Source organism: Anabrus simplex, chromosome 11 (genome assembly GCF_040414725.1).
Source record: "Anabrus simplex isolate iqAnaSimp1 chromosome 11, ASM4041472v1, whole genome shotgun sequence".
NCBI lineage: Eukaryota > Metazoa > Arthropoda > Insecta > Orthoptera > Tettigoniidae > Anabrus > Anabrus simplex.
The window spans coordinates 100507204-100795561 of record NC_090275.1 but is presented as its reverse complement, the minus strand read 5'-3'; positions in this window follow the sequence as shown (position 1 = coordinate 100795561).

Below are 288358 nucleotides of genomic sequence, written 5' to 3'. Positions count from 1 at the left end.
GTCTGTTTTATAGATATTCAAGTGCGTTCGTAAGTTGAGGCGTTTAGGACTAATTTATAGACTTATCTCATTAGGAATTTTCGCCTACGTGTTTAATCTCATACACAATTACCTTTCACATCGTAAATTCCACGTGGAGGTTAACAAATCCTCCTCGGAACACCACAGGATACTAGCAAGAGTCCCCCCAGTTCTGAGTTTTCTCTCCCATACTGTTGTTGTTTATAAACGATTTATTAGGTGTCAACGGGGAGAGAAAATGGGCCTGTCCAGTTGTAGGGGCACAAGAAATTCCAGGGATGATTTTTGCTGATGATGTGTTATTGATGACGTTGACAGCTGGGAGCTTGCGAAGGAGTTTTAAGTGAGGTTTGTAATTTTGTGAAACAAATGGTCACTGAAGATAAACAGCAGCTAGACAGGGGTAATGATTTGTAGGAATGGTAACAGAAAAAAACCTGGGAGGAAGTGGATAATAAATAGGAAGAAAATAGTGGTGGTGGAAAAGGTGAGGTATTTGGGGCTGATTTTATTTATTTATTCGTATCAGAAGGAATACATCATATAAATTATTAATTAAGAATGAGAAATAATTAGATAGTCCTAACTGGTGAAAACATACTAGAGGTACATTCAAGTAACAATTATATCATATCGGACCAGAATTTGGCGAGATCTCGACCATTTGGTGTGGCCTTCACCAAACCTTGCATGGTGCCAACGAGAGGGCAGGAGTTGCAATTAAGTAGGTGCACCATGGTTTGTTCTTCTCCGCAGGCACAGAGGGTTAACTCTTCAGATAGACCCCACTTCTTCATATTGTTCTTAGATCGACCGACCGCAGACCGCATCCTGTTCAGACTCTTCCATGTAGACCACGACTCTTCATAACCGGATGGAAGAGTTCCAGATGGATCCATCCATCAATTGAGATGGAGGTTTCTGATGATAAGTAGAAATGGTATTTTGGCCGAACTAATTAGGCTAGCCAAATGGAAAGGCAAACAGCACTCTCAGTAATTAGGATATTGGAAAATAGATTTCGGGGTGTAGATTATGGCATACAAGGAATAGTGTTTTAATCAGTGGTGAAGAATAGAATGGGGATTGGTGGGTTGAGAAAGAATGCAGGATGTTAGAACAGATTTAACAAGATTCTTATGTGGTAGCCGTTTTGCGCCGCAAACGCAGATGCAAGTGTTACGTGTATTGATTATATAAAGATATACATTTTCAAAAATGTGCTTGGTTATTGGTGCAGATTGTGAAAAGGTGAAGGGGGCCTAATTATCCAGTCGCCTTACCAGCACCAAATAAAGAGCAATTAAGGCGATTACTGGATATGAGACGCATATATTGGAAACATGTGATTCAGTGGGCAAGATACTTTGTAGAACAAGGGCTGTTTGGCGAATGCAGAATGAGAGCTGCCCTAAAGGTGTTTATAACGGTAAATCATGTATTGAATCTGAAAGTGGCAATAATGTGAACAGGGCGGTGAGAAGAGGCTTAATATGGTGGATTTTAGGAATGTGTATGAATAGAGGATAGACCAAGTGAAAAGAAGATACCGTGTTTTTATTTTTTTTATGTGCTGAAGAGAGAGAGGATTTTAATTTATTGACAATGTGTAAGGAAATGGTTGAAGAGAGACGTATATTTATGACTGGGCAGCAATTGAAGGTGATTGCTCTACCGTGTAATGGAGATAAGCTTTTAAAGTGGTTAGTGGCAGGGTGGAAGTGTGCCGGAGGTAGGTTAATGCCTTTACAGCTATGTGCTAAATGAGTGAAATTAACTTTGGTGCATGGTGTTTGAAAACGTTACACGAGACTGATTTAAAAATAGTCGCAACAATTGTCGATGGAAGGTAATTAATAGATGTGTGACTCATGGCACAGGAGTGAACTCCTAATGTTGGTTTCCCCATCAGCATGATTGGAGCAAAATGTGTCCGCTTTACCTAATGCTGCGTATGTTATAAAATTTACGAGCAATTTGCTCTCAGGAAAGCAGAATTCGATAGATGGTTGTGCGCCGGATCAAGGAAAAATAATTGACTGGAAATGCCTGGACAACATCGTAACGTAAGAGGGAGGCTTGCTTCCCGGTAACTGATTAAGGAGTTTCGATTGGGAGAGGCAGAACGTGGCTTTCTTAACAGTAACTGTGTGAGTAACGCCCTTAAATAATTCAGACATCTGGGGTTTCAAGTGTCTTCTGACTGTGAAAGTACCATTCAGTTTGTCTTGATCATAAATAGTGTATTTTTAAAATCTGTGCCACTCTATGTGTAAAGGAACCGAGGCTGCAATCATAAAACCAAACAAGGCTAAAATATGTGTTAATATTGAGAAATGTATGTTTTTAAAATGTTATACTACTGGCGGATCTCCGCTCTGTAACTCAGAGAAACGATTGCAGTTGATGGTATTAAGACGTAGCAGGAAACTATGTCTGTGATGATTATGAACTATAATACGTCCACACACGCATGTTGAGCCAGTATCACCGGGAATTATAAGTTTCGTGTGTGAGGTACAGAGGAAGAATTAGAAACAACCTCCACTGTTGCACAATTCAAAGCTGAATACAAGGCGTTTCTCAGTGGTCTGGTCACACCATCTTGTAATTAGTATGTGTCTTGGAATGATGTGGTGTAGAATAAACTATAAAGTGAATTATCCAAGATTGATCGTGGTTGTGTCATCGATTATCACGCACTTTTCCATCGATAGTGAGAACGATATTGTTTATTTTATTGCAGGCAGTGTGGTAAAACTTATCTTTAAATTAATGAAGTGTGTGCAGTGTTTATGTGTTTTTCTCTGTGTGACACTGATAGTAAATGTGGCTTGGTGACTTGTAGGGATGTAAATAATTAAGTCCTGCACACATCTGAGGATATTCAAAGTCCATGTAAACTGGCAAGTAATAAAAATCTTCAGACGGATAATACCGATGCGTCGGAAGAAAACCCGAGTTGATCAAGAGAAGACGGAAGGGAAAAATTAAAATTAAACCAGTGCCAGATTCATCTGAGATACGCTGGACTTCTTATACAAGTTTGAAACTGATTGGACAAACTGGAAAAATGATCTGCAGTGAAGAAGAACGCCGAACATGTCAAAAATTTCCTTACTGAAAATTAGGTCCATAAAGCAAGAGTACGAAGATGTATCAAAATCGGATCTTTTGTGAGGTTTCAGTATTATTTCAATACTGCAGCAAATGTACTTCCAGTTATCACACGGCGATGTAAAAATGTATCATACCCGTAGGAAAGAGTAAGATAGTCCTCATTCTTGGCAGCTGTACTTCTGATTTGTCTCTTACACCACACGGCACTTCCTTCCACAAGGCAAGTGGACGTGTCCTGATACAGAATATATAAAGCTATCTAAGCGTGTTGAAGGTGTTTTATTCTTTAAGAGCGATAAAGGGATGATGAAATTGTGTTCTAAAACGGAAATCATTTTCCTATAACGACTGTTCTTGGAATTTCACTAACAGTGATGATACAAATCGTATGTGACCATATGGCATCAGCTACTGTCTGTAATCTGCCTGTTCGTCAATTATTATTCTTATTCTTATTATTCTTATTCATCTTCTTCTTCTTGTCCTTCTTCTTATTGCCGCCGCGTGGTGTAGGGGTAACGTGCTGCCTCTTACCCGGAGGCCCCGGGTTCGATTCCCGGCCAGGTCAGGGATTTTTACCTGGACCCGAGGGCTGGCTCGAGGTCCACTCAGCCTACGTGATTAGAACTGAGGAGCTATCTGACGGTGAGACACCGGCCCCGGTCTCGAAAGCCAAGAATAACGGCTGAAAGGATTCGTCGTACTGACCACACGACACCTCGTAATCTGCAGGTCTTCGGGCTGAGCAGCGGTCGCTTGGTAGGCCAAGGCCATTCAAGGACTGTAGTATCATGGGGTTTGGTTTTTTATTACTATTATTATTATTATTATTATTATTATTATTATTATTATTATTATTATTATTATTATTATTATTATTATTATTATTATTCACCATTCAGGAGATGCATTCTTGTCAATTTATTCCGACCTCTACTTTGCGATAGGAAGATGCTTGTCGTGTGACAGGCGTTCAGAATGACAAAGTCCTGCATTTGTGGAGGTGTATAGGCCATATCCAGATCCTGCAGGTGTTGTTGCAGCTTATTGTGCACAGGTCCTGTGGAGGAAATGAGTATAGAATCTTTATATGAACTTACGTATCAAGATAGGGAAGTTAGGCAAGGACATAAAATTTATTAAGCAATGTATCACCAATAAATTGACTCCTAATTTATAAAATTAAAAAAAACAGAAAACGGAACATTCTAGAACATCAGAGAAAGGTACATCTAAGAACCAACAAGCTTTGGCTTCAGAGCGAGCTTAAATTTTTACATAAGAAGAAATCATTTTTTAATAATCGCCAATATAAAACCCATCTCGAAGTCACCACAATGCTATCAACAGCACAATGGAACATTTTCCAAGATAACGTTCACAACAGGCTAACCACAATCCTTTCCCAGAAGCAGCGCACCTTGGACAATAAATTTCAAACCCTTCTCAACAAAGCCAATGCAGACAACAAGCCGCGCAAGGATAATACGCAAACCCAACGCTTATCCGAATTCCATCCACCATTCATTAATCTATCCTGAAACCAACTTTGACAAAGAAGAAATCGATATCCTATCAAAAGGACCCAAACAGAATTGGCCCAACTTTAATGTAGCAAACATAGCCAAAACATTGGCAATAGAGGCAGAAGCAGCCATCAATAAAATGCCCATTCACATCCAAGATGAAACCAGACACGAAACTAAAAAGTAAAGTAATAATATTTTCAGTACACCAACACGGCTTATAAATCCCACACAACTTACAGATGGGAAAACGATTCTTTAACTCAAGGACAAAATTAAAAACTCAGAAATCATTATCACCAAAGCAGAGAAAGGGAACGCTACTGTTGTAATGAATCAAGCAGACTACATCGAAAAGACAAAAGCCTTTTTCACAGACGAATCCTTTACAGTTATTGACAAAGATCCTACCCAGTCCATTCAAAGACAAATAAAAAAGATACTTAAAAACACAAATTTTTTACTAACAGACAGCGAAAAGAACAAATTGATCAACATGAATCCTGGTTTGCCAACTGTTAAAGCACAGCCCAAAATTCATAAAGATGGAATCCCCATACGCCCCATAGTAAATTTCAGACCGAGCCCACTTTACAAAACAGCTCAATTTATCCAACCATTTTTGAGCAAACACTACACTTTCCAGACAAATAACTCTATTAAAAATACCCTTGAATTAATCCAACGTTTGAACACATTTAAACTACAACCATACCATACCATGCATTCATTTGACATCACCAATATGTACACAAATATTAAACCGGTGAAAGTTATATCAATTATTTCAAGAAATTTACGATCTCATAGCCAGCTCAGCCAACTTGAAATAGCAGATTTCATGTCTTTACTGAAATTTTTAACTAACAATAATTATTTCACGTTCAACAAAGTAATATACAAACAGGACGGACTATCCATGGGCACGCCGGCATCTGGTATTATTGCCAATATATACCTGGATTTCCTTGAGTACACTAAAATAGAAAAGGATAAGAAATTCAACAATATAGTCTTTTGGTCCAGATTTGTCGATGATACATTTATCATAATGGATCAACGCAACACCGATGCAATTACCACCTTAACACACCTCAATGAAATGGATACGAATATTAAGTTCACTATAGAATCCGAAACCAATAAGACCCTCAACTTTTTAGATTTAACTATTACCACATTCCCAACCACCTTTAAATATAAAATCTATAGAAAACCGACGCATACAGCTACAACCATTCATCAAGATTCTTCACATCCCCCTTGCCATAAACGTGCCACTTATAATAGTCGAGTACACCATGCCTATAATATCCCCATGTCCAAAGCAGATCTTAACCAAGAACTTAATACTATACGTAATATTGCACTACATAATGGTTTTAATCATGGTTTCATAGAACGTATAATACGTAAATTTAAACACCGACCCAAAACTTGCCTACAGAAAGAAAAAACGAAACCAGTAACATATGCAACTTTTACATTTAATCCGGATATTTACCGTGTAACTAACCTATTCAAAAAAGAAGGACGTGTATATCGCCTTTAAAACCAATAACAGAAATCTTGATATATTCCACAACTCCAGCCGTGTCAACTTTCTTAACCCTTTCGACAGGTCAGGCGTATACAGATATCACTGCAACGAGTGTTCCAGCAGTTATTTTGGACAAACAGGGTGATCCTTCAAAATTAGGTACAACGAACATATTAATGCCATTAAATACAAAAGATTTTCAGCCATAGGACAGCATACGCACGACTAAAAACACAGCTTCTACGGGATTGACAACGATTTAGATATCATCGAAGTTATGAATAAAGGGCTTCTTTTAGACCTTACAGAGCAGTGCTTTATTCATTTGGACCAATATTACAACCCTAATTTTAATCTCAATGAGATATCTGAAAAACCGACTATCTTATTCGACATACTTATTTCAATTGTTAATAAGCTCAAAATGCCTGAAGATCAGCCATTATATAAAACAGTTTGCAACATATTAGCATATTACCCCTACCGAAATCCACGCCCTCCCGACCTCTATTCGCCTTATCCTGCAACCTCACCCTCTCCACCTACATGACACGCCCCGATTCCCCGCTAGTACTTGCGGCTTGTTGCCTGACACATCGCTTGCTAGTATCCCGCGTTAGTTCCTCTTTAGCTTTCTGCTGGTTATGTGGTGCATGAGGTGAGTTTCTATTTCAAAAATTGCTTATTTCCTATCGCGATCTCTTTACGTTATATTGATACAGTCTTCAATCTCTTTTTTAGGTCCGTTTTGAATCAAGATCCCTCTAGAAGTGTATTGACCACCTGATGACATAGTGTCTTGTCAACTCATACTCGTCAAACTACGGCCTCAGCCACTCACATGTTCTTTTTATTTCTGAGATTTAAATATTAAAACCATCTTGCAACCTGACAACTAAGCTACCGCTATATTTCAAACAAGATTTATTTGATTCTTAAAGCCGACCAATTTAACTTGGCTTACCGCCTATATTCCAATGAGGAACTATTTTTAACAAACATTAAATAACGAATAGCTGTGATCTTTTAGAATATAACAATACTGGACACTGTTACTAATTTTATTTACATGAGTATTCTCACATGATAGAACGTCTAAAAATGTTAATACTATAGGAATGTCAATAACCCCAAATTTAATTAGGTGTATAAGCTGTTCAGACAGAAGTATATTTAAAAGACGTCTTTTGTCATTTTACACACAATTGTAACAAAAAACATCACAGATATCATAGAACTGTAAATAGATCAATTTTACCTTTATCGTAAATTTTATAAGGGGTATATATGAGAGTTTTTATACATTCAAAATTTTGTACAGATCAACGCTATTGTGAATTGCCAATATGATGCAAAGTTTATTTGTGTATGGACATGTATGTAATTTACTTGTGTCCTTGTTTATCTAACTTTAGGCTGATGATGGCATAAATATTCCGAAACCGGTCCCTAATATTTATGAATAAAATGTGACATTTAAATATATATCACATTTGAATTTGTATTGAACAGGTGGAAAATCATATACTTTCATCTCTTAATTGTAAATCGTTTTTCAATAAGGACCAATTATGATGTTTTTAACATTAAATTGGAGATTGAAGTTCGGCCTCGTTTTGTTCTGGAGCGGAGCAATTACTTTTAGGGTTTAAATGCTGATATATATAATATTAATCATATATTCTTTGATTCCACTTTCACGAAAGATATTTTGTGACAAATTCAGAGTACCGTTGGTTGGTAGTCTGAATCTATTGATATTATCCTTCTCTATGTTCCTATGAAAGTACGGTAAGTGAAGAAGTTGACGAGATTATTTCTGAGGAAGTAAAAGACTCTTATGCATTTTAAAAGAAAAAAGCCTCCTAGAATATGTATGTGAGTAACATTTTATCATTATGTATCCTTTTGTTTGTTACAAGCCCATCTCATATTGTTTCAGCCAATTTTATGATAATACACTATCATGTATTTTAACATATTTCCGTCTTGGGTTCTTGCCTTTCATGCCTTATTCATTTGTATAAGAGACACGAGTGCAGTTCCTGGCTATCTTTCGCCAGTTTCGAAAAGTCCGCAATTAATGACCTCTTTATCAAAGGATAGTGGGTGCAGCTGGTAAGCAGAGTGTGGTTTGGTCGAATTGTTTCACCATAAATTCGAATTTTGGTGAAGCAGAACTGGATTCGTTTTAACCCAGACTCCTCTCGTTTTGTAACGGGGTATCGTCACCTGATTTCCCATATTTTCTACATATATTGTTTCTTTGTGAGTATTTTGTTACGTAATGCACATAATTCGTACCTTTACTCTTAAGTTCCTTTATCGTTGCGCCATACTTCCTGTGTGTTGCTGCACTCATTCGAACTGTAAATCATGTAGAAAGAGTAGTATAATTGGGTGGTTCGGCCGCCTCCTCCTCCTACCGCGGCGCGGGAAATTTGAATTTTGGCGGGAAATTTGAATTTTGGCGGGAGATTTGAATTTGTAAACAAAGCCACGTGCTTTTTGACAGCTGTCATCGACAACAACGCATCGCTAACCTCACTGCTGCCATCTTGACGGGCCTAAACCTCACTAGTGCCAACTTAACCTAACTAGCATGAGGTAAACAAACCCACGTGTTTTTTGACAGCCACGTGCTTTTTGACAGACAACAACGCATCGCTAACCTCAGTACTGCCATCTTGACGGGCCTAAACCTCAGTAGTGCCAACTTAACCTAACTAATGTGAGGTAAACAAAGCCACGTGTTTTTTGACAGCCACGTGCTTCTTGACAGATTTGTAAACAAAGCCACGTGCGTTTTGACAGCTGTCATCGATAACAACGCATCGCTAACCTCAGTACTGCCATCTTGACGGGCCTAAACCTTAGTGCTACCAACTTAACCTCACTAGCTCGAGATAAACAAATCCACGTGCTTTTTTGACAGCTGTCATCCGCCATCCTTGAGCACCGTGCTGCCCTCTTTAGCTACTTACCTTTGACAGCTGTCATCCGCCATCTTGCATCCGAAACCTCAGTGCTGCCTGGTGACGGCAAATTCCACGTGCTCTTGTTTGGAAACAAAGCCACGTGCAGCTGTCATCCACCATCTTTGAGCACCGTGCTGCCCTCTTTAGCTACTTACTTTTGAAATGTGGTACGTCACAGCTGTCATCCGCCATCTTTAATCCAGAGAGAACAGTGCTGCAATCTATGTGGTGGCGGCAAATTCCACGTGCTTTACAAATCAACATGCTTTTTTCTGACAGCAGCCATCTTTAATCACCGTGCTGCCCTCTTTAGCTACTTACCTTTGAAATATGGTGGCGGTAAATTCCACATGCTTTACAAACCTATATGCTTTTCTGACAGCTGTCATCCGCCATCTTTAATCCAGAGAGAACAGTGCTACCCTCTATGTGGTGGCGGCAAATTCCACGTGCTCTTGTTTGGAAACAAAGCCATGTGCTTTTTTGACAGCTGTCATCCAGCCATCTTTAATCTAGAGAGAACAGTGCTGCCCTCTATGTGGTGGCGGCAAATTTCTGTTAGCTGTCATCCGCCATCTTTAATCAAGAGAGCACCGTGCTGCCCTCTATGTGGTAATGGTAAATCCCGCGTGCTCTTGTTTGGAAACAAACTCACGTGCTTTTTTAACAGCTACCACCCGCCATCTTTAATCAACAGAGCATAGTGCTGCCCTCTATGTGGTGGCGGCAAATTCCACGTGCTCTACAAAGCCACGTGCAGCTGTTATCCGCCATCTTTGAGCACCGTGCTGCCCTCTTTAGCTACTTACCTTTGAAATGTGGTACGTCATCCACCATCTTGCATCGCAAACCTCAGTGCTGCCCGGTGGCGGCAAATTCCACGTGCTCTTCTTTGGAAACAAAGCTACGTGCAGCTGTCATCCGCCATCTTGCATCACAAACCTCAGTGCTACACTCTATGCGGTGGCGGTAAATTCTAAATGCTTTACAAACCTATGCGCTTCAGCTATCATCCGCCATCTTTAATCACCGTGCTGCCCGGTGGCGGCAAATTCCACATGCTTTACAAACCTATGTGCAGCTGTCATCCGCCATCTTTAATCACCGTGCTACCCGGTGGTGGCAAATTCCACGTGCTCTTGTTTGGAAACAAAGCTTTTAATCGAGAGAGAACAGTGCTGCCCCGGTGGCGGTAAATTCCACGTGCTTTACAAACTTATATGCTTTTCTGACAGCTGTCATCAGCCCAGCAATTCTCTTTCTATATAATAATTTCGTGTGGCTATTTCTAGCAGAGTGCAGTCCTAGTCTTGTTACATCAGGAAGGGTAACTGGCTAAATCCTGGTCTTTCAGCGTCAGGAAGGGCAACCGGTCGAAAACTATAGTGTAAGAGGCTAGATACTCCCAGTTTTGCATCAGGAAGAGCAACTCAACAAATTCTTGCGATTTAAAAATTTTGTCAGGAAGGGCATCCGGCTGTAAAACAATAGTTCGTGATTTACAATCTAAGAAGTACATCTAGCTGTAAATCCCCCGATACTCGACAGATTCTTAATCTGAATTGTCAGGAAGGGCAACCGGTCGAAAACCATAGTGTATGATGTGAGAGGCTAGATACTGCCAGTTTTGCGTCAGGAAGGGCAACTCAACAAATTCTTGCGATTTAAAATCTTAGTCAGGAAGGGTATCCAGCGGTGAAACAATAGTTCGTGATTTAAAATCTAAGAATTACATCTAGCTGTAAATCCCACGATTCTCGACAGATTCTTAATCCGAGTTGTCCGGAAGGGCAGCCGGTCGAAAACTATAGTGTATGATGTAAGAGGCTAGATACTACTAGTTTTGCATCAGGAAGGGCGACTAGTCTTAAAACAAATTCTTGCGATTTAAAATCTTAGTTTTGCGTCAGGAAGGGCATCCGGCTGTAAAACAATAGTTCATGATTTAAAATCTAAGAAGTGCATCTAGCTGTAAATCCCCGATTCCCGTGTTAGAAGTTGTAAAACAGATTCTTTATCCGAGTTGTCAGGAAGGGCAACCGGCCGAAAACTATAGTGTAAGAGGTTAGATACTGCTAGTTTTGCGTCAGGAAGGGTAACTCAACAAATTCATGCGATTTAAACACATTTTTATTCCCAAGAGAATCGAACCCGAGACTACCGGGTGAGAGGCATGCACACTGTAGGCTATAGGTTTGTTCCACAGTCTTTGAAGAGCGAGCAGCGGAATGCATCTGTTAGCTGAAATTGTACACGTATCTTCCGGCTTGTGTAACCTTGAACGAAAACACGGTGTGCTGATAAGCGACTTGTAACTCACGAACGTCTTCTTAGCTGAGTAGCATTCAGCCATGTAAGCTCTTAAAACACAGTACTAATTAAGGTTGTAAAATATTCTGAAATAGTCCTCCTCTGTAGTGTAGTAGTTAGTGTGATTAGCTGCTACCCCCGGATCTCCGAGTTCGATTCCCGGCTCTGCCACGGAATGTGTAGCATTTAGCCTATGTGAGTTCCTAACGTAAACTATCATGATTGTACGGAGAGGTTAAAACACACACAGTGTCAGCATATAGCACACCCCTATCGAAAGAGCCTGCGCGGTGCCGGCATGTAGGCTTCTCCTGATGAAGGAGCCTGCACAAGGTTTAACGTCCCCATCAACAGCCCTTACTTAATGCTGGCTTTTTTTGCACACCCAGCCTCTTAGATCATACACCATAGTTTTACGACCGGTTACCCTTCCTGACTAGGATTTTAAATCGATATCCTGACATAGCCTACTCCCACCGAAGAAGCCTGCACAAGGCTTATTGCCTCCATCCGACAGATGAATCACCATCAACGTCTTGTACTCAAAATCATTTTCGAAGGAGTCTGCATAAGGTTTAACACCCCCTATCAACAGCCCTTACTTAATGCTGGCTTTTTTTACACACCCCTCCTCTTAGTAGTTTTATACGACCGGTTGCCCTTCCTGACTAGGATTTTAAATCGATATCCCGACATAGCCTACTCCTACCGAAGAAGCCTGTACAAGGCTTATTGCCTTCATCCGACAGATGAATCACCATCAACGTCTTGTACTCAAAAATCATTTTCGAAGGAGTCTGCACAAGGTTTAACGTCCCCATCAACAGCCCTTACTTAATGCTGGCTTTTTTTGCACACCCCGTCTCTTAGTAGTTTTACACAACCGGTTGCCCTTCCTGACTAGGATTTTAAATCGATATCCCGACATAGCCTACTCCTACCGAAGAAGCCTGCGCACAGCTTAACGCCTCCATCCGACAAATGAATCACCCTCAACACTCTTCAATCATTCTCACTACTTCGGGGGATAGCGGGTTCGAACTAGAAGCCGTAAATGCTAGGTGAGGGGCCCGCGCGATCGTCATTACATGATCTAGCTTTAGCTCGATACCTACAGGTAAGGAATACCGCGGATGTACCCTCGAGAAGTCGAGGATCGCGCGCTAACTTTCCAAGGCTCGAACTCTTAAATTCCGGCACCTCGGCATCAACAGGAGGTTCGAATACGTCAGCCTGCGGGACTACAGGGAGGGCTCTTGTTGCATAAACACTTCGTTCCGACTGTACAGAAGTTTATCACATCCGCTTGGTAACAAGCAGCATATTTAGTCGCTGCAGTCTGCGCGAAGTGCTCACAGTTCTCTGTATGCGTTTATTACGTACACACATCTCCCGTCTGCTGTGAATATTATTCTTCAGCCTTTATCTTAAGGTAAGGTAGAACTGTTAGTTACTTTTTTACTTGCAAAGCAACTTCTACGCTAGACATCTACATTCATATATGTTTGTTCTTTTTTAGGTACCGTTCGAAAGTACGCAATTTTATTCATCCCAGTAACAGCCTGCAGCACGTGCATTTTTTTAAAGGTATGTTTTCGAACTTTGAGTTGTAAAGATAACTAGGTTAGATGGTGTACCCTACACTACATTCATATATGTTTCTTCTTTTTAGGTACGACCAGAATATTATCATTCGAGTTTCAGGCTTGAACGCACGCATTTTATTTATCCGAGTAACAGTTTGCAGCGCGAAGATTTTAAGGTATGTCTGACCTCTATTCATTGAAACTTGGTTTCTTCTAAAACATCGTAACTTTAGTCCACTGATAAATAGTTGTTCTCTTTAATCCTCACGCTATAGACGAGGTGCGCACATAGCTATGTCTGTCCTCTATTCATTGAAACTTGGTTTCTTCTAAAACATCGTAACTTTAAGCTATTGATAAATAGTTGTTCTCTTCAATCCTCATACTATAGACGTGGTATAATTTCAATCGCACACATAGCTATGTCTGCCCTCAACAGGCTGAAAATTGGTTTCTTCTAAAACATCGTAACTTTAGTCTATTGATAAATAGTTGTTCTCTTCAATCCTCATACTATAGACGAGGTATAATTTCAAACACGCGCACATAGCTATGTCTATCCTCAACGGGCTGAAAATTGGTTTCTTCTAAACATCGTAACTTTAAGCTATTGATAAATAGTTGTTCTCTTCAACCCGCATACTATAGACGAGGTATAATTTCAAACACGCGCACATAGCTATGTCTATCCTCAACAGGCTGAAAATTGGTATCTTCTAAAACATTGTAACTTTAAGCTATTGATAAATAGTTGTTCTCTTTAACCCGCATACTATAGACGTGGTATAATTTCAATCGCACACATAGCTATGTCTATCCTCAACGGGCTGAAAATTGGTTTCTTCTAAACATCGTAACTTTAAGCTAATCATAAATAGTTGTTCTCTTCAACCCGCATACTATAAACGTGGTATAATTTCAAACACGCGCACATAGCTATGTCTACCCTCAACAGGCTGAAACTTGGTTTCTTCTAAAACATCGTAACTTTAAGCTATTGATAAATAGTTGTTCTCATTAATCCTCATACTATAGACGAGGTATAATTTCAAACACGCACACATAGCTATGTCTGTCCTCAACAGGCTGAAACTTGGTTTCTTCTAAAACATCGTAACTTTAAGCTAATCATAAATAGTTGTTCTCTTTAATCCTCGCGCTATAGACGAGGTATAATTTCAAACACGCGCACATAGCTATGTCTGTCCTCAACGGGGTGATACTTAGTTTCTTCTAAAACATCGTAACTTTAGTCTAATCATAAATAGTTGTTCTCTTCAACCCGCATACTATAGACGTGGTATAATTTCAAACACGCGCACATAGCTATGTCTGCCCTCAACAGGCTGAAACTTGGTTTCTTCTAAAACATCGTAACTTTAAGCTAATCATAAATAGTTGTTCTCTTCAATCCTCATACTATAGACGAGGTATAATTTCAAACACGCGCACAAAGCTATGTCTATCCTCAACGGGCTGAAAATTGGTTTCTTCTAAAACATCGTTACTTTAAGCTATTGATAAATAGTTGTTCTCTTCAACCCGCATACTATAGACGAGGTATAATTTCAAACACACGCACATAGCTATGTCTATCCTCAACAGGCTGAAAATTGGTTTCTTCTAAAACATCGTAACTTTAGTCTGTTGATAAATAGTTGTTCTCTTTAATCCTCACGCTATAGACGAGGTGCGCACATAGCTATGTCTATCCTCAACAGGCTGAAACTTGGTTTCTTCTAAAACATCGTAACTTTAAGCTAATCATAAATAGTTGTTCTCTTCAACCCGCATACTATAGACGGTATAATTTCAAACACGTACACATAGCTATGTCTGTCCTCAACGGGCTGAAACTTGGTTTCTTCTAAAACATCGTAACTTTAGTCTAATCATAAATAGTTGTTCTCTTTAATCCTCATACTATAGACGTGGTATAATTTCAAACACGCGCACATAGCTATGTCTGTCCTCAACAAGCTGAAATTTGGTTTCTTCTAAAACATCGTAACTTTAAGCTAATCATAAATAGTTGTTCTCTTCAATCCTCATACTATAGACGAGGTATAATTTCAAACACGCGCAAATAGCTATGTCTCCTCAACGGGCTGAAAATTGGTTTCTTCTAAAACATCGTTACTTTAAGCTATTGATAAATAGTTGTTCTCTTCAACCCGCATACTATAGACGAGGTATAATTTCAAACACACGCACATAGCTATGTCTATCCTCAACAGGCTGAAAATTGGTTTCTTCTAAAACATCGTAACTTTAGTCTGTTGATAAATAGTTGTTCTCTTTAATCCTCACGCTATAGACGAGGTGCGCACATAGCTATGTCTGCCCTCAACAGGCTGAAACTTGGTTTCTTCTAAAACATCTTAACTTTAAGCTATTGATAAATAGTTGTTCTCTTTAATCCTCACGCTATAGACGTGGTATAATTTCAAACACGCGCACATAGCTATGTCTGCCCTCAACAGGCTGAAAATTGGTTTCTTCTAAAACATCGTAACTTTAGTCTATTGATAAATAGTTGTTCTCTTTAATCCTCACGCTATAGACGAGGTATAATTTCAAACACACACACACACATAGCTATGTCTATCCTCAACGGGCTAAAACTTGGTTTCTTCTAAAACATCGTAACTTTAGTCTATTGACAAATAGTTATTTTCTTTAATCCTCACGCTATAGACGGGGTGCGCACATAGCTATGTCTACCCTCAACAGGCTGAAACTTGGTTTCTTCCGAACATCGTAACTTTAAGCTAATCATAAATAGTTGTTCTCTTCAATCCTCATGCTATAGACGAGGTATAATTTCAAACACGCACACATAGCAATGTCTGACCTCAACAGGCTGAAACTTGGTTTCTTCCGAACATGGTAACTTTAGTCTATTGATAAATAGTTATTTTCTTTAATCTGCATGTCATAGAAGAGGTTAATCTTATAATTTCAAACTTACAGCAATGTCTGACCTAGACAGGTTCAAACTTGGTTTCATCCGAGCATAGCAACTTTAGTCTATTGATAAATAGTTGTTCTCTTCAATGTTTTATGCTGTAGAAGAGGTTAATCTTATAATTTCAAACTCACAGCAATGTCTGACCTGTACAGGTTCAAACTTGGTTTCTTCCGAACATAGCAACTTTAGACTATTGATAAATGGTTATTTTCTTTAATCTGCACGCCATAGAAGAGGTTAATCTTACAATATCAAACTTACAGCAATGTCTAAACTCTATAGGTTGAAACTTGGTTTCACCCGAACGTTATAACATTAGTCTAATGATAAATAGTTGTTCTCTTCAATCCTCATGCTATAGAAGATGTTAATCTTATAATTTCAAACTTACAGCAATGTCTGACCTGTACAGGTTCAAACTTGGTTTCTTCCGAACATCGTAACTTTAGTCTATTGATAAATAGTTATTTTCTTTAATCTGCGTGCTATAGAAGAGGATAATGTTATAATTTCAAACTTACAGCAATGTCTAACCTCTATAGGTTGAAACTTGGTTTCTTCCGAACATCGTAACTTTAGTCTATTGATAAATAGTTATTTTCTTTAATCTGCATACCATAGAAGAGGTTAATCTTATAATTTCAAACTTACAGCAATGTCTAATCTCTGTAGGTTGAAACTTGGTTTCTTCCGAACGTCGTAACATTAGTCTAATGATAAATAGTTGTTCTCTTTAATCTGCATGTCATAGAAGAGGTTAATCTTATAATTTCAAACTCACAGCAATGTCTAACCTGTACAGGTTCAAACTTGGTTTCTTCCGAACATAGCAACTTTAGTCTATTGATAAATAGTTGTTCTCTTTAATCTGCATGTCATAGAAGAGGTTAATCTTATAATATCAAACTTACAGCAATGTCTAACCTCTATAGGTTGAAACTTGGTTTCACCCGAACGTTATAACATTAGTCTAATGATAAATAGTTGTTCTCTTCAATCCTCATGCTATAGAAGATGTTAATCTTATAATTTCAAACTTACAGCAATGTCTGACCTGTACAGGTTCAAACTTGGTTTATTCCGAACATCGTAACTTTAGTCTATTGATAAATAGTTATTTTCTTTAATCTGCGTGCTATAGAAGAGGATAATCTTATAATTTCAAACTCACAGCAATGTCTGACCGGTACAGGTTCAAACTTGGTTTCTTCTGAACATCGTAACTTTAGTCTATTGATAAATAGTTATTTTCTTTAATCTGCGTGCTATAGAAGAGGATAATCTTATAATTTCAAACTCACAGCAATGTCTGACCGGTACAGGTTCAAACTTGGTTTCTTCTGAACATCGTAACTTTAGTCTATTGGTAAATAGTTATTCTCTTCAATCCTCATGCCATAGAAGAGGTTAATCTTATAATTTCAAACTTACAGCAATGTCTAACCTCTATAGGTTGAAACTTGGTTTCTTCCGAACACCGTAACTTTAGTCTATTGATAAATAGTTATTTTCTTTAATCTGCATGCCATAGAAGAGGTTAATCTTATAATTTCAATCTTACAGCAATGTCTAATCTCTATAGGTTGAAACTTGATTTCTCCCGAACGTCGTAACATTAGTCTAATGATAAATAGTTGTTCTCTTCAATCTTTCATGCTGTAGAAGAGGTTAATCTTATAATTTCAAACTCACAGCAATGTCTAACCTGTACAGGTTCAAACTTGGTTTCTTCCGAACATAGCAACTTTAGTCTATTGATAAATAGTTGTTCTCTTCAATCTTTCATGCTGTAGATGAGGTTAATCTTATAATTTCAAACTCACAGCAATGTCTGACCTGTACAGGTTCAAACTTGGTTTCTTCCGAACATCGTAACTCTAGGCTAGCACACTTACCCTGTTATATCCTATTATTACTATGTGTGATGCAAGTGCTAACGCTACATTTATATATTTGTTCTTTTTAGAAAAACCATGGAGAAGATTAACCAGCTAGGTCATATTTCACCTCCAACTACCAAGCCGTTAACAAGTCTACCGCTAAATGAGCAATTTAAAGTAATTTCACTACGAAGATTAAAAACGAAATTTGGAGAAAGGATTTTATGTATCTGCAAAGACTTTCAAGTTTTTTTACCTAATAGATTTAGCATGCTAACTGATTTAGAAATAGAAGAACTAAATCAACGTTCTATTTTCATTATATATCGCGGCATAGAGAACAAATCTTGTGTTATTAGTTTTACTGATGCGTAAAAGCATGTACATACAAGAATTACATCGAGAAAGCAAAAGTATGCAAACATCACTACAAGTAAAATCATTCATGATAAAACTAGTACATACAAGATGTGAATAAATACTGTAGAATTGACATATTCTTTTATTTTAGATTAGGTATTACCTTCTCCTCCTACTCCTTCCTCTCGAAGAAGAATAAGAGCAAGAAAGAAGATGTTGATTAAATTCGTAAGTATGTTATCGTCTAGCACAGTAAGTATGTTGAGAAGAGATTTTTTTCCTAAACAGTGCCTGATTCTAGTCTTGTATTATAGTGTACTACAACATCGCACTATAGTATGTGTATATATGTTTTTTGAACGGTAGTATGTATTCAAGTCTAAACTTGCACACTCTCGCTTTGCGATGCATGTTCGATAAAGATGTACCTTGACAGAGTAAGTAAAGGTAAAGGAAGTTATACACATCAATTAATGTTCTGATTACATGTTAAGGTTAACAACATCGAGTGCAATGTTCGATTCTAGTCTTGCTATGTTTTAATCTCACTTCATATTCTAATCACATGTTGAAGTTAACAACATCGAGTGCAGTGTTTGATTCTAGTCTTGTTATGTTTTACAATCTTGTTTTTTGCAATGCATGTTCGATAGAGGTGTACCTTGAAAGAGTAGGAAGAGTTCGATTCTAGTCTTGCTATGTTTGAACCTGATTTAATGTTCTAATCACATGTTGAAGTTAACATCAAGTGCAGTGTTCGATTCTAGTCTTGTTATGTTTTACAATCTTGCTTTTGCAATGCACGTTCGATAGAGATGTACCTTCACTGAGCAGGAAGAGCAGCTCAGTAAGTATGTTGAGAAGAGAATTTTTTGTTTTTCTAAACAGTGCTTGATTCTAGTCTCGCAATGCTGTGTTCTGCAACATCGAACACTAGTATGCAGTTCAAGTTGTAATAAGTTTTGAACAGTAGTATGTATGTGTTCAAGTCTAAACATGCGTCACTGCGGGTATGCGAGCGGATGACAGCTGAATCAGGACACACCCTCTTAATTTTATTGGTTAAGTTCAAATGTAACACTCGCCACCGGGCAGCACGGTGATTAAAGATGGCGGATGACAGCTGTCAAAAAAAGGGCATAGGTTTGTAAAGCATTTAGAATTTGCCGCCACCACATAGAGTGTAGCACTGAGGTTTGTGATGCAAGATTTGCCGCCACCGGGCAGCACTGAGGTTTGCGATGCAAGATGGTGGATGACGTACCACATTTCAAAGGTAAGTAGCTAAAAAGGGCAGCACGGTGCTCAAAGATGGCGGATGACAGCTGCACGTGGCTTTGTAGAGCACGTGGAATTTGCCGCCACCACATAGAGGGCAGCACTATGCTCTGTTGATTAAAGATGGCGGGTGGTAGCTGTTAAAAAATCACGTGAGTTTGTTTCCAAACAAGAGCACGCGGGATTTACCGTTACCAAATAGAGGGCAGCACGGTGCTCTCTTGATTGAAGATGGCGGATGACAGCTAACAGAAATTTACCGCCACCATATAGAGGGCAGCACTGTTCTCTCTAGATTAAAGATGGCTGGATGACAGCTGTCAAAAAAGCACATGGCTTTGTTTCCAAACAAGAGCACGTGGAATTTGCCGCCACCACATAGAGGGTAGCACTGTTCTCTCTGGATTAAAGATGGCGGATGACAGCTGTCAGAAAAGCATACAGGTTTGTAAAGCATGTGGAATTTACCGCCACCACATTTCAAAGGTAAGTAGCTAAAGAGGGCAGCACGGTGATTAAAGATGGCTGCTGTCAAAAAAAAGCATGTTGATTTGTAAAGCACGTGGAATTTGCCGCCACCACATAGATTGCAGCACTGTTCTCTCTGGATTAAAGATGGCGGATGACAGCTGTGACGTACCACATTTCAAAGGTAAGTAGCTAAAGAGGGCAGCACGGTGCTCAAAGATGGTGGATGACAGCTGCACGTGGCTTTGTTTCCAAACAAGAGCACGTGGAATTTGCCGTCACCAGGCAGCACTGAGGTTTCGGATGCAAGATGGCGGATGACAGCTGTCAAAAAAGCACGTGGATTTGTTTATCTCGAGCTAGTGAGGTTAAGTTGGTAGCACTAAGGTTTAGGCCCGTCAAGATAGCAGTACTGAGGTTAGCGATGCGTTGTTATCGATGACAGCTGTCAAAACGCACGTGGCTTTGTTTACAAATTCAAATCTCCCGCCAAAATTCAAATTTCCCGCCAAAATTCAAATTTCCCGCGCCGCGGGAGGAGGAGGAGGTGGCCGAACCACCCAATTATACTACTAGAAAGAAAGTGAAACTTTCCCCAAATACTCCTCCCAGGGTTGAATTACATGAGAGGATTGTACTTATTCTAAATCCTGATGATAGTAGGATTAACTTTGAAGGTCCCTAATCCAGATAAGAAGATATTGGTCCAGATTTTTCATTCGGTCACGACTAGTTCGTCCCATATGAATTCTGCACTTTACGTCGTACGTAAGTGGAATTTGAAATTGTCTGGCGAAGAAAAGTGTCTTTCTGTCATTGAGTTTCTGAAAAAAAAGATGTTGCTGCATGCACCTCGTTGTCTTTAGATTTGTTTGTACCGGTTATTCTCGGTATGCTGGAAGGTTGTGCCAGCAAGTGGTTTCGATTGTGCAAACATAAAATTCGGTGTTGGTGTGATTTTGCGAAGGAACTGAATGTAAGATTCGGCTTGTCCGATATGGACTTTACACTCAAGCAGGAAATTGTTAGAAGGACTCAAGGCCGAGAAGAGACCATCGATGACTATGCCACGTATATACTAACCTTGTTCAGTCGCCTCGATACAAGGTACATGAGTCCGAAATTTTTGACGCATTCTACCGCAATCTAGCCCCTCAACACAAATTACCTAAAAAACGTTCTGAAGTAAACTGTGTTGATGACATTATACGTCTCGGCCGTGAATTTGAATCGACATTAAAATTAAACAATTTTTACCAAACCCCCTCCTCCTCACAATTAATGTTCCCTTCCCTATGCGGCTTGCCGAGTTTGTCCCACACCTGTCTCTTTCACTAGATCGCCCTCTCATGGCCAGTATCCTAGAAGACCAGTTGATTTTTTAGAATAGCCCCATTCAACTAATCGTGCAGCTGGCGCCCTTCAAAGTCATGATGTGTCTCGTCATAAGACAACGACTTCTGTTAAGTGTTTGAATTGCGGAAAAGAGGGATATATTTCTAGAAATTGTACATCTAAGTATTCTGTGATGTGTTATCAGTGTGGTCTAAAAGATGTGAACCGTAATATCTGTCCAAGATGCAATGGAAATCGGGGAAACTAGTTTCGCGCCAACGTGGTGGCCCGTCGTTGGTACCTGATTGTAAATCAAATCGCAAAATTTGCGGGCTCCCTTCGTCTTCACCCTGGGCCAAAGTTTCTTGTGGTTCGCGCGTCATGTACGCCCTTTTAGATACCGGATGATATATCTCCTTTGTCGACCAGTCTATTGTTGATGGGATGGTATTAAAAGACCTCCGTAATTATTCTTGCATTGAAACTTATGTGTCTGCCAATAGTTAGCGTGTACCTTCGGTAATACGTACCAGAACTAGTCTAAGGATTCAAATTTCTCTTGGAAATGGAACTATAATGTCTTTTCAGGCTTGACCTTTCCACTGAAGTTAGGCTGCGATTTCATGTTAGCCACTGGGTTGTCTATTGACTTCATTAGTCGATCCATGACTTTCTGTTTCAAATCCAATGAAAATTTCCCTTTTGAATATCCTTTCAAAAATGCCATTGTGTGTCCTATCAGAGTGTAGCCCACGTGTCACTTAGAACAAGTCTTGGGTGCGCAAAAGGATTCTCATATTGTATTGAACTTAAAGAGCGCAAGCCTGTCCGACACCCTCCCTTCAATTGTTCTCCTACCAAACTCACCGCCATGAGAAAGTGTGTTAACGAATTTTTAGAAAAAGGTGTGATTCGGCCATCTAAGTCACCTTTTATCATCCCCGCATTTCTATTTCCCAATAAAGACGTTCGAGCACGTCTTGTGGTTGATTACAGATCTCTAAACCCACATACTGTATTTGACAGCGTCCCTCATCCCACTATTGAGTGCGCCCAACAGTCTTTTGGACAGGCAAAATTTTATTCCATTTTAGACTTTAACTCAGTTTAATTTAAAATTCTTCTTGATTCTGGCTGCCGGGAATTCACTGCTTTTGCTACCTCTTTTGGCCTATATCATTTTAATATGGTGCCCATGGGTATCTCTATTGGTGGTCAGGCACTAAGTCGCATCCTTGATTCGGTCTTTGGGGATCTTGTTCACCTGTCTGTTTTCGTAACTAGACGACGTCGTTTTATTCCCTGACACCTAAGAACACGTAGCCTATCTTCGTGAGTTCCTCTCTAGGCTAAAAGAACATGAGTTCACGGTCAACCGCGAGAAAGTGTCCCTGTGTGCCAGGCGAATCAAATTCTTAGTGCATGTCACCTCCAGCTCTGGCATCTCAGTAAATCCAGAAAGAGTAAAGAGTATCCGTGAGTTTCCCAGACCTAAGAATCTCCGTGGTATCCGTAGGTTCCTTGGCATGGTTGGGTTCCATGGCAGATTCACACCCAATATCTCTGACATTTGAGCTCTGTTGAATCCTTTAAAGAAGAAAAATACTCGTTTCCATTGGGGTGAGACTCAAGAACAGGCGTTTTGCAAACATAAAGACGCTCTTTGCCAAACTTCCGTACAACACAGTCCCGATTTTAATCGCGATTTCGTTCTTCAATGCGATGCCAGTGAAATTGCTGTTTCAGCGGTGCTGACCCAGAGATTAGAGAATGGCGCATTGGTTCCGATTGCATATTTAAGCAAGAATCTGAAATCAATTACTCCACTTATGAGAAAAAATGTCTAGCCGCTGTCCTCGGCGTTGAGAAATTTCATTCTTACCTCGAACACCTTCATTTCTGGGTACACACCGACAATCAAGCGCTACCCTAGATAAACGCAAATGTGAAGAAGTTAGGAAGAACTGCTCGTTGGATTCTTCGGCTGACTTCTTATAAATTTACTGTTGTGCATGTAAAAGGAAAAGACAATGTGGTGGATGATTGTCTGTTGCGCATGTTTGAGGGTGTGGAGAAACCGGGCCCTTGTCCTGAGTGTAGTCTTCCTGTTAACCTTCTTCAAAAATACCCTCTGAGCTTTTCGGATCTAACGGAATTTCAAAACAACGACCATCAATGTGCCGAGATAATCGATGGCGTTGCCAAAGATGATCCAAAATTGATATCCTTTGAGATAAAATAAAGGTCCTTTTGTGTCACAAGTGTCCCCGGAACAAGTCTTCTAAGATATTTGTTCCCCGTGATTTTAAGGCCATGATCTTAAATTATTATCATGATTCATGTCTAGGTGCACACCTTGGACAACTGAAAACATTCCACTCGAAACTATTACCGGCCTAACCTTAAAAGAGATGTCTTCGAATAAGTTAGGAGCTGTGACGTTTTCCAAAAATGCAAACCTGCTCAAAAACAGTCAAGTTGGTTTCCACTCCGCTGACATTTCGAACTCTCCTGGGTAGAAATTATGCATTGATTTCTTCGGTAAAATTCGAAAATGGGAATATCGGAATTGCATCGGTCCTTGACGGTTTTTCTGAGTTTGTCTGGTTATCTCCTGCCCGTAAAAGTAATTCTGCTGTTGTAGTCAAATTGCTATCGAATCACATCTTTGCTATTTTTGCCCCTCCCAAGGCATTGGTGTCGGATTAGTCTTCTGTTTTTACCTGTGCCCATTTTCAGAACATGTGCTTCTCATGGTGTATCACCCTGATCTTAAGAAGTGTCTATCTGTCTATCTGCCCTTCACCACAATAGCCTAACTCTTTGGGATTCTTGCTGATCCTCTATTAGCTTAGGTTTAAACACTGCCGTCCAAGAATCCTGCCGTTTCACTCGTGCTGAACTATTTTTGAGTAGAATACCTAATGATCCGCTTATGTTGCAGTGGAATACAGAATATTTGTCTGCTTCTTCCGGCCGAATGACTGTCCAAGAAAATTGGAAAATTACTTCTGAACATCGAATCAAAGCAAAAATCAAGGTGGTCCAGAGATACAAGAAGGGAAGGCAACCCGTTCCTTTTCGAATTGGAGTTCTGCTGTTGACCACGATAGCGGGAAAATGTCTCAAAGGTGTCAGAAATAAAGAATATCATGGACATTGTTTAGACCAGTGATCGTCAGGCTGAAGAAGTCGCTAATCAGGTTCCTTCTAAGGCTCATGTTTCACTGTTAAAAAAAAATATCCAAAGAGCCGGTAATGTTGAATTAATCCAATATTATGTAGTATTTTCTGTTATTCCTATTCCTATTTATAAAAATATTTAGAGTAAACCAGCAATTACAGAACCGTACTCTCAGCATCTTCTAATCTTTACAGTAAACCAGCGATTAGAGAACCGTACTCTCAGCATCTTCTAATCATTTTAGTAAACAAGCAATTAGAGAACCGTACTCCCAGCATTTTCTAATATTTAGAGTAAACCAGCGATTGGAGTACCGTAATCTCAGCATGTTCTAATCTTTGGAGTAAACCAGCAATTAGAGTACCGTACTCTCAGCATATTCTAATATTTAGAATAAACCAGCAATTAGAGTACCGTAATCTCAGCATGTTCTAATCTTTGGAGTAAACCAGCAATTAGAGTACCGTACTCTCAGCATATTCTAATATTTAGAGTAAACCAGCAATTAGAGTACCGTACTCTCAGCATAGTCTAATCTTGAAAGTAAACCAGCAATTACAGAACCGTAATCTCAGCATCTTCTAATCTTTACAGTAAACCAGCGATTAGAGTACCGTACTCTCAGCATATTCTAATATTTAGAGTAAACCAGCAATTAGAGTACCGAACTCTCAGCATATTCTAATATTTAGAATAAACCAGCAATTAGAGTACCGTACTCTCAGCATATTCTAATATTTAGAGTAAACCAGCAATTAGAGTACCGTACTCTCAGCATATTCTAATATTTAGAGTAAACCAGCAATTAGAGTACCGAACTTTCAGCATATTCTAATATTTAGAATAAACCAGCAATTAGAGTACCGTACTCTCAGCATATTCTAATATTTAGAATAAACCAGCAATTAGAGTACCGTACTCTCAGCATATTCTAATCTTGAGAGTAAACCAGCAATTAGAGTACCGTACTCTCAGCATATTCTAATATTTAGAGTAAACCAGCAATTAGAGTACCGTACTCTCAGCATATTCTAATATTTAGAATAAACCAGCAATTAGAGTACCGTACTCTCAGCATATTCTAATATTTAGAGTAAACCAGCAATTAGAGTACCGTACTCTCAGCATATTCTAATATTTAGAATAAACCAGCAATTAGAGTACCGTACTCTCAGCATATTCTAATATTTAGAATAAACCAGCAACTAGAGTACCGTACCCTCAGCATATTCTAATATTTAGAGTAACCAGCAATTAGAGTACCGTACTCTCAGCATATTCTAATATTTAGAGTAAACCAGCAATTAGAGTACCGTACTCTCAGCATATTCTAATATTTAGAGTAAACCAGCAATTAGAGTACCGTACTCTCAGCATATTCTAATATTTAGAATAAACCAGCAATTAGAGTACCGTACTCTCAGCATATTCTAATATTTAGAATAAACCAGCAACTAGAGTACCGTACCCTCAGCATATTCTAATATTTAGAATAAACCAGCAACTAGAGTACCGTACCCTCAGCATATTCTAATATTTAGAGTAACCAGCAATTAGAGTACCGTACTCTCAGCATATTCTAATATTTAGAATAAACCAGCAATTAGAGAACCGTGCTCACAGCATATTCTAATCTTTAGAATAAACCAGCAATTAGAGTACCGTACTCTCAGCATATTCTAATATTTAGAGTAAACCAGCAATTAGAGTACCGTACTCTCAGCATATTCTAATATTTAGAATAAACCAGCAATTAGAGTACCGTACTCTCAGCATTTTCTAATATTTAGAATAAACCAGCAAGTAGAGTACCGTACTCTCAGCATATTCTAATATTTAGAGTAAACCAGCAATTAGAGTACCGTACTCTCAGCATATTCTAATATTTAGAATAAACCAGCAATTAGAGAACCGTGCTCACAGCATATTCTAATCTTTAGAATAAACCAGCAATTAGAGTACCGTACTCTCAGCATATTCTAATATTTAGAGTAAATCAGCAATTAGAATACCGTACTCTCAGCAAAGTCTAATTTTTAGAGTAAACCAGCAATTAGAGAACCGTGCTCTCAGCACATTCTAATCTTTAGTATAAAATAGCAATTAAGTACCTTACTCTCAGCATCTTCTAATATTTAGAGTAAACCAGCGATTAGAGTACCGTACTCTCAGCGTCTTCTAATCTTCATAATAAACAAGCAATTACAGAACCTTACTCTCAGCATCTTCTAATCTTTATAGTAAACCAGCAATTACAGAACATTACTCTTAGCATCTTCTAACCTTTACAGTAAACCAGCCATTAGAGAACCATAATCTCAGCATCTTCTAAACTTCATATAAACAAGCAATTACAGAACCGCACTCTCAGCATCTTCTAATATTTAGAGTAAACCAGCGATTAGAGTATCGTACTCTCAGAATGTTCTAATCTTTGGAGTAAAGCAGCAATTAAAGTACCGTACTCCCAGCATATTCTAATATTTAGAGTAAACCAACAATTGGAGTACAGTACTCTCAGCAAATTCTAATCTTTATAGTACACGAGCGATTAGAGAACCGTACACTCAGCATGTTATAATCTTTAGAGTAAACCAGCAATTAAAGTACTGTACTCTCAGCATGTTCTAATCTTTAGAGTAAACCTGCAATTAGAGAACCGTCCTCTCAGCATATTCTAATCTTTAGAATAAACCAGCAATTAGAGTACCGTACTCTCAGCATATTCTAATATTTAGAGTAAACCAACAATTGGAGTAGAGTACTCTCAGCAAATTCTAATCTTTATAGTACACGCGTGATTAGAGAACCGTACACTCAGCATGTTATAATCTTTAGAGTAAACCAGCAATTAAAGTACTGTACTCTCAGCATGTTCTAATATTTAGAGGAAACCAGCAATTAGAGTACCGTACTCTCAGCACCTTCTAATCTTTAGCGTAAACCAACAATTAGAGTACCGTACTCTCAGCATCTTCTAATCATTAGAGTAAACCAACATAACAGAAACTTACGCTCAGCATCTTCTAATCTTTACAGTAAACCAGCAATTAGTGAACCGTACTGTCAGCACGTTCTAATCTTTATAGTAAACAAGCAATTAGTGAACCGTACTCTCAGCATCTTCTAATCTTTAGAGTAAACCAGCGATTAGAGTACCGTACACTCAGCATGTTATAATCTTTAGAGTAAACCAGCAATTAAAGTACTGTACTCTCAGCATGTTCTAATATTTAGAGGAAACCAGCAATTAGAGTACCGTACTCTCAGCACCTTCTAATCTTTAGCGTAAACCAACAATTAGAGTACCGTACTCTCAGCATCTTCTAATCTTTAGAGTAAACCAACATAACAGAAACTTACTCTCAGCATCTTCTAATCTTTACAGTAAACCAGCAATTACAGAACCGTACTCTCAGCATTTTCTAACCTTTATAGTAAACCAGCGATTAGAGAACCGTACTCTCAGCATCTTATAATCTTTATAGCAAAAAAAAGCAATTAGAGAACCGTACTCTCAGCATCTTCCAATCTTTAGAGTAAACCAGCGATTAGACAACCGTACTCTCAGCACGTTCTAATCTTTAGAGTAAACCAGCGATTAGAGAACCGTACTCTCAGCATCTTCTAATCTTTACAGTAAACCAGCGATTAGAGAACCGTACTGTCAGCACGTTCTAATCTTTATAGTAAACAAGCAATTAGTGAACCGTACTCTCAGCATCTTCTAATCTTTAGAGTAAACCAGCGATTAGAGTACCGTACACTCAGCATGTTATAATCTTTAGAGTAAACCAGCAATTAAAGTACTGTACTCTCAGCATGTTCTAATATTTAGAGGAAACCAGCAATTAGAGTACCGTACTCTCAGCACCTTCTAATCTTTAGCGTAAACCAACAATTAGAGTACCGTACTCTCAGCATCTTCTAATCTTTAGAGTAAACCAACATAACAGAAACTTACTCTCAGCATCTTCTAATCTTTACAGTAAACCAGCAATTACAGAACCGTACTCTCAGCATTTTCTAACCTTTATAGTAAACCAGCGATTAGAGAACCGTACTCTCAGCATCTTATAACCTTTTTTAGTAAAAAAAGCAATTAGAGAACCGTACTCTCAGCATCTTCCAATCTTTAGAGTAAACCAGCGATTAGACAACCGTACTCTCAGCACGTTCTAATCTTTAGAGTAAACCAGCGATTAGAGAACCGTACTCTCAGCATCTTCTAATCTTTACAGTAAACCAGCGATTAGAGAACCGTACTGTCAGCACGTTCTAATCTTTATAGTAAACAAGCAATTAGTGAACCGTACTCTCAGCATCTTCTAATCTTTAGAGTAATCCAGCGATTAGAGAACCGTACTCTCAGCATCTTCTAATCTTTACAGTAAACCAGCGATTAGAGAACCGTACTGTCAGCACGTTCTAATCTTTATAGTAAACAAGCAATTAGTGAACCGTACTCTCAGCATCTTCTAATCTTTAGAGTAAACCAGCGATTAGAGTACCGTACTCTCAGCATGTTCTAATTAGAGAGCCGTGCTCTCAGCATATACTAATCTTTAGAATAACCCAGCATTTAGAGTACCGTACTCTCAGCATATTTTAATATTTAGAGTAAACCAGCAATTAGAGTACCGTACTCTCAACATAGTCTAACCTTTAGAGTAAACCAGCAATTAGAGTACCGTACTCTCAGCATATTTTAATATTTAGAGTAAACCAGCAATTAGAGTACCGTACTCTCAGCATATTCTAATATTTAGAATAAACCAGCAATTAGAGTACCGTACTCTCAACATAGTCTAACCTTTAGAGTAAACCAGCAATTAGAGTACCGTGCTCTCAGCATATCATAATCTTTTAATAAACCAGCAATTAGACTACCGTACTCTCAGCATATTTTAATATTTAGAGTAAACCAGCAATTAGAGTACCGTACTCTCAGCAGGTTCTAATCTTTATAGTACACCAGCGATTAGAGAACCGTACTCTCAGCATGTTCTGATCATTAGAGTAAACCAGCAATTAAAGTACCGTACCCTCAGCATGTTCTAATCTTTAGAGCAGAACCAGCAATTAGAGTACCGTACTCTCAGCACTTTCTAATCTTTAGAGTAAACCAATAATTAGAGTACCGTACTCTCAGCATCTTCTAACCTTTTGAGAAAACCAGTATAAGTGAAACTTAGTCTCAGCATTTTCTAATCTTTAGAGTAATCCAGCAAATAGAGAACCGTACTCTCAGCATCTTCTAATCTTTACAGTAAACCAACGATTAGAGAACCGTACTCTCAGCATCTTCTAATCTTTATAGTAAACAAGCAATTAGTGAACCGTACTCTCAGCATTTTCTAATCTTTAGAGTAAACCAGGGATTAGAGAATCGTACTCTCAGCATGTTCTAATCTTTAGAGTAAACCAGCGATTAGAGTACCGTACTCTCAGGATCCTCTAATCTTTACAGTAAACCAACGATTAGAGAACCGTACTCTCAGCATCTTCTAATCTGTATAGCAAACAAGCAATTAGTGAACCGTACTCTCAGCATCTTCTAATCTTTAGAGTAAGACTGCGATTAGAGTACCGTACTCTCAGCATGTTCTAATCTTTAGAGTAAACCAGCTATTAGAGAACCGTACTCTCAGCATCTTCTAATCTTTGTATAAAACACCCAATTAGAGAACCGTACTCTCAGCATCTTCTAATCTTTAGAGTAAACCAGCGATTAGAGTACCGTACTCTCAGCATGTTCTAATATTTAGAGTAAACCAGCAATTAGAGTACCGTACGCTCAGCTTAGTCTAATCTTTATAGTAAACCAGCAATTAGAGTACCGTGCTCTCAGCATATTCTAATCTTTAGAATAAACCAGAAATTAGAGTATCGTACTCTCAGCATATTCTAATATTTAGAGTAAACCATCAATTAGAGTATAGCACCCTCAGCATAGTCTAATCTTTAGAGTAAACCAACGATTAGAGAACCGTACTCGCAACATGTTCTAATTTTTAGAGTAAACTAGCAATTAGAGTACCGTACTCTCAGCACCTTCTAATCTTTACAGTAAACCAACAATTAGAGTACCGTACTTCTCAGCATAGTCTGATCTTTAGAGTAAACCAGCGATTAGAGAACAGTACTCTCAGCATGTTCTAATTTTTAGAGTAAACCAGCGATTAGAGAACCGTACTCTCAGCATAGTCTAATCTTTAGAGTAAACCAGCGATTAGAGAACCGTACTCGCAACATGTTCTAATTTTTAGAGTAAACCAGCAATTAGAGTACCGTACTCTCAGCACCTTCTAAACTTTACAGTAAACCAACAATTAGAGTACCGTACTCTCAGCATCTCCTAATTTCTAGAATAAACCAGCGATTAGAGAATCGTACACTCATCATCTTATCTTTAGAGTAATCCAGCAATTTAGGACCGTACTCTCACCTTGTTCTAATCTTTAGAGTAAACCAGCAATTAGAGTACCGTACTCTCAGCACCTTCTAAACTTTACAGTAAACCAACAATTAGGGTACCGTACTCTCAGCATCTTCTAATCTTTTGAGTAAACCAGCATAAGAGACACTTACTCTCAGCACCTTCTAAACTTTACAGTAAACCAACAATTAGAGTACCGTACTCTCAGCATCTCCTAATTTCTAGAATAAACCAGCGATTAGAGAATCGTACACTCATCATCTTATCTTTAGAGTAAACCAGCGATTAGAGAACCGTACTCTCAGCATGTTCTAATCTTTAGAGTAAACAAGCGATTAGATAACCGTACTCGTAGAACACTCTCAACATGTTCTTATCTTTAGAGAAAACCAGCAATTAGAGTACCGTACTCTCAGCATCTTCTAATCTTTAGTATAAACCAGCAATTAGACTACCGTACTCTCAACATGTTCTAATATTTGGAGTAAAAGAGCAATTAGAGTACCGTACTCTCAGCATCTTCTAATCTGTAGAATAAACAATCAATTAGAGAATCGTACACTCATCATCTTATCTTTAGAGTAAACCAGCGATTAGAGAACCGTACTCTCAGCATGTTCTAATCTTTAGAGTAAACAAGCGATTAGATAACCGTACTCGTAGAACACTCTCAACATGTTCTTATCTTTAGAGAAAACCAGCAATTAGAGTACCGTACTCTCAGCATCTTCTAATCTTTAGTATAAACCAGCAATTAGACTACCGTACTCTCAACATGTTCTAATATTTGGAGTAAAAGAGCAATTAGAGTACCGTACTCTCAGCATCTTCTAATCTGTAGAATAAACAATCAATTAGAGAACCGTACACTCAGCACCTTCTAATCTTTAGAATAAACCTGCGATTAGAGTACTGTACTCCAAGCATGTTCTAATCTTTAGAGCAAAAGAGCAATTAGAGTACCGTACTTTAAGCATCTTCTAATCTTTACAATAAACCAGCGATTAGAGAACTGTACTCCAAGCGTGTTCTAATCTTTAGAGTAAACCTGCAATTAGAGAACCGTACACTCAGCACCCTCTAATCTTTAGAGTAATCCAGCGATTAGAGAACCGTACTCTCAGCATCTTCTAATCTTTAGAGTAAACCAGCGATTAGAGAACCGTTCTGTCAGAATCTTCTAATCTTTAGAGTAACGTCAGCTCCAGTATTCTTTCAGCAGCGAAATTATTCACAATATATCACACAAATCTTACATGTTACAGTCATAAAAATTGGTGTACGGAATCCACTTTAGAATTAAAAAACACAAATTTCGTTTTCGGAAAATCCACTTAAGAGGAGAGTGCGGGTGGTGGTGGTGGGGGGGGGGGGTGAAAAGAAGTGAGGAAGAAGTTGTATTCTTTATATGAGGATACATATATGTCAGAAACTGTAGATGTTACAGACGTTAAAACTGGTACTTGGAACCTCTGTTCGGAAATTAACCCCATTAGAGAAATTTTAATGATGAAGAACGATGTCAGAGACACTAAGAAGAAGGTTGTTACAGTTTAAGTAGAACTCTTTTCATTGAAGTCATATACAACGGAATTCTCCTAGTACATTTTTTTCACTCATTGATAAGATACGGGAAACTCGCCTGAACCACAGTATTGAGGCAAAATTGGTAGTATTAAACATTAACTCATAGCAGACCTGACAGATCCCAGCATGGTCTGACCGGGACCAGTAGAAATTTCTAATGTGATAAATCTCGCTGGGTCACCTGTCAAATCTGTATGCAGGAGAGGATTCTCCTGGGCAATATCCGTACGTTCCCTATTGACACCAGAAGTTTAGGAGACGAACAAACTGATTAGAGCACCTCACCTAGGGTGAATACATAGTAAAGTTATATGTGTTGATAGATATAAAATGTACGCAACATTATTTATTTTACTTTGGAGCCAATAATAGGAAGGGTATGCAATCTGCTCTGAATTAGATTATATGGGGCTGTATCCTCAGTTTCACGTCTGAATCTGTAGTTCGAAAGCCAGATTCTTAGGCAGCTCTCTCACGTGTGCCATATGATTCGTCTTCTTCCTGGCTCAATTGGTGCAAGTATTTCTTTAGTGAGTTAATAAGCGTCCTGGAACATCGTTAACACAGTATTGACTCATTTCAGGCCAGCGTTTTCAAGTTGACACCAAGTGTATTATACTCCTTAAAACTGTTTCCTTGGTTGGAATATTGAGCGCAAATAATTTTCTTTGAAATATCGGTTGTATTTTAAGCCAGGGATGAGTTTTCCGATGAGTTTCCACAGTAAAAAACAATGCGGAATAAGGCACTGAATGTTCGTGCAATGACGGCAACTATTGAGAATTTGACTAAAGTAGATTTTAGATGTGCCAGAGCTAATGAGATCATTGAACATAACTTCAAGTATACATCAACTTCCAGAGGGAAATTATAACTCTTTGAAATTGTTAAGTCGTATGAGCATAACCCTGTTCAATTAGCGGCGTTTTCCCTACTCCTAACTTAACTCTCATACAATCCATTTGTAAAACAATAAACAAATTTTTCACACTGACATTGAGAGCATTGCTCGTCAACGCACCGAACTCGGTGAGGTGCTCAAGAATAATAATGTCGACATGGCCGTATTATATGAAAAGAGGCTAAGACCCCATCATCAAATATACCATCTACAAAACCTGGCGATTTGACCTACCCAATCAAGAACACGGAGTTACATCAGGTTTCTTGAGCCCAAACTCTCCCACCACTGAGAACCTCAAAGCCATACTTTGTCTCTCTAGAAGCCACCACAGTCCAAGTCGGCACTTTTAAAGGTCCCCTCAAAATTTCAGCCATATACAATTCCTCCTCTGCCAGACTTGATTCAGCTGGCCTGGACAAAGTCATTCATCCAGATGCACGATCTCTGCTGCGGTAGATTTAATGCAAAAACGCCCAGATGGAACATCAGAGCCTCCAATCTCAGAGGAACTAAATTTACCAGAGGTAGATCGTGGATACGTACGGTCCAGAGGCACATAATCTACCCTCACAACCCCAATCATACACCTGACACGCTGGATATTGCTATTTCCCAAACTATCCGATACTATATCCATCTTACCACAACCGACAAAGTAGACTCAGATCAGCTCTTAGTTCTTATAACTCTCTCCTCCACCCCTAAACAAACTACTATTCACACGTGTTCGGACAAAATCAACTGGTATTCCTTCCGATATATAATCTCAGACCATACCAAAGGCAATCCTAACCTGAAATATCCTGAAGACAGATGCCCTTGTAGTCGAAACAACTAACATTATTTGGGCTGCTCAATCCTCCACCACTGGAACTTCAATTGAGCAGTCCAGAAAGTACGCACTGCCTTCTTGGATACTGGACCTTACAAGCATCCAAAACCCCACACGCATGCTTTTGCAAACAACCAGGGACACCCATTTAATGGCTCTTTAATCCGTCAGAAGAAGAATTTGGGATCCTAATCAAATGCCTGGATGTTCAGACTAGCTGAATTACACGTGGCAGATAACTTTCTCTCCCATTATCTTCAATTGACAGGTTTATCAAAACCGACGTACGCATAAACCTACATGTATGCCGATGATGCGACCATCTCCTCTGTCTCTTGGCGACAACTCAGAATACAAACTTTCCTCCAGAATTGCTTCCCACCCTTTGAACCTTGGCTTCGAAAGTGAAGAATCAAAATCAATGTCAGTTAAAAACAATACAACATACTAAAACAAACGTTTAAGAACTTATCCCCACCAATGGTCTTTTCCGGCCAATCTGGGCTTCACATTTGACGGAGGGCAGACCTTTAAAGTATACACACAGAACATTTCTGCTCAGGCGCAAGAACTCCTTTCATCTATCATCACCCTCCTGAATAGAGATGAAGGTCTAAGTCGAGAGAAAAACACACGCTGTGCAAAACTTCCCTTAGTCCAATCCTTGAAATTCCAAGTCAGGTCTTTGTATGGCAGCGAAAACTTTCGACAAGTTTCATCGCATCCAAAACCGTGCTCTTGTCCTAATCTCAGGAGCCTACTGATTCCAAGGAAGTTGTGGCATCCGAGCAGATCCCATAATCGAAGATTTTAGCACGAGAATCAAGAAGAATAACCGGAATTTCTATTCTGGGCAAATATACAAACTCAATGCGCTTACTTCATCTCTTCACAATTACACCACCGTACGTCTCAAATATAAGAGACTTAAGGCCATCGTAAATTAAGTCACCCATAGCGAGAGCAGGTCATTCACGAACAGTGCGATGTCATTAACCCACTTCCCACAGCAATGTCGTAACATACATCACAAGTCAGCAGTAGCACTCAAACTATTGGGTTGGTGGGCTGTAATGAAAGATTTGTCGAGATGTGGAGGCATGGCTTAACCTGTTCCGTTAGTTCAGTTAGTTCTCAGATCAGATCTCTAATTTTCATATCTATATATTAAGGGTATAATTGAGAAGTATGTAATTAACATAAGGAGGAATCTAGCAAATGTCTGCAGTGAGAAGACACCAATTGTTCACTGTCATGGCATGTTCCCCGTTATATAAGCACTATGGACTGTATTCCGCAATACAAATCATCGTGTCACAACTTACTTGATATCGTGCGGAGAATACTGGCGCTATAAACAGTAACGCTGAAAACAGACCTAAAGATCGCCTGGAATTATTTCATGCTTGAAAGAAATGCATGTTCGAAAGGCTTGTTGTTCGCTTGTACAAAGAAATTCATCTCCATTCCTCTTTATTACATACGACTAGCGTGGGGATATTTTGTGAGTACATACGGTGGAGACAATGAAGAACTCAAAGCAGCAGATGGACTAAAGGTAGAATAACTGATGGGGGCGTGACATTAGCGCTTCTTGCTGAGGCAAGCTGATGAAGGACAGCAGAACAAAGGGAGCTGTCGCAAGAAAATTAGCTCACCAGACGAAAAAATTCACGCGGGGATTGAATTCATAAGTCTGAAGATGTGAAGTGGTATATGGTTGCCTTAAAAAATATCAGCCGCATACTATGTATGTCTGCTCGTCAATTTTGACGTTCCATTTTACTCTAGGCCCCCACTGGATGACAGACCGAGTAAACCGAAACTCTTTTGGGCGTCTATGGCTGAGATTTAATTCATTTTGTCGGGTAAACACCAAATGTGTCACGAGAGATCTTTTACATGCCGACATCGTACGACATGGAGTGTCGATGGACTTTTTTCAGCCCTTCAAAAATCCGACTACCTCTGCCGGATTTGAACCCGCTATCTAGGGATCCGGAGGCCGACACTCTGCCACTGATCCACAGAGGCAGCTAATCATACAGTAAATTTTAAGTTCTCCCCAGAATAAGGAACCAACCAAGAAACATTTAAAGAATTATATTTCTGTGGAAAAAGTATCATCACGCCTCTATGCTATTATTTTTATTTAAACTTGACACTGGTTTACAGTAAGGAGATCTTTGTGCTCCGTGTAACATCAGTCAGTATAGTGGACAGTACTCGTCTTGGTTCAACACGAGGTGTAGTAGATCATTTAAATGTACGCCGTGGCCTAAATCACAACATATATGTATTGAAATATTTCATTGAAATATTTATTGTTGTTATTATTATTACACTAATATTATTTGCAATAGTTTGTGTTCCATGAGCATGTACGCGATATCCCAATGATTACAAATTTAAGACATACTTGCGGATAATTTTCTGTTGAATCACTCCCAGTTCACACATTATTTTTAAAGCTTTAGGTTATAAATATGAAATATTGTTTTTATCAGATGATCTCACTTATACGCTTGCGAGAGGCGAGGTGCCTAGATTTAGTCGCGCATGATTTCTTCTTAAGAACCAGTGAATCTACCAAAATGAGGCTGACGTAATTGAATAGCTACAAATACCACCGTTCGATACTTCTAAGTTGGGCTCAGAAGGTGAGCGTCTCAACCGTCTGAGCCACTCAGTCCGGCAAAGACAGTTGAGTCAAGTATTGTATACAAAGGAATAGAACGCAAAAATGATTTCTCTCTCTCATGAAAAAATATTTATTTTGGGGTTACATCCTTATTTATTTATTTATTTATTTATTTATTTATTTATTTATTTATTTATTTATTTATTTATTTATTTATTTATTTATTTATTTATTTATTTATTTATTTATTTATTTATTTATTTATTTATTTATTTATTTATTTATTTATTTATTTATTTATTTATTTATTTATTTATTTATTTATTTATTTATTTATTTATTTATTTATTTATTTATTTATTTATATATTTGTGTCTTTATTAAGTGGCGAAGTTAGGGCTCTTGGCCCTCTCTTACACTTAACCACATACATTTTTTTTTTTTTTACAGTATTAATCTAAAGTACCATTGTAATCAATTACTGTTATTGAGATATGTAAGTCAGATAAGGAATTACAATAATACAATTAATTAAGGTTACTACTGATGAAATATTCTAGGATAAATAGAGAGTGGATAATAACAAAAAAAGTTATCAACTTATAACCTAAAGTATATATCTACAACTAGCTTAAAGAAAAACTTATTCAAATATAAGGCTAAAATAAATTAACTAGTATGTTACGATCTGAGTATACTAAAATCGATGTTACTATGTAGTCTATTTCTATGAACAGTCTATAGCCTTAAATGAGAGTAGTAAGAACGTAAATGGGATAGCCTAAGAACTTAAATCTAGTACGTCATTTTTGGTTTCATTCACTCTTACATTCATTCGAGTCAACTGTATGTACTCTAGAGGAATTTACGGTAGGCTGTTTTAAATGTCCTAGACGAGCAAGATTTTTTAATATCATCCGGGATCGTATTCCATAACCTCGTAGCGGAGACCAGAAATGAATGGCTGTAGGTATTCGTTCGATGCGGTGCTATTTCAAGTAGTGATCCGGAACGAGTGTTAATTTCATGGAACGAAGAAAGAAGCCTAAAATTGGACGATAGGTAGGTGGGGCTGTTTGAAGAAAGCAACTGATAGACGAGGGTCATTTGGTGCGTTTTACTATGGTCATTTAAAGGTAGCCATTCCAACTTTTTGTAGTATGGTGTTATATGAGCATCATGTCGGAGTTGGAAGTCATATCCAATGCAAGAGTTCTGTACACGTGGAGGTCTTCCATTTTGAAAGCCACGGCGATTACATTCTGGATTAGGTTTCAGATTTTATCTAAATGTGTAGGGTTGTTGAGATTAAAGAAGACAAAAATTACCCAACAAGGTATAGAAAATAAGAGTGTGTACACTTCCAAGGAAAACACATGTATCAAAAATATGACTAGCGGCGATTGGAAGAAAACGTCGTCGCAATATACTCCATTTACAGTCGCATTTCAAAACGAAGTAAGTTTTGCATATTCCACCTAGAACATACAGCCGACAATATCGACCTGAGGCCATTGACGAGGAGTCACCCACTAAAAGGGATACGTGTAAAAATTGCGGACTGTTAAATTTTTTAAAAGTAATATAGCTCTTTAATAACTTGGTCGTTACCTTCATCTTGGAATCTCCCATTGCAGTGTGATTGATGATATTTCCAATATCTATTAATCTTCCGTATCACCAAATTGATGATTACTAATACAGAGTTCACCCGCGCCCTATAAATTGCAGCAATTATTTGCCCAGTATAATAGGTAAACAAAAAAAATTGAAACAGAAATATAATTCCATTGCACAGAAAGCAAAGAGGCACTACAGGAAACTTTTAAATAATTGAGAAATCATCGAACAATTTGCAAGGGTCTTAACTCTACAGGTATCTTTCTTCTTAATTTCCAAGAAGTGATCCAAGACATAATCTGACTTCAAGCCAAACCACCTCTCATTAGTATCCCCAGTCTGTGATGAAGTTTGCATTGTGTATACATTTCTACTCAGACCTCACAAAGTCTTTTGATCTATCACTGCTTGAACTCTTCATCAACGGGACATCTTTTGATGGAAAACTTGGTTTTACAAAGGAGTGTATTGAGAAAAGCTGGAAAGTCGTTAGGGATAGTTTATGACCAGTCTCGGGAATGTCGATGTTAAATGAAATTGAAGTTCAAAAGGACCTCGCTTGAGTTAATAAGCAGATCTGCGAATACGCTGACTTAAGATGGAGAAATTTAAAACATGAGGAGTGCGATGTGGCCAAGGAGTCTTTAGTTTTTTGATGACAGCCCTGAATAGGTACTAGAAAATATCGAAAGGTGTTGCCTTTTCATTCATATGTTAAAGATGTGAAATTAACTTTGGTGCACGGTGTTTGAAGAAGCCATAGGAGACTGGTATAAAAATAGCTGCAACAATTGTCGATGGAAGGTAACTAATAGTTGTGTGACTCTTGGCACATGAGTGAACTCCTGATGTTGGTTCGGTGCCAAATGTGCCTGCTTTACCTAATGCTGCATATCTTGTAAAATTTCCGAATAATTTGCCCCCAGAAAAGCAGGTTCTCATAGATTGTTGTGTGCCGGATCAAGGAGATAACATTGAGTAGAAATTCCTGGAAAGTATTGTTTCGTAAGATGGAGGCTTCATCCTGTTAATTGATTAAGGGGAATTCATTTAGACTGGGAGAGACAGAGTAAAGCTTCCTTAACAGTAATTGGGTGACTAACGCCCTGAAATTTTTCAGACGTCTGTGGTTTCAAGGGTAATCTTATTGTGAACTAGCTGTTACCCAAGTTTTCGCTAGCGAGGATTTGGTAAGTTGATAAACATTAATTGTTCCTCGGTACTGCACTAAGACATTATGTGAAATTCCCTAAAGTATAAAATCTCACTGAAAACTTACATTTCATTTACTCTAGAGCCTCTTTTTAAACCACGTTTGTGGCATTGGCTTTTGGGGCTAAGATGACCGGGCTACTGGCAGAGCAAAATCTGGAACATGTGACATGGAACTCTACATGTGAGAAACAGTCATCTTTTAAGTCAAAAAAGAAAGGGTTTCTTTATTTCTAAAGATGATTCCAAATACCGATTTTCACGTCTGTACCATCTTAGCTTTTTGAGATATAAGTATCCTCATAAAGAAAATTCAACTCCTTCTTAACTAATTTTCGATCTCCAGCTTAAGTTGATTTTCCGATAACAAAAGTATGTGTTTCTTTATTTTTAAAGGGGATTACAAATACCAGTTTTCATGTCTGTAACATGTTAAGTTTTTAATAATAATATTATTTGTTTTACGTCCCACTAACTACTATTTTAAGGTCTTCGGAGACGCTGAGGTGCCGGAATTTAGTCCCTCGGGAGTTCTTTTACGTGCCAGTAAATCTACCGACACGAGGCTGAGCACCTTCAAATACCACCGGACTGAGCCAGGATCGAACCTGCCAAGTTGGGGTCAGAAGGCCAGCGCCTTAACCGTCTGAACCACTCAGCCCGGCATGTTACGTTTATGAGATATTCTGTAGATATACTCATTATAAAAACAGCTCCACTCCTTGGCCGAGTGGCCAACGTCGAGACCTTTGGTTCACAGGGTTCCATGTTCGATTCCGGGCTGGGACGAAGATTTGAATCGCGTGCGATTAATTCATCTGGCTCGGGCACAGGTTGTTTGTGTTTGTCCCAACACTCTCCTCTTCATATTCTCTCAACACACCACATTACCAACCCAACAGGAACACGCAATAGTAATTACATCCCTACACGAGGGATTGGCGTCAGGAAGGGTAGAAGAAGATACTCAATTTTAAAATTTACCCGCTTTTTTTATTATTCCCCCCCCCCCCGTAAGTGTATTTTCCAGCAAAAGTGTGTTCACTTATTTTTAAAAGAGATTTAAAGTACCAGTTTTAACGTCTATAACATCTTCAGTTAGATATATGTATCCTCATACAAGGAATTCAACTTCTTCCTCACTTCTTTTCATCCTCCCCCCCCCCCAACCTCCCGCCCAGGCCACTTAAGTGGATTTTCTGAAAACAAAATTTGTTTTCTTTTATTTCTAAAGGAGATTCCAAACACCAATTTTTATGTCTGTAACATGTTAGATTTTTGTGATATTATATTGTGGATAACCTCACTGCTGTAAGAATACTGGAGCTGACGTTCCATGTTTACGGCAGTTCATTTCTTTATCCGATTCCTAGAGCGGGGATAGTGTAGTGCCAATATCTCCATAACGGTTCGTTTTAGGGTCTTAAAATGTTTTTGGGCCCATAGGGCTTATCGAGTTTTGTTCTTTGCGTCAAGGGGCTTATATCGAGCTTTGTCTCGTCCTTGCACGACAAATTCGACTTTTCTCCTATATTAGCCTAGTATTTTTATATCTCCCCCGAGCCCTCCCCTTCCTCGAATTGTTTTGAAAATAAAATAAAGTGCATGTTACTCACTGGCAATATAGCTTTCTATAGGTGAAGTCATTTTTAAAATCGGTTCAGTAGTTTTTGAGTCTATCCGTTACAAACATATTATAAAAGAAGTAAGTATAAATAACCACCTAATCGATACTTTATTAATGCCTCAGGCAAAATTGAATAAAATTAAAACTTACAGGACATGTTTCGACCACTTAGTGGTCCCCTTCAGCTGTATAAATAAAGAACTAAAAAGAAAAACATTGACAATAAGCACAAATAAAAATTCTTTGGAGACTCCTTTGATAAAAATGGAGGTCATCAGAATAGGTCATCTTGCCTCTCGTTCTTGTTTGGAAAAGATGTTTATTCTGCGCTGTCTAGAGGGTCTGTCTTTGAGCGCGACCTGGTGAAGTAACGATGTGATACAGTTTGACAGTTCATAGAAAGCTCTGGAGAGAAGGGAAGTAGAGTTTTATCGTCATCTAAAATAACATGTCTCCTCCTCCTTCACATGTTATTTTAGATGACGATAAAACTCTACTTCCCTTCTCTCCAGAGCTTTCTATGAACTGTCAAACTGTATCACATCGTTACTTCACCAGGTCGCGCTCAAAGACAGACCCTCTAGACAGCGCAGAATAAACATCTTTTCCAAACAAGAACGAGAGGCAAGATGACCTATTCTGATGACCTCCATTTTTATCAAATGAGTCTCCAAAGAAATTTTATTTGTGCTTATTGCCAATGTTTTTCTTTTCAGTTCTTTATTTATACAGCTGAAGAGGACCACTAAGTGGTCGAAACATGTCCTGTAAGTTTTAATTTTTTTCAATTTTGCCTGAGGCATTAATAAAGTATCGATTAGGTGGTTATTTATACTTACTTCTTGATTAAACATCGATACGGTCATGAAATGGACAACTTGTAATAAAACATATTATATACAAATTTTTCCTCTTTATAATACTACTAGTATAGATGTAGCATTCAGCTTGTCTTGAGCCAAAGTAAAGTATTTGATTTTGAAATTCGTGCCACCCTGTTTGTAAAGGAACCTCGGCTGTAAATATAAAACCAAGCAATGCCACAATATGTTAATATTAAGAAACATATGTCTTTCTGAATATATTATTTTACTGATGGCTCTGTAACTCAGAGAAACGTGTGCAATTGATGGTATGTTTCCATTTATTATGTTCAAGTGTAGCAGAAAAGTATGTCTGTGGATATGATTATAAACTGGAATACGTCCACACACGCCGTTTGAGTCAGGATCACCTGGAAATATAAATTTAATGTGATCAACAAAGGAGGAAATAGAAACAACCTCCACTGCTACACAATTCAAAGGTGCATACAGGGTGCTTCTCATTGGTCAGATCACCCCATCTTAAGAACGGAGTGTGTTTCAGGATGATGTGCAGACAATAAACTGAAATTTCCAAATTTGATAATTTCTTCATTCTTTAACACATTAAATATATTCGTGGCTGTGGGAATCTCTACCAGTTTTACACTTGATAAATATATTGCACCCATATGCCGAATTAGCATTAAATAATGAATTATTTCAATCGATATTTGAGAATATGAGACAGCCACTGCGGTAGATATTTCAGCAGGCATGGCAAATCTAATAAAAATTGGCGACAGAGAGTCGAGTCCTGTCACCAAGCTTAAGGCACGTTCTAGGGTGCACTCCCTACTACCTTCAAATAAAACTTTAAGCCGACAGCTAAGTGCTTGGGCCAGCGCTTTCTCACGGGTACCAGGGTGCTACCGTCATAAAACTGCACCCAGTAACTGAACAAAGGCGGCAGAAATGGAGGGAGCCCACATGTTTTGTGCGAGTGAGATGGAGTGATGACGGACCTCCCTCAGACAGAGATGGTTTGTACAGACGAAAATCGCATATCCTGAGGCGATATTCAGCTAATCAGACAATCAGAGAGCGTAAAAATGTTCTTTCATTTCTGGCGCTCAAAATAATTTTGTTGATCGTCAACATCTGACAAATATTAACACACATTCTTGGTACTCGAAAGCAGTCGAAATTAACATATTTTAATTGCAATTTTGGTCATTAAAATAATGTTCTATGTCATTATTTGTGAAGTTGCGTAGTGGTAATGGATATCCCGCGCTACAAACAACCGGCAGACATTTTACACTGAACTACTGTGCATCGCTTAGATGACATAGTGCCACCAACGCCTCTCGATTCGTGATGAAACCTACGACCAACACGTGATAAGACACAAGTGAAAGGATTGTCAGCAATATTGTAATTCTAGTACAAGTTCTGAAATTCGGCAACTTCTAAGTGAAACAGAAATACATTTTTGAGGTAAAAATGTCCCGAGAGCTCATGAATCTCAGCGTGGATTCACCCCTGAGGGCCCCGCGTAAATCCACATCGGGTGTACTTGCAATAAAAGAGACCCCCACAGCCCATCCCAGGATAGTCTCTCGGTCAGTCTCACGCAGTCAGCCTGACAGTCTCAGTCAATCAGTGTGTCGTGTCGACATGGTATCAGTTGTGCGATGGTTGTATCCCGCGGTACACGCCACAGAATTATCTGTACTAGTCAAACTCTCATTATGGGGAGAACAACAGTGAATTATTTCCTACGCTCATTGAAGTCGCCAGAGAAGTACAGTAAGTGACGCTTGAACATTGTATTTCCTATCGATGCCGATAGACTGTAATTTGCACCTAGCCAAATTATCAAACATTAGATGAGCGTGTAGATGAGCAGTGGTCGCTTGGTAGGCCAAGGCCCTTCAAGGGCTGTAGTGCCATGGGGTTTGGTTTGGTTTGGTTTGGTAGTGTTATAAATGGAGACAGTAGAAAGTAGACAGTAGAAATTGCAGAGGGACGATACACTGTTCAAACTCAATTTCGCTTATCTGATGATTAATTATGTGTGTTCGTTCTCTGAACTATATGGTCGACACGCATTACAGCATTTTTAATTTCATCATTCGCGCTGCTCTAGGGGAATCGTTCAGTTAATGAGTAAAGCATACGGACGGCTTTAAAAAGACGAGGAACTCTACTTGTTCACCTGGAGGGAGCAGGTAGCTATTGTCTGCGATTTCTCAGCCAAGGCGACATGTACTCTCGGAACTTGGGGTGTATGACCAAAGGACAACACTACATGGCAGTTCGCAGCAGGGAGGCGTTCCGACAGAGCTACGTAATAGGATATGAATGAACAAACCAGCTGACCGGCAGCTGCAGGGAAGATTTTGCTCTTAGGAGAAGGCCATAATTGAGTGGAATATCTTCCGAGTGTTATTAGGTCAAGTGTAAAGCCTGTATACATTTGATTAGTGTAATATCATAGGATCTATTTTATAATAAGTGTTAACTTCAAGATATTGTATGCGTCTATTTAATCGTGTGGGAATCCATCAAGAAACTATGTTTGGGAACGTCAATATCATGGTACGTCCTGTAATCATCATGGACTAAGTCAATCAGCCGCGAGGGCGATGGAGGATCCAAACAACGCAGCACTATGTAAGTGATTTTTGTCCTACGACGTTTGTTTATTGTAAATATTAGTTGTGCATGACGCAAGCTGTCTAAGTCGCAGCTTAGTACTTTAAAGTTTAAGAAAGTCTAATCATGTCAGATGGACAACCCATTTAGTCACCTTGTAGATAATTTTGTTGACATACACGCACGATCATACTCATTGCTGCATTTACTTTGCAGTATTATTGTACGTTATGTCAGATGTTCATTTATCAGAATGTTGAGATAAATTTCATGATGGTTTAGTGGCTGATAACATTTATTTATATCATCACAATTCAGTAGAGTTAGACTCTCGTGACGAAATGAAGTACGGTTTATAAGTTAATATTTACTGGTAGTAGTTCTGATTTTTGTTGGTTTATTGCGGGCATAACTTATCTGACCGTGTATGACAGTGTAGTCCACCGAAAACCATTTGTAGTAGCTTGAATTATTTTCTGTTTATTATTGTGGTTGCCATTGTAGCTACCTTGTGTTTGATGATTTTGATTGTGGGTGAATTATCATGTTTTTGTGTGATCCATTTTAATTAAGAAGAAAGAGCAAACAAGTAAACTTCCGTAGAGCAATTTAAGAGATATGAGATCAGCTGATGAGCTGACGAATAAGCCGTAAAGATATGAGATTAGACACATAATAATGGTCAGCATGAAAGCTGAGAGAATAATCAATGGATATAAGGTGTTTTCATACGGCAACAATGATTATAAGTGGTTTTTCTACGGCAAAGATAAGTATAGCTTGTTTTCTTTTCTACGGGAGCAATGGATGCGGATTGGACAACGGAAAAATTAGAGAAGTTGAAATAATAATAATGCTCACTTTTAGAGATATGGCGGATCTAATTGATAACCAATAATCAACACAACAGAATTATCTAACGTGTGTTCAGGTATTAACTTACTAAATACGCTGATTTGTGCAGCAGAGCTTTGATTGATAGTTAAATTAACAGAAAGGATTTCAAATGATACCTAAAATCTATGTTCGTGTGAGAACTACTATAGTGAAGGATTTTTTAAAATTCGTATCGATCATTTGATTTTTGATTGACAGTATTTTGTGTCCAAGTAACGGATTATATCTATTATTAACACTACCAGGCTTCATTTAATCATGAGAGGTTATTTAAACCAGTTACAATCATGAATTACATCGATCTGGGTCATGGACACCGTTGATTTTTAAGGAGAATATTCCATGGGCGATAAAAATCAATGCGGTGTAGGACAGCGAATGGATTTGGCATCTTATTTAATGGAGAATATTGAGGTACACCTGTGTGTAATGTATGTAAGTAAGCTGGTTAGGATTTTCCCGTGTGTTTATTTCTAATTCATATCCATTGTTTATTGTAGCTAGTGTAGATGGTGACTAATTGTGGTGAAATGCACAAATAATTTTTTTACTATAATTGTACGGATGATTTTCCGTGGTGATGGTAATGTAAATTAAGGGACGAGAGCTTGTGTCAAACCCAGATAACCAACGTCGTAGCGTAACACTTAGTATCATAGTCCGCAGCAAACATAATCGTAATATCATAGAACAGCATGTTTGTAATCTGGATATTGATTGTATAAAGAACTAGACCAGGTTAATATCTTGGTAATGAAAGGAGTTAAATATGGTAAAGTTGGGTCCATTATTGACCAGTTACAAGTAATATTGGTACCATTGTTAGTAAGAAGATAAAAATCGTCTGTTCAGTGGGATAGTTGTGAAATTATCTGGAAGTAGTAAACATCAAAATAATAATGGTTCAACACAGTGACTTTTAATCTTTTTGGCGTAATTGGTGAGTTCATTTTTTACTCACTGGATACTTTTAATTAAGACTACCAGTTTAAGGCATTCAGTCGCTTATAATTAATTGTAAGGTCGTGATAATTGATTTGAGAGAATTGTAATAGGAAACATTCAACCCATGAAGGGACAACAATATTCTGAGTTGTCTTTATTTTTATTGATTATTTAAGTTGACTGTGAGAGGTGGTAAATTTAAATTAATTTATCTAATTTCTATTGACAAGTCTGGATTTACCTGAGTGATTAGCCACACAAATTCATTGACACCTAACTATGATAGGGGTCGGTAAGCAAATATTAAAGTCACTTCGATGATTATAATTTTATACAATCTACTGCACCTCACGAATTAATTTGTTTACGTCGATTGAACACCAGTTGTTATCTGGAAATGTAATCTTGATGTTATTCAGTTATTTTGAATTCTGTTTCATTGAGTTTTACTCACTACACCGACTTAAATTATTCAGTTATTATTTTCATCATTATTGATCTTGTTTTATTCATTATTTTTCTCAGTTTCTTTATTTTAATAAACATAATTTTATACCAGAGTCTGGGCCAGTTTGTCGTTATTTCTGTAGATTAAAATAGCCTAGTTGTCATACCTAATGACTTCTGCACCCACGACCATCTCGAGAACGTCATTTTTTTCACGCCTTGAAGAAGAGTGAGTATAATTCTTTTTAGGTTCCAGCCATGGCAGAACCCAGCAAGCCTAACTCATCGCAGATATCACCTTGTGAATGGTGCAATTATCACCTTACTTATTCATCAGCGTACAATTTTTTAAGAGTAGTATAAAAAAAAAAACATTCGGTTTTTGAAACAATACACTACGTTTAATATTGTACAGTTTTATTAACAGAGTGTTGACATTAATGAGCGTGAAAATTTTCACATCTCTAGATAATAATAGCTCTGATTATCTAAACGTTAACAAAGTGAGTTTGAGGTAACCTTCAATTTAAGTTTGTGTAACACACACTCCTGTCTCGAATCATCCCGAGACCATAGTCTTCTGGCTACTTGCTCTTGTCACAGGGACCAGGAAGTATTAAATAATAATGACCTGTAAAATAAGAAGTGTTATTAATAACACTGAGAAGAATCAGGATTTCTTCTTAAATGCTGAAAAGTTAGAAAATAAATGAAAATATAACCATATGGCCAACAGACTAGGAACTGACAGACATGTAACACGGAAAGTGCAGGTAAGATGTAATATTAGGAATTGCCCGCCAAATCCAGTCACCAGACTATGAATTGTAACAAAATTCTGCCATTTGTCCTTCAACACCACTGAATGACTTAAACAGTACGACCTCGGAGCATGGTAGCACGTTTTTGCGATGTCGGCATTCCACTTATTTGTGTTTACGCATTACACATAGTAACCGATGAGCTGTGAGAATGTCATTACAAAGAATTAATTAGTTGCTTAAGTTCAATGTGTGGACTAGAAAACGAATCTGAAATCCTACGCGACCAGACGGTTACGTGGCACAGCAGGACATCTCTGCCTCACATGCGAGATGTATGAAGTGGATTTCTGCTGGTCGCTTGCCCACGGTGAGGGCTAAACAATCCTACATGTATTAACTGATGTCATCATCTAGCTGAGGTGCATAGTTCAGGCGTTTATTTCGCGGCATTCTAGTGGCAACACCCAGGTTACATTTTGTATGTTGTCTTCGCATAACACATCGGCTATAGCCTATAACTAATGTTTCTAGGTGGTCTGTGGTATGAAAATTGTGAAACAATCCCAGTGGCGGCTCGCGAAAAAATCGTCTTACGTGCTACAAAAAACAAGCTAAATACGCTGTTTTAAATCTGCATATTGCCATGATGAACAACGCATACTTCAAACTTGGTAATACTACTACTACTACTACTACTACTACTAATAATAATAATAATAATAATAATAATAATACAACTTTTCTCACAATTTATAACTCAGAACAAACAAAAACAACATTAATTTGGAAGCAGATGAATTCTTCGACAACTCATTGGAGAAATATGGTTTTTACTAACCTAATGGCGCAACTTACATCAGTGCAAATAGAATCGTGGGAATATAGATCCCCACTAAGAACACTAATTTAATTTCACTTTATATGCACTGCAGTGGATAAATAATTTGATAAATCTTCGTATAAACTTTATCACTAACACAATGACAGAAAAAACACGCACCAGTAATATAACCGAGAGATTAAAAACCGCACAAAGCAACTGAAAGAGCTGCCAACTGATTCATTGAGACCTCCCCTATTACCAGAGTAAATGTCCGGCTCCATGGCTAAATGGTTAGCGCGCTGGCCTTTTGTCACAGGGATCCCGGGTTCGATTCCCGGCAGGGTCTGGAATTTTAACCATCATTGGGTGTACGTGTTGTCATCATCATCATTTCATCCTCATCACGACTCGCAGGTCGCCTACGGGAGTCAAATCAAAAGATCTGCATCTGGCGAGTCGAACATGTCCTCGGATACTTCCGGCACTAAAAGCCATACGCTATTTCATTTCACCAGAGTAAATTACATTGTAATGAGGGATAACATTTAGGGTCAGTCAAAGATTCTTTGACTCACCTACGAATTCCTTATTTTTGACACAAAAGGAAGATGGATATTTTAATAAGTATGTGTGAGATAGATTGCCTCCAGTTACGCTTTACTTTCGAACCCAGACGATGCTACTCTCTAGTGGCAGATTCGCTTACCACGTTCAACATAAGCACGGCCGACTGGATCCCTCGCTGCGCTCCGGGTAGCAGGAGACATCGAGTAATTCTACCCCCTTGCGGGAGAGGAAGTAACTATAAACGGGATCAGTGAAAGTTGATCCCGGTTTACGGTATACTCCGCCGGCTAGGGGGAGTGTTGCAAGCTTGGCTGCGCCTGCGTATTGCTTCCTTCAGGCTACAGGCAAGGGCTCACTTCACATGAGCACGACCCTTGTTCCCCGGGAGAACGGCGCTAGGTGTTCGACAGATCTCGTCCTGATTTTCAAAAAACACAAATTCATATCGTACTCAAAACAACGAAAAGGCACCAAGATAATTCTACTGTACATAAATAATATTCCTTACAGTTCCAAGCTACGTGCTGGAGCCCGGTAGCACGTACTGACCGGCCGCCACTGAACAATCCTCATTAGATTTATTTACCCACACAAGAACGAGCAGTAAAATACGCGAGTATCTTTTAGGATACCAGGATACCTTAAAGTGGCCCTGGAGAAGTAAGGATATTTCAGTACTTCACTTGTTCTGAAGAAGCCCACTGGATTTCCTAGAAGACAGGAAGATACTCCTCGCGCTCGCCTTGATGCCGGCTGCTTTAACGGACTGGACAGAATCTAAGGCTATTATAGGAGCTTTAATGGTGAAGAACGGTGTTTGGTATAGTAAGTAATAGAATATTAGTGTTTAAGTTGAACTCATTTCACTGAAGGCGTACACAGAGAAATTCTCCTAGTTGACTTTTCTCACTCATTCATGAGATAGGGGTAACACACTTAAACCAGAGATAGGAGGGAAAATTGAAAGTACGCAGATTTAATTCGCAGCAGACCGGCAGTTCGCAGCTTAGTATGAACTAGGATCAATAGAAATGACTAATATGACGAATCTCGCTGGATCACATCTCAGCTCTGCATAGAGGAGAGCAATTTCCTGCAAAATTTCCGTACGTTCCCTTCAGAAATCAGAAATTCAGAGGACTTAACAGGCTGAGCAGAGCCCCGCACGCTGGGGTGAAGACATAGTTATGTTGGACAGGGTGATCAATATACAATATTAGCAACTGTATTTGTTTAACTTCGGAACGAATAATTGCAAAGGTATGTTTTCTGCTCTGATTTAGCGTATCCGTGGCAATTTCCTTAGAGCTATTGATTTCATGTCTGAATCTGTAGCACGTGTGCCCGATTCTTTGACAGCTCTCTCACATGTGCCATATGATTTGCTTGTTTTCTGGCTCAATCGACGCAAAGATTTATTTGGTGAGTTAATAAGCGTCTGTGAACATCGTTAACACAGTATTGACTCTTTCCAGGGATGTGCTTTCCAGTTCACTCCGGGTGTGTTGCATTCCGTAAAATTATTCCCTTACTTATAACAATAAATCAACTAATTCTCTTCGAAATATCCGTTGCGTTTTAATCCAGGAATTGGTTTTCCGATGAGTTTCCACAATAAAGGCACATTGCCTAAGAATGCAGTGCATGTTCGTGTAATGACGCAAAAAATGTAAATGTGCCTACAGTGGATTGTAGATGTCCCAGAGCTATTGTCATCATTAAATATAACTTCCAGTTTTCACCAACTATCAAAGGGAAATTATAACTCATTGAAACTCTGAAGCCGTTTACCTATAATCCTCTTCATTTAGCGGAATCTGTCCTACTCCCATAGAATCCTTTTGTACAACAATAATACACTTCTCACCCTGACATTGAGAGCATTTCCCACCAACGCATAGAATTCCGTGAGGTACTCAAGTATTATAATATTGACATCGGACTAGTGTGGTTGAAACCCCACAGTATACCAAACTAAAGAACTTATCAAAATGACCGACGCAATCAAGAAAATGGAGGCACATGGGGCATCATCAGACACACGCTTTTGCAACACTGAGACTCAACCCCTCCACATCTTGCCTTCCTAGAAGCCACCACAAATCTAGTCTACACCATTAAATCACCCCTGAAACTTTCACTAACTCCCAGGTTTGATTCAGCTGGCCTGGACAAGGTCATGCATCCCAATGCACGATGCCTGCTTGCGGGACACAATAATTCTGAAATGCCCAGATGGAACAGCAGTCTCCAACCCCAGAGGAACTCAACTTGCCGAATACTGCGAAAGGTAGCTCCTGCTCGAATACGGTCCAGACAGGCACACATTATACCCCCACAATCCCGGTCATAAATCTGACACGCTGGAGATTGCCATTTCCCAAAATATCCGATACCACATCCATATTACCGCAATCGACGAACTACACTCCGATCACCTCCCAGTTTATATGGCACTCTCCTCCACGTATAAACAAATTCAAATCACTGCACCGTTCTATTCTCGCAAAATAACTGACAATCGTTCCGTGTTTTCATCTCAGACCACATCAATGGCATTCCCAAAGTGAAAGTTTCTGACGATGTAGATGGCCTTGTAGTCGAAATAACTAATATTATTATTTCGGCTGCTCAGTCTTCCGCCATTGGACGGTCAATGACGCAGTCTAGGACAGGATGTCTTCGGAGATATTTGACCTTGCCTACATCCAAAACAGTTCACGAGTGCTTTGGCAAACTACCATGAACCCCCATTTAAGGACTCAATGGAACTGTCAGGAGGGAAATCTGAGATCCTTATCAAACGCCGTAGGACAGAAGCCTAGAATTCTGGACTGGATGAGTTAAACGTGGCAGATAACACACTCCACAGGATGGCTAGAATGTTCTCCCGTAAACGGTATGACATACCAACACGACGTGGTATGCGAGAATTGGCGTACTCAGATAACGGTAAGGCAAATGAACTCACAGATACCCTCGAGTCTGCATACACTACCAACATAGACACCTCCCATGGCGACTCTATCGACATTGTTGAAGATGCAGTCGACAACCTAAAGCACTAAACCTCCCCGCAGATTTAAAGTTCATAACTCCGCGGGAACGGTTCGTCGCCATTAATGAGATCAAAATCAGGATAAATCCCAGGATACTACATCTCTTCCAAATTCCACAAAAGTTTCCGAAAGAAGCCCTCATACGTATAAATAAAAGTTAAACTCTATTTTCCATTATTCTTATTTCCCAAAATCCTGGAAACTAGCAAAAGTTATTAAGATTCCCAAATATCATTCCGACCCCAATTTTTCCGCAAATTACTGACAAATATCACTTCTGTCTAAACTTTTCGATACCCTTTTTTTTAACAAAATCAGTAATTGCAACAACCTCATGAATGGCTAACAGTTCGGTTTCCGAAGTAAGCACTCCACGATTCACCAACATACCAGGCTCACCGAGGAAATCACAAAAATCTTTCCTGAAAGCAGGTGTACGTTTATCTGTCTTCCGATATATCGTGCTCGTTCGACAAGTTAAGGCGTGAAGATCTAATGTGGGGTAAACTCAATCGGAATTCCCCCTACACGCTTAACCTCATACTCAAATTTCTTTCACATCGTAAATTCCAGGTAGATAATAACAAAACTTTGTCGGATCCCTGCATTTACTACCATGAATCCCACAGGGCGGAGTTGTCTCTCCCATACTATTTAATCTCTACCTAACAGGTTTCCCGTGAATACCTACATGTGTGTCGAAGGGACGGCCATCTCCTCTGCCCCTTAGTGACAACCCAGAGTACAAAATTACCTCCAGAATTCCCTCTCACCCGTCGAACCTTGGATCGAAATGGTTGCATGTCAATAAGCGAAGTGGCACTTTTTGTTGCAAACATTTAAGACCTTACCCTCAGCCCCTGTTCTTTTTTGGCCAACCTTGGTGTCACCTTACACTGAGGACGGACCTTTAAAGTTCACGTAGACGACATTTATTCTCAGGCGCAAACATGCCTCTCATTTATCACCACCCTCATGAAAGCAGGTAAAGATCTAAATGTGGAGTTGGGACTTGGGCTGTACAAATCCTTCCCTTAGCCCAATCTTAGAAATTTCCAGTCAGGTCTGGGAGATGCCAGCAGAAATCTTAGACATGTATTAGCGCATCATATACCGTGCGCAGCGCCTAATATCTGGAGCCCAATGATTCCAACGAAATCGTGAATTTGGAGTACCTCAAAATCGATGCGTTTAGTACCAGCTCAAGAAGAATAACTGGTATTTCCATTCTGGACTAATGTCCAAAGCCAACGTCCTTATTTCATATATGGGAAATTAGAGGTCATCTTAAATTAAGTCTCCGTTAGTGAGTGCAAGTCATATCCTGAAAACTACGATTTCGTTAACCAGGGCTCACTTCCCATATGAATGCAGTAATCGATATCACAATTCAGCGATAGCATTCTAAACCCTAATTGGGTTGATGGGCTGTAATAACAAATTCCGTCCAGAGTTGGCGGCATGGCTTGAATAGCTAACGTTCGGTTTCCGATAGCATTCAAAACCTTAATAGGATTCTTTGCTTCTCTTCCTCAGCAAAGCCAAAGAGACCAAGCAGCTTGGGGCAGAGGTAAGAAGAAGACATCTAAAATTAGGTCTTCAGTGGTACATCATGATTCACAGGAGGTCATTGAACACCTCCACGAGTCTCACAACTTGTGGAATTGTCAATGATAGTCACGGAACTGACATGAATCTGACTTTGTCACACGTACATCTGATTAGTTAGAAGACATGCTTTTCATGAGCGGCTCGTGAAGAATTTGTGAAAGAATTCACCAGTCATTTGAACACAATTTTGAATAAAAACATATTAATATTTTAACAAATACAGGTTGTACCAGAACCCAATACTCCAACTTGTAGAGATGATTAAATAACCAAATTTTTATATCTATTTAATCTAAACTAATGCAATTTTTATATATATTATGCGAAATTAAGAGAAGTGTGTAATTACCAAAAGGAGGATTCTTGCAAACATATACAGTGAGAAGACACCAATTATCCATTGTCATCGCATCTAGCCCGTCATGTAAGCACCATGGATTATATTCCCATGTACAAATCAACGAGTCACAACCCATGTGATGACGTCCGGCGAATACTGGCGCTATGAACAGCGACGCTGAAAGCAGACCAAAATTTCAACAGGAATTATGTTATCCCTGAAATTAAAGAAAAGTTATATTAGTAGTATAAGTGGATGATTCGGGCGCCACCGCTACCGCAGGTCCCTCGCAGCGGCCTCCGCCACCTCCACCCCCACATACCCCTCCGCAGAGGCCTCCGCCGCCTCCACCATCACAGGACCCTCCGCAGAGGCCTCCGCCGCAAGCCACGTGCTCTTGTTTGTAAACAAAGCCATGTGCTTTTTTGACAGCTGTCATCCACCATCTTGCATCGCTAACCTCAGTGCCGTTATCTTGACGGGACTAAACCTCATAGTTACTAACTTAGGCATGCGGTGGCAGGCAATTTGACAATTCAACATGCTTTACAAATCCACGTGCTTTTCTGACAGCTGTCATCCGCCATCTTGCATCACTAACCTCAGTGCTGCCATCTTTAGCTACTACCTTTGAAATGTGGTGGCGGCAATTTGAAATTCTATGTGCTTTTTTGACAAGTTGCTATATTTAATCAAGAGAGCATCGTGCGGCTATCTTTAGCTACTACCTTTGAAATGTGGTGGCGGAAGTTTGAAATTCTATGTGCTTTTTTGACAAGCTGCTATATTTAATCAACAGAGCATCGTGCTGCTGTCTTTAGCTACTACCTTTGAAATGTGGTGCTGGATAATTTGAAAAATTCCACGTGCTTTTTGACAGATGTCATCCGCCATCTTTAATTAACAGAGCAAACAAAGCCACGTGCTTTTCTGTCAGCTGTTATCCGCCATGTTGCATCGCAAACCTCAGTGCTCCCATCTCTAGAAGCTACCTTTGAAATGTTGTGGTGGTGGGCAATTTCAAATATTCTACGTGCTTTTCAAACCTACGTGCTTTTCGACAGCAGCCATCTTTAATCAACAGAAAATCGTGCAGCCATCTTTATGGCAATAAACCTCCCTTTGACATGTGGTGGCGGGCAATTTAAAAATTCCACGTGCTCATCAAACCCACGCACTTTTTAACAGCTGCTATCTTTAATCAACAGAGCATCGTGCTGTCCTCTTTCCTACGAACTCAGAGTCAAAGCAAGCAGTCTCTCTGCTTGCAAAACGGAAGTGACTTAGCCAAAATATACATTGCTTTAAAATCCCGGTCCTGTTACGTCAGGAAGGGCATCCGACCGTAAAACAGATTCTTGCTATTTAAGATCCAGGTCCTTGCGCCAGAAAGGGCATCCGGCCGTAAAACATTTGTTCGTGATACAAGACACTAGATACTGCGATTTAAAATCTTCGTCCTTGCGTCAAGAAGGGCATCCGACCGTAAAACAGATTCCTGCGATTTAAAATCCCGGCCCTTGCGTCAAGAAGGGCATCCGGCCGTAAAACAATTGTTGGTGATGTAAGACAGTAGATACTGCGATTTTAAATCCTAGTCTTTGCGTCAGGAAATGCATCCGGTCGCAGAACAATTGTTCGTGAAGTAAGGCATTAGATACTGTCATTTAAAATCCCAGTCCTTGCGTCAGGAAGGGCATCTGGTTGTAAAACAGATTATTGAGAAGAAGGTTAGGAGCGGGGAAGCGGCAAGCCGCCTCCTTGCATTTACAGTGTAGTTTGAACCCTGCTATTTAGGCGTTAAGCCTTGGGAGTAGGCCATGTGCCGGTACAGGACTGTAGTAAGCTAAATATCTGTTGAATGCACCAAGTCTGAGATGCGTAATTTCCCCCGATCAAGAAAAACTTCAAGCGCGAGCGCACACTCTCTGGAATGTAGTGCATCAGCGAGTTTCGTTCGGTGCAAAGTCCATCGCACGCTTTCAGCCTGCGCCATAAGTGACAGCAGCAGACTTTAGGCCTGCTCTCTCTTGCCGGTTTCGATCCTGGCTTAGTCCGGTAGTGCTTGACAGAAATTCTGAGGGACTAAATTCCGGCACCTCGTCGTCTTCGAAAAGAGCAGGTTCGATCCTGGCTTAGTCTGGTGGTTATTTAAAGGTGTGCGGTAGATTTACTGGCAGAACTCCTAACAGGTTCGATCCTAGCTCAGTCCGGTAGTGCTTGGCAGAACTTCTGAGGGACTAAATTCCGGCACCTCGTCGTCTTCGAAAACAGCAGGTCCGATCCTGTGGCTCAGTCCTGTAGTATTTAAAAGTGCTCAAATACGTCAGCCTCGTGTTAGTAGATTTACGAGCAGAACTCGTAAGGGACTACATTCTTGCACCTCGACATCTCGTTTTGTCAATATAGCAGGTTCGATCCTGGCTTAGTCTGGTGGTATTTAAAGGTGTGCGGTAGATTTACTGGCAGAACTCCTAACAGGTTCGATCCTAGCTCAGTCCGGTAGTGCTCGACAGAACTTCTGAGGGACTAAATTCCGGCACCTCGGCGTCTTCGAAAACAGCAGGTTCGATCCTGTGGCTCAGTCCTGTAGTATTTAAAAGTGCTCAAATACGTCAGCCTCGTGTTAGTAGTTTTACAAGCAGAACTCCTAAGGGACTAAATTCCTGCACCACGACATCTCGTGTTGTCAATATAGCAGGTTCGATCCTGACTTAGTCTGGTGGTATTTAAAGGTGTACGGAAGATTTACTGGCAGAACTCCTAAATTCCGGCACCTCGGCGTCTCGTGTTGTTCTCGCCGCAGCTCAAAGAACCAAAGAGGTTACGGACAGGGGATACCGTAAATAATAGCCCCTTTCTTTACGGCCCGTTGTTGTTAACTTAGAGTCGCTTCTTTTTAACAGTCTTTCTTGGGATACTAACACGGGAAGGAAGAAGGGCTTTAGTCTACTGCTTTCTTTGAGGGCCCGTGTTTTCCCGTGTTTTCCCCCGACCGCTTAGAAAGTCAGTGCATAAACTTTTGCTACAAATGTTGTGCAGACGTATGCAGTTTGCTTCGCTGCATAGTAACAAGTCCACAGTCTTACCGGATGTAGTCTTGTGTGTAAGACGCATAACAGTTGGTGTGCCTATGTCAAAGTGTGTGCATATAAGGAATATACTGTATTCCCTTACCTTCAACGAAGCTGACTATCGAGACTGATATCTGCTAATAAAGGTAAGTTTATTTCTTTGAATATTACTATTATTATTATTATTATTATTATTATTATTATTTCTTTTCTCTTTGTTTTTAGAAAATTACCGTCTGCTGTTAACATTATTCCAGTGACCATTCTTCAGTTTGCAGTCTTCAACTTACAGTAAGCCTAAACTGTTGGTTAGTGCTAGGTAGTTCTGTTGATAATCTAACTCACCTTCATGGTCTTTCTTTTCCTTTCATCACTATCTGCTACTCATAGGCAGTAATATCTCTATTAAGAACTTGTTGCTCTCTTCAAACCTTAAGCTGGTTACTGTATCTGACCGTTATAAATTGAATTTCTGTTTTTTCCAGTATTTAACCTTGCGACTCGAGAGGACATTGAGTTACCATATTTTTGACAACGGCAGCAACACCCTTACCGATCATTATCTGCAAGAGTGGTTCAACTTTGTTAGGTATGGAACATTCATCTCTCTGTTTCTTCTAACTTTAAAGTTACGATAATATCTAACCTCTATGGGTTAAAACTTGGTTTCTTCCGAACTTTACAACTATGTGTGTCTCCGTTACTTTTACATTTTATCTTGTAACTTCAAACTCGCGACAATATTTGACCTCTATAGGATAAAAATTGGTTTCTTCCGAACATTGCAACTATTGCAACTATCTCTATTGATAAATAGTAGTTCTCTTTCATAAAGTAGCCTGTGAATAATTAATTTAATGTATTTTTTCGCAGAGATTTAACAAGCTGCAGCAGTTAACGGAAGTACTTCTATCAGTATCTACTATGTTTAAGTGTGAATTATGCATTAAGAGCTTTGCAAGGCGTGACGCTCTTGTCAGACATAAAGATGCTAAACACAATAATACTATGTCCCCCTGCGAGCAGTGTGAGCCTATATTCACCAGACGGGATAGCCTTGCACGCCATGTTAAATAAAACACCCTAGCATAACATCTCCTTTATATGACTATAACCCCCAGGCTACGCAAAGAAAGCGTGTAACTACTGATGTAGATGAAGAAAGCTGTAGTAAAAAAAAACCAAGGAAAAATGAAGTTACTGAAGAACTTCAAACTATGCACTGCGAACACTTTAACACTGATGTACCATATTCACATTTTCAGGGTCACTTACGAAGCAATGTGCATAAAAACAATGCTTGTAGAAGTGCTAGTACTACAAACATCGAAGAAATTAATACTGCATTTAAAAGCAGGATTTTCAGTTGCAGAATTCGTACTAGCGAGAAGTTTCAAAGCACCGAAAACTTTCTAAATTGCGTTAAACCGGATGTGTAACAGCTTCTTAATAAAACTTTGTCTGATAATAATTTATTTAAAATTAATTTCGAACATTTTGCTTTGTATATTAAGAGCACCGACGAAAGTGAAATAAGTGAAATTAAATCATTTAATACCAAGAATGTTGCAGTGAGTGAGTCAACTAATTTCAGTAATGTATTTAGGGATATCTTGAACGTTATTTCAAGAAGAGCGAGAATTTCAGGAAAAAGAATCAAGTGGGCTTTAGTTGAAATTTTTTATCTAGAAGTTAACATCAATAAGTACAATCCTTTGCGTGGATCTTCGTACATCGAACTGCCGACATGGATTCAGTGAAAAGAGGCTGTTGTAAACATCCAAAACAATGACGAGGCGTGTTTTGCACGGTCTGTTGTGTCGGCTTTAAATCCTGCGAAGCGAAATGTAGCGAATAGACCATCATCGCATCCTCACTATTCAACACAACAAAATTTAGATAGTATAGAATTTCCTATGCAGCTAAAGGTTATTAAGCGCTTTCAACAACTAAATAATATTAACATTAATGTGTATGGAGTAGACAAAAAGTCTGTAGTAGGTCCTCTGTATTATACATGTAATAAGAAGAGTACTCATGTTAACTTATTCTATATAGAAAAGAGTAAGAATAGTCACTTTAGTTGGATTAAAAATTTGAGTAGACTTGTAGGTAGTCAGTTGTCAAACAGGTGTAACAAAAAGTGGCTATGCGACGGATGCTTGCAGTATTTTAGAACTGAAGATCAGTTAACAAACTATTCTAAGAATGACTGCAATCATATATGTACAGAGATACCTAACACAGGTAATAATGGTTTGAAATTTACGAATTATAACAAGCAGATGTGGGTGCCTTTAATCATCTACGCAGATTTTGAAGCCATTCTCAAACCATTCAGCACATGCGCGCCTAATCCAGACAACTCTTTCACTAATACTACACACATGCATATCCCGCATAGCTTCGCGTATTATATCAAGTGTAGTTATGATAGTACACTTAACAAGTTAGAGGTGTGTCGAGGTCCTGATGCTGCTAAAGTATTTTTAGAAGGACTTGAAAGTGATGCAGTACGACTTAGCGGTATTCTAAATACTAACATTCCCATGAAGCCGCTTACCGAAATTCAGTTATAAGAACGTGAACGTGCTACAAAATGTAGTATTTGTTATGACGAATTTGCTGAAAATGACCCTAAAGTTTTCGACCATGACCATTTAACTGGCTTTTACAGATGCTCTGCTCATAATAGCTGTGTTCTTAAGAACAGAGTTCAAAAAATTTTCCTGTAATTTTCCATAACTTATCTGGTTACGACTCGCATTTTTTATTTCACAATTTGGAGCTTCAGATGAAAAAATAGATATAATCCCTCAGAACAAATAGCGGTACATTGCATTTACAAAGTGCGTAAAAGTAGATGAGGAGCATACTCTAAAATTGAGATTTCTTGACTCGTTTCGCTTTATGGCGAGTAGCCTTGATAAATTTTCGAGTAATTTGCAGCCAGAACAATTCACAGAAATTCGACATGTTTTTTCCTGAAGAAGAGCAGTTTAATTTAATTCGGCGTAAGGTAGTATTCTGTTATGAATATATTGGCTGCTTAGAACGCCTCGAAGAACGCGCCTTACCAGCAAAACAATTATTTTAGAGCTCGCTGAATTCAGCTGATATTAGTGATGATGACTATTTACATGCACAACGTATCTGGGAGCAGTTCCACATTCAAACGCTAGACGATTACTCTGACTTATATTTAAAGAAAGATGTACATTTCTTAGCTGATGTTTTCGAAAAATTTCGCTATGTTTGCAAGAAAACCTACAGCCTTGATCCATGTCAGTATTTTGCAGCGCCCGGGTTAAGTTGGATGCCACGTTAAAATACACATAAGTGAATTTGGAACTGCTAACAGATATCGATATCGTGTAATTTTTAAAATCGTCTATTCGAGGTGGCCTAAGTCAGTGTAGTGGGCAGTATTCTAAGGCAAATAATAAGTACATGCCGAGTTTTGACTGTAGTCAGGAATCTCTGTATATTGTTTATCTCGATGCTAACCATCACTATGTGTGGGCAATGAGTCGGCATCTACCATTTAATGGCTTTCGCTGGCTGACGTAGTGCGAAATTGACAATTTACAGCTGCACACCCTAGGCGATGAAGCTAATAAAGGCTATTTCGTGAAGTTGACTTACAGTATCCTAAAGAGTTACACACTTCCCATAATGACTTACCGTTCTGCCCTGAAAATATGAAGTCTCCGTACATCATATCAACAACAAAGATGCTAATCGCTAATTTGTGTAACAAATCTAAGTATGTAATTCATTATCGGAATTTAAAACAGTGTTTGCAGCATGGTTGCATGATTAGAAGTTAACCAAAATTCATCGCGTACTAGAATTCAATCAGTCGCCGTGGTTAAAACCATATATTGATCTCCACAATGATTTAAGAACAAATGCAGCTAACGAGTTCGAGAAAGATTTCTATAAGCTCATGAATGACAGTGTGTTTGGTAAGTCTATGGAAAATGTTGACAAACGCGTTGATGTAAAATTGATTACAAACTGGGAAAATATTAAGCAAAGATACGGTGCTAACCATTTAATAAGTAAACCGAATTTCCATAGCTGTACTATCATGCATGAAAATTTAGTTATTATACAGTAGAATCATGTTAAGGTTAAGTACGACAAACCTACCTACTTTGGCTTTGCTGTACTTGAATTAGCTAAAACACTGATTTATGAATTCCATTACGATTATATGATGAAGAAGTACGCTCATAATGCGCAATTGCTCTACACAGATACCAATTCGTTTATTTACCAAATCAAAACTGATGATTATTACAATGATATAAAGCCAGACTTAGGTAGGTTTGATAATAGTAACTATCCTGAAAATAATGATTACAATCTACCACTAGTAAACAAAAAAGTTCTGGGTAAAAATGAAAGACGAATGTGCTGGAAAAATTATCGATTCATTTGTAGGCACTAAATCCAAATCATATTGCATAATGCTCTTAAAGCAACTACAAATAAAGATATTGAATGGAATTAAATGAGTTTAGAAAATTATAAAAATTGTATTAATAGTAATCCATCTATTTTACATAAGCAAATGGCTGTTATTTGAATCAAGAAGCATCAGTTGTACACTCATTTAATTAATAAGGTAGCCCTTAATAATTCGGACTGCAAACGGTTTGTCATTCCAAATTCTGCCAACACTCTAGCCTGAGGGCATAGTAGTATTGATAGGTACTACTTCACATAAAGCGGATGTGTGTGGGTGTGTGTATAAATATTATGCTAGAGCTGTGTACTTTGTAATATATACGTTAAGCTGTCTTACTTTACATATAACTGTACATATTGTATAAAGATTGAAAGAAGGTAGTGGTACACTAAGAGCGTTGTACAGCGAATGATTTAAGTTTAAACTTGTACATATAAAAGTTAGCAGAATTGCATTATTACTTACGAAGGGTGAGGTACACCGACATTGTAAGATGTACATATATGAAGCGAGAATGACTACAGCAAGTGATTTAAGATGAAACTTCCACATACCTGATGCAATAAATAATGTAGAATTGGCATATTCTTTTATTTTAGATTAGGTATTACCTTCTCCTTCTCCTCATCCCGCTCCTTCCTCTTAAATACTCTAAGAAGAAGAAGAAAAGTAATATGTCAAGAAAGAAGGTTTTCAGATTCGTAAGTATGTTATCGTTTTAGAAGATCAGCTGAGTACGTATGTTCAAAAGGGAAAAGGTATCTCTCTGAACAGTGTTTGATTCTAGTCTTGCAATGCAGTGTTCTACAACATCGAAATATAGTAGGCGATTCTAGTCATAATATGTTTTGAACAGCAGTATGTGTTCAAGTCTAAACATGCACAATGTTGTTATTACTGCATCACTTGCACACTCTTGCTTTTGCAAAGCATGTTCGATAGAGATGTGCCTTTACACAGGAGGAGGAAGAGCAGCTCACTAAGTATGTTGAGAAGGACTTTTTTTCTGAATAGTGTTTGATTCTAGTCTTGCAATGCAGTGTTCTACAACATCGAACTATAGCATGCGATTTTGTGTTCTCAACACTTGTTGTAATATGTTTTGAACATCAGTATGTGTTCAAGTCTAAACATGCATCGCTGCAGCTACGCGATATGTTCACTGCCTTATGCATAAGATCGCGTTGTATGTTCGATAGAAACGTAAAGCTATGCCTTAACAGAGCAGGTAGAGGAAAATGAGGTTATAACAGCCGCTATCTTGCACAAGCTGTTCAGAATTCTAGTCTTGTTACTTATTCTCTTAGAACAAAGGTATCCCCTGACATGTTCTGAACGCATGTTGTATCATGTATCGTGTTCTAAACACATCAATCAATGTTCTGAACGCATGTTGAAGATAACGACATCGAGTACAGTGTTTGATTCCAGTCTTGTTATGTTTCCATCACTTCTTTCGTAATCTAATCTTCTTAGAACAAAGGTACCCCCTGACATGTTCTAAACACATGTTGTATCGTGTATCGTGTTCTATTCTAGTCTTGTTATGTTTTAAACACTTATTTAGTAATCTGAACAAATCAAACTATGTTCTGAACGCATGTGGAAGTCAACGACATCGATTACAGTGTTTGATTATAGTCTCGTTATGTTTCAATCACTTCTTTTGTGATTTGATCTTTTTAAAACTAAGGTATCCCCTGATATATTCTAAACACATGATGTATCGAGTACAGTGCTCGATTCTGGTCTTGACAAGGACAGCGATTTTAAATCGCGAGAATCTGTTTTACGGCAGGATGCCTTTCCTGACGTAACAGAACTGGGATTTTAAAGTAATGCATATTTTTGCTAAGTCACTTCCGTTTCGCAAGCAGAGAGACTGCTTGCTTTGACTCTGAGTTTGTAGGAAAGAGGGCAGCGCGATACTCCGTTGATTAAAGATAGCAGCTGTTAAAAGGCACGTAGGTTTGTAAAGCACGTAGAATTTTTCAAATTGCCCACCACCACAACATTTCAAAGTTAGTAGCTAAAGATGGCAGCACTGAGGTTTGCAATGCAAGATGGCGATAACAGCTGACAGAAAAGCACGTGGCTTGTTTGCTCTATTAATTAAAGATGACAGATGACAGCTGTCAAAAAGCACGTGGAATATTTCAAATTACTCACCACCACATTATAAGGTAGTAGCTAAAGATGGCAGAACGATGCTCTCTTGAATCAATATAGCAGCTTGAAAAAAGCACAGAATTTCAAATTGCCGCCACCACATTTCAAAGGTAGTAGCTAAAGATGGCAGCACTGAGGTTAGCGATGCAAGATGGCGGATAACAGCTGACAGAAAAGCACGTGGCTTTGTTTGCTCTGTTAATTAAATATGGCGGATGGCAGCTGTCAAAAAGCACGTGGAATTTTTCAAATTACTCACCACCACATTTCAAAGGTTCTAGCTAAAGATGGCAGCACGGTGCTCTGTTGATTAAATATAGAAGCTTGTTGAAAAAGAACATAGAATATCAAATTGCCGCCACAAAATTTCAAAGGTAGTAGCTAAAGATGGCAGCACTGGGGTTAGCGATGCAAGATGGCGGATGGCAGCTGTCAAAAAGCACATGTAATTTAAATTACCGACTACCAGGTTGAGGTTTAGTACCATAAAGAGAGCAGCACTGAGGTTAGCGATGCAAGATGGCGGATGACAGCTGTCCAAAAAGCACGTGGATTTGTAAAGCATGAGGAATTTTCAAATTGCCCGCCACCAAGTGCCTAAGTTAGTAACTATGAGGTTTAGCCTCGTCAAGATAGCGGCACTGAGGTTAGCGATGCAAGATGGCGGATGACAGCTGTCAAAAAAGCACGTGGCTGTCAAAACGCGCGTGACTTTGTTTTCAAACAAGAACACGTGGCTTGCGGGGCAGGCCTCTGCGGAAGGTCCTGTGGAGTTGGAGGCGGCGGAGGCCTGCGGAGGGGCATGTGGAGGTGGAGGCGGCGGAGGCCGCTGCAGAGGGGCCTGCGGTGGCGGTGGCGCCCGAATCATCCACATATAATCCAAAGTGGTGATTGATTGAGAAGTGACATATTAAATGTCGTAACAAGCAAATTAATAGGAAAGTAGTTCCAATAAGATCCTCATATTACATTTTTAAATACTGGGATAACTACAGGCTATTTTCCCTTGTACATTGAAATTCAGCTCCATTTCTCTCCATTTATACGAATAGCGCGGGGAAATTTTGTGAGTACATACGGTGGAGACAATGAGGAACGCAAAGCAGTAGATGGCTAACCATGTAGTTTAGCAGAGAGGGGCGGTATGCTCGACATTTTGCCGGGGATGATGATGAAGGGCGGTCATGTTTTGTGTTGTCAAAATAAAGCTGGCTGACGCGAGAAAATACGACCACCATACAAAGAAAATGTGCGCGGGGATTGAATTTCATAATTCAGAACAAGTGCAATGCTAGACTGTTGCCTTAAAGAAATCGGCCGTATATTCCGTTTATGACTGCTTTGATCGTTGAAATACAACCAAGGATATGTCGTATTTTATGTAAGTGTTACTGAATGATAACAGAACTATATTTAAAATGTGTAATGTCCACTTGTGATAAAACTCACACAGTAAAATTGAGAACTTTGCCGGGGTAAGGAACTGACCAAAATATATTTTAAAAATGAGATTACAGTGGATATAGGGTGTATCGTCACGCCTATACGCTGTAGTGTCGTTTTATTTATATTTTAACTTGAAACTGATTTACAGCCACGAGATCTTGTGGAATATAAGTCAATACAGTGGACAGTGCTGTGTTGGTTCAACAAGAGGTGTAGTAGATCATTTAAATGTAGTCCGTGGACGAAAGCATATTATTATATACATACACATACTATCATTATAGACTGTCATGCCTTTCAGCGTTCAGTCTGCAAGCCTCTGTGAATTTACTAAACGTCGCCAAAATCCTCTATTTGCAAGTAGTGCTGTGGCCTCATTCAGTTCTATACCTCTCATCTCTAAATCGTTAGAAACTGAGTTTAACCATCGTCGTATTGGTCTACCTCTACTTCTCTTAACCTCCATAACAGAGTCCATTGTTCTCCTAGGTAACCTATCCTCCTCCATTCGCCTCACATGACAACACCACCGAAGCCGGTTTATACGTACAGCTTCATCCATCGAGTTCATTCGTAAATTAGCCTTTATCTCCTCATTCCGAGTACCCTTCTGCCACTGTTCCCACCTGTTTGTACCTGCAATCGTTCTCGCTAGTTTCATGTCTGTTACTTCTAACTTATGAATAAGATATCCTGAGTCCACCCAGCGTTTGCTCCCGTAAAGCAAAGGTGGTCTGAAAACAGACCGATGTAAAGATTGTTTCGTCCGGGAGCTGACTTCCTTCTTACAGAATACCTGTTGATCGCAACTGCGAGCTCACTGCATTAGCATTACTACCCGATTCAATCTCCCTTTTTATATTACCATCCTGGAAGAACACACAACCTAAATACTTGATTTTATCGACCTTTTCTAGCTCTGTATCACCAATCTGACATTCAATTCTGTTGATTTTCTTACCTACTGACATCAATTTAGTCTTTGAATGACTAATTTTCATACCATACTCACCGCACCTATTTTCAAGTTCCAAGATATTAGACGGCAGGCCTTCGGCACATTCTGCCATTAAGACCAAGTCGTCAGCATAGGCCAAACTGTTTACTACATTTCCACCTAACTGAATCCCTCCCTGCCGTTTTATACTTTTCAGCAGATGATCCACGTAAACTACGAACAGCAAAGGTGAAAGATTGCAGCCCCTGTACGTACCCTGAACCAAGAACTCATTCTTCCATCCATCCTCACCGAAGCCCAGTTTTCAACATAAATGCCTTTGATTGATTTTAATAATCTACAATTAATTCCATACTCCCCCAGAATGGCGATATTATGGTTATTATTTTTATTATTACCCTAATATTATCTTTTATAAATCGTGTTCCAAGAGCATGTCCATGATTTCTCTCCGGTTATATGCAGAATACATACTTGTAGATTATATTTTATTGAATCACTTTCAATACATATTTTCATTTATAATAATAAGATGTAGTTTTTATTAGCTGAACTCACATATACATTTGTATCTCCCATTGAAATAATAATGTCTTTGGCTTTAGGTCCACTAAATGTTTGTACGATGTTCGGTGACGCCACGGAGCTTGAATTTAGGCGCGCATGATTCCTCCCTAAGAGTCAGTAAATCTATCAAAGCGAGGCTGACGTATATGAGCCTATACAAATACAACCGCCTTGAGCTAGGATGGATACTGCTAAGTTGGTTACAGAAGGCCAGCGCCTCAGCCGTCTGAGCCACTCAGCCCAGTAAAGACAAACATTGTATACAATCAAATAAACCGCAATTATAATTTTCCTCTCTCATGAATAATTATTTAGTTGTTGGTTACATCGTTACGCCAGAGAGGTCTTCACTTCGAGAGCCACGGTGATGACGGATTGGATTAGTTTTCAGATTTATCTAAATAACAAGGTTTGTTAAGATAAAAGGAGACAAACATTACCCCTCATATTACAGTAAATAATAGTTCCAAAAAACAGAGCGGCAATTACAAGAAAATGTGGTTGCAGTATATATCCTTTACCCTCTAGGCACTCCACTCACTCTGCTTGCTATACACGGAAGCTCGGCGGCCGGTGATACTTTTTTAATTTTAGTTCACGGGATTACCGATAGGAGCGTCCTTTACGATCTGTCAGCGATCTGCGAACTGTTGCCGACTGTTAAGGGAATGCTGCGAAATTTGTTATTAGGTTACAACCACTAAATTACATTTTTTCTTGCCGTGCGGGCAGTATGCGCCGCGGCGATGGTTAAGAGCCTCTCGAAGGGAGTGTGGCCCCCGAATGGGGCCACTGTTCTCATGACAGAGCTTGGCCTGGATTTGGAAAGATAGGTTACAGCTACTAAATTACATATTTTCTTGGCGTGTTTCTTGCTGCGTTTTTATTCTGCACGGGTTTGTAACGGAACCAGCGAGTTACGAATTATAGGAATGACGTCATTTCGGCCAATGGCCGTGCTCGTAGCTGGCCGGCTAATGGTCGAGGGCGCGTGAAAACTTTCGTTGTGTTATAAAAGTAAACATGCATTTTTGGGCGGGTTGGTGGGTCCCTGGCATTGGTAATGAACACATCTCTCCTCCAAAAGGATTTTAAGGTACAATTCACATATATTTCTTCTCGAAGTTGTGTGTTATATACTGGAGTGCCTAGGGTAGGGCGCTACCTCTTGCATACTCCACCTAGAACATTTAACCTACAAAATGCACCTCAGGTGGTTGTCGAAGAGGCACCGACTAATTGCCTTACGTATTAAATCTTATTTACACATTTAGCAACTTATTTATTTAGGAATATCGAATTGCAGTGTGCTGGATAACATTTTCTGTACTTATTAATCGTTCAGATCACAAAATTGATGACTACAAACACAGCGCTTGTCCGTGCCCTACAAAGTAAGGAAATTTTTTGGTGCAGGCTATCAGGTGAGATAAAGAATTGTAACAGAGGTATCATACCATGGCATAGAAAGAAAGTAGGTATAAAAGGAAAGTCAAATAACTCAGATATCATCGACCGTTTTCACAAGATTCTAACTCTTCAGATCTCAATCCTATTTCGGGTATCCACTTCCGGAAAGTGATCCAAGACATAATCTGACTTCAGGCCAAACCACCTCTGCATCAGCATCCCCAGTCCGTGATGAAGTTTGCATTGCGTATACATTTTTACTGAGAACTGAGAAAGTCTTTTAAACTATCACATCCTTGAACTCTTCATCAATGTGCAACATAAAAAACTTGGTTTTACAAAGGAGTGTTCTGAAAAAAAATGAAAGTTATTAGGGATAGATTAGGGTCAGTCGCGGGAACTTCGATGTTATCTGAAATTGCAGTTCAAAAGGACCTCGTTTGAGACAGTAAACAGTTTTGTTATTAAGTTGATTTAGCACAGAAAAATTAAAACCTGAGCAGTGTGATGTGGCCAAGGGTTTATTAGTTTTATGATGACAGCACTATGTAGGTAGTAGAAGATATCGGCGGTCATCGGCTAAAGGACTGAAATTACCCTCGGTCCACGATGTTTGAAAACGCTACACAAGACTCGTATAATAATTGTTGCAACAATTGTCGATGGAAGGTAACTATTCGATGTATGACTCATGGCACAGGAGTGAACTCCTAATGTTGGTCTCTCCATCAGCAGATTCTGAGCATAATGTGTCTGCTTTTCCTAACGCTGCATATCTTATAAAATTTGCGAGGAATCTGCTCGGAGAGAAATAGGTTCTCGTGGATGGTTTTGACTGAATCAAAGAAATAAAACTGGGTGAAAAATCCTGGAAGGCATTGTACCGTAAGAGGCAGGCATGAATCCTGGTAATTGAATAAGGACAAATAATTTAGACTGTGAGAGACAGAATAAGGCTTTCTTAAAAGTAATTCTCTGACTAACCCTCTTAAAGTTTTCAGACATCGGGGTTTTCTGTGAACTTACCATTCTGTATGTCTTGAATTTTTTAAATTCCTGTCACTTTATGTGTAAAGGAACCGAGTCTGCAGTCATAAGACCAAACAAGACCAAATAATGTGTTGATGTTGAGAAATATATGTTTTCTTAAATATTGTGTTACTGACTCATAGAAGCGAGTGCAGCCTAAGGCATCATTTTGCATTTTTTAGGCGTGCAATATGTAGCAGAAGACTATGTCTGTGGAGATGGTTATGAACTAGAATACGTCCACACATGTAGATTGAGCCGGGATCACCTGGAATTATAATTTTCGTGTGTGAGGAACGGCTTTCCCTGCTGTGCAATTCAAAGCTGCATGCAGGCTTTTTCTCATTATTGAGAACACTCCATCTTGTAATTAGAATGCGTCTGTAAATGACGTGGTTCAAACATTAAACTGAATTTCCCGAATTTGATCGTGATTATATCATCAATTATTACGCACCTTTCTTCATAGTGAGCAGGATGTTGTTTATTTTATTGCATGCAGTGTGGTCAAAAGTATCTCTAAATTAATGAAGACCGGGCGAGTTGGCCGTGCGCGTAGAGGCGCGCGGCTGTGAGCTTGCATCCGGGAGATAGTAGGTTCGAATCCCACTATCGGCAGCCCTGAAGATGGTTTTCCGTGGTTTCCCATTTTCACACCAGGCAAATGCTGGGGCTGTACCTTAATTAAGGCCACGGCTGCTTCCTTCCAACTCCTAAGCCTTTCCTATCCCATCGTCGCCATAAGACCTATCTGTGTCGGTGCGACGTAAACCCCTAGCAAAAAAAAAAAAATTAATGAAGTGTGTGCAGTGTTTATTTGCTTTCCCCGGCGTGATACGGAAAGTAAACGTGGCTTGGTGTTCTGTAGAGATGTAAATAATTAAGTTCGAATACTTTTGAGGATATTACAAGTCCGTGTAAAGTGGCAGATAATATAAAAATAGGCTTCAGGAATCTAATACCGGATGAGAATGCAGGTTTATCAAGAGAGGACGGAAGGAAATTCTAAAAACAGAACCTGTGGCTGATTTATCTGATATACGCTGGTCACATTTGCAAGTTAAGAACTCCTTTGAAACATAGATAAAAGGAGTTGCAGTGAAGAATAATACCGCACGTATCAGAAATTTCCTCGGTGATAATTAGGTACATGAAGCAACAGAGCAAAATCATTTATGCTATATAAAAATGGGAACGATTTTGAGGCTTCAGTATTAATTATTTAAAACCAAGGTAAATATACACTGACTTAGCAAATGTCGTGGGATATTCACCTAATAGCGTGTAGGGCCTCCTCTGGCCCTGCGAACTGCAGTGAAATGCCGTGGAAGTGAGTCGACAAGTCCCTGGTAGTCCTCTGGATGCCATTAATACCAAATCGTTCGCAGAGCGGCCGCCAATGCTGGTCTGTTCGCGGGTGCAGGATCCATGGCACGGAGCCTGCGTTCCAGGACATCCCAGATATGCTCGATAGGGTTCATATCGGGGCTCCTGGGTGGCCATGGCAGTCTTTGGACCTCCGCTGCATGTTCCGGGAATCATTTCCGGGCGACGCGAGAGCGATGTGGCAGCGCGTTATCATCTTGAAACACCGCAGAACCGTCTGGGCACTGGAAGGCCAAAAATGGGTGGAGATGGTCTCCGAGCAGCTCAACATACCGCGTACCATTCAAAGCCTCTTCCAGAATAACTATGGGGTCCATTCCATACCAGGAAAATGCACCCCAGACCATAACAGAGACACCAGTGCCCTGGACCACACCTTCCAGGCAGGCGGGATCCATCGCTCCATGGGGTCTGCGACATACACCGTGCCTCGCATCGGCATGAGGCAGTTTAAATCGTGGTTCGTCCGACCATATCACGTATCCGATGACGTTGGGTTAACAGTGGCACCCGTGTGCGGCGCCGGCTCCCATACCCCAGAGAACGCATGTTTCTACGGATTGTCCACTGGAAGACGTGTCTAGCACGGCCTGTGTTGAATTGAGCCGTGATTTGTTGCACGGTTGCCCGTCTGTCACTATTGGCAATCCGTCTCAGATGTCGCAGGTCACGGTCATCGAGGGTGGCTGGACGGTGACACCCGCCTTCAACCATTCAAGATACACCCTGGACACGGCTGATCGTGTGAAACCGAATTCCCGCACCACTTCCGAAATCGCACTCCCCATCCGTCGGCTACCGACCACCATAACCCTTTCGAACGGTGTCAGCTCACGACGACGTTCCATGTTACACCTGTCATATTGCGCAGACAACACACCTGCGCATCAGTGCTCCGCTATCCCATGACGTTCGCTCAGTCAGTGTACCTCCAGATATCACACGCTATCATATGTAAAAAGTATCATACCTATGGTAAGGAGTAGGATAGTCCTCATTGTTGGCGGCTGCAATTCTGATTTGTCTCTTACAGCACACGGCACACTCATCTACCAGGCAAAGTGTACGTGTCTTAGTACAGAACATAATAAGCTATCTAAACGTATAAAAGGTGCTTTATTTTATCTGAGATATAAAGGGACGCATTTAATACTGATGAAATGTTGCTCTAAAACGAAATTCAATTTCAATTAATGACCTTTAGTTTAAATTTCATTAAAAAGTGTGATAATTTAACCGTATACGACCGTACAGCCTCAGATATCGCGTGCAACCAGCTTGCGCGTCAATTACTATTATTATTAGTATTTATTATTATTAATTTTAATAATGTTATTGGTTTTACGTGCCACTAACTCCTTTCAGAGTTTTTGGAGATTCCGAGGTGCAAGAATTTTGACTCGCAGGAATACTTTTACGTGCGAGTAAAACTACCTACCAGCGGTTGACGAATCTGAGCACATTCAAATACCACCGGACTGAGCCAGAATCGAACCTGCCAATTCTGAGTGAGAAGGCCAGCGCCTCAACCGCATGGGCCACTCAGCTCGGTATTATTATTATTCACATTAAGGGGGGAGACCTAGCTTAACACAGGGAAAATAGGCCAATATTCATTCGATTGTTATATATGATACAAACGTAGTTGACAAATGCTGCACATAACCCAGTATTGGCATGCTTCAGAGCAATCAGAAGCAACTTTAACAATGTTAAAATTCTAATTACTACATTTCAAAATAAGATGTTCAAAATTTCCCGCCTTTTTAAGGGTTTCCTTAATAACTCCCTTACTGTTTCACGGATAATTATGAATTTTTCAAAGTTTCCTCCCATAGTGCTGTACTACAATTTATACCTCATTCAGATCAATGGGATTGAAATTCGATTTTATATAACATATTTATTTACAAAAATATTAATATTTTCTGGTGCTCGGAATAAAAACCCAACAAAAAATCCGAATTACAGTCTATGTTAATGATTGAGGTTCATTTTGTAGCTGGAGGTTTGATACACACTTTAAAAAAGGAAAGGTACGAAAATTCTTATAAACTTGGAATTTATAAGGGAAACAGTGATATGTTATTAATAAGGCGGGAAGTTTCGAACGTTTTATTTTAAAATATTCAAATTATTAAAATTCCGACATTATTGAAGTTGTTTTCGGTTGTCAGGAAGCATGCCAACACTGGGATATGTGCAGCAACAATTGTAGCATATTTAACAATAGAATGAATATTAACCTTCTTTTATCCTTTGTTAAGCTGGGTCTGCCCCTTAAACTTGCCCTTGGGGTTCACCGATCAGGTCATGGACTGTTTTCAACATCTCCCGATTTCTCCAGTACGATATGAAAGTATTTGCCATGCGACAGGCGCTGAGAATGACTGCCTTCTGCATTTGTGGAGGTGTATAGGCCATATCCAGATCCTGCACGTGTTGTTGCAGCTTATTGTGCACAGGTGATGTAGAGGAAATGAGTGTTACTCCTGTCAGGTATTTTCTTCACAGTTTTCGAGCATCTGCTGAAAGGTCAGGGTAGATTAAGACTTTTGGACATTTTGATCTGAAGGGAACGGCATATCCAGAAGATCAGCCTGCCTAAGCTGTTGGTCAATAAGCACAATATCAGGCCTTATCGTCCTGACCGTGTCCTCAGTTCTATTGCAGTGGAGCTTGAACCATTAATTTTCGAGCTGAGTTTAAAACACTGCTTCAAGATACACACCCGTGGCTGCGGTGACAAGGCTTTACATATACAATATTGTTATGTTGTTGATGATGATATGATGTCTATGATGAAAGTAATGCAATTATTATTATTATTATTATTATTATTATTATTATTATTATTATTATTATTATTATTATTATTATTATTATTATTATTATTATTATTTTCATCTCTCTTCTATTGCAATACGACTTTAGTGGAGTCCACATTCTGGATTTCTACATTTGGACCAGTTTTTCTGCTTTTATCCATCATTTTGGGCCAAGGCTGGGCATTATATAATCTCATATTTGGGGATGGCAAGAGTGTTGGTACTCTTGGTCTCTTCCTTTCAGGAATTCCTTCACATTCATCATTTTCTTCATTTCCAGCATCAATTTCTTCATACTCATTCAAATCATCTTGGAGCAGTTCAGCTATATCCAGCTTGAAAAGATAGTATGTAAGAATATCCTTTGTACGCCATCCATTTTCTATAGGAGCCTGACGATACTCTAACCAAGATGCAGCAATAGCAAAATTAAAAATATAAAAAAATGGTGAATTACCCTCGCTGTCAACTTTTTTGTCCTAGACTTCATGCCACACTTCCCTGTTTCCCTGTTCAGTAAGTCCAGCCCACCCATATTTTCACCAAATAAGGTCTTGCAGCACTAATGTACTGTCCATGCTTTTTTGACCAACGTCGACATTGCTCAATTTTGGTACTGCACCTTATTCTGTGGATGACATAAAGATAGGCTTGTCATCAAACCATTTAACTACCACGACTTTATCATCCTTTCTTACAACCTGACCATAAGAACCCCTGGGCTCATTCTTCGTGTCCGAATTTCACTTGAAATCAATAGAACGTGGCAGAAGACTGACCATTATTTTACCAAAAGCTGAAATGCTAATGTGATCCAACAAGCTATCTAATAGTGTGATTGAGGTGAAATATCTATCACCGAGCTCGATAGCTGCAGTCGCTTAAGTGCGGCCAGTATCCAGTATTCGGGAGATAGTAGGTTCGAACCCCACTGTCGGCAGCCCTGAAAATGGTTTTCCGTGGTTTCCCATTTTCACACCAGGCAAATGCTGGGGCTGTACCTTAATTAAGGCCACGGCCGCTTCCTTCCCTTTCCTATCCCTTTCCCGTCCCATCGTCGCCATAAGACCTATCTGTGTCGGTGCGACGTAAAGCAACTAGCAAATATATATATATATATATATATATCAAGCAGTTGGATGGTAGTGTATCTGACAGCTTTAGGACTACTTAACCACCAATGTCAATTTCATCTAGTAAGGGGACTCTTTCTGAAATGATTTTATTTCTCTTTCCCTCCTACAACCGGAATTTTTGGGTAAACACTCCGAAGTTGTTGCAATAAATTTTGTAGTCCTATTGGGTGGGGTTTTCCTCTAACATACTGACTCATTTGAACCTTACCGGTGAAGAGAATCATCTGATCATCAATGCAAACATTTATGCGTCTCGTATTTTCCAGGCAAGCATTCCTTATTTGATTTAACATTGGTTTAACCTTCCAAAAGCTATCCAGTTTTTGTTCCTCTAAAACCGAATTATCGTCTATTGCCTTCAAGTTTTTCCTCATGAAATAAAACTTGTCATGAGATATAGCATCAGCAATTAGTGGATACCGTGCTTTTCTTTCCCTGCGCATTCTTAACCTGGGAAAGGAGTGAAGCAACTAGACTGGCTCCCCAAAATATTCTTATCTCATCTGCTGTACAATCCAGTGATTTGCCTGTATTTAAAACATGTCTGATATTCATGTTTTAGCTCATGGCTTCAAAGATGATGTCTGGATATACCGACTGAAGTATTCAAAAGGGTTATTCACAATGGGAAGACCATCTGAGGAAGGAGATTCAGTCACAGAAGCAGTCAGCAGGGGATGAAAATTGGAAGAATAAGAATAAAAATTTAGGCTATTCATAGCTTCTGAGATTTGCTTTTACCAGCAAGAAGTACCCACCTACACCCAAGCACCTGAAGATAATCATTGCCAATATAATAAATATCATAAGAACTATTTTTAAATATGTAACTTATTCGTTTTAATGCCGCAAGCCTTCATTTATCTTACGACCTATCTCTGGGTATTTGTTCTTCTTCACTATAACGTCCATCAGATTCATCAACGTACTGAGGCTGTGGAGAACAACAACATTCTCCTACTCATCATTGTTGTCACCTTGAAAATCAATGTCGACGTCAGAATCATTAGGATCAATTATCACCATCAAATCTTCTATCTGATCATCAGTCCGTCCTGAAAAGAATGAAAAGTAACGAATAATGGGACAAAAACGTAGAATTAATAACTCTACTGGTACAGATTTACCAGGAACAATTACGTGAGAATACTACCGGTACGTTAAAGAACTAATTTACAAAACAGCCTATTAACAAGCAGAAATAAATTCCACTCCAACACGTGTTTACACAAAGAACATAATAATCAAGTCCGTTGGTATAATATGTGATACCGCGAAGAAAATAATTCTCTTTCACAAGTGAATGACTTTCAAAACCACAATTTTACTACTACGTAATTCCAGATAATAATTAATGTTATTTGTTTTACGTCCCACTAACTACTTTTAAGGTCTTCGGAGACGCCGAGGTGCCGGAATTTAGTCCCGCAGGAGTTCTTTTACGTGCCAGTAAATCTACCGACACGGGGCTGTCGTATTTGAGCACCTTCAAATACCACCGGACTGAGCCAGGATCGAACCTGCCAAGTTGGGGTTAGAAGGCCAGCGCCTTAACCGTCTGAGCCACTCAGCCCGGTCGTAATTCCAGATATGTCAGGCAATTTATTTAACGTGAATTAGCATTAATTTATTAAGAATATTATACTATTTACCTTTGTTTCTTATTGCCATGCTGACAACCAGGCTTCCCTTGTTTACACTCGTATGTATCTCTCTAGAGAGCACTGCAGCAACCGGAAACAAGTAAATAACGCGTGCCGCGTGCGTTGCAGGAAATGATACCGCAGGCTGCACGAAGTTTGAATGCAGCGGGACGCAGTAAATAATTAAAAACCAAAGGTGTCATATATGATACCTCCGAACTGAAGAGGAATCAAATATATGTTTGCTTAACCTAGTTCTGTACATTCTGTATAAATATTACAGAAACACGGCCTCCACTTTTCATGGACTCTAATACTGAAATCCTCTCCACCGTCTGGTAAAATTATTTGTTGTTCTAAGTTTCCACCTGCCGTAAGTCTGGACGACATCCATAACAACACTGAGGATTCTTGTTTTTAACCCCTCTACCTTTTCCTACTTGTAGTTCACGGATAGGCTTCCACAATCGTACAAGGGTTCCCTTTTGACTATGGTTTCGAATTTTTTACTTTGCCCACAACGGAACGCTGTAGTTGTGATGGCTTAGATTATTTCCGGCAGGACGTAGGCCAGCATGGATCAATTGATAAGAGCACGCGGGACGATATTGGATCACACTGGTGTGCAGTTGGACTGCATGTTCTGTACTTCACATTTCTTCGATATGCGCTCCATGTAATCATCACGAATTAATACTTTGAAATTACAATTCGAGTACTAGGCGATCGTGAATATTAAATACTCATCATAACTGTAATTATAAGAAATATTTACAAGTTTTGTTTCAGAAATGATTTCTTTTTCATTTCATAGTTGCTGTTTGAGTCATGAGTCCCTAGATTGGTTTGATGCAGCCATCAATACCAACCTATCCTATACCAATCTTTTCATTTCAGCGTAACTACTGAATCCTACATGTGCTCTAATCTATGTGTCATATTTGTACGCTACTCTTACTGTCCCTACCGCCTACGCTTCCCTCGAGAAGAAACTGAACAAATCCTGGGTATCTTAAGATCTCAATCGCTGCTCTGTAAAATTGGAAGCACGATAAAACCAGCTTATTCAGTGGTCATGCAAATTGTAACCGATATCGTAACATTCATTCCAAAATCATAATTCCACCACCACTAAAGGGTTCCGCAAATTTTTGGACTTTTGCTTTTCTCTCTCTGACCAATTTTCCTTGATTCTAAGCCACGTACCACTAGAATAAGGAAACCTCAAAATCTCAATAAATTACAAGAATGACTCCACATAACCAAGGGCTTATGATCCTGAGCACGCAGTAATATAATGCTGAAACATTCAAAACATTTATCTATGAAGTATACATTACATGAATTACAGAAATCCACGCAGTTTATGATGTTAAGTCAAAGATTTGGTGATTGAAATGCAATTCGATATATTGTATTTTGACTTCTTGTTTTCTCTAAAAACATTTCAAATATGTGTATTCTTTGAAGGTCTTCATATAACACCTCATCATAATAGTGCATACACCTGTTATAGTATTGGGGCTACTGATTCCACACATTAAATAGCAGTGGTAATTTCTAGAAGTTTTACATTTCATGAATATTTATAGTTTTACTGATTAAATTTTAAAAGTTATAATATTTGGCAACATTGTGTTTTAGAAACAGCGCACTTTAGAAGCACTGTTATAATTTCTAGAGTTTTATTGTCCGAGTACTGCCGTAGATGGGCGTGCAAAATTTCATAATCTTCAGCCAATAATAGCTCTGGTTATCTAAAAGTGCACAATTTGAGTTGCGGAAAACCTCAAGTTTGTGTTTCTTACACTCCAGTCTGAAAACATTACAGGAACATGGTCTTCTTGCTGCTGACACTGCTGAAGTTCTCTCTTCAGTGGTTTCCCATTTTCACACCAGGCAAATGCTGGGGCTGTGCCTTAATTCAGGCCACGGCCGCTTCCTTCCCAGTCCTAGCCCTTTCCTGTCCCATCGTCGCCATAAGACGTATCTGTGTCGGTGCGACGTAAAGCCAATAGTTCACTCTTATTTTTTATTTATTTATTTATTTATTTATTTATTTATTTATTTATTTATTTATTTATTTATTTATTTATTTATTTATTTATTTATTTATTTATTTATTTATTTATTTATTTATTTAATCGCATCTGCTTACTTTAGCGAATTGTTCATTAGAATTTTCAGCTTTCTTTCACACGGTCACACATACAGTCAAAGTTCTCAACGCTCTTAACATGTTGGCCCCAGGCTTGATTCCCATGCCGAGCTCGATAGCTGCAGTCACTTAAGTGCGGCCAGTATCCAGTATTCGGGAGATAGTAGGTTCGAACACCACTGTCGGCAGCCCTGAAAATGGTTTTCCGTGGTTTTCCATTTACACACCAGGCAAATGCTGGGGCTGTACCTTAATTAAGGCCACGGCCGCTTCCTTCCCACTCCCAGTCCTTCCCTGTCCCATCGTCGCCATAAGACCTATCTGTGTCGGCGCGACCTAAAGCAAAAAAAAAAAAAAAAAAAAAAGATTCCTATGCCGCTTTCATATTCTTCTGTATCCAAATCCGCCATGATGATAGCATAAGCAGTTGATCCACAACCAATGTTTATTTTCTCTCAATATAAGAAACATGTTGATTCTACGTCACGTATAACTCTTACCGAAACTTTCAAATGTCAACAAATAACAAGAATGAATCCTTGATAACGGTTAACGTTCGTTGTCCCAGTCACCTTCTGAGTGGCCCTTCCCTCCCCTTCCTCATTCGAGGAGGGGAATGCAAACCTCTCAATTGGAATTGGACAACTCTCTGTCACTTTCTGCCTGGCTAAGTGGCCAGCAATAGTTTTTGTCTAAGACCGGGAGGTGGTCCTCTCTATCACTCTCACCTTATTTTTGGTAGGGGGCTGGGTGCTAGCCCACAGGGACGGAGGGGAGGACCCTCTCAACCCTCCCAGAAAATCAAAACCCGATGAGGTTAGGTAAGCGTCAGTGTTTGCAGGATATTTTAAGACGTCATTGTTGCCTGCACCAAAAAATGCTGACTCAGAAAAATAGCACCACTGATCTCTATACATGGATGGCTGGTAGCTTGGGTAGCAGTAAGCCGAATAGAAGATGACTGGCGTAGTAAGATGGCAGCGAGCAACGGTGCAGTATACCACGAGGAGCGCGCTTGCTTTGTTCGTGCTTAGTTCAGTGACGCCAGGTCTCCTGATTCACGGGTGTTCTGTGCTGTGTTATTGCAATACCCTACACATTTACAAAGGAATTAAGATGAAATACATGAATGAAAAATCACTAGTTTAGATATTTCACTCTCTGAATTGAAACCACGTGTTACTTGTGCATGTTAGTAAAATATAAACAAACAAGGGAGCCATGCTTGTACTACTACTCTAGGATTAACACAAATACGAATTCCTAAATGTAAATAGTACAAATACATAATATATTTCAACTACAAAGTATACATGTGTGGGGGATATAAATTGAGTACTCTTTGGAAGAGGTACAACATTCTCTCCGTCAGTTCAGATTACAATATTTCCTAACAAACGTAATTGTTTTGATTACGTATAAAACAATTGACTGTCAGCATTCTACGGCAAACACGCCGCGAAATACTTGAATATCCAGCGAAAAACACACAGTAAACTATCATTATGCCGTTACAGGAGACGTGGGTGTGGTTCTGGGCTTTTAAATGTCCTGTGGACTCAGGTTAAATGGCTTCTACAAGCTTTAAGCAAGCCGAAATTACTAAAATAAAAACATCTTCTGGAAGAGAAAGAACAGGGCAATTTTTATATTAATAAAAAGGAAAACCGAGTTTTTGACTCAAAATACGAAAAATTCAGTCATACCTCCGCTTAAGAAAAAATAATTTCGTGCTCTTCCCGTCGTGAAAGTAACGAACGGAACGACAACCAAAACGGGGGTGTTTATATTTGAAGCTGTAGCCATCTTAAATTGAATATTGGTTATTTCTCGTTCCCTTTCATTCGTTTAAATCATTATTAATTACGTATACCACATTCTGCAAAAGAAATGAAACCATTTATAATGCAAAAGTATTTGGTAGTATTTTCGCAGGATGTTTTATATAAAGCAGGATATTTATACAATTTTCGAGCCTCTTCGCCGGCCGCAGGGTAGGATGTTAGAAAAAGGAGTAACCTGCAGAAAGCAGGTCATCTGGTCACCCAAAAGGTAGCAGCATTCCAGGAAGGAGTGAGGCAAGGCAGCTCCTTGTCACACCCCCCCTCCCCTCCATTTCAATGTGCATATAGAGCAGTCAGTAAAATAAATAAAGAGGAATTTGGAAAGGGAATCACAATCCAAAGTGAGGATATCGTAACCCTGAGATTTGCCGTTGATATAGTTATTTTATCTGAGACTGCAGAAGATCTGGAGAAATTGCTGAATGGTACGGACGGAGTCTTGTGCGAAGAGCAGAAGATGTAAATAAATAAGTCCAAAACAAAAGAAATGGAGTGCAGTAGTCGTAAGAAGTCCGGTGAAGCAGGTAATATTAGATTAGGAAATGAAGTCTTTGGCTGCTAAAATAATTGACGATGGCAGAAGGAGGATGTAAAATGCAGGCTAGCACAAGCAAGGTAGTGCTGTCTTTAGAAAATAAATTTGCTCACTTCGAACTTTGATATGGGAATTAGAAAAATGTTTTGAACACTTTCGTCTGGAGAGTGGCATTGTATGCAAGTGAAACATGGGCGATAATTATCTCAGAAATAAAGAGAATAGAAGCTGTTGAAATGTGATGTTACATATGAATGCTGAAAGTGAGATGGAGAGATCGAATTTAGAAATAGTAGCTAGTGAATCGAATTGGTGAGAGAATATCTTTGCGGCTAAATTTGACTAGAGTTGGAGATCGAATGATGATGCACACCTTAAGACACGCAGCACTTGTTCAATTGATTTTTGAGGGAAGTGTGGGGGGTATGGAACGGTAGGGTTAGACCAAGGTATTAACAAGTAGATTAGAGAAGGTGTAGGATCCAGTAGTTATGTAGAAGAATTTAGCACGGGATAGGGTGACATCTAGAACTGCATCAAAGCAGTCTATGGGGTAATGACTCAAACAACACAAGTTAAATTATAATCTAATTATTAAGAAATACTTAAGAAACAAAACACCCCGAAACAATGATGAAAAATGTGAACATCTGCGTAAAGTAGAATTAAATTTAAAACAATTTGTATTTATTGAGGCGTAGTTGCGCACACCGGGCATCAAGAACAAGAGCTGACCAAGAACGCTCGGAAGGGAAAAGAAAAAAATAGAACCTATGCCAGATTAATCTGAGATGCGTTGATCCTCATTCACTAGTTGGGAACTCCTTGGTCACAACAAAAATGAAGTGGAGTGAAGAAACACGCCAGACGTGTCGGATATGTCATTCATAACTGGGTCCATAAAGCAACAGTTTAAAATTATTTAAGATATTTCAAAATCGGATCGTTCGTCAAACTTCAGTATTAATTAATTCGAAACCGCAACAAAATTACTTCCAGTTATGAAACGCCTATATAGGTAAAAATTGCACCAAACCTGCGGTAAGCATTAAGATAGTCCTCATTGTTGTCGTTTGTACTTCTAACTTGTGTCATACACCACACGGTACCTTCTTCTACAAGGCAAAGTGTACATGTCCTAATGGAGAAAATAATAAGCTATCTATACGAGTTAAAGGTTATTTATTTTTTATGACAGATAAAAGGACGCATTTAATTCTAATGGAGTGATGTACTAAAACGAAATGCAATTACTTATAACGTCAGTTCTTTTATATTTCAATAACAGTGTTGAAGAAAATTATCGTATGTAACCGTGCGGTCACAGCTATATTCTTCAATCATGTTTAATTCAGAAACATTGACTGCCTGCCGCTCAATTATTAACATTATTATTATTATTATTATTATTATTATTATTATTATTATTATTATTATTATTATTATTATTATTATTATTATTATTATTATTTCCGATGAGGCCTGCTAAGGACCACGTGCCAATTTCAATTCAGTTCTTCATACTGTGTTGTTTTCTCTTCCGCTCCTTCCAATATTCTTTCATCCTTTCACTATGCCGTTTCCTTCTGTCCTCGGACCACTTCGCACCTGGCTTCTTGTCCAATCTTCCTTGGAATCCTTCCATACATATTACCGTCTTTCTAAAAATTTCTCTGTCCAGAGTTTCTTCTTCTCTTATATTATTTCTTTCTAAATATTTCCTTACTTCTTGAATCCAGCTTGTTGTTGCCTTTTTGTCCCAAAGGTACTTGAAAATCCTTTTTGTTAATCTGGAATAATCCATTCTGTAAATATGTCCGAAAAATTTCAATCTCCTTTTTCTTATGGTTTCTGTTATTGTTAATGTTTTGTACATATCATATGTCGTGTAATAATTAGGTATCTTAAATCCATTTAATATAATACTTAGACTCGCGAATACTACAATTTTACAAGGACTGATCGATCTACACTTCTTTTGTTTTTAAGGTTACAATTACACTTCACAATAAAATATGACGAGCATCAAAACATCATATATCCCGACATTCTCCCACCTTGCAATTTTCAGTCATTCAACAAAATTGCAACAATCAGTCATTCATTACAGAAACCGTGCAGGTAGCTTCACCACTCTTCCACATCTAGTACGGTCTACCTCTAAGTCTGCCTCTCTCTTCGAGGCATCAATTTTGTGTTCGGTCTCTTCAACTGATGACAGGGAACATTCTAACGGGAAAAGACGTTGAACAGGTCGCATGACTACTCCTCTCTTCGTACGAAGCCTCACAACTCTTACACGACCGTCCTTCCCCGGTAACAGATCTTCGATAATGCCCAGCGGCCACTCTAGTTTATTAAGATTGTCCATCTCAATGAGCAAAACATTTCCTTTGCTAAATTTGTCATGCTGCTTCTGTTTCAGCTGAAGATGGCCATGGTACTGCTTTCGAAATCTCTGACGATGTGCATTTCTCAATAGCAGTCGATAGGCTGCTCTCTTCCTCAGTTGAGGTCCACCCATCGCATCCAGATCCGGTTCACCTATCTCATGGGCCTCTTGCAGAAACAGGTGGTGGTGGTGATTATTGTTTTAGGAGGAAGTACAACATGGCAACCATCCTCTATATAACATTAATCAGAGGGAAAAATGGAAGGGATCCGACACTTCGAAAAATGAAGATATCGGTCAAATAAAGACAAGGACCACGAAGAGCGTGAAAATGAAAGACTCCCTAGCCCTCCGCAAACTTAATAGCGTCGGGGTCGGAAAAGAACAAGAGTTGACCAGGAGAGGTCGGATAGGATAGATGAATGTGAGGAGCTTGGCACAAGTAAGTGGAAACAATGCTAGGACTCAGCTAAGGGCCCCGTAGTCGCCAACCCACACTCCAAAATTCAGAGCCCCTAGGGCCCCTTTTAGTCGCCTCTTACGACAGGCAAGGGATACCGTGGGTGCTATTCTACCGCCCCCACCCACAGGGGGACTTGCAGAAACATCGCTGGTGTGATTGGTCTCAAGTCATCAGGATTTTCTGTGTCTGCAGTCAAGGGTCGGCTATTGATAACTGCCTCACACTCGCATAAAACAGTCATTAATTCTTCACATGTCAGGGAATATTTTCCCAGAACTTTACGAATCAGGTCTTTCAACAGTCCGATCAATTTCTCCCACCAACCACCCCACCACGAGGCTGTGGGAGGGTTAAATTTCCATGCAATTCTTCGAATGCTGCAATAAGACTCCATCTGCTGCCAGTTAAGCTTAGCCATCATGTTACTTACACCTCTAAAATTTGTTCCGTTGTCACTATAAATTGTCTAAGGCCTTCCTCTACGTGATATAAATCTTCGTAGTCCTTGAAGAAAAGAGTCTGTAGATAGTGATGCGAGCAGTTCTAAATGTACTGCTCGGTACACAGCGCATGTGAACAAACCCACATCTTCTGATTACCTCTCACAATCAACGGGCCAGCCAAGTCAACACCAACTACTTCGAAAATCTTGGCATCTCTCACGCGATCGTGAGGTAAAGGTGGTGTAGAAACCTTTAGTCTCTCTTTCTTATATCTCTTGCAAATAACACATTTTCGCACAGGTGATCTCACGACTCTTCTTCCATTCAAGATCCAGAATCTTTCTCTGAGAATACCCAACAGAGTCTGTGGGCCTACATGACGATTCTGAACATGAGTACCATGAATAAGTCGCTGAACAGCAGGGTGATCTCCCGGCAAGACAGCGGGCTGACGAAACTCAAATTTATCCTCCCTCTCTGATACTCTCGTATTCACTCGCAAAATACCATGTTCGTCCAGAATCGGTACAACTGAAATCAGCTTTTCATCCTCAGGTCCTCGAAAACTCTCATTCTGGATAAGTTTAATAACTGTTCTTTCGCAGTCTTCCAATTCTGAACAACTCAGCTCTCCACTTTTCCTCCTTTTAGACTTACAGTTAAAAATAAACCGTTTGATCCAACCAATCAATCTCACTATCGTGTGAAATCGAGAAAAATATTTGTAGTACCAGTCTGACCATAATGAATCTTCTGCGACGACGAGGCTTGTGGCAGTCTTTCTTCTTTCGTGCATAACTTCATCTTCATTCATGCCGCTGCGATCTGAAGGCCCTTCTTCCGCTGGAAGGTACAACGAGGATGGCCCCTCCCACCATCGGGAGGTTATAAGTTCTCTTGTCCCACATCCTCGAGTAGGCAGATCAGCAGGATTCACTGTACCAGGCATATGCCTCCAAGATTCCTTTTGAGTCAGTTGTCTTATTTCCTTAACCCTGTTCTCAACGAAGACTGACCAGAGGATCTCACGCTGTATCCATGTCAACACTGTCGTAGAATCTGTCCACAAGTAAACTAACTCAGCGTCAAAATCTTTTCTCACAGTTGACAACAATCGAGCACTTTTATTGTTGCTCCCATGAGCTCGAGTCGAGGAATGGTCGGCCGGGGTAAAGGAGCTACACTTGATTTTGCTTGAAGGAGCTGGACGTAAATTCCTGACTCCGTATGCGTACGTAAAAATACCACTGCGGCATCTCGACTCGCATCGCAGAAGACGTGAAGGCTACGTTTTATACATACTGTACCGTGCGGTACACCTCCGCGCCGCTAATTCAAACATTGTGCCAGTTGAAACTCCTCTACTGGAGGAAGCCTGAACTTTAACAACCATGTTAATTCTAAAGTTTCTCAGAAGATGTCGCTATTGTAAATTTTGAAGAGTTCTGAACTGTGTCTTTTTCGATTTATATTTGTTTTCTCTGTAGTGAGAAGTGTGAACATTCTCTTCTAGATGGCACTACTGAAGAACTACAATTGTGGACCCTAGTGCGAAGTGAAGGAACTGTTTTTTGAGAAATTTTGTGTTCATAAGTTTGTTCTTTGTTAAATTTATTTCAGTCATTTTTTGGGTTGGCTTGTTTTGAATTTAGCCAATTCCGAATTTCTCTAGTTAATTTTTGACCAATAACGTATGTCTTCTCCGATATGGATATGTTGCTTTATCCTAGCCAATAAAGTTGGGGGGTGGGGGGGTGTGGGTTCTCATTCTTGAAAGGTCTCGAATGTTCCACGAGGGTATTTAAACTGCTGATTTTCTGGTCTCCGGGCCACTTCAGTAACATCTTTCCTTGTGTGATTATGTAGCAGGGGGCGGGAAGCGCCTCTTTCTTCGGGCAGCAGTTCATCCATACGGTAATGGCCTTTTAATAACATCTTTGCTCGCTAGCTCAGCAGTTTAACCCTCGGGGCAGGTTCGAAACTTTTATCATGTAACTTTCCTTTAAAATGTAAAAGACTCTTGGTATAAAATTCTGTCTCTTTAACTACGATTTGGGATAGAGAGTGCCTAACCCTCTCGAGCTCCCTCTCATATTGTTTTTGAGGTGACTACGTTTTCATAACCGTTTTTCTTCGCTTCATAATGTACTTAATTTTCCTATCGTGTCACCTCCGTAGTATGGGATTAGCCCTTGCATAAGCGGCCTAAGAGCCAAATAAGTTTTTAAAAAAGTGTATTAGGAGTGCAAGTTACGCCTCCACTCAAGTTGATATTTTGGGGCCGTGTAATTGTCCTGTTTCTTTACTGAGTAGGCCTCAGTAGGTTGGGTATTTTACCCCTGTTCTTATGTGCCTGGAGGGCAGCTTGAAAGTGGAGTTTGGTGTGGCCTTTGATGGGCTTGAACTTTGAGACCGGGTTTGCTCTTTCTTAATAGTAGATTTTTTGTGTGCCTCGAGGAGGCTTTGCTGGGTAATTGGGAACAAGTGCTCCTGGGCATGATTGAGGTTTTCTGCCCCTTTGTCAAATCTTGTGTATAAGTAAAGTTGGGCTCATTGCTCAGGGATTGTGAATCTGGGGCTCGAAGCCCAAAATCCATTAATAAACTGTAATTGTGCATTCTTAACTTGTTGATATACAACTGAGTTCCTGTTATACTTGTTATTTCTTGATCTCGGAAAGAAAATATAACCTTTGTTAAAGTTTTAAACTTACTTTAATTTCTTCAGTTGAGACCTATTCATCCCAGCACCTTCTTTCACCTCTAACTACCATGGATAACTCCGTAACACATACCACAGGGAATTTTCTAGGGATCTCCAACTGATGTAATTCTCGAAGTTCACAAAGCCATTTTCCAAATGTGATTTTCATTTCCAAAGGTATTTCCGTGTCCCAATAGACCTCATTTATTTTCTGTAGTAAAAGCTTCGGCAGCAGCATAATGGGCACCGAAAATCCTATTGAATTATAAATCCGATGGACAGTAGACAGCACTATCCTTTTAGTTATCATCTCTTGTGAAATATTTTCCAAAGGCTCACAATTCAAACGAAGCACATCCTCCTTGCGATTCCACATTATTCCGAGAACGGGTGACAGCTGACAATCATCTTCAAGCAAAGGATCAGTGCTCTCCCAACCTCTGAGCTCAAACTTGTGTTGGGAAAAAACCTCTTGAGCAGTACTGACAAATAGTTCCAGCTCCTCCTCATTTGAGAGACTTGTCACACAATTATCAACATAAAAACTGTCCTTAAGCTGTCTAATAATACCAACAGTCACTTTATTTTCATCTTGAGCATTTAGCAAGGCTTGGTCTAGAAGGTGGTGAATGACCGCTGCCAGTAAAAAAGGGCTCGATGTCACTCCAAAAACTACTCGATAGTGCCTATAGATTTTCACTTCTTCCTTGACCCACAGGAATCTCAAAAAATCTCTATCTTCTGGTGCTATTAAAATTTGCAGAAACGCCTTACGAATATCCGCAATAGCCCCAATTGACTACTTTCGGAACTGTAAGAGGAGAGAAGGAATTCGTTTGATGAGATTGGGACCCTTTTCTAGACAATCGTTGAGGGAAGGATTGTTACCTCTTCTCGCGGAAGCATCGAAGACTGGCCTCACTGGTGTTGTTGCAGAATTCTTGATGACAGGTCGATGAGGAAGATAATTCCCACAGATTCTAGCCTGATCACCCGAAATTTCTTCTATTACCCCTTCATCAAGCCAGCCTTGAGAAACTTTATCATATTCTTCTAAGAGCCCGTTGCTGTCAAGCTTTCTCTTTGTAATTTCTAGCCGCTTTTCTGCTGTCTCGTATGACGGACCTGAGGGCAGATGCTCTTTCAGCCATGGAAGTCGGACCTCGTACCTACCATCTTCTTTTATCTGTACGGTTTCCAGGAAATCTAGTCTTGCTTCTTCTTCCAGTTGACATTTCTTCTTTTCAGCGATAGGATGTTCTATCCCCAAAACGTCTAGTTCCCACAGATCATTCACTTTCTCTATATTCAGCAGAATAGGTGTGGCTTCCCTTTCATCGCAACCTGAGTGCTGCTTTCTGCTGAATACCGTCCACCCTTATGTAGTCAACATTGCCGTCAAATCTCCCACTATTCTACGCTCATTCAAGAGAATTGACCCTAGGAAATCTGCTCCGATAAGGATCTCTATTTCTTTACCTCTCCCCACATCTAGGTGTGACAGTCCCAGTTTCATCACGTGTTCTGCTGTAAGACGAGGAACATGACTGCAAATAACAGGCTGGCTAAGAGCAGTCAGCCTCAACTCATTATAATTATCAAGATTCTGAAGAACAAGTTCAAATACATGATGTTCCACAGAAGACCCAGTAATACCACCGAAACAGCATGGCTCATAGTCACTTTTCTAATCTCCTGAAGACCTAATCTCTCTGCCAGTTCTTCTTTCACGTAAGAACGCTGCGAATCAGAGTCCATAAGGACAAGCACAACTTCCTGATAAATCCATGCACTATTTTAACCAAGACAGTTTGAAGATAGACACACGAGGAATTAATGCAGAAATTAGTTACTGACCTAGACTGAGGTGAAGCCTGAGCAGCTTTACCATAATTTTCAGGAATAGGTGGAAAACCATTCACAAGCTCATAAGCCCTTGTCCCAGGAGTCGTAGATTCTCTTAGATAGAGAACCTTTTCTGCATCATCCAGCTCGCTACTTTCGTGTATTCGTTTGAACTGTGCCCAAAATGATAACCACTGCCTAATATCTCCCGAGAACTTCACAAGCGATAACTTCGGCAATTTACTAACCAGCCTACTAGTCTGAGAAACACTCGAGCTTATGGAAGAAGGATCACACGTTATTTGACATTCACTGAATTTCTCGTACTTATATTTCACTGTTGTCCACTTATCTCGATATGATTCGACTTCTTCATATTCCGCAGCTACATCTTCGTCCGTGCCTTCATTGGTATGCCAAGCTTCATGGATTCTCTCATCAAGTGTAAACAGTCGATCGGCCTTATTTTCCAGTACCATAAAACTGGTGAAAACATCTTCCTGCGTCACATTTTCCTCAGCAATCTTGTTCTGGAATATGTTAAACGCTCTTGTAAATAAACGACGTAACTGTGTTCTTTCTTTCAATAAAATATTTAAAGCAGCTATGTCTTTACGTCGGTCGAAATCGAAAGGTGTACCGCGAAGCAAGTTTTATCTTATTTTACCTTCATAGGATTATTACACGGCCAGAACTGTCCTGTCACGGTCGCCAGATGATAATGTTTTGTACATATCATATGTCGTGTAATAATTAGGTATCTTAAATCCATTTAATATAATACTTAGACTCGCGAATACTACAATTTGAACCATGCTTATCGCATGTTCCACGATTTCACATTTAATTATGTAAATGGCTTCCTTCAGTTTTGTGTGGGCCGTTCGTGTTTTATTTTCCCGATACCCTCATTGTGTGTGCGTGAATGTGGTATGCATGTGAGTTCGGATGTGTGGGGGAGGAAAGGGTGATATGTCGATCGACTTGTTGTATTTGACTTTCAAATTCTGCGCCTTGTTTGGTTTTCAGCGCAGAGCTATATTTATTTATTATTCGTGGCTGATGCTCAGCTTGAGTACCCGCCATGTTGGTTTCATATTTGCGCATGGGCGTACCTATTGTGTTCTTTGGATCTGTCTTGGCTTTGATTGGTCCATGGAGGCTGTGCTCAGTCTCATCTGCCTTTTGTTCTCCGGCACGGCTTATTGTTGTGGTAACGTTTCTCATTGTTAGTTGCCTGATGTAATATGTGGTGCAGTGCCTTGGATATGTGTATCCTGGTAAAACGGGCGACCTGGTTGAATTGTTAACGATGGAAAGGAAGCTGCTGGTAATGTAAGAGTGATGTGTTGAGAGGCAGTGAGCATTTTAAATTACGTATCACTATTTTTTGAAGAGTATTAGCTTGAGTTCACACCGTGTTTCAACTATGTGAAAAAGAACAAGGTATGTCCATGAGTATTACGACTAATTTCCCTATTTATTTTGTGTGATTTTATTTTCTTGGTTTAATTTTTTTCTCTCATATTTATTTAATAAATCCCCTGGTTTAAACAATTTCTTCTTTTATTTCTAATAGATGTAGTCTTGCCCTTGTTGCCTGATTACAAGGGGGGGGGGTTCAGCTCAGGGTTATGTATGTGCCTTGCCAAGTCGACATGATCCGGGCCTCAAATATTGTTCCCCATGAATATTTCACTAAGGTATTGCTTGGATCACTGATTTATGTAGTGATAGATGGGGAGGGTGTGGCTCAAATTTTACAAGGACTGATCGATCTACACTTCTTTTGTTTTTAAGGTTACAATTACACTTCACAATAAAACATGACCAACATCAAAACATCAAATATCCCGACAGTTATGTTATCCATGTTCCTGTATATTTCACCATTAGACCTTAAATTCCATACTTCTGTTGTTTTCATAGGGCCTAAGATTTTTCTCATGATTCTCCTTTCCAGTACCTCAAGTTTATCTAATCTATAGTTTAGTACCAGGCATTCACTTGCATATAAGCATTCCGGTTTCACCACTGTAGTGTAGTGCCTTATTTTAAGATTATTAGGTAGACACATTTTGTTATAAAAATTCTTTGTGATACCATATGCTCTTTCCATCTTGTGTACCATTTCTTCTACTGCAGATTTGTCTAAACCATTTTCTTGAATTATTTCTCCCAGATATTTGAATTTCGTTACTCTTTCTACTGGACCAATATTTGTTGCCAAACATTTTGGAGCATTCTTGATGTTCGTAATAAATTTTGTTTTTTCTACGGAGATTCTCAAATCTGTCTTGTTGGCTATTTATTATTATTATTATTATTATTATTATTATTATTATTATTATTACTCATTAGTGCCATTAAGAGCATTGTTGAACTTGAATGTTCTTCTCCTTCTTCCCCCTTTCTTCATGAGGCTCCTAAATATTATTTCCTAATTAGCGTCGACCTCTAATATCTTTTGCTACTATGTTTTTCCTTCATTCCCACCAACATATGCCTGTTCCCTTCACAAAGCTGCAGGTTGTTCTTATTGGGTCTTCTTTGATTTTTTCTCTCTCTTCACCTGGTAGTCCTAGAGTGGAGAGTCTGATTCTACCTAGCGCCTCACATTCGAAAAGTATGTGTTCAGCTGTTTCCTCTGCTTCATTGCATTTCCTACATATGTTGCCTCTTATTACTCCAATTCTATGCAGGTGTTTTTTCAGATGGCAGTGTCCAGTCAACAGTCCTACTACCCATCTTATATTTTCTCTGCTGAGTTTCAACAGTTCTTTAGTATGCTGCTTATTTGGTCTTTTCATCAGTTCCTTTGCAAGCCTGCATCCTGGAGAATGTTTGAAGTTCTCCATTTGTTTCTTTTGTACCCATTTTCCTATGTAGGGTCGGGATTGTCCGTAGGAAATCCCATATACAGGATTTGGGCCTACGAAATGTGTTTCTGTCCATTTCCTGGCCAGTTTATCTGCCTTTTCATTTCCTTCTATACCTGCATGGCCTGGTACCCATATTATTTTTACAATGTTGTACTTTGAGAGCTTCAGGAGAAGTGAATGGCAATACCAGACAATACTGGATATTATCCGACTGCTTCTAGCGCCTTAATGGCCTCTTGGCTGTCCGTAAAATTGAAAATGTTCTTATTCCTCTAGTTCATTTTCAGATTTTCTTCAAGACATGTGATAGCTATCACTTCCGCTTGAAAGACCGTTGTGCGTTAGCCCAGGCTCATCCGGATTGATCTCTCAGGTCTTTCCCCGTTATCCCTCCTCTTGTGCCATCCCCTGTCTTTGAGCCATCAGTCCACCACACATTTTCAGTATTCAATTTGTTGATATCCCACTCTTCTGTTTTTATTACCTGGGTTTCAAACGGTTTTTCAGAGTTGTACATTGGTATCATATGATCAGCAGGCATGTGTAGAACTTCCTCTGTTATTACTCTGCTCATTTTATAGTGTCCTAGATTAGGACTTTGTGCATTCCAGCACTCTGATTGTGCCAATCTATACGAACTCATTCTAGCCTGTCCATTTATGAAAATGTATAGTGATGGGAGGTCTAGTAAAGTATTCAAGGCTTCTGTCGGCGTAGTCCTCATAGCTCCAGTTATGGATGCCATTCTCTGTAGGCTACCCAATTTACTACTGACTTTTCCTTGGTTTACTGTCTGCCACCAGATGATTGCAGCATAGGTCATCAACGGTCTAATGATCAGTGTACACTGACTGAAAGACCAAATGCAACACCAAGAAGGAGTGGTCAGAACTTTATGCCAATTGCAGGGTAGACTGACGTCACTGAGGTATGCTCATGATGTGAAATGCGCCGCTGTGCTGCGCACGTAGCGAACGATAAATGGGACACGGTGTTGGCGAATGGCCCACTTCGTACCGTGATTTCTCAGCCGACAGTCATTGTAGAACGTGTTGTCGTGTGCCACAGGACACGTGTATAGCTAAGAATGCCAGGCCGCCGTCAACGGAGGCATTTCCAGCAGACAGACGACTTTACGAGGGATATGGTGATCGGGCTGAGAAGGGCAGGTTGGTCGCTTCGTCAAATCGCAGCCGATACCCATAGGGATGTGTCCACGGTGCAGCGCCTGTGGCGAAGATGGTTGGCGCAGGGACATGTGGCACGTGCGAGGGGTCCAGGCGCAGCCCGAGTGACGTCAGCACGCGAGGGTCGGCGCATCCGCTGCCAAGCGGTGGCAGCCCCGCACGCCACGTCAACCGCCATTCTTCAGCATGTGCAAGACACCCTGGCTGTTCCAATATCGACCAGAACAATTTCCCGTCGATTGGTTGAAGGAGGCCTGCACTCCCGGCGTCCGCTCAGAAGACTACCATTGACTCCACAGCATAGACGTGCACGCCTGGCATGGTGCCGTGCTAGAGCGACTTGGATGAGGGAATGGCGGAACGTCGTGTTCTCCGATGAGTCACGCTTCTATTCTGTCAGTGATAGTCACCGCAGACGAGTGTGGCGTCGGTGTGGAGAAAGGTCAAATCCGGCAGTAACTGTGGAGCGCCCTACCGCTAGACAACGCGGCATCATGGTTTGGGGCGCTATTGCGTATGATTCCACGTCACCTCTAGTGCGTATTCAAGGCACGTTAAATGCCCACCGCTACGTGCAGCATGTGCTGCGGCCGGTGGCACTCCCGTACCTTCAGGGGCTGCCCAATGCTGTTTCAGCAGGATAATGCCCGCCCACACACTGCTCGCATCTCTCAACAGGCTCTACGAGGTGTACAGATGCTTCCGTGGCCAGCGTACTCTCCGGATCTCTCACCAATCGAACACGTGTGGGATCTCATTGGACGCCGTTTGCAAACTCTGCCCCAGCCTCGTACGGACGACCAACTGTGGCAAATGGTTGACAGAGAATGGAGAACCATCCCTCAGGACACCATCCGCACTCTTATTGACTCTGTACCTCGACGTGTTTCTGCGTGCATCGCCGCTCGCGGTGGTCCTACATCCTACTGAGTCGATGCCGTGCGCATTGTGTAACCTGCATATCGGTTTGAAATAAACATCAATTATTCGTCCGTGCCGTCTCTGTTTTTTCCCCAACTTTCATCCCTTTCGAACCACTCCTCCTTGGTGTTGCATTGTCACTGTCAGTCAGTGTATTTATCCACATTTTCATTGATGGTCTTAGACCCCATGTCTTCCCGACGGCTCTTTTACGTGCATACAGCAAGTTCTTGGCCCGGATTATTTTCATTTCTGTATGAGGATTCCAGGGTACATTTTCACTTACCACTACACCTAGGTGTAGTGCCTGTTCTTCCGTATATGTATCTTGCCCAAAGAGCTTCAGTGCTCTCTTTCCCTCTAATTTTCTCCTTCTTGTAAAAGGGACCAGAGTTACCTTGTTCGGGTTGACTGATAGTTCTTCCCGACACCAGTTCTCGACAAGGTTAAGTGATCTTTGTATGAGGTCCTGGATAACACACATTGCCTTACGTCATACCATAATTAATAGGTCATCTGCGTATCCTAGTGTGCAAAAACCTTATTCGTTGAGCATAGCTATGATTTAGTTCACCACGAGGTTCCACAACAGAGGAGAAAGACCCCCTCCCTGAGAACAGCATCGGGTGGCCCTAACTGTCAGCGTTTCTTCAAACAGGGTTGCTTTTATCTTCCTTCCGTCTAACATTGATTTAATCCATTTGGCGACTGCTTTACTCACTTTGTTCTTTTCCAATGCTTTGATCATAGAGTCATAGGTTGTACTCCTGCTCCTTCTACATCTCTAAATGCCGCCAGTGCAATTTCTTTAAATTCTGGGCTTTCCTATAATTCACAAACCAACTGGTGGAGTGCTACTTCAGTGGATCTGCCAGGTCTAAATGCAAACTGATTTTTCATGTAACGTTGAGTTCAGTTGCACCGTTCTTCTGATATGTGTATCCAGATTTTTCTCCATTGCTATCAGCATCAAGGAGGTTAAAAATAATGGTCTGTATGCTTTGACTTGGGCATAATTTTCCCTTCCAGGTTTAGATATGAATACTGCTTTAGCTTCGGACCTGATTTCGGCACGTACACTAAAGCTAGACTAGCACTGAAAAGGTCTGTCAGGGCATTAACGAGTAACTCCCGTCCTTATTGTAGGAGTATCTGAAGTATCTAATCTGGCCCCAGAGCCGTTATGGGATGAAACGAGTCGATTGCCCATTTTACATGGTTATGTTTTATTATTTTGTTGGTACAGTTCCAGTCTGCTCTTCAAGCTCCGGTCTCTGTTCTAACCGTTTCTTCTTCTGCCATCTCCTAGGCGTCAGGAAAGTGACACGCCATTAGTATCTCCAGCGTGTCCCTCCCCGCCTGAGTAAATGACCCATCTGGTTTCTCCAGTGTCCCCACTTGATTTACATTGGTTGCTTTCAGAACCTGCTGCAGCCTTGCTGTTTCAGTGTGTAATTCCACTTTCTCACAGAACAGTCTCCAAGATTTTCTTTTTGCTTTCCGTATCTCTAGGTTATACTTAATGAGTTTCCTATGATATACGTCCCACATACCATTTCCAGGTGATATTCCGTACAACATCCTAACCTCGTTTTTCATTTTGGCTAGTTTGTTGTTCCAGCACCTTATATTGTTGGTGCTTTTCTTTTCTTTGAGTGTTCATAGAATGAGTCCATAATGGCCTCTTCTAATAGTTCCACTGCCTCATCCAATTCTTTCTGTCCTCTCATATTAGTTGGAATATTTTGTACAGCCATCCCTAGAACTTCTCTGTATCTGTCCCAGTTAGTTCTTCTTGGGTCTATGTACATTTCAGTCCCACATAGTATCGCATCTATTGCTAATTGAATGTGATGGTGGTCTGCCAATGATGGTTCCTCCAGCACCTTCTAGTCTTTAATAAAGTTTGCAATATGCGTAGTGCTTAGTGCAAAGTTTATTTCCTCCCTACGATTTTTATTTATAAATGTAGGCTTGTTTCCTAGGTTTAGTATCGTCAACTCAGTTCCAATAATATACTCTAGTAAAGAATCACCTGCTGCATTGCAGTTCGTGCTGTCCGATCCCGTGTGGTGAGAATTTGCATCTGCTCCAAGGACTAGGTGTTCGCCTTTCCTCTTTGCGTTGCAAATTAGATTCTCAACTTCTTCTGATGGGTTGAGTCTTATGGAAGGTATGCAGAGGCTATGGTTATTTCCCTGGGTCCCTCCCAATTTCGAAGGTTAATCTTGGCCACGGTTAAGTCCCGTGAATAGTGTTTCTGCAACATAAGACATTTTAATTTTTTGTTCACAAGAAGACATGTTCTGGGTATTTCCGATGTTCTATGGTACATCAGCTTACCTCCAGATTCCGCCAGTCCTCTGCCCTTGACTACCTTTGGCTCTTGAATAAGGGCCATGTCAATAGCCTCGGACTTGAACTTCCCGAAGAAATTGACCGCAGCTGCTCTTTTATGCTAAAGATTGGCCTGAAGGACCTTCAGCTCCATCTTTATCAACAATGGGTTTCATTTCGTTTCTCCCCTGAAGACTTGAAACTTGATCTGCCCAAGTCCGAACTTAGCCTTAAGGCTTCTCTTTATGAGCTCTTCAAAGTCTCTTTCAGCAAGGGGTAAACCATTGTCCTTCCTGTATTATCGACTGAAGTGGCATTCAGCAGTCTTCACTCTTGTGTTAGAAGTTTGGTATCGTGCTGATTGAGTCTGACAGCAGTCTGCTCTACTGGAACTTCTGTTGCCATTTCTTGTTTTGAGTAGGCGACAGCCTGTCCAATTTGGACTTCTGTCTCCATTTTTACATCTTGGGCTTGCTCCCGGATCTGCTCTACTGGAGCTTCCTTGGCTTCCATGGATGTCGAAGTTTTTGATATGGGTTCTTCATAGGCATTCATATTTCAATCAATATAGGGTTTTTGCCCCTTCTAGGGTCCTAAGCGTCGTTCTCACCATCCGTGGTGAGGCATACAGCCAGACATTGTCCTCCCGCAACTCAGGCTTTCCGCAGCAGAGATCACGCCCCTCAGTCATCCATCCAGCGGTCCGCCCCTGGCCGGAACCTAGCCAGGTTTGTTTTCCCATAAGTAGACCTACTCAAGTGGTCTCCACTTGGCATTATCATGACTGAGTTCACAGCCATGACTTTCCCCCTAGGTTGGGATTGCCGCTTTCCCAACCCGCGGCTCGTCCAGGCTACGTAGTGCAAAGTGATGTGTTGGTTCCAGCACCCCGTAGTGAGCCTTCACCTCAATCACCAGCCCAGTTCACCTGAACCACCGTATCACCCATGTGGAGGTACCATGGATGCCGCTCTAGCATGTGTGGGTGAGGCCTACACTTCCAAGCCTTGACTAGGGCTAGTAACAAAAACTTTATTGTTACATGATTATTCAATTACGCCTAGTCCTTCAATAATTCTCTTCATTCTTTGACTATGTTCTTGTTTCCTTTGTTCAGTCCATACTTTCCCTGTTATTTTACTCTCTTTTACTTCAAATTTCGCATTCATTATTTCTGAATATGCCCATGTTTCTTTCATTTATCATTGCTTTGTCGATATCTGCTTGTTGTAGACCTTCTTCTGTTTCTTCCAGCCAATTTTTTAAATTGAAATATTAGCTACGTCAAAATCATTTTTGCGAGTCTGCTGCTGTTAATTCTATGTAGGTGCTCACAGAATATTAGACGGCGTTTTCTGATCATGTTTGTGAATCTGTATGTGTATTCGTGTATTTCTTTAATTGGTCTCTTCATCCAAATACCATCTCCCTGTATTACTCCAAAAATCTTTCTGAGAATTTTACGTTCTAGTTTTTCTGTCTCTATGATACTAGTTGCGGTTGTTTCTGAAGCGTAAATGGCTTCTGGTCGTAATGCTCTATTGTAGTGCCTGAGTTTGGCCTTGTTTTATATGTTTCTTTTATTCTATTGTGTGAATGTGTGTTTGCACGCCTTCCCACTTTTGTCTGCTCTGTCTGTGTTGGATGCCTTATTTGATCCTCCCATTTTGTATATATTCCCCTTGACACCTGAATATTTCTACTCTTGTGATCTTTCCATATTTTGTGTACATGGCTTGTGTATTGTTATATTTTATTTCCTTACACTGTGTTTCCTCATGTGATATCTGCAGACCTATTTTGATAGAAATTTCACGTAAGTATTCCGATACTTCTTGTTTTCTTCTCTAATGCCAGGTCCTCTGCAAATGTCAAACATGTTATAATTCTTCTGTTTTCACACGTTCTTCTTAACTGAATTCCCTTTACTTTTTCTTCCCATTTTTTGATGATTTTGTTTAAGATCAAATTGAATAAAAGTGGTGAGAGCCCATCTTCTTGTTTGAACGTATCGTGAATGATTCTGAGATTTCACCGATACATTTCATTTTGGAGGTTGTGTCTGTGATTGTCTCTTCTATGAGTGCCCTAGTTCTTCTGTCTACTCCATATTCTTCCAGAGTGTCAAAAAGTGCCTGCCTGTCTATTACAACGTAAGCCTTCTTAAAGTCCACGAAGGCGACAATGTTGTTCGTCTGTCTGATCTTCAGGATTGTTCACAGGGTCCAGATCTGTTCAATACATGACTTTCCTTTTCTGAATCCTGCTTGGTATTCACCTACTTTTCTATACACTTGTGGTTCTAGTCTGTCAAGTAGTGCCTTGGAGAGAATTTTGTAAGTGACCGGCAATAATGAGAGACCTCTGTAATTATTAGGATCTGTCTTGTCTCACTGGATGGATCAATGCGCATTTCCATTTCCCTGAGATTTTCTCTGTATTTCTGAGATAAATTTATGGATTTTATTTACGATATTTTGCTATCCATGTTTCCAGATCTCAGCGATAATCGCAACTTCTCATGGTGCTCTGTTGTTTTTCAGTCCGTTTATGACCTATAACTCTGTGATTGTGGGGGGTTTCGAAACTGAGCTTGCTATGGTTTTCGAGAAGTTTAATTTTTCTCTAGGTTTCTCGCTGTTGAGTACTTTTTCAAGGTAATTTTTAAGAATTTTTCAGTTCGATTTAATATTTGTTTCCAAAGATCCATCCGATCTTGCAAGCAAATATCTGGAGGCTGATAACCATTTATATTTTTCCTAAATGTTTTGTAAAACTTTCTCTTATTGTTTCTTTTGAAATTTTCTCCAAATTCATTTAGTCTATTTTTGTCGCATATCCTATTTACTGTCCGAATACATTTCGATGATAGCCTCTGGACATTATGGAAATTCAGACACGTTTCAGTTGTTCTATTGTTGCTAAATTTCTTCGATGCCTGGATTTTTCTTACAATTACTTTATCACAAGTTGCGATCCACAATCTATGTTTGCGTTTCCTAGGAGGCTGAATCAAAACATTGCTTTCTGAACTGCCTTCGCTAGGTCTGCCCAACTTTCTGCTGCATTTCCGTTAATTTCTTCAATAATTTTGTCCATGGTACATGGTTTGGGTTACTGCAGTCACATCCTAGTTCGTCAACGATGGGCAACGGCTGAGCAGCCTAGTAAGTGGTCCTGAGTATCGCGATCCCAGTTGCTATGGAAAGGGAGTGAGCATCTCGGACATATTCTGTGTCACGGCCCTTCTTGAGCTCAGGCGGCTAGACTATACAATCAACCATTGGTCCCTAACCCGTTAGAGAAGGGATCCTCACTTGGACTATGTGTAAGTAGGGTATAATCCGGATTCACTAATTTTCAGAGCTAAGGACATTTTAAGCATGCCTCGGACCTATGGACGTAACGGAGTCCCACTCCCATTTGACAGGCGAGGGAGTCCTTGGAAAAACTCTGGTGAACGAAATGGAATTCGATCGGGAGCTTTCAATATTAATGGGGGGGAACACGGAAGGAGCCTCCCCGAAGAGTGCTAGATAAGGCATTCGGGCGTTCCCTGGGCAACGGTGATACACCGGCTGATTCTTCCACGAAGGCGCTGCTACACAGCAACAAGCAGATGATAGCAAGTACTATGTCCACTAACAGTCCTTTTCAGGACCAACCAGAGCACTTGTCGATCAGACTTGGTAACAATCTCCGCATTTGTCACTTAAATATCGAATCCATATCACCACCAAAGAGTCAGTATCTGTCTCGCCTTATGCTGGAGAACAACGTGGATTTGATAGCACTACAGGAAACACATACCAGTGACAGTGAAGATCTCTACAGAAGAGGAAAAATAGGTGGTTACAATCTTGCTGGAGCAATCAATGATGAACGTTATGGGATCGCAACTTACATCAGATCCCAGTTAACTGATTTTAAAGTTGTTTATGAAGACAACTCAACAGATATCTCTGTCCTGGCAGTGGAAATCTCAGGCATTACTGTTGTGAATATCTATAAACCACCAGCAGTCAGTTGGTCCAGCTGTTCATCAAAAGTTTTTGATCACCCTGTTTTGTACGTCGGAGATTTCAATAGTCATAGCCCAGCATGGGGATACGAATTTGAAGATGACAATGGGTCCAACCTAAATAACTGGATTGAAGCAAACTCCCTACAACTCGTCTACAATGCTAAACATCCTGGCACATTTCATTCTGGCAGGTGGCTAAAGGATTATTCTCCTGACCTGTGCATAGTGTCACAGTCAACTCCTGAGAATCATCACATGGTACAACGAAAGGTCATCAGTTCCTTTCCTCACAGTCAACACAGACCAGTTATTATTTACTATGGCACTGAGATCCCTCTTGTGTCTTCAGTACCACAACCTCGTTGGAATTTTCGACTAGCAAAGTGGGATAAATTTGCAGAAGGACTTGATAACACTGTACAGTGGATACGATCAGTTCCTGAAAATTACAATAGATTTGTCAACGCCATAAAAGCTAATGTTAGGAAGTTCATTCCCCGGGGATATCGCAAGACGTATATACCAGGATGGTCAGAAGAATGTAATCAGCTCTACACCGAATATCAGAACTCTCCTAATAAAACAACAGCTGATGAGTTGCTAAGGGCTCTAAATAAATCTAGGAGAGAGAAGTGGCACAGAACTACAGCAGAGATAGACTTCACACACTCTAGTCGTAAAGCCTGGAACCTCATAAGAAAACTTGGTAGTGACCCTACAATGAAACGCAGAAGTTTGCCAATGAACCCAAACACCATTGCCTCCAGACTGACACAAATCTCTAGAGCGAAGATGGACAAGGTACACGCAAGGAGTGTTAAGAAGCAACTAAGAACTAGAAGATCACAGTTGACATCCCATCCGGAGTATTCCTGTGACTTCAGTACTGAAGAACTGGACAAGGCTCTATCCAAGATAAAGATAAATAAAGCTGCTGGTCTGAATGAAATCTATCCGGAGTTTCTGAAGGCCATAGGCTCTGGTACAAAACAATGGCTAGTCAACTTCTTCAATGAAATTCTACGAACTGGTAAATTACCTAAGTTGTTAAAACAAGCCAAAGTAATTGCAGTCTTGAAACCAGGAAAGGAAGGAACTGATGCTTCACATTATCGACCAATTTCACTCCTTAGTGTAATCTACAAGATGCTTGAAAGAATGATACTTAACCGTATCCAGGAAGCAATAGAAAGAGTCATCCCAGTTGAGCAAGGGGGTTTCAGAAAGAATCGTAGTTGTTGTGATCAGGTGTTAACACTGACAACAGAGATTGAAGCAGGATTCCAGAAAAGACTGAAGACTGCTGCAGCTTTTCTCGACCTTACATCAGCCTATGACACGGTATGGAGAGAGGAACTGTTGCTCAAGTTTGTTCAGGTCATCCCTTGTCAGACGCTAGCATGCTTACTAAACAACATGTTATCCAACCATCGACTTGCTGTATTTCAGAATGGTGAAAGAATCAGGTGGAGATCTCTAAATAATGGTTTACCCCAAGGGTCAGTTTTATCTCCCATTCTATTCAATCTTCACATCCATGACCTGCCAAGAACAACTTCAAAGAAGATACAGTTTGCAGATGATCTAGCTTTAATTACTCAGAGTACGGATTTGGCACACTGTGAGGATGTACTTACAGAGGTCCTAGCTACCATGTGCGACTATTTTCACAAATGGAGACTCCAACCAAATCCTAGTAAAACGGAAGTAACTGCATTCCACTTGCATAACATGGAAGCTAATCGGAAGCTACATGTGCTTTTTAACGGAACAGAAGTCTCCCACAACTTCTTCCCAAAATATCTGGGTGTCACACTGGATCGGTCCTTGTCGTTCAAACAGCATTGCTCGAATCTGTCAAAGAAGCTGAGTACAAGAGTAAATCTACTGCATAAACTAGCGGGCAGCAACTGGGGTGCAGATGCAAACACTCTTCGCACTGCTTCACTTTCTCTAGTATACTCGGCTGGTGAGTACTGCGCTCCTGTGTGGGAAAATAGCGTACATTCGAGCAAGATTGACGTACAGCTCAATGAAACCATGAGAGTTGTTACTGGTACAGTGAGGTCGACTCCTACTCAGTGGCTGCCTGTTTTAGCAAACATTGCTCCTCCAGATCTGAGGAGAAAAGCAGCAAAAGTACAGTTGCTCAAGAAGACCTTTGCACACAGGAACTCACTTTTGTTCAATGCCTTACGAGATGCACCTGTGATGAGGTTAAAATCTAGGAATCCACTCTGGACTGATCTACACTCCTATGAAAAATTCAGTGTAACAGCAGAATGGAGACAGTGATGGGAACAATGTCCACCCACTAACGCCTTTCTGATTAAAGACCCAGCGAAGAAAGTGCCAGGTTTCGATCTTCCTCGACATGAGTGGTCAAAACTCAACCGTTTCAGAACAGGCCACGGCAGGTGCCGATATATGATGAAAAAGTGGAGATATTGTGAGTATGAGTATGGTGCTGAGAAGCAGACATTGCTTCATGTTGTTGAGAGCTGTCCACTGTCAGCATTTAAGGACGGTTTACGGACTCTGCATGAATTGACACCAAGTGCAGTGGACTGGTTGTCGAAGCTGGACATTCTAGTTTAATTACCTCTATATTTTAATGTGTATATTAATTGTATATTTTTGCAGATTATGCTTGTAAATGCCATACGATAATAATAATAATAATAATAATAATAATAATAATAATAATAATAATAATAATAATAATAATAATAATGGGGCTTATGAGAGCAAGAAAGTATAACTGCCTGAGTCATCAAAGAGGATGCATATGGATGTTTTAGAAGTAAGTGATATTCGGATAAGGGGTGATAACGAGGAAGAGATAGGAAATTATAGTGTTTAATTGACGGGGTTTAAAAAGGGAAGGGCAGAGCACTATTGTACGCAACATAGTATCTGTTAGGCGCGTATATGAGCGAATGATGTGGGTAGATTTGGCAGTTGGAGGAAATAGGACGAGAATTCTCTCAGTGTATTCACCATGTGGGGATGCAAATGAAAATAAAGTTGACATGTTTTATGAGGCATTGAGTGACCGTGGTGAGGGTCAATAGCAAGGATAGGACAGTGCTAATGGGTGATTTCAATGCGAGAGTTGGAAATAGAACTGAAGGACACGAAAGGGTGATTGGTAAATGTGGGGATGATATGGAAGCTAATACTTTCTTCACGCATAAGGCTATTCACCAATACGTATGGGAGGGCAGGGGTACCAGATCCATTACAGACTATATTTTAACCGACTTAGAATTCAAGAAATCTGTTAAGAATACCGTATACGGGTTATTCGGGGATTCCTCGATGATACAGACCACTATCTGATCTGTAGTGAGCTAAGTATTTGTTAGCCTAGGATAGAGTAAGTAAAATCTGAAAACGAATCAGGATCGAAAATTTCCAGGACGAGGAAATTAGACAGAACTACATGGATATAATTAGTGAGAAGTTCCGAACAGTGGACATTAAGCAGGTTGTTGATATAGAAAGAAAATGCATGGTGTACAGGGAAGCTGTAGTAGAAACAGCAAGGGAATGCCTGGGAACAACTGTGTGTAAATATGGGGGACGGCGAACATCTTGGTGAAACGATGAAGTGAGAGCAGCTTGCAAACGTAAAAGGAAGGCTTATCAGAAGTGGCTCTAAACAAGTGCTCATGTAGACAGGGTATTGTACGTAGATGAAAGAAACGGATCGAAATAAATAGTTGTTAGATCCAAAAAGAGTTCGTGAGAAGATTTTGTTAATAATCGTGAAAGTGTAGGTCAAGCAGCAGAGACATTTTTCTGGACAGTAAAAAAGAATCTTAGGAAGGGAGGGAAAAAGGAAATGAACAGTATTTTGGGTTATGAGGTGAACTCATAATGGATCCCAGGGAATCATTGGACAGTGGGGGGGGGGCGAATATTTTGAAAATATTTTCAACGTAAAGGGAAATTTTCCTGATAGTAGCACAAACAACCGAGCTCATGGGGAGTGGGAAAATGTTGGTGAAATTACGCTTGAGGAATTGGAAAGGATGGTAAATAAAATCCATTGCCGTGAAGCAGCAGGAATTGATGAGACCGGACCAGATTTGTGATGTATATTGGGAAGGCAGGGATGAAATTGCTTCGTAGATTAGTAAGTTTACCATGGAGTGTTTGGTAAGGTATCGTCAGATTCGACAAAATCAGTAATTGCACCTATATATAAGCAAGGGAGCAGAAAGAATTGCAACAACTATCTAGGTATCTCATTGATTAGTATAGCGTACCAGACAAAGTATTCACTGGCATCTTGGAAGGGAGGGTGCGATCCGTGGTTGAGAGGAAGTTGGATGAAAACCAGTGTGATTTCCGACCACAGAGGGGCTGTCAGGATCAGATTTTCAGTATGCGCCAGGTAATTGAAAAATGCTACGAGAGGAATAGTCAGTTGTGTTTATGTTTCGTAGATCTAGAGAAACATATGACAGTGTACCGAGAGTAAAGATGTTCACAATACTGGGGGACTATGGGATTACGCATAAATTATCAAAATCGATCAAAGGCATTTGACAATTGGGCTGCAGTGAGAATTGTTGGTAGAATGAATTCTTGTTTTAGGGTACTTACGGTTGTTAGACAAGGCTATAATCTTTTACCTTTGTTGTTCGTAGATTCAGTTAGGTGGAAATGTAGTCAACAGTCTGGCCTATGCTGACGACTTAGTTTTTATGGCAAATTGTGCCGAAAGCCTGCAGTCTAATATCTTGGAACTTGTAAATAAGTGCAATGAGTATGGTATGAAAAGTAGGCTTTCCGAGACTAAATTGATGTCAGTAAGTAAGAAATTCAACATAATTGAATGTCATATTGGTGATACAAAACTGGAACAGGCAGATAATTTCAAGTATTTAGGTTGTGTGTTCTCCCAGGATAGTAGTATAGTAAGTGAGATTGAGTCAAGGTACAGTAAAGCTAATGCAATGAGCTCGCAGTTGCTATCAACAGTATTCTGTAAGCAGGAAGTCAGCTCCCGGACGAAGCTATCTTTATATCGGTCTGTTTTCAGACCAACTTTGCTTTACGGGAACGAAAGCTGGGTGGACTCAAGATATCGTATTCTTAAGTTAGAAGTAACAGACAAGAAAGCAGCGAGAATGATTTCTGGTAAAAGGAGGTGGGGAAAAATGGCAGGAATTTACTCGGAATGAGGAGATAAAGGCTAAGTTCAAAGTGAACTCGATGGATGAAGCTGTACGCATAAACCGACTTCGGTGGTGGGGTCATGTGAAGCGAACGGAGGAAGATAGGTTACCTAGGAGAATATTGTACTCCGTTGTGGTGGTTAAGAGGAGTAGAGGGAGACCAAGACGACGATGGTTAGACTGAATTTCTAACGATTTAAAGATAAGAGGTATAGAACTAAATGAGGCCAGAGTACTAGTTGCAAACAGAGGATTGTGGCAACGTTTAGTTAATTCACAGAGGCTTGCAGACTGAATGTTGAAGGGCATAACGGTCTAAAATGATGATGTGCAGTATGTATGTAATTTTGTCTTAATTTACTTTCAAGCATTCTGGGACCGGTGTTATAATTTTGTTCAATGTTGTCTGTCTGTTTCTTGGGATTGGCCTAATCTTAATTTGTAGCAATTTAAGGTCGGACGCGAAGAATCATTTGCGTGTTATCACGTTCAATATTTCTCCTGTACTTTTTTCGATATGGCTACGTGATTTATATGGAATTCTCTCCATGCATTTTTGTGTGTTTTCCATGTTGTGAGCTTTCATGTCGGTTTATCAAATTGTGCACACATAATTATTAAGTCAAAATTTTGACAATATCGTACGAGATGGTCTCCATTCTTACTCGTGCGTTTGTTGCAGTGTATGGGCTCGCAATTTGTTAGTACTTTTTCTCTGTGCGCAGTTGTGCAGTGAAGTCATCTAAGACAATGTTAACATGCCCTTTTGGTATTTTGTTTTCTTCCATATCTTCTAAAATATCTTCCGCTTCTTGCGATTTATTTCTATTGAGCTCATTTTTCGGTGAATGTGCATTGACGATTGTATATCATCTGTTTCTTGATTTGGAGGTTATTGTAGAGATCCTTTCCGACACTGAAGTGATATTTAAGATGTTGTCAATGTCTGATTTATGCACTGCAAATCCTGTGCCAAACATTGTCGGCATTTCCCGTCTGACAGCAGGTTTTCCTTTATATATCTTGTAATTTTCTGTGTTGAAGTGATTTTCACCTGTGGAATGTGTTTGTTGTAATGCAAGGATTTTGATGTGATATATTTCTAGTACATCCGTCAGCTGTTTAAGTTTCCCTAGGTTGCGTTGAGTGTGTGTTTACGAAGAGGTTTTGTGAAGCCCCTACTCCCCTCCTTTTCATAATGATCCTGGTCCCCCAGAATCCGATGAACAGGAAAATCCAGTATATTTACTGTGGCCTTGGGTAGTGTAAAACTTCCCTGCTGTTCCACCATGGTTTCTTCACGTTCAAAATTACTAAAGACTTGATTGTTGAGTTCGAGACATACTGTATTTGTAACAGCCGCACCATTTCGTTGAACTGACCCTGACCATTAGCCGCTGGATGCCAGATCAGTGTTAATGGGTTTAGATTGTACTCATATTGATCTCTAGTAATAGAAGGCCACTACTGTCAACCACACTGTTCCGAATTCCAGTTTTCCACCGTTTTACCGTTGTTGACTTCACTCCTAACCCGGAGTTGCGATCTCCTTATTTACGACCCCTGGAGAGAGGGTGTCCCATGATTGTAAAGCCCCCAGGAATTTAGCTACCAGTTGGTCCGCGGATCCGAAGTTCATCCCTATAGGAAAACCGTAGCCGCCACCCGGCGACGCGCTCTGAAAGGGTCAGGTTCCCCTGGTGTACTTACTGAAAGTTAACCCAATCCACAATGGATGAAGTTATTTGCAGAGGCTATTATTATTATTATTATTATTATTATTATTATTATTATTATTATTATTATTATTATTATTATTATTATTATTATTATTATTCACATTTCACTAGCCGTGGTATTTCACCGATCAGGAGGATGGACCGTTTTTAACTTCTCCCGACATCTACGGCAGTGACAGGAAAGTGATTGCCTTGTGACAGGAGTTCAGAATGACAGCCTTCTGCATTTGTGGGGAGGGGGGCGGGGTATACGTGATATCGAGATCTTTTAGGTGCTGTTGCAGCTTATTGCGCACAGGCCCTGTGGGGGAAATGATTATTACGTTTGCCAGGTTAATTTTCCATGGTTTTCGAACTTCTGCTGCGAGGACGGGGTAGTTTTCAATCTTCTGGATTTAGGCCTCTTGCACATTTTGATCTGAAGGGAACGGCATATCCAGAAGATCAGTCTTCATAAGCTGTTGGCCAATAAGGGCAATAACCGGGCTTATCGTCCCGTCTGTGCCCAGAGTTCGATTGCAGTGGAGCTTGAACAGTTAATTTCCGAAATGAGTTGAAAACACTGACTCAAGATACATACCTGCGGCTGCGGTGACAAGGCGATATGTTGATGATGATGATGATGATGATGATGATGATGATGATGATGATGATGATATGATGACGTAAATATTATTTTTGGTATTATTATTTACATCTCGCTACGATTGTAATGCGTCTTTGAATGGAGTATTCTCGGTGTGCAATAATCTACCATGCGTTAACTGGCCTATTTCCGATCTGTGTTGGCTCATCTGGTCTTATCGTTTCTTCGTTCGGCTTGAAACCCTCCCAAAGTTTTCAGTGCTTTCTCTGTAATATTTGGACCTCCATGATGTTGAAACTTGCCTTACGCCTGATCATTTCCTTACTCGATGCTGTATTGTCTCTTTCCAGAAGAAATCCAATATCTGTTGGTTAGTCAATTTCTGTTCAGTCTGTACATATATACGAGAAACACAGCCTCCGCCTCTGCATGGTCTCTGAGACTGAAAAGCTCTCCACCCACTGGTGAAATTATTTGTTGTCGAATGTTTCCATCTGCCTTAAATATGGACAAATTGTTAATCATTCTGAGAATTCTTGTTCGTAACACCTCTAGCTTCTCCAACTTGTACTTCTCAGGTAGGTTTCCACAATCATATAAGAATTACGTTTTGTCTATGGTTATGAATTGTTTTTCTTTGCCCACAATGGAATGCTGTAGATGTCCTGTCTTAAATTATTTTCGGCGGACAGCATAGATCAATTGTTAGGATCACGTGAGGAGATATTGTATCACACTGGTGTACGGTTGGACTTCTTGTTCTGTACTTTACAGTTCTTCGATATGCGCGCTTCATGTAATCATCACGAATTAATCCTTTAAAATTACAATTTCGAGTACAATGCGATCGTGAATAATAAATATTCAGCATAACTGAAATTATTCATAGAAGAAATATTTTCAAGTCTCGTCTCAGAAATGACTTCATTTTCATTTCATAGTTGCTGTTTGAGTCATCAGTCCCTAGTTTTGTTTGATCCATACCCCCCTATCCTGTACCACCCTTTTCATTTCTGCGTAACTACTGGATCCTACATCTCTTCTAATCAGCTTTTCATATTCATATATTAGTCTACACTTACAGTTCTTATCGCCTACGCACCCCTAAAAACAAACTGAACAGCTTCTGGGTGTCTTAAGATGTGTTATATCATTTATCTGATTCGTTGCCTGGAAAAATATGAATCTTGAAGAAAACCGACCTTATTCAGTGGTCTTGCATATTGTCACTGAAAACTTAATCTGCATTCCAGAATCATCACTCCACCACCGATGAAAGATTCCGCCAATGTTTAGATGTACATTTTTATCCCACTGACGAATCATTCTTGATTCTACGTCACTTTTCAACAATAAGGAAACTTCAAAACCTCAATAAAATCCAAGAATTACTCTCAGTTACCTGAGAGCAGACGGTCCTCAGCACGCAGTAATATAACGCTGAAACGTTCACAATATTTCAAAACAAATCAAAATACTTTATTTGCAAATGAGGTGGCAAATGATACACAAAAATACATTATTCTCATCAAGTACATTTTAAGTTAAAAAGAAGACATTTTCCCTATTATACAGAATTATAAAATGTATATTAACATATTTCCTATTAAACACACATCTCGTCCTTAATAAATTTACATTATTTACAAAATTGTACTCATAATATCTTCTGTACTTACACACATAATGCTTTTCGGAGTTCCTAATAATAATAATAATAATAATCGTATGGCCTCAGTTACCGTTTGCAGACATTTCTATTTGACGCCATCTGGCTGTCTGCTCGTCAATTTCGACGTTCCGTTTTACTCTAGGTCCGCTAGATGGCAGACAGAGTAAACCGGATCTCTCTTGGGCCTTCACAACTACCGTAGCGGTCCCAGTGCTCTCGAAGTCCCCACCGTACTTCACCCCTACAGGCAGCTCCCTACTTCAGCTGTCCAGTCTCCATAGACAAGGGGATTGAATAAACTTATTCACCAAAATTCTTTATTACCGTAACCTACACAGGTCAAATGTCGTCTAACATTTATTTCCTCTGTTTCCGTTTATTCTTTCCTTGAATATCTGTACAGAGTTTGGAAAAGGATCAAACACTTCCCATCGTAAACTGTTCCACTCCTTCACGCCCTTCCCAATGAATGAAAATTTACCGCAATCATTTCTGCTAATTCTATACTTGTGATCACCCCTGCAGATATAATTATTTTCCATCTGAAGCCCCTCCCGGATTTCTCCCCATGCTTCCTCTCCTGTATAGGCTCTACATAATCCCATGAGTCTAGTTTTCTCCCTTCTCTTACTTAAAGCTTCCCACCCAAGTTTCTGTAACAGTTCTGATACACTACTTTTTCTCCTGAAATCTCCCGCTAAAAATCTTGCTGCTTTCCTCTGCACACCATCTATTTCTTTTACTGGGTATTCCTGGTGAGGATCCCAAACACTGTTTGCATATTCCAATAATGGATGAACCATAGTTAAGTAACTTTTCTCTTTTAATTCTTTTTTTTTTTTTGCTAGGGGCTTTACGTCGCACCGACACAGATAGGTCTTATGGCGACGATGGGATAGGAAAGGCCAAGGAGTTGGAAGGAAGCGGCCGTGTCCTTAATTAAGGTACAGCCCCAGCGTTTGCCTGGTGTGAAAATGGGAAACCACGGAAAACCATCTTCAGGGCTGCCGATAGTGGGATTCGAACCTACTATCTCCCGGATGTAAGCTCACAGCCGCGCGCCTCTACGCGCACGGCCAACTCGCCCGGTTTTTAATTCTTTGTTGCACCCTTTAAGTAGCCTCATTATTACATGTACGGGGTCATAGTGAAATTTGTAAGAAGAACGGTCAAGGACCACTTCATGGAGCGGAGGCGAGTGAAGCGAAATCTCTCCAGCAGACAACTAGGATTTCTTGATGACAACATCATATAATGTACACAAAAGTCTGTACCCTCAGAAGAAGAAGTTGCTGGCCCAGGCCCGTGCAGTCCGAAGGGAGAAGAATTACGTTTACATTTAGGTAAGGAATGGTATAATTAAAATACGCAAGACTCAAGGGTCTGGAATGATATCAATAACCAGAAAGGCCTGCCTAAATTGTAATTGTGATGGGGCAAAGTAGGCTTTCCATTTATTACAAGAATGTACGTGGTCATAAAACTAAACTAGAAGACTTAAATGTAAACATTCTTAGTAATAATTTCGATGTTATAATGCTCACTGAATTCTGGATAGATGCTAGTATCTATGACAGCGAAGTCTGTCGTAATAAGTACAAAGTATACCGTGCTGAACGGAAAAGGGGCTCAACAGGGCTGGGAGGTAGGGTAGTCATAGCAGTTAAAGTGGATTGCCTGTCCTGAACTTCGAGCAAAATACGGAACACTTCGAGGGGTTATTTCTGAAGGTAAATATTTTGGAAAAGTTCTGGTATCTAATTAACGTGTACGTACCTCCAAGCGCAAAACTAGAGGTTCATTGTGAGGTATTTAGGTGGATGGAATCTCACTATGAAATAATGGATAGTAATCTAATCATTACGGGAGACTTTAACATGCCAACAGTACTTCATGAAAACAGTGACGTAAATTTAACGAGACAAACCCGAGAACTAAAAGTCTTCCTCAATTTACACGAATTGAATTCCTATAATTCCGTTCCCAATAGTAACGGTAAAACTTTGGATTCAGTATTCGCTAGTCAGACAACAACGAATGTCACCTGTAAAAAGAACACTGATCCGCTGCTGCCTGAGGACTCCCATCACCCCTCCCTTGGAATAGAGGTATATATCACTCCAAACCGTAGAAACTGCAAAAGGGAATCTCAAAATACTTATAATATTAAGAAAGCTATTTTTGAACACTTATTCACAGGACTAAGAGATCTTACTTGGGAAGACCTGTACGAATGCATTGATGTCTTAATTCTAAAATTTACGCAGTGTTAAATGAGACTGTTCCTAAAAGCGGCTCGTGGAAAGTCAAGACATACCCAATTTGGTTCATAGAGAGCATAAAACAAAAACTGAAAGAGAAAGAATACTACCGAAAACGGAAGCACCTTTCAGAATACTCCAATAGGCAATTTAAAACGTTAAGGTCCAAAAATAAGTTTGTCATTAAATCCTCATATAACGATTATGTAAAACTGTACAGCAGGATATCACTGATAATACCAAAATCCTTTGGACGTGGGTGAAGAATAAAAGAAAAATCATCAATAATCGCAATACCTATGAATACGACTCTTAAGTATTAGATAACGAAAGAAACATTACGGAAGGGTTTGCAACGTACTTTCAGTCCGTATATTCCCAAGATAGAGCTCACTATAACATTCCAAAAGTTCCATCAGGAACCACTGGCAATATCCACATTGACAGCATTACTGTAGAGGATGTTGAAGTAGCGTTAAGAAAGCTCAAGCCAAAGTTTTCCGCCGGAACAGATCAGATACCGCCGTATGTTATAAAAGGTTGCTAAGATGTACTGACATACTCTCTCCTCTTCATTTATAACGTAATTCTCAAAACATCCGTATTTCTCACAGTATGGAAAGTGTCCCGCGTATACCTTGTGTTTAAGTCGCTTAATCCAATGTCAATAAAAATCTACCGATCAATATCAACTATTTCAGCTATAGCCAAGGTTTTCGAATTTATATTACATCGTAGACTCACAGTATATACAAGACCTTTAATATCAGAACAGCAACATGGATTTATTTCAGGACGATCTACAGTAACAAATCTTATAAATTTTACGCAATCAATATCTGCAGAACTTGAAGAGGGGGCCAGATAAACGCAATATTTACTGACTTCGAAAACGCCTTTGACAAATATGACCACGATATACTCCTAAAAATATTAAATAGGCTTGGATAATCTTACCCACTACTATGTCTTTTCAGCTCCTACATAAGAGATAGAAAGCAGTATGTAATTTATCAAACAAACCCATCCAGAGAATACCCTGTAGATTCAGGAATAGTGCAGGGCTCTAATCTAGGGCCGTGGATTTTCCTGGCACTAATCAATGACTTACCTGAAAGAATAAAATTCTCGGACTCTCTCTTATACGCCGATGACTTTAAGGTATTCAAATCCATTGTCACCATTAACGACTGCGAACTTCTCCAGTCTGACTTAAGTAATTTACTGCAATGGACGACTGAAAATCAACTATATCTAAATGTAGAGTAATGTGTATCGATGTCGTTCACTCGAAACAAAATGTGTATTTCCTTTAACTATAAAATAGGTCACGATGACGTGAAACCAGTAAATGAGGTTAAAGACTTCGTTCGGGATATTATTAGACCGAGAACTCACTTTCACCCCACATATACTGTACAGAAGGTAGTTACTGAGTAATACAGGACATTAGGATGTGTGATGAGGAATGTCAAACCTTTTAAACTCCTAAAAACCTGTATACACCTCTACAGGTCTCTCGTTAGGCCCAAAGTAGAATACACAGGTGCTGTACGGAATCCAGCAAACAAAAAATATATTGCACAGATCGAAGAAATCAAAAATAGATATTTAAAATACTTACATTAAAAACCGGTAATTATCCACACATAGCATACGACGAACTTCTCCTAAATTTTGGAATAGAACGCTTGGAACTGAGAAGGAAAATGGATGATATGAAGTCTATGTACAAAACTGTGAATTCTATAATTGACAACCCTGACTTTTTATGCCTCTTGAGCTTCAATGTGCCCCGTTTTAATGCGAAGACAAATGTAACTTTTTACAATAAAAAAGGCACAACAACCGCTCACAAAAATTCCCCACTCTACAGAAAAATAATTCTTTAGAATTTGGTGTACCTCTAGACCTGTTTTTACAACAATTCGCCATCCCCGTGAAAACTCTCTAATTTGTAATGATGATTTGAACCAAAAAATGTATTATAAACATTCTACAATAAGCCCTATCCCATAAATGTAATTAAAAGTGTTAGAACTAGAAGTAAATAATAGTTTAGATATGAAATTACGTTTTTTACTTGTGTATTTTACTCTTTCTTGTAAAGATTAAATTATATTAAATGTGAAACACTGTTCCTTTTTCATTGTATATATAATATTAGAATAGTTCATATATTAGGGTATTAGACTAGTTTAGATACGAAATTATGTTCTTATCTACTGGTTTCTTGTAAGGATTAGCTGTGTAATATTATGTATTTCTCAGCGTAAATATAATATTATAACAGTTTAGATATTACGTTATTAGACTGTTTGAAGCATTTAAAAATCACGTGTAAACATTTGCGACTGTAGTTGGTATTAGAAATCCTGTAGTGCGCAGTAAATAAACAATGCCCAATCCTATTCCCTCCAGTTTCTTTAATAATATTCCACGTGCCACTCTGCCAAATGCCCTGGAAAGGTCTCTTGCTACGCACTCCAACTGGCCTCGCAAATCCAACTGATCTGATATGTCCTCCCGAAATCCCACCAGTTGTGCCCCAGGATAAGTTCTTTTCTAAATCCATACTTGCTCCTCATGAACTTATTTTATCTTCACATACCGCTCTAATATATATTGCTATTAAACTCTCCAATATTTTACAAACTATACTGGTCATGCTGACTGGTCTGTAGTTCTCAGGTTTCCTTTTATTACCCTTTCCTTTATAAATTGATATTATTATAGTTTCCTTCCTTTACTTTGGTGTTACACTATTATTTATGATCTATTCAAAGATAATTTTTAAATACCTTAATACCTCCCCCGTAATTTGATCACTCCCTTATGCTTTTCCTTGCTGAAGCAGTTGTATTTACCTGAAAGTATCTTCATTAGTGAACGAGAAGCTTCTTGTTTCCTTATGTGCCTCTCCTTCTCCACCTTCTGTTTCGGTTTCCAACTCCTGACAGTCTTCTACTGAATCTAAGAATTCCCAACTAAATACGTATTTGCTTTCTCATTATCTGTTTAAAACTCATTACCCCCTTCTCCCATCATGGTGGGAATTTGTATTTCTTTTCCCTTTCTGGTTCCTAATATATGAATACAGCTTTTTCCATTTCCCTTTCAGGTCATTAATCTCATGAAGTATGCCATTCATGTACTTATCTTCTGCTTCCTTCTTCACTCTATTAAGTTCCCTTATTAGCTGTTTTCTAGTTTCTCTATTCTCCCTACCCTCTTTGATTTTCCTGTTTGCAATTCTATATTTTCTTTTTAATTTCCGTATTTCCTTTGTATAATAAACAGGTTCTGAGTTCATTTTACCCTTCCTAACAGGTTCAAATTTCTTCGCTCCTTTCCAAATAATTCTTTCAAAGTTTGCCCAAAGTGTATCCATATTACTCCTTTCACTTATCCAACAACTGAATTGTGATTTAAGGTTAAGTCCCGAATTCTTCAACTTTAGTTTTTCTGTACAATTTCTTGTCTTGTGTGACCCTCTTATTAAACTTTTTTGACACCAGTCCTATATCCATTACTACAGCCTTATGGTCACCTATTCCTTCAATTACCTCAGTATTATCAAAAATTTCCCATGGTTTAACCAAGAATACATCTAGTAAGTTATTGAGACGAATTGGTGCTTGTACCACTTGTGTGAATCTACCCTCCCAAATTAACTTATTTTCCTGTTTCTGTTCATGGGCTTCACTTGCAGCAAAATTGCATTCAACTTCAGGCAAGTTTAGATCTCCCCCAATTATTACCATATCATTATTATTGTTTTATGAGTATAATCTATTAGTTTCGTAAATACACTGACTGACAGAGCAAATTCAACACCAAGAAGGAGTGGTCAGAACTTTATGCCAATTGCAGGGTAGACTGACGTCACTGAGATATGCTCATGATGTGAAATGCGCCGCTGTGCTGCGTACGTAGCGAACGATAAATGGGACACGGCGTTGGCGAATGGCCCACTTCGTACCGTGATTTCTCAGCCGACAGTCATTGTAGAACGTGTTGTCGTGTGCCACAGGACACATGTATAGCTAAGAATGCCAGGCCGCCGTCAACGGAGGCATTTCCAGCAGACAGACGACTTTACGAGGGGTATGGTGATCGGGCTGAGAAGGGCAGGTTGGTCGCTTCGTCAAATCGCAGCCGATACCCATAGGGATGTGTCCACGGTGCAGCGCCTGTGGCGAAGATGGTTGGCGCAGGGACATGTGGCAGGTGCGAGGGGTCCAGGCGCAGCCCGAGTGACGTCAACACGCGAGGATCGGCGCATCCGCCGCCAAGCGGTGGCAGCCCCGCACGCCACGTCAACTGCCATTCTTCAGCATGTGCAAGACACCCTGGCTGTTCCAATATCGACCAGAACAATTTCCCGTCGATTGGTTGAAGGAGGCCTGCACTTCCGGCGTCCGCTCAGAAGACTACCATTGACCCCACACCATAGACGTGCACGCCTGGCATGGTGCCGGGCTAGAGCGACTTGGATGAGGGAATGGCGGAACGTCGTGTTCTCCGATGAGTCACGCTTCTGTTCTGTCAGTGATAGTCACCGCAGACGAGTGTGGCGTCGGCGTGGAGAAAGGTCAAATCCGGCAGTAACTGTGGAGCGCCCTACCGCTAGACAACGCGGCATCATGGTTTGGGGCGCTATTGCGTATGATTCCACGTCACCTCTAGTGCGTATTCAAGGCACGTTAAATGCCCACCGCTACGTGCAGCATGTGCTGCGGCCGGTGGCACTCCCGTACCTTCAGGGGCTGCCCAATGCTCTGTTTCAGCAGGATAATGCCCGCCCACACACTGCTCGCATCTCCCAACAGGCTCTACGAGGTGTACAGATGCTTCCGTGGCCAGCGTACTCTCCGGATCTCTCACCAATCGAACACGTGTGGGATCTCATTGGACGCCGTTTGCAAACTCTGCCCCAGCCTCGTACGGACGACCAACTGTGGCAAATGGTTGACAGAGAATGGAGAACCATCCCTCAGGACACCATCCGCATTCTTATTGACTCTGTACCTCGACGTGTTTCTGCGTGCATCGCCGCTCGCGGTGGTCCTACATCCTACTGAGTCGATGCCGTGCGCATTGTTTAACCTGCATATCGGTTTGAAATAAACATCAATTATTCATCCGTGCCGTCTCTGTTTTTTCCCCAACTTTCATCCCTTTCGAACCACTCCTCCTTGGTGTTGCATTGTCACTGTCAGTCAGTGTATTTCCATGTCGCTTTCCTCTCTTCCAGGCATGTTTGTTCCTATAATTCCCATCCGGTCCAAATTATCACTAACTAATTTTTTATCCTTAATGTTCCATCCCTTTCATCGGTAAACCATTCATGTGAGCAATAAGTTTTCTTCACCAGAATTAACACCCCTTCTCCTATTTTATCTCCTCAGTTTCTGCGATAGACTGTATACCATTCTGGAAATGCTCCTCTATTACCCACCGTTTCTCTCAACCATGATTCCACTCCTGTCACAACATCGACCCTTATCCCTCTAATAAACTTAACATTCATTAGAAAAATCAACAAAGTTTATCATGTGAAGTATAAGACTTGGTGATTCAAAAGCAATTCATTATATTTTATTTAGACTTCTTGTTTTCACTTAACACTATTTAAAATTTGTGTATTTTTTAATATCCTCATATAAAATATCGTCATGTTGCTACATACTCCTACTGAAGTATTGGAGCCACTGATTTCACGCATTGTATACACTTATTCGCAGCTGTGGGAATTTCTAGGACTTCTATATTTATTAAATATTTATATTTTTACTGATTTACTTTTTAAAATAATAAAATTTGGGAAAATTGTGTTTCAGAAACAGCACACTTTAGAAGGTACGTTAAAATTTGTACACTTTTATTGTCAGAGTATTGGAATAAATGAGCGTGCAAAATTTCAAGTATCTAGGCAATAATAGCTCTGATAATCTAAAAGTGCACAATGTGAGTTTGCGTTTAAATTCAGTTTAAGTTAATGTTTCTTACATTCCTGTCTGAAAACATTCCGGGACCATAGTCTTCTTGCTGCTGACTCTCCTGATCTACTCTCTTCCTTCTATATTTATTTATTCGTATCTACTTACCTTCTTGTATTGTTCGTTAGATTGTCCAGCTTGTTTCAAACGGTCGCAATCACAGTCAAAGAGTTCTCAACGCCCTCAATATCTTGGCCCCAGGCTTCATTCCCATGTCGCTTACATCATCTTCTGTATCGGAAGCCTCCATGATCATAGCATGAGCAGTTGATCCACAACCACAAATGTTTGAATGCTCATTTTCTCTCAACATAAGAAACATCTTGATTCTACGTCCCGTACAACTCTTACCGAAACTTTCAAATGTCAACAAATATCAAGAATGATTCCTTGTTGTCGCAGTCAGAAGCTAAGGACAGAAATTGGGTATGGATTTAGTTACAGTGATACTACTAACAACGTTGTATTACTTCATTTCTTGTGATGTATTTTCACACATTAATTATAACATGGATAAAGGCCGTAACCGTCTTGATAGTAGGCATGGACGTGATGGTCGCGATGGTTTAGTGCTGGTCCTCACAGGGACCAACAGATATTTCCATAGAAGGTCCTTCTGTAAACAAGGAGACGTTATTAATAAAAATAACTTTTTCCTGCACTCTGAAATATAATAAAATGAATGAATATATAACGAAATGGACAACTGAGTAAGAACTGATAGTGATGTAACACGGCAAACGCAGTTAAGTTGTAAAATAGGGAATGGCCTGCCAAGTGTAGTCGCCATATTCAAGGCCAGCAGCCTGTGAGCTCTAACCGAATTTTGGCGTTTCTCTGTTAACACAACTGAAATAAAATTAACACTGCTCCTCGGCTACTGGTAGCACGTTTTTGCCAAGTCAGCATTTCACATATTTGTGTAGGCGAGGATTGGCATACTCACATATCAATAAATCAAATGATCTCCCAGACACCCTCGAGTCTATATGCACTCCCAACATAGACACCTGTGATGACGAATTCATTGACCTTGTTGAAGGAACACTCGAAAACATTAACGACTCATACCTCCTCCCCAGATGTTCAGTTCATAACACCACGTGAAATGTTCGTCGCATTTAATAACCTCAAAAAGAGGAAAACCCCAAGCATTCAACAACATCGCTGCTACATTTCTCAAAACTTTCCGACAGAAGCAATGACTTCCGTAACTAAATTGTTGAACTCTATTTTCCGTTACTCCTTACTTCCCTCAATTCTAGAGACTAGAAAATGTCATTATGATCCCCAAACCTCATACCGACACAATTTTTCCCCAAATTACAGACCAATTCCAAATCTGTCTGTTCTTTCCAAACTTTTCGAATCACTTAACTTAATCAGAGCCAACAAAATCGTTAATTCCACAACCTCTTCATCCACGAACAGTTGGGTTTCCGATGTGAGCATTCCACAGTTCACCAATTTAACAGGATCACCGAGGAAATAACAAAAAAATTAATGTTTGGAGGCACTCGCACGGGAGTCTGTTTTCTAGATATTTCGCGTGCGTTCGACAAGGAATTCGCCCTATATATGTTTAACCTCATTCGCAAATATTCTTCAGATCGTAAATTCCTGGTACAGGTTAACAAAACCTTGTTGGAATCTCGCCCTGTACTGTCGGGAGTCCCACAACGTAGCGTCATCTCTCCTTTACATGGCAGGTTTATCGAAACCGGCGCACACGAAAACTTACATGTATGCCGATGATTCGGCCTTCTCCTCTGTCTCTTGGCCAAAACCAAAACTACAAAATTACCTCCAGAATGCCCTCTCTTCCTTCGAATCTTTCCTTTGAGAATGGAGAATTACGATGAGTGGATACAAAAACAGTGCCACTTTTTACTACAAAAATGAAGTATTCCCCCTCCAAATCTAGGCGTCACGTTAGATAGAGGACTTACCTTTAAAGACCACGAACGCCTTTTACTTATCATGCCCCTAATTAAAGCAGATAAAGGTGTAAGTCTCATCATCATCATCATCATCATCATCATCATCTGTTTACCCTCCAGGTTCGGTTTTTCCCTCGGACTTAGCGAGGGATCCCACCTCTACCGCCTCAAGGGCAGTGTCCTGGAGCTTCAGACTCTTGGTCGGGGATACAACTGGGGAGTATGACCAGTACCTCGCCCAGGCGGCCTCACCTGCTATGCTGAACAGGGGCCTTATAGAGGGATGGGAAGATTGGAAGGGATAGGCAAGGAAGTGGGAAGGAAGCGGCCGTGGTCTTAAGTTAGGTACCATCCCGGCATTCGCCTGGAGGAGAAGTGGGAAACCACGGAAAACCACTTCCAGGATGGCTGAGGTGGGAATCGAACCCACCTCTACTCAGTTGACCTCCCGAGGCTGAGTGAACCCCGTTCCAGCCCTCTTACCACTTTTCAAATTTCGTGGCAGAGCCGGGAATCGAACCCGGGCCTCCGGGGGTGGCAGCTAATCACGCTAACCACTACACCACAGAGGCGGACAAGGTCTAAGTCTCACGCTGTACAAATCCTCTCTTAGGCCAATCCTCGAAATAGCCAGTCAGGTAATGGGTATGGCAGCAAAAACCCATTTAGACAAGGTTCAGCTCATCCAAAACCATGCACTGCACCTTATCTCAGAAGCTCACTCGTTCCAACGAAATCGTAAAATCCACGCTGACCTCAAGACCGAAGAGTTTAGTACTAGAATGAAGAAGAATACACGGAATTTTTTATTATGGACTAATCTCCAAACCCAACGCCCTTATTTCACCGCTGGGACAAACAAACCCGTAGGTCTCAAATATAAGAGACGTAAGGTCATCTTAATGAAGTCACTCACAGCGAGTGCAGGTCATATCCCGACCAGTGCAATTTCGCCAACCGGGGCCGCACCTCCCACATCAATGCAGTAAAGCCAGCGAAAGCACTCAAGAAACTATTTTTATTGACGGACTAAAATGTTCAACAAATTCGGGCGCAAACCGTATTTGTCGAGAGATGGAGCCATGGCCTAAACTATTCTGTTAATTCGGAGATTATCTCACTAATTATCATATCTATACATTAAGTCAAGTTGAGATAAGTCTGTAATTACCATAAGTAGGAAACTTGCATACAAATGCATTCACTTCACAAACGTTTCTCGCTGTGAACTTTTCTTCCCCGTAGGAAATGCAGTGTGGCTTGTATTCGGAAGTACCGGTACAACTTATCGAGTCACAATCTAAGCCTATGGCATAATCTGCGACGAATACTGGCGTTGCGAACAGCGACGCTGAAAGCAGACCAAAAGATCACCAGGAATTATTTTCTGGCTGCAAAATAAAAAGGGCATATTACATGGTTACACCTTGCAGTTCATCTCAGCTTCTCTTCATTCTATTCGACTACCGTTTGGAGATTTTGCGAGTACATACGGTGGAGATAATGACAAACTCAAGACAGTCGATGAGCCAACGAGGTAGAATAGCAGAGAGGTAAGGGGCGGTATGCCTGACATCAGCGCTTCTTGCGCAGGCAACTTGATGAAGGGCAGTCAAGTTTTGTGTTGTCGCAAGAAAATAAAATCAGCAGACAAAATAATTGTGAACGGGGATTAGATTTCATAAGTCTGAAGAAGTGAAATGTTAGATTGTTGCCGTCAAGAATGTCTACCGTATACTTAGTGTATGAGTGAACTGATCGCAGTAATACAGCCAAACATATATCGCTATTTAAGTAAGTAGTAGTGAAAGAAAACATAGATTTTAAAAAAATTCTACTTGTAATAAAACTTGTATTGTAAAATTGAAGACCTCCCCCGAATAAGGAAATAACCAACAAATTTGGAAAATCGAGATTTCAATAGAAATAGGGTTTATCGTCGCACCAATACTCTGTAGTGCCATCTTATGTATATTTTAACTTCAAACTGATTTACAGCCAAGAGTTCTTTTGCTCCGTGGAACATCCGACCATATAGAGGACATTGCTTGTGTTGGTTCAACACCAGGTGCAATAGATTATTTAAATATTGATCAGGATATTATTGTTATTATTTATATCATCATCATCATCATCTGTTTACCCTCCAGGTTCGGCTTTTCCCTCGGACTCAGCGAGGGATCCCACCTCTACCGCCTCAAGGGCAGTGTCCTGGAGCTTCAGACTCTTGGTCGGGGGATACAACTGGGGAGTATGACCAGTACCTCGCCCAGGCGGCCTCACCTGTTATGGTGAACAGGGGGCCTTGTAGAGGGATGGGAAGATTGGAAGGGATAGGCAAGGATGAGGGAAGGAAGCGGCCGTGGCCTTAAGTTAGGTACCATCCCGGCATTCGCCTGGAGGTGAAGTGGGAAACCACGGAAAACCACTTCGAGGATGGCTGAGGTGGGAATCGAACCCACCTCTACTCAGTTGACCTCCCGAGGCTGAGTGGACCACGTTCCAGCCCTCGTACCACTTTTCAAACTTCGTGGCAGAGCCGGGAATCGAACCCGGACCTCCGGGGTTGGCAGCTAATCACGCTAACCACTACACCACAGAGGCGGCATTATTATTTATATTCTGAAGATAATATTATTTTCTGTAAGTTGTGTTCCAAATGGAACAAAATTTGGACTTCTTCCACTAGAGGCCAAGTCGCCAGAGAAATATTCTTCCCTGAGGTTTTCAACCGCCTACAAAGTAACGTGTTGGTGTCAAGCTTTGAAATAACTCAATTTTTGACTGGTCATGGCAAATTTGGTTCTTATTTTCATCGATTTGGAATCAATCGTCCTGATGGCTACGTGTGTGTTTGTGGATCCTCACAAACCTACTGTTTGAATGTGCTGCATTTGAAAGAAGAAGGCATGACTTCAACTCTCATTTAAATTATTGCAACATTGCATTATCAAAACCCCTGTATCATTTGTTTAAGAAGCCATGCTGTTACAAATATTTTATTAACTTCATCCACTTCATTTTCCGTCGATTAGATACATGAATTCATTTTCATTGTAAAACTGAATATGCATGTTAACTATAGCCCTAGTATACTATGTAAAATAGGGTTCAAAACTGCTTTGGATATTCAATAATAATAATAAGTTGTTGATGAATATTGAATTTTCACGACCGCATTGTAATCGAAACAGACTTTCAACGCATTAGGCCGTGTTACGTACATGTAGTACGTGTTGAAGTGATGTTAAGTACAAAACAAAAATGGCCAGCTGGACACCAGTGGGATCCGAACCCACAACCTCCCGATTTCGCGTCGGTTGCTCTACCAATTGAGCTATGGTGGCCTAGGCCATCTTTATTCTGTATGAAAGGATCTGAGCTACAGGTCTGGCACTGCTGCTAGCACACTGTAGAGTGCGTTTAAGTCGCCCGTTGTGGGGCATGTCAATGAATATTGAATTTTTACGACCGCATTGTAATCGAAACAAACACGTTGAAAGTCTGTTTCGAATAATAAGTTGTGTTCCAGGAACATGTACAGGATTTCTCTCCGGTTTTATATATATATATATATGTAAGGAATACTTGCAGATTATTTTCGTTTAAGTCACTTCATCATCATCATCATCATCTGTATACCCTCCAGGTTCGGTTTTTCCCTCGGACTTAGCGAGGGATCCCACCTCTACCGCCTCAAGGGCAGTGTCTTGGAGCTTCAGACTCTTGGCCGGGGGATACAACTGGGGAGTATGACCAGTGCCTCGCCCAGGCAGCCTCATCTGCTATGCTGAACAGGGGCCTTGTGGAGGGATGGGAAGATTGGAAGGGATAGGCAAGGAAGAGGGAAGGAAGCGGCCGTGGCCTGAAGTTAGGTACCATCCCGGCATTCGCCTGGAGGAGAAGTGGGAAACCACGGAAAACCACTTCTAGGATGGCTGAGGTGGGAATCGAACCCACCTCTACTCAGTTGACCTCCCGAGGCTGAGTGGACCCCGTTCCAGCCCTCGTACCACTTTTCAAATTTCGTGGCAGAGCCGGGAATCGAACCCGGGCCTCCGGGGGTGGCAGCTAATCACGCTAACCACTACACCACAGAGGCGGACTTAAATCACTTCAAATACACATATTATTTTTAAAACTTAAGGTATAACAATGAAACATTATTTTTATCAGATGTACCAAAAATCGAACACAAGGACGACGAAACAAATGACGGCACAACACCGCAAATACACAGTTTCGATTGCCAGCACTACCACAAGAGTGCCTAGAGGCATTACTAAAATTATAATAATAAAAATAATCATAATAACAATAATAAATAATAAATAAATAATAATAATTATTATTATTATTATTTTACTTATACGAAGTCACGCCATCTACTTAGGGGAGTCCTCAACCTATACACAAGAAACAGGACTGGAAAGCGATGGAACCTGGGCAAACCAAGGTCAAAAGAACCTGAACAGCGGGTAGATTGTGAGCAAGAGGTTAGAACAATTACCTCAAAATACATAAACACCATAAATAGTTTAAACAGCCCAAGATATTTAATATAAAGGAAATTCATATGAGAAAGTAATTGAGCAAAGAATTAAAATGTTAGAAATTCAAACATTTAAAATTAATGAACTCAAATTCAGATTAATCCGCGAGTGGTCGCTAGCCGAAATGTAACGTGAGTGGTCGCGCGTGAGACTTAGTCTCACATTAAAATGAATATGACATTTTTCACAGTTTTGTGGGGCGTAAGGCTGAAATTTACTACTGAAATGAAACGCGAGCTCCACCTTATATATTTTATATAAAAATAAAATTATTAGCTGTTTATTAAAGACACAAATTACTGCTTAAAATAACATATGCAATGTACATAAAAATAACTTCCGTCCTAAAGTTGTAAAAAATCTCGCACATGCATTATATCTAGTAATATTTACGTACAAAGCAAGGTTTCTGAACACATAACATTTTCAAAAACAATACAGGGTCTCATTACGTAATGACATCTGTGGTTTTACTCTTGAGCACTTTCCACGCAGTCAGGACAGGATTCCTGTCGCCATGCAGTAATTTCTGAAAATAACAATATTGGAAATTATACTTAAATTCAATCACATGTCAGTACGTAATATTCGTAATATTGAAAATATAAGAATTTTTGACAGTCGCAATACAAAAACAAGAATAAAGTACATTAGGTCTTCTCTCAACGTGTGAGTTACCTGGATTTTGTAACAGCGCTAATTTAACTAGCATTCTTCCTCGACTCAACATTTTTTGAAGACACATTTATCAGCAACTGCAAATGGAGAACGTTCCGCGCACGACTTAAGTCAAATACTAACGCGTACAACAGGAGTAAGTTTCCCGCTCAAATTCAACATAACACCATTAGTCGCGCGATGAGAGAAACTCTCACGCAGCGCGCACGGACATATAGGAACCTTTGTTTTGACTAAGGGAGGGCTGCTTACCCTTCAAATGTGAATCGCTGTACTCAAGACAGTTATAAACTCAGCTAGAAGAGGGAACAGTCACCTGCCTTTCATCTCTGTGAAGTAATATCACAGTAAAAAATAATGTGAGAGAAAATCTCATATAGCGACCACTCGCGGGTTAATAAAATCATCTAGAAAGAGAAAACATCATGAAAACTAGTAGATTTGCACACTTTTCAGAAAAAACATTCAAATTTGCCATTTTTTAAACAGCGTTTTTAGATTACCATATTTACCTTTCTCAGAACAAGAATATTTTAGTTTACCTGGTTCAAACATCGAGGTTTGTAGACATTTTGGCGTTCTCCTCACTGCAGAAACATGCACCGTAGTTACGTAGATAATGTCTGTTGGAGTTAATGTGGCAGAACACAATTCTTCTTATTATTAATTTGACTAATTTAAATACAATACCGTTTCAAGGTCTTGAAAGATGGACAGAACCCTCAATAAAAAAATAATAAATTGTACAATACCTCAAGAACACTGAAGTCCGCAAATTTAAACTCAAAACTCTTAAGATATTTTTCCCCTTTCATCTTACCAAACAAAATACATACACATAACAATTACAAGCCCACGTAAAGAACTGACGCTACCAGAACAATAGACAATAATGAAGATATGAAGAAATATCATAGAGACGATGAAGATAATACAACCCAACGGTCTCAAGCAAGATGTAACAGTGCATACAAGGCCATGATGCCAGATATATGAAAACAAAAGGGAAAATAATATTAAGAAAATTAGCAACTTCAGTGTCCCTTAGAAGGAAGAAAATACAATGTATCTAACTAAAATTACATATTTACTACAATAAGTGTGATTGAGTGTCCTTAGCAGCAGACACACTTATGCTGTAAGCTCGAAACAATTCCATACTTATGGTGCTTGGCATGCGATCGTTATTATGTCAACAAGATTCAGTGCGATTTTAATTTTAACCCTTGCAAAGTTTTAGGAGTTAGACAATCTTTAGAATGTTTGCAGACTCAGTATATGAACCGCAACTAGATTTTATGAGTGTTTGATAGAACACAATTCTTCTTATTATTAATTTGACTAATTTAAGTACAAGTTTTTCAAGTAAGTTTGCACAGAAATCGTTTCTGAATATTATTTTGTGAAAAATCATTGCTTTACTATAAAGTTGAAGTTGTTGTTCACAAGATGCCTCTCAAAAATATAAATTTAAAACATCGAGGACTGTAGACATTTTGGCGTTCTACTCACTGCAGAAACATGCACCGCAGTTTACGTAGATAATGTCTGTTGAAGTTAATATGAAGCCAGACGATCATTTACCACACAGCTGATGAACAGTTCTGAAGTACTTATACAATTTTCTTCAAAATATTTCCAAGGCTAAATATAATAGTCAACTGCAGGCACTCGAAGTCTTGCATAGAGTTGCATATCAAATTTCCACACCAGGTCAAATTAAAACACAACCAAAGGAACACATTTCAATATTAAACAATTTCTACAGGGCTACGCCTTGTTTTCACTGTCACCTTACGGTGGTTTCAAATCATTCTTGCCTGCCATAGCGAAATGCAGGAAAACATAGAACATCACACCTGCTCTTGTCGAGTGCTGGAACGGAAGTCATGTTTTGAATTACAGCAGCTATAGAGCGCCGTGCAGAACAGTTGAAGATCGAGCGACGAATTTAACCAATTGCAAGTTCGTAAACAATAATATACAATAATTAAAATTCCAAAGGCGAAGTGATTGGCAACATTTATATTACAATGTAATCCAATCAAGCTTAGAGGTACATCAATTGAATAATTACAGCCAATATCTGTCTTGCAGTTTATGGCACATTGTTAAATTATACATTTTAAATTCCTCACATACTAAAATGTCATAGTTGGTGATTATTGTACTCATGTCCCTTCAATTATAACGCCGCAAGGTGAATTCATTTAAAAACTTGCATGTGCAATTGGAATAACCATATTGTTGGCTTTACGACACACTAACTACTTTTACGGTTCTTGGAGACGCCGTGGCGCCGGAATTTAGTCGCGCAGGATTCCTTTTTACGTGCCAGTTTATCTACCAACACGAGGCTGACGTATATGAACACCTTGAAATACCACCGATCTGAGCAGGATAGAAACTGCCTGGAATGGTTCAGAAGGTCTGAACAACTCATCCCCGCATAGTCAATTGGTTCAAGTTGTGTATATCATGAAATAAACTGCAAAAACAATTTGATTACATCCGTAAACCGTGGAAGTCTTTAATATTATTAAAAGCCACGGGGATTACGTATCGCATTAGTTTTCAGATTTGGTCTAAATGTCAACCCAGACCTTAGAGTAAATAATAGTTTGTAAGTTTGTACACTTCCATGTATCAATAATATTACCAGTGGCGATTACCATAATATATCGTTGCAACATATCTCATTTTCCCTCGCACATCCAAACGAAATAAATCTTGCATACTCCTCCAAGAACACTTGCCCGGCAAATGCCACCTCGTGTGACTGACGAGAAACCACCTACTGAATGGATAACGTGTAAAGAGTCGGGAATATTAAATAGTTCCAATTTGTTTCAGCTTTAAGCACTTGCTAGTCATATTTATCTTGGGATATAAATTGCAGTGTGCTGGATAATATTGTTTATACCTATTAACCTTTCAGATCACCAAACTGGTAGCCACTACTACAGCGCTTGTCCGAGCCCTACAAATTAAAATAGGTGCAGGCTACCAAGTAAGTAGAAGAATTTAAACATAATGCCATGGCACAGAAAGCAAAGAGGCATAACAGGAAATTTTAAATAAGGGTGAAATCATCGAACATTTCACAAGAGTCTTAACTCTTCAGGTATCAATATCATGGATAGCTACTTCCAAGAAGTGATCTAAGACATAATCTGACTTCAGGACAAACCACCTGTGCATCAGTATCCCCAGTCTGTGATGAAGTTTGCAATGTGTATACATTTTTACTCAGACCACAGAAAGCCTTTTGAATAATCACGTCCTTGAACTCTTCATCAATCGAGAACATCCATTGATGGAAGAAAGTTTTATGTAGTTAGGGGTAGTTCGGAAACATTCACGGGAACTTCGATGTTAGCTTCATTTGCTGTTCAAAAGGACCTCGTTTTAGACAATAAACAGATGTATGATTACGTTTACTTAGAACGGGCAATATTAAAGCCTGAGGAGTGCGATGTGGCCAAGAAGTCATTAATTTTATGATGACAGCACTAAATAAGTACTAGAAAATATCGGTAGGTTATTGCCTTTTCAGTCAAGTGCTAAAGAAGTTAAATTAACTTTGGTGCACGGTGTTTGAAGAAGCTACATGAGATTGATATAAAAATAGTTACAACAATTGGAGATGGAAGATAATTAACAGCTGTATGAATCATGGCACAGGAGTGAACTCATAATGTTGGATTCCCCATCACCATATTCTGAGAAAAATGTGTCTATAAAACTTGATGCTGCATATCTTACAACTTTTTCCAGGAATTTGCTCCCAGGAAAGCAGGCTGTCAAGGCGAACCTGGAAAATATTGTACCGTAAAAGGGGGGCTTGCATGTTGGTAATACATTAAGAAGAAATCATTTCGTTTGGGAGACCCAGAATAAGGCTTCCTTAAAACTAATTGTTTGGCTAATGCCCTTAAATATTTCAGACGTCTGTGGTTTCAAGAGTTTTTCGATTGAAAAGGTACCATTCAGTTAGTCTTGATCATAAGCACTGTATTTGATTGAGTTAATTTCTTGCCACTCTATATGTAAAGGAACCAATGCTGCAATCATAAAACCGCACAAGGCAAAACTCTGTGTTCATGTTGAATAATATATGTTTTTCGAAAAATATTGGGTAACTGAATGATCTCCCCTCTGAAATTCAGAGAAAAGAGTGTATCGTATTTGATTCGTTTGGTTGTGCGAGGTGTAGCAGAAAACTATGTCTGTGGAGAAGATCATGAACTAAAATACGTACACACACGTAGGTTGAGCCTGGATCACCTGGAAATATAATTTTCGTGTGTGAGGCACAGAGGATGAAATACGAACAGCCTCCGCTACTGCGCAATTCAGAACTGCACACAGGATGTTTCTCATTGGTAATATTATATTGTAATTGGAATATCTCTTTGAATGATACTGTTTTATTCAACTGTGATGAGGTGCACACAATAAAATGCATTTTCAAAATTTGATCGTGATTATGTCATCAATTATGAAGCACTTTTCATGTATAGAGAACAAGATATTTTCTATTTTACTGCAGGCAGTGTGTTAAAAAATCTCCAAATTAATGAAATGTGTGCAGTGATTGTGTGTTCTGCCCTGTGTGTGCAATGATGGGAAATATGTCTTGGTTAATGTAAAAAATTCACCTCTGAATACTTCTGAGGATATTAGAAGTCCATGTATACTGGCTCATAATATAATAAGAAATTTAATACTGATGTGTCGGATGAGAATACGAGGTGATCAAGAAAAGTCGGAAGGGAAATTTAAAAACATAAACTGTGCGTTTCACTCATAAGGCAGGATTTCTTTGGACAAATTGGAAAACGAATGTGGAGTGAAGAATACCGCCAAACTTGTCAGAAAAATCCTCCTTGAAAATTAACCCCATAAAGCAAAGGACTAAAAACTTATATCTTATACCAATATCGAATCCTTCTTGCATCTTGGGTATTAATAATTTCAAAACCGCAGCTAAGGTACTTCCAGTTATTATAATAATAATAATAATAATATAATTTATAAAAACGCATTGTGTACACGGTATTAATTAATTAAACGAAATTAGCATCATTTACATAGTGTGACAAGGTCAATGTCATGTAATTGCACTCGATTTTTTTTTTTGCTAGTTGCATTACGTCGCACCGACTCAGATAGGTCTTATGGCGACGGTGGGACAGGGAAGGGCTAGGAGTGGGAAGGAAGCGGCCGTGGCCTTAATTAAGGTACAGCCCCAGCATTTGCCTGGTGTGAAAATGGGAAACCACGGAAAACCATTTTCAGGGCTGCCGACAGTGGGGTTCGAACCTACTATCTCCCGAATACTGGATACTGGCCGCACTTAAGCGACTGCAGCTATCGAGCTCGGTGATTTGCACTCGATAATATGATACGTGTTGCATGGTCCTCCACATATGGTGCACTGACATCTGTCGGTGGGGTATGTGGTTTCCCTTGGTTGAATATATTCGTTGATGTAGTCTGTGGACTGCCACTCTCGTATATAAATGGCGTAGTTGGTAGTTGGCCTTTTTCCATTCGTTGCTTGTCATCGGAGTCCGGGATTGATGTCCCTCGCTTTCTGTCGCCTGTCTTCTAGGAATCTGGTGCTTTGTGGTGTTGGTATCAGATTATAAGCTTCCATCAGGTCTTCTATAAAGAATGTTGTGTCTGCCAGGATATACGTTATCCTGTTTGCGTGTATTTTGACACGCAGATCATCCTTTACAAGTACGCTCTTTTAATTCCCTCTAATCGCTTCATATTCGAGTATGTGAGTTGCTTCCATATAAGGTGTATGCCATATGAGGCAATAGGAGCAATCTTTGTGTCGAATAGTTTCGGTACTGTTATGATGACTAGTAGATTCAGTTTCTTTATCTCGAAAGTCACCTTTGGACGCGCTGAGAGAGATAGTCCTCATTGTTGGCGGCTGTTTTTCTGATTTGCTCTTACACAACACGGCACACTCTTCTATAAGGCAAGTGTACTTGTCCTAAACGGAATATGAAAACCTATTTAAACTTGTCATATATACTTTATTTTATATGAAAGATAAAGGGATGTATTTAATACTGATGTAAAGGTGTTCTAAAACTAAATTCAGTTTCCAATAACGACCACTCATTTATATTTCGTTTACAGTGATGATAATAAACGTATGCTATCGTATGGCCTTAGCTGCCGTCTGCAATATGCTTGCTCGTCAATTTATTATTATTATTATTATTTATTATTATTATTATTATTATTATTATTATTATTATTATTATTATTATTATTATTATTATTATTATTATTATTATTTACATCCCGCTACGATTGTAATAATTTTTTGTGTGGAGTTTTCTCTGTGTCCAATGCTACCTCATGCTTCGTTTTGTTCTTCCCTCGGCTTTAAAACCTTCCTACTTTTGCAGAAATTTCTATATAACATTTGGATCTCCACGATGTTTAACCTTTCCATACGTCTCGGCATTTCATTACTCCACGCAGTAGTGTCCTCCTTTTCCCAGAACTTACTAAATATCTGTTTGTTTGGACTGTATATTGCACCCGCCCCTTACCCATTGGGTCTCCGGCGATGAATCTACAGAATTGTTAACTGGCTTATAAAATCAAGTGGGCATAAGAAATATATATGGATAACTTGTCGGTATAAAGAGTAGGAAAATACAGGTTTCATATAACTAAAAATGAATGAGAAAAATATTTTTAAATCAAAACGTTTATTATACCCTGATGATTGTGGAAGCTGATGCAGAATAACCATACTGATTATACATGAACAATTACAAATTTCGCAGCTAACATGTTGAGGATTGTATAAATATGTTTCAAGGACGAGACTAAGTACAACCGACATATTATGCCTTTATCATGATCTCGCATGTTCGGAATAATAAAAAAATAAAATCACTCCCACTATCCCCATTAACATTAGGGAATATTTACATAACTTACACATAAGTCTGAGTGAATCCGTACCTAAATCTAACCTGATAAAAATCCCATTCAAAATCACACCTACTTATCACGCAGGAAATTTCAACACTTAATACTCTGGTTCGAAATTAAACCCAGCACACACACAATCAACCCCAGGGTTAAGAACCTTCAACTCACCGCACTGAAACAAAGCATAACACAATAGATCCAATTGAACACGGATCTGCACGGTGTAGGGTTCGAACAAGTGATCACTAGACTCCGCAGATGGACACGGAAAATCCCTAATTATCATATTCAGTCAAAAATGGCTGTATTACACTAGCTCAGTCGTGACTGAGACAGCGTAGAGTGTAGACGTGTCAGAAGAAACGAGGAACGAGGGATGGGAATTACGGTGCAGCAGTACAGGATAAGAATAGAGCAAGGTCGTGCTGGAGAAATTGTGGAGTGGAAGGAGCGAGAGACATAAGCAGCACAAAGGGGCTGTTAGAAATCATCTTGTGTGCGGTGGTGATAGCAACGTGGGAGGAATAGAGAAGAACCCAAATTCGGGACCATTTGGATGGGAGGAGTTGGAAGAAATAAAGAGAGTGGTTAAGGAAGCAAGTAAGGGAGAAGAGATTAAATAAATACTTCAGGAAGAACGATCCACACAAATAAGACGGATGAAGGACGTAAAAATGTTTATAGCAGAAGAAATTGATGGTGTAAACGATAAGATAGCGGACTTAGAAGAGGCAATGGGAATTTTGAAAGAAAAGGAGGGTGCACTGGAAGAGGAATTGGCAGAAATAAAGAAAGTTACAAGTCTGGCGATGCAGGAGTGAAAAGGAAAGGAAAAATGTTTTTGTGTATGGGGTACCAGAGGATATGAAAGAATCGAAAGTGGAGATGGTGCTGAAAGTGCTTGATATAATAGCGAACGAAATGAAAATGATCTTCTCCGAAGTGGACATTGATGATTTGTGCAGAGTAGGAAGGATTAATGGAAATATGTCGGTGAAAATGAGACTTATTTCAACCTTGATGGCGGACATAATATTAAGAAATGCAGTGAGTTTGAAAGGTTCAAACATATATTTGAAAGCAGAGGTAGACAAGGGAGAGAGGAAGCAGATGGAGATTTTACAGCGACATGTGTGGAAGGCGAGAGCACAGGGCTTACGAGCGAAGATAGTAGGAAAGTGTCTGGTGACACCAGATCGGAAATGGTCACGGACTTAGAGGGTTGGGAGGGGAAGGGGGGAGTGGGGAGCAGTAGCGACCAAGCACAAGACGTTATCAGCGAAGACAGAAGAGGCTGTTGCTGAATGCAGAAAATTTAATGAGTCAAAGCAGTACAGAAATAAATGAAACGAGAAATGAAACACAAGTGGATGAAGAGTGAGGAGATAATAGGAGGTGAAGTGGAAGGGAGAGACATAATTAGTCAGGGAAGTGATCCAGCGTCTCATATGAAGTGGAATACTGATAGGAGTGTGGAGAGAAGGCAGGAAATGAGTAAGGAAAGATCGATAAGTTTGAAAGATTTATGGGGGTAGAAACGGTTCCGGTTCAGAGAATGGTAAGGAGAGAGGGGAAATGAAAAACAAGGAATATTATAAGGTTGAGGAGGACCCACATGGAACAATTACGGGAAGCAAGGCAGGCAATAAAGCACATAAGTGGAGAGGGGGGAGGAGAAAATAAATAAATAAATAAATAAATAAATAAATTAAATAAATAAATAAATAAATAAACATGTCGATAGGGGTGCTGAGCATTGAGGGGTTAGTGTGGAATTGGGTAACAGAGAAATCGTGGAATTAATAAAAAAATTCTAAATAATGGCCTTAGTGTATCCGTGGTTACGGCAGAGAGTAGAGGTTTAATGGTATGGATATAGAGTTGTAAATGTGATAAGAAAAATAGGGAAGACGGGGAGAAACCCAGGGGAAATACTAGTATTTATAAGAAACGAGGTGGTCGAGAGGGTAGAGAGAATCCAGAGTGAGGTAGACGGGGTTGTATGGTTGAGAATAAAAATGGGAAGAGGGCAATTTGTTTGGCCCCCTGTACAATCATCCTAGTCTCAGTATATGCGATTTTTTTTTAAGGAATTGCTTGAGGAAATAAATGAGATTAGGGTATGAAGAAGATGATGTGCTTTTGAAGGGTGGTTGGAATGAAAGATTCAGTAATAAGTGCCGTACTATGGGAGAGTGGATACAGAAATTAGCGGGTGCCGAAGGAGGAGTAAAGTTAAATGTATAAATAGTTATGGGGAAAGGCAGCTGGAGTTATGTGCAATAGAAGATTTATATATTTTAAATGGGTGGATGGAGGGAGATTTTAATGGGGAATTGACATATATTACAACGAATGGGGGAGTGTAGTTGATATAGGAATAAGTTCGGTGATAGGCTTAAGGAGAGTTATAAGTTTGAAGTATTAGAGTGCGGGGTGACAGAACATATGTCAATAGAGATTAAACTGAGAAGAGAGGTAGAGGAAGAGAGTGGAAAAGTGAGAAAAGAAGGGTGGGGTATAGGGCCGAGGGGTGGAAATATGATTGGAATGAGACAACGAGAGAGAAACTGAGGTTGGAGCTCACGGTGAGGGGAGAAATAATGAGGGTGGGAACTGAAGATGCGTAGGAAGGAAAGGACATAGATGGGTTGATAGAGCTAATGTAACTTCCAGTGTAGAGTGTGGGGAGGAGAGGTAAAGGGGGAGAAGGTGTAAAAAAGGAAAAGAGACAGGGTGGTTTAACGAGTAGTGCAGCAGGAAAATAGAAGTTGTATTGGGAGTTCTATCGGAGTTTAGGAAGGTAGGGGAACAAGGGAAGAGAGAGCAATATTGTAAATTAAGAAGAGAATACAAGGGTGTATTGAGTGAAAAAGAGGGTGGAAGGAGGTGGTGGCATAAAGAATAAATGGATACTGTAAGGAAAATAGAATAGAGAAGATCTGAGAGTCTATAAATAAGATAAGGAGAGCGAGACCAACAGAGAAGGTTAAAAGCGTAAGGGAGGAAGATTGGGTGGAGTGTTTTAAGGGACTTTTAGGCGGGGAAGGTAAATGGTACAGAGAAATTGGGAAGACATACATAGTAAGAGAATTAGAAGTGGAAAATCAGATATTAGATGTGGAGATAACAGGGCGGGAAATAATTAGGGTAATAAATAATGCAAATCTTAATGCGTTGGGTGGTCTGAATGCCATTACTAAGAGTGTGTGGAGAGAAGTAGGAGCCAATGTAGCGATGTTGAGGTTGATGGTAAAATTCTTTAACAGGTTGTTTGAAACTGCCTAATATCCGAGGGAATGGAGAAAGGGGATATTATGCCCAATTTATAAAAAATAGAGGGGTTAGAAGCGATAACGCTGTTAGATGCCTTGTGTACGAAATATTTTAAAATCTTGTTCCAGATTTTCCGGCATAATTTGATATGCGCACGAGCATCATTCTCTTAAGGAATAAAAATTTACAGTCATAAAATTCCAAATTGATATTTAATGTGAAATTTTGTCAGAATTAGTAGGAATTTATTAACATGTGTCAATCCACTTTTTTGGATGTACATCAAGATTGAGCGTAAAATTTAAAATTTTAGTGATCATATTTCAGAATCATAGTTCTCAGGATGACTAATTTTTTTTTATAAATCATCTACCATTGACTTGTATTTGAAGATTCGATATTTGCCGATATCTGCCCATTTTCTTTGATCTACACCATTTATGGAACATATCAAATCCCTTACTGAGCAACCCTGACGGTGTGTTGTGTTTCCTGTATAGCTAGTCGCGGCATAAACGGGCAGAATATACAGACACACGGTCGTTACGATTTTGTTTATATAGGTAGATAAGAAATCTACTCCACGTACAACACCTTTAGTCTATGTCCGCTCGAATTAGCCTGAAAAACCGACCGTTCATATCTCCCTTATTAAAACTCCTATCGAAACGATGCACATGAGAAAAACGTTTTAGAAATTGATTTCCTTTAAGGATGGTTAATTTCCATTAATTTTGGATGTGCATATTTTGGAAGAGTGCAAAAGCTTGGTTTCGGTTTCGGATAAACCCCCAGTAAATTTAGGTATTCAGAAATAGTATTGGCCCTAAAACCTACCTAAGGACAAGTGGATTCTAAATATCAAGTTTGGTAGAAATATATCCGATAGTGTTCAAGTTATAAGAACTCAGACGAACAAACAAACAAACAAACAAACAAACAAACAAACAAACAAACAAACAGACACACACCGACAAACGGACACCAAAGCTGAAAATATGCAGATGGTCATTATTACACCTGAAACGGATAACTGTGGGGAAAACTTCACCAAAATAGTCAATGTACAGACACAAGGTCGTTACGATTCTATTTATATAAACTCATACAGTAAAACTGAAGACCACCCCATAATAAGAATGTAACAAATACACATTTGAAATCTAAGATTTCTGTGGAAATACGGTGTATCATCACGCCTCTAAGCTGTAGTGTCATCTTATGTGTATTTGAACTTCAAACTGGTTTACAGCCACAGCTTTGAGCTCCGTTGTGTAAGGTTGGAACTTCGGCCAAGATAGTGGACAGTGCTTGTTTTGGACCATCATCAGGTGTAATAGATCATTTAAATATAGATCATAGACGAAATCACATATATATTTTGAAATATTTCATTGATATTTTCATTGTTATTGCTTTTTATTTTATCATTACGCAATATTCTGTGTTAGTTATATAGTTGGTAACGTTTATTTTACTTGTCCAGATTAAGTTTTCAGGCTTTCTCGTCCATCTAACCAGGCATTGAAATATTTATATATTACATTACAATAATTAGATTAAATACAAACTAAGAAGATGTACAATATTAGAAGGATCCGCCTTTCAATGCTTTGTTGTAAGTTGAACTAAAAAGAAGTCACAACTTGTTTATAGGGACCAGTTTCAACACATTACAAGTGTCATCATCAGCCAAATAATAAAGTAGGGCAAGATATAAAGATCTTAAAACAACTAATACATTGAACACAGGCAAAAAATTAACATTGATTCATATCGTAGCAATTCAGTTAATGTCCAAAACACAATGATCGCAGTCAAGAGAGTAAACAGAACATCATTGTCTTGCGCCGAAAACAAATATAGTTGAAGTTCACAAGCAGGTCAAGTATGCACTTATGTAGAGTCGTTGCTAGACAGGTCTTGTAGGCATTTGTTTCTCAGGCCGAAGAGTAAAAGGTGACGTAATTGAAGTCTTAGGAAAACAGTGTAGGATTCAATTTCGTAAAATTCAAAGTAGATATATAAGTTTGAGAATAATTTAAAACATTAAAATGAATAAAGCCAAATAAAAATATATTAAAAATAGGAAGAAATAATAAAAGAAAATTGCAATGTGAGGTTCAACTCGAAACAACTTGCCGTAGTAATTGATAGATGAATGGGAGATGATAAAGAAAAGGTTGGGGAACGTTTATTAGAGGGTGGTGGTGGTGGTGGTGGTGGTGATTATTGCTATTAGAGGAAGTACATATGGGTAAATATCTTCTATATAACACTAAACCGAGGAAAAAAGAGGAAGAGGTCCGACACTTCGAAAAGTGAAGATATCGGTAAAGGGAGACAAGGGCCACGAAGGGCGTGAAAATGAAAGACTCCCTAGCCCTCGCAAACCTAATAGCGTCGGGGTTGGAAAAGAACAAGAGTTGACCAAGGGAGGCCGGACAGGATAGATGAAAGTGAGGAGCCTGGCACAAGTAAGTGGAACGATCATGAAGTTTTTAACTTTAAATAAAATAAATACAAACTAAACTAAATTAATAATAAACAAGACGAGTGATGTAATTATATTAAGTTGAAATAAATGAAATGTAATAAACTTCTTTAAATTAATACCCTACATGTTAAAAAAAAAAAGGATGCGGTGCATAATATTTAATAACATTTGAAAAATAGAACGATTAACAATGTTCAACCAATCTTCTACCAGGGCATCCAAAACAACAGAATGGTTGCGAGTAGCAGCATCAAGTTTACATATTTTCCTCACTGGTGCATAAAATGTCTCCAAAGTGCAATGACTGTGAATTAATTATCGTAAATGTCAGTTCTATGGGTAGGTAAAGCAAGGATAGAATTACTAACAGATCCAGTGTTAAGGCTTTGGTAAGAAAAGAAGTGTTTGAAATATGAAGTAAGGCGAAATGGTTGTGAAGAATGAAGGATATTATGGAAATGGCATAGTGTATGCACAATGCGACGGATTTCTAAACTGAGCCAAGGTAGGTGGTTATATGAAGGAGTCATATGGTCATAGTCCATAGTCTACAGGCGTATCCCAATAAATTGCGCCCGATGTCTCTCTGAATCGCATACCAATCGTCGAAATAAGGGAAAACCAGCATTTCTAACAGCATTTATTCAAGAAATAAGTATTTATAATAGCGCAGCATATGAAATGGAGAGAAATTTTTCTCAGTGACGGTCGTAATATGCGTTTTCCATAACTAGGAGTCATCGATACGAACGCCTAAGAATTTTACTGATGACATGAATGGAATGTTAATGTTACGTAACATTACGGACGGAATCTCTGGTCGATTGATCTTCGTGAGTAATTTCGAGAAAAGAAGGTTGATGGCTTGTTGGATTTAACGCAAGACCGCATCTCATACTCCCAGAAGAAAACGATGTAAGATCATGATTGTTTGTTTCTATGGACGAAAATGTTTGATCTGGTGTTATGTAGAGGCAAATTTGAACAGTTTCAGTGTAAATGTGGCACTTGCAGTTGTAACTGGGCCCATGGGAGTAATACACATATATTATGTATAATAGTGCCAATGGAAAATCTAAGAATAGTTTCCCTCGAGTAGTAAAATTTATGCAGTGGAGTAACAATCAAATTAAGAATGGAGGCCGTGGACTTAGAAATCTCCAACGAGCATTGCAGAGTTACAAGACATTGGGTAAAGGGAGTATGCTATATAAGCTGGAAAGTCAAAGAGAAATATACGAAGGAATAAGGGACATAAGTGAAAATAGATCAGAAACCAGTAGAAGATTTAAAAATAGATATATATATATTGAAACAATAAATCGAACATCTGACAATTTACATGAAATGAGAACTATATAAATATAAAATTTTCCCAACCACTTACACGGATTACAAATTCATGTATCAACAACAACAAACAACAACAAAAAAAAGAGATAAGATATGCAAGAGAAAGAAAGGAAAAAGAGAAGATGCCGCAGGAAAGGAAAAGGGCAAACAAGGAAAGAATGAATACTGCTATAAAAAGAGAAATCGAGACCGACAAGAAAGGGAAGATGTTCAGTTAGCAAATTCGAGTACACCAGCAGAAAAAATTATCTGAACAAAATGCAAATACAATATCCAGGTCACCATTACTTCAGTTATCCCATAGATTAACACTAGGTAACGTAGTTCTACAGCCGAGTAATCACCAAGTAGTTTCATAGAACCAGTTTCACAATATCCTGAAGCACTGAACGAATAGAAGTACGTGTACAATAGAAGTCGCACAGTTGCCAATACACCACACGCACATTTCAAGAGAAAGTTGTTACGAAAGGTCGTGAATGAAAAGTTTTAAATCCAAAAAGGGCAAGTGAAATTTCGGCCTGGAAATGCTATGCTCCCAGCTTAATTTTGCAGGCAAAGTCTATCCCAATGCGATTAAAAGTATTTACAGTAAAGAAATCAGTTTGTCATACCTCATCTTGGAACAAATTGAACTGCCCGCACATGAAGTCTTCTGGGCACATATAATTAAGGACGAAGTTGACGTAGAATGGTGCTCCCTCCACACAGGCCTAAGTCCATCTCAATGTTTCCAGAGGAAGGCCAGGTATTTATAGTGTGGAGTAGAATGAGAAATATATCTGGAAGATTCCAGAGATTAGTGAAGCATGCGCGAATAAACCAGGCGGTCACATGACTTCAGCCGGCAAAAAGGAAGTTAGTTTATCGAAGATGGTGAAGATGAATAGAGTAGAGTTCATGCAAGGTATGAAGTATGCAAATTCCAGTTGGAGAAAAATGCAGTTATATCATGATGAGGGTAAGTCCATACTAATCGTAGAAAAAAGGTTATGTGCGTGGCGAGTTTCATAACAGTAGTTGCTGACGAAGTGAAGAGTCCGTTACATTATCCGCCGGGCACCAGAAAAAAATCCAAAGGATTTTTTTTTCTTTCTTGTTGGTTGTTATTTGGTAGTTACGGTAGTTGAAGTTGAAGTAGTTGATATGATTGAAGAGTGAAGATTGCTGGGAGGAGACGAAAAGCCGAAGATACAGTTGGATGGTGACGGCGAGACGGCCCCAGGAACAGCGATGGAGGGCCCTTCCAAAGCTGGAGCGGTTGTCGACGGCAGCCGCAACAGTATATCAAAAAGGAAAGGTACTGCAAAACAAAATAAAAGGCGGCAGAAAAAGTATCCAAACACAAAGAACATGCGTAGTCAGAAAAATAGGAAGACACACAGAGGTAGGGGAAGAAGAAGAAAAAGGAAAGGGCTAACGCATTAGCAAGGGGAGAAGGGAAGGAGAGGAAAGTAGTTATAAATAGAAATATATACATAGATATATAAATGTAAATATCACAAACAACAATAAAAATGAAGAACAATTTTAAAAGAGAGAAAGAAAATGGTTGGGAAGCATATTTACACTCCCATTACAACCTGTGCCGACTGGGCTGGGAGGGAGACTGGAGAGACCTGTGTGGAGGGGGAGAAAGAAAAAAAAATCCATAAAGGGAGCAAAAGGAAGTGATGAGGTAGACAAACAACAAAGAATAAGAAAAAAACAAAGAAAAATAACACTGGGAGAAGTAGACATTTCCAGACTAGAAGCAGAAAAGAGAGAGAGAAAAAATTTTTTAGAAAGTAGAGGTAATAACAAGAGAAGGAAAACACAGTGCAAAGAAAAGCAAGATGTGAAAGTTCAAGAAGGATGAAATCGCTTGAGCTGACTCAGATGAAGTTTCTTAGTGTCGAACAAATCAGTCGTAGATTGCAAAAATACAGTGACAGGGGTAGGGAAAGACAAAATACGGTATGGACCAAGCCATCGAAGAGCAAGTTTAGCAGAGGTGGCATTGATTGCCGAGCTGTGCGGATGATTGGCAACGAGGACTAAATCGCCAATTTTAAAGTTTGATGGCTTATGACGAGGATTATAAACGTTTTTGTGCACTTGTTGAACTTTTAGCAATTGATTAAAGGCGTCTTTCCAGAGTGATGAAGAGGATGGCTGATCAGAAGATTCAAAAAGTTTGTGTAAATCCCAATTTAAGGAAAGAGGAGTTTGAAGATCACGACCAAGAAAGAGCTTAGCCGGAGTTTGAGCAGTAGAACTATTGATGCTGGAATTAAAGGCCAACGCCAAAGAGGAAAGATGAGAATTCCAGTCTTTCTGAAAAGAACTATGAAATATAGATAAAGCAACTTTAAGATTACGGTGGTACCTTTCCACGGTGTTGGACTGAGGATGGTAGGGAGAAGTCAAAATACGTTTGATACCCAGTTGAAAACACATATTAAAAAAGACACCGGAAGTGAAAATAGAAGCATTATCAGAAACAATATTAGCAGGCAAACCGGTAATAGGAAAAATTTGTTCAGTAAGTAAATTGATGACAATCTTGGTAGAAATTTTACGTAAGGGTCGGAGGACGAGAAATTTTGAAAATGCATCCAACAGGGTGAAAATATACAAGTTGCCACGAGAAGACCGAACAATAGGTCCAACTAGATCAATGAAAAATGTTTGGGCAGGGTGAGTAGGAGGAAGGGCAGAATGAAGACCAGCAGACTTTATATTTAAAGGTTTAGATTTTTGACACAATTCACAAGTGTGAACAAAGTTGCGAATAGACTTACGCATTTGAGGCCAAAAGAAAAGAGAGGCTATACGGTTGTGCGTTTTGGTGATGCCGAGATGCCCACCTACAGGGGAGGAGTGATAATATTGCAAAATCATGGGTTGAAGAGCCTGTGGGAGCACCACTTTAGGAGAAGCTTTCTTGGTGGGTTTGTAGACCAAGAGGTCTTTAAAAATAGTAAATGGACCCTGGTAAGAGGGGTCAGATAAAGATTGTTTGAGTTGGATGCAGAACTGATCGGTGAGCTGATGCGACTGACAAGATTGAAATGAAAGGGGAAAATCTGTTAAGGAAAAAACAGCATTAACAGAGGAAGGTAAAGGCAACGTAGAGACATTCAGGGGTAAATCATCAGTGGTACTAGGCTGAGGAGCAGAAGTGTCAAATAAACGGCTAAGAGCGTCCGCTACAGAATTTTCAGAGCTAGAAATGAATTTAAGGGAGAACTTAAATCTGGACAATCGCATGAGCCATCGGCCAGTTCTACCAATCTTAGGTGCATTGTGCAACAACCATGAAAGAGCCTGATTATCAGTCTTTACAAGGAATTCTTTATGCTCCAAATATTCAGCAAAGTGTTCGATAGTATTTAATAGGGCCAGGGCTTCACGTTCAAAGATAGAATATTTCCTTTCAGTAGGAGAAAGAAGTCGACTGAAATAGGCGATAGGTAGAGGGACATCATTCACAACCTGAGTTAAAACACCAGCAACAGCAAGATTAGATGCATCAGTATGAATTTCAAAAGGTAGGGAGAAATCAGGAAATTGAAGAATGGGAGCATGCATCAAAAGAAATTTAAGCTGAAGAAAGGCATCCTGTTGAGATTGAGTCCAAGTAAACGGAACATTTTTACGTTTCAGATAATTGAGAGGCTCAGCAACGTGAGAAAAGTTAGGGATGAACCGGTGATAGAAAGAAACCAGACCTAAAAAGGTGCGCAATTGTTTGAGATTTTTGAGAGGTAGAATATTAGAGATAGCAGAAGTACGTTCGGGATCGACGGCTACTCCCTGAGGTGACACAATGTGACCTAAGAACTTTATAGAAGTTTGAGCTAGGGAAATTTTAGAGGGGTTAACTGTCAGACCAATAGAACGTAATCTGGAAAGAACTTGGTGGAGATGAGACATGTGGGACTCAAAATCTGGGCTAAAGATTAAAAGGTCATCAATATAAGGGTAGAGAAATTTGTACTTGAAATCTGAGAATAAAGAATCTACTAATCTCTGCATGATTTGTGACCCCAAGTTCAATCCAAAAGGAACTTTTGTGAACTGAAAAAGGCCATTTGGGGTGATGAAAGCAGTAAGCCGACTGCTCCGTGTGTCCAAGGGGATTTGGTAGTAAGCAGAATTGAGATCTAAAAGAGAAAAATATTTAGCTTTAGAAAAAAAGTGGAAAGCGTTTTGCATTTTAGGAATAGGATAGGAATCATAGAGGATTTTGGAGTTTAATTTACGGTAATCAATTACCAGGCGCGAAGAACCATCAGGCTTGTCGACAAGAAATGCCGGGGATGCGTAATTGGAAGAGGACGGAACAATAGTACCATCCTGAAGCATTTGGTGAATAATGTCATCCATTTTTGCCATCCGAGGAGGGCTGAGATGGTAAGGAGGTGAACGAACAGGAGTTTGATTAATTAAATCAATGTGAGCCTGATAAGTAACCACAGAGCCTAGTTTATCAGTGATAACATCAGCGAATTCAGATTTTAAGGCATTAATTGCATCTAGTTGGGGAGCAGTGGCATAAATATGCTGATGACTGAAGACGTGGTTCATAGGGAAATCAAGGGGGTCCACCAAAGGAATTTGAACGTGTGGATTGAAAAAAAATGAGATAGAAGCCATAGCAGTATTATAAATAAGGCCAGTATTAGCAAAAAAATCATAACCGAGTATGACAGGGAGTGAGCAATTGCTAACCACTTGAAATTCAAATGGCCAAGAAAATTTAGAAATTTTAACACAGAGTTTAAGTTGACCCACAATGTCAAGAGAGTGCTGAGATATGGAGAGACATTTGAGGGTAGAAGGGCATAATTGAAGATGCGGATGTATTTGTAAAAGTTGCTGGAAAAAAGAAAAACTGATTAGGGAAATGACAGAACCAGAATCTAATAAGGCTAAGGAGGGAGTGTTATGTAACTGTACAAGAGTATAGGACTGTGACTGAGTACCAGAAGAGAAAGCTGAAGAAACATGAGGCAGATTTTGCCCATGAGGTCGTGAGCTGCCTACTGACGACGGGAAGTGAAGTTTCCCAAGGAAAAATTGGTACAATCGCGCGCTAAGTGCCCTATAGCCTGACACCGATAACAACGGAAACGAGAGATATTACCCTGAGAAGGTAGACGAGTGGTAGAAGGTGTGCGAATTGTTGAAATGTTGAACGGGGGAGGTGGAGTGGAAGAATAATAAGAAAGGTTACTATGGGTATTTAGAACATCTAGTTGAGCGATACTGTAAAGCTGAGGAACAGTAGTGGGTGGCGAAAAGGGATTAATGATTTGACGGAAGGCTGGAGAGGCATAAAATCGAATAAGAGAAATGATTTCCTGGGGATGTTGAGCAATAGCTAACACGTCAGAATAGCCGATGATGGAGTCAAGATAATCATAAGCCGATTCATCGGGACGTTGATGACGTCTGATATACTTGTTACCGAGTTGTTGTCGGATCTCATAAGGCAAAAAATAAGTGTGTAAAACTGAACGAAAATGAGCCCAATCGTGAGAGGACTTCATATATTGAAGCCAAAAGTTACTAAGATGACCAGATGTTTTTGGGTAAAGCAATGAAAGCAATTGGGAAAACGGAGCTAAGTCAGTTTGTAGAAATTTGCGAACTGAAAAAAGCCATTGTGTCAAAGTATCAGGATCAGTAGACTGAATGACGGGTACCTGGTCAAGACATTTAGTGAGAATATGGAAATTAAGTGGTTGATGTGAAGAGGGGTTGTGATGATATGGGGATTCATAAAAATATTGCTGAGAAGGAGATGGTGGTGGAGTTCGCAAATCAGGAGTGTAGTGCTGTGCTGATTGAGTTTTGTCGACAGAAGGCGGAGGTGTCTGGTTAAGTGGAGGTTTCGACTCGGCAGTAAAAAGAGAAAGATCAGGATAGAGAGGGGTGTTAGGTGGAAGTGGGGGTGGTAGAGATTCAGAGCCTGCACTGGAAGAAGCTGTAGTAGTAAAGGTACAAGATGTAGAAGTAACAAAAGGGTTATAAGACAGATTAGTAAAAGGATTGGGATCAGAAAAATTGAAATGAGGATCAAATGAAATATCAGAAGTACCAGAAGCATAGGGAGAAAAATTGTTGGAGAAATAAGCCATGTTGAAAAAGAGGAGAAAAAGAAAGGCAAAGTCTAGCGAGGTGAAATACTAAACCACCCAAGAAAAAATATTAAGCAACTAAGGCCGTAACAAAGTGGAGATTTAAAGTAGTAATGGACTACACAATTCGGGTTTATGCTGCGATATATACTCTGCTACCATGTGTAACTGGGCCCATGGGAGTAATACACATATATTATGTATAATAGTGCCAATGGAAAATCTAAGAATAGTTTCCCTCGAGTAGTAAAATTTATGCAGTGGAGTAACAATCAAATTAAGAATGGAGGCCGTGGACTTAGAAATCTCCAACGAGCATTGCAGAGTTACAAGACATTGGGTAAAGGGAGTATGCTATATAAGCTGGAAAGTCAAAGAGAAATATACGAAGGAATAAGGGACATAAGTGAAAATAGATCAGAAACCAGTAGAAGATTTAAAAATAGATATATATATATTGAAACAATAAATCGAACATCTGACAATTTACATGAAATGAGAACTATATAAATATAAAATTTTCCCAACCACTTACACGGATTACAAATTCATGTATCAACAACAACAAACAACAACAAAAAAAAGAGATAAGATATGCAAGAGAAAGAAAGGAAAAAGAGAAGATGCCGCAGGAAAGGAAAAGGGCAAACAAGGAAAGAATGAATACTGCTATAAAAAGAGAAATCGAGACCGACAAGAAAGGGAAGATGTTCAGTTAGCAAATTCGAGTACACCAGCAGAAAAAATTATCTGAACAAAATGCAAATACAATATCCAGGTCACCATTACTTCAGTTATCCCATAGATTAACACTAGGTAACGTAGTTCTACAGCCGAGTAATCACCAAGTAGTTTCATAGAACCAGTTTCACAATATCCTGAAGCACTGAACGAATAGAAGTACGTGTACAATAGAAGTCGCACAGTTGCCAATACACCACACGCACATTTCAAGAGAAAGTTGTTACGAAAGGTCGTGAATGAAAAGTTTTAAATCCAAAAAGGGCAAGTGAAATTTCGGCCTGGAAATGCTATGCTCCCAGCTTAATTTTGCAGGCAAAGTCTATCCCAATGCGATTAAAAGTATTTACAGTAAAGAAATCAGTTTGTCATACCTCATCTTGGAACAAATTGAACTGCCCGCACATGAAGTCTTCTGGGCACATATAATTAAGGACGAAGTTGACGTAGAATGGTGCTCCCTCCACACAGGCCTAAGTCCATCTCAATGTTTCCAGAGGAAGGCCAGGTATTTATAGTGTGGAGTAGAATGAGAAATATATCTGGAAGATTCCAGAGATTAGTGAAGCATGCGCGAATAAACCAGGCGGTCACATGACTTCAGCCGGCAAAAAGGAAGTTAGTTTATCGAAGATGGTGAAGATGAATAGAGTAGAGTTCATGCAAGGTATGAAGTATGCAAATTCCAGTTGGAGAAAAATGCAGTTATATCATGATGAGGGTAAGTCCATACTAATCGTAGAAAAAAGGTTATGTGCGTGGCGAGTTTCATAACAGTAGTTGCTGACGAAGTGAAGAGTCCGTTACACAGTGCTTTAAGTTTGGAAGACGTCGTTAATGTAAATAACAAAAAAAAAAAAACGGCGGTCTTAAATACCACACTTGGACCACACCAAACTGCACGGACCGTCATGCTGATTCGTTAATCTTACCTGTGACTCACTGCAGACGGACATGCAGGTAGGAATGAAACGAAAGGAGGGCATTGTCCGAAAAATTGAGGGAATAAAATTCAGATAACAAAATGTCAATGTCAACAGAGTCAAATGCTTTGCCCAAATCTAGAAATAGTAAAATTGACACTTCCTTGCTACCCATTGCTTCTGGAAGGTCTTCTGTGACCTTCAGCGGTACTACCGTGTGCTTGTTGAAAACCAGATTGTAGTGGATCGAATAAGTTGTAAGTCATCATGTAGTCTGTATTTTGTTGATAAGCGATGAACTCTAGTGCGTTAGATAAAGCAGAAAGTATGCAAATGGCTCTGTAGTCAGAAGGTCCAGAAGGGGAAGCTACTACTACCTTCAGAGGACGTATAATGCCGCTTTCCATGTTTCAGGAAATACGTCTCTAAAAGGGAAGTGGTAAACATGTTAATTAGAACAGGTAATGTCACGAACAGAGTAATTTTTATAATATCTGTTACTATACAGTAATTGTCTTTCAACGAAGACTTTATCAGATTTATAGCGAACCTTACTTGTGAGTGGGTTGCTGGTTGGAAGTTTCCCAAGTGCAGGAACATGATTTCTCTTCTGTTACATGCAAATTTGAGACATTGCTTACAGGCTATTTTCTATTGGAACACTTCAAATACACGCATTATTTTCAAAACCTTAAGTTATAGGAATTACATATTGCTTTTCACTTGCAGGTTATTGGATCACTTCATATACACGCATTATTTTCAAAACCTTAAGTTATGACAATATTATGTTGTTTTTAGTAGATGAACTCATTTACACTTGCATATACAATTGGAAGAATAGTGGTCCTGGATTTATGTCCCACAGGTTACTTTTACGGTTTTTGTGACACCGTTGTGCTGGAATTTAGTCACAGAGGAGTTCGTTTTCTTGCCAATAAATATTCCGACACGAGACTGCCGTATATGAGGACCTTCAAATAACACCGGACAGAGCCAGGATCGAACCTGTTAAGTTGGGCTCAGAAGATCAACGCCTCAACCGTCTGACCCACTCAGGCGAGCATATGCAATTGCTCAAGTAGCGAAAAGCAAGAAATAACAGCAAAAAATGTTCCCTCTCATGAAAAAGTATCGATTTGCTGGTTATACCCCTTCGCCGAAGATGTCTTCAGTTACAGAAAGCCAATGTGATTACGTATCGGATTAGATTTCAGATTTCACATAAATCTCGAAAGTTGTCTGTAAACTTTAGAGACGAACCTTTATCGAAGATATGACCAGCGGAGTTTACCGGAAAATGCCGTTCAAAAATACTTCCTTTTCCATCTCATTTGCAAACGAAGTAAATGTTACATCCATCAACTAGGACATTTAACCGGCAAAAGCCACCACATGCGATTGACAAGGAACCACCTACTAAATGGCTTACGTATATAATAAATTGGGGAATACTGAATAGTTTCAAATTGTTTACTTCTTTAATCACCTGCTAGTCATATTTATCTTGGAATATCATATTGTTGGCATGTGAATAACACTGTTTATACCTCTTAACTTCTAAAGATTACCAAACTGATGATCACAACTACAGCGTTTGTCTGAGCACGACAAATTAAAGGTACTACTTGTGCTGGCTACCAGGTAAATAAAACTTTGAATTGTTGTGGTAGGTTAGAGAATCAGAAAAGGGAGATGGAAGGACGTCAGATGTACTTAGTATAAGTTAAGTACATTGGCAGGAAGAGCAGGATTTTTGGTGAGGTGACTACAGAATTATCAACACGAAATCAAACAGGGGAAATGCAGGAGCACGTTTAATAATGAATAAGGAAATAGAGCAACGTATAAGCTGCTAGAAGCAAAATGGTGAAAGGATAATTGTTTACAAGGTAGACACCAAACCACTGCCCACCGTAATAGTGCAGGTCTATATGCCTACTAGTTCAGCGGATGTTGAGGAAATCAAGAGAATATATGAAGAGATAGACGATTTAATGCAATATGTAAAAGGTGAAGAGAAACTAATTGTGATGGAGACTGGAATGTAGTGGTAGGCCAAGGGAGGTAGGGTAATGCAGTAGGAGCATTCGGATTGGGACAAAGGAATGAAAGAGGAAGTCAGCTGGTCGAATTCTGCACCAATAACAATTTATTCCTTGCTAATGCGTGATACACGCACCTGAAACATCGGCTGTACACATGGATGAGACCTGGAAATACTGGAAGGTATCAAATAGACTTCGTTAGGATTAGGCAGAGATTATTAAATCAGGTGTTGGGCTGGAAAATATTCCGATGAGCAGACGTGGACTCTGATCATTTTTTGTTGGTCACAAAATGCCATCTGAAGTTCAAGATATTGAAGAAGTGAATGAATCCAATGACATGGGATCCAGAGAAGTTGAAAGAAAAGAGTGTGCGAGATTGTTTCAAGGAACATATTGCTCAAGGACTAAATGGTAAGGCTGAAGGAAACACAATAGAGTAAGAATGGACAGTCATAAGGAATGAGGAAGGGAGGACTGCGGAAGAAATGTCAGGAAGAAAGGAAAAATCAAGTAAGAATCATTGGATAACTCAAGAGATACTAGACCTGATCGATGAACGATGAAAATAGAAGAATGCAAACACTGCAGATGGCAGCAAAGACTAAAGGCAATTATATAGAATGAAGTGGATAGAAAGTGCAGATCAGCTAATGAAGAATGTCTGAAAGGGAAGTGAAAGGATGTTGAAGATTGTATGGTCCTAGGAAGAATAGATGCTGTATAAGGGAAAATCAAGGAAACGTTTCGAAAAGGGAAAACTAGATGTATGAACATAAAGAACTCAGATAGAAAATCACTTCTGAGGAAATAAGACAAGGCACAAAGATGGTAGGAAAATATTCAACAGTTGTATCAAAGAAAAGATGCCAATGGTACGGTTCTGGAACAAGAAGAGTTTGTTTATGCAGATGAAAGGGGAGACCCAGTTTTGAGGTCAGAATCACGACGGAGGTTAGAGAGACCTACAAAGGGAACAAAACACCTGGAATTGATGGCATTCCCTCTGTATTACTGACTGTTTTAGGAAAAACCACCGTTGAGAGCTTATTCCTTTTATTGTGTAAGTGCCAAACTATTTTCGGCAAAATGTTGTAGTACCTAATCCCAAGAAAGCCGTTGCTGACATTTGTAAAAACTACCACACCATTAGTTTAGTACCTCAGACCTGGAAGATCAATTTGGCTTCAGGAGAAATCTAGGAACAGATGAAGCAATCCTCACTTTACATCTGATCTTATAGAATCAAATTAAAAAGGACAAGCCCACGTACAGGGCGTTCGTAGATCTATAACAGACATTCGATAAGGTTGATTGGAACGAGCTATTTGACATTCTGAATGTGATCGGGGTCAGGTACCGAGAACGAAGGGTAATGTCAAATCTGTATAAAAGTCAGTCTGCTGCGATAAGAATCGACGGCTATAAAAACGCCACACCCTTTCAGAAAGCAGTGAGGCAAGGCAGCTTCCCCTCCCCCCCCTCCTTTTCAATGTGCATATAGAGCAGTCAGTAAAGGAAATTAAAGAGGAATTTGGAAAGGGGATCAGAATATAAGATGAGAAAATTATAACCCTGTGATTTGCCGATGATATAGTTATTTTATCTGAGACTGCAGAAGATCTGGAGAAATTGCTGAATGGTACAGACAGAGATTTGTGTAGGCAGTTGGTGATGTAAATGAATAAGTCCAAAACAAAAGTAATGGAGGGCAGTCGTACGAAGTCAGGTGAATAAGGTAAAGAAGGTAAAGGACATAAAATGCCGGCTAGCACAAGTAAGGAAGGCCTTTTTTAAGAAGGAAAATTTGCTCACTTCGAACATTGATATGGGAATTAGAAAAATATTTTTGAATACTTTCGTCTGGAGCGCGGCATTGTATGTAAGTGAAACATCGACGATAACTGGCTCAGAAAGAAAGTGAATAGAAGCTTTTGAAATGTGATGTTAGAGAAGAATGCTGAAGGTGAGATGGAGAGATCGAATTAAGAACAAATTGATAGTGAGTCGAATTGGTGAGAGAAGTTCACTGTGGCTAAATTTGACCAGCGGAAGAGATCGAATAATGATACACACTAAAGACACCCAGCACTTGTTCAATTGATTCTTGACGGAAGTGTAGGGGATGTGTTTAGAGCAACATACTAATATGACAAGCAGATTAGAGCAGATGTAGGGTTAAGTGGTTAAGTAGAAAAGAAAAGTTTAGCACAGGATAGTGTGATATCGAGAACTACATAAAACCAGTCTAAGGGCCGAAGACTCAAACAAAACAAGATGAAGTACAAGCTAATGTATTAAGAAATATTTAAGAAAGAAAACAAACCGAAAATTACGATAAATGTTAAAACATTTGCGTAAAGTAGAATTAATTAAAAACCACTCTGTTTATTGAGGCGTAGTTGCGCACACTAGGTATCAAGAACAGGAGTTGGATAAGAATGCTTCGATGAGAAAGTAAAAATAGAACCCGTGCCAGATTCATCTGAGATGCGTTGGCCCTCGTTCACAAGTAATGAACTCCTTCGACGCAGGAAAAAGGAAGTGGTGTCGGATATTCCCTAATTCGTAACAAGGTCCATAAATCAACAGTTCAAAATCATTTAAGATATATCAAAATCGGATCATTCGTAAGTCTTTAGTATTAATTCATTCAAAACCGCAGCAACATTACTTCCAGTTATGAAACATCAATATTGGTCAAATTGTACCAAACCTGCGGTAAGCATTAAGATAGTCCTCATCGTTGGCGTTTGTACTTCTGACTTACACCACGCAGTACCTTCTTCTACAAGGCAGAGTGTACGTCTCCTAATAGGGAAAATAAAAAAGCTATCTACACGCGTAAAAGACGATATATTTTATACGACAGGTAAAGGGGCGCCATGAATTCTGAAACGAAATCCAATTACTCATAAAGACAGTTCTCTTTTATTTCAATAACAGTGATAAAAATAATATTATATCACCGTGTGGCCACAGCTACATTCTGCAATCATTTTTAATTCGAAGACATTGGCTGCCTACCCATCAATTTGTATTACTACTATTACTAATAACGACAATATTATTATTATTATTATTATTATTATTATTGCCATTATGACAGTGGATGAGCTTGAATGTTACACGATTATTCAATTTCTTCTTGTCCTCTTCCAAAAACGTCTTCACTCTTTGACTGTGTTCTTGTTTCCTTTCTTCAGTCCATACTTTTCCTGTTATTTTACTATCTTTTAATTCAAATTTCGCACTGATAATTTTATTCCTGAATACTGTATGTTTCGTTCATTCATCATGTCCTTGTCGATACCTGCTTGCTTTAGATCTTCTTTTATTCCTTTCAGGCAAATATTTTTTTTAATTGAAATATTAGCTACATCAAAACTCCTCCTTGTGAGTCTGCTGCTGTCCATTCTATGTAGGTGCCCATAGACCATTAGACGGCGTTTCTTGATCATGTTTGTGAGTCTGTTTGCGTATTCGTATAGTCCTTTATTTGGTCTCTTCATTCATACACCATATCTGTATATTGCTCCAAATATATTTCTGAAGATTTTGACGTTCTATTCTATTTTTTCTTCTCTGTGATATCTAGTTTTTCGATTGTGGTTGTTTCTGAAGCTTAAAGGGCTTCTTGTAGTACAACTGTATTGTAGTGCCTGAGTTTGGCCTGTCTTGATACGTTTTTTAAATTGTATTGTGTCAATGTTGGTTTGTACGCCTTCTGACGTTTGTCTGTTCTGTCTGTGTTGGATGCCTTAATTGATCCTCCTATTTGTATATATTCCCCTAGATACTTGAATTTTTCCACTATTGTGATCTCTACATATTTTGTGTATTGTTACATTTTCTCTCCATATACTGTTTTGTTTTATTTTATTTTATTTTATGAAATACTTCCTCTCATGCAGAGGCTGCCTTGCGACAAAGTATACTTTTACATTTATTTTTAGAGAACAAATAGATATACTTGCGAAATATTGAAGGTAACCTAATTGTGACAATGATTTCTTAGAATTATCAGTGAACCCGTTAAGGCTATGATGGCAATCTTCCGAAACGTTGTAACTGGAAGAGAAACCTTTTTCAAGAAATTAGCGACAAAAACGGGAATCATTCCCCTAGCTCCACTCATCAGACCTACAATTTCGATTTCCTCTAGCTGGTATTTCTCCCTGTAGTAAGGAATTGTTCGTAGGTAAATATACCTCTTCTTGAGGTTAACATCTGAGAGATGTTTCGATATAAATTTCATGTAAGTATTCTTGTGCTTCTTGTCTATTGTTACTTAGTATTGCCAGGTCATCTGCAAATGCCAAACATTTTACGCTTGTTCTGATTGCACACGTTCTTCATAACTGAATACCTTTTACTTTTTCTTCGCATTATTTGATAATTTTGTCCAAGATCAAGTTGAATATAAGCGGTGAGAGCCCATCTCCTTGTCTGACCCCTGTACGTATCACGAATGATTGTGAGATTTCGCCAATAATTTTTATTTTGGATGTGGTGTCTGTGAGAATCTCTTGTATGGGTGCCCTAGTTTTTCTGCCTACTCCATATTCTTCCAGAGTGTCAAAGAGAGCCAGCCTGTCCATTGAATCGTAGGCCTTCTGAAAGTCCACGAATGTGACTATAGTATTGTTCATCTGTCTGATCTTCAGGATTGTTCGCAGGTTCCAAATCTGTTCAATATATGATATTTCTTTCTGAATCCTACTTGGTATTCACGTATCTTCGTATCAATTTGTGGTTTTAGCATATTAAGCAATGCCTTGGGGAAAATTTAAGAGACCGGCAATAATAAGAGACCTCTGTACTTACACTTAAGAAAATGGAAATTGCAACACCATGGAGGCACTGGTCGTTTGTGTTGATTTTCAAGATACGATGCCATGTAGGTCAGACCCATTGGATTGTTGCTACAGGTCTCCTCACGTGATTGGTCTCGGAGGAATCAATTCCAGTATACGGACTCTGGTGTAGCGTAGTTGACTTGCAGTCTGTGCAGTGAAGTGTTCCCGTCAAACACGCCCCGACGACAAAGAAGACCACGCTATCAACAACAGTCGCCGTTTGAGAGGGCTCGGATAATTGGGTTGTGTGAGGCTGGATTATCGCTAAGGACTGTCGCTGCACGTGCTGGCCGACAGGCATCTACGGTACAACGTGTATGACAGCAGTGGTCAAATGAAGGTACCCACACTCGTTGACCTGGCACAGGCCCAGTGCGACAGACGACTGCGAGAGAGGATCGCCGCATCATTCGGATGGCCCGGATGGAACCCCATGCAACAGCAGCGCAAATTCGAGCAGCTGTGGCACCCCACGTTACACAAAATATAGTTGGTAATCGCCTGCGCGCAGCTGGCTCACGAGTCCGTGTCCCTGCATAAGGTGTTCCATTGACCCCACAACAGCGAAGTGTAAGGCTGGCCTGGTGTCGAGAAAGATCGACGTGGGTCGACGAATGGCATAGGGTCGTCTTTAGTGATGAATCGCGCTTCCATCTTTCCCGCAGTGATCGCTGGAATCGTGTGCGCCGACGTACCGGGGAGAGGGGCCGCTCAGATCTCATTGTCGAGAGGCACACAGGGCCAGCACCAAGCAATATTGTCTATGGAGCTATTGTCTTGAATGTGAAATCACAATTAGTGCTTGTTGAGGGCACTATGACTGCTCGACAGTACGTTGATAGGGTACTCAATCCAGTGGTTGTCCCTATGATGGCGAACATTGCTAATGGGATGTTTCAGCAGGACAATGCCCGGTTTCACACTGCACGCATCTCCAGAGAAGCTCTCCACAACATCACAACCTTAGAATGGCCCGCCAGATCCCCGGACCTCAGTCCTATTGAGCATGTGTGGGACATGATGGGTCGACAACTGGTCAACCGTCCTCAGCCACCCACAACTCTGGAACAACTGACCCATGCAGTGCAGCAAGCATTGGCCACAATTCCTCAGGAAGCGATCCAGGGCCTTATTGACTCCATGCCTCGACGAATTCATCAATGTATTGCAGCTCGTGGTGGGCACATCCTGTATTGATTGTTGTCCAAACTTGCGGTCAGAGGGACCTGAAAGTGTAATAATCGAATCACAACCGCACACTCGTCCTGCATGTTCAATTTCAACAATGTACCACCGCTCCTTCTGGGTGTTGCAATTTCTATTTTCTTCAGTGTATTACGGTCTGTCTTGTCGCCGTTTTTATGCAGTGGATGGATCAAAGCGCATTTCCATACCTTTTCTCTATAATCCATATTTCTGAGATGGTTTTATGGATTTCCTTTATGATATTTTGGTGTCCAAGTTTAAATACCTCAGCGGTAACCCCATCTTCTCTTGATGCTCTGTTGTTTTACACTCCATTTATGATCTCCTCTACCTCTGAGAGAGTTGGTGGTTTCGAATCTGGGTTTGGTATGGTTTTCTAGAAGTTTAACTTTTCCTAGGCTTCTCGCTGTTGAGTTGTTTATCAAAGTATTTTTTAAAGAATTTTGCAGTATTTTTTCCAAGAACCATCCACTCCTTGGAAGCAAGTATTTGGAGGATAATACCCTTTTATATTTTTCCTAAATTTTCTATAGGAATTACTCGTATTGTTTCTCTTGAAGTCTTCCGGAATTTTAATTAGTCTATTTTTCACGTATGTCATTTTCACTGTTCTAATATCTTTCGATGATTGTATCCGGACATTGTGGAAATTCTGCCATGTTTCAGTTGTTCTATTGCAAGTAAATTTCTTCAGTGCCTGGATTCTTCGTTCAATTGCTTAATCACAAGTTGTGTTCCACAATCTATGTTTGCGTTTCCTAGAAAGCTGACCCCAAAGCATTGCCATCTGAAATGTCTTCACTAGGTCTGTCCACATTTCTCTTGCATTTTGATTAATTTCTTCAATAATTTTTGTCCTTATTTACCTTCAAGTATTCTGGGTTCTTTCTTATAAATTTTCACAATGTTGTCTTCCTGTTTCTTGGGATTGGCCTAATATTTACTTGTTGCAAGTGATTATCGGACTCGAAGAATCGTTTGCGTGTTCTCACGTCCAATATTTCTCATTTTTTCTTGTTTGATATAACTGCGTAATTTATTTGGTATTCTCCTCATTGGTTTCGGGGCGTTTTCCACATTGTGAGCTGTCGCCTCGGTTTTTTACATTGTGTTGACATAATTTGTAAGTCAAAATTTTGACAATATCGAATGAAATTTTCTCCATACTCGTTCGTGCGTTTGTGAGCTGTGTATGGGACTGTAATTTGTTTGTACTTTTTCTCAGTGTCTAGTTGTGCATTGAAGTCTCAAAATACCATTTTAACATGTGTTTCTGGTATTTTATTTGTTTTTTCTTCGATATCTTCCCAAAAGTCTTCTACTTCTTGCGGTTTCTTTCTATTGAACTCATTTGTCGGTGCTTGTGCAGTGACGATTGTATATCTTTTATTTATTCATATGAAGGATAATGTAGAAATTCATTCCGACACTCAGCTGAATGACTGATTTAAGCACTGAAAATCCTGTGCTGATTATTGTCAGCATTCCCCGTCTGCCAGCAGCTTTTCATTTATATATCCTTTTCATCTGTGAAACGTGTTTCTTGTAAAGCAAGAATTTTGATTTGAATGTTTTCGAGTACATCCGTCAGCTGTTTAAATTTGCCTAGGTTGCGTTGAGTGTGCCAATACTGTGTTTGTGAAGAGATTTTGAGAAGCCCCGACACTTCTCCTCTTCATAATGATCCTGGTCCCCCAGAATCCGATGACCAGGAAAGTCCAGTATATTTACTGTGGCCTGAGGTAGTGGAAAACTTTCCTGTTATTCCATCATGGTTTCTTCAAGTTAAAAATTACTAAAGAGTTGATTGTTGAGTTCAAGACACATTCGTAACATCCGCAACCACTTTGTGAACAGGCGATGACCATTAGCCGCTGGATGCCTAATCAGATATTAATGGGTTTACTCTTATTGATCCCGAGTAATAGGACGCCACTTCCGCCAACCACGCTGTTCCGAATTCCAGCTTCTCCAGCGTGTTTACCGTTGTGGACTTCACTCATAACCCAGAGTTTGGCCCTCCATATTTATGACCCATGGAGAGAGGGTGTCCCATCATTGTAAAGCCCCCAGGAATGAGGCTACCTTTTGGTACGCGGATCCGAAGTTCATCCTTACAGGGAACACACTATCCGCCACCCGGGGAAGGGGTCAGGTTTTCCTGGGGTACACATAGGAATACAACTCTATCCACAATGGTTGAAGTTATTTGCAGAGATGATTATTGTTCTTCTTCTTCTTCTTGCGTTAGGGCCTACTAGGGACCACGTTCCAATTTCAATTCTTCATCTTTTGTTGTTGTTCCTTCCTTTTCTTCCAATATTCCTTCATTGATTTACTATGTTCCTTTTTTTCTTTCCTCAGACCACTCTGTACCGGTTTTATTTGCCTTCCTCCTTCGAATCCTTCCATCTTTAAAACTTTATTCCTGAAAACTGCATAATTATTATTATTATTATTATTATTATTATTATTATTATTATTCATTCAACTTCGCTAATCGGCCAACTGGGGACCACGGTAAGCCTCACTTTTCATTCTGAAATTTGTTCATTTTTCGCTTGACCCACATCGTCTTCATTAGCTCACTGTGTTTAGCACGACGTTCTTCTGTCCATTTATCACCAGTTGCCCGTTTTTCGCCCCGAAAAGTCTCAAAATTCTTGATGGCTGCTCTGAAAAGCTTTCGGTCTTGTGCATCTTCTGCTTGTAGTCCCGGTTCTTTAAGATCTTTCTTGATATTAACTTACCATGGCATTGCCGTTTTTGGTTCTGAGTCAAACATACTGAAAATACGTTTCGTCCATCGAGAGTCGATCATCCATTGTATATGACTGCAGAAGCGAACTCTGCCTTTTCGCATTGCGTCCGTGTGATCTTCTCTCTCTTAAGGTACATTTTACAAGGTGCGACTGTAGCCGCCACGGCGGCCAGAGCCGCAAAGTCTGGGGTCGCCGTATACTGTACGTTTGCGACAGTGGCCGCAAGCGACGGGCACGTGGGGTGTTATCTTATATACACGACTCCACCCGCCAGTCACGCAGTCCAGTCTGTCAGAAATGCACGAGAGCACGGGCAATTTCGCTAGTGGCAGGGCTTTCCTTGATATTTTAATAGAAGAAGAAGAAGAGGAAGAAGAAGAAATTATGTTAATGTGGTATCTCGGCCCGAAAAGAACGAAAGTCAACAGTATATTTGCATCACACTATGCGGAGTGATGCTATAACATTTTCATTAACAGGCATATTTTAAGTGATGAGACAAAGTTCAAGAAGTATTTCAGACTGAGTGTTAGTTTAGTTATACTCTCGAACTTTTATAAAGTGAAATTTTGAAAACCCTATGCAGTCCGTACAAGAAGCCCATCAGCCCACCTGAGAAACTTGCACTCACTCTCAGGTACGGACATTTTAATCTTATTTCAACAGTGTTTACCTCAGCTGAATAAGTGTTTTTACAGTAAGACATAACGATCAGTAAATCTATGGTCGTAATAGACTTCAAAATTTTGCTAGTGGCTTTATGTCGCACCGACACACATATATCTTATAGCGACGATGGCATAGGGAAGGCCTAGGACTTAGAAGGAAGCGGCCGTGGCCTCATTAAGGTACAGCCCCAGCATTTAACTGGTGTAAAAATGGAAAACCACGGAAAACCATCTTCAGGACTGCCGATAGTTGGATTCGATCCTACTATCTCCCGGATGCAAGTTCACAGCTGCGCGCACCCAACAGCGCGGTCAACTCGCCCGGCAAACTTCAAGTTTAACAAACCCGCAACTTAATTGAGTGACACAACATTAATTGCACCAATATGTTCATTATTTACAAACTTAGACATGCCATTCCATCGGTGTAATTTCGTGGAAGCGGATATAATTCAATTTATGCAGTTGCAAAACTGTCTAGCGTACTACTACTCAACGTAGGGAATGAACGAATCAATAAAAAAGCATAAAACTGATAATGCAGAGTGGGATTTACTTTTTTTTAAAGTACATATTACACTGTGTATTCATAAGTGGCGGCTCGTGGCTGTAAAGTATGGTGAAGAGCTATAACCCGTTCGGTTTCGAGCGACAGATTTAGGAACTTCTTTATTTCTTTATTTGCTTACCCTCCAGGGTTGGTTTCTCCCTCGGACTCAGCGAGGGATCCCACCTCTACCGCCCCAAGTAAAGTGTCCTGGAGCGTGAGACATTGGGTTGGGGATACAACTAGGGAGAATGACCAGTACCTCGCCCAGGCGGCTTCACCTACTATGCTGAACAGGGATGGGAATTCATAGGCAAGGACGAGGGAAGGAAGCGGCCGTGCCCTTAATTTAGGTACCATCCCGGCATTTGTCTGGAGGAGAAGTGGGAAACCACGGAAAACCACTTCCAGGATGGCTGAGATGGAAATCGAGCCCACGTCTACTCAGTTAACCTCCCGAGGCTGAGTTGACCTCGTTTCAGCCCTCGTACCACTTTTCAAATTTCGTGGCAGAGTCGGGAATCGAACCCATGCCCCCGGGGTGGCAGCTAATCACACTAATCCACTACACCACAGAGGAGTCCGATATGGGTAATGGTGGGCTCTTAGGCAACGGTATTGCCTTTAGACTGACACTTGCAATGATATCACCGCTGATTTATCGGCTGAAGTCCGGCTCCGGTCTGGGTTACAGGGGTCTCGAGTTCGATTCCCGGTAGAGTCAGGAATTTTAACCATCTTTGGTTAACTTTGCTGGCACGGGGGCTGGGTGTATGTGTGGTCCTCATCATCATTTCATTCTCAACACGAAGCGCAGGTCACTTACGGGTGTCAAATCAAATGACGTGCACATGGCGAGCCGAACATATTCTCGGGCACTCCTGACACTAAAAGCCATACGCCATTTCATTTCATTTATCGACTGAAGTCCAACGAACTCTTTTACTTTTGATTTTATTTTCAGTCGGTTCATTAACACTTTTATTTGCCCTGGAGAAAAAATTGTCCGAACATTGAAGTAATTCTCTCAGAAATGTAATTTGCCATTTTTTAGTTGTTGTAGTAATTCCCATTCATTCTTCAATAGCTGTTCATAGTTTTCCTTAAGTCACGATTTTCTCTTTCCAACAATAGGATCTTTCTTCTCAAATCATCCAACTCGTTAGTTCCATTGTCTCCGTTACAGTTCTCCTTTTCTTCAGTTTCGTCTTCCCTAAAATCGATATAGACATAGACATCGATATACACTGACTGACAGAGCAAATGCAACACCAAGAAGGAGTGGTTCGAAAGGGATGAAAGTTGGGGAAAAAACAGAGACGGCACGGACAAATAATTGATGTTTATTTCAAACCGATATGCAGGTTACACAATGCGCACGGCATCGACTCAGTAGGATGTAGGACCACCGCGAGCGGCGATGCACGCAGAAACACGTCGAGGTACAGAGTCAATAAGAGTGCGGATGGTGTCCTGAGGGATGGTTCTCCATTCTCTGTCAACCATTTGCCACAGTTGGTCGTCCGTACGAGGCTGGGGCAGAGTTTGCAAACGGCGTCCAATGAGATCCCACACGTGTTCGATTGGTGAGAGATCCGGAGAGTACGCTGGCCACGGAAGCATCTGTACACCTCGTAGAGCCTGTTGGGAGATGCGAGCAGTGTGTGGGCGGGAATTATCCTGCTGAAACAGAGCATTGGGCAGCCCCTGAAGGTACGGGAGTGCCACCGGCCGCAGCACATGCTGCACGTAGCGGTGGGCATTTAACGTGCCTTGAATACGCACTAGAGGTGACGTGGAATCATACGCAATAGCGCCCCAAACCATGATGCCGCGTTGTCTAGCGGTAGGGCGCTCCACAGTTACTGCCGGATTTGACCTTTCTCCACGCCGACGCCACACTCGTCTGCGGTGACTATCACTGACAGAACAGAAGCGTGACTCATCGGAGAACACGACGTTCCGCCATTCCCTCATCCAAGTCGCTCTAGCCCGGCACCATGCCAGGCGTGCACGTCTATGCTGTGGAGTCAATGGTAGTCTTCTGAGCGGACGCCGGGAGTGCAGGCCTCCTTCAACCAATCGACGGGAAATTGTTCTGGTCGATATTGGAACAGCCAGGGTGTCTTGCACATGCTGAAGAATGGCGGTTGACGTGGCGTGCGGGGCTGCCACCGCTTGGCGGCGGATGCGCCGATCCTCGCGTGCTGACGTCACTCGGGCTGCGCCTGGACCCCTCGCACGTGCCACATGTCCCTGCGCCAACCATCTTCGCCACAGGCGCTGCACCGTGGACACATCCCTATGGGTATCGGCTGCGATTTGACAAAGCGACCAACCTGCCCTTCTCAGCCCGATCACCATACCCCTCGTAAAGTCGTCTGTCTGCTGGAAATGCCTCCGTTGACGGCGGCCTGGCATTCTTAGCTATACACGTGTCCTGTGGCACACGACAACACGTTCTACAATGACTGTCGGCTGAGAAATCACGGTACGAAGTGGGCCATTCGCCAACGCCGTGTCCCATTTATCGTTCGCTACGTGCGCAGCACAGCGGCGCATTTCACATCATGAGCATACCTCAGTGACGTCAGTCTACCCTGCAATTGGCATAAAGTTCTGACCACTCCTTCTTGGTGTTGCATTTGCTCTGTCAGTCAGTGTACATATACTTTCGGTTGAAAGAATGGGAATGTTATATAACATTTAAACATATTTACTGTGTTTCTTCACTCTTTTTCTATTTCTTTTTTATCTGTTTACCATCCAGGGTCGCTTTTTCCCTCGGACTCAGTGAAGGATCCCACCTCTACCACCTCAAGGGCAGTGTCCTGGAGATTCAGACTCTGGATCGGGGATACAACTGGGAAGAGTGAGCAGTACCTCGCTCAGGCGGCCTCACCTGCTATGCTGAACATGGTTCTCGCAGGGGCATGGGAAGATTGGAAGGGATAGACAAGGAAGAGGGAAGGAAGCGGCCATGGCTTTAAGTTAGGTAGCATCCCCGCATTTGCCTAGAGGAGAAGTGGGAAACCACAGAAAACCACTTCCAGGATAGCTGAGGTGGGAATTGAATCCACCTTAACTCACTTGACCTCCCGAGGCTGACTGGAACCTGCTCCAGCCCTCGTACCACTTTTCAAATTTCGTAGTAGAGCCGGGAATCGAATCCGGGCCTCCGGGGGTGGCAGCTAATCACACTAACCACTACACCACAGAATCGGAAGTGTTTCTTCACTCGCCTGTTCAAATCAGCAGCCGGCGATCTTAGAAGCTCAGCTACATCCTTATGACGATTTCTCTGTTTTTTCCTCTCAAACCTCCTGACACTATTAGCAGTCAATATATTTCCTCCTAGCGGTATATTCTCATGCATCCGGTTTTAATACACGGCATTTTTTATTCCTTTAATTTAGAAGTTGTTGTCTTAAAGGGATTTTAAAGCACGTCATAGCGAAATGAAGTGATCAAACTCGACCTAAAGCAATAACAAACTTTGTGCCAACTGAACACAGCATGTAGCGAATAAGGTAAGGTAAGGTAAGGTAAGGATTATTCTGCCCGAAGGCAGGTCCGAACCTCCGCAGAATCAGCTGTCCTTCCCACATTAACTTATTTGCCATTTGTTGGTCATGCTTGCTGTCGTTCGCATTTCGTTCCCAATTGACATCTGGTAAATTCAGATCTCCCGCTACAATCACATTTCTTTCCATGTCGTTTCCTATCTGTGAGCAGAACGTGTCCTGCGGTAAGTGTGACAAAAATCACCAAAAAACAAACAAACTGAATGTAAGCAGCAAGAATAGAGATTGCCCTGTCTGAGTTTACTGCTCATAAAGCTTAAAATGTAGCAGTGCTCTTCACACTCCATATGAAATGAATTACGATATTATTATTCGTGTCAGTTTTCGAGCTTACTGAGGAATTTAAAAACTACGCAGTTCTAGCCTTCAGGCAAGCAACTCACTGTTGAAAATATTCTAGGGAATGAGCTACAAATTATAGGAAAATTAAATATAATAACGTATGAGAATCCTTTTCTTAATCATCGTTAACCGGTCGATTACATTAGCAGTTTGCCTTTTTCTATCACTACGAACAATAGGTAAGGGTTATTCTGCCCGAAGGCAGGTCCTAACCTCCGCAGAGGTGTTCCTGAGCCGGAGTTTACGTGCTGCAGGGTGACCAGTTCCTTTCCGCTCCTCCATTTCCTTACCCCCCACCAACAGCGCGTGGCAACCCATCCAACTCCTGACCACGCCCAACGTTGCTTAACATCGGAGATCTCACGGGATCCGGTGTTTCAACACGGCTACGGCCGTTGGTAAATAATGGCAATAATAATTTATTATATATTATAAATATGTACCGTGTTTCATACTAAATTTATCATTGAGTCAACAACCGTTTTCCCGCAGTCTGACAAGGTTTTCATTTTTTGGGAATGAGGAATACTTTGTGTTTGATCCTTTGGTTTTCCTGTAGTAGCTTAAACAGGCTGTTACTGCATAGCCCGGCATTTTCAAAAGTCTGACCCGTGCAGATTAAATGAGAAGAATATCAGAGCTTTAAATTATATACGGCGTGTATTTCAATACATAACGCATGTTTATCACACTAAAATTACAACAGCGGCAAGCCATGTAGCCGTGGAGCCAGTCTCTCGCAGTGCTCCCTGCGTGACGTCACCTGCGCAGAAGCAACGCGTTTTCGTCTCTCTTACTGACACACAATTATACTCACATCACGCTTTACATTTCTTCGTTACGCGCTTCATGCAATCTTCACGAATTAGTACTTTGAAATTACAGTTCGAGTACAATGCGATCGTGAATATCAAATATTCATCAAAACTGAAATGTTTTATATTTGAAATGATTTGATTTTTAGTTCATAGTTGCTGTGTGAGTCATCAGTCCCTAGATTGGTTTCATGCAGCTCTCCATACCACCCTCTACTGTGCCAATTTTTTTAAATTTCTACGTTACTACTGCTTCCTACATCTGCTCTAATCTGCTTGTCATATTCATATCTTGGGCTACTGTTACAGTTCTTACCGCCTACCATCCTCTCAGAGACAAACTGAGCAAGTCGTGAGTGACTTAAGATGTGTCCTATCATTCTATCTCATTCGTTTCTGTGAAGATGGGAACAACGAAACAACCAGCTCAGTCATCATGCGTGTTGTCACTGATATCTTAATATTCATTCTAGAATCATCATTAAACCACCACTCATGCAGTCCACAAATATTTGGATGATCACTTTTCTCTCACTGACCAATGCTTCTTGATAACACGTCACGTATCAACAATAAGGAGAATTCAACATCTCAATAAATTAGAAGATTGACTCCTAGATACCTCAGGACAGATGATCCTGAGCGTGCAGTTATACAGTGCTGAAAGGTTCATAACCTTTATCGCTGTAATACCGTAGGCACAATATTAGCAACAGAAATCCACAAAGTTTATCATGTTAAGCCAAAGATTCGGTTATTCAAAAGCAATTCAATGCATTCCATTTAGGCTTCTTATTTTCTCTTTACACTTTTTAAAATATGTGCATATTTTTAAGGTCTTCATATAACGTGTCGTCCGGTTGGTGCATACTACGTAATCCTGCTAAAGTATTTGAGCCACTGATTACACAGATTAAATACGTGGGAGTTTCTAGTAGTTTTACATTTCATAAATATTTAGAGTTTTCTGATTTAATTTTAAAAATTGTCATATTTGGCAACATTATGTATTAGAAGCAGCATACTTCAGAAGCTGCATTAAAATTTCTACAGTTTTATTGTCGGAGTATAGGCATAAATGGGCGTGCAAAATTTCACATATCTGGGCCATAATATCTCTAGTTACAGAAAGTGCATAACGTGAGTTTACGTGAAACTTCAATTTAAGATTGTGGTTCTTACACTCCTGTCTGTAATAATTGCGTAACTTCCGTCTTCTTGCTGCTGGCTCCCCTGTTCTTCCAACTTCCTTCTTTATTTATTTATTTATTTATTAGTATCTACTTACCTTAGGGGCTGCCTGGCCGAGGCGGTAAAAGCGTGCTCGGTTCACCCGGAAGGACGTGGGTTCGATTCTCCGTCAGGAAGTCGTAGAATTTAAGAAACGAGGTTTCCACTTCCGGAGGTGTACATGGCCCTGAGGTTCACTCAGCCTACACCAAAAACGAGTACCAGGTGGTTAATTCATGGGGGCAAAGGTGGCCGGGCGTACAGCTAACCAGTCTATCCCATCAAGTGCGAGGTTACTGGTAGTGGAAGCCTTTACCTTCCACCCCTCCAAGGGCCTTCATGGCCTGTACGGAGATGACTTTGTTTTGCTTTATCTACTTACCTTAGTGTATTGTTCATTAGATTTTCCAGCGTTTTTCACACAGCCAAACACACAGTCAATGTTCTCAACGCCCTCAACATGTTGGCCCCAGTTTTGATTCCCATGCCACTTTCACTATCTTCTGTACCCAAAGCCGCCATGATCATGGCATAAGCAGTTGATCCTCAACCACAAATTTTTGAATGTTCATTTAGCCTCAGTATAAGAAACATCTTGATTCTATGTCACTTACAACTCTAATGGAAACTTTCAAATGTCAAGAAACAAGAAGAATGACTCCTTGATAGCGGATAACGTTCGTTGTTGTAGTCAGGAGTTAAGGACAGAAATTGGGTATGGATTTAGGTACCGTGATATCACTAACAACGTTATATAACTTCATTTCTTGAGATATATTTTCACAAATTAATTATAATGGGGATAAACGCCATAATCGTCTTAATGGTCGGGATGGTTTACTGTAGTGTTGGTCCTCACAGGGACCATAACGTATTCCAATATGAAGTCCTTCTGTAAACAAGGAAACGTTATTAATAACTCATTCTTTACACACTGAAATATAAGACAATGGATGCAGATATAACGAAATAGACACAGATTAGGAATTGATAGTGATGTAAAAGGGCAAGCGCAGTTAAGTTGTAAAATTGGGAATTGCCCACCAAGTCTACACGCTATATACCGGTACATAGAACCCCCCCCCCCCCAGCAGCCTGTGAGTTGTAACCTAATTCTGGCTTTTGTATGTGAACACAACTGAAAAAATTTTAACGGTGCGTCCTCGGCAGGTGGGCATTCCTCATATTTAGGTAGGCGAGGATTGGCGTACTCAGATAAAGCAAGTAAACTCCCAGACACTCTTGCTACCAACATAGACTCATCCGATGACTTCATTGACTTCCATGATGGTGCACTTGACAACAATAACGACTCAAACTTCCACGCGAACTGTCCGCCGACATTAATAACCTCAAAAACAGGAAAAACCCAAGGATTCTACAACATCTCTGCCACATTTCCGAAAACATTCCGACAGAAACTCTGACTTCCATAGCTAAATTGTTCAATTCAATATTTCGTTACTCTTACTTCCCTCAAATATGGAATTTAGCAAAAGTCATTATGATTCCCAAACCTCATACCGACACAATATTCACCCAAATTACAGCCCAATATCACTAATGTCCATTCATAACTTATTTTAACCAGGCTCAACAAAATCGTTAATTCCACAAACTTTTCATCCACGAATAGTTCGGTTTCCGAAGTGAGCTCTCTACAGTTCACCAATTTTACAGGCTCACCGAGGAAATGACAAAAAATGATAGGAGGCATTCGCACGGGAGTCTGTTCTCTAGATATTTCGCGTGCGTTCGACAAGGTGTGGCAAGAAGGACTAAATTCATGTTAACGTAACTCATTCGTAATTCCTCCTATATGCCTAACGTCATTCACAAATATTTTTCACGTCGTAAATTCCACGTGCAGGTTAACAAAACGTTGTCGGACTTCGCCCTATACTGTCGGGAATATCACAATGTGAAGTTCTCTCTCCCCTACTCTTAAATCTTTACATGTTAGGTTTACGGAAACCAATGCACGCGAAAACCTACACGTACGCCGATGAAACGGCCTTCCCCTCAGTCTCTCGGCCAAAACCCAGACTACAAAATTACATCCAGAATGCCCTCTCAGCCTTCGAATCTGGGCTTAGAAATTGGAGAATTACAATGAGTGCGTACAAAGGCAGTGTCACTGTCTACTCCAAAAGTTTAACAACTCCCCTTTACAGGTCTTTCCCTCCCAACATGGACGTCACCTTAGATAGAGGACTGCCATTTAAATACCACATACAGAACATTTATGATCAGGCGCACAAACGCCTTTCACTTATCATCCCCGTAATGGAAGGAGATAATGATCTAAGTCTGGAGAAAACACGCTGTACAAATCCTAGCTCAGGCCAATCCTCAAAATTGCCAGTCAGGTCTGCGGTATGACAGCAAAAAACCCTTTAGACAAGGTTCAGAGTAGTAGAGCTGTGGTGGCACTGAGCCACATCGTCAGCATTTTTTCTGCTGAGTCAGCACCCGAGGTCATTGACACCTAGTAGTATACCTGTGCGGGTTCTAACCCCGCGGTCATTGACCCCAGTAGTAACGTTATGTCGATTCGCTGATTTACATCAGAGAGTGAGCCTAACCTCACAGACGCCATCCTGGAGGGGCTAACCTCACTTTTATGGTCAGTTGCCCTTACGGCCGCGGATTTTTCTTAAGAGAGCAAGAATAACCTCACAGCCGCCAAATTGTAGGGGCCTAACTTCAGTTTTAAGGGCAGATGCCCTTCCCGACGTCAACAGTCGCCATCTTGAACGGGTCTAACCTTACTTTAACGGCTAGATGCCCTTCCGACGCCAATTGTCACGACGCCATTTTGAGTAGTAAGGCAATGTGAATTCACGTAAAAGAGCAAGCTTAACTCATGAAGGAGCCTAACCTCACTTTTACGGCTTGATGCCCTTCCCGACGCTATCTTGGGTAGTAGGGCAATGGGGATTCGCATAAGAGAGCACACCTAACCACACGGAGGAGCCTAACTACACATGGCCTAGTTTTACGGTCAGATGGCTTTCCCGACGCCAACTTGTGTTGTAGGGCAATGGGGATTCTCGCGACGCTATCCTCACTTTTACGGCTAGATGCCCTTCCCGACCCCATCTCTTGTTTTAGGGCAATGAAGATTCGCTGACTTTTGCCGACGCCATCTTGAGGTGTAGGGCAATGGGAAATCGCACAAGCGAACACACCTAACCACATGGAGAAGCCTAACTACACAGAGCCTAGTTTTACGGTCACATGCCTTTCCAGACGCCATTTTGGAGGAGCCTAACTACACAGGGCATTGTTTTACGGTCAGATGACCTTCCCGTTACCATTTTGATCCTCATACCACAAGGGGCAAATAGCTTTATATCTCTATCCGACAGTGACGAACAAGTCTAAACATGCATAACCATGACGACGTGATCTTATGCTGAAGGCTTTACGCCTCCATCCGGCAGACTGTCTCCGACGGGACTGAGCGCGTGTCATACTAGGATTATTCTGTTTCTAACATGCAGCGATAATGTCGACATGGCTACGCATGTTTAGACTTGTTCGTTATCAAGGTTACTCTCTGGTAAACTGAAGCCTTTATGGATGATATGAGTGTGAATATTTCCTTAGTCTCTGAGATACTGTGATAGAGAGTAGAGCGCTCCATAACATCCTGACAAGAACATTAATAGTTGATGTACAAGGCTTTAAAGTAAACGGCAACATATTTGTGTTAAAAGAGATAGCTGTGTTGGATTTCCCTGTGTTGTGGGCACCAAAACTTGTCAGTTTCGTATTTAGCCCACATTTCCCTTCTTGTTTGCAAACAGATGAAGACAAAAAGCAGACTCAATGGATTGAAAAAAATTTAGGTCAGCAGTGGGAAGAAAAATAATACCTTATCGGTCTCTATCTTTGATCATGAACGCTTATTTGTCAAGAGCAGATCTTGCTTTTATAAAGGGCTGTGAAGTGAAGGAATGGTTGCGTGAGTATCTACCACCAACGTGTGAAATTATCGACATGCATGAATTAGGATGCCCATCATTTAAAACTCTTTACAAGGAGCTTAGTGGAGAAACAATTAAACAGTCTACGATACGTGTGCATGCTCTTTGATTGGTTGCGTTTCAGTGTATGTCGGGAGGTAGACAAACATATATAAATTGCAGTGTCGAAATAACGTCAGTGTGAAAGAAACATTTGTAGAGTAAAGACGTCATGTCATTTCTATCTGATACTAAGTTTAACGCAGTTGAAAAGGCAATCGTAAAGTTTATGCATGCAAATAGAAATTAACGCTTTTACTGAAGAAGAGTTAAATGCATTACCAAAAGCATTTCTGGTTAATGTAGCTGCGAATGCTGTAAAGAAGATCTGAGATAAGGTGCCTCGTGAGTGGACGCAAGATCCTGCTTTGTCAGAGCTTCAAATGTGTAGTTTACATCATGAACAAGTGATTTTAGCTAGGGAACCTTCAGTGAGACAGTGCCATACATGTAATCTCATTAAATTGTACCATGGACCTAAAACTAACGAGTTGACTTCGCATATGAACACTTATCATGGCTGCGAAAAGATTAAACAAGTTGTCTCAGAAAAAGGTGAAGAAACGTGCGGGAAGAAATGTGAGGAATCATGCTCGGAATGGGCTCATCAATACGGTGATTGTTCTTCTTCTCTTTGAGCTTCATCTTCCTAGTTACCAGTACAGCCGCCCCAGAACACGACTTGACGTCCGCTTGGCACGTGGTGATCCTGGTATTAATATGTTAGAGACTGCCTGCAAAGAGCATGGCATTGCTTATCATCAAAACAATCCTGAACTAAGACGTGTAGCTGATCAAAATCTGCTTCGTAAAGCTATGCAGCGTGTGTCGTCATCTAATGCTTCAGTTGCTGAGGAGATAGCAGCACTTGTCGTGGCCGGTGCAATGAACGTAAAACTGTTACCAGGTAGTGGCATAAAACAGCGAAGATAGAAAAATAATCTATAAAAGAAAGGAGAAAACAGATTTACTTGATGAAGGAAAATGTATATATTTTAAAGTACCTAAATACGAATTGTGAAACATATTGCAGGTGTTGTTCAATTTTTTATTATTAAACCACCCCTACAGCATGTCCTAAAATATCTAGTAGTAATAATGTTGACTTGCAAGTTTAATCTCGTCTTATGACGTAGAAGAAAGGAGAGGTAGAGGCTTGTGAAAAAGAAACATAAAGTTTAAAGTACATCTTCTTTATTAATGCATGATTTGAAGTTGTTATTAAAACGACGCCATTTTACATACAGTTTATTTCAACAACGTCGAATCACACGTTCGATTAAACAGTGATCAGGATATTTTGTTTTCTGCAATTCTTCGATGTAGAATCCTCCTTCAATAGGCTGTCCTCTGAGATCCCAAAATAAATATGTAACTCGATTACTATGCTTAACACTCCTGATTTGAAAAATGTCAGTGCTCCAGTTGGTAGTGTATCTTTTTTGCAAAGATAGACTTATGTTTGCTGATGCGAACGAAATCACCTTCTTTAAAGTGATGGCGGTGCGGTTCAGCTGTTTTGATTACAAGATAAATAGCATCTAAGCGTGGTAACAAGACGTGGCTTTGTCCCGATAGTGCGGTAAGGTGTATCGTTGTAGGTAGACACGAGTCTGGGTAGCAGTTCAGTCCAACGATATGTTCCTTGTGCGGTAAATTCTACCCACACAATTGTTTTGAATGTACTATTAAAGAGTTCTAAAACACAAGTCTTGAGATTGCTGAAAGTAGAGTAGTGATGAATGCCAAGTAACTTGAGGAAAGAAGAAAAATCCTTGTTTTAAAACTCATTACCTTGATCGGTAAGAAGCCTTGGGCAGCGTTTCGATTGTTCAAAAATATGTTTAAATGTGTCTTTGACTTGAGCTGCTGTCTTTGAATGCACAGGTTGTGCAAAAGTAAACTTAGATTACACATCGATGACAGTAAGTAGATACTTTTCCACTTATTGCGAGAGGCATATGGAATCATTTATACTAAGTCTGCTTGCAAGATATCATCTTTTCCGCGTGTAAAAACTCGTCTGCGACAGTAGGTTCGATGTGCTGGTTTATGTAACTCGTTTGCGATGTTTATCTTTACAGGTGAGGTTTTATCTTGACGAGCCATTACTGAATAATACCTGCATGTCATAATTCTCTCTCTATTTCTATAATTTCTGATTCGTGGCCTGTGTGACCAGCATCTTGCGATGCTCTTATAAGTTGTAATCGTTCAACGAGTAAGTCAGGGTCATTCCAGTATCTTACGTCTACATACGGCAGCACAGGCTTGTAGACAACACTGAGACCACGCGAATTCGGAAACAGTTTAGAAAGAAATTCACGATACTTTTAACTCTTATTTGCATTTACAGCTTCTGTCCTCTTGTAATTAGGTCCTGTTGCGTCAGTAGCAAGAAGTATTGCTTTATATTTTTGAAGATCATCTTGTAAAATTATACCTTTGTCAGGTATTCGTGAGAAAAGAAGTTCTAAGAGTCCTTTAGTAGGTTTATAGGTAACACCTTTTACGATAAGTCTGTTGCTATTAATCTTTGCATTTGCATTACCTATACAGAAACAGTCGTATTCATAGTGAATACCGTAGGTTGTGTCACTTTGACCTGTCAAGAGCTTTTCTATATAAGGAGCAAAGAGAGATCCATAGGTATTTCGAATAAAAGTCCTAAAATGATTACGATACTCTGGCGTGATCATAACCTCTGACAAAGAACGTAGATTTTGTGTTGATGTAGTAGGTGTTTCAGCAATAACATCTGTAGTTAAAAAATTAACACGCTTAGATGGTGAAGTATCGCTAAGTTCTTCTTCCTCATACTCCTCTTCATCCCTATCCTGCTTCTATTTTTCCTCATCCTGCTCTTCTTGTTTATATATCGCTTCTTCTTAATGCTTTTCTTGTTCATGCTCCTCCTTACCATACGACTTTTGCATAGAAACAAAACTTGTAGTAGACTGCGGCAATGAAGTAGAATTAAAATGTATTTCCGTGCGTTTTCAAAAAGGAATCAGTGTCTGCTTGAATGCGTTTTTTTTTAATTTCCAACGAATATTGTTTCGAGTACGGATCATATATTTTGTAATCTGTTTACTGGATGTTGACATGATGGTAGGGTTTGAGCAAGTGGTGACTGTAACTCTGTGTTCGTACTGCACCGTCCTCAGGGAAAACCCACAACCCCTTGGAATGTGAGCATTAACCTTACACACCCAACTGGAGTCCACCAGGTAAGAAGGTTGGTAGTATGCTAGCCCCAGAATGGAGTTAAAGCTAGCACGAGAGAAAGACATAAGAAGAAAAGAAAAAACAATTACACCACATCACAGTAACGATCACATGGGAGAGAAACAAACATTTACCTTGGGAAGCGCGATCAATAGGCTCAAATGTCGTAGTCGAACTTAAGAAGAAAGGAGAAGTGACAGTGCAGAATTGATTCAAAGCAACGAAAACCAAGAATCTTTGGGTAGCCAAAAAATGTAATTCAAGGTTAGAATTAGTTCAAGATTGATAAGAACACATTAAAATGCTGACTGGTTTAAAATTGTTTAGAAGAACAAATAAAATACAGATCAATTTAAATTAGTTATTAACTAACAAAATATTGAACTCCATACACTAAAATGGAATATAAGAACTTGGAAGAATCAGAAAGAGTTAAAACATATAGTTGTGACCAGTCACCTGTAAACAAATAATTATTAAATTAAGACTTTACTCGGATTAAAATTAAATACAAGGTTCAACCAGTGGTGTGAATTTCCATTAAGTTGCATTGAAATCTTGTGGAATTAAAACTCATTCCTCACCAAGAAGTCGACGCAAGGATGATAACTAGCAAACGAGAAAGCAAGACCCCCAAAAAATAATTTAAAATGTAAAGATAAATAGGCGGCGAATATTAGTAAATAGAAACACATCACATCAGTACACACAGAAATCAATAAACATCCACCGTGTTGAAAGCAAAATCAAGTAGCATGGCGCCAGTCAATCTCAAAACTTTACAACAACCACATCAACAACTCGTTGATAGGGAACACCAAAACCAAAGCTACGCGTCCGCGTAAAGCAAAATAAAACCGTAACCAGCACAAAATTAAATGGCAACGATACATTAAACAGGAAAGGAAAATATTAAAACCAGAACAAAACACACGTGAAATCAAAAGTTAGGCAAGCATTAAGCGAGATAAGAAGAAGACCTTGAGACGACCACCTTGATTTACAAAGAGACTGTTACATTTCCGGCCTAAGATTTAAAATTAAATCTAAAATTAAATTTAGAAAAACCGTCCACACCGTGCAATTTCCACAAACCAGGATGCAGCTTCGTCAATAGAACCCATCGTAAGGTAATGGACAAACAGTCATTATACCTGCTCAGAATTTTTTATTATTATTATCGTTACCACTTGAAGTACTTGAAGTTAAATTTTAACACCCATTACCAAAATGTTTCCTTTCCTTTTTTCTTCAAAACTCATTACCATTTGTAGGTAATATAGGGACCAGAAAATTAATTTCAACGCATACTTAGAGTTTTTGATCCTTCACCATAAGGAAACACAGCCCACAGGATGTTGCTTTCCACACGAAGAAAAACCAGGTGATGAAAGTGTAGATTAATTACTCCTAGTTGACATAAGATGCATAAAGGAGGACAACATCACAACTCAACGGGCTCCAATGCCCGTAGAGAGTGAGGTTTACCCAGGGTCGATACTACAGACCCACACCATCGCGCTGGAAAGCCACACACACCTACTCACCATGGCTGCAGAACTCACAGTGAACGCGCCACCACGCCAGTAAGAGTGGCTTCACTAGACTGCCCACAGCGCGCGCGCTGATTGGCTGAGTCAGTTATCGGAAATTCAAGGGCTAGGTGCTATGGCCCTGCACCGTACAGACACAGTAGCAGAATACACTCGAAGTCAATGTGAAGGTGGCAAGATATTGTGACCGTTCATAACGTAATCTTTAGTATGTCATGATACCCAGGAGATGAAACATGCCGTTTTCCGAGTCATTCTGCGATAACAATTTTCCAAGTTAGGATTTTCCACCCCTTCCGGGACACGAATGACAGTACGCTGACTCGCGCGACACAACTCTAGTTGTTTGTAATTAGCAGCGAAGCATTGCAGGAGCGCTTGTACTTGAAGTTTTCTCACTCCAACCGCGAGAGAGATGAAAAGAGACGTGCTATCACGTGACTGAGAATCTAGGTCACTAGCAGAGTTCATGGAGGATATCTAACGTAAGAACTAACATTATACTATATAACCCGCATCCATTCACCACTACCAACTCGGCGAATTCAATTGTTTTTCACAAGACAGTACAATTCGCACAAGACTCAACGGATAGTCATGTGCAAACATTCATCTGAATCAGAGAATTTTACACATAATTATGAAGCCCAGAAGTGCTCTGCAAAATTGAAAGAACGGTAATTACGCCGTAACAAGGGTGCGCCTTAATGGTTACCCGATATTGGGTCTTAACCGCGGCAACGAGCTCAAGGATTCCCCTAGCACTCGTCATCATCCATCGACAGAGACCAAAGAACGCTTTTAAGGTTGCTAGAGGATCCACGAAGCCATTTTAAGAAAATTCACGCGTTGAACATTCGAGTACAGGAGCTACAATTTGATACCCCATTCTTTACTGTACGTCACGTATCACCCGAGTGCATTTTGTCAGCTTCAGGGTATCTTGGCTATATATTACTGAGCTGCGAAACAGACATCACCAGTTCGTCGTGATTTGTGTGTGAGTTCTTTGTAAAGGAATCATTCTGAAGTGTGAACAGTACACTACAGTCATGTATTAAAGTCTGTGATTTTATGTGGAAGTAACCACAATCTGATTAAGCTATTTACGTGTACAGTGTAAAGTACAGTGCGCCGCTAACAAATGTGGTAGAATCGGTACGAAACTGTGACGATCGTTGTCCGTGTGACGAGGAGGTCGGGCATCGAGCCTCGTATTATGGCTAAACTATTACCGCTCAATTACCATAAATAGGCACGTATTTAGCTAAGTGCGTGGAGAAAGTGTATCAGAAAGGGACGTGAAATATTTAAGGAAGTGAATGAACAGCCCATTGTCGGCAATGTATAAGGGCAGTGTCTCGTCAGATAAATCCCTAACGCAGTAAAGAGCTCGACATACGTATTACTAAGTAGTGTGGAGTATGCCTGAATTATTATTACGTGGTACGAGAGTGTTAACACAGTAGTAGCTGATCTAGGGACATTTCTAAGTGAACCAGTGAAACATCAGGGCCTAGAGTAACTATCAGTAAGAAGATAGGTAGGTGAGGAGGAAATAATGTCGGGCTTCAGAGACATAACCGTCATTAAGCTGGGATGCTCGTGTCATTGAGCAGATCCAACCATGTATTTAATCTGTGATGAGTGATATAAACTAACGCATTCACATTAAACAACTTCCCCTCATTTACCTAAGGAGTCTACAAGAACGTCGAAGTGAACGAGATATCTAGCTGCCTGCCGGAATTTCGCCTTGTATAGCAGAGATCGTCCGGAACTTCGCACGAGATCAAGCCGTCATGTTCGTGACTCACCAGTTGGTCACCAAAGGACTTCACATCGTTGAGGGCATCATGAAGACCGAGTAAATATATGGGTGTGCCCACCTGTAAAGCTGTGTTTGTGGTCGCTGAAGGATAAGTATATTTCAATTATTATTATTATTATTATCATTATTATTATTATTATTATTATTATTATTATTATTATTATTATTATTATTATTATTATTATTTGAATATCGTATCATAATGTAAAATACAAAAGGTAAATTTGCATGTAGATATAACAAAGGTCGCTAGTATGCTATTTCAGCGGGATGACAGCATTTAATTTGATGGGATTTTATAGGAGACATTTCTTCGTGGTTGAGGCAACCGTATTTCTTTTCTGCTTATTTTTAAGGGTTTATAGTGCATGACGTAGATTTAAGAACGTTAGTAACTAAGTGTGAAGTGTCGTAAAATAATAGGGCATAAATATTCTTTATAAATGACTTAGGTCATCACCGATTCACTAGCTAACAGGAGTCATCACAAACTTTTTCAATTTGTTGATTGGACACTCCACATAATGAGATAGGAAACCCCTTTTTAGAATTGTAAGATATGAAATTGGAATATATATTGCATGCCTATTTAGCTCGGGAGTGCTTGGAATAACTTGACCTGTGTAGTAGATTCATCTTCAAGGTGGCTTGTTTTCGGCGTATCGAGGGGAAGGAGGCAGCTTATTGTCCAGGCTGTAGCTCGGACATGAGCGATCCCACCAGTTTCTTCTTTAACCATTTAAAACGTGTAGGGTTAGAGGTTATCATATTCCATGTCTCAGGAGACCCAAGTTCACTCATTGGATGCAGTGAAAGTTGGTGCTCACTGTTACTACTGACAGATGGATCGAACCTCCTGCAACAACATCTAGGGTGTTTGAAAGTTGCTTATGTTTGTCTATTTATTACAGGAAGTGTAAATTTTATATTCATGAAATATTGAATGTTTGAAGTTGCTCTATTGTTCGTTCACAGAATTGCAATGTTGTATATAATGTCATATTGGGGTATTTGCTGGAATGCTAATGAAACAAGCGTGTGTATTATATTGCATATTCATCAATGATTAATTTATGAAAATGACGTGATACAACCTTCAAATACTTGGAAATGTAGTCATAGAAACAAACAATAGTATCATCCGATGTTAGGGTATCGTAACTTGGTATAATTTAAATATATTGATTCTCGACAGATAAACAGAATTATAGGAGGGTATGCCCGTACTAATTAAATAGGTGTAATCGCGATAGGCAATGCGCAATGTGATAAGTGTAAGTGCAAAGTGTAAATAATTCAAGAGGAAACGAATTTTTAAGATTGAAATAATAGAACGTAGAATGAGGTGTAGAAAGAGACTACCAAACATTTAAAACGACAAGATCCCTCTAAGCATTATTTGTAAAGTGTATTGTATGGCATATCCATGTGAATGTGTTTCACTAGTATAATAAAGTTGTTATATAAGATGGATTTTATCTTCTCATTAATAATGAACTAGTATTCCTCTCATATTTAATACCCCTCACTATAGGGATTATTAGAAGACTATCGCCCCATCGGACGGTTCATTCAGACCCGTAATGTTCTACCTACATAGCTAGCGTCCTATTTTAGTAGGGGAAATGAGACTTACCGGGCTGAGTTCAAAGCTCATCGGAGGTGCTCCATTCTAATATCATGTGTATGAGCCACGGTATTTTGTTTATGTACTGAATCCTTGGACAGGTACAATATGCCACTTTAAATGGAATAAAGCAGAGTTCATTGGCAAGAAGCTGGTTGACGCGAATTTCAATAGTAATAATACCGGATCGAAAAGGTATACAAGGGAGGACTTATTCACTTGAATTCTGTCACGATGCATATAAAATGATCGAAACCCATGCGATATCGTCTATACTGAACAGCACTTCCTTTATCAATAACTGAAATGCCGTAACGATGTGATGACCAACATGTAGCACACATATGTTTAAAGACATTAAATGTCATAACTGTGTTAACATGATCAGCATACGCATGCCGCATGTTGCGCTCATCTTGCCGAAAAAACACAATAATATTGTGCTTAGGCACACGAGAATTTGTTTGGCACAAATAGATCCAATCTACATATTTATGTCGCCAAATACTAAAGTATGCACAAATAACGTTTTCCTGTTCTGTTGCGACATCGTCAAAGATCATAAGAGAATTGGGAAGCATTTCATCTGGTGATGGTTCTTGCTCATGTTAATTAAATACAAAATACTTTATTCCATCTTTAACAAGATCGTGCATTACAATTTTTAGAATGGTATATAGCGGTTGATAGAGTGAAGCTTATGCCACTTAAAGAAGTAATGCGTCTGAGTAAAAGATTTGTCTTTCCACATCGGGATGGGCCAGATATATTACATCGGATAATAAAAGGAAACAATGTTGTACTAGAACTATGTAAGACCTGTGGCACAATGTTACTAACAGGTAGTGTGTCTTGCTGCTTTCTAATCTTCATCGTAACTGAATAATAAAGCAGGCAATAGTAATTTATATATGAAACGAAACAACAGGTAACTGACATTTTATAATTTGCTCTTGATGAGTAAAGTAGTATACAGAATGGTGAAACAACGATATCAAAACGACGTGAAGAAGAAGAAAACTAAAACTGTTGGATGGTATGATGTTGTAAAGGCTGCACAAAAAGCTATTCGAGGGGAATGCAATTAGCATGTAGCTATTACTAAGGCACTACGTGCAGCAAGAGCGATAATTTCTCCAAAGTGCAGAGCAATGTTTTGTAAACGTTCAATATTATTCCTTTACCAAAACGAGGAGTATTTCTTCCCGCACTATTTGCTGGACTAGCAGAATTACGGTCTTTGCTGGGTGGCGCTAGTGCTATAGCAAGTAGTGTTACGGCTGTAGAAGAAGCGAAACAACAGTTGAAAGAGAGTGAACGTCATAACAAGACAATGGAGGCAATTGGATTACGAGCCAAAGACGTACACATGAAGCTAGCGTCATACACAAAAGGGCTTGGCATCTACATATCTCCAGAGAACGTCTACTGAATGCACTGCCACATCGAACTCTAACCCATAAAGAATTCTTTTACGTTTGCTAAACAACTAGGAATTCATTATTTTCGAGGTGCGGTTATGCCCGATCAACTACCAGCGTGCCCACATGAACGTGAGAGTGCTGTAATTAACTTAGAAAACAGTCGCGGACCTCGAACTCATTACGTTGCCTACGTAAAACGTAAATATAAAGTATGGTATTTTGAGAGCTATGGAGACTTACCTCATCCATTTGAGTTCATTCGTTATTTTGGAAGCAGTGCAGACATTGTTTACAATAAAAACCGTGTGCATAAATTCGATACACGCATGTGCGGACGATTAGGTCTTATGTTCTTATATCAAAACCAGAAAGTAGACAAAGAGTATTAGTGTGCACGTGATGACTAACGGTGAAAGATGATGATGATGATGATGATGATGCTTGTTGTTTTAAGGGGCCTAACGTCTAGGTTATCGGCCCCTGATGGTACGAAATAAGACGAAATGCAGTGACAAAATAAAAATCCAAAATACTCCACTGACCAGAATTCGAAGCGTGAGGACGAAGAATGAACGGATGGATATGAATTTAAAGCAATCAGTGGAGTCGACCCGCAATGCCTCAGTCTCAGAAACTGATGCAAAACAATAGTAATACTGATCAAGGGACTAATTCTATAGCTCAAAATACTGAATCGATGATGCTTGGAAGCTAAAGGGGTCCAAAATATAGGTCATCAGCCTCTCATAATGGTACTTATCGCTTGGAAAGTAGAACCATGGTATTTGTCATGGTGCGGTACTAATCAAAAGTATCGTAGACTCGCGGTATTCCACACATTATGGTACTACTGACAGGTTATGAAATTCGCACATGTAATACAGACATATGGTGTTTCGCACATGACGGCGCCATGTACAGGCAACACAAACCTATGGTTTTCATCACATAAGTGTACTAACCACAGGGACTCGTACTATGTTCCGTGTATAGTGGGTACTAATCATAGGCAAGCCAGAACCCTGGTGTCGCTCATATAGTGCTACTAATCACAGGTACCTGACCACGCGGTGCTGCTGCGTGCTAGTAATCACAAACCTATTTGGTACCTAACATAGTGGTACTACGCGCAAGTAATAGAGACCCATGGTGTTCCCCGCGTGGTGGTACTAATGACAAGTAGTTTCATGGTTCTTATCCAGTCATCCCTTGGTCGCCCTTTTTAGTCACCTCTTACGACAGGCAGGGGATACCGTGGGTGTATTCTTCGTCTGCGTCCCCACCCACAGGGTATTTTATTTCCCCCAAGTCCGCCGTCAAGCCGGTTAGGACCCCCCTATCCGCCACCTGGGAGGCGCCACGTACGAGTATCACCTCTCCCCCTGCTACGCCAGCGTAGTAGGTTCGTGGAACGGTGAAAGAACGTCCGGTGTATGCGGAGAAGGACCTGAAACAACCGTCTATTTTAATACACCGATCGAACTCGGTTATCAGCCGAATAGTCTTAGACTAGTGTCGTTAGAAAGCTGCAATAAACCAATAATATGCGTGATGGCGTAAACAAGTTTGATTACGATGAGTGTGTGCTAACGCTATCATCAGGCAGTTATTCAGTAGACGATATTCATGACTACATTGAAAGTACGTTACTTGAACAGTTTAGAGAAGAGAGTTTTGGTACGGTACTCATAATCATAATTACCTGATTCGATTGGTCCATTGCTTGAACTTTCACCAAGGGAGATCCTACCGAACAAACGTTACGAGTCTGGTCGATCTATATCACACTTCAATGATCATCATATAAACATTACTAACTTGTAATATTATTACAGACTTGATTAATAATCAACAACATTTGCACGTCCTGCACGACTTTATTATTACAGAGGAACGTGGATATACTATTCGTAAGAAACCGTCAGTACACCTTTATCATTCTTTGTCTGTAAAACACATTAGTAACATCATTCTTAGGCTTGCAAATAAACATTATCAGCTTATTAATTTAGATCGGCACCCGTACGTAGCTTACAAACTTGAACTTAAACCAGTATGAAAACATTTATAAAAAACTGTGTAAATTCCGAAGAAATACTACATATTTGCGAAGGCTCAACGAGTTAACAGATACTCCAAGATTTATGTTATACGAGACTACAACAAAATGGAAGAGATGCTAGACATTATGAACACAGTAGAAACTCATGAAGGTGTAGTACGAAGTGAGCTTCATTCTTATCAACCTTTTATGTTTAGATTATATAACAATGATGACATTCGCATGATTATTAATCAACAAGATGTATACACCCTACCACAAGAAAACTGCCTCTATATTGAAGGACAACTAGGTAGGTCAGATAGAAGTGGACGAAACACGTCTCAACTAAACAAACATGGTCTAGCCTTTCCCTTATATGAAGCGCGAGATAAAGTAAAAAATGTCGAAATAGAAAGATCGAAGAATGTTGATATTACAAGTGCAATGAAACTCTATCCTTCTATCTATGATGAGGAAAGTAATCTTTTACGGATGGCAGATGGTGTCCAAAACCTACTAACAGCTGGATGATTAATCAGGACGGAACTTTTACAGGTATGCTATCATTGAAACATATTCTTAGCTTCGCAGAAGACTTTACACGTAAACGCAAAACAAGAGCTAATTCTGAATCGCGATTGAAGTGATTGCAGTTCCCTTAAAACAGCAGAAACACCAGTAGACTCGAAAATTACACTCCTCGTATATTGTGGAGGATTCCACATGTAACACTATCTGATCGAGAGAAACTTCGATTGCTCAAGTTTTTGAAAATGTTACACCATTACCTATACGTTTTCGAAAGTTAGTAGCTGCATGAATATCCTGTATTACCACCTACAAACAAGAATAGCTGGGCTGTTAAAACACCACGTTTTACTGAGAACCCGTTGTATCTTATTTTTGGATTTCAATCCCATCGTAAATTCAACCAGGAAAAAGATAGCTTACAGTTTTAACACTATAAATTAAGAAATATTACACTATATCTCAACGGAATTACGTATTCATACGAAAACATGGACATAAATTTTGAGAAAAATACATTTGGGATGCTCTAAGTCATGTTTTGTAAATTCCAGTCATCGTATTATCAGAAAGAAGGTCGTCCGCTATTTTCTCCTGAAGAATTTAAGAATAAAGCACTGATCGTAGTAATGGACTGCTCTTATCATGAAGAATCTAAAAAAAATCTTCTGTCGATATTCGTTTAGAATTTGAAACATCTGAAAACATTCCTGCTAACACAACAGCCTATTGTCTTATTATTCATAGTGATGTTACTTACCATCCGCTAAAGTATATTGTTACACGACTATAAACAAGGATAACCCTTTTCGTGGACATTGGTCTGAGCTTCTACATCGTACACTATGGAACAGAAAGAAGGAAAAGGCTACACTGTTACAGACAATCGTTATGACCACAAACAAAACTGTGAATGTGCGTGCTGTTTACATGCTAATACGCAACACCTGATACATCTCACACAAGTAGGTGAGGCTATTAACCCTCAACTGGTATCATACGTCTGTGAGACGGTCGAAAATTTTCCCAAGGCCATCCCCTCTCCTATCCTCAGCTTTCTTCCCTCGTGCACCTCTCAGTTGGAGTGTTGTTTCCCTGCAGGGAAAGTGATGTACCGCTCGATTTGTTTGACCTTGAGTAAGTGCGTAGTAAACTTATCGCGCCGTCTGACAGACATTCTGCATGAGGAGGATTCATCAGATTGATGACGAACAAGAGGAACCTGAATTCTTCGAGGTTCGTAAAACTTGCTACTTTTGCGATCCTCAACTGAAGAGAAGAACGAAGTACTAGTGCCAGAAGTGCGGAAAACCGATCTGCTTGGAGTGCACCAAAAAATCTGCCGATAGTGCTTTGCGAATAATTGAATGACCGTATGTGGGTGTGTGAAACATTTTTGAAGTCTAACATGTTCTTCTATATATTTTGAAAATCATAGCTATATCTGGACACAAAATGTTTTGAGTTGTAGTTATATACATGTAAAAATAAGGTAACATATCCTGTGATAAGGAAAATTATGCTTTCTAACAAACAGTGATTTTGAACCTTCAAATTTAAAATTATGTTTTGAGTTTTCCAGTGATTTTATGTGTTATTTGTTTGTATGGTCCTTTTATAATCCTGACATATCAGCGAAATAATCGTAATAATCATATTTTCTAAATTTTTAAGAAAAGCAGAAGCGTCCACATTTTTGGAGCATCATTCTAATATTTTATTATTTTTTTCTGGATTTGTAATTTTTTTCTTCTACTTTTTGCACTGATATGTTTGCAAACATATATGTAAAGGAATTAAGTTGAATAAATAACAAAAAATTAAGAACAAATTTTTTAATTTAAAAGTAAATATCTGGAGTCTGACAGACGTACGATACCAGTTACGTTACAAACATAGATGATACCAGTCGAGGGTTAATATGTTCTATAAACATAGAACATTCTATCAGGTGCCAAAACATCTGATTTAATGTTTACCACTAGGATATTTATCTGCTTATGCTGCTCCTTTCGTAAATGCTTTTTGGGACATCCTTCCTCTCCACAGTAAGATGTCAATCGATGTATCTTTATGCAGACCCTGTCAATGTCATTACAAGCATCGAGGTAATAATGGTCGGATGATTGGTGTAGACCTAATCCTAAGATTGATTATAGATGAACTCCTTCTCTTCATGAATAACAACACATGAATAACAAGGTGAGAACAGCATTAACTTCTTTGCAAAGCATAACATACATAGTATAATATACTTAGAAAATAATTACATAAACAATAAATGTTCTGTATAATTTGAATGTTGAAGGGGAAATTACCATTTGGGAAGCATGCTACCTCTTCGCGGTAAGCTGTTAAGGAGTGCAGCAAACTTGTCGACGGCATAACCAAGACTGTTGTATAACCGGTAGTAGTTTGTTTAATTTTGTAAATAATTATACAATAAATATTTTACTAAATTCAAAATGTTCTACTTGTCGCATTACCTTTTTCTCCTTACACCTATCGAAAATATTCACACTCATACTATCTATAAAGGCTTGAGTTTACCAGAGAGTAAGCTTGATAACGACCAAGTCTAAACATGCATAACCATGTCGACGCCGTCGCTGCATGTTAAAAACAGAATAATCTTAGTATGGCACGTGCTCAGTCCTGTCTAGACAGTCTGTCGGATGGAGGCGTAAAGCCTTAAGCATAAGATCACGTCGTTACAGTTATGCATGTTTAGACTTGTTCGTCACTGTCGGATGGCGACATTAGGCTATTTGCCCCTTGTGGTAGGAGGATCAAAATGGTAACGGAAAGGCCATCTGACCGTTAAACAGTGCCTGTGCAGTTAGGCCTCCTCCAAGATGACGACGGGAAGAGCATCTGGGCGGAAAACTAGGTTAGGCCATGTGTGCCTTCTCTGATGTGTGGATCACAATGGCGTCGGGAATGTCATCTGTCTTTGAAACTGTACCCTGAGTAGTTAGGCTCCTCCAAAATGGCGTCACTCATGGGAATCCCCATTGTCCTACTACTCAAGATGGCGTTGGCAAAATCCGCGAATCCAAATTGCATTGCTACAAAAGATGGCGTCGGGAGGAGCATCTAGCCGTTAAAGTGAGGATAGATCCCTCCATGTAGTTACGTGTGCTCTCTTATGCGAATCCCCATTCCCCTACTACTCAAGATGGCGTCGCGAGAATTCCCATTAACCTACTACACAAGATGGTGTCGGGAATGGCATCTGACCGTAAAACTAAGCCCTGTGTGGTTAGGCTCCTCCATGTGGTTAGGTGTGCTTTCTTTTGCGAATTCCCATTTCCCTACTACTCAAGATGACGCCAGGAAGGTCATCTAGCCGTAAAAGTGAGTTAAGCCCCTCCATGAGGTTAGGCTTGCTCTCTTACGCGAATCCACATTGCCCTACTACTCAAAATGGCGTCGTGATAATTGGCGTCGGGAAGGGCATCTTTTTTTTTTGCTAGTTGCTTTACGTCGCACCGACACAGATAGGTCTTATGGCGACGATGGGACAGGGAAGGGCTAGGAGTGGGAAGGAAGCGGCCGTGGCCTTAATTAAGGTACAGCCCCAGCATTTGCCTGGTGTGAAAATGGGAAACCACGGAAAACCATTTTCAGGGCTGCCGACAGTGGGGTTCGAACCTACTATCTCCCGAATACTGGATACTGGCCGCAATTAAGCGACTGCAGCTATCGAGCTCGGTGGGAAGGGCATCTAAATGTTAAAGTAAGGTTAGGCCCATCCAAGATGGCGACTCTTGACGTCGGGAAGGGTATCTGCCCTTAAAACTGAGGTTAGGCCCTCCAAGATGGCGACTGTGAGGTTAAGCTTGCTCTCTTAAGCAAACTCCGCATTGGGAAGGGCAACTGACCGTAAAAGTGAGGTTAGGCCTTCCAATATGGCGTCTGTGAGGCTAGGCTCGCTCTCTTATGCAAATCCGCGAATCGGCATAGCCCTACTACTAGGCGTCAAAGACCACGGGGTCAGATCCGCATAGGTATACTACTAGGGGTCAATGATCTCGGGTGCTGACTCAGCAGAAAAATACTGACGAGGTGCCTCAGTACCACCATAGCTCTACTACTGCTCAGCGCATCCAAACTGTGCACTGCGCCTTATCTCAGATGCCCACTTGTCCCAACGATATCCTGAAATCCACGCTGACCTCAAGATCGAAGAATTTAGTACTAGAATAAAGAAGCTGGGAATGTATTTATTATTATTATTATTATTTCGTTTTTTATTTATTATTGATTAATCTCCAAACCCAACGCCCTTATTTCATTCTGGGCAATTACACAACCGTAGGTCTCAATATAACAGTCTTAAGCTCATCTTAATTAAGTCACCCACAGCGAGTGGGTCATATCCCGACCTGGGCGATTTCGTTAACCAATGCCTCACCTCCCACATCAATGCAGTAGCATAGAGCAAAAGTCAGCCAAAGCACTCAAGATCCTAATTGGATTGATGGGCTATAATTATCAACAAATTCGGGCGCAACCCAAATCTGTCGAGAACTGGAGGCATGGATTAACCTTTTGCGTTCGTTCAGAGATTAGCTCAATTATTTTCGTATCTATACATTATGTAAATTTGAGATAAGTATATAATTACCATAAATAGGATGCTTGCATCGATGTTCATAGATTTCACACAAGTTTTTTACTGTAAATGTTTCTTGCCCGTAAGTATAGCAATGTGGATTGTATTCCGCAGGACCGGTACAACTTATCGAGTCACAATCTAAGCCTATGTCATGATCTGCAGCGAATACTGGCGCTATGAACAGCGACGCTGAAAGCAGACCAAAAGTTCAACAGGAATTATTTACTGCGAGAAATGGAAACAAATTCATAATACATGTTTGAAAGACTGGGATAATTAGATACAGTAGAAGTCCGATAGTCCGGCACGTTCGGGACCGGTGCGGGTGCCGGATTACCGAAAATGCCGGACTATCGGGCGGTACCTCTTACTACGATATAAGTTAGGCGTACAGCGAAAAAAAAATGTAACACGGCGTTTTGCAGCAAAATGTTGATCAGCAGAATCATTAGTTTAATAGCACACTCCTCTTTTCAAACGTCTTGTTCGTCGATGTTTTTATCTGTAAGTCTTCGTTTACCATTTAGCGTCTTTTCCATCTACAACTTCTCTTTTCCTTCTGTCCGCTTTGATTTTTGAAGGCATGTTCCCATCCGTTTTTGAACGTGGCCCATACATTCAATTTTTTAAATCTGTTCTTTTATCATATGGTTGGCTTTCCAGTACTCAGTGTAACACACAGCCTTCTAGACTGAATATTTCCAGAGATAGAGATATTTAAGTAAGTCAGTGCATAACAACTGGACTGTATGAGATACATTTGCACTATGAACTTTGAAATAATAATAATAAATACACTTCCAATGGTTCCGACAAACAATGCATCAAATTGTTCAGGAGAGATCATTATTAAGAGATAATAACATTTAAAAAATCCTGGAATGGTGCCGGACCATCGGGCGTTCCGGACTGTCAGATGCCGGACTAATGGAATTCTAATGTACTGTTGTTCCTTTGAACACTGCGATTCATCTCAGCTCCTCTTTATTCCATACGACTATCGTGGGGAGATTTTGTGAGTACGTACGTTGGAGATAATGATAAACTCAAAGCAGTCGATGAGCCAACGAGGTAGAATAGCAGAGAGGAGAGGAGGCGGGTGTGTATGCCTTACATCTGCCCTTCTTGCGCAGGCAAGTTGATGAAGGGCAGTCATGTTTCATGTTGTCAAAACAAAGAGAGATGTCGCAAGAAAATGAAATCAGCAGACAAACTAATTCTGCGCGCGGATTGAAGTTCATAAGTTTGAAGATGTAAAATGTTAGATTGTTGCCTTCAAGAATGTCTGCTGTATACTCAGTGTATGATTGGACTGATCCGAGTAATACAACCAAAGTATATCGCTATTTAATTAAGTATTAGTGAGGGAAATCATAGATATTCTACTTGTCATAAAACTCACTCAGTAAAATTGAAGACCTCCCCGAAAAATGAAATAACCAGAAAACATTGAAAAAGTGATCATTCAGTAGAAGTAGGGTTTATCAACACTCTCATTTGTTGTTGTGCCTTCTTATGTATAATTTAACCACAAACATGTTTACAGCCAGGAGTTCTTTGTGCTCCATGAACATCAGTCAATATAGTGGACAATGCTTGTGTCGGTTCAGCACCAGGTGTAATAGATCATTTAAATGTATGCCGTAGACAAAATCAGATATATATATTTTAAATATTTGATTGAGATATTATTGTTTTTATTATTACACTAATAGTATTTGCTATAATTTGTATTCCAGGAGAAAGTACTGGTTTTCTCTCCGCTTATAAACAAATTAAAGACAAACTTGCAGATTATTTTATATAGCATCAGTTCTAATACACACATTTTGAAAACTTCAAGTTACAAATTTAACACATTACTTTTTATTAGATGAACGCATTTATAAACTTGCATATGAAATTGCAATAATAATAATGTTAATTACTTTACGTCCAAGTAAATACTTTCACCGTGTTTGAAGACACCGAGGCGCAGGAATTTCGTTGCGGATGAGTCTTTCTTACGTACCCGTATATCAACCAACACGAGTCTGATGTATATGAATACTTTCAACCACCCCCGGTCTGAGCCAGGATTGAAACTGCCAAGCTGGGTTCAGAAGGTCTGAGCCACTCATACCCGCATGGTCAATTGGTTCAAGTAGTCTATACCATGAAGTAAATTGCAAAAATGATCTCCCTCTCTCATGAAAATTTATTGATTTGTAGGTTACATCCTTAAGCCGGGTAGGTTTTCAATATTATTGAAATGCACGGTGATTGCGTATCGGATTAGGTTTCAGACTTATTCTAAATATCAAGGTTTGTGAAGATTAAGGAAGGCTAATGTCACCCCACATCTTGTAGAAAATAATATTATTTGTACACTTCAAAGAGACGCTCATGTATCAAAAACATGACCAGCGGCGATTACAAGAAAATGTCGTTGCGGTATATTTCCTTTTCCCTCGCACTTGCAAACGAAGCAAATGTTGCATACTCCATAAAGAATATTTACCTGGTGAAGGCCACCTCAGATGACTGACGATGAACCACCTACTAAATGGATAACTCGTCAAAAATGGGGACTACTAAAAAGTTTCAAGCTATTTACGGCCTTAATCACTTGCGAGTCTTATTTATCTTGGAGCATCAAATTACAGTGTGCTGGATAACATTGTTTATACCTATTAACCCTTCAGATAACCAAATTGATGGCCCCAACTGCAGTGCTTGCCCGAGCCCTATATATTAAAATAACTATTGGAGCAGCTCACCAGGTAAGTTAAAGAATTGAAACAGAAATAAAATTCCATGGCACAGAAAGCGAAGAGGGACGAGAAAACAGTTTTAATTAAGTTAGAATTCTTCGAACATTTCACAAGTGTCTTAACTCTTCAGTTCTCAATATTTTGGATAGCTACTTCCAAGACGTGATCCAAGATATAATCTCACAACAGGCCAAACCAGCTGTGCATCCGTATCCTCAGCCTGTGATGAAGTTTTCATTGTGTACACATTTTTACTCCGACTTCATAAAGTCTATTAAACTATCAAGTTATTGAACGCTTCGTTAATGGGCAACATCTATTTGTGGGAAAAAGTAGTAAGAAGTTAGTAATAGTTCAGAAACAATTTCGGGAACTTCGATGTCAGCTGCAATTGCTATTCAAAAGGACGTCGCTTGAGACAATGAACAGATTTGTGACTACGTTGGCTTTGGACAGGGGCATTTAAATCGTGAGGAGTGTGTTGTGGCCAAGGAATCATTAGTTTTATGATAACAGCACTAAGTAGGTGCTAGAAAGTATACGCAGGTTAATCACTTTCAGTCAAGTTCTAAAGAATCTGATCAAAAATTAGATGTATGGCTTTACAGGCGTTTGATCTATTAACCAGCGTGTCGTCTTAACGCTGGGGTGTATGCAGGTGAACTTATCAGAAGCCTACTTAAGAGGCACAGTCCGATAACTGCATACGGGAGATAAAACTCCACAATGGAATTAATGCCCGCCTAGCAATTCCGAATGGAAATTCTAAGTTCCCATGGAGGGAATTAGACATTTTTCCACAAATAGAGCATATAAAAAATCTGATCAAAAATTAGAGGTATGGCTTTACAGGCGTTTGCTCTATTAAGCAGCGTTTCGTCTTAACGCTGGGGTGTATGCAGGTGAACTTATCAGAAGCCTATTTAAGAGGCACAGTCTGATAACTGCATACAGGAGATAAAACTTCACAATGGAATTAAAGCCCGCCTAGCAATTCCGAATGGAAATTCTGAGTTCCCATGGAGGGAAGAAGTTAAAATAACTTTGGTGCACAATGTTTGAAAAAGCTGCACGTGACTGGTATAAAAATATCTGCAACAATTGTCGATGGAAGGGACTCATGGCAGAGAAGGGAACACCTAATGTTGGTTTCCCGATCAGCAGACTCTCAGCAACATGTGTCTGCTTAACTTAAAGCTGCATATCTTGAAAAATGTTCGAGGAATTTGCTCGCAGAAACACTGGATCTCATAAATGGTTGCGAAACGGTTCAAGGAAATTAAACTGACTGGAAGAACCTGGAAAACATTTTATCTTAACAGGGAGGCTTGTATCCTGGTAATTGATTAAGACGAAATCATTTCGACTAGGGGATACAAAATAAGACTTCCTTAACAGTAATTGTGTGACTAATGTTGATTTCTCAGACATCTGGAGTTTCAAGAGTTTTCTGATTGTGAAGGCACCATTCAGTTTGTCTTGATCATAAATACTGTAATCGATTTTTGAATTGTGCCACTCTACATGTAAAGGAACCAAGGCTTCAAACAGGACCAAAATCTGTATTCGTATTGAGAAATGTATGTTTTTCTAAATATATTGTTTAAATGATGGCTATCCACTCTGTAATTCAGAAAAATTAGTGCATTCAATGGTATTTTTATTCATTCTTTAGGTGCAAGTTGCAGCAGAAGACCATGTCTGTGGAGATGATATGTCCAAAGATCACCTGGAAGTATAATTTTCGTGTGTAAGGAACAGAGGAAGAAATAAAAACAACGTCCACTGCTGTGCAAATCAAGGCTGCATGCAGGATGTTCCTCATTGTTCAGATCACCCCATCTTGTAAATGGAATGTGTCTCTGAATGATACTGTTTTATAGGACTTTGATGTGGTTCACACAATAAAATGAATTTTCCTCATTTTAGCGTGATTATGTCATCAGTTATTAAGCACTTTTCATGTATAGAGAACACGATATTCCTTATATTATTACAGGCAGTGTGATAAAATATATCCCGAAATTAATGAAATGTGTGCAGTGTTTGCGTGTTTTGCTCTGTGTGTGCACTGATGATGAATGTGGCTTAGTGAATTATGGATATTTAAATAATTCAGTTCTTAATACTTCTGAGGATATTATAGGTCCATGTAAAGTGGCTAATATTGGTGTGTTGGTTGAGAATACGGATTGATCAAGAGAAGTCGGAAGGGAATTGTAAAAACAAAACTTGTGCTAGATTCATCTGAGGTCCGCTGGTCCTCATTCACAATTTAAACTCCTTAGACCCAATGGAAAAAGGATGTGCAGTGCAGAATTTATCCAAACGCGTAAAAAATTTCCTCTTTGATTATTAGGTACATAAAGCAAGAGAACAAAGATATTTATGTGATATCAATATCGCATCTTACGTGAGACTTCAGCATTAATTATTTCAAAACCGCAGCAAAGATACTTCCACTTATGACACGCCGATATATGTAAGAATGTATCATACCTATGGTAAAGAGTAAGATAGTCCTCATTGTTGGCGGCTGTAATTCTGATTTACCTGTTACAACACACTACACTGTCTTCTACAAGGCGAAGTGTGCGTGTCCCAATACACAACATAAAAACTATCTAAACGTGTAGAAGGTGGTTTATTTTATGTGAGAGATACAGGGACGCATTTCATACTGATGAAATGATGTCCTAAAACGAAATTAAATGTACAGTAACGACCGTTCATGTAATTAAAAGAACACTGAAGATAATAATCGTATATGACTGTATGGCCTCAGCTACCGTCTGCAGTCCGCTTGCTCGTCATTATTATAATTAACTTTAATTATAATATTATTGGCTTTACGTCCCACTGCAAGAGGACAGTGATCAATTATTGACTATATAATGGTCAATAAAAAGTTAGGTCCAGATGTAACAGATGCCAGAGTGCATAAAGGAAGCGGTTTATACACAGATAATTATTTGGTCATTGCAATATTTGGAATTCTTGTTAAATGGAAGAAAAGGCTGATTAAAGATATACAAAGAAACCAGAAATCTTTAAGATATATTGATTACAATATGATGGAATAAAATACTTATATCAAAATCGGCTGCAACTGTCAGTTCAGATTTCGACATGTACTGATATTGACAAAGAATGGGAAATCATAACCACAGAAATTCAGAGGGCAGTAGACGAATCTATTGGAAGGGAAGAAGAATTTTAGGGAGAAAACTGGGCTTAACATATGGAATGAAGAAATTTCGGAAGCTGTAAATAGAAAATGAAGTATTATATTTGAAAGTAGTACAAAATGAGAAAGAAAGAAAGAATGTAAAAAAGCAGGAACAAGGTCAAGCCACTAACGAGAAAACTCAAGCAAGAATTATGGGATAGGTTAATAAACTCAATAGAAAGTGGTATCCATGATAGACAAGAGATGGCGTAAAAGTTAACAAAGCATCTTAACTGTGATGAAAGAGAAACTGCCGGTATAAATGCAATCGAAGAAGAATCATGGAAACAACACCACAAGGAATTGTGGCATAGCTGAGAGTATGGAAAGAGTCAGGAAGATCATGGTATAGATAACGACGTTGAAGGAATTGACCTAATATATAGAACTTAATACTGTTCTGAAATCCTTCAAAAGTAGAAATGCACCAGGGTTAGACAATATAAATATGGAGTTGTCCAAGTATGGTTAAATTTAGATTGTTACATTTAATTAAAATTTGTTGTAAAAGAAGAAATATATCCGAAGAATGGAGGAAAGCAAAAATAATATCACTTTTCAAGAAAGGAAATAGAAGTTCTTGCAGTAACTACCTAAGAATAAGTTATTAAATGGTGACTAGAAAATATATGCTATAATAATAATAAAATAGACTTTAAGATTATTGCACACAATCTCTTACTAGAAGAACACTGAAGATTTAGAAAAGGCAGATCCTGTACAGATTATGTATCTAGCCTCAAATAGATACTGGAGAAGAGAATGGAGTTTGACTTGAATACTTATGTCGCTTTTGTCGACTATGAAAAGGCTTTTAATAGGGCAGGTAGGGGACAGATACGGTCTGTAATGGTAAAACATGGATACTCTAAGCATCTTATTCAAGTAATCCAAAGTCTGTACAAAAGGACGTGAATTATGTCAGATCTAGGAAACCAACTGACAGAAAAAGTATTAAATAAAGTATTAAATAACGTCGGAAATGCAGCCTCTCTCCAACACTATTCAATGTATACACAGATGAAGTAATCGGAAACTCGAAACGAACTGTGCACTCTGGAATAAAATTGTATACAGACATATACATAAATACAATTTATCCTGCAAGATGATGAAGATAAACTCACATCAGTTAAACACCGTCAGTGAAAGTTACAATCTTTGGCTATCCAGAACGGAAACCAAAGTTATGGCATGGTAAGGGAAGTATCCTGTCAGAGCGAAGATAGTAACTGACAATCAACCTGTAGAACAAGTCTGAAATTTTAAGTACACCTTGGTTGTTAAATATCTTGTAATTATGATGAGAAGCAGCTTCATCGATTTCAATGCATTTGTGAGACAATTCGCCGAACGCTGAAAAACTATGGCTGTACCAAGTTCGTTATATGGAAGTGAGACATGGGTGGATAAAACAAGCTACAGGAACAAAATACAATCATCTGAAATGAGATTACTGAGATCAGTGAAAGGACACTCCCTAAAAGATAAAACACGAAATGAAGAGATAAGACAAGTATTAAATATATTCTGAGTGAATGAAAAATATTCCAAAACAGGACAAATTGGGAAAACCACGTTCTGAGGAAAACAACAGAATGCCAACACTTGCCCTGAAATACCGTCATACGGGAAGAAGAGGTATTGGTCGTCCTATGAAGAGATGGAATGAAATCTGAGGTCGGAACATGCTATTAGCCTAATCCATGAAGAGAATGTAAGCAAGTATGTTATTGGCCTTTAATCCCTCAAGAGTTCTTTAACGTGCCAGTAAATCAACTGACACGAGGCTGATGTATTTGAGCGCCTTAAAGAACCACCGGACTGAGCCAGGCTCGAATCTGCATAGTTGGGGTCAGAAAGCCAGCTCCTCAACTGTCTGAGCCACTCAGCCCGGCAATTATTATTATTATTATTATTATTATTATTATTATTATTATTATTATTATTATTATTATTATTATTATTATTATTATTATTATTATTATTATACGGGCGTTAAATCGAAAGACCTGCATCTGGCGAGCCGAACTTGTCCTCGGACACTACCGGCACTAAAGGCCATCCGCCATTTCATTTCATTATTATTATTATTATTATTATTATTATTATTATTATTACCGTGTTTTTGTGGTAGGTAGAGGTGAAAGAAGGTGCGGGGGGTGAACAGGTCTCAGGCTACGAAATTAAAGTGAATTTAAAATTTAACAAGGTTATATTTTCTTTTCAGAATTAAGAAATAACAAGCATGGCAGGTACAGAGTAGCAAGGCAACAAAGGTGCAATACAGTATTTACAGGATTTGGGCTTCGAGCCCCCAATTCACACTTCTAGGGCAATTAGCCCAACTTTACTCCAAAATAAGTTTTTCACAGAGGGGCAGAAAACCCCATTCATGCCCAGGAGCACTTGCTCCAAAATTACACAATAAAGCCTCCACGAGGCATACAACCATCAATTTTCAAGAAAAGAGCCCCTCGCTCTCAACTTTAAGCCTATCAAAGGCCACACCAAACTCCACCTTCAAGTTGTCCTCTAAGGACATAGACACAGGGGCAAAATACCCAACCTACTGAGGCCTATTAAGTGAGAAAAAGGTTAATTACATGACCTCAAAAATAACCAATTGAGAGGAGGCGACCTGCACTCCTAATACATTTGTTTAAAACTTACTTGGCACTAGGCCATTAATGCAAGGGCTAATCCCATACTAAAGAGGTGACTTTAGAAAGGAACAATTTACATTACGTTAAAGAAGAATAGGTTGAGAAAAAAAATAAGTTCACCTCAAAACAATATGAGTGGGAGCTCGAGAGGGTTAAGCACTCTCTATCCCGATATGCGGTTTAAAAGATAGAATATATACTAAGTGTCTTTACATTTTAAGGAAGGTTACATTATGGAAAAACTTCGGACCCGCCCCGAGAGTTAAACTGCTGAGCTAGCAAGGAAAGAAGTTATTAATCGGCCATTACCTTGTTGTTGACTGCTTTAGAAGAAAGAGGCGCTTCCCGCCCCCTGCTATGTACTTTACACACTAAAAGATGGAACAGAAGTGGCGCAGAGACCCTAAAATCAGCAGTTTATATACTCTCGCGGAAAGTTCGAGGCGTTTTTGGAATGAGAACACCCTCCCACCAAAACTTTATTGGTTAGGGATAAGCAGCATATTCAAGTTGGGGGAAGATACATCAGATTGGTCAGAAATTAATTAAAGAAATTCGGGATTGGCTAAATACAAAGCAAGGGGAAAGAGAGGGGTATACAGCCAACTTAAACAATAACAGAAATAAATTTAACAAGAAACAAACTTTTGAAATAAAAATTTCTCCAAAAAACAGTTCTTTCACTTCGCACTAGGGTGCACCATTGTAGTTTTTCAGTAGTGTCCTCTAGAAGAGAAAGTTCACACTTCTTACTACAGGTAAAACAAAAATACATAAAAAATGACACAGTTCAAAAACTCCAAAATTTCCAAGTAGTGACATCTTCTGAGAAACTTGAAAATTAATACCGTAGATAAAGTTCAGACTTCCTCCAGCAGAGGAGTTTCAACTGGCGCAAATTTTAAATTAGCGGCTTGGAGGTGTACCGCCCGGTACAGACCTCCCCCCCCCCAAAAGTTCCTCCAGGGGTGACACATGAAATTTGTTTGAAAACCAGGTCCAAGTTATGATGTTGATATGGAGATTAATTGCAGAAGCATTTATCAAAATTGTTGAAATTTGATTTGATCCAGTTTAAGAAATTCTCGTAGTAACAGCTGAAGTAATGTCTTTATGTTTGTAGAAGTTAAATTCAGAAGGAAATCTTTAGTTTTTAAGGTTGAGGAAAAATTTTCTAAGTCCACCAGGTATTGCAGAAAAATCCAAGAAAAGGTAGTAATGTTGAACTGCAATGTCCATATAGCTGGATATGTACTTCAAACGTTGATGATTTTAACGGCCAGACCAGCCGCCACTGCTTGCGTTCAGAGGAGGCCGCCCGGGCCCCTCAAGTACCCTGAGATACCGCTCGCCCGCACTATGAGAGGAGCAGTGGTGTTGAAGCACGCCGCGCCCGCGGTAAACATATACAGGCTGCGGGCAAGTAGCAGGTCGTGCGCCGCACATCAGCCTTGGCCGGGAGGAGGGCTCCGGCTCGCCGTACACTGGTCGACCTCGCTGGAGGAGAGGGGGCCCTTCCTCTATTCCAGTAGCGGTACGGCGCCGCGCGGCTGCGGGGGCACTGAAACATTAAAGCTAGGCGGCAGAATTGTTGTTGGACCAGAATAATAGTAGGGTACATTCATTGTGGAGAGGTTGAGGGGCCAGCGGCGTGCAGAAATTCATTTCAGATGCGAGCCACTGTGTGTAGTGGAGCAGGAGACGGGAGCGTGGTAATGGCCGTGGCAACGACAGGATGGCAGTTTAACGGTTCGGGGAAGGTTTTACAAAAATGCTTACATATGAAACAAAATATTATAGAAGGGGCAGAATGCCTTAAAAGTGAAAACTAAAAAAAAAAAAATAAAAAAAATAACCTTCATATTCCTTTCAAGATAATATGAGGCAAGTTAGCACAGAAATTATACAGGTTTCACCTGCGACAGGTGAACCCTAAATATCCTCTCGGTGGCTGGATTGCTTAATAACAACGTAACCGGCGTAAGGAAATCAAGAATGACACACGGACCATGAAATCTGGGGGCAAGCTTGCCCGCGGGAACAAAATTCTTGACCATCACTTGGTCGCCTACCTTCAAATTGGTGGGTCTCCGTCCACGATCATACCTTTCCCTAACCTTTTCATGAGACACTTTAAGATTGGCTTTAGCCTTCTTCCAAAGATCTTTAATGTTGTCCGGATCTATTGTCTCAGGTAGAATGTCACTCAGAGACCAGAGGTTAGAGAGCGGCGTGTTGGGAACGAACTTGAACATCAAAGAAGCTGGAGTAAACTTGTGAGATTCATGAACCGCCGAATTCAAAGCAAAAGCTAACCAATGCAGGGACGTGTCCCACCTAGAATGATCTTCATGATGATAGGCAATAAGCGCGGGCCGGAGATTACGATTAACCCGTTCAGCCAGAGATGGTTGAGGGTAATAAGCCGAAGTCGTCACATGAGAGATGGACAAGTCAAAACAGAATTTACGAAAAAGATTCGATGTAAACGCCTTAGCATTATCAGACACAATGTATTGGCACGGACCAAAAGAAGCAAAAATAGAATTTAAGCAAGTAATGGTGGACTGAGCGGTAGCCAGCTTAGTCGGAAATAACCAGGAAAATCTTGTAAAACCATCTACGCATACAAAGATGAACTTGTTGGCATTTCCCTTTGATTGGGGGAAGGGTCCTACATAATCAATATACAGGCGTTCCATGGGGCGCGAAGCCTGATGCGAAGACAAAAGGCCTACCTTGGTGGACATGGTGGGTTTACTAAGCAAACAAGATTTACAAGCTTTTACTAGTTCACGGATTTTAGCGTCCATACCCTTCCAGATGAACCTTTCACGAATCTTTTCACGAGTTTTAAAGTTTCCAAGATGCCCCCCTAATGGGGTCTCGTGATAGTACTTGAAGATCATAGGCACAAGAACAGCTGGAACGACAACCTTCATCATCTTATCATGTCTCGAAGGGCAACATAGAACACCATTCCTCAGAACATAAGGGACAACATGTTCCCCAGAAGAAAGGGTTTCCATTATCAGAGCCAGCGTCGGATCTTCACGTTGGTATTTCTCGATATCCCTAAAGAGCATGGGAGCATCTGTTAAGATGGCATTAACACCAGATAGTATGGACTCGGGAGGTGATGAACTGTCGACCGGTTCATGGGTCTCGACGTCGTTGGAAAACATACGGCTGAGTCCATCAGCAACAACATTTTCGGTACCTCTGATATGCCGGACATCGAATTGGAAGGCAGAAATACGGATGGCCCAACGGGCTATACGACCAGTACGACGCGGCCTACCTAAGACCCAGCTTAAGGCTTGATTATCTGTCTCCAGGTCGAATTTGACATGTTCCAGTTAGAGACGGAACTTTTCTAAGGCAAATAAGACTGCCAACCCTTCGAGCTCATAGATAGAATACTTGGCTTCTTGAGCCGATAGAGTCCTAGATGCATAGGCGATGGGTCGCCTCCCTAGTTCAGTCTCTTGAAGAAGGACTGCAGCAACTGTTGACGACGACGCGTCTGTTTGGACGATGAATTTCTTCGAGAAATCCGGCATAGCAAGTACAGGGGCATTACAGAGAGCTAATTTAAGATCTTCAAAAGCGGCTTGTTGAGAAGGTCCCCACTCAAATTTGATGCCTTTCCTACGAAGAAGGTTCAAGGGCGCCGCTCTACTAGCGAAGTTAGGAATAAACTTCCTGAAGAAATTCACCATACCAATGAACCTGGCGATACCTTTGATGTCCTTAGGGGGTTTAAAATCACGGATGGCCTGTGTTCTCGAATGATCGACTGCAACACCATCAGGTGACACAATATGCCCTAGGAATAACATAGAGGGCTTAGCAAAGGCAACCTTGGACAACTTAACAGTTAACCCAGCCTTACGAAGGCGATTGAGAACTTCTCGCAGATGATCTAGATGTTCTTCAAAGGTCTCCGAAAATACGACGACATCATCCAAGTAGTGATACAAGTACTCAAATTTGATGTCGGAGAAGACCCTATCTAGAAGCCTAGTGAGTACAGCTGCTCCCGTGGGGAGCCCGAAAGGCACGCGGTTGTATTCGTATAAATTCCAGTCCGTGGCAAACGCTGTAAGATGTTTAGACTCTTCCGCTAGGGGAATTTGATTGTAGGCCTGATTCAAATCCAAGATGGTGAAGAACTTGGCCTTACGGAACCATGAAAAACAAGAATGAAGGTCGGGAAGGGGCACAGATTGTAACACCACCTTCCGATTGAGAGCCCTATAATCAATGACAGGCCTGAAGCCCCCTTGGGGTTTCGGGACTAGAAAAATAGGTGACGAATACGCCGACTTAGAGGGCCTAATAATACCATCCTTCAACATCTGATCGATGATTTCTTTCAGAGCCTTCATTTTAGGTGGAGATAGCCTATAAGGTGGAAAACGGACAGGAATTGAATCCGTGACCTCAATTTTGTATTCAATAAGGTCAGTAACACCAGGAGTATCAGAGAACACCTCAGGAAATGACTGACATAATTTACGAATACTATCAGCCTGCTCCTCAGGTAGATGTCTAAGGTCTAACAACATCTCATCCTGGGTAGGCGAAATAGATGAACATGATACAGAATTATACTTTAACAAGGGGATTTTACAATTGGACGCAAATTTGAATGTGCACGACTTACTCTGAAGATCGAGCACAAGACCAGTGTAAGAAATGTAGTCAGCTCCCAATATGATGGGGCAAGACAGGTGCTTAGCCACAAACAATTTGATTTTCCATGTAAATTTAAAAATACGAATTTTGACATTTACAGAACCTAGAATTTCCAATGGAGATGAATTAGCCGAAACATATTGAACAGGAGATGAGTCATAGTGAGGTAGTTTACAAACAGATTTCAATTTAGAATACCATTCAGCCGAAATAATCGAACAAACACTGCCTGAATCTAAAAGAGCTGTTACAGGTTCATTATTTAACTCATGTTTGAGAAAAGGGACCGGTGCGGGGGTATCCGCCGCAATCCTAAGACACTCTTTGGGGCATTCAAAAGATAGATTTGCAGATTGAACATTCCCTGAATTTACGACCTGTTTGCCAGGGGCTGAGCCTCGGGAAGATGGATTAGTCGACTCAGCCGAAGCCACTAGTCACTTTTGATTGTTGTTGGAAGTTGCACCTGAAGTTGAGCAGGAGGGGGTGCTATTCGAATTGGGACAATTCTTGGCGATATGTGAGAAAGCCCCACATTTAAAACAGCCTTGTGATGAACCAGCTCCATTCCTTGTCCCACTAGGCTTGAGCAATGGGCACTTGTTCCGAAGATGGTCGGGCGACCCGCAAGCATAGCATTTACGAGGTGTGACTGGTCGGCGAGGAGGAGGCCGAGGATTAGGAAAAGAAGGAGGGGGTTCTTTCGCGACACGCAAAGAATCGGCGTATCTAACTCCTTCCGCTGAGACGGCCAATGCTTCAAGTTCAGAGAAGGTTTGCGGGCACGCCGCGAAACACAAATATGACCTATAGGATGGTGAAATTCCTTCTACAATAGCCTGTACAATCTGTTCTTCAGGAAAATGAAGAGCAAACACCCTAGTATAGAATTTAATATCTTGGATGAAGTCTGCCAAGTTTTCATCCAAACGCTGAACACGATAATAGTACTTCTGAATAAGGGAGGACCTGGCCCTAGCCGGGATGAAGTTAGCTAGCAAGTGGGCGTGGAAATCCTCAATAGATGATTGCTCGGCAATGGCTCTTACTATTTTGTCTGAGAGAATACCAATTGCATAGGGATAGATGATTTGCAAAATCTGACATGGGGAAAGAGAAAACACAAGGGCATGATCCTGAAATTCAACTAAAAATCTTAAAATTGAAATTACTTCACTGGTGGTATTAACGGAAAACTTAGAGATACCTCTGAGCAACATTGCCAATGGATGAGGCAAGCTGCTAAACCCGGGTGACATAGTAGGTAAAGGTTTCAGTGGCAAGGAAGTTAATTCAGAACGTATATCATTCAACGATGCGCGGCGTTCAGACTCGTTATCCAATGGGGCAGAGATAGTTTGAGCAGCAACGGTTATCCTATTGACTTCTCCCTTAGGTGGCTCTTCCTCGCTACCTACATTCATCGTGGTGGGTTGATCAATTTTGGGAGGAACTTCCCCAGTTAACAATTGAGTGACCTTACTAGATAATTCAGAAATACTTTCAAGCAACGTACTAGCTTCCTTCCTCTGAACGTCATTCAACTTCAGAGACAACAGATCGTTAACTCTATTTGAAAAATGATATAGCCTGGCTTGCACACGCTTAATTTGATTAGGAGAAGGATCATTTTCGTCAAAAAAACTAACTACCGATGCTAGCCCAGTAGTATTCTCGGTGATCGTGGAAAGGGAGTCGTCAATTTCTTTCTCTCCCAAATTAGGGATGGGAATGGGCAAATCGAGGAACTCTCTAAGCTTGTTGGTGTCTATCGCAACCGTGCCTCCAGATTGCACATTTCTGATAGTTAACTCATAGATCAACTCCTCCTTGCGCAAATAGTTAAGGTGGAGAACATCGCGAGGGCCGGGCATGATGACAGAACAATTTTGAAACAGGAAAGATAAAAAATTCCAGCAACTGAGAAAATTGTTAGAGTTTGAATCCAAGCAATGTTTAGCCGTCAAAAGGGGCTAAATTGAGACCCATTCAACCACGCTCTGCTACCACTTGTTACCGTGTTTTTGTGGTAGGTAGAGGTGAAAGAAGGTGCGGGGGGTGAACAGGTCTCAGGCTACGAAATTAAAGTGAATTTAAAATTTAACAAGGTTATATTTTCTTTTCAAAATTAAGAAATAACAAGCATGGCAGGTACAGAGTAGCAAGGCAACAAAGGTGCAATACAGTATTTACAGGATTTGGGCTTCGAGCCCCCAATTCACACTTCTAGGGCAATTAGCCCAACTTTACTCCAAAATAAGTTTTTCACAGAGGGGCAGAAAACCCCATTCATGCCCAGGAGCACTTGCTCCAAAATTACACAATAAAGCCTCCACGAGGCATACAACCATCAATTTTCAAGAAAAGAGCCCCTCGCTCTCAACTTTAAGCCTATCAAAAGCCACACCAAACTCCACCTTCAAGTTGTCCTCTAAGGACATAGACACAGGGGCAAAATACCCAACCTACTGAGGCCTATTAAGTGAGAAAAAGGTTAATTACATGACCTCAAAAATAACCAATTGAGAGGAGGCGACCTGCACTCCTAATACATTTGTTTAAAACCTACTTGGCACTAGGCCATTAATGCAAGGGCTAATCCCATACTAAAGAGGTGACTTTAGAAAGGAACAATTTACATTACGTTAAAGAAGAATAGGTTGAGAAAAAAAATAAGTTCACCTCAAAACAATATGAGTGGGAGCTCGAGAGGGTTAAGCACTCTCTATCCCGATATGCGGTTTAAAAGATAGAATATATACTAAGTGTCTTTACATTTTAAGGAAGGTTACATTATGGAAAAACTTCGGACCCGCCCCGAGAGTTAAACTGCTGAGCTAGCAAGGAAAGAAGTTATTAATCGGCCATTACCTTGTTGTTGACTGCTTTAGAAGAAAGAGGCGCTTCCCGCCCCCTGCTATGTACTTTACACACTAAAAGATGGAACAGAAGTGGCGCAGAGACCCTAAAATCAGCAGTTTATATACTCTCGCGGAAAGTTCGAGGCGTTTTTGGAATGAGAACACCCTCCCACCAAAACTTTATTGGTTAGGGATAAGCAGCATATTCAAGTTGGGGGAAGATACATCAGATTGGTCAGAAATTAATTAAAGAAATTCGGGATTGGCTAAATACAAAGCAAGGGGAAAGAGAGGGGTATACAGCCAACTTAAATAATAACAGAAATAAATTTAACAAGAAACAAACTTTTGAAATAAAAATTTCTCCAAAAAACAGTTCTTTCACTTCGCACTAGGGTGCACCATTGTAGTTTTTCAGTAGTGTCCTCTAGAAGAGAAAGTTCACACTTCTTACTACAGGTAAAACAAAAATACATCTAAAATGACACAGTTCAAAAACTCCAAAATTTCCAAGTAGTGACATCTTCTGAGAAACTTGAAAATTAATACCGTAGATAAAGTTCAGACTTCCTCCAGCAGAGGAGTTTCAACTGGCGCAAATTTTAAATTAGCGGCGTGGAGGTGTACCGCACGGTACAATTATTATTATTATTATTATTATCTGTGGTATCTGAGGAACAGCAGAAGTGAAAGAAGGTGCCGGGGTGAATGGTTCTAACTACAAAGCCGAGATATGAATTAAAATTTCATTAAAGGTTATATTTTCGAAAATAGCAAAACTTAACAATTTTCACATAGAATTTCATAATGTAACAAATAACAACAAGTCAACAAATAACCGACACTCAGGTACAAGACCAGGAAAAGTCAAGATTTAGAGACAATTTAACAATCTGGGCTTCAAGCCCCAAGTTTTACAATTTCTGAGCTCTCAGCTCACAAACACATATTTACCAAAGGGCAGAAATCCCCTAATAACATGGAGCACTTGCTCCCACCTAGCAATGTCAAGCCTCCTAGAGGCACATTTCCAATACTTAAAATAGCTGACCCGCTCTCAGTTTTCCAAGCCTATTAAAGGCAATACCAGGCTTTACACTACATTCCCATCAAAGCACAAATGAAACGGGGGTATCTTGTACCCAGCCTACTGGGCCTTAGTAGAAAAATAATAGGTTAAGTAAATGGCCCAAAATGCAAAAATGAATGTAGGCGTGAATTTGCACTCCTAAATACACATTTTAAAACCTAAGAGGCACTAGGCCGAAGAAACAGGGGCTATTCCCAAACTATGGAGGTGACTCGTATACTGAATAAATTTAACAAATTAAGGAAGAGTAGAAAATCGGTTACGAAAACGTAGTCACCTCAAATCAAAATGAAAGGGAGCTCGAGAGGGTAAAGCACTCTCTATCCCCGATTTACAGTTAAAGATATATGAAGTTTTTACATAAACTCGAAGAAATTTACATGTTTATAGAGATAGGTTACATGGTAAAGGTTTTAGGACCTTCCCCGCGGGTTAAACTGCTAAACTAGCAAGAAATAAAGATGTTAAGCGGCCATTACCTTACTGAAGAACTGCTGCCTTAAGAAAAAAGCGCTTCCCGCCTCCTGCTACACGTCTATACACTAAGTTAGATGTTGATGAAGTGGCCCCGAGGCAAGAAAATCAGCAGTTTAAATACCCTCAGGGAAGGTACGAGACCTTTCATGAATAGTTAAGACACACCCACAGGCGTTTATTGGCTACAGTACACAGTTACACACAAAATTAAAGAAGAAACCTATGATTGGTGGGAAATTAATTACAGAAATTCTGGATTGGCTGAGTTCAAAACTGGCGGAAAGAAAGATTAATCTTGCCAACCCACAAATGAAAGAACGAAATTTAGCAAGGACAAAACTTATGAGTACAAAATTTCTTCAAGAATGTTCCTTCACTTCGCACCAGGGTACATGATCACAGTTCTTAGGCAGTGACATCTATGAGAGAATGTCCAAACTTCTCGATAAATAGTAATTAAAACACGTCGAAATTCACACAGTGACATCTTCAGAGGAAAGGTTTAAGTAGGTCCAGTTTTCAGTTAAGTGTTTCTCCAGTAGAGGAGTACTTTAAGGCGGAAAATTCAAATGTGCGGCATAGAGGTGTACCAGCCGGTACAATTATTATTATTATTATTAACATTTCACTCTCCGTGGCGGTTCACCGTTCTGGAGACGGACTTTTGTCAATTCTTCCGGCCTCTACATGCGATAAGAAGGTATTTGTCTTGCGGCGGTCGTCCAGAATGACAGCCTTCTGCATTTTTTGAGGTGTATGGGCGACATCCAGATCCTGCAGGTGTTGTTGCAGCTTGTTGTACACAGGTCCTGTGGGGGAAATGAGTATCACCCCTCCCAGGTATATTGTCCACATTTTGCCTGCAAGATCAGGGTAGTTTTCAATCTTCTGGACTTAGCCTCTTGGACATTGTGATCTGAAGCGAACGGAACATTCAGAAGATCAGTCTTCCTAAGCTGTTTTTCAATAAGGACAATAGCCGGCTTCTTTGATCTTATGATCCTGTCTGAATGCAGAGACAGTAGTGCTTGAAACGTCCATTCTCAACTGAAGTTGAAAAGACTGGCTCCAGATATACGCATCTGGCTGAGGTGACAAGGCTTAGCCTTCAGAACATGCTGATGACATTATTATGACTATCATTGTTATTATTATTGTTTTCAGCTCGCTACGATTGTAATATGTTTTTGTATGGAGTATTCTCTCTTCCCAAGGCTCCATCATGCGTTCGCTGGCCTATTTCTGAATTTCTGTGCAGGATCTTCTGGTCTTCTTCCTTTGGCTTGATACCCTTCCAAAGTTTTAACAGTTTCCTCTGTAACATTTGGACCTAGGCGTTGTTTAAGCATTCCACGTCTCCGTATTTCCTTATTCCATGCGTTATTGTTCTCGTTTTTCCCGAAGTAAACGTAGGTATATCTGTTCGTTAGTCTATTTCTATACAGTCTGTAGATATGAACGAAAAACATAGCCTCCACCTACGAGTCTGAATTCCTCCCAGTCCTCCGGTAAAGTTGTTTGTTTTCGAAATTTTCCATCTACCTTAACTCTTTACAACGTCCATTATATTTCTGAGGATTCTTATTTCTAGCTTCTCCAACTTGTAGGTTATAGGTAGGTTTTCGCTATCATGCAAGAATTCTGTTTCGACCATGGTTTTGAATTTTTCCTTTGCCCACAACGAGACACTAAAGTTGTGATGGTTCAGTATAGATCAATCGATAAGAGCACGCGAGGCGATATCGGATCACACGGGTGTCCTGTTGAACTTTTCGTTCCGTACTTCATGTTTTGTCGGTATGCGTTTCTTACAACAATCACGACTTAATGCATTGAAATTACAATTCTAGTGCAATGCGATCTTGAATATCAAATATTCATCATAAATGAAATAGTTTACAGAAGAAATATTTACAAGTCTTGATTCAGAAATTATTTCATTTTTATTTCACCGTTGCAGTTTAAGTCATCAGTCCCTAGACTGGTTTGCTGCAGCACTCCATAGCACCCTATCCTGCATACTTTGATCAACTCTTACAGTTTTTACCGTTTACACTTCCCTCAAATTCAAACTGAAAATTTCTTGGGTGTCTTAAAATGTGTCCTATCGTTCTATCTCTTCTTCTCTTCAAATTTAGCCAAATAGTTCTCCCCTCACCAATTCGATTCAGTATTTCTTGATTCATGATTCGATCTATCCATCTCACAGTCCGCATTTTTCTGTAACACCACATTTCAAAAGCTTCTATTATCATTACTTCTGAGCTATTTATCGCCCTCGTTTCACTTCCAAAGAATGCCGCGTTCCAAACGAAAGTGTTCATAAACGCGTTTCTAATTCCTATATCAATGTCCGAATAGAGCAAAATTCTTCTGTTAAGAAATGCATTTATTGCTTGTACAGATGTACATTCCATGGCCTCCTTATTCCGCCACCGTTAGTTATTTCAATACCCAAGTACCAATATTCATCCATTTCCTTTAAAACTTCAGGTTCTAATCTAATAATTCATGCATCATCTGACTTCTTTCTACTGCAGCCCACCACTTTCGTATTGGAGTTATATATTTTAATCTTGAACTCATTCCTCAAGACTCTGTCCATATCATTCAGAAATTTATCTATATCACCTGCAGACTAAGATAATATAACAAAATCATCGGCAATCCCCAAGGTTTATTATTTCTTGTTCTTGGAGTGTGACTCATTTCAATATTGCTCTTTGATTCCATTTACCGCCTATTCATTATAAAGATTGAAGACGAGGGTGGACAACTGCATACTTGGCTCACTTCTTGCTCTTTCACAGCCCTCAATTCTTCTGACTGCAGACTGCTTTTTATACCGATTGGAGAAAATTCTTCGTTCTCAGAGTATAATCCCGATCACCTTCAGAATCTCAAGGAGCTTGATCTATTCAGCATCATCGAATGATATTTCTAGATCTATGAAAGCCACGTGTGGTTGTCCACCTTAAATCTATCCTATAAGGTCAGACATAAAGTGAGCTTTGTTTAAAGTATTTATATATTTCTTCCGAAGTCAAATTGTTCTTCTTCCAACTCAGTTTCAACTTGTATTTCCATTCTTCTGAAAAATAATTCGTGTTAAAAATTTTCAGGCGTGAGATACTAAACTAATCATGCGGTAGTTTTCACGTGTATCACCTCCGGCTTTCTTGGACATATGTATAACAACGTTCTCTAGAAAATCGGAAGACACTTCTCCTGTATCATAGATCTTACACAATAAACGGAAAAACTTCAACATGCTGGTTTCTGCTATGGCATAACGCAATTCAGAGTGAAGGTCATCAATTACAAGTCTCCTGTTCATATTTAAGTGTATCAAAACATGTCGAATTCCGACCTCAAAATTGGGTCTCCTGTTTCATCAGCCTCAACAGCCTCTTCTTGTTCCACAACCACATCACCAACTTCTTTACATTGATAAAAGTGTACGATATGTTCCTGCTATTTTTCTGCCTTTCTTCTATTACTAAAAATGGTTTTCTGTCTGAGCTCGTAATGTTCATCCACCTCGTTTTCCTTTCTCCAAAGGGTTCGTTGATTTTCCTGTATGCAGCATCTACCTTAAACATTCTTGCAGTTTTCTTTCAGCAAACCTTCCTTAGCTGTCCTGCTATTTCCATCTACCTCATTCTTTAATCACCTGTATTCGTTTCTGCCCTGTTCATTTTTGCAGTCGTGTGTTTTCGTCCTTCAGAATTCAGATGTATCTCTTGATTTATCGATTTTTTATTGTTCTTTCCTTTCTTCCTCTAATTAACCAGATATATATTACATTCAGTAGACTATTCTTCAGTGTTCTGCGAGTTCATGAACTTAGTGTTACTGAAGTACAGTGTAACAATTAGTTTCAAAAATTCTCAAACAATTAGTAAATAAATTATGATAATGTGCTTATGAAAACGGGGTGTGAAAAATAGTAAGGCTTCATCTTGATCGTAACGTTTTTATGAATTTAAATATAAATTCACTTAAATTAATACATAATCATTTTCAGGATGGAACGTTATCAAAATAAGATTTCAAGAAATCGAAAGTTTCGTTTTGTTCACTATCATATGTTTTTGCATTGAATACGCTTTCACCATATGCTGCTGTATCACGGCCAATTGGAAGTTCCGGTCTGCTACACATGACAGTTCCATAGTGGTGACGTCAGCCGTTTAGTGTATTGGTATGGAGGCACGAGTCTTGTTTTCGTGGTGGTTTGGTAGCACGTAGTTATTATTTCAACGTTATTGGAGGTGCTCGTTCGTGTTTCCAAGTGATAACTGTATGAAAACGCATCAGTAAAACATGTATGTGCGGCAGTAGGTAGGCGTTATTCTGCCCGAAGGCAGGTCAGAACCTCCGCAGAGGTGTTCCTGAGCCGGAGTTTACGTGCGGTAGGATGGCCAGTTCCTTTCCGCTCCTCCATTAGCTTACCCCCAACCAACAGCGCGTGGCAACCCACCCAACTCCTGACAACGCCCAATCTTGCTTAACTTCGGAGATCTCACGGGATCCGGTGTTTCAACACGGCCGTTGGCTATGTGCAGCAGTAGTATGTGTTAAATATTATAGCATTGTACAGTAATTTCAGCAGCTTGGTGTTAGGAAGTATTGCTGGGTTATGTACTATAAAGTTTATTATTTAATTATTATTATTATTATTATTATTATTATTATTATTATTATTATTATTATTATTATTATTATTATTATTATATGTAGTGTAGTATATTCTCCTTTTTGCAAAATGGGACGAACGTGTAGTGTGCCTGGATGTACATCCAGTTACCGTTCAAATAAGGACGTGGCTATCTAAACATTTACGTTTCCTAGCGATAAGGAGAAGCGAGCTTAATGGATTCACGCCATACACCGAGCTAATTTTGATCCCAGTAAATATGTCTGTGTCTGTACGGTATTTAACATTTTCCCGAAAATCACATAATTCAAGTTGACACTGCAAAAAGACCAGACGGTTCCGTTTTAACTGTGCCTAGGGTAGTTCCAAAATTAACTGACGTTGCTGTGACAACTATATTTCTTGGGTAGCCGTCATATATGTCTCAATCAACACCTTCCAAACGAAAATCGCCAGAAGAAAGGAGAGATAATATTTTGCAGAATGACGAACTAAACTTATATAATGGCATTTTAGAGAGAGCAACTGTTTGCCTAGTGACCATTATACTATTTTTCAAATTATTTTGGAGACTACACGTTAACTGAGACCTTGATACCTGATTCAAAGATGCATTTTTAAAGAGTAGAAATCGTCGGGATGTTTCTTTCAATGTTTTGATAATAAAAGTTGAAGAACCTGGTAATTTCTGTGACAGGTATGGGTGCGTGCAGTGGAGTTAATACGTGTCGTGGCCAATATTTATCATATCATTGCAAATATTTTTTCTAACTATTATTCATAAATAATTAATATCACTACGTACTCAAATAAGGATAATATAATGACATTTTAGAGACAGCAACAGTTTGCCTAGTGACCGTCATAATACTTTTCAAATTGTGGAGATCTACACATTAACTCAGACCTTGATATCTGATTCAAAGATGCATTTTTAAACAGTGGAAATCTTAGGTATATTTCCTTCAATGTTTTGATAATGAATGTTGAAAAACCTGTGACAAGTGTGGGTGTGTGCTGCTCAGTTAATGAGTGTTGTGACCAAGATCTGTCATATTTTGGGAAATACATTTTTTAAACAGTTATTCATAAATAAATAACAAAATCACGTGCTCAAACAAGCATAAAGTAATGAAGTTTTGAGAGAAATCAATTCGCCTAGTCACCATCTGCTTACAGTCTAGATGAGTACCCTTCAGTCGAACATTTTACGATATGTAATATAAGTTACTACCTTCAGTACATATATTTGTCTATCCGTAAGTATTCTTTTGTTTCTTCGATGTTATGTGTTTATAGGCTTATTATTGCATTTCCTTTGTCACATTGTGAGAAAAAGTATCGTATCAGCAATATAGGAACTGCATGCGACGACGTAGAGTCAGCGCTATACGCGTGACGTCACAACTATTGTTAGAAGCCTCTATATATCAAGATGGCCGTGGCTGTATACAAAGCCGCCACAGTAGTATAATTCGCAGTTGATCCACAACCACAAACGTTTGCATGTTCACATTCTCTCAATTTAAGAAAAATCTTCATTCTACGTCACGTACAAATCTTACGGAAACTTTCAAATGTCAACAAATTGCATGAATGACACCTCTATAGCAGTTAACGGTGGTTCTCTCAGTCGGGAGCGAAGGACAGCAATTGATTAAGGAAATAGATACAAAGGTACCACTAACAACGTTAGTATACCTGTTTATCTTCTGGTATTATTTAAATTAAATATAATATGTATCATAACCATTGTCCGCCTCTGTGGTGTAGTGGTTAGCGTGATTAGCTGCCACCCCCGGAGGCCCGGCTTCGATTCCCGGCTCTGCCACGAAATTTGAAAAGTGGTATGAGGGCTGGAACGGGGTCCACTCAGCCTCGGGAGGTCAACTGAGTAGAGGTGGGTTCGTTTCCCACCTCAGCCATCCTGGAAGTGGTTTTCCAAGGTTTCCCACTTCTCCTCCAGGCGAATGCCAGGATGGTACCTAACATAAGGCCACTGATGCTTCCTTCCCTCTTCCTTGCCTATCCCTTCCAATCTTCCCATCCCTCCACAAGGCCCCTGTTCAGCATAGCAGGTGAGGCCGCCTGGGCGAGGTACTGGTCATTCTCCCCAGTTGTATCCCCGACCAAGAGTCTAAAGCTCCAGGACACTGCCCTTGAGGCGGTAGAGGTGGAATCCCTCGCTGTGTCCGAGGGAAAAGCCGACCCTGGAGGTTAAACAGATGATGATGATGATAATGATGATGATCATGATCATAACCATTCATAATATGCATACATTTGACGATTTGGTCGTGTTGTTCGTGAGGGTCGTGGTGGTCGTCGTGGTAATGATATTCACAGGGGTCGGTGTGGTCGTAATGGTCGTGGTAATGATATTCACAGGGGTCGGTGTGGTCGTGATGGCCGTGGTAATGATATTCACAGGGGTCGGTGTGGTCACAGGGGTCGGTGTGGTCGTGATGGTCGTGGTAATGATATTCACAGGGGTCGGTGTGGTCGTAATGGTCGTGGTAATGATATTCACAGGGGTCGGTGTGGTCGTGATGGTCGTGGTAATGATATTTACATGGGTCGGTGTGGTCGTGATGGTCGTGGTAATGATATTCATAGGGGTCGGTGTGGTCGTAATGGTCGTGGTAATGATATTCACAGGAGTGTCCGTGGCTCTCGTCTTCGCAGGGACCTGGATGTACTGAATAATCCCGACCTGCAAGTAAGGAAATGTTATTAATATCAGTGAGAAGGACCAGGAATTCTTTTTACACCCTGAAGAGTAAGGCATTAAAAGAAAATTTAACCATTTGGGAACAGACACGTACACGGCAACCGCAGTTAAGTTGTAAAATAGGAAATGGCCGGCCGAGTCTAGTCGCCATATTCATAGGACTCCTAGCCAGGAGCCTACGAATTTTAACCGAATTCTGGCTTTTGTCAGATAGCACCCCTGAAAGACTTTAACATCTGTCCTCGGCTCCTGGTAGCACCTTGTTGCCAAGTTGGCCATCCACTTATTTATGATTACGCACGCCTCAAAATAACCGATGTTCTCTGAGAAGGCCAGAATTTAACATGGCACAGCCTCACTGGCGAGATGTATGATGTGGATTTCTGCTCGTCGCTTGCCCACAGTGAGGGCTAAGCAATCCAACTACTGACTGCTGCCATCCTCCAGTTGAAGTGCATAGTTCAGGTGTTTACTTCGGAGCAATTTTATGGTAACAACCAGGTTACATTTTGCAGGTTGTCTTCGTCTAACACATTGGTTATGTCACCAATGTTCCCAGGTTGTTATTTTTTGTATGAAAAGCGTGACACTTTCCTTAGTAGTCCCCTTTACGCACACACCTAAAAGCACGAACAATGCGTAAAATACGCTGGTACAGTTTTAGATACCAGGATGTTCTAAAATCGCTGTGGAGGAAGGATGACATTTCAAAACATCGCTTGTTCTGAAGAAGCCCAACGGTTTCCCAGCAAGGGTGGAAGACATTCCTTCCGTTCGCCATGATGCCGCATGCTTTAACAGACTGGGCGGAAACTACGGCCATTAGAATTGCTTTAAAGATGAAGAACGATGTAAGGCACCTTAAGTTAAAAGCATTAGAGCTTAAGTAGGACTCATTTCACTTAACTCGTACAAAACGGAATTCTCTTAATTGACTTTTCTCACTCATACATGGGATAGAGCAGACTCGCCTAAACCACAGTAATGAGGCGAATTTAAAAGTATGGAAAATCAATTCGCAGCAGACCGGGCAAGTCGCAGCATCGTATGATCAGGACCAATAGAAATAACTAATGTGACGACTCTAGACGAATCATATCTCAACTCTGTATACAGGAATGTATTCTCCTGGACAATATCCGTACGATACGTTTCAGACACTAGAATTTCATAGGCCGTAAGAAGCAGATCAAAGCTCCTCACGATGGGGTGAGGACATAGTAAAGTTTTATGGGGTGAACCATGTGGAATATTCGTAATTTTATTTACTTTACTTCGGAACCAATAATAGGAAAAGTGTGCAATCTGAACTGAAGTTCATTCAGAGTTATTAGTTTTACGTCTGAATCTGTAGCTCGAAAGCTGGATTCTTTGCAGCTTTCTCGCATGTGCCACATGAGTTCTTTGCTTCCTGGATCAGTCGGTGTAATGATTCCTTTGGTGGGTTAATAAGCGTTCTCGAGCATCGCTAAAACAGTATTGACTGTTTCCAGACCTTTGTTTGCCATTCGACTCCAGGTTGCTTACATTCCTTACTTTTAACATTGATCTCAAATAATTCTCTTCGAAATATCCGTTGTGTTTCAATCCAGGAATCGGTTTCCCGATCGTTTCCTAAAAAAACCGCTCTATCGAAGAAAGACCTTCATGTTTGTGTAATGCCACAAAAATTGAGAGTGAGACTATAGTCTATTTTAGATGTGCCAATATATGTTCTGCCAGAGCAACTGAGATCATTAAATATAACTTCAAGTTTACACTAATTTCCAGAGGGAAATTGTAACTCATTGAATTTGTGAAGTCGTATATGCATCGCCCTGTCCATTTTGCAGAGTCTCCCGTACTACTAATTTAACTCTCATGGAATCCATTTGTACAACAATAAAGAAATATTTCATACTGACGTTGGGAGTATTTCTCATCAACTCACCGAATTCGGGGAGGTACTCAAGAAGCGTAATATTGATATCGCCCTATTATGTGAAACCTAGTAAAAACACCCCCTCTCCTCCAATATACACAACTACGAAACCTACTGGAATGAACGACCCACTCAAGAACATGAAGACACAGCAGTCTTCATCTGTCACACCCTCCCGCACGTCCAAATCCCCACCCCCTCCTTATCTTACCAATCTAGAAGCCACCACAATTCCAGCCGACACCTAAAAGAACCCCTCAGTCTTTCAGGCATATGCAATTTACCACCTGCCACGTTTGATTCGGCTGGCTTGGACAAAGTCATCCAACCGGTCGTGCAAAGACTGCTTGCGGGAGACATTAATGCTCAAATGCCCAGAGGGAACTGCTGATTTTCCAATCACAGGGGTACTCATCTTGCCGGAAACAGCGACAGAAAGTTCCTGCTCACACTCGGTCCATACAGGTACACATTCTACCGCCACAACCAAAGTCACATACCTAACACGTTGGGCATTGCCTTTTTCCCAATATATCCGACTCCACATCCAAATTAACACAATCGACGCCCTAGACTCAAAACACCTCTCAGTTCTTGTAACTCCCTTCTTCAACTCTAAACACTTTCCAAATCCTATTCCCATTTATTATCGCACAATGAACTTGCAATCCTTCCGTGAATTCATCTCAGACCACATTAGTGGCATTCCCAGCGTGAAGCGGCCGTGGCCTTAAGTTAGGTACCATCCCGGCATTTACCTGGAGGAGACGCGAGAAACCACGGAAAACCACTTCCAGGATGGCTGAGGTGAGAATCGAACCCACCTCAACTCAGTTGACCTCCCGAGGCTGAGTGGACCCCGTTCCAGCCCTCGTACCACTTTTTAAAATTTCGTGGCAGAGCCGGAAATCGAACCCGGACCTCCGGGAGTGGCAGCTAATCATACTTGCCGTAGTGCGATACAAATTGGTTAGCGGCGACGAACAGCATTTCGTGCGTATTCCCGTCAATAATTATGTTAATAATAATGAAAGAAAATAAACGAAGGAATTAGCAGATAATATAACAAGGTTTGTACAAACAGCTTTTTAAGATAATTCCTAGTTCCAGCTGGCTAAAGTGGAATGAAAATGTAATGTGTACTCCACAAAGTAGGGGGTGGGAGCGACTGTCCCTCCTCGCCGCACCTCCTAATCGCCGCTACTGGTTGTAGACACGCCAAAAGTGTAGAAAAGGAAATTTAATAACTTATTTATTTATTTATTTATTTATACAAGTGTAGACATTCCACTCGATGGAAGAGTTGCATGTATGAAACAAAAACTAATACTGTTCGGTGAAGTACGTATTTAGAAGGCATACGTCTGTTTGGAGCTTCTGTTGCATTCCGACCAGATTGTCCAGATTAAAATAATGTCTGTGTATTCACCGCTGCTGATCACACTAGCTACTGCCGATATGCAGACAGCAACTACAGTGCGGCTGTAGCATACACCAGCCTAGAGCTATGCGGTCGAAAACGATGTTTACTAATGCAAGGGGTGCATTCGACCGGCAACGCTGAGTAACATGCTGCGAGTGTGAATCTGTTTCTTATCTCTTCATATTCTGACGTAACCTGCCCGCTGGCAGTAGTTTCCCTCTTAAAATCAGTTGGTAGACACCCCACACATCACTTATGCATGCGGGACATTTATAAGTAGAAAGTACGGCGTCCGTGAGCCACCTGGTATATAGATCGACATACGAAGTATATTAATGTTCACAATGCTGCAAAACTACATTTACAGATTATCTGCTGTTAAACGATACTTCGTATCGACAAGCGGATTGTACCATAAGACGCCTCATTTAGCGGTATAAGTGATTCGAACTACGAATATTACGTGTACGAAGAGCAAAATATAGGTATAATCGACAAATACAGACAAATCTAACACATAAGGAACACAGATACAGTGAAACGTCATAGGACCAAAGTTGTAGATCACTCCAAATCGAGCGGAGATGGCGCCATCCGTTTTGTGATATAACTAGACCTGGGATTTTAAGGCAAATGCCTATTTCGTTCCTTACGAAATAACATGATTTTTGTTAAATATGTTGACGTTTCATGATAAATCCCTTACATTAATAGAGTTTTATAGTGCCCTAAAATGCCTATTTGGACCTTTAGAGCCTATTTTACTATTTTAGTGCCTAAAATGCCTATTTTCTACATTTAAAATAAAATTCAACTTCTGTAATTTTTACAATCACACACTGGACATCCCTAGAACGAGCAGAACAGCAGAGGGTGGGTTTTTCACAGAAATGTGTTCTTCCCAGACAACTGTCATCAAAGGAATGCTGAATGAAGGGTGGAGGTGGAGGATTAGCTCAGAAGAACAACGAGCAGGTAGTAAAGGACGTACTGTGTCGAGTGACGGGGTGAGGGGGAGGACTATCTGGGAAGAACAAGGAGCGGATAGTAAGAAGGGACATACTGTGTCAAGTCACCAGTGAAGGAACATCTGTTTAAGTGAATATAGTTCATCATGCCTAAAACGAAATCATCTAAGAGTGCTCTTATACAACAATGGCTTGTACAATTTCCAGGGATGACTTTTGATGGCAAGATTATTTTCTGCCAGTACTGCAATAAACGGGTATGTGCATATATCTTAAATTTCATATTAATCTAAAACTAAGGTTTTGATATTGGGTCTTCTAATTAATTGTAGAGACGTAGCCCAGGCGACCTGGGTTCGATTTCCAGTATCGGCAGTAATTTAGAAATCTGTGAGCTCTGGAACGGTGTTGACCCAGCATCGTGAGGACAACTGAGAAGCTACAGTGAGCAGGTTCACGGAGGCAAGGCAATACGGCTGAGGGATGTATCGTGCTGACCACACGCCACCCAATATCTGCAGGCCATGAGCTGGGCAGCAACCGTTATTGAAAGCCAAAGCTCTTCGGGGACTGTAGTGCTCTTGTTCTTAATGAACTTTAGAGTAATAATGGCTTAATTTAAATAGTTCAAAATTACACATTTTATTCAATAGCTCACCTTTTCTATTCAGCATCTTATTTTCTAATTGACAAAATTTTATTGTGTTTTAGATTTCACATGAGAAAAAAGGCCACCTTCAGCAGCATGCAGATACTGTCAGTCACAAAGCGAAAGCAGCCATGAAAAGTAACATTAGACAGACTCTGCTCACACAAACTATATCTCCTACAACCCATAAAGGTTTCTATGCTGATATGTGTAGAGCCCTAGTTGCAGCAAATATCCCCTGGAATGCTGTGCATAATCCTGTTTTCAGAGATTTTTTACAGAAATACACCAAGCAGCACATCCCACCAGCATCTACATTAAAGAAAGCTACTTAGATATTTGTTACAATGGGGTCATTTTGTCAATCAGGGAGGATATTGGGGAGTCTTGCATATGGTTGTGTGTGCACGAAACCACCGACTCTATGGGCAGGTACATTGCTAACCTTATAGTAGGAAAACTGAAACCCAATCAGGCATCTACCGCTCACCTTCTTTGCTCTAAACAGCTTGAGAAAGTCAATAATCAAAGCATTGCATACTTCATCAACAAGGGGATGCAATTGTTGTATCCTGAGAGTGTTGATGATTATAAAGTCCTTCTCCTTGTCTCCGATGCTGCTTCCTACACGATTGCCGCTGCACCTCTGCTGAAAACTTTCTATCCTTCTTTAATTCATGTTACTTGCATGGCCCATGCCTTTTATAGACTCGCAGAAACAGTTAGGGCCGAGTTTCCTTCAGTAAACACTCTTATTTCAACAATGAAGAAAGTGTTCTGTAAGGCTCCATCAAGAATAGCCATGTTTCGAGAGAAACTCCCCTCCATTTCCCTTCCACCACAGCCAATCATCACCCGTTGGGGTTCCTGGATGGAGCTGCCCTGTATTATGCAGAACATCTTGAGGAAATCATGACTGTGATAGGCAATTTGCCTTTAACGGACAATTCTGCATGTGTGTCGTCTGTCAAAGAGCTGTTAAATAATTGTTCCAGTGTTCAGAGAGACATTGCGTATATTCAGGCAAATTTTTCATTTCTTCCAGTCATTACAAAAATGGAGGAAAAAGGAAACAGTCTCAAACAGCAATTTTCTCTATTTGAGGAAGCTGAGAATAACATACAAAGTGCTAGGGGAAAGGTAGGGGATAAAATAAGAGACAAGTGGTCTAGTGTACTGCAGAAGGACCCAGGTTATTCAGTGCTGAAAAGGGTACACCAGGTAATGGATGGGGAAAAGGTAGACTTACCAAGTGAAATTGAATTGAAAAATGTAGGTAAATTTCCCTACGCCCTTCTAACATCTGTGAGTATGGAGCGCTCTTTTTCTGATTTCAGAATGATTTTAACAGACAAAAGACACCTCCTTACTGTGGAAAATTTGCAGAAGATTATTGTTATGTACTGTAAAGCAAACTACGAATGAAAGTACTGTAGGAATGTTCCTCATAAATAATAAACACATACTCCATTCGCGTTTACACCATTATTGAATGCCTATAGTGCTGTAATTGTGTACAGTGATTTTAGTATTAAGGTTTTAGGTCAGTACTGATAATGATATATCATATAATCCATAACTTTTTTGACACAACTTTTTATATTGTTTTTTATAAATGTCTTTTTTATTCTGTCCTAATTTTGCAGAATAGGGATACCACGTTTGTTAAAGTAAAAGAGTATCACGTTACAGTTTAAGTGTATAATGTCCTGCCTATCCACACATTTATAAAACACTTAAGTGCCTATTTTCTCTTTTAAAAGCCTATTTACTTGTTTTAAAAGCCTATTTTAGGCGCCTAAAACTACATATTTTTAGAGCCTAAAATCCCAGGTCTAGATATGACTTACAATTTAGCCGCGAAATACCTCGAAACGAGGGTCTGCACTGACATAAATATTGCCTCAATATTCCGAAATTTTTCGGAGGCAAAAAATGAAGTATTTAAAGATGTTGGAAGCTTTCCGTCGATTACAGGCTGAGACATACAATTTTTCCAAATTTCAATTTTCTACCTCGTCTGGCAGACTGTACCGCAATCTTGCTTTGAGGGAGGGGTTAAAAATGAGGACTTTCAGGAAGCTAAGGCTATCAAATATGAAGATGATAATTATTGCATTGTAACGTGTAACTGTACGAAAATTTCTCCAAAATAGTCAATCAACAGACACACGGTCCTTACGATTTTATTTATATAATAATAAATCTGCTCTACGTACAACACCTTTTGGGCTATGTCCGCTGTACATAGCCTGCAAAACCAACCGTTCATGATATCTCCTTTATTAATCGTCCACCGGGCGATTTGGCCGTGCGCGTAGAGACGCGCGGCTGTGAACTTGCATCCGGGAGATAGTAGGTTCGAATCCCACTATCGGCAGCCCTGAAAATGGTTTTCCGTGGTTTCCCATTTTCACACCAGGCAAATGCTGGGGCTGTACCTTAATTAAGGCCACGGCCGCTTCCTTCCAACTCCTAGACCTTTCCTATCCCATCGTCGCCATAAGACCTATCTGTGTCGGTGCGACGTAAAGCCCCTAGCAAAAAAAATATTAATCGTCCTATCGAAAGAATGCATATGAGAAGAAAGTTTTATAAATGGATATCCATCAAGATTGGTCGATTTCCAGTCAGGTTAATCTTGCATACGTGTTGGGGGAGTGTAAAATCACTATTTCGGCTCCCAATAAACCCCCAGTCCATTCCGGGAAATTGAAATGGTATGGACCTCAAAACCTACCTTCGGACAGGTGGAGGCTAAATATGAAGTTTGATTGACATGTCTCCAGTAGTTTTCAAGCTATAAGAAATAGGCTGTACACGCACCCGCTCTTAAGTTAAGTCCTTAGGACTTGTACCGAAAAACGGTCCGTTAATGATATCTCCCTTATTAATCCTCGTAACGAAATGATGCATATGAGAAAAAAAGGTTTAGGAATTAATTTCCATTAAGGCAAGTAGATTTTCATTAAGTTTGATTGTGTATATTTTGAGGGAATGAAAAATCACGCTTTCGGTTTCGTATAAACCCCCAGTCAGTTCAGGGATTTAGAAACAATGTTTGCCCCAAAACCTACCCAGGGACAGGAGGATTCTAAATATGAAATTTGGTAGGAATAGTTCCAGTAGTTTTCAAGTTTTAGACAAACAGACAAACAGATAAATAGACAAAGAAACAGACAGCAAAGCTAAAAAGTATGCATATGGTCATTATTACACCTGAAACGGATAACTGTACGGAAATTTCGCCGAAATAGTCAATGTACAGACACACGTTCGTTACGATTTTATTTATTTAGATAGGTGATAGAGTTAGGTACAATGGACAGCCCGTTAGTCTCAATCAAAAATAATGGCAACATTATCTTTACTCCGTAGAACGGCAACGCAAAATCTGTGTAATTTAAATATCACAATGAATTAAGTGTAGTAATAAACTTAAAGTCAGGTCAACAAACCGATTTGTCGTGTGTAAATACAAGTAAACGCCGCTCAATTAGGTATGTGTGTGTGAAACATATTTTCTAGTGTCAATGGTGTTTAATGCAGCGTAAACAAATGGCTGTGTTTACGCAACCAGCAGAAAATGGTAATAATTCTCAATTGGACAGAAGGCTAAGTTGACCACTCCCACATGTAATTATTTTCTTAATTTTGTTAATATTGGTCCTTTAATTTCAGAGTGGAATTATATTCAATATTATCATGGCTGATAAGTGTATGTTTAATATTTTATTTATGGTAAATATAAAGACAGCCATGACTGTCGATATCCAGCCATAGAATAATTATAGATGTGTAAGACTACGTAGAACTGAAGTAATGTTTAATGGAAAAATGTGTTTATGGTTATATTTCAAAGCTTAGGTCACACATTTTTATTGTATGAGCAGTGTTGCCAACTTGGCGGATTTTCCGCTAAATTTGGCGGAATTAGAAGACTGTCGGCAGAGAAATATATCATTTAGCGGACAGCGGAATTTTTGGCGGAATTCTAGATTTATTATAGCGGAATTTAGTGTTTGATCCATTTTACGCTTTTTTTTATTGTACTCCAGTCTGTCTCAGAGCGATTCCGTATTTCTTGTCAGGAGCTAGCAATCACATGAGGAAAACATGTTATTTGGATTGAGATCATGGTATCATAAATTTGTAATGCGTGGGGAAAGGATACTTATCTCTTAGTTGACGAATGACGACTGATAATGAAACTGCGAGAGAGTAGCATTTATATTTATGCTATGAAGGTAGACCGTAAACTGGACTGTTCTGTGTGTGAGGTAGGGGATTCACCTAGTTTGCACCCGGCAGTAAAACGCCTACAAAACGCCTAAAAGTTTTAGCTCGCCGGCTCGCAGGTAGGGGGTAAATCCCAGTGAAACTCACAGATCAGGTGAGTGCAGACATTTACTTTTATTATTATTATTATTATTTTTATTATTATTATTATTATTATTATTATTATTATTATTATTATTATTATTATTATTATTATTATTATTATTATTGCTCGTTTTTTATTGCTCATTATTTGAGATCGGATTTCTTGGCGGAATTTTAGCGGATTTTTAGTAGTATTTAGCATATCTTGAAAGTATAATTTGGCAACACTGTGTATGAGTTTAATATTTGACTATTTGGAATCATTAATTCATAATGCTGTGACAAATAAAATTTATAGTTTCAATCTTAACAACATTATGTAATTTTAGTTAGTCTTGAGTCGTCGGTTTAGTTGAGTTATGAAACCTTTTTTGGAATAATAATTATGTATCGTATTAGGTTTCAAATTTATTCAAAATATCAAGGTTTGTGAAGGTTATAGGAGGCAAATGTTATTCCGCACCTTATATTAAATTATAATTTGCACACTTCCAACAGAAATACATGTATCAAAAATATGATCAGCGGCGATTACCAGTAAGTGTTGTTACAATATATTTCCTTTCCCTCCCATTTGCGAACGAAACAAATGTTGCATACTCCGCCAAGAACATTTTACCGACAAAAGCCACTTCATACGATTGAGGAGAAATCACCTACTAAATGGATTGCGTATAAAAAGTGGTGACTCTTAAACTGTTTCTTGTTTTTTACAACTTTAATTACTTGCTAGTCACATATATCATGGAATATCAAACCGCAATGTGCTGGATAACGTTGTTTATATGTATTAAAATTTCAGATCACCAAACTGATGACCCCGACTACAGCGTTTCCCCGACCCTACAAATTAAAGCAACATTTGGTGTAGGTTAATAGATGCCAATGTAACATGGGATATAATACAATAACAGGCTTCAGAAAGCTAATAGCCGTGCGCGTAGAGGCGTGTGGCTGTGATCTTGCATCCGGGAGATAGTAGGTTCGAATCCCACTATCGGCAGCCCTGGAGATGGTTTTCCGTGGTTTCCCATTTTCACACCAGGCAAATGCTGGGGCTGTACCTTAATTAAGGCCACGGTCGATTCCTTCCAACTCCTAGGCCTTTCCTATCACATCGTCACCATAAGACCTATCTGTGTCGGTGCGACTTGAAGCCCCTAGCAGAAAAAGAAAAGAAAGCTAATACCGTTGAGTCAGAAGAGAGCACGAGTTGATGAAGAAAATTCGGATTGGAAAATAAGAAAAGAACCTGTGCCAGATTCATATGAGATGAGCTGGTACTGATTCACAATTAGGAATTCCGTGGAAAAATTGGGAAAAGGGTGCTCAGTGAAGAATATGGACAAACGTGTCAGAAATTTCCTGATCGATAATTAGGTCCATAAAACAACCTACCAAAACATATCAAAATCGGATGTTTAGTGAGTCTTGAGAAGTAATCCATAGCAACGACGATTAGGAGTTTGATAGACCTCTTTGTTGTATTCTAATTTCTAACTTGTATCATGCACCACGCTGCACTCTCCTCTACAAGGCAAAGTGTACGTGTCTTAAACATAAAAACCTCTCTACACGTGTAGGAGGTGGTTTATTTTAATAAGACAGATAAAGGGACGCATTTAATACTGATGAAGTATGTTCTAAAGCGAAATTCAATTTCCTGTAATGACCGTTCTTGTAATTTCAATAACAGTGATGATAATAATCGTATATGACTGTATGGCCTCAGCAAGAGACTGCAATCCGCTTGCTCGTCATTTATTGTCATTACCGGGCGAGTTGGCAGTGCGGGTAAGGGCGCGCTGCTGTGAGCTCGCATCAGGGAGGTAGTTAGTCCGAATCGCACTGTCGGCAGCCCTGAAGATGGTTTTCCGTGTTTTCCCATTTTCACACCAGGAAAATGCTGGGGGCTGTACCTTAATTAAAGTCACGGCCGCTTCCTTCCAACTCCTAGGCCTTTCCTATCTCATCGTCGCAGTAAGACCTATCTGTGTCGGTGCGACGTAAAGACACTAACAATAAATAAATAAAATAAATAAATAAATAAATAAATTAATAATAATAATAATAATAATAATAATAATAATAATAATAATAATAATAATAATAATAATAATAATAATAACATTTCGCTCACCGTGCGCGGTTCATCGTTCAGGAGGCTGACGATTGTAAATTTCTCACGACCTCTACTGTGCGATAAGAAGGTGCTTGGCATACGACAGCCGTTCAGAATGACAGTCTCTGCTATTGTTGAGGTGTATAGTCGTCATCCAGATCCTGCAGGTGTTGTTGAAGCCTAATGTGCGCAGGTCCTTTGTGGGAAATGAGTCTTACATTTGCAGGTCAATTTTCCATAGTTTTCAAACTTCTGCTGCGAGACTAGTTTCCAATCTTCTAGGATTAAGCGTTTTAGACATTGTGATATGAAGGGAGCGGCATACGCAGAAGATCAGCCTTCCTCAGCTGTTGGTCAATACGGGCAACAACCGGCCTTATCGCCAGTCTGTGTAAAGAGTTCGATTGTAGTGGGGCTTGAACCATTCATTTTCGAACTGAGTTTAAAACACTGGCTCAAGATACACGCCCATGGCTGCGGTGAAAAGGCTTATCTCATACAATATGTTGATGGTGATGATGATGGTGATGATGATGATGTGATGTTTATGATGATAATGATGAAATTATTGTTATTATCTCGCTTCGTTTGTAATACGTCTTTAGTGGAGTTATCCCTGTGTCCAACAATCCATTATGCGTTCGCTGGCCTATTTCAAAAATTTCTGTGTAGGTTCTTCCGGTCATCTTAATTCTTCCTTTCGCCTGAAACCCTACCTAACTTTTCAGTAGTTTCTCTGTAATATTTAGACCTCCTTACGGCAAGGAATTTTTTTTTCATGCTGTAACGTCCTCCGTTTTCTAGAAAAATCAAATACCCGTTTGGTTAGCCTCTTTCTGTTCAGTATGTATAATTATTTGAGAAACAAGGCCTCCGACTTTTCATGGTGTCTGAGACTCTCCACCCTCTTGTAAAATTATTTGTTGTCGTAAGATTCCATCTGTTTTATGTCTGGACAACGTCCATAATAATACTGATGATTCTTGTTATTACATCTCTAGCTTCCTAAACTGTTAGTTTGAGGGTAGGTTTCCACAATTATACAAGAATTATCTTTGACTAGGGGTTTGAATTTTTTACTTTGCCCACAACGGAACGCTAAAGTTGTGATGGCTTTAGATTATATTCGGCAGGACCTAGGCCAGCATGGATCAATTGATAAGAGCACGCGAGACCCAATCGTATAACACTGGTGTCCGGTAGGACTTCTTGTCCTGTATTTCACATTTCTTCGGTATGCGCTTCAAGTAATCATCACGATTTAATACAATCCGCGTACTAGGCGATCATGAATATTAAATATTCATCATAACTGAAATGGTTTATAGAAGTAATATTTACAAGTCTTGTTTCAGAAATGATTTCATTTTCATTTCATAGTTGCTGTTCGAGTCATCAGTCCCTAGATTGGTTTGATGCAGCCCTCCATACCACCCTGTCCTTTGCAAAACATTGCATTCTACGTAACTACTGGTTCCTACATCTGCTCTATTCTGCGTGTTAAATTCATACCTTGGTTTTTTCTTACAGTTCTTACCCCATACGCATCCCTCTAAAACAAGCTGAACAAGTTCTGGATGACTTGAGATATGTCCAAGCATTGCAACTCATTTGTCGCTGTGGAATTGGGAACAACGAAAAGACCAGCTTATTCAGTGGTCATACTTTTCACGAACATTTACATTGCCACTCATATCTTAATCTTCATTACAAAATCGTCATTCCACCACCCAAAGATTCCGTATCACTACCCTTGTCCACGCTTACTTCGTATTCTTCGCCTGCTGTATCCAAAGCAGCCATGACGTAATCATATTCACAACCGCAAATGTTTGGATGTTCACTCTTCTCTCACTGACCAATCCTTATTCATTATACGTGACATACTGAACCCTTGAACTTACCATTCCACATTCGGCCACAGCTGCTGCAGTAGACCAATATCGAACTCTTAAATCCTGGGGTCGTAGCGGGGATATTTCGGTCACGATCTTCACCAACAATGGGGCTCAGAAGAGAGCCTAACTATTTGAAATAAGGAGCAAATATGAGCCTACTAGTTTTTATTAAATTATCAAAGTGCAAAAATTATGTTATAAAATCATTCGCCAAAAATAATTAATTATTTAACGTTTCAACGCAGAACGACTGTCTCAAAAATTCATCTTCACCGCCTCTCACGGCGGCATTACACATGAAATACAGGTTTCCTCTGCCTTCAACATCTATACAACTCTTATCTCAACATCTCATTCCGGCACAGTCCATTTCTTCCTGTTCTAAGACTTTTCGCCTCAGTCCTCTGAACGTCGTTCTGAAGGAACAAAACTGCGAAATGCAGGAAACACTTATTCATCGTGCATTTGCAAGTAATGCCAAACACTGAAGTTAAAGAAAAAGTGGTAAATCACTTGAAAAATATTCTTATAAAACCAACTTTCAGGTTGTAAACGGTTATGTTAAGTTTAATAAACTTACAAGTCCACATGATAAAATAAAATAAAAAATACCAAAAAAAACCGAGGAAATGATTCCATTTAACAACTTCTGACAACCATTACAGTTCCGTCTACTTATGTTTGTCCCAATCAACTAACTACAAGTTATTGATAGATCAAAGTCAACTATTATAAAAATGAAAGAACGAAAATTGATAATAAAATATATTTCCAGCTGACGAATCGAAACCGCATTCGTAACTCAATTCTCACATAAATAATCTAAGTGTCATCACGTACGCTATCAAAGCAATCGGACGTCTGAACGACAAAATAATTAAGTCAAGAAATAAAATGAAAATACTAAAGTTCAATAAACACGAACGCGCGTGGCAAACAGCAGTAAGAATCAATCTCCGTTAACTCAATATCCAATGCTAGACAACCCTCACGTTCATGCCACTGGTGGTTCCATAATCTTATGTAACACCTTCCATCTGGTAAGGGTTGTGTCGAAACATGGCCTCAATATTACTATGCTAACACTCTTCGCATTACATACACTACTGCAGACACTACCATCGTTCAAGTCACTTCGTAAAAACACCTAACCTAAGACTTAAATATATACTTTCAGGTTATAAATGGTTTCGTTGTTTAATAAAATTACAAGTGATCATGGAAAAATAAAATCAAAAATCTAGGAATTCATTCCCTTACGACAACAACTACCATTACAGATCCATCTACTTATTGTTTGTCCCAACAAACTAACTATAAAGTTATCGATCGGCTACAATCAACTATTATATAAATGAAAGAACGAAAAATGTAAGTTAAAATATATTCCCGGCTGACGGATCGAACCCGCATTCGTAACTCAAGTCTCACATAATTAAACTTAGTGTCAACACGCACACTAGCAAAGCAATCGGACGTCGGAACGACAAAACAATTAAGTCCGTAACTAAAATAAAATACTGAAGTTCAATGAACTCAAACACGCGTGGCATACTGCAATAAATATTCAATCACCGTTAGCTCAGTACACAATATTGGACAACCCTCACGTTCATGCCACTAGTGGTTCCATAATCTTATGGGAACACCTTCCAGCTGGTAAGGGCTGTGCCAAAACATGGCCTCAATATTACACTGACTGACAGAGCAAATGCAACACCAAGAAGGAGTGGTTCGAAAGGGATGAAAGTTGGGGAAAAAACAGAGACGGCACGGACGAATAATTGATGTTTATTTCAAACCGATATGCAGGTTACAAAATGCGCACGGCATCGACTCAGTAGGATGTAGGACCACCGCGAACGGCGATGCACGCAGAAACACGTCGAGGTACAGAGTCAATAAGAGTGCGGATGGTGTCCTGAGGGATGGTTCTCCATTCTCTGTCAACCATTTGCCACAGTTGGTCGTCCGTACGAGGCTGGGGCAGAGTTTGCAAACGGCGTCCAATGAGATCCCACACGTGTTCGATTGGTGAGAGATCCGGAGAGTACGCTGGCCACGGAAGCATCTGTACACCTCGTAGAGCCTGTTGGGAGATGCGAGCAGTGTGTGGGCGGGCATTATCCTGCTGAAACAGAGCATTGGGCAGCCCCTGAAGGTACGGGAGTGCCACCGGCCGCAGCACATGCTGCACGTAGCGGTGGGCATTTAACGTGCCTTGAATACGCACTAGAGGTGACGTGGAATCATACGCAATAGCGCCCCAAACCATGATGCCGCGTTGTCTAGCGGTAGGGCGCTCCACAGTTACTGCCGGATTTGACCTTTCTCCACGCCGACGCCACACTCGTCTGCGGTGACTATCACTGACAGAACAGAAGCGTGACTCATCGGAGAACACGACGTTCCACCATTCCCTCATCCAAGTCGCTCTAGCCCGGCACCATGCCAGGCGTGCACGTCTATGCTGTGGGGTCAATGGTAGTCTTCTGAGCGGACGCCGGAAGTGCAGGCCTCCTTCAACCAATCGACGGGAAATTGTTCTGGTCGATATTGGAACAGCCAGGGTGTCTTGCACATGCTGAAGAATGGCGGTTGACGTGGCGTGCGGGGCTGCCACCGCTTGGCGGCGGATGCGCCGATCCTCGCGTGCTGACGTCACTCGGGCTGCGCCTGGACCCCTCGCACGTGCCACATGTCCCTGCGCCAACCATCTTCGCCACAGGCGCTGCACCGTGGACACATCCCTATGGGTATCGGCTGTGATTTGACGAAGCGACCAACCTGCCCTTCTCAGCCCGATCACCATACCCCTCGTAAAGTCGTCTGTCTGCTGGAAATGCCTCCGTTGACGGCGGCCTGGCATTCGTAGCTATACACGTGTCCTGTGGCACACGACAACACGTTCTACAATGACTGTCGGCTGAGAAATCACGGTACGAATAGGGCCATTCGCCAACGCCGTGTCCCATTTATCGTTCGCTACGTGCGCAGCACAGCGGCGCATTTCACATCATGAGCATACCTCAGTGACGTCAGTCTACCCTGCAATTGGCATAAAGTTCTGACCACTCCTTCTTGGTGTTGCATTTGCTCTGTCAGTCAGTGTACTTAGCTAATACTCTTCGCATTGCATACACTACTGCAGACACTACCATCGCTCAAGTCACTTTGCAAAAACACCTAATCTAAGACTTGAGTATACAAAGCCGACACTTTAAACCTATCGTCGGGCCTACCTAATATATACACACCCTAACATTAACCTCTACGTACATACACACACCTTCCTAAACCTATCGTGGAGCGTAAACTGGGACGTCTTATCATCAGTATACTCCTAGGATAACATGTGACGCCCTAAATCTATTGTCGAGCGGAAATTGGGTTGTCTACGCTTCCTGTAGAATGTCAGGCGAAATCGTAACTTCAAACACACTCTTAGATATTTGGTTGGAAACCAATGTCGAAAGTAATAGCGCACAAAGAAACAAATCTTGCCACAGAATGAACGCAAGTCGGGAAATGCAACTAAGTCCCTATCTGTTAATAAAACGTAAAATTGAAAATGAATAACGCGTGGCAAGCAATCCACAACTCAAACACGATCTCGACATACGCAATGAAGTTTGGAAAAATTATAATAACAATAATAATAATAATAAAAATAATAAAGATAATAATGACTTTCAGCACACGTCTAACAATACGTTAATATCGCCAAAACAGTAATTATCACACTATAATTCTTGGTGAGGCCAAAACTTCGCCTACCATCTGACTATTCCAAACAAATCGTATCCATAACTATCCAGTGAAGCGAAATTCAATGAATCTACACAGCCAAACTATGCCTTTAATAACGTCCAGTATCACATCCCAAAATATTTCCGATTTAATGATAAATTATCGTCTCATAATCATGAAATTTACTGAGTGGAAAATTTGTTATAACAGTCAAATAACACCAACCGTGTATTCATAATGCTCTTTTACCATTGAGGTCGCCTATTATAATATTCATTATGCTGACTTCACATAATCGTCACTTGGACTTAACTGCCAAGAGCTACCATCTTCAACATAAATTATTTTTCACTGGGGGAATTTAACTTGAAGTCGTAATGTGCGTCAGAGAGCACTCATTTCGAACCAACCTTCACCCGGTCAGCTGTTCTAGATTGTTAGCGGAATATCAGTACAGCCTGCCTCAGAAATATCGCATTTAATATACAGCCTGTCTCAAAAATTCTTCGATATCAACAAATATAGCCTGTCTCAAAAATTCATCTTCATCGCCTCTCACGGCGTCATTACACATTAAATACAGGTTTCCTCTGCCTTCAACATCTATACAACTCTTATCTCAATATCTCATTCCGGCACAGTCCATTTCTTCCTGTTTTAAGACTTTTCGCCTCAGTCCTCCCGTGACAAACAACTTATATAAGAATCCTATTCATATTTTTTAATTTTTACTACAACTTTCGTACCTCAAGAATACAATAACACACCGTGATTTCCTATATCACCGACATACACGATGTCACGAATAAAAAAACACGACTTTATCAGACTTCACTGGATTTCGAGACAAACGCAAACCTTATTGACAACATCACACTATAATTCTTGGTGGGGCCCAAATTTCGCCTACCATCTCTGCCTGTCATAAAAGACAACTTAAAGGGGACCGAGTGTCCACCGGCATAAGTGGCCCCGCTGGCCTCCTCCCAGGGTGGATAAACGAATTGAGGTCAGGGCACTCTCTTGTTCTTGGGGTGAGAACCTATACATATTGGTCAATGGCATATAATGGAGAAGGCAACGGGAAACCACTCCATTAAAGATCCTAAGGATATACCAACTAGAATGCAACCATGGAAGCTGACATTAATGAGGAAACGTTAACTACTTATCATGGATTTCGGGACCCAAGATCTGGAAGGAGAGGTAAGAGGGCTTCTCAGGTCATTAGCAAGCGAAATCCCTCTAAAACCGCCATGAAGATGGGAACATGGAATGTACGAACGCTATTGAAAGCGGGAAAACTGGATGAAGTGAAAGACCAGATGAGGAAGAATGAGATAGATATATTAGGTATGTGTGAGACAAGATGGGAAGGAAAAGGAGACTTATACAGTAATGGTTTTAGAGTAATTTATAGTGGTGGAGAGAAAAGAGGAAAACATGGGGTGGCTGTTATAATAAGAGAAAAATGGTCAAAGAATATTTGCAGTACCCACCATGTTAGCGACCGATTAATGATGGTGAAAATGAATAGTGCACCTGTGGACTTAATAATAATTCAGACATATGTCCCAACATCGGCTCATGACTTGGAAGAAGTGGAGACTATGTATGAAGATATTGAAGAACTATTAAAACTAACTAAAGAAAAAGATAATGTCGCAATAATTGGCGATTTTAATGCAATAGTGGGATCCCATACAGGCAATAAGACAGTAGGAAATTTTGGTCTGGGGGAAACAAATGAAGGAGGTGAAACTTTGGCAGATTTCTGCAGTCAAAATGATATGGTTATTACAAACACATTATTTGAAGTTCCTCTTAGGAGGTACACGTGGGAGGCGCCAGACAAAAGCCGATTTCAGTTAGATTATATAATATTGAAGCAAAGATACAGAAATCAGATAAAATTATGCCACAGCTACCCAGGTCCTGATATAGATAGTTACCATACACTTGTGTTAGCCAAGTGCAACATTAGATTTAAAAGAATCAAAAGATCTATCAAAATGAAGTGGAGACTAGAAGGACTGAAAGAAGCAGCAACAAAGGCGGCTTTTGAAGAACGAACCAATAAAGTAGATAATGGAAGTGATGAGCCAATGCAGTGGAATAACATCAAGATAAGGATAATTGAAGCAACAAATGAGCTTTTAGGAAAAAGGAAATTGGAGCCCAGAAAACCTTGGAAGACAGAAGAAATACTAAACCTAATTCAAGAAAGGAATAAGCTCAAGAAGGAAAACAATGTGGATGACTACAAAAGGATTAAAAATCATATCACAACCAAATGCAGAGAATAAAAAGAGAAATGGACCATAAACATTGCTGAAGAGATAGAAGAAGATATAAAAAAGGGAAAACAGGATCAAGTTTATAAAAATCAGTCTCCTTCAATACAAAAATAGAACCAAATTTGCAGTAGTAAAAAACAAAGAAGGAATGTTACTGATAGACAACGATAAGATATGTGCTCCATGGAAAAAATACATAGAAGAACTGTACGATGATAAGGACTTGGAGAATAACAATAAGCTAATTGAAGACATCAATGAGTGCGGAAGAGAAATTCACGGTCCTACAATCATGAGACGTGAATTTGAACATGCCCTTCAGAGTCTGAAAGAAGAAAAAGCAACCCGTGTAGATGACATCCCTGCAGAAATACTGAAAAATTTAGGTATCAACATGAAAGACCAGTTATTCAGAGTAATAAATGAATGCTACGAAAGAGGAATCGTGCCAGAAGACTTCACACAATGCAGAACCATTACCATATCTAAAATAGGTAGGGCAGTTGACTGCACCAATTATAGACACTGTCAATATTAACACATGCCTCGAAGATACTACTTAACATAGTTAAGAACAGAATAAAAGGAAAAGTAGATATGTATGTTGGAGAAGACCAATTTGGATTTAGAGATGGCAGAGGAACAAGAGAAGCAATTTTGGCCCTACGCAAGTTATTGGAGAGAAGGATGGAAATGAATAGAATGACTTATCTTACCTTCATTGACTTAGAAAAGATATTGACAATATGAACTGGGAACTACTGTTTAGAACTATGAGGAAAATAGGACTGGACTGGAAGGATAGAAGCATGATTAGTCAACTGTATCAGAACCATAACATAAAAGTAATCATCAATCAGGTAGAAGAAAAGGCCAGAATTAGGAAAGGAGTTAGACAAGGTTGTCCTCTATCACCGCATTTATTTAATATGTTCATTGAGGAAGCTATTCAGATCATGAAGGAGAAGATAAGGGAATAAAAGTTAATGGTGAAAGATATATTGTATCCGATTTGCAGATGACATCGTACTAATTGCAGACTCAGAAAAAGACATGAATAGAATGCTGAAAGTCCTCTCAGGCACTCTTAAACTATGGAAATTAAAAGTAAACAAACGGAAAACGAATGTAATGGTAGTACGGAAAATACAGTCACAGACCTGTAATCATAGTCGTCTTGGAGATTCTGGCCACATTTAGCCAGCTTGTCTCGTGCTTAGCCTTCCATGGCTACATTTGACATCATCTTCTTATATATATAAAACTTAAATTCTACACTCGTTATCGGTTAACACCGCAAATGACGCACTTTCTTCGCGTTTAACCTGCACCGCGCACCCTTCTCAAATGGTGACTGCCACTGTTTCCCAGGACCCTGCTTTCGTTCACGCTACTGCTGGCCAGGTGTTTCAAACAGATAAGAAAATCATACCTCACGGCTAACCTCCAGACTTCATTTCGACAAATATCAAACACACACAATTGTAATACAGAGAGAAACTCAGCTACGCACTTTGACCAAATATCTAAACCTTCAAAGTTTTCATCGGCGGTAGTTCAGGAAAATTTCTATCACCTTCCACTTGATATTCTACTTGAACCAGTGACACGAACATATAACAAGTTACTTTGAAAACAAATCCCCGCACGTTCTTGCAGACGAATGACGTGGGTTTCACCGTTCAAACCATCAGACAGAATGTGTGAAAAGTAGGTGGAGGGGGGTTTGTTTTATACCCTCTTCGAGGGACGCCACTCTCTCCACGAGGCTCAATTATGCAATCTGCTAATTCCATCCACTGGACCAATTTTCTTTAAATTTATTCCGTAAATTCAGACAGACTTATAATTCATTATGGTGTTAATTTCCCGTACTTCCAACGGGCGTACTGAATTATTCCTGCCCTGGAGTTTCGCGGCTTTTCGTCGAGAAAATGACCTGGCCACGTGTCGCTGATTCGCGAGCAGGACGCAAACTTTCCTTCAGGCTTAACTGCATTTATATTTACCCTGGGGATTCTATCTTTACATACGGTTTATAAATAATTTAGACCCTTATTCCTGGATTTACCATGTCACCAAAATCTCTCGTTATGGAGGATTTTTCGAAATTGGTAGATTATTCATTACTCGAGATCCACCGAAGTGTCCCGGCATTTCACGAGCTCGCGACTCGCTTGTCACGGAGAGTTCGTTCCCATGAGAGAGCCAGACTCTTGAAATAAAAACATGGCTACTCTCAAAAAGTTGTTTGTAGCTGAAATATTTGGAATTATTTTTCATCGTAGAATTATGGATTCAATACTTCTAGGCAATAACAGTTCCGGTTATTTATAAGTTAACAATATGAGTTTGCGGGAAGCTTCAATTTAAGTTTGTTTATCACACACTCTTGTCTCCAATCATTCCGGGACCATAGTCTTCTGGCAGCTGGCTCTCCAGATCTTCTCTCTTCCTTCTTTACTTATGTTTTCATATCTACTTACCTTAGTGTATTGTCCATTAGATTTTCCAGCATTTTTCACACTGTCGCAATCACAGTCTATGTTCTCAAGCCCTGAACATGTTGGCCCCAGGCTTGATTCCTATGTCTTCCAGTACAAATTATCTCGACATCATCCATCACGGAACCGTATCATTAAAATCTGCACACCTATTTAAAGGGTTCTAGAGCCTACAAATTCGAAGCATAGTTTAACTTTTCAAACACCACCTATTCTATAAAATATGTTCCTAAGAAAAATTCACGAATTTAACAACAAGAACTATCGCGTTTCCTTCGCTTCGTTATTGCACAGTATTTGTTCACGACATGCGGGAGGTATCAACCTCTGAAACGAGCCATCTCACAAGAATTTCAAACAATTAGTAAATAAACTATGATGATTAGCGTTGGAAAACGGAATGTGGAGAATAGAAAGGCTTCAGATTGTTCTTAATTTCTTTATGAATTTAAATTGAAATTCAATTAAATTACAGATAATCTTGTTCAGGAAGCCACTTTATTCAAAATAAGAGTTTCAGAATTCGAAATTTTTGCTTATTGCACCACCACCACCTTCCTTTGCACTGAATTCGCTTTCACCATCTGCTGTATCCAAAGCCGCCTCGATCCTACCATAAGCACTTGATCCGCAACTACAAATGTTTGAATAATCACTTTTCTCTCATTTTCAGTAACATCTTGATTCTACGTCACGTATAACTCTTTTTGCTAGGGCTTTTACGTCGCGCCGACACAGATAGGTCTTATGGCGACGATGGGATAGGAAAGACCTAGGAGTTGGAAGGAAGCGGCCGTGGCCTTAATTACGGTACAGCCCCAGCATTTGCCTGGTGTGAAAATGGGAAACCACGGAAAACCATTTTCAGGGCTGCCTATAGTGGGATTCGAACCTACTATCTCCCGGATGCAAGCTCATAGCCGCGAGCCTCTACGCGCACGGCCGTATAACTCTTACAGAAATTACAAATATCAACAAATAACAAGAATGACTCCTTGACAGCGGATGACGTTTGTTGTCGCAGTCAGGAATTGAGGACAGAAATTGGGTAAGGATTTAGATACAGTGATACAAATAACTTCATTTCTTTTATAATAAAAATAAACATCTTCCGGGCCATTATGCCGTGGTCCACTCCTCTCGTTTCTTCCAGACGTTTCGACTACTGCTGCGGTAGTCATCTTCTGTGGCGTCGTGTATATACGCTATCCTGTATCCCGCTGGCGACTTTTTGAATATTTTTACAATGGCCGTAACCGTCTTGATGGTCGGGATGGTTTAATATTGGTCTTCACAGGGATCACCATGTATTTCTGAAATAAGTCCTTCTGTAAATAAGGAGACGTTATTAATAACACTTAGAGGGTCATTTTTTTTCTTCCGCGCTGAAATATATGACAATATAAGCAGATGGACAACAGACTGGTAAATGATAGTGATGTAACACTGCAAGCGTAGTTAAGTTGTAAAACTTGCAAGTCTAATCGCCATATCCATAGAACCCCCAGCCAGGAGCCTGTGAGTTGTAACCGAATTCTGCACTTTGTCTTTTTACACCCCTGAAAGAGTTTAACGGTTCGTCCTCGGCTCCTGGTAGGACAGTTTGCGAAGTAGGCATTCCACATATTCGTGTTTACGCACGCCGCAAAGTAACCAATGAGCTGTGAGAAAGCCATGTACAAAGAATTAATTAGCTGCCTAGTTTCAATGTATAGCCGCGGAATTGAATCTAAAATCCTGAAATCAAACTAAAACGTGGAACAGCAGGACATCTCTGCCTCACTGCTGAGATGTATGAAGTCGATTTCTCTTCGTCGCTTGCCCAGAGTGAGGGCTGAACAATCCATCTTGCACTGACTGGTGTCATCCTCTAGTTGAAGTGCATAGTTCAGGGGTTTATTTCGCGGCATTTTAATGGAAGCAGCCAAGTTACATTTTGCAAATTGTCTTACATCTTTAAAATCTTAGGTTTTAACAATAAAATTTTATTCCTTTAGATGAACTAACTTATAAACTTGCATATGAAATTGGAATAATAATGTTGTTGACTTTACGAACCACTAGCTAGTTTTACGTTTTTTGGATACGCCGTGGCACCGGAATTTAGTCGCTCAGGAATCTTTCTTACGTGCCAGTATTCATATTGAGAAATACATATTTTTTCTAAAAATATTGAGTAAGTAATGTCTTACCCCTCTGTAACTCAGAGAAATGAGGGCAATCATTGGTATCATATTTTTTTTATTTTCTACGTATGCAAGGTGTAGGAGAAAACTATGTCTGTGGAGATGATTATGAATTAGAGCCAGGATCTTATTATTTTCCGTGTGAGGATCGCAGGAAGGAATAGAAACAACCTTTACTGCTGCGCAGTTCAAAGCTGCATACCGGATGTTTCTCATTGGTCAAATCACCCCCTACCTTCTAAACAGAATCTATCTCTGAATGATACTGAACATTTATTGAACATTGATGTGGTGCAGACAATGAACTGAATTTCCCGAATTTGATCACGATTATGGCATCTATTATGAAGCACTCTTCTTGTACATTGAACAAATATAATTGTTGATTTAATTGCAGGCAATGTGGTGTGAAGTATATTTAAATTAATTAAAGGTGTGCAGTGTTTGCACTGGGCGAGCGCTCATTGTAAATGTGGCTTGGTGAATTGTACAGATGTACATAATTCAGTTGTGAATAATCCTGATGATAATAGTGTAAAAAGGCAGATAATATAATAAATGGCTTCAGAAATCTAATATAGTTGTGTCGGAAGAGAACAGGAGTTGATCAAGGGGAGTCGGAGGGAAAAAATAGAAACTATTTTTTTCTATTCTGTTTTACGTCGCACCGACACAGATAAGTCTTATGGCGACGATGGGATAGGAAAGGCCTAGGAATGGGAAGGAAGCGGCCGTGGCCTTAATTAAGGTACAGCTCACAGCTGCGCATTCCTAACCGCACGGCCAACTCGCCCGGTAAAAATTAGAAACAGAACTTGTGCCAGATTCATCTGAGATACGCTGCTCCTCATTCACAAGTTATCTATTCCGCAGAGAAATTAAAAACTGATGTCCAGCGAAGAAGAACGCCAGACGTGTCAGAAATTTCCTCATTCATAATTAGGTCCATAAAGCAACATACCAAAGACATTTGTGTTATGTCGAAATCGGATATTTCGTGAGTCATGAGTTTAATAATTCTAAAACGGCAGTAAAATTGTTTCCAGTTATGAAATGACGATACTGGTAAAATATTTACCTACCTATGGTAAGAAGTGAGATAGTCCTCATTGTTGATGGCTTAACTTCTGACTTGTATCATACACCAAGCGACTCTCTCTTCTATACGTGTAGCTGGTGGATTATTTTGTATGACAGATAAAGTGACGCATTCAACACTGATGAAATAATGTTCCAAAAGAAAATTCCTTTTCCAATAACGACCGTACTTGTAATTTCAATCGCAGTGATTATAATAATTGTACATGACCTTATGGCCTCAGCTACTGTCTGCACTTGGTTTGCTCGCCATTTATTATTATTATTATTATTATTATTATTATTATTATTATTATTATTATTATTATTATTATTATTACACTTGCCATGGAGGTTGGCCGTTCAGGAGACGGACTGTTCTCAATTTCTACCGACCTCTACTGTGCGATAGGAAGATCCTTGTCATGTGACAGGTATTCAGAATGACAGTCTTCTGCATTTGAGGAGGTGTATAGGCCATATCCAGATCCTGCAGGTGTTCTTTCAGTTTATTGTGCATATGTCTTGTGCGGGAAATTAATATTTCTCCTGCCAGACACATTTTCCATAGTTTTCGAACCTCTTCTGCGAGGTAAGGGTAGTTAGGCCTCTTGGACATTGTGATATGAAGTTAACGGCATATCCAGAAGATCAGTCTTCCTATGCTGTTGTTCAATAAAAACACTATCCTGCCTTAAAGTATGAAGGCTTCCATGGCCGGTGTCAATATAATAAAAATCTTCCCGGCTATTAAGCCGTGGTCCACTCCTCTCGTTTCTACCAAATGTTTCGACTACTGCTGCGGTAGTCATCTTCTGTGGCATCGTGTCGATACGCTTTCCTGGCAGTCGCCAGTGGGATAATAGCCCGGAAGATTTTTATTATACTATCCTGCCTGTTTGACGGCAGAGATAGTAGAGCTTGAAACGTAGGCTCTTCTGGGCTTCTTAGTTCTTCCTTTGGCTTGAAACCCTTCCGAATTTTTCAGATTTTTTTCTTTAACATTTAGGCCTCCCATACGTCTCTGTATTTCCTTACTCCACGCTGTAATGTCCTCGTTCTCCAGAAGTAAACAAATATATGTTTGGTTAGTCTATTTCTGTTCATTCTGTACAAATATACGAAAAATTTAGCATCGCCACTTCACGGTCTCTAAGACTGATGTCCTCTTCACCCTCCGGTAAAGTTAATTTTTGTCAAAATTATTCTTTTTAAATTTGCTTTAATCGCACCGACACAGGTATTATGGCGACAATGGGGTAGGAAAGGCCTTGGAGTTGGAAGGAAGCGGCCGTGCCTTTGATTAAGGTACAGTCCCAGCAGTTGCTTGGTGTGAAAATGGGATCTACGGAAAATTCTCTTTTGGGGCTGCCGACACATGGGTTTGAACCATCTATTTCTCGGATGCAAGCTCATAACTGTGCATCCCCAACTTCAAGGCCAACCCCACAACTTTGTCGCAAGGCAGCCTCTGCATGAGAGGAAGTATTTCATAAAATAAATAAATAATGGACTTATTTATTTTCATCTTGTACTCTTTTCCCAAGACTCTGCCCATAATATTTCTCTCTATCTTCTGCAGACTCAGATAAAATAAATAAATCATCGGCACATCTCAGGGTTTATTATTTCTTCTTCTTGGATTGTGACACTCCTGAAAATTCCTCTTTGATTTCCTTTACCGTTTGTTCTATATAAAGATAGAAGAGGAGGGGCCGCAATCTGCAGAATTGCCTCAATTATTCCTTTTTCACAGCCCTCGAACCTTATGAAGTTAGACAGCTATTCATACAGATTGGAGATAATTCTTCGTTCTCGGTATCTGATCCCGATCGCCTTCGGAATCTCAAATAGCTTTGTCCAATCAACATTATCGAACGCCTTTTGTAGACCTACGAACGCCATGTAAGTGAGCATGTCGATCTTATTTGTACCCTCTAAGATGAGACTTAAAGAGAGGATTGTTTCATGTGTTGTACACTGACTGACAGAGCAAATGAAACACCAAGAAGGAGTGGTCAGAACTTTATGCCAATTGCAGGGTAGACTGACGTCACTGAGGTATGCTCATGATGTGAAATGCGCCGCTGTGCTGCGCACGTAGCGAACGATAAATGTGACACGGCGTTGGCGAATGGCCCACTTCGTACCGTGATTTCTCAGCCGACAGTCAAAGTAGAACGTGTTGTCGTGTGCCACAGGACACGTGTATAGCTAAGAATGCCAGGCCGCCGTCAACGGAGGCATTTCCAGCAGACAGACGACTTTACGAGGGGTATGGTGATCGGGCTGAGAAGGGCAGGTTGGTCGCTTCGTCAAATCACAGCCGATACCCATAGGGATGTGTCCACGGTGCAGCGCCTGTGGCGAAGATGGTTGGCGCAGGGACATGTGGCACGTGCGAGGGGTCCAGGCGCTGCCCGAGTGACGTCAGCACGCGAGGATCGGCGCATCCGCCGCCAAGCGGTGGCAGCCCCGCACGCCACGTCAACCGCCATTCTTCAGCATGTGCAAGACACCCTGGCTGTTCCAGTATCGACCAGAACAATTTCCCGTCGATTGGTTGAAGGAGACCTGCACTCCCGGCGTCCGCTCAGAAGACTACCATTGACTCCACAGCATAGACGTGCACGCCTGGCATGGTGCCGGGCTAGAGCGACTTGGATGAGGGAATGGCGGAACGTCGTGTTCTCCGATGAGTCACGCTTCTGTTCTGTCAGTGATAGTCACCGCAGACGAATGTGGCGTCGGCGTGGAGAAAGGTCAAATCCGGCAGTAACTGTGGAGCGCCCTACCGCTAGACAACGCGGCATCATGGTTTGGGGCGCTATTGCGTATGATTCCACGTCACCTCTAGTGCGTATTCAAGGCACGTTAAATGCCCACCGCTACGTGCAGCATGTGCTGCGGCCGGTGGCACTCTCGTACCTTCAGGGGCTGCCCAATGCTCTGTTTCAGCAGGATAATGCCCGCCCACACACTGCTCGCATCTCCCAACAGGCTCTACGAGGTGTACAGATGCTTCCGTGGCCAGCGTACTCTCCGGATCTCTCACCAATCGAACACGTGTGGGATCTCATTGGACGCCGTTTGCAAACTCTTCCCCAGCCTCGTACGGACGATCAACTGTGGCAAATGGTTGACAGAGAATGGAGAACCATCCCTCAGGACACCATCCGCACTCTTATTGACTCTGTACCTCGACGTGTTTCTGCGTGCATCGCCGCTCGCGGTGGTTCTACATCCTACTGAGTCGATGCCGTGCGCATTGTGTAACCTGCATATCGGTTTGAAATAAACATCAATTATTCGTCCGTGCCGTCTCTGCTTTTTCCCCAACTTTCATCCCTTTCGAACCACTCCTTCTTGGTGTTGCATTTGCTCTGTCAGTCAGTGTACATTTCTTCTGAAGCCAAATTGATCTTCTCCAAGCTCAGTTTCAACTTCCCTTTCCATTCTTCTTCCATGTTAACATTTTGCAGGTGTGAGATACTAAACTACATTACACACTTATCACCTCCGGTTTTCTTGGGAATAGGTATGACAACATTCTGCCGAGAATCGGATGGCACTGTTCCTGTATCATACATCTTACACACAAAACGGAAGAACTTCTTCATGCAGATTTCTCGTATGGTAGAAAGTAATTCGGAGTGAATTTTATCAATTCCATGTACCTTGTTCCTATTTAGGTGTCACAAACTTCGTCGAAATCTGACCTCCTGTTTCATCAGCCTCAACAGCCTCTTCTTCATTCAGAACCACATCATCTATTACTTTAGATGGATACAAATGTAGGATATGTTCCTGGCATTTTCCTACCTTTCTTCTACCCTTAGACATTGTTTGCCGTCTGAGCTCTTAACATTCATTCACCTAGTTCTCCTTTCTCCAAAGGTTTCCTTGATTTTTCTGTATGCAGCATCTACCTTTCCTAGGACGATACTACCTTTAAGAGCCTTGCAGTTTTCCTTCATCAGTTCTCTCTTACCTGTCCTGCACTTTCTATCTACCTCATCTTTTAATCACCTGTATTCATTTCTACCCACCCCATTTTTTGCAATCTTGTGTTTTCGTCGTTCAGCAATCAGCAATCAGATGAATCTCCTGTGTTATCCATTGACTTTTAGGTTTTCTTTACTTTTTTCCTTTTACTAACATTAAATATTCACTAGACTATTCTTCAGTGTTTTGAGGGTTCATGGACAGCGTTACTGAAGTTCTGTGCAACAAATACAGTTTCAAAACTCCTCAAACAGTTAGTAAATGAATTATGAAGACACGCGTTTGAAAACGGGTTGTGAGAAAAGTAAGACTTCATCTTGTTCTTAATTGTTTTATGAATTTAACTAGAAATTTACTTCAATTATACATAATACAATTTAGGAAGCTGCGTTTTCAGAGTAAGAGTTTATGAACGCGAAATTTTTGTTTTATTCACGACCATCTGAACTTTGCACTGAATTCGCTTTCACCATGTGCTGTATCCAAAGTCGACCATTGCATAACCACAAACTTTTGGATGTTCACTTTTCTCTCAGTTTAAGAAATATCTTGATTCCACGTCACGTGCAACTCTTACGGAAAATTTCAAATGTTGAGAAATTACAAGGATGATTCCTTGAAGGCAGTTAACTGTAATTCTCGCAGTCGGGAGCTAAGGACAGCAATTGGGTAAGGAAATATATATGATACCAATAACAACGTTAATTCATATGCATACATTCTTATATATTTTCACTAATTAATTTTAATATGCATGGCAGCCATGGATAATATGTATATATTGGTAGATTTGTTCGTGTTATTAGTGAGGATCCTAGTCGTCGTCGCGGTCGGTATGGTTCTCACAAGAGTCGCCGTAGCGGTAATGGTATTCACAGCGACCTCGACGTATTGAAATATCAAGACCTGTAAACAAGGAAATGTTATTAACATCAGTGAGTAGGAACAGGTGTTATTCTTACACGCTGAGAAGGCAATAAATGAAGATATAACCAGATGAGCAACAGACTAGGAATTGACAGAGATGCAACACGGAAAGCGCAGGTAAGATGTGATATTGGGAATGGCCCGCCAAGGCCGGCCAGCAGCCTATGATTTGTAACAGAATTCTTCCGTATGTCTTTTAACACCCGTAAAAGACTTAACGTTGCGTCCTCGGCTCCTTGCAGCACGTTGTTGCCAGGTCGGCATTCCACATATTTGTGTTTATGCATTCCTCAAAGTAACTGATGAGCAGTGAGAAGGCGATATACAAATAATTAATTAGCTGCCTATTTCCAGTGTATAGCCGCGAAATCGAAGCCGAAATCGTACGCGACCAGACGGTGACGTGGAACAGTAGTACATCTCTGCCTCACTGGTGAGATATATGAAGCTGACTTCTGCTCGTCGCTTGCCCACAGTGAGGGTTAAACAATCTTACTTGTACTGACCGTTGTCATCCTGTAGCTGAACTGCATAATTTACGAGTTTATTTACCGGGCAAGATGGCCGTACGGTTAGGGTGGCGCACCTGTGACCTTGCAGCCGGGAGGTAGAGGGTTCGAACCCCACTGTCGGCAGCCCACAAGATGGTTTTCCGTAGTTTCCCATCTTCACACCAGGCAAATGCTGGAGCCACTGCCTTTGTGATGTACAGGCCGTACTGTACCTCCGATGACGTCACACAAAGAGGCGAACTGTTTCCTCCGTCCGACCCGTGTAATGCAAGGATATGATGCGTCTGTACATTTTGTAATTATGAAATATTTACTTTGTACAAATGTTGTATTAATATTACAGGTGAGATCACTAAAATCTGTAATCGCATCATAACTCGTAAGTCAGGTCTATGTAATTTTAGGAGAAGTAGGTTTGAAGTACAATCTACGCGGTCAAAGCATGAGGGTTTTGCTCGTCAATGTACCCAACAAATAATTATTATTCATTAATACAAATATGGAGACAACAAACGTACAATAATAAACTGTACTTCCATACCTCTAGATGGCCATAAATACAGTAGCTTTCTTGGCTTTTTGTTGTTGTTCAGACTTCTGGCACTATCCTTCGAAGACTTTCATGAGACCCTTTCTTCTATACAAACATTCGTATCATTTTTTGTTTAGGAATACCCCATGTTTTCCCAAATATTAATGCACAGATCAGCCAGATCTCTTAGTTACTTCCCACATTCACGGAAACCGCCGAGGAATGATTTTTACTCACATTAATTTTGGGGAGAAAGGCAGAGCGTACTCAACATTACGAACTCAAGAAATAACCATATGTAGCTTCCATTGGTTACTGCCCACTTTTATACTTGTTCTGTGCTAACAATAAAACACTCTGCTGTAAATCTGTGTAGCAAAAACGTCAAAAGCAGAACTCATCATCAGCTTTGAAAAATGAGTGAAACATACAACTTTCTTCTTCGTAACAGGTATTTTTTCGGTTGGGATTTTCGTTTTCCATAAAGGTAGCATCCCCCCATAAGAAGAAAATGAAAATATTAATGTCTATTTACTTATATAGTTGTATTTTCGCCGTGTACTTAGCATTGTGGCAAACGCGTACTTTCACACACTATTTAAATTTGTAGCACATTGTATTTCCACCAAAACGTGTTATACTATAACAATTAAATGAATAATTTACACGAAACGTATTACGTCCCTTGAATTTACATTACTCACCACGTGAAGGTACCATGCCTAACCTAAACTACGAGGTCTCATTATCTCCATAACAGCTGTTTACGTAAATCCTGCAGTGATAAATTTAAATCAAGACATGCAATATACTTAAATATAACATTCTATCTCTCAATGGTCACAATTATCCAAACAATGCCCCCAATCCTTATGAATTACATTCACAAGGACAATTTGTAACATTCGCTTAGCTCGCCTTAATTGATCAGCTTGGCGCGCTTTCTACAGTACGGCCTTTATATTACGAAGGCAGTGCCGGAGCTGTACCTTAATAGCCACGGCCGCTTCCTTCCCATTCCTAGCTCTTCCCTATCTTACCGTCACTATAAGACCTATCTGTGTCAGTGCAACGTAAAGCAAGTGGCAAAGAAAAAACACAGTTTATTTCCAGGCGTTTTAGTGGAAACAGCCAAGTTACATTTTGCAAGTTGTCTCCGCGTAACACATCGGTTATATCACCAAATTTCAAGGTTGTTTTTGTAATGAAGTGTGCGGGACCTGCCTTGCTTGACACAGTTACCCACACACCTAAAAGCAGAAAACAGCAGTAAAATACGGGGGTACTGTTTTAGATTCCAGAATTCTCTAAACTCGCTGTCGAGGAGTGAGGATATTTCTAAATGTCGCTTGTTCTGAACAAGCCCACTGGCTTCCATGCAAGGTTTGAGGACATTCTTTCCGCTCGCCTTGATGCCGGCTGGTTTCACAGACTGGGGGGAAAGTAAGGAAATTAGAAACGATTTAAATATGAAGAACAAAGTTAGAGACCGTGCGTAAAAGAAAATTGCATTTTAATTTGGACTCATTTCATTAAACCAGAACACAACAGTCTTCTCCTAGTTGACTTCTTTCAATCATTCACGAGTTAGGGGTGGTGTCAAAACCACAGTAATGAGGTAACATTGGAAGTATGAAGCATGTTATGAACTGTTAAGCAGTGTGGGCAATCCACAGCAGGGTATGACCAGGATCAATAGAAATGACTAATGCGACGAGTCTCGCTACAACTCTGTATACAGGAGAGGGCTCTCTTGGACAATTTCCGTACGTTCCGTTTTAGGTACCAGAAGTTCAGAGGACGTAACATTCCCATCAGTGCTCCTGACGCTAGGGTGGGGACATAGTAATGTTGTATAGCAGGGCCTCTCAGGGTGCATGCGCGTGGTGCATGCACTGTGCACGGTGCAAAAGACGACTTCGCTTGGTTGACCAGAGTGCAGACCCCCACTCCTCTCTCCCTACACCTGTCTCCCCGTTCGGCCTGTCTCCGCGTTCCTCACCTTCACTGCTGTTTCTCCCCCACTGCGAAATGTTTACGTGTGGTGAGCGGAAACGCACAGTTGTATGGGACAAGGTTACCAGTGTTATTAAAAAAATTAAACAAGTGAATTAGAAATACACATACATGTTTGAGAGGAATGTAGACATAATTTTTAAGAAATGCAGAACCCGTAACCAAAATGAAAATGCTACAGTACTGGAACAAACTTCATTTGTGGATATAGAATGCTCTTCTTCAAGCTGTTTCAACTTCCTTAACTCTTTCTCTCTGACATCTCCTATGATTTCACAATAATTTTCCGAATGTAGTCTGTTGTAGTGTCTTTTAATAGACGATTTTCTTACGCACGTAATTATCGTCCCACAGATTAAGCATTTGGCGTTATCGTCACGACAAATAAACAAAAAAAAAATACGGAAGTTCCCAGTTCGATTGATTTCGGAAGTCTTTGCTTTCTTCGAAACAGGTTGCTTCATTATTATGTTGTTGTCGTGCGCTTATATATTTCACTGATAAACACGTCGTCTACCACCAAACGCTTCGTCGCTCTCAGCACACTACACCATCCGAGTCAAGCCGAGTTGAGGCGAAGCGTACCGATGCACAGTGCACAGAGCCTATGCACCGTGCTCTGCACGCGTGAGAGTTTGGGCGTTTGAGAGGCCCTGTTGTATAGGGTGATCCATATAAAGTATTTACAACCGTTTTTATTTAACTGTGGAATCAATAATGGAAAGGGCGTGTAATCTTCTCTAAACTGGAGGATCTGTGGCAGTTTCCTCAGAGCTATTGGTTTCACGTCTAAATCTGAAGAGCTCGTAAGCCCCATTCTTTGGTAACTGTCTCACATGTGCCATATGAGTAGCTTGTCTCCTGGCACAATCGGCGCAATATATTCTTTGATGGGTAACAATATTCGAACATTATTAACACACTCTTGCCTCATTCCGGCGCGTGTTTTCCAGTTGTCTCCAGGTTGTGACAATCCATAAGTTTTGTCTTAGTTGGAACATTGTGCTCTTTTAATATCCGTTGTGTTAGTCCAAGAATAGGTTTTCCGATAAGATTTCACAGTAAAAACGGCTGCCAAAGGGAGCACTGGATTTCGTGTAATGACCCAAGAATTGAATTATGTCTACAGGGGATTGTGTCAATATGCATCCTACCAGAGCTACTGATATCATTAAATATAACTTCATGTTTACACTAACTTCCATACGAAAATTATAACTCATTGACCGGGCGAGTTGGCCGTGCGCGTAGAGGCGCGCGGCTGTGAGCTTGCATCCGGGAGATAGTAGGTTCGAATCCCACTATCGGCAGCCCTGAAAATGGTTTTCCGTGGTTTCCCATTTTCACACCAGGCAAATGCTGGGGCTGTACCTTAATTAAGGCCACGGCCGCTTCCTTCCAACTCCTAGGCCTTTCCCATCCCATCGTCGCCAGAAGACCTATCTGTGTCGGTCCGACGTAAAGCCCCTAGCAAAAAAAAAAAAAAATAATAACTCATTGAAATTCTGAAGTTGTATATTATATTCATCGCCCTGTTCATGTAGCGCGGTCTCTCCTGCTCTTATCTTAACTCTCGTAGAATACATTCGTACAACAATAAACAAATATTTCACACTGGCATTGCCTAACGCTAGTTATAGATGGACAGTTGTGCGTCATCCGAAATCCGGTGGGCAATAATAATAATAATCGTATGGCCTCAGCTACCGTGTGCAGACATTTCAATTTGACGCCATCTGGCTGTCTGCTCGTCAATTTCGACGTTCCGTTTTACTCTAGGCCCCCACTAGATGGCAGACCGAGTAAACCGAAACTCTCTTGGGCGTCTATGGCTGAGATTTAATGAATTTTGTCGGGTAAACACCAAATGTGTCACCAGAGATCTTTTACATGCCGACATCGTACGACATGGAGTGTCGAATGGACTTTTTTCCGCCCTTCAAAAATCCGACTACCTCTGCCGAGTTTGAACCCGCTATCTTGGGATCCGGAGGCCGACACTCTACCGCTGATCCACAGAGGCAGCTATCCGGTGGGTGACAGGCAAACACGAAGCTTCTTCGGACCTCGCAAGATGGATTTGCGCAGGAGTCATCAGAAATGTTAGAGCTTTCCAGCATTATTATTGCGAGCTTAGTTGTTAGAAAATTCAATTCAGTAACCCCCTTGATCGCTGACGACTGGGCATGGCACAAGCCATTGCTTGGTAACGATCAGTGGCGGCTCGTACTGAATAATGTTGGTGGTTCTGCTCTGTGATGCCCAGTCCATTGCAGTAGGGGCCTAAGTGTAATAGACAAATATAAATTCGTATTGTATACGGGAAGTGTCAGCTGGCCTCGTGTGAATCCGTCCACCAACTCTGCGGAAACGCTTTACTCCATGTCCTATCAGTTCTCGAAAATATACCGAAATAATACAGGTAGACGTTCATCTCAATTTGTAAGACCCCGATTTCGAGGGACATTGACAATATAAATAACTGACTTGTACAAAAAACAACAATTAAAAAGTTACGAAAAAGCCCCTCTTCCGCTTATTGAAAAAAATGTTGACCTATCGACACATTCATACTTACAAAGGTTCCGAGACCTGCTTACATCTTTAGGAGCCGGCTTTCTTAATAGAGGGGGAACATCACCTAATGGCACTAGCGTTTATGTTTTCATTTTCATGACTACCTAACTCCGAAGAATTCACAACCATTATGGAGAAACAGTCATGATTACTTGTAGGCCTAAGAACTCGCTCATTCGCTTCGTACGAGAGAGAATGTTTTCGGTCGTAGGATAGAATTTTGCTGAAGTCATGGTCATTTACACAAAATATAGAGAAATATACATACCCCCAACCTTAAGTTACGTTGTTTGAAGACTTAACATGAACATTAAATTGATTTTGTGTTACTTATTCACAACCATCCTCTTTTAACACGCATTTATCCTGTATTTATGCCATTTGTGCTTTCTACTGAAGAGAAGCATCACAACTATACTTTGGTATGTGAGAATGTTGACATGTAAAAATTTTAAACCATATCAATATTCACACAGTTTTAACAGTTCTCTATTTACACTGATGAGTACAATGGAGGAAGCTTTTCCCAAACAGCTAAGATTTCAACATACTCGCTCACTGCAACGATTCTCTCACGGACGGAGGCGCTGGTGCTACCTCTAGCGTATTATTTACTAACTCTATGGCCACGGGAATAGGCCAGCCGTGCTGCAAGGCGTGCAGTTCATACAGAATCTTAAGCTGCGTTTACACTAAGCGCAATTCCCTCGCGAAATTATTTCGCGAGGGAATTGCGCCTAGTGTAGACGCTCCCTCACCCCTGAGTAATTGCGGAGTGAGTGCCCTCGCTGCGAGCCGGAGGTCAGTCGGTTTTTGTCCGCGCATCGAAGGGTTTCGCTCATCGAATTTCTCTCAGTGTAAACGTGGTCCCCGTAGTTGCACTAGGGATGAATCAAGAACAGTGCTTGCAGCTCATCGAGCTTTACAAAGATAGAGATTTTATGTGGAATCCGAAAAACAAAATCTATTTCAATCGCAATAAAAGAGAAGATGCGCGGAAGGAAATTAGTTCTCAACTAAACTTTCCTATCTCCACAGTGAAAGGGAAGATGAAAGTGCTACTGGGATCATATCGAAGTGAAAGATCGAAAGAAAATAAGAGCAGACTCACTGGATCATGTAAGCTATTACTATTGGTTTAAATACAAAATTGCGTCATTTCATTACTTTTTGAACCTACGGTACCTATTTTGAAACATTCTTGGCTCATTCTGAAGAACTTCCACTAGTAGGCAGACAACACCACATTCAAAAGGCACAAGCCCTGAACATTTGGATTAGTCATATTTAGATGGGCTATTGCGCTTGTGACTAATTTTACTTGGTTTGTGATTTATTTTTTCTTCAATTTTTTTTTTTACCCATTTTTTTGTATAGATCCACAACAATTAACAAATATATCAAACGCAATTTTTTTAAATTGGTGCGGTTTGGATACGAATTTCTAAATTTAATTAATGTTGTGATTTTAATTATTAGCATTCCTATTTGTTCATTTGACTTTTTTAAAATACATATATAATACCGAGTCGATTTACTGTTTCAAATGCGATTAATTACTATCGTTACCTTCACATAATCCTGAAGTGTTTCAATAAACAAATCACAAACTTCTGGGACGATTTTTGATATTGTGCACTTCGATATTTTAAATGAATACTGCAAATTTGTGTACGAATCACCAATTGCTAAGAAACGCAGTGTGACAGCCAACCTTTCTCTCACTGTTACTGCTTCTCTGAATGTTGTGTCTTGTTCTTCAACTTTTTGACTGATCAGTGAAACGAGTTGTTCAAAATCTTGGGTACTCATGCGAACGAAGTTCTTAATTGTATCATTAATGGGTTCCTGTACCATTTCTCTCATAAGGCTGTTTCCATATTGGCTTCTTCTTGTTTGCTCCACCATCGTTGAGGCGCCGATTTCTGTTCTTCCCTTTCTTGAACAAAAATGACATTGATATGATGGAAAACGCGGCTGCAGCGGCTGGAGGGACAAAACAAGTTTCCATATTGGCTGAAAAACAAGAACAGAAGGGTTCAGGCTTGTCGAAGGCGGCTCGCCCCACTCGCGCTATTTTTCGCTGTGAATTGCGCTCTGTTTTGGGTAGTGCGAAATTTCCATCGAGCGAGTAAATTTCACCCGAGTGACTTTCGCGACGGAGTTTCGCTAGTGTAAACGCAGCTTTATGGGCGAGTCTAAGCCACCTATCGGAAGAAAGCTGTAGTTAAGTGTGCTCTCCTAATGTTCCGTTGTTCACAGATCTAAACAGGGTTGCCAGATCACCAGCAGCTGTGTGGGTATCGATCTTTAGCTCGATATATACACTCAATATGAAGGATAGGATCGCTAATCGCAATATATTACCGTATATCTTTCATTGTGGTGGTTCTGCAGCTCTGCAGATCGTATTATGGAGCCGCGCCCGGTAACAATTGAATATTAGAGAAATAATGTGCACGTTTGTGCGTGTAGGTGATTTTATAGATATTGTAACTCCCGGCTGGGATTTTATTCTTTATTGGATAATTCTGATAAGACGCGAACTCCTGCGGGACTAAATTCCGGGACCGAATTATTTTTCTTATAGAATATGCATGTTAAATATTCAGTACAAAATTGGGTTGGATCTTCCAAATTCTTCTTCTTCTTCCTTTTCTTATTCTTCTTCTTATTATTATTATTATTATTATTGTTATTATTGTGTGCGTGTGTGTGTGTGTGTGTTCGATCCTCATCCAGCTCGATTTTCTTTGGAGGTGTTCAAATACGTCAGCTCCGTGTCGGTATATTTACTGACACGTAAAGGAACACTTGCAGGACTAAATTCTGCTACGTCAGTATCTTCGAAAACTTTTTTGAAAAGTGGATAGCAATTTCAGCAGTTAGCAAATTACGGTAATTGACGAGCTGAGTTGTTCAGATGGTTAAAGTGCTGGCCTTTTCTTCCTTACTGTGCATGTATGTTGAATATTCAGCATGAACGTAGGTTGGATCTTCAAAATTATAATTATAATAATAATTATTATTATCATTATTATTATTATTATTGTTATTATTATTATTTGGAATCTTTTCAACCGTTTGAGTATAGTTAGTAAGATGTAAAGCGAATAGTATTGTTTTTTAAAATTATTATTACTATTATTATTATCATCATCCCTACCTCGAACGGAAGTAGAAATTCAGCTGTTTCAATTAAGCACAGAAGCTTTTAATGTACAGTTAGCACGCTTGTTTGCTGTCCAGGTAAAGGAGACGCGGGTTCGATTCACAGTCAGTTCGACGAGTTTTTAAACTTTCTTTCTTTGCTCAGAATTAGATGTTTGAATATTCGGTGTTAGTTATTGGAATATCACTTCAGCTTGAGTCCAAGTGAGCTCCAGGTTCGAATCCTAGTTCGTTCGGTGATTTTTAGCTTCAACGCGGATTCTCACCATCACCCTGCCCAGAAACATGGTATCCTTACAACTCTAACTACCAGGGCTAGGAGGATTTGTGAAGTGTTTTCTCTACGAGAGGAAATTATCACTTTGAGAACCACCTTTGAGAGCAACTGTTACTGCAAAGCTTTGATCTCTACGGTTCTGAAACCGACGCATAATCAGACGTCTGTTAAGAAAATAAAGACGTAAAGGAAACAGCTTACATACCCTACATACGTAGCACGACGGATCATATTGCTAAAATCCTACATAGGTACAATGTACGAACTGTATTTGGAAATTCATTTAAGATTAGGTAACTCCTGCGATTAACTAAGGACATTTTTCCCAAATTCCAACAACATGGTATCTACACAGTTCCCTGTACTTGTGGCAAGGTTCATATTGGGCGGACTTCCAGAACGATATGTACTCGCATTAAAGAATATAACAGGTGTATCAGACTCAAACAACCAACCAAGTTGTTGCTGTTCTGGTCGTCGTGTCATGTTCCAAGGAGTGTATGTTATTGCCCGTATAAAACAGTATCGCCCCAGAATCATCAGGGAGGCGTTTGAAATATGTAAACACCCAGATAATTTCAACCGCGATTCAGGCTACAACGTCGCTGAATCATAACTACCTATTGTCAGAACAATCATATAAAATAATGTTAAGTGTCGCCATTCGGTGTCATAGCATGGGGCAAAAATGGCGTCCCAGTTATATGTTAGGGCACCATTTTAAGTTCTGTGTTGCTTTCTTTTAGCAACCTTTGATGCGTCAAGTTTCATTTTCCTTGTTTTCTCCTGATGAAGAGTAGTATAATTGGATGGTTCGGGCGCCGCCTTCGCCTCAGGGCTCCCAGGGGCCCCTCCGCCTCCGCCTCCGCCTCACGGGAGGCCCTCCCAGAGGCCTCCTCCGCCTCCGCCTCCCGAGGGGCCTTCCCAGAGGGCTCCTCCGCCTCCCGCGGGAAATTTGAATTGGTAAACAAAGCCACGTGCTTTTTGACAGCTGTCATCGACAACAACGCATCGCTAACCTCACTGCCGCCATCTTGACGGGCATAAACCTCAGTAGTACCAACTTAACCTAACTAGCGCGAGGTAAACAAAGCCCCGTGTTTTTTGACAGCCACGTGCTTTTTGACAGACAACAACGCATCGCTAACCTCACTGCTGCCATCTTGACGGGCCTAAACATCAGTGGTACCAACGTAACCTAACTAGCGCGAGGTAAACAAAGCCACGTGCTTTTTGACAGCTGTCATCCGCCATCTTTAAACTACAGAACACCGTGCTGCCCTCTTTAACGCAGTAGCTGCAAATTCGTCACCTGTCATTCGCAGCGCTGCCATCTTGGCGGGCCTAAACCTTAGTGCTACAAACTTAACCTCACTAGCGCGAGATAAACAAATCCACGTGCAGCTGTCATCCGCCATCTTCAATCCATAGAACACAGTGCTGCCCTCTTTAGCTACTTACCTTTGAAATGTGGTACGTCACAGCTGTCATCGACCATCCTGCATCGCAAACCTCAGTGCTGCACTCTTTAGCTAGATACCTTTGAAATGTAGCGGCGGCAATTTGAAAAATTCTTTATGCTCTTGTTTGGAAACAAACCTATGCGCTTTTTTTGACAGCTATCATCAGCCATCTTTAATCCAGAGAGCACCGTGCTGCCCTCTTTAGCTACTTACCTTTGAAATGTGGTGGTGGTAAATTCTACACGCTCTTGTTTGGAAACAAACCCATGTGCTTTTCTAACAGCTGTCAACCGCCATATTTAATCCAGAGAGCACCGTGCTGCCCTCTTTGTGCCGGTGGCAAATTCCACGCGCTCTTGTTTGGAAACAAACTCACGTGCTTTTTGACAGCTGTCATCCGCCATCTTGCATCACAAACCTCAGTGCTGTACTCTTTAGCTAGATACCTTTGAAATGTGGTGGCGGCAATTTGAAAAATTTTATGTGCTCTTGTTTGGAAACAAAGCCACGTGCTTTTTTGACAGCTGTCATCCGCCATCTTTAATCAATAGAGCGCTGTGCTGCTATCATGCGGGTAATTTCCTCAGCTGTCATTCGCCATCTTTAATCCACAAAGCACCGTGCTGCTCTCTGTAGTAGCAGGCAATTTGAAAAGTTCTGTTAGCTGTCATCCGCCATCTTTAATCAAGAGCGCACCGTGCTGCCATCTTTAGCTAGATACCTTTGAAATGCGGTGGCGGGAAATTGAAAAATTCCACGTGCTCTTGTTTAGTAAACAAACTCACGCGCTTTTTGTCAGCTGTCATCCGCCATCTTACATCGCAAACCTCAGTGCTACACTCTTTAGTTGAAATATGGTGGCGGATAATTTAAAAAGAAACATTCTACAGCAGCCATCTCTCGACGCTAATTGCACAAGATGGTGGCTATACATGACTCCTTAAAGGTGCTTATGCAAGATGATCGCTATACATAGGTTCTTATGAGTCGCCCTTGGGATGCTTGCGCAAGATGGCGGATATACAAGGCTCCCTATGAGACACCCTAGAGATGCTTGCGCAAGATGGTGGTTGCTCTTATGAGGCGGCTTAAGGGTCCTTGCACAAGATGGCTAGAGACGCCCCTAAGGATGCTTGCGCAAGATGGCGGACGCAAGATGGTGGCTATACACGACTCCTTACGAGACGCTTTAAGGGTGACTGCGCTAGATGGCTGCCGCTCGTAGCTTAGAGGCTAACGTGTCGTGCTAGTTCGATTCATTAAATTTAGGGCTTAAATGCAAAATGTTAAATATCTCGAAAACGGTGCACCGTAGAGCAAAACGGACAAAATTGTTCTGCCTAATACGTAGGTTCGCAGTATGAGGAACAAGAAAAACATAGTCTAATGATGGGATCAACGGTTCGATTCCTACTTAAGCCCTTTGGCATTGGCAGCTATCTAATTCTACAAGATGGTGACTGCTCTTATGAAGCACAAGATGGCTTGAGACGTCCTAGGGATGCTTACGCAAGATGGCGGACACAAAATGGTGACTATACATAGCTCCTTATGAGACAGCCTAGGGGGGCTCGCACAAGATGGTGGCTACTCTTATGAAGAAAGCTAGCTTAGAGGCTACTGCGCAAGATAACGGTTGCTGTTATGCATGCGATGGAGAGCAAATTGAAATTCTATGTGCTTAATCAACAGAGCACCCTGCTACCCTCTTTAGCTGAAATGTGGTGGTGGATAATTTGAAAAATTCTTTTGACAGGTGTCAACTTTAAACAATGACGACTATACATAGGCTGTTAAGACCTTATCATTCTCCTCCTCCTCCTCCTCCTCCGCCTCTTATGTCAAGGCATAGCTTTATATCGAACAAGTTTAAACCTGCATCGCGAAGGCAAGCGTGTGCACCGATAACATTATTGTACATGTTTAGACTTGCGAAACATAAGAAGAGTAGAATCAAACGCTGTACTCGATACAAAATGTGATCAGAACATTGATTGATGTGTTCAGAACAGAAAAATAAGTGATCAAGACTAGAATCGAACACTGTATTCGATACAACTTGTCAGGGGATACTCTTGTTCTAAGAAGATCAGATTGAAAAATAACAAGACTTGAATCGAACACTGTACTCGATGTCGTTAACTTCAACATGTGATTAGAACATTGTTTGGTGTGTTCAGAACACTACATAAGTAGAATCGAACGCTGTACTTAATACAACATGTTAGGGGATAACTTTGTTCTAAGAAGATCAGATTGAAACATAACAAGACTAGAATCGAACACTGCACTCGATGTCATTAACCTTAACATGTGATCAGAACATTGATTGATGTGTTCAGACCACTAAACAAGTAGAACCGAACACTGTACTCGATACAACATGTTAGGGGATACCTTTGTTCTAAGAAAATTAGATTGAAACCTAACAAGACTAGAATCGAACACTGCACTCGATGTCGTTAACCTTAACATGTGATCAGAACATTGATTGATGTGTTCAGATCACTAAACAAGTAGAACCGAACACTGTACTCGATACAACATGTCAGGGGATACCTTTGTTCTAAGAAAATTACATTGAAACATAACAAGACTAGAACCGAACACTATACTCGATACAACATGTTAGGGGATACCTTTGTTCTAAGAAAATTAGATTGAAACATAACAAGACTAGGATCGAACACTGCACTCGATGTCGTTAACCTTAACATGTGATCAGAACATTGATTGATGAGTTCAGATCACTAAACAAGTAGAACCGAACACTGTACAACATGTCAGGGGATACCTTTGTTCTAAGAAAATTAGATTGAAACATAACAAGCCTAGAATCGAACACTACACTCGATGTCGTTAACCTTATCATGTGATCCGTTACAACATGTTAGGGGATACCTTTGTTCTGAGAACATTAGATTGAAACATAGCAAGCCTAGAATCGAACACTGTAAGAACATTGTTTGATGTGTTCAGAGCAAAAGTACAACTTCAAGGATTTAACTATTGTAAAAATCAAAAACACACTGTGCACATATCGCGAAGCTATCTCGCCTATCACTTGCCTAGTATGAAAATCAAAAACACACTGTGCACATATCGCATAGCTAACTCGGCAACACTTCAAATGATTTGCTTGGTACGAAAAAAAATCTATACCGCGTAGCTAACTCGTTCGCAGCACTGCTAAGACGCTTAGTAATTGCAAATACACTGATATATGTCATGCGAAAATCAAGAAAGCACACTGCGTAGCCAACTCGCTCGGTCAGTCGCTTAGTAATTGCAACACGACTAGAACACTGATACACGTAACTCTTTTTTTCTCGAAACACACACACACACACGGATAAGAATGTTGCGAGATACTACATACTTAAATGTTTTTAAAAAAAAATATTTGGATGAAAGATCATAAATTATATGTACACATGTTGTCTCCTCCAAGTTGTAAGACGAAATAGACGCAGTACTGCGAGTTTCCGCTATAGCTGGCGAACGGAAGTAGCATGATATCTCAGCAAAAAAAATAATACGCGTGAGCTTGCATACACGCAAGTCAGACACAATGATGGATACCGCGATTCAAATCCTGGCAACTTATGCCGTCAGGAAGGGCATCTGGCTAGATCATGTAATTACACGTTATGACGATCGCGCAGGTCCCTCGCCTAGCATTTGCTATTTTTTACGGCTTCCGACAGTAGGAGTTCGAACCCGCTATCACCCGAAGTATCGAGAATGATTTCGGGTACAAGAGTGTTGAGGGTGATTCATTTGTCGGATGGAGGTGATAAGCCTTGTGCAGGCTTCTTCGGTGAAAGTAGGCTATGTGCCGGTACCGGGATATCTAGTTATAAAACCCGCTACAACAGATTTGTCGCGTATATTGCGATTTAAAATCCTAGTCCTTTAACGTCAGGAAGGTTAACCGGTCGTAAAACTATGGTGTATGATGTAAGAGGCGGGGTGTGGAAAAAGCCAGCATTAAGTAAGGGCTGTTGATGGGGACGTTAAACCTTGTGCAGACTCCTTCGAAAATGATTGTGAGTACAAGACGTTGATGGCGATTCATCTGTCGGATGGAGGCAATAAACTGTGTGCAGGCTTCTTCAGTAGGAGTAGGCTATGTGCCGGTACCGGGACATCTAGTTATAAAAAACGCTACAACAGATTTGTCGCGTATACTGTGATTTAAAATCCTAATCCTTTAACGTCAGGAAGGGTAACCGGTCGTAAAACTATGGTGTATGATGTAAGAGGCGGGGTGTGCAAAAAGCCAGCATTAAGTAAGGGCTGTTGACGGGGACGTTAAATCTTGTGCAGACTCCTTCGAAAATGATTGTGAGTGCAAGACGTTGATGGTGATTCATCTGTCGGATGGAGGCAATAAGCTGTGTGCAGGCTTCTTCAGTAGGAGTAGGCTATGTGCCGGTACCGGGACATCTAGTTATAAAACCTGCTACAACAGATTTGCTGCGTATACTGCGATTTAAAATCCTAATCCTTTAACGTCAGGAAGGGTAACCAGTCTTAAACTATGGTGTATGATGTAAGAGGCTAGATACTAATAGTTTATACGCAAGAAGGGCATGTAGCTATTAAACAATAGTTCGTGGTGTGGGACACAATTTAAAATCTTGTTTCGCTCATCAAAAGTAACACCCGGCTGTAAAATTAATTCTTGTGATTTAAAATCTTAGTTCTCGCGTTAGGAAGGGTATCTAGCAGTAAAACAGATTCTCGCGAGTTAAAATCTTAGTCCTCGCGTCAAGGAGAGTAAATAGCCGTAAAACGATGGTGTATGATGTAAGAGGCTAGATACTGTAATTTAAAATCTTATTTCTTGCATCTCGAGGGTAACTAGTTTTAAAACAAATTCTTGCGATTTAAAATCTTAGTTCCTGCACCAAGAAGAGCATCTAGCTGTAAAACCCCGATTCTCGTGTTAGAAAGGGTAACTAGTTGTAAAACAGATCCTTAATCCCAGTTCTTTGACGTCAGGAAGGGCAACCGGTCGAAAACAATAGTGTATGATGTAAGAGGCTAGATACTGCTAGTTTTGTGTCAGGAAGGGCAACCAGTCGTAAAACAGATTATTGTGATTTAAAATCTCGCGTCAGGAAGGGCAACCGGCCGTACCGCGAAACAATAGTGTATGATGTAAGAGGCTAGATACTGCTTTTTAAAATCCAAGAAGAGCATCTAGCTGTAAAAGCCCGATTCTCGTGTTAGAAAGGGCAACCAGTTGTAAAACGGATTCTTAATCCCAGTTCTTTGACGTTAGAAAGGGCAACCGGTCGAAAACTATAGTGTATGATGTAAGAGGCTAGATACTGCTAGTTTTGTGTCAGGAAGGGCAACCAGTCGTAAAACAGATTATTGTGATTTCAAATCTCGCGTCAGGAAGGGCAACCGGCCGTACCATAAAACAACAGTGTATGGTGTAAGAGGCTAGATACTGCTTTTTAAAATCCTAGAAGGGCATCCAGTTGTAGAACAGATTCTTGTGATTTAAAATCTCGCGTCAGGAAGGGCAATCGGCTGTAAAACAGATTCTTGTGATTTAAAGTCTTGCATCAGGAGGGGCACTCGCTGTAAAACAAATTTTTAATCCCAAGAGAATCGAACCCGAGACTGCCGGGTGAGAGGCAAGCACACTAAACCAAACTGTAGGCTATGGGTTACATTTTTTTGTTCCACAGTCTTTGAAGTTGTATCGGCGCAGTCAGTCAGAGCGAAGTGAGGAATGCATGTGTTGACTGAAATTGTACACTCGGCTTCCGGCTGTACTAACCTTGAACGAGGACACTGCGTGCTGATAAGCTACTTGTAACTCAAAGAGCGTTTTCTTAGCTGTGTAGCATTTAGCTGGTGTAAGTTCGTAACATAAAATATTATGATTGTACGGGGAGGTTAAAACCGAGTGCCAGCATATAGCCTACCCTCATCGAAAGAGCCTGCATGGTGTCGGCATATAGGATACTCCTGTTGAAGGAGTCTAGACAAGGTTCAACGCCTCCATCAACAGCCCTTACTTAATGCTGGCTTATTGCACGCCCTCGAAACTACCTAAGAATGTATTATACTACAGTAGGGAGAGAGTAAAACCCAGTGCCGGCACATAGCCTACTCCTACCGATGAAGCCTGCACACAGCTTATCGCCTCCATCCGACAGATGAATCACCATCAACATCTTTTACTCACAATCATATTCGAAGGAGTCTGCACAAGGTTTAACGCCCCCATCAACAACCCTTACTTAATGTTGGCTTTTTGCACGCCCTCGAAACTACCTAAGAATGTAATATACTACAGTAGGGAGAGGGTAAACCCCAGTGCTGGCACATAGCCTACTCCTACCGATGAAGCCTGCACACAGCTTATCGCCTCCATCCGACAGATGAATCACCATCAACGTCTTGTACTCACAATCACTTTCGATGGAGTCTGCACAAGGTTTAACGTCTCCATCAACAGCCCTTACTTAATGCTGGCTTTTTGCATGCCCTCGAAACTACCTAAGAATGTAATATACTACAGTAGGGAGCGGGTAAAACCCAGTGCCGGCACATAGCCTACTCCTGCCGAAAGAGCCTGCACAAGGCTTATCGCCTCCATCCGACAGATGAATCGCCATCAACATCTTGTACTCACAATCATTTTCGAAGGAGTCTGCACAAGGTTTAACGTCCCCATCAACAGCCCTTACTTAATGCTGGCTTTTTCCACACCCCGCCTCTTACATCATACACCATAGTTTTACGACCGGTTACCCTTCCTGACGTTAAAGGACTAGGATTTTAAATCGCAGTATACGCGACAAATCTGTTGTAGCGGGTTTTATAACTAGATATCCCGGTACCGGCACATAGCCTACTTTTACCGAAGAAGCCTGCACAAGGCTTATCACCTCCATCCGACAAATGAATCACCCTCAACACTCTTGTACCCGCAACCATTCTCGCTACTTCGGGTGATAGCGGGTTCGAACTCCTACTGTCGGAAGCCGTAAAAAATAGCAAATGCTAGGTGAGGGACCTGCGCGATCGTCATAACGTGTAATTACATGATCTAGCCAGATGCCCTTCCTGACGGCATAAGTTGCCAGGATTTGAATCGCGGTATCCATCATTGTGTCTGACTTGCGTGTATGCAAGCTCACGCGTATTATTTTTTTTTTTTGCTGAGATATCATGCTACTTCCGTTCGCCAGCTATAGCGGAAACTCGCAGTACTGCGTCTATTTCGTCTTACAACTTGGAGGAGACAAGATGTGTACATATAATTTATGATCTTTCATCCGCCCATTTTTTTTAAAAACATGTAAGTATGTAGTATCTCGCAACATTCTTATCCGTGTGTGTGTGTGTGTGTGTGTGTTTCGAGAAAAAAAGAGTGACGTGTATCAGTGTTCTAGTCGTGTTGCAATTACTAAGCGAGTGACCGAGCGAGTTGGCTACGCAGTGTGCTTTCTTGATTTTCGCATGACATATATCAGTGTATTTGCAATTACTAAGCGTCTTAGCAGTGCGGCGAACGAGTTAGCTACGCGGTATAGATTTTTTTCGTACCAAGCAAATTATTGAAGTGTTGCCGAGTTAGCTATGCGATATGTGCACAGTGTGTTTTTGATTTTCATACTAGGCAAGTGATAGGCGAGATAGCTTCGCGATATGTGCACAGTGTGTTTTTGATTTTTGCACTAGGTAAATCATTGAAGTTGTACTTTTGCTCTGAACACATCAAACAATGTTCTTACAGTGTTCGATTCTAGTCTTGCTATGTTTCAATCTAATGTTCTCAGAACAAAGGTATCCCCTAACATGTAGTATCGGATCACATGTTAAGGTTAACGACATCGAGTGTAGTGTTCGATTCTAGGCTTGTTATGTTTCAATCCAATTTTCTTAGAACAAAGGTATCCCCTGACATGTTGTACAGTGTTCGGTTCTACTTGTTTAGTGATCTGAACACATCAATCAATGTTCTGATCACATGTTAAGGTTAACGACATCGAGTGCAGTGTTCGATTCTAGTCTTGTTATGTTTCAATCTAATTTTCTTAGAACAAAGGTATCCCCTAACATGTTGTATCGAGTACAGTGTTCGGTTCTACTTGTTTAGTGATCTGAACACATCAATCAATGTTCTGATCACATGTTAAGGTTAACGACATCGAGTGCAGTGTTCGATTCTAGTCTTGTTATGTTTCAATCTGATCTTCTTAGAACAAAGTTATCCCGTAACATGTTGTATTAAGTACAGCGTCGATTCTACTTATGTAGTGTTCTGAACACACCAAACAATGTTTTAATCACATGTTGAAGTTAACGACATCGAGTACAGTGTTCGATTCAAGTCTTGTTATGTTTCAATCTGATCTTCTTAGAACAAGGGTATCCCCTGACATGTTGTATCGAGTACAGTGTTCGATTCTAGTCTTGATCACTTATTTTGTGTTCTGAGCACATCAATCAATGTTCTGATCACATGTATCGAGTACAGCGTTTGATTCCACTCTTCTTATGTTTCGCAAGTCTAAACATGTACAATAATGTTATCGGTGCACACGCTTGCCTTCGCGATGCAGGTTTAAACTTGTTCGATATAAAGCTATGCCTTGACATAAGAGGCGGAGGAGGAGGAGGAGGAGGAGAATGATAAGGTCTTAACAGCCTATGTATAGTCGTCATTGTTTAAAGTTGACACCTGTCAAAAGAATTTTTCAAATTATCCACCACCACATTTCAGCTAAAGAGGGTAGCAGGGTGCTCTGTTGATTAAGCACATAGAATTTCAATTTGCTCTCCACCGCATGCCTAACAGCAACCGTTATCTTGCGCAGTAGCCTCTAAGCTAGCTTTCTTCATAAGAGTAGCCGCCATCTTGTGTGAGCACCCCTAGGCTGTCTCATAAGGAGCTATGTATAGTCACCATTTTGTGTCCGCCATCTTGCGTAAGCATCCCTAGGACGTCTCAAGCCATCTTGTGCCTCATAAGAGCAGCCACCATCTTGTAGAATTAGATAGCTGCCAATGCCAAAGGGCTTAAGTAGGAATCGAACCGTTGGTCCCATCATTAGACTATGTTTTTCTTGTTCCTCATACTGCGAACCTACGTATTAGGCAGAACAATTTTGTCCGTTTTGCTCTACGGTGCACCGTTTTCGAGATATTTAACATTTTGCATTTAAGCACTAAATTTAATGAATCGAACTAGCACGACACGTTAGCCTCTAAGCTACGAGCGGCAGCCATCTAGCGCAATCACCCTTAAAGCGTCTCATAAGGAGTCGTGTATAGCCACCATCTTTCGTCCGCCATCTTGCGCAAGCATCCTTAGGGGCGTCTCTAGCCATCTTGTGCAAGGACCCTTAAGCCGCCTCATAAGAGCAACCACCATCTTGCGCAAGCATCCCTAGGGTGTCTCATAAGGAGCCTTGTATATCCGCCATCTTGCGCAAGCATGCCAAGGGCGACCCATAAGAACCTATGTATAGCGATCATCTTGCATAAGCACCTTTAAGGAGTCATGTATAGCCACCATCTTGTGCAATTAGCGTCGAGAGATGGCTGCTGTAGAATTTTTCTTTTTAAATTATCCGCCACCATATTTCAACTAAAGAGTGTAGCACTGAGGTTTGCGATGTAAGATGGCGGATGACAGCTGACAAAAAGCGCGTGAGTTTGTTTACTAAACAAGAGCACGTGGAATTTTTCAATTTGCCGTCACCGCATTTCAAAGGTATCTAGCTAAAGATGGCAGCACGGTGCTCTCTTGATTAAAGATGGCGGATGATAGCTAACAGAATCTTTCAAATTGCCCGCTACTACAGAGAGCAGCACGGTGCTCTGTGGATTAAAGATGGCGGATGACAGCTGACGAAATTACCCGCATGATAGCAGCACAGCGCTCTATTGATTAAAGATGGCGGATGACAGCTGTCAAAAAAGCACGTGGCTTTGTTTCCAAACAAGAGCACATAGAATTTTTCAATTTGCCGCCACCACATTTCAAAGGTATCTAGCTAAAGAGTACAGCACTGAGGTTTGTGATGCAAGATGGCGGATGACAGCTGTCAAAAAGCACGTGAGTTTGTTTCCAAACAAGAGCGCGTTGAATTTGCCACCGGCACAAAGAGGGCAGCACGGTGCTCTCTGGAATAAAGATGGCGGTTGACAGCTGTCAGAAAAGCACATGGGTTTGTTTCCAAACAAGAGCGTGTAGAATTTACTACCACCACATTTCAAAGGTAAGTAGCTAAAGAGGGCAGCACGGTGCTCTCTGGATTAAAGATGGCTGATGATAGCTGTCAAAAAAAGCGCATAGGTTTGTTTCCAAACAAGAGCATAAATAATTTTTCAAATTGCCGCCACCACATTTCAACTGAAGAGTGCAGCACTGAGGTTTGCGATGCAAGATGGCGGGTGACAGCTTGTCAAATAGATTTTTTTTCAAATAGCCCGCCTCAAAAGTAAGTAGCTAAAGAGGGCAGCACAAAGGTTAGCAATGCAAGATGGTGGATGACAGCTGTGACGTAAAAATTACCCGCAAGATAGCAGCACGATGCTCTTTTCATTAAAGATTTCAGCTTGTCAAATATAATTTTTCAAATTAACCGCCTCAAAGGTAACTAGCTAAAGAGGGCAGCACTGTTCTCTCTGGATTAAAGATGACTGCTTGTCAAAAAGAATTTTTCAAATTATCCGCCACCACAAAGAGGGCAGCACGGTGCTCTCTTGATTAAGGATGGTGGATGACACCTGTCAAAAAAGCACATAGAATTTGTTTCCAAACAAGAGTACGTGGAATTTGCCGCCACCACATTTCAACTAAAGAGTGCAGCACGGTGCTCTGTTGATTAAAGATGGCGGATGACGGCTGTCAAAAAAGCGCGTGAGTTTGTTTCCAAACAAGAGCATGTGAAATTTGCCGCCACCACATAGAGTGTAGCCCTGTGCTCTCTTGATTAAAAATGGCTACTGTCACGTGGAATTGTCTGTCACCAGAGTGCAGCACGGTGCTCTGTCGATTAAAGATAGCTGCTATCAAAAAGCATTTTTCAAATTATCCGCCACCACATTTCAAAGGTAAGTAGCTAAAGAGGGCAGCACTGTGCTCTATAGATTAAAGATGGCGGATGTCAGCTGTCAAAAAAGCACGTGGATTTGTTTATCTCACGCTAGTGAGGTTAAGTTGGTAGCACTAAGGTTTAGGCCCGTTAAGATGGCAGCACTGCGGATGACAGGTGACGAATTTGCAGCTACTGCGCTAAAGAGGGCAGCACAGTGCTCTGTGGTTTAAAGATGGCGGATGACAGCTGTCAAAAAAGCACGTGGATTTGTTTATCTCGCACTAGTTAGGTTAAGTTGGTACTACTGAGGTTTAGGCCCGTCAAGATGGCAGTACTGAGTTTAGCGATGCGTTGTCTGTCAAAAAGCACGTGGCTGTCAAAAACACGTGGATTTGTTTACCTCGCGCTAGTTAGGTTAAGTTGGTACCACTGAGGTTTAGGCCCGTCAAGATGGCAGCAGTGAGGTTAGCGATGCGTTGTTGTCGATGACAGCTGTCAAAAAGCACGTGGCTTTGTTTACAAATTCAAATTTCCCGCGGGAGGCGGAGGAGGCCTCTGGGAAGGCCCCTCGGGAGGCGGAGGCGGAGGCGGAGGAGGCCTCTGGGAGGGCCCCCCGTGAGGCGGAGGCGGAGGGTTCCTCTGGGAAGGCCTCCCGTGAGGCCCCTGGGAGCCCTGAGGCGGAGGCGGCGCCCGAACCAACCAATTATACTACTATGAAGAAAGTCAACGTTCCTCTTCAAACACGTTGAGAGTGTTGATGTAGTTCATTACACGGAATAAACCTAAAATATTCATCATGAATACTCTTAACCTATTCACACACGTTTCAGTTTGTTCTGAGATTAGATCCCTAATTTTAACATCTATATATGAAGTCAATTTGAGAGAAGTATGTAATTACCATAAAGATTTTCCTCGCACATATACTTATCCAGAAAACACCAATTTCTCAGTTCAATATATCTTCGCCCGTCATATAAGCACCATGGATTGCATTCCAAAGTACAACGTATCGAGTCACAATCTCTGTAACGTTGAGCGGAGAATTCTGGCACTATGAACAGTAATGCTGAAAGCAGACCAAGAGTTCAACAGGAATTATTTTCTGCTGACACTTAAGAAAAAGCATATTGCATGTTTGAAAGTCTGAGATAATTAAAGACCTTTGTTCCCTTGTACATTGTAATTCACCTCCACTTCTCGTTATTCTATAGAACTATTCTATTTTGTGAGTACATACCGTTAAACAATGACAAACTCAAATCAGTGGATGAGCGAATGAGATAGAATAAAAGAGAAGTGCAGTATGCCTGACATTAGTGTTTCTTGCGGAGGCAAATTTATGCAAGGCAGCCAGATTTTGTTTTTAAATCAAAGCGAATTAAGATCAGCTGACAGAGGGACTGTGAGCGAGGATTGTTGCGCACTAGGCTGTGTTACTGCATATCGCATTAACAGTTATATTTGAGTGATTTTATGACTTATTTGTGTAACTTACATTATTGTAGTGTTTTATTTATATTTCTTGAAATTGTGAATAGAGGGCAGCACTTGGCTTCCGGGACTGTTTTCTGGCATGCCGCTAGTAACATGTAGAGACAGCAGTCTCACAAAATACTAGCACAACAGTGCTAACCTTTCAGGCGCAGCCAAACCATTGGCACAATAACAATTAGGAACACAAGTGTAAAGAATATTTCGAGTGTTAATTTGTGTCAGTACGTACCGCATGTGTAAATAAAATTTTATTGTATATGTACAAGAAGTACGTTCAGTACTAGTGCCTTTTGTAGTTCACGTACATCTGAATATATGTGACTTGTGTACTTTTTATGTTTTATATACTGTATTGCCTTAATAACATTTAAGTGGTCCTCCGAAAGTGTAATTCATTGTTTTTATGTGTGGTTATCATACGCGACCTCCAGAGGTAAAGTTTTGATCGAAAAATAAACAACATTTTCATCTCGGTCAAACATTTTGGTCCTAACGGGCCGGATACTTCGAGCTTTCATTTTATGTGACAACAAACATAGTGCATTTACAGTGACTGGATTATGCCGATAATATATTGTGATGTATCGTGGTGCAATTTATGACGCAATTCGCCACATGGCTGATTTACGCGCGAACTCACGCCGCTAAATCAGAGCTACCAACCGCGCCGGTCAAATCTTCCGCGCTGTGGAATACAACCTGTGGACTGTTGGCAGTAGCAACCCTGAGCCATATCAAGATGGCTCCTTGATGACAACAACTACTTCCCACACCTTACAAGGTCAGATCCAATTCATATCTTTATTCCTATCCTTTCATTATGGCAGAGGAGAGTATTAAAATTCTAATACGCAAACGAGGTGTAAATAAAGGGCAGCGTAACACGTATTAAAAACTTCGTAGATGGGTTTAACAGTGAGCAGGGAATTGTGGCTATTATCTCTCGTAGGGAAAGTTTAGAGGAATTGAAACAAAGGTATGAGGACATTCAATCCCAGCTAGAAATCAGTGAGGAGGGAGAAACATACGAAGCAGATAGAGAAATATTTGAAGACACATATCATCAGATAAAGGTCGACATAGACAGAATAATCACCCAGCATGAAATAACAGGTCTTTCCAGACACTCCAGTCAAGGGAATATCTCAGTAAGCAATAATTACAATGGGGCGCACATCAAATTACCTACTATTACACTGAAACCATTTGGAGGCGAGTACGAAGACTGGAGAGGATTTCACGATTCCTTTGTATCTATGATCCATAACAATCAAGATTTGCATGATATACAGAAATTTCACTACCTAATTAGCAGTCTAAGAAACGAACCTCTTTCAATTGCACAAAGTCTCCCTCTATCTGCTGAAAACTACAGCATAGTTTGGCAAAGGTTAATAGACGGGTTTCAAAACAACAAATTAATTTCGTCAATCCACATTAAACGGATATTAGAGCAAGACTCAATCCAGAAAGAGAATGCCAACTCTCTCAGAGAGGCTATAAACACAAGTCAGGCCAATGTAAAAGCATTACAAGCCCTTGACTTAGATGTTTCAATTGAAGATTTATTATTGTCACAATTGTTAATCAACAAACTAGACCCAGCGACTAGGAAGGCATGGGAAATACACACTTCAGGTTCTGAGTTAGAATCTCTGGAGGTGTTGTGGACATTTTTAGAAAAGAGATGTTTAGCACTTGAGGCAATCAAGCCAGGTACTCAAGTTCAACAGATTAAACAGTCGATTAGATCTACACCCAAACATCAAGTAAGCAATGTGCATGCTAGTGTTAATTACCAATGTGTACTCTGCAAGGGCTCACATTACCTATTTAAGTGCGAGTCCTTCAAAAGGCTCAATGTCCATGAGAGACATAATGTTGTGAGAGATTACAAATTATGCTTTAACTGCTTGGGCAGTAATCATAATGTCAATCAGTGCCAATCAGGCTCGTGCAAGATGTGCGGAAAGTATCACAATTCACTATTGCATGATGACACCAGGCGTGACCGCAGCAGGCCAATGCTTAGCTCACGGGAAACAGAGAGAGAACACAGCTCACGCCAAGCAGTAGCTAATCACACAACCCGTTCAACAGATGTTACTCACTGCGCTGTCAAGGAATCCGATCTGTCTACAGTCTTGATATCAACAGCAATAGTCAAGGTTAAAGACATTCACGGTAATATGCATGAGGCTAGATGTCTTTTGGATTCAGGTTCTCAGACAAATTTCGTGAGCGAAGAACTAGCTCAATTATTACGTCTAAGAAAACAAAAACATGTTACACCAGTAACTGGAATTAACGGTGCAGGAGTTCAAACCTCACACTGCATTACAGTTCATTTGCAATCTGCGGTCAGCCCTTTCAATGTAGATGCCACATGCTTAGTGCTACCAAAGATTACAAACAATTTGCCAAGTAGAAAAATCGACATTTCAAGATGGAATCTACCCACCAATATAAAATATGCCGACAGAAATTTCCACATTCCAAGCAAGATCGATTTGCTACTCTGTGCAGACATATTCTTTAAGGTTATATTGGAGGGCAAGAAAACTCGTGATGGGTATCCAACATTGCAGAATACGAAACTGGGTTGGGTAGTAGCTGGCCAGGCACCCATACAACACCAAGGGGAACATGCAACATCACTATTCATCCAGGTAGACCAATTAGACACACACCTTAAAAGATTCTGGGAAATAGAAGAACTGAATATGCCACCAATCACTAAAGAAGAAAGAGATTGCGAAGAACACTTCACTAAGAACACAACGCGAGATGCTACAGGAAGGTTCCGAGTTCGACTGCCGCTTAAAAAGACGTGCACGTGCACTGAAGATGGAGGATACTTCATGCCACATCATGCCGTATTCAAACCAACAAGTACCAGCACTAAAACTCGTGTTGTCTTTGATGCGTCTGCTAAGACTGACAGTGGCGTATCTTTGAATGACAAGTTACTCGTAGGTCCTACCATACAAGACGACCTGCATTCTATTGTACTACGTTTCAGATCACACAAGATTGCTCTTGTCGCAGATATTACAAAAATGTATCGACAAATACAAGTTGACAACAAGGACATGAAACTACAACGAATACTATGGAGAAACACTAGCACCGAACCTCTCCAGTGTTATGAACTCACGACAGTTACTTACGGTACGGCAAGTGCTCCCTTTCTCGCTGTGAGGTGTTTGAAACAGTTAGCCGATGACGAGTCAAAGGAATTTCCACAAGCAGCAGCTGTCCTTAGAAAGGATTTTTATGTTGATGACCTCCTAACCGGAGCCAGTACTGAATCAGAAGCCATTCGTTTACAGCAAGAATTAGAGACATTACTGTTAAGAGGGAGATTTGAACTTAAGAAATGGTGTTCTAACAGCAGTAAGGTCATGTCAAAAATACCAGAAGAAAATAGAGAAACCAAATCACCACTTCAACTCGACAATGCAGACACAGTAAGAACATTGGGAATACTCTGGCACCCTTCTACGGACCAGTTTCAATTCGACATAACTGTTAAAAGGGTTTCCCATGCAACCAAGAGAAGTGTACTCTCAACTATTGCTGCAATTTTTGACCCTCTGGGCTTATTGGGTCCAGTTATTCTCTCATGCAAGGTCTTCATGCAACAACTCTGGACCTTTCAATTAAAATGGGATCAAGACCTGCCGAGTCAGCTTCTTAACACTTGGAATGCTATTTACTCGCAATTACCAGAACTTAACGACATCAAAATTGACAGGTACATTTTAAGTAAGACTAAAGTTGTAAATTGTGAATTACATGGTTTCTGCGACGCCTCTGAACGTGCTTACGGGGCTTGCGTGTACATTCGTACCACAGATGAAGAAGGGCTTATTTCATGCAATTTGATGTGTTCTAAATCAAGAGTCGCCCCACTTAAACAATTGTCAATTCCACGCTTAGAATTGTGCGGCGCTCTCCTGTTAGCAAGATTACTTAAGCGAACGTTCACGAGTCTCAACCTGGATATAAGTTCTATTCATGCGTGGACAGACTCTACAATTGTCTTACAATGGATTGCGTCACCGTCGACGAGGTGGAAAACATTCGTCGCCAACCGGGTCTCTGAAATCCAGGACACGGCAGAAAACTGCACATGGCATCATGTGTCTACACAAGAGAATCCAGCTGACATATTGTCACGAGGAAGCGAGCCTCAAGCATTAAAATCACATGACCTCTGGTGGCATGGACCGTCCTGGTTGTGCCAGCCTGAAGAATTATGGCCAATCAGTACTGCAGAATGTACCTCAGAAGCACTTGAAGCCAAACCCACTACATGTGCAATCAACAGCTGCGATAATGAAGACATCACTACACGGTTTTCCTCGTTATCAAGAATGAAACGTGTCTTTGCGTACTGTAAAAGATTCATCTACAATTTACAGCACTCACATGCGAAGATTACAGGAAATCTAAGCACGGAAGAATGCAACAATGCACTACTTTGCTGTGTACGATATATTCAACACCAGGAATTTCAGAAGGAAATTCAATATCTTCAACTGAAAAAAGAAGTTGACAAGAGAAGTCAGTTAAAATCTCTCGCTCCATTTCTTGATAAAGATGAGTGTCTCAGAGTGGGCGGGCGATTACGTAATGCAGACGCAGCATATGACCAGAAACATCAGATTATACTACCAGCGCATCACCATGTCACGAAATTAATTATTCGTGACGAACACTTAAGATTACTACATGCTAGCACACAGCTACTAGTTGCATCACTTAGAATGAAGTATTGGATTCCTCACGCCAGGACAACTGTCAAAGGTGTCATTCGCAAATGTGTGACATGTTACAGGTTCAAGGCCGAGAGCTCATCGCAATTGATGGGCCAGCTGCCTGCTGAAAGAGTTAAACCCACTCGTCCTTTCCTATATAGCGGTGTAGACTTTTCGGGACCCTTCTTCATTAAACAAGGTTCTCCACGTAGTAACACGAGAGTAAAATGCTACGTTGCACTTTTTGTCTGCTTAGCCACCAAGGCCATTCACTTGGAACTTGTAAGCAATTTAACCACCGAAGCCTTCATTGCTGCCTTAAGGAGAATGATAGCCCGGAGAGGAAAGGTACTTCAACTTCACAGTGACAATGGTTCATCATTCATCGGAGCCAGAAATCAACTTCGAGAACTTAACAAATTATTCCAATCAGAGCAACACCAACGTGAAATTGATTATGTTGGAATCCAAGAAGGATTTACCTGGAAATTCATTCCTCCACGAGCACCAAATTTCGGAGGTCTTTGGGAAGCTGGGGTGAAATCTATGAAATTTCACCTTACTAGAATCACCAAGCACGCTCACTTGACATTCGAAGAAATGACCACTCTTCTCTGTCAGATTGAATCCATTTTAAATTCACGTCCAATCACTCTCCTGAACAATGACCCAAATGACACCTCTTATCTTTCACCCGGACATTTCCTGATAGGAGAACCCATGATGGCCATACCTGAACCAGACCTAACCTTATCAAATACTTCAAGGCTTTCCAGGTGGAATCATCTTCAAAAAATGAAGGGACATTTTTGGAACAGGTGGTCATCCGACTATCTGGGCAGCTTGCAGCAACGCATGAGATGGAAGTCAGCACAGCCCAGTGTATCTACAGGAACTGTTGTCCTAATTAAGGAGGACAACACTCCACCATTGGACTGGAGACTAGGCATCATTGAGCAAACATTTCCAGGCAAGGACGGGTTGGTGAGAGTCGTTGATGTCCGTACACCCACAGGAGTTTATAGGAGACCTGTGTGCAAATTATGCCCACTCCCAATTGACTAGTGACCTCAGTGTAGTGCGTCGTCCATATTTTCTTGTGTATTTGTGCATATGTATTTATCTTTGCCTTGACAGTTTTTCTTTTTTTTTTTGAGACAGAACTCATGCATTACTTGTTTTATTTTCAGGGTATTTAATTTCATTGTTATTGCATTTAATTTGTAAAATGTGAGCACATTTTAAGTGGGCCGGTATGTTACTGCATATCGCATTAACAGTTATATTTGAGTGATTTTATGACTTATTTGTGTAACTTACATTATTGTAGTGTTTTATTTATATTTCTTGAAATTGTGAACAGAGGGCAGCACTTGGCTTCCGGGACTGTTTTCTGGCGCAAGTGACTGGCGAGAGAAAAGGGAGTAGCGCGTCAGACATGCCGCTAGTAACATGTAGAGACAGCAGTCTCACAAAATACTAGCACAACAGTGCTAACCTTTCAGGTGCAGCCAAACCATTGGCACAATAACAATTAGGAACACAAGTGTAAAGAATATTTCGAGTGTTAATTTGTGTCAGTACGTACCGCATGTGTAAATAAAATTTTATTGTATATGTACAAGAAGTACGTTCAGTACTAGTGCCTTTGTAGTTCACGTACATCTGAATATATGTGACTTGTGTACTTTTTATGTTTTATATACTGTATTGCCTTAATAACATTTAAGTGGTCCTCCGAAAGTGTAATTCATTGTTTTTATGTGTGGTTATCATACGCGACCTCCAGAGGTAAAGTTTTGATCGAAAAATAAACAACATTTTCATCTCGGTCAAACAGTCTGAAGAAGTGAAATGTTTGATTGTTGCCTTCAAGAATGCCTGCCGTCTCAACGAAGATATAGTGGATTTTATTTAAGTACTAGCAGATGAACGCGTTCTTCGCACGGGAATTTGCCGTGGATTACATATTTCCTTCAGGAATTCATAAGAAGTATTCACACTTCTAAAGCGAAATATTAAAATGATATTTTTCCGAAGAAAGCTCGTGGCAGTAACGTAAAATACGATGCTGAACAAAGCCGAGAAAGAGACTGAGGAACATTTCAGAATGCATTACACCATACAGTCCATGGTCCGAAGTTGTGCGGATTCTTCATGATTTGCAGGTTGCATATTGTATATCTGACCACTGCCATGGCGCTCTGACTTTGATGATACCGCCCTTAATATCTGCCCTATCAAAACCAGTAAAATGGCTCTTTAGTTTTTCCCATTACCCACCTTGAAGTGACATGCATGTCCTGTCCCACGGGATTTGTGGACTAAACATGCAATTTTTCGTAATCATGTGCGTTATTATCCGTCGTACGATAAGAAAGTACATGGCATTAAGGAACGGAAATAACATTCATTAAACGTTTTTATATACAGTCATTTGATAGAACTAATGTGAACAAAAATATTAGAGAATAGTCTTCCTATAAATACCAAACCTATCGGATTACCATGATTTAATATTCACTTGATAACACAATTCTGAGTGAGTAGATCCTAAATACACAGTTTGGTTGAAATAAGCGCAGTAGTTTTCCACTTATAGGAATAGATAAACTGATAACCGAGGGGAAAACTTATACCTCATGTTCCCTCGGTGTTCAGTTACATTAGGTGCGGTTAATTTTCAAACCGAGTGAAATATTAGGCATCGTTCGAATTTCTCCTGTTAAGGATTCTTCAAATACTGTGTGTCTGCGAGGGTGTCCGTCACTGGCTGCACAACATGAAGCCCGTAGGAAATATTGTTTTTCTCCGTCATTTGAAGAGTAGGCGAAATTATGCACATGACAAAAATGATTAAAAATGAAGGAGCGCTTCACATATAGTCTGCAGATTTTACATATCATCAATAGTGTAAGAAAAATTTGAAAATTCTCTTCTGGTCTATCTATAAACCACCATTCAATTGAGAGATTTTTAAATAATGTGCACACAGAGATCTGTTCCTGGATGAGTAGGCTATAAATATGAAATTTGGTCGAGATATAATCGATAGTGTCAGAGGAAATTGATGGAATCTTTCCTGGTCTTCCAATAAAACCCCAGTATTTTCAGCGATTTTTAAATAATATACATATCGGAACCTGCTCCTGGATGGGTAGACTCTAAATACGAAGTTTGTTCGAGATATAATAATTTGTGTAAGAGAAAATAGACAAAGAAACCTCTTCATATCTTCCTAAAAGAAAAAAAAAAACAGTCCGTTCAGTGATTTTAAAATTATATGCATATCGAAGCCTGTTCCTGAGTGAGTAGACTCAAAATATGAAGTTTGGTCGAGATATATTCAATAGTCTAGGTAAAAAATTTAATAAAATGTCTGTTCCAGTGTTCCTATAAACCCCCAGTCTGTGCAGTGAATTTTAAATGATATGCGTATCGAAACATGCTCCAGTAGTGCAGACTCTAAACATGTTATTTGGTTGAGATCTGTTCAGCAGACAAATAAATACGAAAGCTAAAAGCTATTGATACGGTGTTGAGCTGACCCGTAGCGGATATACCAGGTGGCTCTCGAACGGCGTACTTTCTACTTATAAATGTCCCGCATGCACAAATGTTGAATGAGATGTCTACCAACTGATTTTCACAGGGGAACTACTGCCAGAATATGAAGAGATTAGGACCTGAGTGCCGCTCGCAGCATGTTACTCAGCGCTACCGGTCAAATGCACCCCTTGCATTAGTAAACATCGTTTTCGACCGCATAGTTCTAGGCTGGTGTATGGTTACAGCCACACTATATTTGCTGTCTGCATATCGACAATGGCTAGTGTGTTCAGCAGCGACGAATACACAGACATTATTTTAATCTGTATAACCTGGTCAGAATGTAACAGAAGCTCCAAACAGACGTATGCCTTCTCCACACGTACTTCACTGAACAGTATTAGTTTTTGTTTCATACATGCAACTCTTTTCTCGAGTGGAATGTCTGCACGTGAAAAAATTAATAAGTTATTAGATTTCCTTGTCTGCATCTTTGGCGTGTCTACAAACAGTAGCGGCATTTATGGGGTGGGGTGAGGAGGGACAGTCGCCTCCCTCCCCCACACACTTTGTGGAGTAAACATTATATTTCTATTCCACTTTAGCCAGCTGGAACTAGGAATTATTTTAAAAAAGCTGTTTGTACAAACCTTGTTATCTTATCTGCTAATTCCTTCGTTTATTTTATTTAATTATTTACATAATTATTGGCCGAAATACGCACAAAATGCTGTTCGTCGCAGCAAACCAATTTGTATAGCACTACGGCAAGTAGTGGAGACTTAGCATGTGCTGTGAAGAAGGGTTGTAGTGGTAATTTATTATTTATTTATTTATTTATTTATTTATTTATTTATTTATTTATTTATTTATTTATTATTATTTTTTGCCAACGTCGTGGCCACTGAGTTATAATTCACTCGCTTGCGGCGCGCATTCGTCAGTCTGGCAGTCTAATGTCTGTTAGTGTCTTAGTGTGCATTTGAATACAAAATGATGTTTAATTGCATAATCATGCCGTACTTCTATTTAATTGTACCGGGTGAAGTGTTGTAGGGTTACGGGCGCGCAGCTGTGAGCTTGCACTCGGGAGATAGTGGTTTCGAATCCCATTCCCGGCGGCCTTGAAGATGGTTTTCCGTGGTTTCCTATTTTCACACCAGGCAAGTGCTGGGGCTATACCTACCTTATTTAAGGCCACGGTCACCTCCTTTCCACGCGTAGCCCTTTCCTGTCCCATCTTCGCCATAAATCCTATTTATGTCGGTGCGACGTAAAGCCAATATTGTAAAAAAAAAAAAGGATTCATTTGTAATTGTATTTCAACGGGAGATAATACCAACGTTCCTTTCAATGGGCTTAATTATTTCCTTGTGTTATGTTATTCATTAAATAAATGTATTTAACCTGCCCCGTAGTATGTTTGTGAGAGCTGGTGAGAATTTGATTTTACAATATTGAATCAAATTCTCAAAAGCAAACTATTATTACGAATGATCCACGGGACAGGTTAATTACATTTACAAACAAAAACGATAGAATTTAGTCCGGTGAAAGTAAAGTTGGTATTCTCTCGCTTTGAAATTGCAATTAAGTATATCTTTTTTTTTTTACAATTGACTTTACGTCTCACTGACACAGCAGAAAGGAAGTGGTCGTGGCCTTAATTAAGATACAGCCCCAGCATTTGCCTGGAATGAAAATGGGAAACCACGGAAATCCATCTTCAGGGCGGCCGACAGTGGGATTCTAAACCACTATCTCCCGAGTGCAAGTTCACAGCTGCACAACCGTAACTCCACGGCCAGCCTGCCCGGTACAATTACATAGAAGTACGGCAAGATAATGCAATTAAAAATAATTTAGTATTTGAATACACACTAATAAACTAACAGACACTAAATTGACTGCCAGACTGACGAATGCGCGCGGCAAGCGGGTGAATTATAACTCAGTGGCCACGACCTTGGCAAAAAAAAATGTACCCCTATTACCCTCCACTACTTGCTGTAGCGCTATACAAGTCGCTTAGCCGCAACAAACGGAGTTTTGTGCATATTTCCGCCAATAATTATGTTGATTAAAGAAAATAACGGAAATATTTAGCATATAAGACAACAAGGCTTGTACAAAGAGTTTTTAAAAATAATTCCTAGTTCCAGTTGGCTAAAGTGGAATAGAAATGTAATGTTTACTGTACAAAGTGAGTTGTGTGTGTGGTGGGGGGGGTGACTGTCCTTCCTCGCACCACACCCTAATCAAATAAACGCTACTGTTGGTAGACACGCCAAAGTTGCAGTAAAGGATATCTAATAACTTATTAATGTATACACGTGTAGACATTCCACTCGATAAAAGAGTTAATTGTATGAAACAAAAACTAATACTGGTCGGCGAAACACGTGAGTAGGAGTCGTACGTCTGTTTGGAGCTTCTGTTGCATTCCGACCAGGTTGTCCAATTTAAAATAATGTCTGTCTATTCATCGCTGCTGAACACACTAGCCATTGCCAATATGCAGACGGCAAATACAGTGCGGCTGTAACCATACACCAGCCTAGAACTACGCTGTAGAAAACGATGTTTACTAATGCAAGGGGTGCATTAGACCGGTATCGCTGAGTAACATGCTGCGAGCGACACTCCGATTCTTATCTCTTCATATTCTGACGTAACCTGCCCGCAGGCAGTAGTTCCCCTGTGAAAATTGTTTGGTAGACACCCCATTCATCATTTGTGCATGCGGGACATTTATATGTAGAAAATACGGCGTTCGTGAGCCACCTGGTATATAAATATAGCGAACTACAGTAAAAGGCCTTATAAACAGCGGGCCCCCTAAAACATTGGTTATAAAACCAGTTACAATACCGAACCCTAGCGAAATTGTCTGGTTCTCTTAAATGTTGGGCTGCGGTGGGTTTATGAGGCTTGGCCATTAATCGTTTTGTTACTCTGTGGACAGATGATCATGACACATTAGCTTGTACGGCGAGACGCGACAGGGATTTTGTTGGAATTCTTTCTAAGAGAGCTCTTTGAGACAACCTGTCCATCAAATCGATCCAATCTTGGTGATGGTCTGCAGTTAACTTAATTAAAATTACTCATCATACAAGACTACCAATCGTATTTTGTTCGAACCACTTCCTAAAACGCCTCAGAAGTAAATATAACATGTTGTGAAATTTTCAGCGAAATCCATCCAGTAGTTTCTGAGTCCATATGCGACAAACAAACACACACCCACATAGTTTCACTTTTATTTTTTATAGCTTACTGAATGATAACTTACTTGCTTTATTCTTAATTTTGTAATTTCTACTTGTAAGTAAACGCACACAGTGAAACTAAAGAACTCCTCGTAATATGGATGTAACCAACAAGCTTTAAAAAACTGACATTTCTGTGGAAATAAGGTGTATCATCACGCTTCTAAACTGTAGTGTCATCTGATGTGTATTTGAGCTTTGTGCTCCGTTGCGTAAGGATGGAACATCGGCCAAGATAGTGGACAGTGCTCGTGTTGGTTCATCACCAGGTGTACTAGATTCATTTAAATATAGACCATAGACGAAATCACATATATATTTTGAAATATTTGTTTGATATTTTTATTGTTATTGTTTTTTACTTTTATTATTACGCTAGTATTATTTGCTATATAACGTTTTAGTTAGGTAGTTAGTAATATTTTATTTTTCCTGGCCAGATTAAGGTCCTGAGCCCTTCCCTTCTATCTAATCAGTAATCAGGCATTGAAACATTCATGTACAGTATTATATTACAATTAAATTAATTAAATTAGATTAAATACATATTACATATATAATTTTTACGGAGTTTCCATGGCTCACAGAGGATTAAGAAGCGCCTGGGTTGAATGGCTGGACAAGGAATTACTTAGAGCAACTTTTAATATAACAAATGTTGATTTTTTTTATTTATTTCCTTTCATTTTTCTAATTTAAAATTGAGAGATAGAAAATGTGAGTGAATAACAAACAATAGCGCAATTTTATAATGAGCGTGTCAGCTCCAACCATGTCTGGGACATTAGAACTCCAGAATCAGGTACAAAACTGGAGATAGTTAACAAGTTGTTAATTATATAAGTGGGCATTATTTCTCCGGGCAGATACACATAAATGTTCTACAAGGACAAGGTTTGCTCCTAGTAGTTACATTACACAGGAGTCTGAGTTCCACAATACGATAGTCTAACTTCGCAGAGGCAAACATTTCCTTTTGACGCAATAAAAAGTTGGCCCAGTTTTTACCGTCAAATGCTCTTCCTTCCTCATCTAGTCCCGTTTTACTGTTAGATGCCCTTTCTGACGTCAGAGTTTTGCACTGAGATATTTAAATAATAGAATAATTAACAGTTACTATTTTAAAATATTCAACAATTATTATTATTATTATTATTATTATTATTATTATTATTATTATTATTATTATTATTATTATTATTATTATTATTATTATTATTATTGTTGTTGTTGTTGTTTTGTCCGACTCCTTGGTCAAAGAACAGCGTTGTCAACAGGCAAATGCTAGGGCTTTATCACTCAGTTCCGACAATATTATTAGTATTGCCCGAGTGGTGGTGGTGGTGATTATTGTTTTAAGAGGAAGTACAACTAGGCAACCATCCTCTATATAACACTAATCAGAGGGAAAAATGGAGGGGATCCGACACTTCGAAAAATGAAGATATCGGTCAAAGTAAGACAAGGGCCACGAAGGGCGTGAAAATTAAAGACTCCCTAGCCCTCGCAAACCTAATAGCGTCGGGGTCGGAAAAGAACAAGAGTTGACCAAGAGAGGTCAGAGAGGATAGATGAAAGTGAGGAGCCTGGCACAAGTAAGTGGAAGCAATGCCAGGACTCAGCTAAGGGCCCCGTGGTCGCCAACCCACGCTCCAAAGTTCAGAGCCCCTGGGGCTATTATTGCCCGACTCCTTGGTAAATGAATGCGACTCACTTATTATTATTATTATTATTATTATTATTATTATTATTATTATTATTATTATTATTATTATTGTTGTTGTTGTTGTTGTTTTGTCCGACTCCTTGGTCAAAGAACAGCGTTGTCAACAGGAAAATGCTAGGGCTTTATCACTCAGTTCCGACAATATTATTATTATTGCCCGACTCCTTGGTGAATGAATGCGACTCACTTATTATTATTATTATTATTATTATTATTATTATTATTATTATTATTATTATTATTATTATTATTATTATTATTTTTATTATTATTATTTTCCGTCTCCTCGGCTGAATGGTCTGCATTAAGGCTTCAGAAGATCCAGGCGTTCGATTTCGCCACCAAGTCGGAGAATTTGAATTATTCTGAGTTAATTAACAAAAATTATGTTAGTGGATTTTTGTCCGATTATCTACATGAACAAGAAGAGGCTGTTGATTTTGATGAAATTGGAGATCCAATTTGAGGTCGGAAATCAACAAAATTTTGAGAGACCTAAATAGGAATAAAGCACCTGGAATTGATAACATTCCCTCTCAATTACAGACTGCTTTACGAGAAACCACTATAGCAAGGTTATTCCATTTTGTGTGTAAGGTCTACAATACAGGAGATGTGCCATCCGATTTTCGGCAGAATGTTATTATACCTGTCCCAAAGAAAGCCGGTGCTGACAAGTGCGAAAACTACCGCACCATTAGCTTAGTACCTCTTGTCTGCAAAATTTTAAAACGTATTATTTGCAGAAGAATGGAAAGACAAGCAGAAACTGAGTTGGGATAAAATCAATTAGGCTTTAGAAGGAACGTAGGAACACGTGAAGCAATTGTGATTTTACATCTGATCTTTTTTGCTAGTTGTTTTACGTCGCACTGACACAGATAGGTCTTATGGCGACGATGGGACAGGAAAGGGCTAGGAGTGGGAAGGAAGCGGACGTGGCATTAATTAAGGTACAGCCCCATCATTTGCTTGGTGTTAAAATGGGAAACCACGGAAAACCTTCTTCAGGGCTGCCGACAGTGAGGTTCGAACCTACTATCTCCCGAATACTGGATACTGGCCGCACTTAAGCGACTGCAGGTATCGAGCTCGGTATTTCTGATCTTAGGGGATCGAATTAAGAAGGACAAGCACCGTGTACGGAGTTCGTAGATCTAGAAAAGGCATTAGATAATGTTAATTGGACCAAGCTATTTGAGGTTCTGAGTATGATAGGGATCAGGTACCAAGAAGGAAGTATTATCTAAAATCTGTATAAAAATTTGTCTGCAGGGATACGAATCGGGGGCTATGGAAAAGCAGCAGAAATCCAGAAAAGAGTGAGGCAAGGCTGCATTTTGTGCAGCCCTCATTTTAAATGTTTATATAGAACAGGAAGTAAAGTAAATCAAAAAGGAATTCGGAAAAGAATCACAATCCAGGGTGAGGAAATCAAAACCCTGAGATTTGCCAATGAATACTGTTAATTTATCTGAGACTGCAGAAGACCTGGAGAAACTGATGAATGGTATGGATCGAGTCTTAGGTAAGGAGTACAATATGAAATTAAATAAGTCCAGCACAAAAGTAATAGAGTGCGGTCGTACAATGTCAGTTGATACAGGTAATAGTAGTAAAGGAAGTAGATGGATATTGTTACATGGATAGTAAAATAAGTGACGATGGCTAAAGTAAGGAAGACATAAAATGCAGGCTAGCACAAGCGAGGAAGGCCGTTCTTAAGAAAAGAAATTTGCTCACTTCGAAGATTGATATAGGAATTAGAATCATGCTTTTGAATACTTTCGTCTGGTGCGTGGCACTGTATCGCCTGTATGGAAGTGAAACATGGCCGCTAACTCGCTCATAAGGAAAGAGAATAGAAGCTTTGGAAATGTGGTGCTACAGAAGAATGCTGAAGGTGAGGTGGATAGATCGAATGAAAAAAGAAGAAATACTGAACTGAATTGGTGAGAGGAGATCGTTGTGGCTAAATTTGACGATGAGAAGAGATAGAATGATAGGGCACATCTTAAGACACTCACCAATGTTCAGTCGATTTCTTAATGAAGTGTAGGGGTGAGGATGTTAGGGGTGGACCAACTTACGAACATGACAAGCAGATTAGAGCAGCTGTATGATGCAACAGTTATGTAGGATAGGGTTACATCGAGAGCTGCATCAAGTCAGTCTATGGATTGATGTCTCAAACAGCACAAGTGAAATTATAAGTAAATGTTGTGACCAATGAACAGTATAAATAAAGAAACAACCAAAACAATGAAGAAATATGCGAACAAAACTTGCATAAAGTAAAACTAATTAAAAACAACTTTTATTTATTGAGGCTTACTTGCGTACGCGGGGTATCAATAACAAGACTTGAACAAGAAAAGTCGGAAGGGAAAAGTCAAAAATAGTACCTGTGCCAGATTCATCAGAGATGTCTTGGTCTTCATTCACAAATTAGGAACTCGTTGTACACAATAAATGCAGTGAGGAAACATTTTGTGTACAGAGTCCAGTTTTAGGTCGGGTGCCCTTCCCTCCTCTGAATCGGATCTAGTTTTACGCCTTGATGCCCTTCCTCCTCATAGACGCCATTTTGCTTACAGGGCCTTGTTTATACATTCAGATGCCCTTCTCTCCTCCTCATCATCCTAGTAGTGTCCTCCTGATTTGGCCCAGTTTTTTACAGTCAGATGCTCTTCCTTCCTCATCTAGTCTAGTTTTACTGTTAGATGCCCTTCGTGACGGTTGAATATTAATTCATTCAAAATTGTAGCAAAATTACTTCCTGTTATGAATCGATGATATAGGTAAAAATTGTACCATACCTGCAGTAAGGATTAAGATAGTCCTCATTGTTGGCGGCGTTACTTCTGACTTGTATCACACACCACGCGGCACTCTTGGTACAAGGCCAAGTGTACGTGTCCTAATAAAGGAAATAAAAAGCTATCTATATCCGTAAAAGGTGATTAATTTTATATGACATATAAAGGGGTGCATTTAAATCTAATGAAATGATGTTCTAAAACGAAATTCAATTTCTAATAACGACATTTCTTTTATATTTCAATAAGAGTAAAGAAGAAAATAATCGTATTTCACCGTGTGGCAACGCTACATTCTGCAATCATTTTTAATTCGAAGACAATAACTGCCTGCCCCTCATTTATTATTATTATTATTATTATTATTATTATTATTATTATTATTATTATTATTATTATTATTATTATTATTATTATTATTATTATTATTATTGATTCAAGCCCACTAAGGAGCGCTGATGACTAGTTCTTCCTCGACGCTCTTCTTCGTTCCCAACATCTCTTGAGCCCTGCTGATAATTTCTCCCTTCTGTCCTGTGAAAGGGGCTTCTGACTTCTAGGGACTCTAGGTGGTGGGGTCCAAGACTGTACCATAGCACAAAATTTGGAACAATCCTCTATATCAATATCTGAAATCCCAGCCGAATCCAAGTCCTTCTGTACTTCATTAAGCCACAAGCTTCGAGCCTTGTAGCTTTTAACCAAAGAGAAGATCTTCTTGGTAAGCCTGTTGCTGTCCATTCGTTGTAGGTGTCCGTAGAACTTAATCCGCCTACGTCGCATGCTGGTATTGGCTGATTCTAACTGTCGATACAGCTCAGAGTTTGATTTAAGTCTGTAGATTCCGTCTGGGAGCAATCTGGGTTCATGAATTTTCCTGAGGATACGTCTTTCGGCTTCTTTTATTATTATTATTATTATTATTATTATTATTATTATTATTATTATTAGTATTATTAGTATTATTATTATTATTATTATTATTATTGTGCGGCCACGCGCTGTAGGGAGCAATGCGTCCGCCTGTCACCCGGCGGCCCCGGCTTCGATTACCGGCCGGGACAGGGTTTTTTAATTTTAATGATTAATATCCCGAGCCTGCGGACTGGGTGTTTGTGACGTCCTTAATTTTCCTTTCCTCACACACAACATTCTACACTACTGCCATTTCAATTACACGCAGGTTCATACAATATGGTGCCAGTAGGGACAAAAGATCCACATGGGTCGACGCCCCGAACAAATAGCAATTAGAAGGAAGAAAAGGAATGATTATTATTAATCACATACCACTCGCCGTGCCTGTTCGCCGTACAGGGGACAGAGTGTTGTCATTTTCACCCGACATCTACTGCTGTGACAGGAAGGTGCTTGCCATGCGGCGGGCGTCCAGAATGACAGCCTTCTGCATTTGTGGAAGTGTATATGTGATGTCGATATCCTACAGATGTGGTTGCAGCTTATTGCCCAAAGGCCCTGTGGGAGAAATGAGTGTAAGTACTGCCAGGTCAATCTTCCATAGTTTACGAACTCCTTCTGCGAGGTCAGAGTAGTTTTCAATCTTCTGGACTTAGGCCTTTTGGACATTGTGATCTGAAGTGAACGGCATATCCAGAAGATAAGTCTGCCTAAGCTTTGGTTGAATAAGGGCAATAACCGGCCTTATCGTCCTGTCTGTGTCCAGAGTTTGTTTGCAGTGGAGCTTGAACCGTTCGTTGAAAACATGATGATTATGATGTGATAAATAATATTACTATTGTTTTTATTATTTACATCTAACTTCGATTGTAATACGTCTTTGAGTGGAGTTTTTCTCTGCATTCCATTACTCCACCATACGTTCGCTGGCTTCTTTCTGAATTTCTCTGTAGGCTCTTCTGGTCTTCATGGATTTTCTTTTGGCTTCCTCGTCATTTCCTTACTCCGTGCTGCGTTGTCGTCCTTTTACCGGAATAAATCATTTAATAATTTTATGTTTGGATAGTCTATTTCACTCTGTACAAATAAACGAGAAACATAGCCTCCGTCTCTTCATGATCTCTGAGACTGAAATCCTCTCCACACTCTGATGAAGTTATTTGTTGTAAGTTTCCATCTGCCTTAAATCTGGACAACATCAATAATAATTCTGAGGATTCTTGTTTCTAACACCTCTAGCTTCTCCAACTTGTTGTTCACTGGTAAGCTTCCACAATCATACAAGTATTATGTTTTTTCTATTTTTTTAAATTATTTTTCTTGGTCCTCAACGAACGCTGTAGTTGTAATGGCTTCGGATAATTTCCGGAAGGACTAGGCCACCATTGACCAATTGATAAAGGCACGCGAGGCGATATCGGATCACACTAGTGTCCGGTTGGTCTTTTTGTTCTGTACTTTACATTTCTTCGATATGCGCTCCATGTAATCATCACGAATTAATACTTTGAAATTACAATTCGAGTACTAGGCAATCGTAAATATTAAATATTCATCATAACTGAAATGGTTTACAAAAATACTTGCAAGTATCGTTTCAGAAAGAATTTATTTTTTATTTTAAAGTTGCTGTTTGAATCATCAGTCCCTAGATTGGTTTGATGCAGCCCTCCATACCACCCTATCCTGTGCCAATCTTTTCGTCTCTGAGTAACTACTGCAACCTACATCTGCTCGAATCTGCTTGTTAAATTCATATTTTGGTGTATTCTTACAGTTCTTACCGCCTAGGTTTCCATCAAAAACAAACTGAACAAGTCCTCGGTGTCTTACGATGTGTCCAATCATTCTGTCTCATTCGTCGCTGTGAAAATGGTAATCACGAAAAAATAGTTTATTCATTGGTCATGCATACTGTCATTGATAACTTAATATCCATTTTAAAATCATCATTACATTACCACTTAGAGATTCCGAATCATTTCCCTTGTCCACACTGAATTCGTATATTTCATCTGCTGTATCCAAGCAGCCACGACGTAAACATAATGCAGATTATTCACGACCTAAAATGTCGGATGTTCACTTTTATCTCACTGACCAATCCTTATTCATTCTATGTCACGTCCAACAGTAAGGAAACATAAAATTCTCAATAAATTACAAGAATAACTCCTAAATAACTGAGGGCAGATGGTATTGAGCACGCCGTAATATAATGCTGAAGCATTTACAACATTTATCCCTTTAAGAGACACAATATTAGTTACAGAAATCCACGAAGTGTTTCATGTTAAGCCAAAGACTTGGTGATTCAAATGCAATTCAGTAGACTATATTGTATTTAGACTTCTAGTTTCCTCTCAACACTGTTTGAAATCGGTGTCATTCTGTTAAAATCATCATATAATATGTCACCATGTCGGTACATACTACTGATGAAGTATTGGAGCTACTAAATCCCCACATTAAATACATTCATAGCTGTGGGAATCTCTAGGAGTATTACATTTGACACATTTTAAATATTTTACTGATTAATAAACATTTAACTTTTAAAAAGTATAATATTTGGCAATAGCCTCCGCGGCTTAGACGGCAGCGCGTCGGCCTCTCACCGCTGGATACCGTGGTTCAAATCCCGGTCACTCCATGTGAGATTTGTGCTGGAAAAAAGCGGAGGCGGGACAGGTTTTTCTCTGGGTACTCCGGTTTTCCCTGTCATCTTTCATTCCAGCAACACTCTCCATTCCCTTTTCATAGCATCTATCGTTCATTAATAAATCACTTTCGGAGTGGCGACCCCATCGTACTAACAGCCTATATCTGCTTCATTCATTACATCCCTGACCCGGTCAATGACTGGAAAACAGGTTGTAGGTTTTCCTTTCTAATGTTTGGCAATATTATGTTTAAGAAACAGCACACTGTAGAAGCTACGTTAAGAGTTCTACAGTTCTATTGTCAGAGTAATTGCCTGAATCAGCGTACAAGATTTCATACTTCTAGGCAATAATAGTTCTGGTTATTTATAAGTTAACAATGTGAGTTCGCGGGAAGCTTCAATTTAAGTTTGTTTGCCACACACTCCTGTCTCCAAATATTCCGGGACCGTTGTCTTCTGGCAGCTGGCTCTCCAGATCTTCTCTCTTCCTTCTTTATTTATTTTTCATATCTACTTACCTTAGTGTATTGTTCATTAGATTTTCCACCTTTTTTCACACTGCCGCAGCCACAGTCAAAATCCTCAAGCCCAGAACATGTTGACCCTAGGCTTGATTGCTATGTCTTCCAGTACAAATTATCTCGACATCATTCCATGACGGAACCATATTATTAAATGCTGCACACCTATCTAAAGGTTTCTAAAGCCTACCAATTCGAAACATATTTTAACTTTTCAAATACCACCTATTCTATGAAATATGTTCCTAACAAATTTCACAAATTTAACAACACAAACTATCGCGTTTCCTTCGCTCCGTTGTGCAGTACCTATTTGTTCACGACAGGCGGGAGGTACCAACCTCTGAAACGAGCCATCTCACAAGATTCACAAGCAATTAGTAAATAAAAGGTGATGATGTACATTTCAAAACGGGGTGTGGAAATACGTAAGACTTCATCATGTTCTTAATTTCCTTATACATTTAAATATAAATTCACTAAAATTACACATAAAATTATTCAGGAGAGTGTCTTTTTAAAAATAAGAGCTTAAGGTCTGGAAATTTTTGTTTTATTCACGACCACCTGCCCTTTGCCTTGGATTCGCTTTCGCCATCTACTATATCCAAAGCCGCCACGATCATAGCATAAGCATTTGATCCACAACCACGTTTCTCTCAAGTTAAGAAATATCTTGATTCTACGTCACGTACAACTTTTACGAAAAATTTCAAATGTCAAAAAAGTACAAGAATGACTCCTTGATAGCAAGTATTGTTCTTGCAGTCGGGAGCTGAGGACAGCAATTGCGTAAGGATTTAGACACAATGATACCTCTAAGAACGTTAACGTATATCTGTACATCTTCTTGTACATTTTCGCAAATTAATTTTAATATGTATCATAACCATTAATAATACAGTATTCGTCGATTGGGTCTTGTTGCTCGTGACGGTCATCCTGGTCGTGGTGGCCATGATGGTCGTGATAATGCTATTCACAGGGTTCGATGTGGTCGGTGTGGTCTTCGTGGTCGTGGTAATGGTATTCACATGGGTGCTTGTTGTACTGATCTTCACAGGGACCATGACGTACTCAAATGTCCGACTTCATGGCTAAATGATTAGCCTGCTGGCCTTTGGTTACAGGGGTCCCGGGTTCGATTCCCGACAGGGTCAGGAATTCTAACCACAGTTGATTAATTTCCCTAACAGGAAACTGGGTGTGTGTGCCATTTCATCATCATTTCATCCTCATGACGCGCAGGTCGCCTACGGGAGTCAAATCGAAAGACATGCACCTGGCGATTCGAACATGTCCTCAGACACGTACACAGACCATAGACCTGATGACACACATATTTTGAAATATTTAACCCTAGAGAGCTAACGCTTCGTCAAAATGACGACGGGCCCCACTTCTTCTCGCAACTTCAGCCGCTTGGCTCCTTCAGTACCTTCATTTGTCCTTGAGCTGTGGATGATGTTACATCGGTCGCTTCGGAGACCTGTCTCGTTAGTGTGTTATGAGCTGTGCGTAGTCTTTCTGACGAAACCTTAGCTTTGCCGTAAGTATAATGCGCTATTCGACTGAAGTTGCTGAATTATGTTTGTTGTTTTATTTGAACCTAGTTAACAAGAATCCTTCCTGCTCTCTGTCTAGGTATTGAATCACGTACCTTTCGGATATTCTCATCTGAATTTCCTGTAATCAAATGAATTGTAGTAGAGAGACAAGAAGATTGCCACTTTGTGTCTTCTTTGGTATGCTGAATATTATTCTAGTGAACTCTTACGTGATTTATGTTCACAATAAGTTCAACAATAAAGCAAAGCCTTTGACTAGGAGGCAATTTGCGAAAGAGCTGCAGTATGAACTTATGAAGCCTTGGAATGCGCAACTTGCCGAGCATGCTGCGCTCATCTATGGCAGAAATACTTCACGTGAATATGCCTATAGATGAAACAGAATGTCCTGAATCAAGTAAACGCAGGATATGTGCCTTTTGCCCAAGCAAGACACGGAGGATGACAAAAGTGTATTGTTATCATGCTCCAGAGCTGTATGCGGGGAACATCAATCAAGATGCTGTTTGGAATGCTACAATGGACGATGAATGTAATCGGAATGTTTGTGTATGCTGACAAGACTCTATCAAAGAAATGTATCATGTAAAATACATAAATACGTACCAATAAGTCATTTGTACATAGCAAAAAATTTGTTCGTCAAAATGACTACGCGTTAGCTTTAACGTTCGTTGTATACCACGTTAGCTTTCTATGGTTAATGGACATTTTTTTGGTAATGTTGTTATTTTTATTATTGCGTTAATAGTATTGGCATAATTTGTATTCCAAGTGCAGAATTTCCCTTCTGTTTCATACAAATTTAAGACATACTTGCAGATTAATATCTTTTGCATCACTTAAAATTCAAATATTATTTCTAAAACCTTAAGTTATAACAATATTTTCTTTTTAGTAAATGAACTCATTTTTACACTGGCATATTCAATCGGAATAATGATGTCATTTGCCTTATGTCTCACAAACTACTTTTACGGCTTTTGGAGACGCCGAGGTGCCGGAGTTTAGTCACACAGGAGTTGTTTCAGTGCCAATAAATCTAACGACATGAGGCTGACGTATTTGAGCACCTTCAAATACCACCGAACTGAGCCAGGTTTGAAACTGTCAAGTTTGGTTCAGAAGGCCAAAGCCTCAACCTTCTGAGCCACTCAGCCCGGCACAGGCGTTTGGTTCAATTAGTGTGTACCATGAAATAAACCGCAAAAGTAGTTTTACTTTCTCATTAAAAAAATGAATTTTGGTTACATTCCTGTTCATGGGGAAGTTTTCAACATATCGGATTAGGTTTCAGACTTTATCTAAATATCAAGGGCTTTGAAAATTAAAGGAGGCAAATGTTATCCTACATCTCACAATAAAGTATGGTTTGTACACTTCGAAGAGGCACAAATGTGTCAAACATCAAACCAGCGGGGATTAACGAAAATGCCGTTGCAAATATAATACCTTCCACCGCGAAGTACAAAAGCCTCCTCAAGCGATTGACAAGGAACCATCTCTAAATGGCTTAAGTGTAAAAACTGGGGTCTTGGAATGTCAAACTGCAGTGTGCTGGATAACAATGTTCATATCTTTATTCTTTCAGATCACCAAACTGGTGACCACAATTACAGCGTTTTCCCGAGCCCTAAAAATTAATGCAGCTATCGGTTCAGGGTACCAGGAAAATAAAAGAGCTGAAACAGAAACAATATATCATGGCCCAGACTGCAAAGAGGCACATGAGGAAAAATCATCGAACGTTTTTGTTCCGGGGTATCTGTGGAACGCAGAGGTGAAGGAAGGTGCCGGGGTGAATGGGTCTAACTACAATGTCAAAATTAATTAAAAGCTTAAAATGAAGCTTATATTTTCAAAACTCAAAATTTAACAATTTTTACAGGTACAAGTAGCAAACATTAAACAAGTCTAGGAATGACAAGATAAGTAGTATTAACAGATCGTGGGCTTCAAGCCCTCACTTTACTTTTCCTGAGCGCCTAGCTCAAATTTACAAACGAGCACAAATTTATACAAGGGCAGAAATCCCGTAATTCAAGAGCGTTTGCCCCCAAAATTACAACATCTAGGCTTCAAGAGGCATTCATTAATCTTACAAAACTTTGAAAAAGAGCTAACAGGATCTCAGTTTTCCTAGCCTACTCAAGGCAACAATTTCTGGCCTCTGAAGGCACAACTTACAATTGGAAAATGATTATACAGGGGTATTTAATACCCAATCTACTGGGTATTCATGGAACAAGAATAACGGTTAAATAAATGGCCCGAACACAAAATGAATGGAGGCGAATACTTGCACTCCTAGATATGAACTCTTATGACCTAAAGGGCACTAGGCCGATGAAACAGGGGCTATTCCCAAACTACTGAGGTGACTCGTATAATGATAAATTAATGCATTACGAAACGTAGTCACCTCAAACGAAGATGAAGGGAAGCCCGAGAAGGTACATCACTCTCTATCCCTGATTTACAGTTAAAGATTTTATGAAG